Here is a 288,358-nt window from a genome sequence, read left to right as displayed (position 1 = left end):
TATATGCTGGAGTACTGTTGGCTGTTCGCTCTGCTCCTCAGATCAGCTAGGTATTTCCCTGGCACTGAGGGGAAGTGAATTCTGCTCCCACCTATGTTGCCGCCATCTTCCCGAAAAAGCCTTTCTTCCTGTTCTTAAAGTAGACCCTTTAGCATCTCTTGCAGAGCTGGTTTGGAGGAGGTATATTCTTTGAGGCTTCTTTTGTCTGGGGAGATCCTTATTTGGCCTTCCATTTTAATGGAAAGCCTTGCTGTATAATGCAGTCTTGGTTGCAGGCCTTTGGTTTTCATTACTTGGATTATTCCTTGCCATTCCCTTCTGACTTGGAGCGTTTCCATTGAGAAATCAGCTGCTACTCTTATCCGGGCTCCTTTGTATGTTACTTCCTGTTTCTCCCTTGGGGCCTTTAAGATTCTCTCTTTGTCTTGGAATTTTGCCATGTTAATTATGATGTGTCTAATGGTGGACCTCTTTGGGTTCCTCTTGATTGGGAGTCTCTGTGTTTCCTTGATTTGTGTGGCTATTTCTCTCATCAAATTAGGGAAGTTTTCCATCGTTACTTTTTCAAACAGGCTTTCTATCCCTTGCTCTTCTTCTTCTCCTTCTCCTTCTGATATCCCTATTATATAGGTATTATTACGTTTCACATTGTCCTGCAGTTCCCTTAACCCCTCTTTTTTCTTTCTGAGCCTCTTTTCCTTTTCTTGGTCTTTCTGGGTGTTTTTTTTCTACCTTGTCCTCCAGCTGGCTGATCCGATCCTCTGCTTCATCAAGTCTGCTTTTGATTCCTTGTACTGTGTTCCTCAGTTCAGAGATTGCATTCTTCATTTCCTGTTGGCCCTTGTTTATAGTTTCTGTTTCTTTTTTCTTTTTTTTGATATATTTATTGATTATGCTATTACAGTTGTCCCATTTCCCACCCCTCACTCCACTCCATCCTGCCCACCCCTTCCCTCCCACATTCCCTCCCTATAGTTCATGTCCATGGGTTATACTTATAAGTTCTTTGGCTTCTACACTTCCTATACTATTCTTACCCTCCCCCTGTCCTTTTTCTATCTACCAGTTATGCCACTTATTCTCTGTTCCTTTTCCCCCTCTCTCCCCCTCACACTCCCCTGCTGATAACCCTCCATGTGATATCCATTTCTGTGGTTCTGTTACTGTTCTAGTTGTTTGCTTAGTTTGCTTTTGTTTTTGTTTTAGGTGTGGTTGTTAATAACTGTGAGTTTGCTGTCATTTTTACTGTTTATATTTTTGATATTCTTTTTCTTAGATAAATCCCTTTAACATTTCATATAATAAGGACTTGGTGATGATGAACTCCTTTACCTTTACCTTATCTGAGAAGCACTTTATCTGCCCTTCCATTCTAAATGAAAGCTTTGCTGGATAGAGTAATCTTGGATGTAGACCCTTGCCTTTCATGACTTGGAATACTTCTTGCCAGTCCCTTCTTGCCTGTAAGGTCATTTGGAGAAATCAGCTGACAGTCTTATGGGAACCCCTTTGTAGGTAACTGTGTCCTTGTCTCTTGCTGCTTCTAAGATTCTCTCCTTCTGTTTCATCTTGGGTAATGTAATTATGATGTGCCTTGGTGTGTTCCTCCTTGGGTCCAGCTTCTTTGGGACTCTCTGAGCTTCCTGGACTTCCTGGAAGTCTATTTCCTTTGCCAGATGAGGGAAGTTCTCCTTCATTATTTGTTCAAATAAGTTTTCAATTTTTTGTTCTTCCTCTTCTCCTCCTGGCACCCCTATAATTTGGATGTTGAAACGTTTCAAGATGTCCTGGAGGTTCCTAAGCCTCTCCTCCTTTTTCTGAACTCTTGTTTCTTCATTCTTTTCTGGTTGGTTGTTTCTTTCTTCCTTCTGGTACACACCGTTGATTTGAGTCCCAGTTTCCTTCTCATCACTATTGGTTCCCTCTACATTTTCCTTTGTTTCTCTTAGCATAGTCTTCATTTTTTCATCTAGTTTTCAAACAGATTCAACCAATTCTGTGAGCGTCTTAATAACCAGTGTTTTGAAATGTGCATCCGATAGGTTGGCTATCTCTTCCTCTCTTAGTTGTATTTTTTCTGGAGCTTTGAAGTGTTCTATCATTTGTGCCTTTTTTTTTTTGTCTTGGCGCGTCTGTTACTTAAAGGGGCGGAGCCTTAGGTGTTCCCCGGGGCGGGGTAATGCTGGTTGCTGAGCTGTGACGCTGTATGTGGGGGAGGGGCCGAGAGGGAGCAATGGCACCTGCTCCAACCTCCACCGGATATCAATCTTTCACTCTGCTACCCACAATCAAACTGGGTCACTCTGGTGCTGGTTCCCAAGTAGGTGGGCTTGTGCACGCCGTAGGCCCCTGTGGGTCTCTCCAACAACCTCTCCTGTGAGGCTGGGAGTCTCTCCTGCTGCCGCCCCAACTCCCACAGGCGTTTTCAATCAGAGGTTTGAGGCTTTATTTCCCCGAGCTGGAGCCCGGGGTTGCGTGGTCTGCTTTGTTCCCCACCGTTTGTCCCGGTTTATCTGTGCGTGAGTGCGGGGTCTCGGCGTACTTCCTGCCACTCTGCCTGCCCTGTTCTCCGCCACTCTGAGTCTAGCCCTCTCAGTTTATCTGTGCACGAATGTGGGGCCGCAGGGTCTGCTAGTGGTCAGACTGCCTGCCCCGTTGGTCCCACACTCTGGGAGTCTAGGTCCCGCCATGGCAACTCGAGTCCTCTCTGCCCCGACTGCCCGTCTCCACCCCTACTACCAGTCTGGATGAATGTTCATTTTTTATTTCCTTGGTGTCGGATTTCCTTGCCATTCAATTTTCTGTCAGTTCTGGTTGTGTGAGAAGGCGCAGTATGTCTACCTACGCCGCCATCTTGGTTCTCCTCTATTTCCTTTTTCATGTTGATATAGTTTGCTGTGAGTTCATTGTACTTTCCCTGTAGTTTTTGGTATTTCTCTGTGAGCTCATTGAACTTCCTAATAACCATTGTTTTGAAGTAAATACTAATAGTTGACTTGCGTCTATTACACATAGTGTTCTTTCTGAGGCTTCCTCTCTTCCTTTCATTTAGGGATTGTTTCTTTGTCTTCCCATTGTTTGTGAGACTCTCCTTGTTAGCCTCTGCTTCTTATATTGATCTTTTCTGACTCCCTGGGTTTATGGTGTGATCTTCTATGGTAGATGAACATAAAAGTAATATTCAGTGGTGCAGTCTCCTTGATCTCCTGAGCTCACTGCTCTTGGGCTGTTGTTAATGTTGGCTGTCTGTATGTCTCTGGGTTTTGGTTGTTGTTGGGTCTTTCTTTGGTGGGTCCTTCCCTCCAGCTGGTTAACTGAGGGCCTCTCCATCCTCCCTGACTTGTATTCTGTTGTACAGGTGTGGTCAGGTTCAGTACAGGTCGTACTGAAGCTGGTTCTTCTGTCTGGAAGAGGTTTTGAGGCTTCTCTCTTGCTCCTGTTCAGTTGTTTGTTCTGGTTAATTTCTCCACTATTTGCTTGTGTTTTCATATTGGTCCTTAATTGAGATTAGTGTGGCTTCCACTCCCTCCTTCACTTTCTTCCATTGTTATCCATTGGTGTTTCCTTTGTTGGTGGGTTTCCTCTTCCAGCTGGTATACTGGTGTTCACAGCTCCCACTTACTCTTTTTTTTGTGTGATCATTTGGAGGGGGAAGGCAAAATGGTTTAAGACACCAGGAGTGTATTCTCTGGTATTTCAACCTGTAGAGAAGAGATAGGAGATCCTTTGGATATGTATAGTGTTAACTGTGATATTTCACCCAACTAGCCACTTTTTACAAGGAGTGGAAAGACATAAAACTCTTGTTTGGGGCAGGGGAGGATTGTCAGTTGGATCTAGAAAGCAGTGAGCTAGTGGGATGTCAGATTATGAGGTAAAGTGAGCGTAAAGGATAGAAAATAGGTGTAGTGTGTGAGATAATAGAGTTAACCACCACAGTAATAAAGCTCCAGAAACAGTGAAGTGAGCTAAGATCTGGGAGGGGTGCTGTGTAGTATTTACAATTATATGGAATAGCAATTATTTACAATAGTAATGGAGCAGCAATTATATGACCGAATCTATGTGATCTGAATAACAAGAATAGGAAGTATAGCACCTAGATTAGTTTTCCAATGGAACACAAGTGAAGTGAAAGGTACAACATTAAAAATACACTATGGAAGAGAGAACAAGGGAAACCAGTCAAACAGTGCCATTTAACAAACCATGCAAAGAAGACTAAACTGAAAGAGGACAAATACAAAAATGCTAATAAAATAAAAGACATAAGAATAATGAAAAAATAATAGTACAAATACACAATAACTTGCAAGTTGTTTGGACTAGCAAAGTGAAATTTGTCTCACTGTCTCAGATGTTGGGATGAACCCTCTTTGGTTCCAACTTTTGTTCTTTCACAGCTCCAGGTTTTCACTTATTGTTTCATTTGTGGGAATTTAAAAAGGAAGGAAGAAGGAATGAAAAAAAGAAGGAAAGAAAGGAAGAAGGAATTAAAAGAAGAAAAAAAATTTTAAAGGAAGGAAGGAAGAAGGAATTGAAAAAATTAAAAAACGAAAATCCTCCTGTTGGTTTCAAACCTGCCAAGGCAGTTCTGCTGGTGTTTCTGGCTGCAGCAGGTTGAGGGGAAATTGGTTCTGCCATTTTTCCTTCCTGAGCCACACTTTTTGCAGTTACCCTGCCTCCAGCCGAGTTCCTTAGTGTGCTGCCGGGCCCCCAGTGCCGTTCTGCACCCAGCCTATGCCTTCATTCCACCAATTGTGCTATCCTTGAGGTGTACCATTTAGGGGCAACTCATACGCCACCTTCTTGCTCTTTCCTAGATGCTACAGCCTCTCAGAGTCCCTTCAGGGTAGTTCAGCCTCACCATTGAGTTAAATCTTTCTGGGGATTGTTGACTTCCTAAGTCCTGCAGCTCTCCTCTGCAGGAGCTTCTCTGCCTTTCTCTTAGAGAGCCAGTTGGCCCTGCAGGGCAGGGGCGCCCCTGTGGCTGCTACTGAAGTGACTGCCACTGTGAATGTGGGAGCACACCTCCTCTGCTGCTGCCCCCAGGACATAGGGGCCGGGTGGACTTGCCTCTGGGCTGCCGGGTCAGGTGTTATGCATCCCGGGGTGTAAGACCTCAGGCTCCTCTACTGGGGCAGGATAGGCAGCTGCTGGGTCATGGGGTCAGGTGCACACCATCCCCAGGGCTTCAGGTGTGAGCTTGGGGACTCTGCTGCCACAGTGGGAGAGCAGCCACCCTGGCCAGGTGAGGGGAGAGGCACAGGTGGCGGGGGCAGCTGCTGCAGGAGAATTCCCCAAACAGCCACTGAGTGTCTAATTTTTCTCTTTTTCTTTTTGAAAAATTCATCCTATTCAAGCCTGCTGTTCCAAACGAGTGCCGGGCCTCTCACACAGCCCAACTCTCCAACCAGACTGGGGACTCTCTGGGTCAGGGTCCATCACTGCCCAACTCTTCCCAGCTGGCATCCACAGTCTCAGTAGGTACACTCCGCCCCTCTATGTTTGCAACTTCATCCTTACTCCCCCCAGTGACTTCAAGCATCCAGGTCCATCCTGGTGCTGCTCAAAACTTGTTTGGCAGGGGAGGGAGCTGTTGACCTGGCTCTCTCCCAAGTATCCTGTGGCAGATCTGGAAGGCACAGGGCCTGGAGCTGCCCCTGCCCTGGTGCCCGCACTGGTCCCAGGGACACTATTGTCCTGAAGCACTCTCCTTACCATCTGATTTTTCAATGTCTTCTACAATTTTTGGTTTCCAACCTTCATATATGCTGGGATACCATTGGCTGTTCACTCAGTTCCTCAGAAGATTGGCAGAAGGTGTTTCACCCATGTGCAGGGGGAAATAGACTCTGCTCCCGCTTATCTTGCCGCCATATTCTTCCCCTCATCATTGTGTATGATCTTTTTAATGTATTACTGGATGAAGTTTGCCAATATTTTGTTGAGGATTTTAGCTTCTATGTTCATCAGAGATACTGGCCTGAGGTTTTCTTTCTTTGTTATGTCTTTATCTTGTTTTAGGATTAGGATGATGCTAGCTCCATAAAAAGAGTATGGGAGTCTTCCATCTTCTTGGGTTTTTAAAAATATTCTGTTAAGTATAGGGATTAGCTCTTCCTTAAATGCTTTCTAAAATTCTCTTGTGAAACTGTCTGGTCTAGGGCTTTTGTGGGTCATGATTTATTTTTATTATTGCTTCAATATCATCAGTTATTATTGGTCTTTTCAGGCTTTCTGCTTCTTCTTCATTCAGTTTTGGAAGATCACATTTTTCTAGAAATTTGTCCATTTCACCTAGGTTTTCAAATTTCTTGGCATATAGTTCTTCGTAGTAATTTCTTACAATCCTTTGTATTTCTGTGGTATCAGTTGTAATCTATCCTCTTTCATTTCTGATTTGGGTCCTCTCTCTTTTTTTCTCGATGAGTCTGTTTAAAGGCTTGTAGATTTTTTTCAAAGAACCAGCTCCTGGGTTAATTGATCCTTAGAATTGTGCTTTTAATCTCTATGTCATTTAATTCTGCTCTGATCTTGGTTATTTCCTTCCTTCTACTTTCTCTGAGCTATCTTTGTTGTTGTTCCTCCAGTTTTTGTAGATGTAGGCTTAGAGTGTTTGTTTGAAATGTTTCTATCTGTTTTAGGGCTATATTGCTATGAACTTCCCTGTCATTGCTATGAACATTATAAAAATTATGTCCCATAAGTTTTGTGGGTCATAATTAGTGGGACATAAATGTTGTTAATTCATTTTCATTTGTTTCCAGAAACTTTTTGATTTCTTCCTTGTTCTCATTCTTGACCCATTCATTGTTTGATAGCATGCTATTCAATCTCCATGAATTTGAATGCTTTTGAGTTTTTCCCTTGAGAGTGGTTTCTAGTTTCAGTCCCTTGTGGTCAGAGAAAATGCTTGATATAATTTCAATGTTCTTGAATTTGTTGAGGCTTGTTTTGTGTCCTATCATGTGGTCTATCTTCGAAAATATTCCATGTGCATTGGAAAAGAATGTGTGTTTTGCTTCTTTGGGGTGAAAAGTTCTATATGTATCAGTTAAATCCATTTGAATGTAGGACATTGTTCAATGCCATAATATGTTTGTGAATATTTTGTTTGGAGGATCTATCCATTTTTGACAGTAGGGTGTTTAAATCCCCTACTCTAATAGTGTTGTTTGCATTTTTTGAAGTTCTCCAAGATTTTCCTTATGTGCTTGGGTCCTCCTATGTTGGGTGCATATATGTTTATAATGTTTATGTCTTCTTGATGGATTCTTCCCTTGAGTATTATGAAGTGACCTTCTGGGTCTCTCTTTATGGCCCTAGTTTTCAAGTCTATTTTGTCTGACCATTGCTACCCCGGCTTTTCTTTCCTGTCCATTTGCTTGGAATATTTGTTTCCAGCCCTTGACTTTCAGTCTGTGTAGGTCTTTTGTTCTGAGGTGGGTTTCTTGTAGGCAGCATATGTGTGGGTCATGTTTTCTTATTTATTTAACCACTTTATGTCTTTTGATTGGAACATTTAATATATTAACATTTAAGGTTGTTTTTGATAGGCATTTGTTCATTTTTTCCCCTTCGTACCTATCTTCCTCTCTCTTTCACTCTTTTCACCTTCCATTTTAATTGGTAGCCTCACTGGGTAGAGTGATCTCGGTTGCAGGTCTTTTTTTTTCCATTACTTGGTATATCCCTTGCCATTCTCTCCTATATTGGAGTGTTTCTGTTGAGAAATCAACTGGTAACCCTATCAGAGCCCCTTTGTATGTTACTTCTGATTTCTCCCTTGTTGCTTTTAAGATTCTGTCTTTGTGTTTTTATTACTTGGCATTTTAATTGTGATGTGTCCTGGAGTTGGCCTCTTTCAGTTCATCTTGATTGGGACTCTGTGCTTCCTGAATTTGCATGGTTCTTTCCCTCTCTAGGTTCAGAAACTTTTCTGTCATTATTTTTCCAAACAGGGTTTCTATCCCTTGTTCCTTTGCCTCTCCTTCTGGTATTCCTATGATTCAACTGCTGTTGCATTTCATGTTATCTTGGAGTTCCCTTAAGATATCTTCATATTTTTTAGTCTCTTTTTCATGTAGCTGCTCTACCTGGGTATTTCTTTCCACTTGTCTTCAGCTCACTAATTCAGTCCTCTGCTTCATCCATCCTGCTTGTAATTCTTTCTAGCGTTTTTTTTATTTCTGAAATGTTATTGTTCATTTCTTCCTGGTTCTTGTTTATAGTTTCTATTTCCTTTTTCATACTGTTGTAGTTCTCACTCAGTTCCGTTTAGTTATCTGTGAGTTCCTTTAACATCCTTATAACCATTATTTTGAATTCCACATCTCATTGTTTGCTTACCTCCATTTCATTTAGCTCTTTTAGTGGGGAGTCTTCCATTCCTTTTGATTGCACCTTCTTTTCTTGTCTCCCCATTTTATATGACTCTTTTTGTTTATTTCTGTGCTTCTTGATGTTTTACTTTGGTAGCTGTTTTTGTAGGGTGAACTTCTGTGGCAGGAACTCTATGGGATTCATTGGTGTGGTCTCTTTGGTTTCCTTGTCTGGATTCTCTAGGTTTGCCCATTCTTCTGTTTGTGTGTGCTCTCTTGTTGTGCTTGGTGTTTTACCTTTTGATGGTTCCTTTGTTAATGGGCTGTCTCCTCCATTGGGTATACTGATATTCACAGCTCCCACCTAATCTTGCATGTGATCAGTGCAGGGGGTAGGCAAAATGGATTAAGACAGTGGAAGAGTATTCTATGGGATTTAAAGTAGCACAAGTAGAGAAGAAATAGGCTTTGGATAAGTGTAGCATTCACCAAGATATTTCACCCAACTGGCTGCTTTTATATAAGGTGAAAAGGAGATAAGACTCTTGTTAGAGGGGAGGAGGGTTGTGAGCTGAATTCAGAAAACAGAGAACTTGTGTGAGAGAACAGAGAACTAGATAATGACATATAGTGGGAGTAAAGGATAGAGTGTAGGCAACATGTGGGAGAGAATAGAGTTAATTAACCACAACAATAATGAAGCTCAGGAATATAGTGAAAGGGGCTAAGATCAGGGAGGGTGCTGTGTAGTATTTACAATTAAATGGAACAACAATTATTTACAATAGTACTGTAACAATAATAATATGCCAAAAAATATACAATTTGGATAACAAGAATAGAAAGTACACAATCAAGAATAGTGTGTTATTGGGCTTTTTGGCCAGAACTGCCATATTCCAGTAATTTGCCAAAATGACTAACACAAAGGGAACAAGGAGAGGTACCCATTTTATGTTCTCTAGGCCCTTTAGAAAACATGGAGTTGTTCCTTTGGCTACATACATGTGAATCTACAAGAAAGGTGATATTGTAGATATCAAGGGAATGGGCACTGTTCAGAAAGGAATGCCCTACAAATGTTACCATGGCAAAACTGGAAGAGTCTACAATGTCACCCAGCATGCAGTGGGTGACAAGTAAGCTAAGGGCAAGATTCTTGCCAAGAGAATTAATGTACAAATTGAGAATATTAAGCACTCAAAGAGTCAAGATAGTTTCCTGAAATGTATGAAGGAAAATGATTATACAAAGAAGGAAGCCAAAGAGAAAAGTACCTGGGTCCAACTGAAGCATCAGCCTGCTCCACCCAGAGTAGCACACTTTGTGAGAACTAATGGAAAGGAGCCTGATCTGTTGGAACCCATTTCCTATGAATTCATGGCATGGTAAGTGTGAAAAAAATAAAAGACTTCTATACTGATAAAAAATAGTGTGTCATTGGAACATGAGTAGAGTGTAAGAAGGAAAATTAAAATACAATGTGAAAAAGAGAATAAGGAAAACTAGTCAAATAATGCAATTAAACAGAGAAATAAATTGAAGAAAACTAAACAGAAGAGAAATAAAAAATACTATAAAATAAAAGAAGTAAAATAATGAAAAAAAATAATACAAATAAACAATAAAATTCCAGTTCTATGGGATAGCAAAGTGAAATTTGTCTCAGTTTCTCAGTTCTTTGGGTTAGCCTTATGTTCCTTCTTTGGATCTGTCTTTGACCTTTCAAAACGCTGTGTCTTATTGTCTCACTTGGGGGAAGAAAAAAAAAGAGAGAGGAAAGGAAAAAATAAGCCTCCTGCTCACTTTAAATCTGCTGAGCCAGTTCTGCTGGTCTTCCTGGATGCCACAGGAAGAAGGGGGCTGGGACTTGCTTTTCTCCCTTCCTATGGTTTTGCAAGGATGGGGGCCAGGTCTAGGCCACAATATTCACAGTTTCCCAGCCTCCATCCCAGGTCCTCTGTAAGTTGAGGGGCCCCCACTGTCCATCTGTGCCAGGCTTGTGCCTTTAATCCACCAGTTGTGCCTAGGTCCGTGTGGTGCGCTTCCTCGTTGCTCTTTGCAAGCCCACCATGGCTAGAGCCCACCTTGGCTGGAGCTCACTGCCGGGCAAGCAGTGGGAATCAGCTGCTGGGCTAGTTAGTGGCTGGAGTCAAGCTCCAGTGCATGGCTCAAATCAGCCCTGGGGAGAGCTGTGTGAATCAGAGGCCAGAATCAGTCACAGGGCAAGCAGCGCTAGTCAGCCTCTGGCTAAGTGGTGAGACTCAGCTGCTAGGCTAGCAGCCCAAGTGAAGTATAGGAGAGCAGCTGAATTCAGCTGCCTGGGGAGTGATGTGAGCCAGCTGCTGTCTGAGAGTTCCTTACAAAGTGGCTGAAACTTTTTTTTTTTTTTTTTGAGTAAAAGCCTCTTGTTTAAGCCTGCTGTTCTTAACAAGCACCGGCTTTTCACACAGCACAACTTTCTAATCAGACTGGAGACTATCCAGGTCAGGGTCCCGCACAGCCCAACTCCTCTCCCTTCTCCAGGTGTCGCCTGGCTCCCCAATTTCTCTGGCAATGACCTAGCTGGCGGCCACAGTCCCAGTAGGTGTACACTGCCCCTGTCTGTCTCCCATTTCATGTCTATTCCCCCCAGCAACTTCAAGCATCCAGGTCCCTCCTGGTGCTGGGCTGCCCTCCCTGTTCTGGTAGGAGAGGGAGCTGGTGATCTAACTCTCCTCCAAGTATCCTGTGGCAGGCGCCAGGTTTGGGGCCACAGCAGCCTAGGTCCCTGTGCAAATCCCAGGGACCTTAGCGTCCCAACGCTATCTCCTCACTGTCTGATTTTCAATGTCCTCTACAATTTTTGGCCTCCAAACTTCATATAAGCTGGGATTCTGTTGGATGTTCACTCTGTTTCTTAGAAGATCAGGTAAGTGTTCCAGCTGGGCACAGGGAGAACTGGGCTCCCACCTACCTCGCTGCCATCTTTTCAGATCTTGATGTGTTTTAATCATGGTTCTTCATCCTTATATTGATTGTTTTGTGCCCTGAGGCTGACCTCTTCTTTCAGCCTTTCAGTGACAATACCATGGAAATTCGAGATAGACGGGTAATGCTTGTCTTATGGATTATGATATTACAAATTTGCCATCCTTTATATTATTTCCACTTTTTGAAGTTTGCACTTGAATAACTTGTATAGTCATTTTGACAGATGGTTATATACACACAGGTTATGCTAATGAATGCTTAAGCATCCAGACAAAAAGCAAATATTGCAGCCAATTATCCAAAGGCTTTGTAGGCATAAGGCCAACTATGCAGAAGCTTGCCTTTTACCTGCTTTCTCCCCACTGCTGAAAATGTGAGAATACATTGACCAAATTTAGCCCCTAGGGAGACTGGATCTTATAGCTCCAATTCTATTAATATTTTACTAAATCCACCGTTATGGGTTAAATTGTATTCCCCCCAAAATTCATTTGTTGAAGTCCTAATCCCTTAGTGCCTCACTTGGTGAACTTATTTGGAAATTGAGTTATTGTAGATATAACTAGTTAAAATGAGGTCATGCTGGTGAAGTAAGACAGGCCCGTAATCCAATATGACTGGGGTGTTTACAAAATGGGGATATTTGTACACAAACATACAGAGTACCACATAAGGATGAGGGCAAAAATCAGGGTGATGTTTCTACAGGACAAAGGATACCAAAGATTGTTGACAAGCCACCAGAAGTTAGGGAGGAGTCACGAAACAGATTTTCCCTCACAGCCTTCAGAACGAACAAACCCTCCAGAACCTGAGACGATAAATTTCTGTCTTTAGCCACCTAATTTGTGATACTATGATACAGCAGCCTTAACAAACTAATATGTTGCTTCACCAGGACTAGTCTTGTCTCCAAACGCCTAATCAAGAAAATGTTACCTGTATTGCAACTCCCTTCTTTGATCTTCCAGCTAACCTTATCTCTGTGATATTTTTAGTGCCTCCTCCTGCCTCTTCCTCTTATGGAATATACACTTATTCCATTTCTGCCCTTTCCACACCTGCTGTACCCTACTGCTTCCCCTCCTCATTCTCTATTAGTTTTTTCAATCATACATTGCAAAAAGTTTTCCATCTTTTTCCAAGTATTTCTTTTTTTTAAATCCTTGCCCAAGGATAGGTTTATTGATGTTTTTTAGAAACAGAGGAAGAGAGGGAGGGAGACAGACAGACAGACATCAATCAGTTGCCTTCCATACCATTCTGAATGAGGATCAAACCCGCAATCTAGGTATGTGCCCTGATTGGGGATCAAACTATGATGGTTTTGGTGTAAGGGCTGATGCTCCAACCAACTGAGCTACCTGGCAGGGGCTTTCCAAGTATTTCTTCTGCTTTTTGTTACTTTAAATAAAAACTGACTTTTTAAATTATAGCTATTGGCATAATCATACTTTGAAATCTGTCATCATGAACTAGTGTGCTGTGACCAATATCTTGCCTCTGATTCTTTCTTCATCTGTCTACAACAATTTTTTCTACTCTTTCATATCTCCTATTTCTGTTCCTTACTTTTGTGATTCCCAAGTCCTGGACATCTCACTCTTCTGCCAGGCTATTGATCCTGTGTTCTCCCTTGCTTTCTTAACCAGGCTGGACTTCTTGGTGTGTCTCTTCAGTATTTTGTGTGACATCCTAAAATTCTTTACAGTCTTGACTTTCTAACATATTCATTATCAACAATAAGTTACTCATATTGCCCATTTCTCCAACTTTGTTGGATAAACTGACAAAATAGTGTTGTTGGTCCAGTATTCATCCATTCTCAGCAGGGTTCTCGCTATTGCATAGCCATTATGGCATTTTTATAGCAATTCTTCTATCCTAGTTTCCTTTCTAATGAAATTCATTTCAGGTGCTGGCAAATCATCTTGTCTTCCACTTTGATGAGGTTCTCCCTATAAGACTTAGTACCCTCCATATCTAAAAATAGAATTCCTTGCATTCCTTCTACAAATAACTCCATACTTTGTATTCCTCATAATTGTCTATGCAGTCAACCAGTGCAAGCCTCCAAATGTGAACCAAAATTTACTTTCCTGAGAATATTTTGTTTATATCTTAGTCTGTAGTTCAAGAAGCATTTATACCATTCCCCAAATAGGTTTCAATTCCCAATTTCATGCCTTGGCTAATATTTCATGCTTCTGAGTGCTGCTATTTTTCACTCCTTATCTTGTCTATATGAAATAATTTCCACAATTTAAGACCCAACTCAAATGCTGCCTCTTTATCAAACCTTTCCTTATCACCTAGCTGGTAATGACCTTTTTCCTCTTATGGCATACATTCTACAAATATTATGGCAATTATTTTATGATTACAATGTATGCATTCAGCTTTTAGATATTAATGGATTCTAAACTTTTTTAGGTCAGGCACAAAATTTTATTAATCTTTATATCCCCTATGTAACCTATATATAGTAGATGTAAAAAATAGCATTGAATAAATAAATAATTTTAAATTACTGTTAAATAATTATAGCCATAGTTACTAATAACTAGTTGCATGTATAATTATTTATCCAAGTATCTGGAAATAGTTAAACATAAAATTTTCAGTATAGAACCTCATTGCTTCAAGATGATAACATAATCTTACAAAAGAAGATCAAACACTGATCTGTTTTTTCACTATAGATTTGTTTCCATTTTCTAAAATTGCTAAGAAGAACTTTAAAGATAGTTGAAAACAGTGGCTAATCTGAGTGATGGCATGTTATTTGGAAACTTTGCAATAACAGTTAGCCAAGTAGAGCCAGGGTTTAATAACCTTGGTGGATGTAAGGTAGAATAGTAAGAAGGTAGGAAAATTCCTGGACAAGTGGTGTGGGGAAACAGACAAGAAAATTAAACAAGGGCAGTTTGAGCAACTTACAGCCAGCTGGTGAATCTACAAGAACTTATCTCCCCTAATCAAGGACTCTTGAGAGTGAATGGTCCATACCTTACCTCCCTAACCAAAGAACACATAGTTTAAATCTCCCTGGTCTGAGAAACAGAGAACAGAGACCCAATTAATGTCATTTGTGCCAGCTAAAACCCAAGGACAGATGAAATCAGGGGAACAAATAACAAAAACCTTATTAAAATCCAGACAGACTCAAGATAAAGTGAAACAGTATAACAGATGAAAGAATATTCCTAGAACTCCCTATGTTCTCTTTTTTATGTATCAACATATTTAAAAATGCACCTGGAAAGCTAATGAATATTCTGCTGAATACTACCCCTAAATTTCTCACATGCAGAAAAAGATAAAAAGCTCTCAGAACAAAGATGCAGAACAGGCTCACTCTAAGCAAGCCCATGCTCCTTTTCAGGCATGAACTTTTTATATCCTCCAAAATTCTAAGGGTCTCAAGGAGACTTGCAGACAAGGGAGCAGTGGGAAGCAGCAGCTTGACCCAGGCTTACCCCCTGATGCTGTCTCCACGCCCTCCCTTTTCTCCCTTTTCTCTGACTTTTAGGTGACCTAATAGCAGCCCTGCCTTGGGTCACTACTTTCTTATAACTTTTCTAGTGTGCCCAAACAGCCCTGCCTAGGTTTTCTCTTGTTACTTCTTCTACCCTGTCCTTTCTTTGTTTCACTGTCCCCAGCCTTAATAAACATCTTCTCAAAAACATCTGGACCTGTGTTATAAAATCTTTACTACGTGCAGTCAAGAGTCCACACACTACAGGCCAGCCTGAGGCAGACCCACACTGGGCCAGTGCCTGTCTGGTAACAGATGGAGTGGAGGGTGAAGGTGGCAGGATGGCCAAGGTACCTATCCTGATGGCCAAAGACACTTCATATTTGCCAAGATTAGAACCAAAAGAACCAAGTTTAAACTGAAGAACAGGAATGTGATGTATACATGAGTCAAAAGTAATCAAACTGTACACTCTAAATATGTGGACTTTATTGTACTTTAATTATACTTCAATAAAGTTATTTATTAAATTATTTTTAAAAACCTATACTAAATGAAAAACAAACCAAAACAACAATAAAAGTCTAGGGAATCTAATACATAAAAGTCAATTTTTTACTATAAAGTTATTTCTTAATTCAGAGAGGTTATAAGCATAAAGGAGAAAACAGATGTTTCTATCTCTGTATGGAGGTAAGTGAAAATGTGCAAAGCTGTCAAAAGCACTCTTTTAGTGTGTATGTCTATGATAAAGTTTTTAGATTTACACTGAATATTATTTATGGTTTCTCAGAGGATTTTCAGTGTAGGCATTCTACAAGATACACTAATGTAATTCAGGGAAATGCAAGTACAAAATCAGAAGGATAAATTCTAGACTTCTATATTTTGTGAACTCAGAAAAGTAACAATGCATAAAATTCTGCCATTTAGAAACAAAAAAAGAGATTTATACCAAACATCCTGTTTTGTGTTTTAGGACATTAATTAGACAGCTTTTGTGAGGTATGCCTAGGAATTGCTAGTGTGGCCCCTCTCCATTTGACCTTATCGCCCCTCTTATCTTCTAATCTTTCTGTTTATAACTTCTTTCTTATCCTTTATGCATAATTGAGTTGAAAGATAGAACAAAGAAACTTACAAATGAATTTGTTTCAATTACAACTTATTTTACTTTTTATAATCATATATTGACTGGATATGACATTTTGTTATTGGTGAAGAGAGCATGTGCTTTTGAATTATATAAGTCTAAATTTGAATTCTAGTACTACCATTTATCCCCTGTGACTTTGAGCAAATATTTACTTTGCAAAATTGTTGGGAGTTTTAAATGAAATAGTGCACATAACACACAACTCATTACCTGGCACATAGTATTTAATAAATAGTAGGTATTATTCTGTTTCTATTTAGAGTGACATGTGATAATTTTTATTTAAACATCGCAAGTTTAATTGGCCTAAAGTTCTCTTTTTATAATGCTAACAATTCATAAGTGTGAGTCAAATTTAACCCATGTCTACTCCTCCACTCTTGTCTCCAACTTTCGCAAAGTACTTTCCCTAGAAAGAAGGAGATGAGCTCCCAAGTTCCATGAACCATTGCATGTAGAGTGGGGAGGAGACTGAAAGCTGTCTATTCCATGCAATTCTTATATAACTAGCCCACACTCACTGTTTTTTATGTCTTCTGTCTCCCCAGGCTATTACTGCTCAGGAAAAACTGTCTTTAGTGCCAAGCACAGCAACATGTTTGCTGTGAAGCTCTGAGCAAAGGATAACAGAACTTTTGTCACAACAAATACTTCTTTCTACTCAGAATTTGAAATCATGATGGACTTAGTTCCTTGGGAAAATAGAATAGCTGCCTAAGACTCTCTCAAGGAAAATCTTCTTAGGTATATTAACCTGATTTTCCAGGCAATTGATGTCCCAGCATTTTCAAGAAAAGATTTTCTTTTTATTTAATATAAATAAAGTTTACTTTAAGACAGTTAAACTTCAGCTTACATAAGGAGCACTACAGAAATCTACACAAATGGAAAGTATTAAAAAATTTAATAATTTTTTCACTTTTACTTTTCAGAAAGGTATTATAGGAAAAGAGTCCAGAAGATTTTGAGGAGTTCTGGCCAAGATGGAGGCATAGGTAGAAACACTTTGCTTCCTTGCACAACCAAAAGAAGGATAACAACCAATTTAAAAACAAAACAACCATAACTGCCCCCAAAAATCAAACTGCATGGAACTCTGACAACCAAGGAGTTAAAGAAACATTTATCCAGACTGGTAGCAGGGGTGGAGTGGGTCAGCCAGGTGGAGAGGACACAAAGCAAGGCAGCAGACCATGTGGAAGAGGAGGGGGCTGGCAAAACTGATGGTCTCATATTCATGTGGATAAGCTGGGAGGAACAAATGGAGAGTGAGACAGACTGCGAAACCCAAGGTTTCAGCATGGGAAACTAAAGACTCAAAACCACTGGCTTTAAAACTCTGTGGGGGTTGTGAAGGCAGGAGAATCTCCAAGTCTCAAAGGAGAGTCACTTCGAGAGGCTCACCTAGAACATACACAAACACACCCACCTGGGAACCAGCACCTGAAAGGGCACAATCCACTTGTGAGAAGCAACAGAAGTGACAGAAAACACGGCAAGAGCCGAGCAAGGGGCACTGTTCCCTCTCTGACCCCTTCCCCACAGACAGTGCCACAATGCAGCAAAGAGGGTTGCCCCGCCCTGGTGAATGCCTAAGGCTCCACCCCTTACAACATAAGATGTACAGTGAGACAAAGAAATATGGCCCAAATGAAAGAACAGATCAAAACTCCAGAAAAAGAACTAAGTGAAGAGGAGATAGACAACCTATTAGATACAGAGTTCAAAACACTGGTAGTCAGAATGTCACAGAACTGATTGAGTTCTGTTGCAAAATGAATGAAGAAGTGAATGCTAAACAAAGTGAAATAAAGGAAAATATACAGGAACCAACAGGGAAAGGAAGGAAAGGGGGACTCAAATCAACAATTGGGAACAAAAGGAAGAAATAAACATCCGATCAGGACAAAAATGAAGAAACAAGAATTCGTGCCCTAACTGGTGTGGCTCATTGGATTGAGCACTGGCCTGTGAGCCAAAGGGTTGCTGGTTCAATTTCCAATCAGGGCACATGCCTGGCTTGTAGGCCAGGTCTCTGGAAGGAGGTGCATGAGAGGCAACCACGCATTGATGTTTTTCTCCCTCTCTTCCTCCCTCCCTTCCTCTCTCTCTAAAAATACATAAATAAAATCTTTTAAAAAAGAATTTTAAAAAATGAGAAGAGGCTAAGGAAGCTCTGGGACAACTTTAAACCTTCCAATATCTGAATCATAGGGGTGCCAGAAAGAGAAGAAGAGCAAGACATTGAAAACTTAATTGAGCAAACAATAAAGGAAATTTTTCCCAATCTGGCAAATGAAATAGACTTCCAGGAAGTCCATGAAGCTCAGAGAGTCCCCAATAAGTTGGTCCCAAAGAAGCACACAAAAAGGCACATCATAAACACATTACCCAGGATTGAAGGTAAAGAAAGAATCTTAAAAACAGCAAGAGAAAAGCAGACAGTTACCTACAAAGGAGTTCCAATAAGACTATAGGCTGATTTCTCAAAAACCTTACAGGCAAGAAGGGGCTGGAAAGAAGTATTCAAAGTCATGAAAGGCAAGGACCTACATCCAAGATTACTCTATCCAGCAAAGCTATCACTTAGAATGGAAGGGCAGATAAAGTGCTTCCCAGATAAGGTCAAGTTAAAGTACGCATCATCACTAAGCCCTTATTACATGAAATGTTAAAGGAAAAGAAGATGATTAAAAATATAAACAGTAAAATTAAAACAAACTCACAACTATCAACAACTGAACTGAAAAACAAAAACAAACTGAACAAACAACTGGACAGGAGCAGAATCACTGAAATAGAAATCTCATAGAGGGTATTAGCATAGAGGGGTTGAGGGAGAATGGGGGAGTAGGTACAGAGAATAAGAAGCATAAATGGTATGTAAAAATAGACAGTGGGAGGTTAAGAATAGTAAAGAATAGTATGGGAAATGGAGAAGCCAAAGAACTAATATGAACAGCTCATGGACATGAACTAAGGGGGAGGGAGTTGGAGGAGGGTGGGTAGGGTACAGGGTGGAGGAGTATAAAGGGGAGAAAAAGTGGGGACAGCTATAATAGCATATCAATAAAATATACTTAAAAAAAGAAAGAGTCCAAATGAATCTTTGACAGTATTTTTTAAATGAACAGAAAATTTAATTTTCATGTCATAATAGTTATAGAAACATTTACCAGCTCATTTGGTTGATTTTACATACTTATAATACTATTTTTATTGAAACAAATATGCAATGTTTTCCTGTCCTTATTGCCTCTTTAATTATGAAAGTTCTTGAGGTTGTAAATATAGCCACAGTCACTTTTTACTAAAAAAGTTTAGTTGGCCTTTATCTTATGGAATTGGTAGTTTATTATGTATATTTATGGCATCCAATTGAATAATAATTTCTAGTTTTGTTTTTTGAAGTTTTTTGTTTTCTAAGAGAGTCATTTAATATGACATATTTTAAATTATTAGTCATTTTAAAATAAACTATTTGCACTGTTAAAATTATTTGATTTTTCCCCAATTTAAATTGTTCTTCTTATAACCTGTTTTGAAAAACATGGGGAAAATTACTTATATAGAATTTGTGGTTTTCTTATTGGAATTGAATATTGCTAACTAATTATAGAAAAATCTGCTGATTCTACTTATGCTGAGCCTATGAGCAGAAACTATAAAAAATTTTACATAAGGGTCAGTAAATTTAGTGTCCATGAATGATGCCAGGTGGGCACCTTTGAATGGTGCCAGATGGTCATGGAAGATTTCATTTTTTAATTTTACTGATTAGAACAGAGAAGTGGGTGTTACAGGAATATCTTCATGGTATTGCAGGAAATTTGGCTTGCATTTCCATTCTGGCATTATTCTTTATTTTGAAACAGCTAATGACTAAGGAACAAAGGAAGGGGGTGAATGGTCACTAGCTGGGAATTCCTATGACATGAATTACTACCATAACTATGGCTGTGGCATATTTAAGTTCACAGTCAGGATTTTAATATACAAATGCTTAATGTAGTAGGATTGTTAGAATCAATTAGTTTAGGGTCACTATGTTTCTGAACTAAAAGAGATCTTAGCAATCCTCTATCCCAAAACTATATTTTTACTGACAACAAGAAAGGTCTAAGAAGGAAAGAGATTCACTCAAAATTGCATGGCTAATTAGTGGTATGCCCACAACCCAGCTCCAGATTCCTGACTTTGAAACTATTACTATTGCTATCAAACTATATTGCTAAATTCATGACAGGGATATGGATAAAAACATCATTCATTGACTTTTTTCTCCCTACAGTATGAACTGATGAAACAAAGGAATTAGCTGCCTGTTGGTACTTTCTTATCAAGACAACACTTCCTTATTTGACAGATTCTCCCCATGAGTTTCCACATGGACTTTCTTCATTGGCAGTTAACATATTAAAATTCAAAACATTTACAGCCTAATTTTTATATTCCAATTAACAGTAATTATCATTTTTAATATAATCCAAATGCACTATAACCATTGCAGAAAACAATTAACGCAAGCTGAGAGAGAGAGAGAAAACCTGTCACAGTTACTACACTACTGACCTCTTCTAGATCATTTCATATGGTGGATATTTTTCTGGAGTTAAAAATGATCATTATCCACAGTCTTTTCATCTGGTCTATATGTCATATAACTGTCCTCATAACCTGAAAGAAATGGCCTATACTAAATGATTAGAGCAGTAAAAGTTCTATCTAGTCACAACATTGCAGAAAGATCACGTTATAGGGTATAAAGTGCACAAAAAGAGGAACGTGTATAAATGCGGAAATGTGTCTTGGCTAATAACCAGAGCTTTTGCTAACCAAACTTCAAGTGGTTAAGATGTTTTATATTGCTTTCTCAGTATCCTTCCTTTTCCCTTTATTATTTCTACCAGCAGCCATTCATTCTTGCTTAATATCTAGCCTGCCTGATTCTCAACTCTGCATTTCTAGAACCATTAGGTCCCCTGGGAAGACCCTGTCCAGATTGCCTAGTACATCCCTTTCCTACTATTTAGAAGTCATCCACCACTCATCCCAACTTGACTGGCCCTTATTAGGATCAGCCATGGCCAGGACTGCCTATAGGAGGTATTCAAGCCCTTCTCTTCTAGCTCAGTATTGAGAGATTCACCTTTGTTAATTGTGTGGCTCTAACCTGGTACCCCTTTCTTGGTAAAGATTAATTTTTTAGATCAAGGACAACAATGCAGAATAGAAACATTGGATTAGATTTAAAATCCAATTCTAGACCTCAATCATGTGGCTCAGTTGGTTGGGCATCATCCTGCAAAGTGAAAGGTTGCCAGTTCGATTCCTAGTTGGCACATATGCTTGGGTTGCGGCTTTCATTCCCGGTCAGGGCAGGTAAGAGGAGCAACTGATCAATGTTTCTGTCTCACATCAATGTTTCTCTCCCTCTCTTTCTTCCTCCCTTCCCCCTCTCTAAAAATAAATAAAATCTTAAAAAAATAAAAGTAAATAAAATTCAACTCTAACTTATTACCTGGTTGACATTAGGGAAATACTTTTCCAAGTCTGTTCCTATCTTTTAAACATGTAAGAAGGCCTACATGATAGAATTCATGCCATCAATCTGGCAGAAAGTAAGCACCAATATACTATACAGTATGCATTATTATGCAAGGCAGGAGAGCATGGAGAATAAGAACTTGGGAGGTAGATATATGTGAAGTATATTTGAATCCTGATACCATCCATCACTAAGTTATTTTCTTCTCAGAGCTTCAATTTTCTCATCTGTAAACTGGAAGAGTAACAGTGTCTATTTCACAGAGGATTTAGTGAGATAATAGCTCTAAATCAATTGGCATACCATAGCATATGTGGAAAGAGGATGAGAGAAAGCAAGTTCACATTGTACTCTATTGCCACCCTCTGACTTTCTCACTGCCATGGTCACCTTTTCTACCTTTTCCATGGTTACTTTCTCATGGGCATCCCAGGGAACTGGAGGAAGTCTACACTTATTCATGTACCATTTATTTATTCATTCAAAGAATGTCTTTTATTGGTCATTGCCATCCTTTCTTTCACCTTTGTATTGGACTTCCTCCCAGAACTGAAAACTAGGTCCTTCCCCAATGTCTCTCACTTCTCATTGGGGGGCTTAATTTCAAGTCCCCAGCAACTCTATCTTCTTTGTCTTGCTGTGCTTACTGGAGCAGTATCCCATAGCTACCTACCCCCTCAGCTTATCTTTTCCAATTGTGCTTCTTTGACCCTCCTTTTAATACAGAAATTTTTGCTTTTAAACTAATTCTCAAAACTTCCTTCCACTGAAACCTATTTCTCTTTAATTTCTTTCCTTCAGGTCTAGGTTCTTGTGCCATTCAACATGACAATGAACTAATTTGATTATCTATTTGAGTTGATAGGGAAAAGTTAGGGGATATTATTCATCCAACTAGTAATGTATTCTGCACCTGCCAAGTACCAGGCACTATAGTAGCTTTTGTGGAAGTCATTGGTTAGTTAGATAAATCCAATACTTGTTTCCATAGATCTTACAGTCAAAGGGGAAGATGAAGAAGTAAAAAGACAATTCCAATTATGTACTGAAAATTTCTGACATAGGAGAAGCACATAGGATAAGCACCTAATGCAGACTTGCATGGTCAGGGATAGCTTCCTGAAAGGATAAGAGTCTTAATCAAGAGGAAAGAATGGTTGGAAGTCACTGTTTCAGGCCAAAGAAAGTACAAAATCTGTAAGGACAGGGCATGGTCTGTTCATAGTAACAGAAATCATTCAGCATGAGTGGAGAATGGAGTGTCAACAGGGGTTAGAACAGATTAGGTGATATAAGTACACAGAACTCAGGTTACAAGTGGCTTTGTAAACTGCACAAAAGAGTTTAGACTTTATCCAAGGAGTATTAGAGAACCATTCAAGGGTCTTAAATAGGGCAGAGACATTGTCAAGTTTGGTTTTAGAAATCTTGTTTTAGCTGAAGTATTGAAAATGGTCTGGAAGGAGGGCAATTCTGGAAATAGTCCATCCAAGTAGAAGGATTCTACAGCATTGATTCAGGTGAACAATGAGGATTCTTGAGCCAGAAAAGTGTAAAAAATCTGTAATCATTCATGCATCCATGTATTTATGCATTCAACAAATATTTATTGACTGTGCCAGGCACTATTTTGGATTTTAGGGATTAAATGGTGAATGAAAAAGACACAGTCCCAGCCTCTGGAGGGGGATTCTGACTGGTTGTGAACAGTGTTAGGACACTTTGCTGATACACCACAGGGCTGACATCTGTTTGGCACTTGGAGAGGTCAACTGAAAGAAAAGTTTAAAGAAGTGAAAGACAAGTTAAAAAAAGTAAAAGGCAAGCTTAGATCTGAATCCAGTTATTTCACAAATAATTATTAACTATTTGTTGTGTGCCAAAACTCTTGGCATAGAGGATATAGCAGTGAAAAAGAGAGGTTCTTTAGGCATGGGACTTGTATTCTATTGCAAAGGGCTTCTTTTCTAGTCTTCTGCTTTATGGTTATCAGTAGGAAGCTAATATATGGGATGCAAATAGAGATTTTATAGGATAGATTGACAATTGAAGTGAAAAAGAGAAAGAAAGTAAGACCAACATCTACAGAATTCAGAAGAATAAACAGGTTTGGGTTAAAAATGACAAGCTCGGTTTTGTATATGCTGAGTCCAAAGTACCACAGAGATGTCAAACAAGAATTTGTCAGTATGCAAGCAAAATATAACCAGACATTGAAATAAAAAAGCAAACTGACAGTAGCCAGAGGGGCAGAGCAGGGGTATAATGGGGAAAGAAGGGGAATGATCATCAAGGAACATGTATGAAAGACCCATGGACAGTGACAACCAGGGTGGGTAAGGGTAGGATTGGGGGTAGGAGGCGGGGCTGGGGACAGTGGAGGGGGGAAAATGGGGACAACTGTACTTGAACAACAATAAAAAAGCAAAATGTGTGCAAAGCATGTCCTAATAGGATTTGAAACAAATTATAAAGGGTTAAATAAAAATAGTTAAAATTTATTCCATGTTATGGCAGTGAGATAGGTGAGAGCAGAGCCCACTTCCCCCCGTGCACAGGTGGAACACGTGGCTGATCTTCTGAGAAACAGAGTGAACAGCCAATGGTATCCAGGCATATATTAAGGGTGGAGGCCAAAATTGTAGAGGACGGTGAAAATAAGAAGGTAAGGAGGTTGCTTTGGGACGATAAGGTCCCTGGGACCAGCGCAGGGACCAGGGTGGCTGCTGCAGGATTCTTGGAAGAGAGCCAGGTTGATAGCTTCCTTCCCTGCCAAACTAGGAGGTTCGAGCAGCACCAGGATCGACATGGATGCTTCAAGTCATTGGGTGAAATAAAGATGAAGTGGCAAACACACAGGGGCAGTGTTCACCCACTGAGACTGTGGACACTAGCTAGGTCATCACCAGAGAAATTGGAGAGCCGGGTGATGCCTGGAGAAGGGAGAAAAGTTGGGCCATGACAGACCCTGACCTGGATAGTCTCTGGTTTGGTTGGAAAGTTGGGCTGTGGGAGAAGCCAGGCGCTTGTTAGGAACATCAGGTTTGAACAGGAGGACTTTGTTCAAAAAAAGTCTCTCCGTGGCTGTTTAGGGAATTCTCCCATACCAGCTGCCCCCGCCTCCCTGGCTCAACCCATGTAGCTGCCACAGCCTAGGATGCAGGCTGACCCCTGCAGCCACAATTGTGGCTGTGCCCCCCACCCCTGCCACCACCACAGCAGTACAGGCTATGCATCCACACCTGCCACTTCAGCAACTGGCATCGACTCCACCACCCCCATGGCTGTGCCCCTGCCCCGGCTACTGCAGCACTGAAGGCTGTGCACCCAGGTTGGCAGCCCCAGAGGTGTGCATGCACACTTGGACCCACTGCAGCCACATTGGCTCCCTCAGAGGAAGGAGGAGGCACCCCCTGCAGAGGAGAGCAGCAGGGCTCAAGGAGTCAGCAGTCCCCAGAAAGACTGAACTCAGTGGGGGAGCTGAACTACCTCAGAGACACTTTGACAGTCCCTAAGACCTAGGACAGCAAAGAGCAAGAAGGTGGTGTATGAATTACCACTAATTGTTGCACCCCATGGAGAGCACAACTGGTAGACTGAAGGCATAGGCCTGGGCCAAAAGGGCACTGGGGGCCTCAGCGAACTGAGGAACTGGGCTGGAGGCTGGGCAACTATTAAGAGTGAGGTCCAGATCTGGCCCCCATCCTAGTAAAACCATATGAAGAGAGAAAAGCTAAAGCTAAACCCACCCCCGCCCCCCCAGCCTACTGCTGTCAGGAAAACCAGCCTAACTCGCTTGGCCAGTTTAAAGTTTAAGTAGGAAGATTTTTCTTTCCTTTTTCTTTTTCCCCACAAGTGAGGCAATAAGACCTAGAGCTGTGAAAGAACCAGAGTCAGACCCAAACATGGATCATTCCCACAACTGAGAAACTGAGACGATTTTCACTTTGCTATTCCAGAGAACTTGCAAGTTATTGTTTATTTCTATTATTATTGAGGAACCTCAGAAAGAATGAGAATGAAATAGAGGCAAGTCAACTATCAGATATTCAGTTCAAAGCAATGGTTATCAGGAAGCTCACAGAGAATTAAAAAAACTATAGGGAAATTGCAATATAGCAAACTATATCAACATGAGAAAGGAAATAGACACTATCAAGAAAGGCCAAGAGGAAATGAAGAATACAATTTCTGAACTGAAGAAAACAGTACAAGGAATCAAAAGCAGACTTGATGAAGCAGAGGATCGGATCAGCCAGCTGGAGGACAAGGTAGAAAAAAAACACCCAGAAAGACCAAGAAAAGGAAAAGAGGCTCAGAAAGAAAAAAGAGGGGTTAAGGGAACTGCAGGACAATGTGAAACGTAATAATACCTATATAATAGGGATATCAGAAGGAGAAGGAGAAGAAGAAGAGCAAGGGATAGAAAGCCTGTTTGAAAAAGTAACGATGGAAAACTTCCCTAATTTGATGAGAGAAATAGCCACACAAATCAAGGAAACACAGAGACTCCCAATCAAGAGGAACCCAAAGAGGTCCACCATTAGACACATCATAATTAACATGGCAAAATTCCAAGACAAAGAGAGAATCTTAAAGGCCCCAAGGGAGAAACAGGAAGTAACATACAAAGGAGCCCGGATAAGAGTAGCAGCTGATTTCTCAATGGAAACGCTCCAAGTCAGAAGGGAATGGCAAGGAATAATCCAAGTAATGAAAACCAAAGGCCTGCAACCAAGACTGCATTATACAGCAAGGCTTTCCATTAAAATGGAAGGCCAAATAAGGATCTCCCCAGACAAAAGAAGCCTCAAAGAATATACCTCCTCCAAACCAGCTCTGCAAGAGATGCTAAAGGGTCTACTTTAAGAACAGGAAGAAAAACAGTGAGAGAGATAGAGGCACACGGGTACGAAAAAATGGCAGCGAATAAGTACCTATCAATGATAACCTTAAAAGTAAATGTATTAAATGCCCCAATCAAAAGACATAGAGTAGCTGAATAGATAAGAAAGCATGACGCACACATATGCTGCCTACAAGAGACCAACCTCAGAACAAAAGAGCTATGCAGACTGAAAGTGAAGGGCTGGAAACAAATACTCCAAGCAAATGGACAGGGAAAAGAACGCTGGGGTAGCAGTACTCATATCAGACAACATAGACTTCAAAAAAAGGGCCATAAATAGAGACCCAGAAGGTCACTTCATACTACTCAAGGGAAGAATCCATCAAGAAGACATAAACATTATAAATATATATGCTCCCAATATAGGAGCACCCAAAAACATAAATAAAATCTTGAGGATTTCAAGAAAGATATTGACAGCAACACATCATAGTAGGGGATTTTAGCACCCTCTGTCAAAAATGGATAGATCTTCCAAACCAAATACCGACAAAAATATTGTGGCATTGAACAATGTCCTATATCAAATGGACTTAACTTATATAGAGAGAGCCCTTCATCCCAAAGAAGCAAAATACACATTCTTGTCAAGTGTACATGGAATATTTTCAAAGATATACCACTTGAGAGGTCACAAAACAAACCTCAACATGTTCAACAAAATTTAAATCATATCAAGTATTTTCTCCAATCACAAGGTCTGAAACTAGAAACCAACCCCAAGAGAAAAACTCACGAACACTAAAAGTCATGGCGACTGAATAGCATGCTATTAAACAATGAATGGGTCAAGAATGGGAACAAGAAAGAAATCGAAACGTTTCTGGAAACAAATGAAAATGAACTCAGAACAACCCGAAACTTATGAGACACAGCAAAGACAATACTTAGAGGGAAGTTCATAGTTATGAACTTTTCAGGCCTACCTAAAAAAGATATAAACATTTCAAATAAAAAACCCACCCTTATCCCTATAAGAACTCAAGGAAAAACAACAAAGACAGCCCAGAGCAAGAGGAAGGAAGGAAATAACCAAGATCAGAGCAGAGTTAAATGACACAGAGACTAAAAGCACAATTCTAAGGATCAATGATTCCAGGAGCCGGTTCTTTGAAAACATAAACAAAATCGACAAGCCTTTAAGTAGGCTTATCAAGAAGAAAAGAGAGAGGATCCAAATAAACACAATCAGAAATGAAAGAGGAGAGATCACAACAATACCACAGAAATACAAAGGATTGTAAGAAATTACTATGAAGAAATCTATGGCAAGAAATTTGAAAACCTAGGTGAAATGGACACATTTCTAGAAAAATATAATGTTCCAAAACTGAATGAATAAGAAGCAGAAAACCTGAACAGACCAATAACAGCGGACGAAATTGAAGCAGTCATCAAAAAACTCCCAACACACAAAAGCCCCGGACAAGATGGTTTCACAGGAGAATTCTACAAAGCATTTAAGGAAGAGCTAACCCCTATCCTTCACAGACTATTCAAAAAAATCCCAACTGATGGAAGACTCCCAAACTCTTTTTATGAAGCCAGCCTCATCCTAATCCCAAAACCAGATAAACACACAACAAAGAAAAACTTCAGGCCAATATCGCTGATGAACATAGATGCTAAAATTCTCAACAAAATATTGGTAAACTGCATCCAGCAATACATTAAAAAGATCATACAACATGACCAAGTGGGATTCATCCCAGGGGCGATGGTGGTACTATATTCTCAAATCAATAAACATAATATATCACATCAATAACTGCAAAGATGAAAATCACATGATCATATCAATAGATGAGGAAAAAGCATTTGATAAGATACAGCACCCATTTCTGATAAAAACACTCAGCAAAGTAGGAATAGAGGGAGCATTCCTCAACATAATAAAGGCCATATATGAGAGACCTACAGACAACATCATACTCAATGGACAGAAACTTAGAGCTTTCCCACTAAGATCAGGAACAAGACAAGGATGCCCTCTCTCACCACTCCTATTCAACATAGTATTGGAAGTCCTAGCCACAGCAATCAGACAAGAAAAAGCAATAAAAGGCATCCAAATTGGAAAGGAGGAATTGAAACTGTCACTGTTTGCAGGTGACATGACAGTGTACATGGAAAATCCTATAGACTCCACCAAAAACTACTTGACCTAATAAATGAATTTGGCAAAACAGCTGCATACAAAGTCAATACTCAGAATTCAAAGGCATTCCTGTATACCAACAATGAAACAGCAGAAACAGAAATCAGGAAAAAAATCCCATTTGATATAGCAACAAGAAAAATAAAGTACCTAGGAATAAACCTAACCAAGGAGGTAAAAGACCTCCTCAGAGGTAAAAGACCTTCCCTATACTCAGAAAGCTACACAACACTGAAGAAAGAAATTAAGGAAGACACAAACAAATGGAAGCATGTACCATGCTCATGGATCAGAAGAATTAACATCATCAAAATGGCCATACTACCCAAAGCAATTTATAGATTCAATGCAATCCCTATTAGAGTACCCGTGACATATTTCTCAGATATAGAACAAACATTTCAGAAATTCATATGGAACCATAAACGACCCTAAATAGCTGCAGCAATTTTGAGAAAGAAGAACAAAGCAGGAGGGATCACAATCCCTGATATCAAACTGTATTACAAGGCCACTGTCATCAAAACAGCCTGGTACTGGCATAAAAACAGGCACATGGACTACTGGAACAGAACAGAGAGCCCAGAAATAAACTCCAGTCTTTACGGTCAATTAATATTTGACAAAGGAGGCAGGAGCATAAAATGGAGCAAAAATAGCCTCTTCAACAGATGGTGTTGGGAGATCTGGACAGCTACGTGCAAAAAAATGAAATTCGATCACCAACTTACGCCATACACAAAAATAAACTCAAGATGGATAAAAGACTTAAATATAAGTTGAGACACCATAAAAGTCCTAGAGGAAAACATTGGCAGGAAAATCTCAGACATTCCACGCTGCAACATCCTCACAGACATGTCCCCTAAAGCAAGGGACATAAAGGAAAGAATAAACAAATGGGACCTCATCAAAATAAAAAGCTTCTGCATGGCTAAAGAAAACAGCACCAGATTACAAAGAGAACCAACAGTATGGGAAACATATTTGCTAATGATACCTCAGGCAAGGGCCTGATCTCCAAAATATATAAGGAACTCACACGACTCCACTCCAGGAAGACAAACAACCCAATTAAAAAATGGGAAAAGGACTTGAACAGAGGGCCGAAAGACATATGAAAAGATGCTCAGCATCACTAGCCATCAGAGAGATGCAAATTAAAACCACAATGAGGTACCATCCTACACCAGTCAGAGTGGCCAACATAAACAAATCCACAAGCAAATGTTGGAGAGGATGCGGAGAAAAGGGAACCCCAGTGCACTGTTGGTGGGAATGCAGGCTCGTGAGGCCACTGTGGAAAACAGTATGGAATTTGCTCAGAAACCTAAAATGGAACTGCCCTTTGACCCAGCAATTCCGCTGCTGGGATTATACCCTAAGAACCCTGAAACACCAATCCAAAAGAACCTGTGCACCCCAATGTTCATAGCAGCACAATTTACAATAGCCAAGTACTGGAAGCAACCTAAGTGCCCATCAGCAAATGAGTGCATCAAAAAACTATGGTACATTTACACAATGGAATTCTATGCAGCAGAGAGAAAGAAGGAGCTTATACCCTTTGCAACAGCATGGATGGAACTGGAGAGCATTATGCTAAGTGAAATAAGCCAGGCAGTGAGGGACAAACACCATATGATGTCACTTTTAACTGGACCATAATCAACAGAAGAAAAAAGCAAACAAAATATAACCAGAGACATTGAAGTTAAGAACAATCTAACAATAGCCATGGGGGAGTGGGGAGGGGACAGTGAGGAGAGGGGATTACAGGAACTACTATAAAGGACACATGGACAAAATCAAGGGGGAGGGTGGAGGTGGGGGAGGGAGGGGGGTTCAGCTGGGGTGAGGTGGAGGGATGGGCAGAACAGGCACACAACTGTAATTGAATAACAATAAAAAATTTAAAAAAAAAGATATCAATGGCATATTTCACAGAACTAGAACAAGTATTCCAAACATTTATATGGAACCACAAAAGACCCCAAATAGCAACAGCAATACTGATAAGGAAAAAAATTAAGGAATCATGCTACCAAATATCAAACTAATGGCAAGGGTATTGTAATCAAAACCACATGGTGCTGGCATAATATCTGAGATACAGATCAAAAGAACAGAATAGAGAGCCCAGAAATAAATCCACATTTTTGTAGTCAATTAATATTTGACAAAGGAGGCAAAAACATACAATAGGCTAACTGTAGTTTATTCAATAAATGGTGTTGGGAAAATTGGACACATACTTGCAAAAAAGTCAAAGTAGACCACCTTGTTATGCCACACACAAAAATACATTCACAATGGATTAAAGACCTCATGTTAGAATTGAAACCATAATAATCATACAAGAAAACATAGGCAGTAAAATTTCAGACATTTTCATAGCATCATTTTTTTCTGATATATCTTCTCAGGCAAGGGAAACAAAAGAAAAAAAAATAAACAAATGGGATTACATCAAACTAAAAAGTTTTGTACCCAGTGATTCCACCGCTGGGAATATACCCTAAGAATTCCAAAACACCAATTCAAAAGAACTTATGCACCCATATGTTCACAGCAGCACTATTTACAATAGCCAAGTGCTGGAAACAACCTAAGTGCCCATCAGTAGATGAGTGGATCAAAAAACTGTAATACATTTATACACTGGAATACTATGCAGCAGAAGAAAGAAGGAATTACTACCTTTGTGACAGCATGGTTGGAACTGGAGACTATTATGCTAAATGAAATAAGCCAGTCAATGAAAGAAAAATACCATATGATGTCACTTATAAGAGGAATTTAATGAACAAAATAAACTAGTGGGCACAATAGAACCAGAGGCATGGAAACACGGAACAGACTGACAGCAGCCGGAGGGGAGAGGGGAGGGGGATTATGATGGAAAGAAGGGGAAGAGACTAGTCAAAGAACATGTATGAAGGACTCATGGACATGGACGATGATGTGGGGTTTGACTGTGGGAGTAAGGGGTAGGCTGGGCAGAGGAGGGCAAAGGGGGAAAAATTGGGACAACTGTAATAAAATAACAATAAAAAAGTTTTTGTACAACTAATGAAACCATCAATAAAATGAAAAGCCAATCCACTCAATGGGAGAACATATTCACTGACACATCTGATAAAGAGTCAATATCCAAAATTTATAAAGAACATTTAAAACTGAACACCAACCCCCCCCCCTAAATAATCCAATTTAAAAAATGGGCAAACTACCCAAATAGATTCTTCTCCAAAGAGGACATAGAGAGGTCAACAGACATATGAAAAGATGCTCAACATCACTAATCATCAGAGAAATGTAAAGTAAAACCACAATGTGATATCTTACCTTACACCTGTCAAAATGGCTCTCATCAATAAGTCAACAAACAGTAAGTGTTGGTGGGGATGTAGAGAAAGGAGAACCCTTTGGTACTGTTTGTGAGAATGAAAATTCGTGCAACCACTGTGAAAAGCAGTTTGAAGTTACCTCAAAAACTTGGAGGTGGAACTGCCTTATGACCCAGTAATTTCACTTCTGGGAATGTATCCAAAGAAACCTGAAACACTAATTTGAAAGAATATATGTACTTCTTTGTCCACTGCAGTGTTATTTACAATAGCCAAGATTTGGTAGCAGCCCAAGTGTAATTAGTAGATGAGTAGATAAAACAGCTATGGTAAATTTACACAGTGGAATACTACTTGGATGTAAAGAAGAAAAAATAAAATTTTACCCTTTGTGACATGTAGATGGTTTGGAGAGTATTATGCTAAGTGAAATAAGCCAGTGAGAGAAAGACAAGTACCACATGATTTCACTCATACATGGAATCTAATGAACAAACTCAACTAACAAACAGAATAGAAATAGACTCCTAGATAGAGAACAAACTGACAGCTGTGTGGTCGGTTGCAGGGTTGAGGGACTGAGCAAAAAAGAAAAAAAGAGAACTCATGGACATGGGCAACAGTGTGGTGATTGTAGTGGGAGATCGTATGGGTGTGTAAATGCTAATGGAAAAAATACAATAAAAATAATGTAAAAAATCATTAAACAATTTTGACCACCAATTTACATTGTCCTCACTCATGCTTTGTCAGCACTTCACCTTTTTCTTATTTGTAACAATACATTAACAGGCGAAAGATTTATACGATCTGAAGAGAAACCAGAGTATAGTAACAATACATTAAAAGAATACAAGCATCCTACTTAAGTAAGAGTAGTTAAATCACTCCCCCAAGCAATGGTTTCTATGAAAACAGTATCCAAAAGATCTAGGAACAACAGAGCTTATGTGGGGGAGTACACATTGGTTTATCTTACAGCCTTTGTGAGTCTAACCTCAATTTTTGTAGTTTAATTAATGCTATTATTTGAAATTTTCACTGTCCATTTAGCATATTAAGGTGAAAGGAGGATTTTAACCTGAGTGTCCTAATGGAGGAAGGTAAAAATGCTTGAAGATCACAGGAATTGTAGAATAATAGTTAACTGAGAGCCAGATTGTCCAGATTCAAACCCTAGTTCTTCCTCTCATTAACTGTACAGCTGCGGACAAGTTACCTAACTTCTTTGTGCCTTCATTTCCTCATTTTTTAAGTTAGGATAATAAGTACCTGCTTTGCAGTGTCAGATAAATTGAGCAAATGCATATCAAGTGCTTAGGACATTGCCTAACATATAGTAAGACCTCAATAAACTTGACCATTAATAGTGAAAGGATCAAATTAACTTTTCTGGCATTTCAAGAGCTCTTACAGTGTGGTTTTCTTGGGGTTTTCACTGGAAGGTAAGAAATGAGGTTGCAGAAAAGGGCTGTCTTCATTTTCATGATCCTTTAGAGGACAAGTCAGCATATAAATAAAGGAACATAAAGATTTATTAATAATAATAATAGTTCCATAATAATAAAATCAACAAAAAATATAATTAAAAATAATTTAATCAATGAGATTGAATTATTGGTGTGAAAATGAGAGAAACCAAGAAAGGAAGTGAATTTCAACCAAGTGAATTTTAGTGCTGGAAATGACTTTCCACTTGTTGCATAACTGTACCAAGGGCATAAACTTTAAAAGATTTCTAGTTTTGTATATCTTTAGATTCAACCATAGTTAAAGGAAACAAATAGGAAAAATATGGTTACATTTTAAAAACTGTACAATAAGAAAATAATACTTTTTAACATTAGACAAATCACTCTTACCTGACAATTTAATATCTTATATAAAAGTGAGATAGAACCTAACACTTACAGATAAGACAGGGAGGGAGAGAGAAGCTGATATTGGACAATTCCATTAAATGACACTTGGCAAACAGAGAACCAATGAACTGCAAACATTCCATTGCTGGTAATTTGATACTGCAATAGGAGGTAAATAAAATTAGAGGAAAAAATTGGGAGAAATGTGAGGAATTACTGAAATAGAACTATGGATTTTAATCTCATCTATAAGTGGAACAACAGAACAGAACAGAACAAACAAGCAAGCAAAATATAACCAGAGACACTGAAATTAAAAAAAAACTGATAGTAACCAGAGAGAAGGGGGAGGGGTATAACAGGGGAAAGGGAAGGGTTGTCGAGGAACATGTATAAAGGACCCATGGACAAAGCCAAAGAGGGGTAGGATTAAGGGTGGCAGGTGGGGGTAGGTGGGGCAGGAGACAACGGTGGTGGGAAAATGGAGACAACTGTATTTGAACAACAATATCAATTAAAAAATAAATACATACATACATACATACATACATACATACCTAAAAGCTATAGAAAATTGTTCAAACAATCTGGATTCCCAAGTATTGCTTAAGAGCAATTTTGGGTGATTAATACCATGACTTTAGCAAAGGTGCATAGTCTCTACAGCTTCTTACTTTTTGACAAATAAATATCCATGGGGAAATGACAAAGTTTAAGTAATCTTATGATGTTCTTTTGACTATGTTCCTGATCTGTGGTTTCTGACTTCTGAGTGGTAATTGGAAGCAGCACTGGACTCTCGTTCTTCAACACTTATTGTTGAATGTGATTCTTTAATCTTCCCTTGTATACTTGATCTTCAGCCCACGTCTCTTGCCTAGGAGAGAGAGAGAGACAATGACAACACTTCATTCAAGAAGGGCCCTGGATTGAGGGTGGGGGTTGGTGGGGTGGGGGAGAGAGGTGAAGGGAAATGGAACAACAGTACTTGAGCAACAATTAAAACATTTTTTAAAAAATTGAAAAAGACCATTCATGAAGACCCAATTGGTAAAGACTAAGTATCTGATTTTCTTTACAATAGGTGAAAATTCCCCATCCCTCAGGAGAATGTTGTCTTTGGAGCATTTCGTTATAAGGAGTCCTATTGCCATTTGATCACCAGTTTGAAATATAATACATGCAATTATAACATTTGTTGTTAATTTTTTTTAAAAAGGTGAAAATACCTGGATGTAGTCACATTCAAATAATCTAAATTATGTTTCCAAAGTTCCAGCTGCTTTGAATTAAATAATGCTTTTCAGGTTTGAAATAGAAATTACAAGTGCATTATTGTATGCATGGATTTTAGTCAAAATAGCTCAAGAAAATCTAAAAGTTAAAAATATGCAAAATAATTAAAACATCTAAACACAAAGTAGTCTTCTCTTTAGTTTAATCTCATATTGATACTTTAAATGTACCATATTTTTTTGGACTATAAGATGCACCCCCCCAAAAAAAAATTTGGGAGGAAAATGGGGGGTGCATCTTACAGTCCAAATGTAGCTTACATTTACATTGGTGAAATATTATGTTATTTATGTTATTAAATATTTTACCATATTTATTGCTTCAAATTTTTTTTTCCTATTTTCCTCTTTAAAACCTACGGGTGTCTCATGGTCCAAAAAATACAGTATATAATGCCTTTATGTTTCAGAGCTATTAATCAACTTTTTCATTCTTTATTTTTTGCCTCCTTTAAAAATGTTTTAATGTAATATTTTAGAATTTAAACTATTTCATTCTTACCTTTTTGCAATTCTTTTAATCCATGCTTAGAGTTAAGACAGCTTCAAAAATGTTTCACACCTTGAATGGTTAGCATTGTCCTTATTTGCAAGAGGTCTTTATTCATAGAAAATTGATAAGAGATTTGTATTTATGAGAACCCAGGATCCAGAGTACCAAATGAGTAAATTTGTATTTTCGGCAGTTCATTACAGGGAAAGCATGTAAAATTTTTCTCTGAAATAATTTGAAAAATGAATAACACTAGTATGGGTTCATTCTATCCTGCAGTTCATAACTTTGTTTTAGCCAAATATTTGGAATTTGAATCAATATGATTATAAAAAGACAATTGTAATCAGTACTATACTGAAGGTATGGAAGGAAAAGGAGGTCCCCAGGGTACAAAAGCAACTGCCTGTACAGTATGGCTCTTAGGTGCTTTATGATACCGCCAAGTGCATAAGGGCACACACAGAGGAGCATACACAAAAAATGGAGTGATGTATGTGCAAGAGCTCATAGGCTATTGCCATGGAAGCAGCCAGTAATGGTATATGAAAGACACACAGAACTATATAAAATAGTATATGTATATATAAAATAATAAAATAAAATAATAAAATAGTATATAATATATAAATAATATATAATAGTATATATAATAATAATAAATTATATATGTGTATATATATAATTAGCCAGAAACCTGTGTAATCGTTTCCTCTCATTGGTCATTGCTATGGAGACAATCTTTAAAAGCCAATAGAAGATGGAAATTAGGTTCTGGTTTAAACACACACATACAAACACACACACACCTTAAAGAGGTGAAGGTCAGCATAAAAGCTATTAAGTCAATTTCATAAGTTGTTTGCAGAACAATAACATATAGTAAGATTAATCCCCCTAGACACATAGAAATGTTGACATTATTTCATAAGATTTAGAGCATCATTTTTCCTACCCTGGTATTCATTCCAAAAAGTTACACAGCCTATCCAATTTTATCTCTAGGTTGTATGCCAGACTCCAACAAAACTGGATCCCATTATCAGGTCGGACTTTCAAGTAATGACTACAAACCCACAGAAAGTGCTTAAAGATATTGAAATCTTGTTTCACAAATAGATGTATTTCAAGTTATATTAGCCCTTTACACATTGGGTAAGTTTTTTTCAGTTGATGCATTGTTATTTTAAAAGATTTTATGTATTTATTGTTAGAGAGAGGGGAAGGGAGGGAGAGAGGAAGAGAAACATCAATGTGTGGTTGCTTATCACACCCCTCCCACTGGGGACCTGACCTGCAAGCCAGGCATGTGCCCTGACTGGGAATTGAACAAGTGACCCCCTCGTTCACAGGCCAGTACTCAATCCACTGAGCCACACCAGCCAGGGCTTAGTGATGCATTATTAACAAGAATCCTCAGCACTTAGTTCCAAAAGATACATGGAAATACTTACTCTAAAGGAAATGTATGTTGTAGGAAAAATATAAAAATGATGCCTTTTGAGAATATGGAAATGAATCACCAGTACTTTACTCAGGAAGGTACCTAGTGAACAAAAAAGTTGAATAGCTTATATGTGAAAAAAAATTAAAAAGAGATCAGTGGCTGGCTGCCCCCGTACACAGACCCAAAGCGGGGGATCAGCAAACAACCCAAGTCCGAGGCGGAGATCGGCCACGCACACACAACCTGATCAATGGCCTGGCTGCCTGCAGGCGACCACACCCAAAAGCACCGGTTCTGAAAAACTCCTACCTAGCCCCTGTGCACAGAGCCCTGCAGGGCCTACTGGCTCTCTAGGAGGAAGGCAGAATGCCCAGCAGAGGGGAGCTGCAGGGCTAGGGGAGACTGCATTCCCCAGAAAGACTCGACCCAGTAGGGGGCTGAACTACCCCATAGCAGCACCCAGAGCCCCTAGCATCTAAGACAGCAAAGAACAAGAAGGTGGAATGTGAGTTGCCCCTAATTGGTGCAACTCAAGGACAGCACAGCTGGTGAACTAAAGGTCTAGTGGGGAGCAGAAGGACCCAGAGGAACTAGACTGAAGGCTGAAAAACAGCGAAGAGAGTGACTCAAGAAGGGAGAAAAGTGAAACCAATCTTTCCAACCACCCCCTCCCGTTCCACAGACAAGAAGACCAGCAGAACTAACCTGACCGGTTTAAAACCAGCAGAAGACTTTTTTTTCTTCCTTTCTTCCTTTCCCCCTGAATTCCTTCTTCCTTTCTGTCCTTCTTTCTTTTTTTATTCCTTCTTCCTTCTATCCTTTACGTTTTTTATTCCTTCTTCCTGCCTTCTTTTATTTATTCTGTTGTTTTAATTTTTGTTAAAATTACTTCTTATATTGCCTCCGATCTTTCTTTATTCCTTCTTCCTTCCTTCCTTTCCTTTTCTATTCCCTTTTTCCCTCCTTCCCTTCTTCTTTTTTCTCCCCCCCCCTTTTCCTCTTTTTCCCACAGGTGACACAAGAAAACCTGGAGTGATGAAAAGATCAGAGTTAGACCATGTTACACCCATAAACATCAGCTCAAGACCAGTGAGCGCAGGAGATTAAAGAGACACCACCACTGAAGCCCATTGGCATTCTACCATAGAAGTTCATACCATAAACCCAGGGAGTAAGAATAGATCAATTTAAGAAGCAGAGGCTAACAAGAAGAGTCTCACAAACAATGGGAAGACAAAGAAACAGTCCCCAAATGAAAGGAAAGGAGGAAGCCTCAGAAAGAATGCTAACCGAAAAAGAGGCAAGTCAACTATCAGATACTGAGTTCAAAGCAATGGTTATCAGGAAGCTCACTGAGTTCTCTGAGCTCATAGAGAACTACCGGAAACTACAGGGAAACTACAATGAACTCACTGCAAACTATATCAACATGAAAAAGGAAACAGAAACTATCAACAAGGGCCAAGAGGAAAAGAAGAATACAATTTCTGAACTGAAGAACACAGTAGAAGGAATGAAAAGCAGACTTGATGAAGCAGAGGATTGAATCAGCGAGCTGGAGGACAAAGTAGAAAAAAACACCCAGAAATAGCAAGAAAAGGAAAAGAGGCTCAGAAGAATGAAGAGGGATTAAGGGAAATTCAGGACAACATAAAATGTAACAATATCCGTATAATAGGCTTAACAGAAGGAGAAGAAGAAGAAGAACAGGATAGAAAACCTGTTTGAAAAAGTAATGATGGAAAATTTCCCTAATCTGAGGAGAGAAAAAGTTACACAAATCCAGGAAACACAGAGAATCCCAAGCAAGAGGAACCCAAAGAGGCCCACTGCAAGACACATCATAATTAAAATGGCAACATTCCAAGACAAAGAGAGGATCTTAAAGGCAGCAAGGGAGAAACAGGAAGTAACATATAAGGGAGCCCCAATAAGGTTAGCAACTGACTTCTCAATGGAAACGCTCCAAGCCAGAAGAGAATGGCAAAAAATATTCCAAGTAATGAGAACCAGAGGCCTGCAACCAACACTACTTTACCCAGCAAGGCTCTCAATCAAGATAGAAGGTCAAATTAAGATTTTCCAAGACAAAAGAAGTCTAAAAGAATACACTTCCACCAAACCAGCTCTGCAAGAGATGCTAAAAGATGCTAAAGAGATGCTTTAAGGAAAGGAAGGAAAAGAGAAAGACAGAGGAACACAGGCAGGAAAAAATGGCAATGAATAGCTACCTATCGATAATAACCTTAAACGTAAATGGATTAAATGCTCCAATCAAAAGACATAGAATAGCTGAATGGATAAGAAAACATGACCCATACATATGCTGCCTACAAGAGACCCATCTCAGGACAAAAGACTTACACAGACTGAAAGTGAGGGGCTGGAAACAAATTTTCCCAGCAAACGGACAGGAAAAATAAGCAGGGGTAGCAATACTCATATCACACAAAATAGACTTCCAAAGAAGGGTCAAGAAGAGAGACCCAGAAGGTCACTTCATAACACTCAAAGGAAGAATCCACCAAGAAGACATAAACATAGTAAATATATATGCACCCAACATAGGAGCACCCAAATACATAAAGAAAATCTTGGAGGGCTTCAAGAAAGATATTGACAGCAACACAATTATAGTAGGGGACTTTAACACCCCACTGTCAAAACTGGACAGGTCTTCCAAACAAAATATCAAGAAGGATATTGTGTCACTTCACAATAACCTAGAGGAAATGGACTTAACTGATATATATAGAGCTTTTCATCCCAAAGTGGCAAAATACACATTCTTTTCAAGGGTACATGGAACTTTTTCAAAGATAGACCACATGATAAAGCAAGCCTCAACAAATTCAAGAAAATTGAAATAATACCAAGCATTTTCTCTGACCACAAGGGACTGAAACTAGAAACCAACCCCAAAGGAAAAAACCCAAAACACTCAAAATCATGGAGACTGAGTGGCATGCTATTAAACAATGAATGGGTCAAGAAGGAGATTAGGGATGAAATCAAAAACTTTCTGGAAACAAATGAAAATGAGCTCACAACAACCCAAAACCTATGGGACACAGCAAAGGCAATCCTGAGGGGGAAGTTCATAGCAATGCAGGCCTACCTTAAAAAGATAGAAACATTTCAAACAACAACCTAACACTACGCCTACAAGAACTCAAGGAACAACAACAAAGACAGCCCAGAGCAAGAGGAAGGAAGTAAATAACCAAGATCAGAGCAGAGTTAAATGACATAGAGACTGAAAGCACAATTCTAAGGATCAATGAATCCAGGAGCTGGTTTTTGAAAAGAGAAACAAAATTGACAAGCCTTTAAGTAGGCTCATCAAGCAGAAAAGAGAGAGGATCCAAATAAACACAATTAGAAATGAAAGAGGAGAGATCACAACTGATACCATAGAAATACAAAGGATTATAAGAAATTACTACAAAGAAATCTATGCCAAGAAATTTGAAAACCTAGGTGAAATGGACACATTTCTAGAAAAATATAATCTTCCAAAACTGAATGAAGAAGAAGCAGAAAACCTGAACAGACCAATAACAGCAGACGAAATTGAAGCATTCATCAAAAAACTCCCAACACACAAAAGCCCTGGACCAGATGATTTCACAGGAGAATTCTACAAAGCATTTAAGGAAGAACTAACCCGTATCCTTCACAGACTATTCGAAAAAATCCAAACTGATGGAAGACTCCCAAACTCTTTTTATGAAGCCAGCATCATCCTAATCCCAAAAGCAGATAAAGACACAACGAAGAGAGAAAACTTCAGGCCAATATCGCTGATGAACATACATGCTAAAATCCTAACCAAAATATTGGCAAACCGCACCCAGCTTTACATTAAAAAGATCATACAACATGACCAAGTGGGATTCATCCCAGGGGTGCAATGGTGGTACAATATTCGCAAATCAATAAACATAATATATCACATCAATAACTGCAAAGATGAAAATCACATGATCATATCAATAGATGAGGAAAAAGCATTTGATAAGATACAGCACCCATTTCTGATAAAAACACTCAGCAAAGTAGGAATAGAGGGAGCATTCCTCAACATAATAAAGGCCATATATGAGAGACCTACAGACAACATCATACTCAATGGACAGAAACTTAGAGCTTTCCCACTAAGATCAGGAACAAGACAAGGATGCCCTCTCTCACCACTCCTATTCAACATAGTATTGGAAGTCCTAGCCACAGCAATCAGACAAGAAAAAGCAATAAAAGGCATCCAAATTGGAAAGGAGGAATTGAAACTGTCACTGTTTGCAGGTGACATGACAGTGTACATGGAAAATCCTATAGACTCCACCAAAAACTACTTGACCTAATAAATGAATTTGGCAAAACAGCTGCATACAAAGTCAATACTCAGAATTCAAAGGCATTCCTGTATACCAACAATGAAACAGCAGAAACAGAAATCAGGAAAAAAATCCCATTTGATATAGCAACAAGAAAAATAAAGTACCTAGGAATAAACCTAACCAAGGAGGTAAAAGACCTCCTCAGAGGTAAAAGACCTTCCCTATACTCAGAAAGCTACACAACACTGAAGAAAGAAATTAAGGAAGACACAAACAAATGGAAGCATGTACCATGCTCATGGATCAGAAGAATTAACATCATCAAAATGGCCATACTACCCAAAGCAATTTATAGATTCAATGCAATCCCTATTAGAGTACCCGTGACATATTTCTCAGATATAGAACAAACATTTCAGAAATTCATATGGAACCATAAACGACCCTAAATAGCTGCAGCAATTTTGAGAAAGAAGAACAAAGCAGGAGGGATCACAATCCCTGATATCAAACTGTATTACAAGGCCACTGTCATCAAAACAGCCTGGTACTGGCATAAAAACAGGCACATGGACTACTGGAACAGAACAGAGAGCCCAGAAATAAACTCCAGTCTTTACGGTCAATTAATATTTGACAAAGGAGGCAGGAGCATAAAATGGAGCAAAAATAGCCTCTTCAACAGATGGTGTTGGGAGATCTGGACAGCTACGTGCAAAAAAATGAAATTCGATCACCAACTTACGCCATACACAAAAATAAACTCAAGATGGATAAAAGACTTAAATATAAGTTGAGACACCATAAAAGTCCTAGAGGAAAACATTGGCAGGAAAATCTCAGACATTCCACGCTGCAACATCCTCACAGACATGTCCCCTAAAGCAAGGGACATAAAGGAAAGAATAAACAAATGGGACCTCATCAAAATAAAAAGCTTCTGCATGGCTAAAGAAAACAGCACCAGATTACAAAGAGAACCAACAGTATGGGAAACATATTTGCTAATGATACCTCAGGCAAGGGCCTGATCTCCAAAATATATAAGGAACTCACACGACTCCACTCCAGGAAGACAAACAACCCAATTAAAAAATGGGAAAAGGACTTGAACAGAGGGCCGAAAGACATATGAAAAGATGCTCAGCATCACTAGCCATCAGAGAGATGCAAATTAAAACCACAATGAGGTACCATCCTACACCAGTCAGAGTGGCCAACATAAACAAATCCACAAGCAAATGTTGGAGAGGATGCGGAGAAAAGGGAACCCCAGTGCACTGTTGGTGGGAATGCAGGCTCGTGAGGCCACTGTGGAAAACAGTATGGAATTTGCTCAGAAAACTAAAAATGGAACTGCCCTTTGACCCAGCAATTCTGCTGCTGGGATTATACCCTAAGAACCCTGAAACACCAATCCAAAAGAACCTGTGCACCCCAATGTTCATAGCAGCACAATTTACAATAGCCAAGTACTGGAAGCAACCTAAGTGTCCATCAGCAAACGAGTGGATCCAAAAACTATGGTATATTTACAGAATGGAATTCTATGCAGGAGAGAGAAAGAAGGATTTTATGCCCTTTGCAACAGCATGGATGGAACTGGAGAGCATTATGCTAAGTGAAATAAACCAGGTGTTGAGGGACAAATACCATATGATCTCACCTTTAACTGGAACATAATCAACAAAAGAAAAAAGCAAACAAATTATAACCAGAGACATTGAAGTTAAGAACAATCTAACAATAACCAGGGGGGAGTGGGGTTGGGACAGTTGGAAGAGGGGATTACAGGAACTACTCTAAAGGACACATGGACAAAATCAAGGGGGAGGGTGGAGGTGGGGGAGGGAGGGGTGTTCAGCTGGCGTGGGGTGGAGGAATGGGGAGAAAAGGCATACAACTGTAATTGAATAACAATAAAAATTTTAAAAAATAAATATATAAAAAAATAAAAAGTAAAAATAAAATTTTAAGAAATTGAATTCATCAGAAAAAAGGTTTAAAAGTCAGAAATTGTGAAAATAATTATACGACTCAGAATCTCTCCTTTGGATTATTTTATGATTAATGCCTACTAAAATTATTCAAATATAATCTGACATAGATTTTTCAAAAAGCCCTAATGAGAAATAAAAGAGGAGATAAAAAGAAAAAAAATTAAAAAGTCTTTTTCTTCCCATTGTATGATCGATTTATTTATTTATTCTTTATTGTTTATGCTATTACAGTTGTTCCCACTTTTTCCCCCTTTGCACACCTCCACCCAGACCCTGCACCACCCTCCCTCAGGCCAGTACCATATGGTTGTCCATGTCCACGGGTCATGCACATATGTCTTTGGCTAGTCCCTGAACACTGTTTCATCCAGTTTCCCCTCACCCTCCCCTCTGACAGCTATCAGTTTGTTCCATATATCTAGGGTTCTACTTCTGTTTTGTTGATCAGTTTATTTTGTTCATTAGATTTCACCTACAAGTGAGATCCTAAGGTATTTTTGTCTTTCACTGACTGCCTTATTTCACTTAGCATAATAATCTCCAGGTCCATCTATGCTATTGCAAAAGGTAAGAGTTCCTTCTTTTTTATAGCCATGTAGTATTCCATGGTATGAATGTACCAGAGCATTATATCCATTCATGTACAGAAAGAAATTTCTTAGATAATAAAATGGGATAGAGCATATGTTTGAACTTTCTTGATACTACATATCGAGGTAGAATTGCCACTGTAGTTGAATTCTGTAACAGGTGGTATAACATGTACATTTTTAAATTTTATTTTTCAATTACAGATAGCATTCAATATTATTTTGTATTAGTTTCAAGTGTACAACATAGTAGTTAGGCAATCATATACTTTATAAAGTGATTCCTTTGATATTTCAAATACCCATCTGGCACCATATGTTATTACAATTTTGTTGGCTGTAATCCCCATGCTATATTTTACATTGTCATGACTATTTTTAGCTACCAGTTTGTACTCTTGGATGTAGGTCCTTGCCTTCCATGACTTTGAATACTTCTTTCCAGCCCCTTCTTGCCTGTAAGATTTCTTTTGAGAAATCAGCTGACAGTCTTATAGGAACTCCTTTGTAGATAACTGTCTCCTTTTCTGTTGCTGCTTTTAAGATTCTCTCCCTATCTTTAATCTTGGGTAATTTAACTTTGATGTGTCTTGCTGTGTTTCTTCTTCAATACAACTTCTTTGGTACTCTCTGAGTGTCCTGGACTTGCATGTCTAGTTCCTTTGTCAGATTGGGGAAGTTCTCCTTCATTATGTGTTCAAATAAGTTTTCAATTTCTTGCTCTTCCTTTTCTCCTTCTGGCACCAGTATGATTCACAGGTTGGAACATTTAAAGTTGTCCTGGAGGTTCATAATCCTCATTGTTTTGAATTCTTGTTTCTTGATTCTGTTCCAGTTGGATGTTTATTTCTTCCTTTTGTTCCAAATCATTGCCCTGGTTTCCTTCCCTTCACTGTTGGTCCCCCGTATATTTTTCTTTATTTCACATTGCATAGCCTTCACTTCTTCCTCTATTTTCTTACCATATTCAACCATTTCTGTGAGCATCCTGATTACCAGTGTTTGAACTCTGCATCTGATAGGTTGTCTATCTGTTTATCACTTAGTTCTGTTTTTGGAGCTTTGATCTGTTCTTTCATTTGGGCCATATTTCTTTGTCTCGGTGCACCTGTTATGTTGTAAGGGGCAGAGCCCTAGGTTTTCACCCAGGTGGAGCAACTACTTTGCTGCATTGTGGTGCTATATGTGGAGGAGTGGCCTGAGAGAGAACAATGCTGCTTGCTCAGCTTTAGGCTAGCTTTAAGTAACTTCCCCTGCTACCCACAAGCAAATTGGGCCCTCTGGTGCTGATTCCTGGGCAGGTGGGTTTGTGTACATTCTAGGACCGTGTGGGTTTCTCTGATGAACTCTCTTCTGAGGCTGGGAGTTTCTCTCTCTGCAGCAACATCCACAGGTTTTTATAGCCAGATGTTTTGAGGCTTTATTTCCCCATGCTGGAACCCTGGGTTGTGAGGTATGTCTAGCTCCCCAGTTGTTCCTCTTGGTTTATCTGCATGCAAATGTGGGACTGCCTAGTCCTCCAACTGCCACTTTGCCGCATGTCCTTCAGACCCTGCTGCCCATCTCTGCCCCTCCTACCAGTCTAGATGAGTGTTTCTTCTTTAACTCCTTGGTTGTCAGACTTCCACACAATTCAATTTTCTGGCAGTTCTGGTTATTAATTTTTTAAATTTGTCACTGTTCTTCTTTTGGTTGTGTGAGGAGGCAAAGTGTTTCTGCCCATGCCTCCATCTTGGCCAGAAGTCTCATTTCTACAGTTTTAATTAACCTTGGTCAATCATGGTCCAAAAAAATTAAATGGAAAATTCCAGAAATAAATAATTCTTATGTTTTAAATTACACGATATTCTGAGATGTAATGAAATGTTGAGCCATTCTGCTCCACTTGCCCAGAACATGAATCATCCCATTATCCAGTGTTTCTACCCTATATATACAACCTGCCTGTTGGTTACATAGTAACCATCTCAGTTATCAAATCAACTGTCATGGTATCTCACTGCTTGTTCAAGTAAACCTTATTTTACTAAATAATGGCCCAAAGCACAAGAATTGTGATGCTGGCAATTCAAATATGCCAAAGAGAAGCCTTAAAGTGCTTCCTTTAAGTGAAAAGATACATATGTATAGAAAAAAAAAAAAACAGTATAAATAGGGCTCAGTACAATCCAAGATCCAAGTTTCAGGCATCCATTAGGAGTCTTGGAATGTATCTACTGAGGATAGGAGAAGATACTGTATTATATTTCAGCAATAAAAATAGCAAAGTCTCAAACACATTCCTAACACATTCCTAAAAATGTGTTATCCAAATTAGTAAAAATGACAAAACAAAATAGATGAAGAAAGGACATGAATGAATTAAGAGCTTACCTAAAATGATGACTGAAAAAATGTTCAATCTCACCAGAATTCAAATATGTGAAATAAAATATTTTAGTACATTATAGTTAAAATGACTTAAATAAATATTTTGAAGATTACAAAATTGAGAACAAATAAAATTAAAATAATATATTTTAAATATTAAATTATTAAGAGCAAATTTTTGAAAGTACAAATATGTGGGTAAAATTTGAGAGCATCTTTATTAAATTTATAACAATTGTGGATCTTAATCCAATTCTTTATTAAGCCGTACAATTATGAATTCTAATCCAATTCTTCTGTTTCCTATGCATTCAAACAGAATGTTTTATTCTCAAGTTTTGGAAGTCCAGAGTTTCTGAATTCTTGGAGTTAAAATTTTACTGTACTGTATCTCATTGTAATAGATCTTAGCTAGTGAAATATTTTCTTAGAGATTTAATCCCTTTGCTTCAGAGTTTGAACTTATCCTTCCTTGTGTTAGCATAGGTAGTTAGATATTAATAAATGAAGGAAGCAAAGGAAATCAGACATCCTTAAGCATAATAAACCTGGAAGCGGAACTGGACAATGGGTCAACTCGCTTCACTAGGAAGTTACAGCTTCACACACTCTCCCAGGGTATTCTCCACCCTTGGGACTTAATTACCTGAAGTGGGCAAGAAGGATCAAAAATAGCAGGAGAAATTCCTCTGCTGGGCACATGCCCAGTAGAAGTAGAGACAGTCAAGGAGAGATGCTTCTACCTTCAGTCATGCCCAGTAGAAGCCAAGATGGCAACCATAGAAGCTTACCAGTCTAGTCTGGGAAGAGGATCAGATTGGGTAAGTGACAAAGAACCCAAGAAGATCTAGGAAATGGATTGGTTAGGGTGTAGATCCATCATCAGCCCACAAAAGATTGGAAAATTGATTGGCTAGTTTGAAAGGGTACCTCATCCTTCCCAAGACGAGACAATATAATTCAGGCTTAACAAAGAGTCTCTCTCTGTTTCCCTCTCTCAGTGACACACACTCACTCCCAGGTTTGTTCATGCTTTCTCTCTCTATAGCAACCCTAACACCCTTAACAGCAGCCTGTGGCCCTCTCTCATGGACTCCAAGCGACCGTGGTCACAGTGCCTTGTAGAGTGCAGCTGAGAAAACAAATGAAGCTAACCATATCAGGACAGGGACATGAACTGAATAAATGGCACAAAATGTCTGGAAAGTGGACCTATTTCTGGGCCTGATGAAGACAATGCTCAATGTTTTGATAGCAGGACAGGCAGAGATGACACACTGGGAACCCAGGGGCAGTCCTTTGATTTTGTGTCTACAATAAAACCTTATCACACCCCAACCTCCCATATGTGGATCCCTGAAATGCTTTCCTTATGATTCCGTGAAAGGGCCTCATTTTCCCCAGCAACACTTACAGGATTTGACAGAAAGAGACCAAAGTTGAATATGCCCTATATTTCCCAGTATAGTTTCAAATCAGCAGCAAAATTTCCCTTTCTGACCATGTTTCTTTTTTATGCCCATTCTTCCCTTTTGCAGCCAGTGCTTATTTAAATCTAAATTTGCACTGTATACTTTGGTTCACATTGCATTTTCCCTTGGTAATATGCATAGCAAGCTTTAGTTTACCTATAAATCTACTTGTTTTGTTCTTGTTGTTATTTAAGAGGATCTAAATACTTTTGATTTCCAAACAGACTATAACATACACTTGAACAAATGTAAAAATGTGTTTCTTTCTCTATACCAACTAAACAGTCCTCACAGTTGCTCAGAAATGCAGATATAATCTACTTCAATGTTTTTCTGTTTTTTTGTTTGTTTAAAAGGAAACATTTATTTGCTCAATACAACAAAGGGATGCAAGCACTGTCATGACAAATATACAGAAATATGCTGATCAATATAAAACAGTAATTTAGGAGGAAGGGAAATCTCTTTAAATGTTATGACAACATACTTCCAAGAAGAATCTTTTCTTCAGTTAATTATACATTTCAATAAAATAAAGGATAATGGATTAAGTGAAAGTTAGCTTGTAAAATTTTTCTTAAAGATAAAATTCCAACTCTATTAACCCATGCCAATTAAACGCCATAGCTAAATTTCCAAATAAGTGCAAAAAGAGGGAAGGGTTTTCTTTGTTTTTGTTTTGTTTTGCTTCAACAGTCCAGAGGAAAATGGTTACTACAAATACAGCACGCAAACTGTTAAGACTGACTCATCTAGAACTGCACTAAATTTCAGTCTCAGTGCTCATCATTGTGTTAAATGCTCATCATTAGTATGGCACATTTTGGTCCATAACATAGTATAATGCCAAGACAGAATCCAATTCCCAATTTGTTACAGATACACATAGATTACTGTAACTTCTTGTGTGTGTGTGTGTGTGTGCGTGTGTATTTTTTAAGCCAGTATACTTCTACATACTAAGGCAGGTTTTTTCCCAGGAGGAATTTATAGGAAATAGTCTGGAGTGTGCCAGGTAACAGGAGGCTCTCTCTCCCCGACAAGGTGCTAGGTCAAACTGAAGGAAGGAATATTTTAAAGTGTCATCTAATTCCGTGATAGCAGCCTGGTTTCCAAAACCATAACAGTATTTGGGTGCACTGAAAATGGTAACCACATTCAGATCATGACACCAATTATATATCCCTCCATTACAAGCTGCTGAGCATGAGAAACCAGTGTGAGACCACTGGCATGATTAAATGTTTCAGAAATGTTTTGTCCAAATGTGTAGCCAGCACCCTGCAGTGAAATACCCCATCCATCATAATCATCAGGATCTGACCATAACAGATCACACACTGGGCCCTCATGTGGAACTTCTTGTAAATGATCAAGGGCTCTTATATGATCCAGGGTATCTATGGATGGAGAGAGGCCACCATGGAGACAGAATATCTGTTGATCTACTAAAGCTGTAAGTGGAAGATAATCAAATAGATCTGTAAAATATCTCCAGATATTGGCATTTCTGTACTTTCATAGGCATTCATCATAAAAGCCATGTACTTGGGAAATTTGTCGGTTTTCGTGGTTTCCTCTCAATATTGAAATGAGTTCTGGATAACGCACATTTAATGCTACAAGAAGAGTCACAGTCTCCAATGAATAATAATCTCTGTCTACATAGTCGCCCATGGACAGATAGATAGTTTGTATCGGGTGATTTTTCTTCAATTCTAAAGAGTTCCATAAGATCATGGAATAGACCATGAACATCTCCACAGACAGTAACTGGACAACGAACCTCTTGCACATTTGATTCTTCTGTTAAAATTTCCTTAGCCTTTAAGCACAGCGTCCGCACTTCATTCTCGTTTAGCTGTTTACACTCATTCAGCTGCTGGACCCACTGGTCCAGCTCCTTAGTGAACGCCTCGTCGCCTGTGGCAGCCGGATCCCCGCCTCCCCGCCCCGCCCCATCCACCCTCCACTCCTGCACCGCTCCCGTCTTCAGCCACTACCCCAGCTCCTACCGAAAGAAGCAGCTGCTGGAGAGCGCAGTCGCAGGCCACCAGCTCCGCCCAAGCCCAGCAGACAGCTCTGGAGGGGCGCAGCCTCCCGGAAACCCTGAGCCGTCCTTAGCCACGGGGTCACGAGCCTCGGGAGTGGGGAGGTGGGGTGAGCGCAGCGTGGGGATCCAGTGCACCTTCCGCCTGACCATGGCCAACTGCCTCCATCACCTCCCACCTGTCCACAGGCCTCTCCCAATGTTTTCCTGATTCAGAAAACAAATTTAATCTGAATTATATCATTATTTAATGATATAATTATATTAAGCTTTTAATAACATAGTACTCCATATTTGGAAACATAAACTATTTCTTATCCCACACAAATTTACAGATAATTTCAGTGATTAAAAATAAACTCTATTTACGAATATTGTACCATCCTTGCATCCCTGGGATGAATCCCACTTGATCATGGTGTATGATCTTTTTAATGTATTGCTGGATGCGGTTTGCCAATATTTTGCTGAGGATTTTAGCATCTATGTTCATCAGTGATATTGGCCTGAAGTTTTCTTTCTTTGTTATGTCTTTATCTGGTTTTGGGATTAGGATGATGTTGGCTTCATAAAACGAGTTTGGGAGTCTTCCATCTTCTTGACAACAAATGAAAAAAGCAAACAAAATATAACTAGAGACATTGAAATTAAGAACATTGTAACAATAGCCACAGGGGAGTGGGGAGGGGATAGTGAGAAGAGGGGATTACAGGAACTACTATAAAGGACACAAGGACAAAATCAAGGGGGAGGGTAGAGGTGGGGGAGGGAGGTGGGTCTGGCTGGGGTGGGGTGGAGGGAAGAGGAGAAAATGCAGACAATTGTAACTGAATAAAAATAAATAAATTAATTTAAAAAACAAAAAACAAAATGCAATAATAAAGCTAATAAAGCACTATGGAACAAAAAACCCCTCTATTTTCAGTAACTAAATTAGTTTTAAAATTCTTATTTAGACAGCATCTAAATTAAAGACTCTAAGAATAGTAAGTAAACTTGCTATATTCTGCATTTTTGGTTAAAACATTTTTTTTTATTTTGATGTTTTCCTTTATTCACCAGGGGAAACAATCTAATTTTCTTATGATAGGGAAAATATTACTTCTCCAACCTCATTACTAATCCTGATCACTGCCTGAAATACTCTTTGTACTTTTTATTTTTATCCATCTGCCCGAGATACTATTTTTTTCATATTTTTCATCTTGATCTTTTTTTGAAGACCAACTCAAAGGTCCTGTATGATCCCCCTGGGTCTTCCTCAACATTTCTTTCTAAACAGTTGGACTCTTTTATAGTAGGTTATCTCAAATATGTTCATATCTCCTTCTATATTGTGAGATCTTTAAGGGCAAGTATTATATTGTGTTTATATTTTCAGGATCTGGAAAAGTAGCTGGAACAAAATAAATGTCTATAAACATTTAATGAAAAGATAAACTGATATTGAGATTAAGACCATAGGAAAAAAGGTAAGACCTAGAAGGTAAACAAAATAGTTTTTCCTCTGAAAAAGGAGGGAAGGAAATTATAAATATATGGTATGTATTTGTCCTTCATGAAAAAGCTTTCTCCATTTCAAAGGTGGGACTTAAAAAAAATATGTTGGGAAGAAAACTGGTTCAAATAATTATGAATTTGTGTTCAAGGCATTCATATATTTAATTTGGCCAAAGTACAAATGTGAATAATTTAACAAGATATTCTCCAATGAACCAGGAACATACCCAAAGGAATATGATTCAGAAATGTAGAGAATTGCTTAATGGGGTGATTAACATTAGACCAGACTGTTCTGAGAAAGAATACATTCAGATAAATCCCATTTTAGGACCATGGTTGAACAACAAGCATGTAAAATCTTAAATGCCTGCAATATCCAAATATACAGGTGATTTTTTCTTCAAATGTACTGAGTAGAGTTTTCACTTTGGTTGAAACATGGGTAGGCCAGAAAGATTTTAGAAAAACTAGTTCTTATTCCTCAAGCTAATCAGAAGCCATTTTCCAACACCAGCAATTGTAAAACTGTGAACATGCTCTAATCAAATGAAGCAGAGTGTGAGAGTGAACACATACAGAATCTTGTATATGTTCATTTCTCCAGATCCTTCAGAATTTTCTCTCTTCTGTAAACCAATCTGTCTTCAAGTGTATTATTAGGCTCTAGTTTTGTTTTGTTTTTTTTACATCTAATCAAATTTTAAAATTTATAGGCCCAATTCTCCAACTTTGACAAATAAAATTCCCATAGATTTCCCAATTTAATCAACCATTGACAGTTTTAGTGAGTTAGGTCTCACAATTTCACCTTATTTTTCCTAGGGCTGAGATCATCTCACTCTACCTTCAGTTAGTACACTGCTTCTAATTCTGAGTGGATTACATTAATTGTATCTGTACAAGCTTAATGTTATAAGCCTTTGTGAACATTACAGTTAGACAATAATAAAGCTGTTAGACAACTCTTATAACCATTAACCACAATGAGTAAACTCCATTCTTGCTGAATGGGCAAATTTTTGCAAAATTTGACATTGCCCCAGTTAGGCAGCTTGTTTAGCAAGTAGAGACATCCAGTCAAAATTAATTGAGTTCATTAATTCCAACGTTTATTTGTTTAGCATGAACTTTCTAACTGTTGGAGTTTTCTGTTGTATCCTGGAGACAATGCTTTCTAATGCTACAGATAAGGTAACAGGCTTTTATGATATATTGCTATAAGAGCTACAGAAGAGAAGTTCTTTGAAAGAGTCCTATGTTACTTCATCTGGAGTTATCCTTGATCCTCTCCTTTTTACACAATCCAAAGACAATCTTTAGGCAAACTTAATGGCCCTGACTTCAAAACACAGGGCTTGGCAAAAGTAGGTTTGCAATTATGAGTAAGCAAAACAGAGTTTATTCTTGTATTATTTATTTATTTATTTAAAATTTATTTAATACTTTTAGAGAAAAAGGGGAGGGAGGGAGAAAGGGAGAGAAACATCAATGTGTGAGAGAAACATTGATGGGTTGCCTCTCACACACGCCCCCAACTGGGGAATAGGCCTGCAACCCAGTCATATGTCTCAAGCAAGAATTGAACTGGCGACTTTTCACTTTGCAGTATGACACCTAACCAACTGAGCCACAGTAGTCAGGGCTCTTGTTTTTATGAGATAAATATTGTATTACTTATTTGAATTATTTCTACACAAAAAACCTGTTAACCTCCTTTTGCCCGCCACTGTATAGTCAGAACCTGACCATTTCTTATGCCCCACAAACCAAGTCCACCACAGTGCTTAGATTGTTTCAGGCCACCATGTATTATTACATTTTGAATTATTACAATCATCTTCAAACTGCCCTGTCTATGTCCTTCTTCCCTGTATCCTTAATACAGAAGCTACAGAAGTCATTTAAAAACATTAAATGGTGTTGGGAGATATGAACAGCTACATACAAAAAAAAATGAAACTAGACCACCAACTTACACCATACACCAAAATAAACTCAAGATGGATAAAAGACTTAAATATAAGTCATGACACCATAAAAGTCCTAGAGGAAAACATAGGCAAGAAAATTTCAGATACCTCACACAGCAATACTTTCCCTGATACATCTTCCAGGGCAATGGACATAAAGGAAAGAAGAAACAAATGAGACTACATCAAACTAAAAAGCTTCTGCACAGCTAAAGAACACATCAACAAAATGGAAAAGGAACCAACCATATGGGAAAACATATTTGTTGATGATACCTCAGATAAGGATTTGATCTCCAAAATATAAAACTAACTCACACAACTCCACACCAGGAAGACAAACAATCCAATTAAAAAATGGGTAAAGGACCTGAAGAGACATTTCTCCAAGGAGGATATACAGAGGACCCATAGACACATGAAAAAAATGCTCAACATCATTAGTCATTAGAGAGATGCAAATTAAAAGCACTATGAAATACCACTTCACACTGGTTGTAATGGCTGATATTAATAAATCAAAAAACAACAAGTGCTGGTGAATTTGTGGATAAAATGGAATCCTAGTGCACTGTTGGTGGGAATGCAGACTGGTGCAGCCACTGTGGAAAACAGTATGGAATTTCCTCAAAAAACTAAAGATGGAACTGCCTTTGGACTATACACTAAGAATCCTGAATCACCAATTCGAAAGAACCTGTGGAGCCCAATGTTCATAGCAGCATCATTTATAATAGCCATGTGCTTGAAACAGCCTAAGTGCCATCATTAAATGAGAATATTGTGGTACATTTACACAATGGAATACTAGCCAGCAGAGAGAAGGGACTCCTACCCTTCACCACAACATGGATGGAACTTGAGAGTATCATGGTAAGTGAAATAAGCTAGGTGGTGAAAGACAAATACCATATGATCTCACCTATAAGTGGAACCTAATCAACAAAACAAACAAATGGGCAAAACAGAACCAGAGACTTAGAAATACAGAACAAACTGACAGTGACAAGAGGGGAGAGGAGTAGGGGATAAAGGAGGACAGAAGGGAAAGGAGCAAGCAAAGGAATGCAAATACAAGACCCATGGGCAAAGACAATGGCAGGGATTGACTGTGGGAGTGGGGAGGATGGGGTAGAGGTGAGCAGTGGGGAAAAAGATGGGACAATTGGAATTGAACAACAATAAAAAAAAAATTTGTCTGCCTGCCTTTGCTCAAATCATCTCTTCAGTGAGGCTATATGGCCACCCTATTTTATTTTATTTTAATTTTTTTTAATATTTTATTTATTTATTCTTAGATAGAGGGGAAAGGAGGGAGAAGAGAGGGAGAGAAACATCAATGTGTGGTTGCCTCTTGCGTGCCCCCCACTGGGGACCTGGCCTGCAACCCAGGCATGTGCCCTGACTGGGAATCGAACCAGTGACCCTTTGGGTCACAGGCTGACACTTAATCCACTGAGCTACACCAGCCAGGGCGGCCACCCTATTTTAAATGAAAACTTTACTCTCTTCCTGGCACTATTGATACTGTTTATCTTGCTCTACCTTCTTTTTCTCCTAGTGCTTATTATCCTAAATAACTAGCTTATTTGTTATGCTTATTATTTATTGCTTGTCTACCATCTCTAAAACATAAGCTCTTTAAAAGCGTATATCTTTGTCTGTTTTATGCAGTGATATATCCCAATCACCTAGAAAACTGTCTGGCACAAAGTAAGTATGTAACAAATATTTGTGAATGAAAAGATGAATGAATTTCTAATAAAGAAACATTCCTGTTAGAGTTCAGATGCACATAATAGAAACATGACCATTATGAATTATATAGGAGTTAATTTTTCTGGTGTAAAGTAGGCAGTCCTAATTAGTACTGTATTGCAATTACCTTTCCAACCAGTGACCCTTAGCAGGAGGTACCTTCCTCATGTCCTCAATAAAGCTGCTTCACTTTTAGGTACTGTCTGATGAATCTGTACCTTTCCTGGATTTTCTGTGTAATGATTTTTTTATTGCATCTCATTGTCCAGAACTAAAATTACATGATAATTGTGCTGCAAAGAAAATTGTGAAGTGTCCTTTTTTAAATGTTTTCCTTTTTATTGAATTCATTGAGGTGACACTGGTTAACAAATTATACAGGTTTCAGATCCACAATTCTACAACATATCATCTGTACACTGTATTTTGTATTCACCACCCCAAGTCAAGTCTTATTCCATCACCACGTATCCCCTGTACACCCCCCTCTACCACCCTCCACCTCTCTCCCCTGGGCAATCACCACACTGTTTTCTAGGTCCATGAGTGTTTCTCTTTTATTTCTTTTTAGATCAATCTCTCCACTTTCCCCCTACCCAGACACCCACTCAGCCAGCTGTCAGTCTTCTTTCTGTTTATGAGTCTGTCACTATTTTGCCTAGTAGTTTAGTTTGTTCATTACATTCCATATATGAATAAAATCATATGGTACTTGTCTTTCTCTCACTGGTTTATTTCACTCAGCATAATTCTCTCCAGGTCCATTTATGCTGTATCAAAAATTAAGATTTTCTTCTTTTTTATGGCTGAGTAGTATTTCATGATGTAAATGTACCACAGATTGTTTTATCCACTCATCTACTGGTTTTTTTGGAAGCAGCTGGACTGCTTCCAAATCTTTGCTATAGTAAATAATGCTGCAATGACCATAGGGGTGCTGAGCCATAAGGCATTTCCATTTTTAATTTTGTGAGGTTACTCCATACTACTTTCCACAGTGCCTACACCAATCTCCACTCCCACCAGTAGTGTACAAGGGCTCCCTTTTCTCCAAATCCTTGCCAACACTTATTTGTTGATTTATTGATTTTAGCCATTCTAATAGGTGTGAGGTGATATCTCATAGTGGTTTTTAAAAAAATTATTTATTTTATTGCTGTTCAATCACAGTTGTCTCCATTTTCACCCCACCCTCGAACCTACCCCCTTTTGGCCTTGTCCATATGTCCTTTACACATGTTCCTTGATGGCCCTTCCCCTATTATCCCTCCCCCTCCTCCTCTCTGATTACTGTCGATTTGTTCTTAATTTCAATGTCTGGTTATATTTTGCTTGCTTGTTCACTTTGTTGATTAGGTTCCAGTTAAAGGTGAGACCATATGGTATTTGTCTTTCACTACCTGGCTTATTTCACTTAGCATAATGCTCTCCAGTTCTATACATGCTGTCACAAAGGGTAGGAGTTCCTTCTTTCTTTCTGCTGTGTAGTATTTCATTGTGTAAATGTACCATAGTTTCTTGGCCCACTCATTTAATGATATGGGCACTTAGGTTGCTTCCAGCACTTTGACTATTGTAAACTGTTCATAGCAATGAACAATGGAGTGCATAGGTTCTTTTGAATTGGTGTTTCAGGATCTGTACATTTTAATTTGCATTTCCTTGGTGATTAATGACAGTGAGCATATTTTCATATGCTTATTAGCCATATGTATATCTTTTTTGTAGAACTGTCTATTCAGGCCCTTTGTTCATTTATAATTGGATTTTTTGGTATAATTTCTTTATAGCTTTTGGATAGTAACCCCTCATCAGATGTAATGGCAAATATGTTTTCTCACTGGTTGTCTTTTCACTTTGTTGATGGTTTCCTCTGCCATGCAAACATTTTTTTAGTTTGATGTAGTCCATTTGTTTACTTTTTGTTTTGTTTTCTTTGTCTGTGGAGATATATCAGAAAAAAACATCACTGTAAGAAATGTATGAGATTTTGCTCCTACGTGGTTTCTTCTAGGATATTTATGGTTTCAGGACTTACATTTAAGTCTTCAATTTATTTTGAGTTTATTCTTGTGTATGGTGTAAGAAAGTGGTCTAGTTTCATATTTTCCAACTATTTGTCTAATATTCCCAATACAATTATTGAATAGACTGTCTTTGCCATATTTTATGTTTTTGCCTCCTTTGTCAAATATTAATTGACCACAATTTCTGGGCTCTTTATTTTGTTCCACTGATCTATACATCTATTTTAATGTGAGTGCCATACTGTTTTGATTACTATGGCCTTGTAGTATACTTTCATCTCAGGTACCATGATTCCCCCAAACTCTGTTCTCCTTTCTCAAGAATGGTGTGGCTATTCGGGGAGTTTTGTAGTTCCACATATATTTTGGAATACTTCTTCCAGTTCTGTGAAATATACCATTGGTATCTTGATAGGAATTGTGTTAAATCTATAGATTGCTTTGGGTAGTATGGACATTTTAATGATGTTAATTCTCCATATCCATGAACACGACATATGCTTCCACTTGTTTGTATCTTTTTCAATTTTTTCTTCAGTGTCTTATAATTTTATGAGTACAGTTCTTTTACATCCTTGGTTAAATTTATTCCTAGGTATTTTATTCTTTATAAAGCAATTATGAATGTAATTTTTTTTTAGTTTCCATTTCTGATAGTTCATTATTGGTGTATAAAAATGAAACTAATTTCTGGGTATTTATTTTATATCCTGCTACCTTACTAAATTCACTTATCATTTGTAGTAGTTTCATGGTGGAATCTTTAGGGTTCTTTATATACAGTATCATGTCATGTGCAAATAATGACAGCTTTACTTCTTTCCAATCTGGATGTCTTTTATTTCTTCTTCTTGTCTCATTGCTGTGGCTAAGACTTCCAATACTGTTTTGAAGAACAGTGTTGAAAGTGAACATCTCTGTCTTGTTCCCAATTTTAAAGGAAGCACTCATAGTTTTCCCCTGAGAATCTAAACTGTTTCCTTTGTGTGGCTAAAACTGGATAAAAACCAGCAATAAATCAGCATTATTGTACACCATATAATGTAACACTCTGTAAGTAAAATATCATACATTGCTATTATAATATTACATAAAACCAATTATAGTGTTGATTCTTATAGGGTTATAGATTCTTGTGATAAAATGCTTTTCTTAGCAACACTAGCAATATAGTCTTAAGATCTATACTGGAAAAACTACAAATAGCCTCCCTTGTTAAGAGAAACACAGGAGTGATAGTGAAAGATTCCTTACTCTGTTGGTCTAATGTTTTTATTTTAGTGATTTCTACTTCTGAAGATAATTTTATGTGGTACATCTTACATTATATTAAATCAAAATATGTTTGATGCTACATTTTGAAATATAATGACTGAGATAGTCCATTTCACTGTCAAGTTTTCCATATCCCTAAAGAGTTTCAGAATCATTCAAGAAATCTTAAAAATCAAGTCCTTTTTATTTGTCAATATAAACCATCTCAAAATATAAAGAAAAAGAAGGAGAGTGAGAGACAGTTTAACGAAAAATAGTATATAGTCAAAGAGTTCTAAATGATTATTTGTTATAAACAGTAATAATTAACAACATAAGTTTAGGAATAGTCAAGAGGTTTTCGATATTGATGTATTAAACTACTGAGGCTGCCATAGCAAAGTACCACAGATCACATGACTTAGTCAACAGAAATTTATTTTCTCAAAGAAGAAGTCCATGACCAAGGTGCTGGCAAATTTGGTTTCAGGTAAGAACCCTCTTTCTGGCTTGCAGATGACTACGTTCTTTATGTATCTTCATATGGTCTTTTACCTGTGCGAGTATATAAAGAAAGAAAAAGAGAGCAAGCTCTAGTGTCTCTTCCTCTTCTTATAATTGCACCAGCCTTATTAGAGTTGGGCTCTACACATATGACCTGATTTAGCCTTAATTACCTCCAGAGAGACTGTATTTCCAAGTATAGTCACATTGGGGGTTAGGGCTTTAGCAAATTGTGTGGGGGATTTTATTGTTAATTAGCAGAAACATCTCAGCATTCTCATATTATGATTTTATTCTTTACTCTCAGGAAAAACAGTACAATCTCACTAAAGCTTGTGCTCATTTTCTTATTTCCTATCAACTTGGGTAATTCCTTCCTACACAAAACCTAGTCTCCTATTAACTGGCTTATTACTTTGAGTTAAATGTTCAGAAACATTTTGAAACTGAAATCACTCAAGTGTCCTGAAAAGAAATTACTTTGAAGATGCTGACACACCTGTAAGTCAAGATATTCTTTGAATCAAATTCATTGTTTTACAGATCCAACTTACTCCTTGTCAAGTTCCTATTTGTACCAGTTTTCTTCCCTCATTGGCATGGTACATTTATTACTCTCTGAGTCATAATAGTGGCAAACATGCAGAACATTAAAAGACAAATGTGGTTAATGTGTTCATTACAGCTCTATCTGTGTTGATAGAGCTAATGTGGTTCAGAAAAGGAATACTAATAAAGGTCCTCTAGTTCTCTCCCTAGTTGAAGACAATTTGGTTGATAAACCTTTCTACTCATTATTTCTATGCTAACTAGTTTTATATTTGCATTTTCTAGGTATATCACCCTGATGCTGAATATCCTAAAAAACTTTGCATCTTTGAATCAGTGAGAAAGGCCAAGAGGTATGAAATATAAAACAATTAAAAAGTAATAAAATAAATGAACTGAACTCATTAGCCTAATCAGGAATTTAAATTCTTCTTTGGGAGTACAGGTAGTCATCTTAAATAGAATTTTTAAAGCATCTATATAAGTTCAAGACATACATCACTTCAAGTGGAATAATAGCTCCTAAAAAGAACTAAAATGCCCTATTGTACAACTACCCTATCTATCAAACACTTATTCAGCACATATTATGTGTGATACAGAGATATGGGCCTTGATTTATGTCCTTAATGGCTATATTGTGGGTTGAAGAGACACGATATGCTATCCATTGAAAAGTAAATAGTACTATAAAATAGCATATTTTTGACAAGAAAGTGAGCACTACAGATAACAAGAACTATCGAATTTCAAAAGGAAAGAGCTACTATACCAATATAAAATAATTAGAAAAAGTTCATGAAGGCAGTGCTCCTTGTGCTGGATGTGGATTAGCAAAAAACATCATGGGGAAGGCATTATAGTTAACCAACTTATGCAATGATTCAGAGGAGACTTTGATTTGCTCAAGGTACCTTAGACCAATTTGGTCTAAAGAAGGCCTGGAAGTGTCTTGTGTGTTCTGGGGGGAGTTTAGCCATCATGTAACATTTTACCACTGTAAGACAGCCAAGCTGTGAGAGGTTATATATAGAACTGAGGCCCTGAGCTTCCAGCTAAAACTCACAGCAACAACATGACAAAAGTGTCAGTGAGGCGATCTTTGAAATGGGTCACCTAGAGTTTCTTGAGCAACTCTCCTGATGCCATGGCAGAGCCCTTTGTATATTTCAGAATTTTGAGCAGATTATTGATATTATTGTTTATTTTTTAGTTAGAGTTGACATTCAATATTTTATTAGTTTTAGATGTTCAGTATAGGTATTAGACATTTATATAACTTATAAAGTGATTACCCCAATAAGTCTTGTACCCTACCAGTACTATTACATAGTTACTACAGTATTATTAACTATATTCCTTATGCTGTGCAGTATACCCCCATGGCCATTTTGTAACTGCCAGTTTGTACTTCATAATCCCTTTACCTTTTTCACCCAGCTTCTCCCCTCATTCTCCCTCCTACCTGGTAACCATACATTTGTTCTCAGTATCTATGAGTTTGTTTATTTTTGTTTGTTTATTTTGTTTTTTAAGTTCCACATATAAGTGCAATCATATGGTACTTGCCTTTGTCTGGTTTATTTCACTTAGCATAATACCCTCTAGGCCCATCCATGCTGTTGCAAATAGTCAGATTTCATTTTTTATGGCCAAGTAGTATTCCATTATACATATATAGCATACCTCTTTTTTAAAATTGTTGTTCAACCTCTTTCATCCAATCATTTATTGATGAGCACTAAGGATGCTTACACATACTGGCTATTTTAAATAATGTTGCAATGAACATAGGAAAGCACATATATTTTAAAATTAGTGCTTTCATTTCTTCAGCTAAATACCCACAAGTGGGATTATTGGCTGATCTGTAAGTTCTGTTTTTAATTTGTTGAGGAACCTCCACATTGTTTTTCTAAGTGGCTTCACCAATTTGCAATCACACAAAAAGTGCACAACAGTTCCCTTTATTTCACATCCTGACCAACACTTGTTTTTAGATTTATTGGTAACAACCATTCTGACAGGTGTGACTTGATATTTCATTATGGCTTTAATTTGCATTTCTCTGTAATTAGCGATGTTGACCATATTTTTATACATCAGTTGGGCACCTGTATGTCCCCTGTGAAAAAATGTCTACTTAGGTCTTCAAGCCCATTTTTTAATCAGATTTTTTTTGGTCATAATTTGGATGAGTTCCTTACATATTTTGGATATTAACACCTCAGTGAATATATTATTCAGTTGATTCTCTTTTTGTTTTGTTGATGGTTTACTTTGCTGTGTGAAAACTTTTTAAATTGATGTAGTTTCACTTTTTTTGTTTCCCTTGACTGAGGAGATATATTAAAAAAATATTGTCAGAGATTTTTACTGCTTATGTTTTATGCTATGAGTTATTTTGGTTTTGAGTTGCACATTTAAGTCTGTAATCCTTTTTGATTTTATGCAGGAATATGGTATAAGAGTATGGTCTAGTTTCAATTTTTGCACATATCTGTCCAGTTTTCCCAAAACCATTAATTAAATAGACTGTGTTTAGGAGGATCTAAGATGGTGGTAGGGTAGGTGGAAGCTGCACTGTCCTCCTGCCAGGACCAAACTGTAATAACAACTATTTTATAGAAAAATCATCCTAATAACCAACTGAAGATTAGCTGGAGAGAAGGCATATAACCAAGGACTTACAGAAGAAACTATACCACTGTATCAAGACTTGTATAAAGTGTGGAGGCATGAGAGCACTCACTGGGCTCCCACAGGTGGCCATTGAAGTTCCAGAGGGATATTTCAGCAGCTGGCGGGGGGGGGAGGTCCTCAAGACTAGTGTGGAGTCTAAACCCTAAACCAGGTTACCCAGTCTAGAGCATCAGAACCAGGAAACGTGCCCATATAGCATCCAGCTTTTAAAAGCAGTGGATTTTCTGTCTACCAGGAAAAGGTGGCTTGAGATGCAGATACCCTCTTAAAGGGCCAATGCACACAATTTCATCTGTAGCCACTTACCCTTGGCTCAGAGAGAAGGCAGACTGGACCAGAGCTGTGTGAGGAGAGTCTGGGGTTGGTGGCTCTGGGGAGAGAGATGAAGGGTCACCTGCCAGGATCCCTGTGCTCAATCATTCCCCATGCTGCAGAAGCAATCTTTCTTGGGCAGAGCACTCCCCTCCATGTGGCATCAGCTTTGGGGGAACCCACAGACCCACTTGTAGTAATACCTCTCACTCTACCCTGTGGAGCATAAGCTCTGCTGAGCAGTATAGCCATAGGATCTTTCAGTGATTAAGACTAACAGACAGGCTGTAAGTGGAGGTCGATCTTAGGGAGCTTTGATACTTAGGCTGACCTTTCTCATAGCCTGGTACTGGTAAAAAGCCAGCCTTTGTGTGCAGCTTGGTCCTGAGTCAAACACCCAAGCCAAGCAGAGGGAGCCACAGTGGTGGATTGCTGAAAGATCCAAAAAGGTGGCCCACAGCTGAAGACATCATCAGACATGGACCTTTATAAGAGTCTTTGTAGATTCACCTAATACATACGAACAGACATAAAGAGACAGTCAAAATGGGAAGAAAAAGAGACAGGTTACAAATAAAAGAACAAAGGAATTCACCAGAAAAAGAGCTAAATAAAATGGAGACAAGCAATTTACCAGATATAGAGTTCAAAGTAATGATTACAAGGATTCTCAACAGCATGAAAAAAGACATAGAAAGCATTAAAAAGACAGTCAGAAGTAAATAATTCAGTATCTGAAATAAATAATACACTGAATGGAATGAACAGTAGGTTAGATAAAGTAGATGATTAAATCAGCAATTTGGGAGACAAAATAGGAAAAAACACTCATAACAGAGCAGCAAAAAGAGGATAGTTTAAGGGACCTTGGGAAAATATGAAGCATAACAACATATGCATCATAGGGATACCAGAATGAAGAGAGAGAGCAAGGGATTGAGAACCAATTTAAGAAATAACGACAAAAAACTTCCCTAACCTGGTGAAGGAAAAAGACACACACAAGTCCAGGAAGCTCCGAGAGTCCCAAACAAGATGGACCCGAAGAGGGCCACACCAAGACACATCATAATTAAAATGTGTCACAGGTTAAAGATAAAGAAAGAACCTTAAAGTCAGCAAGAAAAAAAGAGACAGTTACTTATAGAGGAGTTCCCATAAGACTATCAGCTGATTTCTCAAAAGAAACCCTGCTGGCAAGAAGTATTCAAAGTCATGAAAAGTAAGGACCTACATCTAAAATTACTCTATCTAGCAAAGCTATCATTGAGAATGGAAGGGCAGATAAAGTGCTTCCCATACAAGGTCAAGTTAAAGGAGTTCATCATCATCAAGCCCTTATTATATGAAATGTTAAAGGGACTTATCTAAGAAAAAGAAGATCAAAACCATGAACACTAAAATGACAGCAAACTCATAACTATCAACAACTGAACCTAAAACAAACAAACAAACTAAGGAAACAACTGGAACAGAAACAGAATCATAGAAATGGAGATCACATGGAGGGTTATCAGTGGGGATGGGGAAGGGGGTGATTGGGGGAAAAGGTACAACCAATAAGAAGCACATATGGTAGGTGCAAAATAGGGATAGGTTAAGAAAAGTATAGGGAATGGAGAAGACAAAGAACTTATTTGTACAACCCATGGACATGAAATAAGGGGGGGAATTGCTGGAACGAATGGGGTACCAGGTGGAGGGGGACATAGGAGAAAAAATGAGATAATTGTAATAGCATAATCAATAAAATATACTCAAAAAGTAAAATGGCAATAAATACATATATCTCTCAATACCCGTTTTAAATGTAAATGGCTTAAATGTTCCAATCAAAAGACATAGGGTAGCTGAATGGATAAGAAAATAAGATCCATAAATGTGTTGTCTTCAACAGATCCATATCAGATTGAAAGATATACAGACCAAAAACAAAGTGGTAGAAAAAATATTTCATGCAAATGGAAAGGAAAAAAAGCTAGGGTACAAGTACTTATAACTGATAAATAGATTTTAAGATGAAGGCTATAGTAAGAGACAAAGAAGGACACTATGCGATGATAAAGGGAACAATCCAAAAGATGATATAACCTAGTAAACATTTATGTACCCAACATAGGAGCATCAAAATATGTAAAGGAAATCTTGATGGACATAAGGGAGAGATTAACAGAAATACAGTCATAGTAAGGGATTTTAACAACCCTTTGGCATCAATGACTATATCTTCCAGACAAAAAGATCAAGAAAGAGGCAATGGCCTTAAGTGCGGAACTAGATCAAATGGATTTAAATGATATCTTCAGAGAATTTTACCCCAAAGCAGCAGAATATACATTCTTTTCAAGAGCATATGGAACATATTTTAGGATAGACCACATGTTAGGACACAAAACAAGTCTCAATACATTTAAGTAGATTAAAATAATATCAAGCATCATCTCTGACCATAATGCTATGGAACTAGAAATCAATCACAAAAGAATAGTGAAAAAAAAAAGACATGGAAGCTAAATAACATGCTATTAAATAGTGAATGGGTTAACAATGAGAATAAGGGAGATATCAAAAGATATTACAGGCCTATCTCAAGAGACAAGAAAAAGCTCAAATAAATAATTTAAACTTACACTTAAAGGAAATTGAAAAAGAACACTAAACAAAGCCCAAAGCTTAAAGTAAGTTGAAGAAAGAAAATAATAAAGATCAGAGCTAAAATAACAAAATGGAGTATAAAAAACAATATAAAATATCAATGAATCTAAGGGTTTGTTCTTTGAAAAATAAACAAGGTTGGCAAACCTTTAGCAAGACACATCAAAACAAACAAACAAACAAACAAAAAACAAAAAGAGAGAGGACCCAAATAAATAAAATCAGAAATAAAGAAGGAAAAGTAACAACTGACACCAAAAATTTACAAAGGATTGTAAGTAAAGAATGTTACTGGAACACCCCAAAATAACCTTTTTTTTTTTGCCAAGAACATTTTCTCTATATTGAGTGGGTGTTCGACAGCTTACTATGACACTCCAAATATGAATGAGAAGGCTGCAAATGTTAATCAAATGAGACAAAACATGAGGATAAAAAATTTAGTTATCAGGTGTTTAGTGCAGTCATTAGAAAAGCCTCTTTCTCACCAGGCAACCTTAATAAGAAGCAGAGTAGCTGAAAGGTGGAGGTTGACCTCAGGGAGCCTCAGTCATTTTACAGAGCTGCCCCCAACTCTAAGCAAGAAGATGATGACTCTTTTATACAGATTGTTCCCTTACACACACATACAGGTCCAGTAGATACAGACACATCAGTGAACTGTGTGGTAGCTACAGACAGGTGGCCAAAGGCCAAGTACACACAATGTCTGACAGCCACCTGTATATGAACCCCTCCAATGCGGACACAGAATCAACACAACAGCAGTGGGTTTAGAACCATGCCAAACTGACCCAACCAGCCACACAACCAGTGCATTCAAAGTGGGATTCATGCAAGAATCAGACCTGGCTGAGAAAAAATGCCACCTTAAGGAGCAGCCCTTGCACAGCATCTCACATACAGTGGACTAGGTTTACCCTTACATATTTCAAACCTGACAGGTTAACTTCACCCATGAAAGGGCCAACAGCATTCAAGACTCAAACTACAAGAGGAGGTATACATAACCCACAATAAATACTCCTGGAGCATGGAGAACGTGCCACTGAGTCAGTCCAGGTAATCTGGAGTATGTGCCACTGAGCCCAACAAGTCACTGAAAGAAGTTTGGGAAAAATAATACATTTATTTAATACATAGATCCAAATGGGGAGACAAAGAGAAGTATTCTAAAGAAAATAAAAACGGAAATCCCCAGAAAAAGAATTAAAAGAAATAGATGAAATGGAAGCAACCTAAATACCAGATAGAGTTTTTAAAAAATGTTTATAAGGGTGCTCAAGGACCTTTGGAAGAAGGGTAGAATGGATAATCTCAGTAAGAACTTAAACAAAGAGATAACAAGCATTAAAAAGGATGTAGAGACCATTAAAAAATAATCAGAGACAAAGAATACAATATCTGAAATGAAGAGCTCACTAGAAGGAACCAAAAGCAGATTAGATGCAGAGTATCAAGTCAGCATATTAGAGGACAAGATAACAGTACCCATCCAAAGAGATAGTGAAAAAATAAAAGAGATTTAAGAGAAACAAGGAAAGGCTAAGGGACCTCTGGGACAACATCCAGTGTAAAAATATCTGCATCATATGGGTTCCAGAAGATAAGAGTAAGGGATAGGGAAATTGAATGAAGAAATAATCACAGTAAACTTCCCTAAACTGATGAAGGAAAATGTCACACAAGTTCAGAAACATAGAGTCCCAATCAAGATGAACTGAAAGAGAAACACATCAAGAAACATCATAATTAAAATGGCAAAAGTTAAAAGACAAAGAGAGAATATTAAAGGCAGCAAGAGAGAGACAGTTAGTTACCTACGAGAGAGTTCACATAAGACTGTCAGCTTATTCTTAACAGAAACATTTCAGGCCAGAAAGGATTGGCATGCAGTATTCAGAATGATGAAAATAAGGATGTGCAACTAAGACTACTCTACCCAGCAAAGCTATCATTTAAAATTGAAGGGGAAATAAAGCCCTTTGCAGGGCTTCATCACCATGAAATCAGCATTGCAAGAAATGTTAAAGGCACTGCATTAAGGAGAAGGAGAAGAGGAAGAGGAATGAGAAGGAGAGAGAAACATAGGTACAATAAAATGGCAATACATAAGTACTTATGTATAATACACTTAAATGGCTTAAATGCTCTACTCAAAAGACATAGGGTAGCTGAATGGGTAAGAAAATGTGACCCTTATATATGCTGCCTACAAGAGACATATCTAAGAACAAAAGATTTACACAATATAGAAGTGAAGGGATTGAAAAAATATCCTATGCAAATGGAGACTAAAAAGCTTGAGTAGCAATACATATATCTGACAAAATAGACTTCAAAGCAAAGGCCATAACAAGAGACAAGAGGGTTACTACATACCGCTAAAGGGATCAATCCAACTAGAGGATATAACCCTTGTAAACATATCTGCACCAAATATAGGTTCACCTAAATATAATATTGGTGGAACATAATATTGATATAATTCACTTATCTTATTTTTTAGCAGCAAGAAGACCCTTTATAGCTTTTTAAATGTATTTTTTAGAAAGAGTGGGAATGAGGGAGAAAGTAAGGGAGATAAACACTGGTGTGTGAAAGAAATATCAATCAGTTGCCTCTCACAAGCTCCCAAATGGGAAGTCTGCCCACAACCCAGGCATCAAACCAGTAGACTTTCAATTCATGAAATGACGCCCAACCCACTGAGCCACAACAGTCAGTGCAATCTTGTGGATTTTATGAAAGAGATTGTCAGCAATAAGATCATAGTAAGGGATTTCAACCCCCCGCTGTCATCAGTGTATACATCTTATAGACAAAAAAAAAAAACTAAACAAGGATAGAGGGACCTAAAATGGCACATTAGATTGAATGCATTTAATTGATATTTTCAGAACATTTTATCCCAAAGGAGCAGAATACACATTCTTCTCAAGTGCACATAGAACATTCTTAAAGATAGACCACATGTTAGGATACAAAATAAGTCTTAACAAATTCAACAAGAATGAAATCATATCAAACATTTTCTGGGATCACAATGGCATGATACTAGAAATCAAGCTCAATATAAGGACTCAAAAACATTCAAATACATGGAGGCTAAATAGCATGTTATTAAATAAGAATATGTTATTAATGAAGTCAAGAAAGAAATCAAAAAGTACCTGGAAACAAATGAAAATGAACACACAACAAATCAAAATCTATGGGAAACAGCAAAGGCAGTCCTGAGAGAGAAGTTCATAGCACGACAAGCCTACCTAAAGAAGCAAGGAAAATCTCAAATAACAAATCTAAACCTACACCTCAAACGACTAGGAAAAAACAATGCCAAACAACCCTCAGAGTAACTAGAAGGAAGGAAATAATCAAGATCAGAGTGGAAATAAATGACAAGAAACTAAAAAAAATGATAATTCAATTGATAAAAAAAACTCAGGAATTGGCACTTTGACGAGAAAAACAGGACTGATTAACCTTTAACAAGACTAATCAAGAATTGAGACAGGAGCCAAATAAATAAAATCAGAAATGAAAGAAGAGAAGTGACAACTGATATCACAGAAATACAAGAGATTGTAAGAAAATTCTATGAACAACTATATGACAACAAATTGGCCAACACGGACAAAATGGGTAAATTTCTAGAAACATACAATCTTCCAAAATGGAATCAGGAAATCAGAAAGTCTGAACAGATCTTTAACAAGTAATAAAATTGAAGTAGTAATTAAACAAACAAACAAATAAAAAACAGCAAACAGAAGACCTGGACTAGATGGCTTCACAGAGATATTTTACTAAACATTCAGAAAGAAGTAATACTATCCTTCTCAAATTATTACAAAAAGTTCAAGAGGGATCATAACTCAAGATAATAAAGGCCACATATGAAAATCTACAGCCAACATCATACTCAATAGAAAAAAACAAAAAGCATTTCCATTAAGATTGGGAACAGGAATGTCTGCTTTCATCACTTTTATTCAACATAGTACTTGAAGTCCTTGACATAGCGATCAGACAAGAAGAAATAGAAAGCATCCAAATTGGAAAGGAGAATGTAAAACAGTCAATATTCACAGATGACATGATATTGTACATAGAAAACCCTAAAAACTCCACCAAAACACTACTAGACCTAAAAATGAATTTGGCATAGTGGGAGGATACAAAATTAATAATCAGAAATACATGGCATTTTTATACACCAATAATAAACTATCAGAAAAGGAAACTAAGAAATCAATCTCACTTTCTATTGCAACAGTGACAACAACAACAAAAAATAATGTACGTGGGAATAAATTTAACCAAGGAGGTATAAGACCTGTATTTGAAATATTATGTGATCCTGAGACAGAAATTTAGAAAGATACAATAATTGGAAGCATATACTGTGTTAATTGATTCGAAGAATTAACATTATTAAAATATACATACTACCCAAAACTATCTATAGATTCACTGCAATTCTATTAAAATATCAATGGCATATTTCACAAATCTAGAACAAATATTTCAAAAGTTTATATAGAACCAAAAGCGACCCTGAATGGCCTCAGTAATCTTCAGAAAGAAGAACAAAGTTGGAAGTATCACAGTACCTGATATCAAACTATATTATAAGGCCACTGTAATCAAAACAGCTTGGTATCAGCATAAGAACAAGCATGGAACATAACACAGAGCCCAGAAATAAACTCATGTCTTAATAGTCAATTAATATTTGAGAAAGGAAGGAAAAGCATACAATGGAGCAAAAACTGTCTCTTCAATAAATGGAACTGGGAAAACTGGACTGGTCCATCCAAAAAAAAAGAAATGACCACTAACTTATGCCATACTCAAGAATAATCTCAAAATAGATAGACATTTAAATGTAAGTCTTAGAAGTATAAAAATTCTAGAAGAAATCATAAGTAGTAAAATTGCAGATATATCATTTAGCAATATTTTTGCCAATATATCTCCTAGGACAAGCGAAAAAAGGAAAACATTTTTAAAAATGGGACTACATCAAATTAAAAATCTTCTGCACATCTAAAGAAACCATCATCAAATATAAAGGGAACTCACTGTATGGGAGAACATATTTTCCAATGATACATCTGATAAGGGATTAATGTCCAATATATATAAAGAACTTATACAACTCAACACCAGGAAAACAAACAATCTAATTTTAAAAAGTGAGCAAATGGCCCGAATAGACACTTCTCCAGAGGACATACAGATGGCCCATAGACATATGAAAAATGCTCAACATCAGAAGCCATCAGAGAGATGCAAATTAAAACCATAGTGAGATATCACCTCACACCTGTCAGAATGGCTACCATGAATAAATCAACAAACAACAATGACAAGAATGTGGGGAAAAAGGGAACCCTAGTGTATTGTCCGTGGAAATGCACATTGGTGCATCCACTGAGTGTGGAGTTTCCTCAAAAAATTAAAAATGGAACTGCCTTTTGACCCAGTGATTCCACTTCTGGGAATATATTCTAAGAATCCTGAAACACTAATCAGAAAGTATATATGCACCCCTACATTTATAGCAGCATTATTTACAATAGCCAAGGTCTGGAAACTGCCCAAGTGCCCACCAGTAGATGAGTGGATAAAAAAATGTGGTACATTTACACAATGGAATTCTATGCAGCAGTAAAAAAGAAGGAACTCTTACCTTTTGCAAAAGTATGGATGGACTTGGAGACTTATGTGCTAAGTGAAATAAGCTGGGCAATGAAAGACAAATACAATATGGTCTCACTCATGTGTGGAATCTAATGAATATTAAATAAAATAAACTAATGAACGAAATAGAAACAGAGGCATAGATACATGGAACAGACTGACAGCTGTCGGAGGGGAGGACTGACTGGATGAAGGATGGTGAAGGGATTAGCCAAAGAACATATATGCATGACCCCCAGACATGGACAATGGTATGGGGGTAGCCTGAGAGTGGGGGGTGCTGGGTGAAGGCAAGAAAAGGGGCAAGACTGGGGACATACTTAATACCATAAAAAAACAAATATAATTTTTAAAAAAGGAAATGCTTCTTTCTCCCAGACTGCTTTGTCCTACTCAGTGAGAATACTGATTTATTCCAAAATCCCTATTCCCAACAGCCATTTAAAATAATAACGAGACTTTTGAAAAGATGTCTACAGTAAATGAAATCCTGTTACCACACTAACATGTGTGTGTGTGTCAGCGGGTGGGAGAAGATGCTGTTATTTTCTTGGGCATAGGATATGCTGTTGAATGTGGTACCAAATCTACTTCCTGCAGTGAGTCCCTCTTACCATCAATTATGACAATAATTGTACTTAAATGGATAATCCCATTACTATTTTTCTGCTACCTTGACAGAAGGATTTTGTCAATATTTCTAATGACACTGGAGGAAAGTTATAAATATCAATACCCTTTTATGCTGTGGCCTATGGCCAGTTGCCACAGTCCACCCAAGAAAACACAATATTGGTGTTTCTCAGGACATGTCAGCTCTTGCCCTATTTGAATTAATGCAAATTTAGAATAAAAACCAGCTGTGCAATTTCTATTTCTTGAGTTGCTTCTCAAGAAACTGTGAAATAAAAAACAAATTTAAAACATGGAACTCTTCAATTTGTTTTAAAAATGACAACTAGATAATCTTAAATAATTTTTTTACTTGCTTAGAGTATTAATAGTTACTATTAAATAGTATGCCAACCAGAATATCCAGTTAAGAAACAGCAGGAAATCTCCATATTTCCTAAAATAGAGATCTTTAAAAATATCACTAATGAATTTGTAAACTGTAATACCCATATTTGGTACAGGTGCATTGAAATAGACATTACTATATACTACTAAAGGTGACATAACCTGCTATCATTTTTCAGAAAAGGTAATTTGACAGTATACATCAGGAATCTTAACATTTTTGATACTTTGATTCAAAACTTTGTTTTAGTAATTTGTTAAAATGTGTAACAAATGGATAAACTTTTTTTGCATTAGGTTGTTCATTACAGCATTATTGGGGATATAGAAAAACTGGAAACAGCATATACAATAGCTGGGAATTAGTTACTGAAATGATGGGCTATTCATATAATAGATTACCACACAGTCATCAACAAATACCCCATTTCCCCATTTGAAATACTGTATTTATAAGATATATATATATAAATATATAAAACAATTGCTATGTCTTACTGAGGAGTTTTTAGGTGACTTTTACCTTTTCTATGGCTTTGTTGAGATATAATTGGCACATAACATTGTGTAAGTTTAAAGTGTACAATGTGTCGATTGTATACTTTTATAAATTGCAAAGTGAATAGCACTATAGTATCAGCTTTCTTCACTCTAGGTACAGTCTCTTTTTTTTTTTGAGGTGAGATTTAAGATTTATAGTCTTAGCACTTTTATTCTCTTTACTCCTTTATGCATTTTCTAATTTTCCTTCAGTGTACACCTTTATTTTTAACAAAGCATTTAAGCCCTGGCCAGGCGGCTCAATTGGTGGGAGCATCATCCCATGTACTAAAAGGATGCGGGTTCAATTCCCAATCAGGGCACATGCTTAGGTTGAGGGTTTGATACCCAGTTTGGGGCACCTACGAAAGGCAACTAATCTGTCTCTCCTTTCCTCTATCTCAAAAGTCAATAAAAACATATGCTTGGGTGAGAATTAAAATAAAAAGCATTTTACAATTCATTTGCTAATAGAAGCATGGAAGAAAGTTTTCTTTAAAATTACAATTCAGTACAAATGAAATTAATGCTCCTTACTATCATTTAACTTCCAAATATTTGCACCTCTTTTTGTTTCCCATACATACTAAAATATGAAAAGAACCAAAAGAGGTTTGCCTTTTCAAGCACCCGTTTTTTTCCCAAATGAAATCTCCTCAAATAAGACCATAATGTTCTCAATTCAATAGGCACACTTGTGTAATTTATCTTCATAATTATAATTAGTTCTTTTGAAGTTTATCTGTGTTTGATCTGCTTCTTCACTGTGCCCATAGGGACACATCTTTCAAGTTGTAACTTCTCCCTTCACCTCCTCTCTCCTGTCTGGAGCTGGTGTATAATCCTTTTTTCTTCAGTGTCTTCGTTAAGCAGAAGGTGGCATATAAAAGTTACATAATGCAAGCTTTATTTATATTTATAAAGTTATTGGTTCAAAAGTTATTGTAAAAATTTCCAGACAATGTCATGTGTCAACCAATGGTCACTGGGACCAATTCAATGCCAACAGGAATCCCCAACTTGGGGTACAGTAAAGAAAGAAACTTTATTTGATGCAAACAGCTCAAATGTGATATAGTAGGCTACGAGAACAGCATTGCTGTAGAACAGCTAAATCATGTTCTAGCTGAATTATGAAGCAGTATGGAATCGTGCCGCTGTGAGGCAGCCCTGGGGCAAGGCGGCCCCGGGGTGAGATGTCCCTGATTGGAGGTGGCTTTGGGGTGAGACCCATCTTCATCTAGGCATCTCTACCCTGTGGTCTGTTCCACCTGAGGCAGGAGATAGTCAGGAAAGAGTAAACTCTGGAGATGCCCCAGGGCTAAGACAAAGACCCTGTTCTAAGACTGGTGGTTCCTGCTTTCTGGAAAAGTGCTGAATCATGGTACATCATGAATGTACCTGCACAGAAGATGCTACCTGACCCCTGCTTCATATAATAGCATTATAATAAATTAACATTGTGGGACCCCCTTCCCTGGTGGCCAATCAAGGAAAATCATGGGAGACCACAGGAACAGTAGCTTTAAAGTAATATAACTACTTGTACATGAGCAATAAATCCCTACCAAAACTAGCCAGGAAATAGCTACCCTATAGGAATGGAATCCCCCCAGCCTCTGAGGCCAGTTTCTGCTCAGAGTTAGCCTGCTCCATGTTCTGTGGAGTGTACTATCACTTAATAAATCTGCTCTTGTTACAGAGCAGGCCAGGGGGTGGTTCACGATAAATTATTACAGAAAGGATCCCCCCTTTCTCTCTCTGGAGTTTCCCCCCCCACCCCGCCACACACACACCTACTAGGTTTGAAATGCCCGCCGCCAGAGGAAAGACATCTCTCAATGCCAGAGACTGGTGAAAAGGAAAGAAATTATTTATTTAAAAGTTACACAAATTTAGAGTAATGGCTTAATGTCTTCAATAAGATACTAAAGTCCTTTAGAATACCCACAGATGCACGGTCCTTCCCTCTCCCTGTGCCCAGTCCGGGGTACCGTGTCTCAGGAAAACAAGTAGAAGTTCGTGATTCAGGCTCCCCGCACCATCAGCTGTGTGGCTGCTGCAATCTCCAGTTAATCCAAAGACATGTGGCACTTTCTCATGGCCCACCAGCAAGAGTCCATTTTCCCCTTTTCTTCCCGGGAAAGTCTCTCCTGCTGCCTAAGCCGCATGGCAAAAAGAAGCACCCCAAAACCACATGGTCCTCTCTACTCTCCTTCAGAACCGCATGGTCCTCTCTTCACTTCACCAAAGCTGCCTGATCCTCTCTCTTCTCCTCCAAAACCTTGTGGTCCTCCCTCTCTTTCTACTTGCTTCAGAACCTCATGGTTCTCTCCTTTCCCCTCAGAACCTCGTGGTTCTCTCCTATCTACTTGCTTCAGACCTCGTGGTTCTCTCCTATCTACTTGCTTCAGACCTCGTGGTTCTCTCCTTTTACTTAAGAACCTCGTGGCCCTCTCCCCTATGGCTGCCGGGCCTAGGTTTAAATCCCAGCACCCATCTTCCTTTGCAGCCCCATTTCTGCCCCCTCCTACAGTCAGTTACACCTGCCAGCATCCCCGTATTCTTCCAGCTTTCCTGGGCTGCAATAGTAAGTCTGGGCAGGTGTGGCCCCATGGCATGGAGCCAATCATCTCCAAGCTCTCACACAGGCCCTGTAACCAGGGGGAATTGCTTCCCATTCCCATCTTGGGTGGAATTCGCTCCCATCCTTCTGGCTCAAAGCAAGGCCACAGCTATTTAACATATCCATGAAACCAGTTAAAGGTTATAGATATGTTAAATGACTGTGCCAGGGGTTAGCTGCAAAGCTCTTGCTACCCAAAACAGCTCTGAATGGCCCTGTTCCATGTGTCCCATCCCCCCTGGCTCAGGCTTGTGGGGGTGAGGACATCCTGCATGCATTTTTCTAATATTTCCTGGACACCTTGAGCTCTGGACCCCATTACAAATCCCTTCTTGGGGACCTCCTCTTGGCTGCACCCTGCTTCACTCTCTTTCTGCTATAAGCTCTCTATGTGTTCGGTTCAATTCTTTGTTCGTAGAATTCCAGAAAGTCCTCTATCAGGGCTGGCTCAGAGGACAGAAACACAGTGCAGGAAGGTAGTTCAGTGTAGGCTTCCCCTAAAGTGAGTTTTTCATGAAAGGCCCCTGCATAGAAATGGTTGCAGGACTGTTTTTGTTTTTGCTTTTAAATTTGAGTCCAATAAGCTACCAGGCAGCCTATTTAGTTGGTATTATCTTTATCAGTGCCCATGTGCATAATCAACAACTGTAATACAGGAATACACTGCAACCTACCACAATTCATTAAGGGCTTTCAGCCATTGAATTTCTGACATTGCAGCAGCCTCCGTACCACTTCAGGAACTAGTGCTGAGTCTCACACTTCTCTTTGGAGAGAGCTGTGTTCCACCTTTCTGATATTGAAGTCAGCAACCACATTCCTCATGAACATCCCAAGATTAGAGAGAGTAGGAGTGGGGGAGAAACAGGTTGTCTAACCCACTTAGGCACACTTCATATAGATCAACCCACCAAACTAAAAGGCAGTGGGGGGTCACCCACGCCAAGGGGTCACCCATGCCAACATTAACAGTGCTCAGAGTTCTCATGCCTATTAAAGGAGGGCAGGATTCTTGTGATACCCGTCTCCACAAAAGTTCTTGAGGGCGTCTGTTGTTGGTTCTCCAGCTTTCCTTCTCTTGCTCCCCTTATCTTTTATTGCTTTTCTCGGCTCTTTCCTGTACCCATTTTCTGTCTTTCACACAGCATTGGCACTATAGACTTTAGCTATTGCCAGACGTTTATTAAATCAGTGCTTAGAAGGCAGATAGCCTTTTCACACCAGAATACAACTGTAAAGAGGTGGACTGGCTGGAATAAAATTGGACGTCAGAACTCTGCCCAAACCAAGCAAACTCAGAAAAAAATAAATGCGCACGCGCGTGGGCACAGCCCCTTCCTCTAGACTCATCACAACGCCTGCGCACAAAATGCGGAAAGTGGTTGGCAGAGGAGAGGAGCGCAGCTTCGGGGTTCACTACTTCCACCTTCTCAACTGCTCTCGGCTTGCCAGCCCCGCCTCCGCCAGCTGCTCCCCTGTGCAAACAACTGAGTACTCCGCGGTATTGGCCTTCAGTCTTTTCCGTTTCCGCCCAGCTTTCGGTAGTTCGCCAATCAGTTTGTGCGTTAGGGTAAGCCTTCCCCGCGCTCCCCTCCCACACCTGACGTCTCGGAGCCGTAGCTCTGGTGTTTTGCCTCTCTCGTTTTCTACCTCTGCTGCTGTCTCATTTCCTCACCTCCTTCCTCAGGCGGGTGTCTGCCAGGGCCGGAGGCGTGGCGGCGGCGGCGGCGGCGGCGGCGGCAGGGAAATGGAGTTCGGGGCCGGCGGCCGAAACTGTGTTCGCGGACACGGGGCGGGATCCCCGAGCATTCCACCGCCGCGGGAGCAGGAGCGGAAGCTGGAGCAGGAGAAGCTGTCCGGGGTGGTAAAGAGCGTCCACCGGCGGCTCCGCAAGAAGTACCGGGAAGGTAAACAGTGAACTGAGCTGGGGGGCAGGAGGGGTAGAAGAGGGAAGGCATCGTCGCTCCCAGCCGTGTATCATCTCTACCCTCCCGCCAAGGGGCCACCATTGCAACCTGAAGGAGCTGCATGCCAGTACCGGCCAGTGCTGCTCTCCCAGCCCCAGACCCCCTTCTTCCAGGGGAGTTACAGGCTTGTGAAAGAACTGAGTACCCACCCCCTCCAATCCCCATCCCCCAGCCGGGGTCCTGAGGTTATTGTCACCACACACAAACGCGTACACCCTCATAGAGGAAGTGGAGGTTTCTCGTTGGGAGAGACTTGAAGGTAAAAAGACGACGTCAGGTAAAATATATTTAAGAAAGACGGACTGAAAGGAACCCTAGCTGCCTCTCGCTCGTGCTTGACCATCCTATTTGATTTGCTGCCGGGTGACACCACCTTCATAGAACTTCATTCCTACGGGTTTAGCCAGGCCGTGCCTTCTCGTCGACAGGCCTTTTAGCTGACTGTTAAAAGGGGGAGGGGCTCCACTAATGCCCCATTCAGATGTGTGATCTTAGTGTTTATTTAGGCTGAGGAGGAAGAGATCTGGGGCAGGTTTTCAAAATACACTTTAGCTTTTGAATAAACATCCTAAGGACACATTCTTTGAAGAGGCCAGCCGTCGTTGGGAACCCTCCTATGGAAGATCATAAGCAAAGGACGAAGTAGCTTAGTAGCTTTTGCTTGTGCATGAGGAGTATTTATAGTCGGAGTCCACAGTTATCGTTGGAATTTTTAAGTATAGGCTTTTTTGCAGATCTATCTTATAGTAATACACTGAAAATTCCCAGTTTTTTTAAACATGCTTATGAGAAATGTTAAAGATCAAAATGAGGGATAACTCTACTTGCTCTGGATTTAGCTTAATTGTAGACTGAAAACTCAGCAGTCTTCTAGTGTTAGTCTTAATTTAGGATTAGAAGCAAAATTATGCCAGTTGATGGAACAGATGTGTAAAATCATGTTGCCTTTCATTATAAACACTTTTCACTTACTCTACAAGATTAATACTGTCTTTGTTCCTTTGAATATCACTGATGTGTTTTATTTTTCAAATTCTTTAAATTAAAAATTTCTTCCCTTGGCAACTCAAGGCTAGCTTTTACTTTTTTAAAGATTTTATTTATTTATTTTTAGAGAGGGGAAGGGAGGGAGAAAAAAGGAGAGAAACATCAGCGTTTGAGAGAGAAATCCATCAGTTGCCTCCCACACACCCCACCGACTGGGGATGTGGCTGGCAACCCACACATGTGCCCTGGCAGGGAATCTATAACCAGTGACCTTTTTGGTTGGAAGGCCAGTGCTCAATCCACTGGGCCACACCAGCCAGGGTATCAAGCCTAGCTTTTTAAATAGCTGCGTAAATAGTATTCTCAAAGATGGCCTACAGTTATTGTTTAGTAGGTAGCAATAGAAGGAGATTTATCAGGTGTAGCTAAAATGTTGAAATTTGTTTTTTAAAGAACGCTTTCCACCCCAATCCACAGTGTATTCAATATAATGAGTAGTTACCATAGCAACCATTGCATCACTCTTGGTATCCAGAGAATGCTTACATAATGGCATTCCCTATGGATTTTTATGTTTGGAGAAATGAGGAAATAAATGGACACACTTTCCTTTTATTTATCATGCTATTTTGTACAAATTTAAGTACATCTTTTAAAGAAAGAAATGGATGGAACTGGAGAGCATTATGCTAAGTGAAATAAGCCAGGCAGTAAAAGATAAATACCACATGATCTCGCCTTTAACTGGAACCTAATCAACAAAACAAACAAGCAAGCAAAATATAACCAAAGACATTGAAATTGAGAACAGGCTGACAGTGACCAGAGGGGAGGGGGTGGGGATAATGGGGGAAAAGGGTGAAGGGTTTACAGGAACAATTATAAAGGACACATGGACAATAACAACGGCAGGTAGAAATGGAAAGGAGGTGGGGAGGGGTGGGGGGGAAAGGCAGAAAACTGTACTTGAACAATAAAAAAAAAAAGATGAATAGCATATATCAGTTTTCATTTTTGCCTGTTTATAATAATTCATTATTCATAAATGAATAAGTTCCACTTAATGCACTACTAATGTGTTATGTTTTCAAGTGCTGTGTTTATTTATTTTTAAAAATTTTAAAGATTTTATTTTTTAAGAGGGGAAGGGAGGGAGAAAGAGAGGGAGAGAAACATCAATGTGTGGTTGCCTGTTCCACGCCCTCTGTTGGGGACCTGGTCAGCAACCCAGGAATGTCCTCTAGACTGGAAATCCACCTGGCAACCTTTTGATTCGCAGGCTGGCACTCAACCATTGAGCCACACCAGCCAGGGCTCAAGTGCTGTTTATACTTGCTTGGTTCCCACATGTTGAAACATGTCTGTAAGCTTGAATATTAACTAAGGGAACACTTTCTTTATGAGAATTGGTAGTTGGAAGTTAGCAGAACTAGAATAGATAGGTGTCGTTCATAAGTGAATGATCAGGTGTGCTTTGGGGAAGGTAAAGACCTGACAATCCTTAAACTTTTGAATGAGACTGTACTTTAGATACCTTAATGCCCTGAATTTCATCGATGATTTAGACTTCTCTACGCTTTATTCCAGTGTTATACAAAGCCCCATCAGTGAACTACCAAAATAAAAGATCCTAGTGAGCATGCCCTTCCTACCTTTATTTTTGACATGTGGGTCAAACCTTAGTTATGATTTGACAAAAATCTGTGAAAAAGTCTGATGATGAACATAATTCCAAATAAGTAATTTTTAGTGTTTTCCTTTGAGATCTTAGTGTTGTTATAATATTGATGGTCTCCAGTCTGCAAACGTATTTTATGTATTCATTTGCAAGTCAGCTATGCTCATAAAATAATATAAATGGTGCTTAGGTACTAGGTCATATTACGAAAGCCTATTTAATGAGTAACATACATGAACTCTAATACCAGTAACTGGAAACTATACTCCTTTTATAACAATATTCCTATCAGAACATGCAGTGAAAATTCCATCTTAGAATCTTGGAATGTTAGATTAAGAAGGAACCTTAGCATTTACAGTGATTCCTAAGCATCAGTAGACTCATCTGAGTGCCTTTTAGAAATTGCTGTGTACCGCTTCAGATATATATTTTCATAATCCCTATTATTGGAGTCTAGAAATTTGTCAGCCAGATTTTTGGAGTGGTGACCTAAACTAATCCCTTGCTTTTACACATGAGTGAACTGAATCTCAAACTTGCATAAAGTTTGGATAGTACATTATTAGTACTGTGTATGTTTTTTGGGAATAATAGTCTTCTCAATTCCAAGCCTAGTTGTGACTCAAAATATTGGTGGAATGGGAGGGAAATGGGAAACAGGAAAGTAGCCCTGGAATTTGTGTTAGGTAAAAGGATATAAATTGATGGGAATGGGGCAGTCCATTGGATAGGTATGATTAGCTGAGCTTAGATTATGTGAGAGATTGCAAGGAAGAAAATAAATTGGGATAGATTGAAGAATAAAGCAAAACATTCACTGAATGTGAGAACTGAATAATGAGAGTAGACTTGAATATATAGTTTTTCTTTACTTTATTTCTGTAGTAAAATTGAAAATGAAGTAGGAATAAGAATGAAAATAAGAATTTTCTGCTGTGGTAGAAAAACATCTCTCCACCCTTCCCAATCCGTTTGTGCAAATGATACTTATTGATGGTAATGAGCAGTCTAGGGTTACAGGATAGTGGATAGACTAGTGGTAAAGACTAGCAAGTAGGTTTAATGCACTCTTTTCTTTTTACTTTTTTGCTCCTCTCTACTGCATTTTACTGCCTGTCTTGTGTCACCACTTAGAGATCCTTTGTCAGTTCATGTAATGGGAAAGTGAGAATTGGAGGTAAAGGTAGGTGTTTCAGGCAGTGCTGATATCTGAGGTAGTTGCGAAGAGGAAATGGTAAGGAAATGTCTAGTAGTAATGAGGAGAAGGGGTGTTTCTCATGTCAGCCATTTGTAGATAAGGGAGTCTTTTAGATTGAGTTTCTGTCGATGGAAAATATGCTTGCAGATATAGGTATTTTCCATCTTTGCTATGCAGAATTTTGAAAATATGACCTTCATATAAATCAGATATTTTAAATATGTCATAAGAATTGTAGACAGCTTTCTAATAAAAAACAGCTAGTTTTGCTTCTCATATCTAATTGAGAATTGAAGTAGAGCTATATATATTTTCAGTTGTCTTTGTATGATTTTTTCCCCATAATCCTAGGCATATGATTCTGTTACTAAAATGAATGTTATTATGCTTGGCACCTCCTTTACTAAACTTAAAGTATTCACATAAAAATACTAAGAAAATGTAAAGGCTGCAGTTGTTAGGAATAAAAGTACAATCTCCATTCCATTTAGTATTTTTTTAACCTATCTTGTGAAGATCTTTAGTTTAGCAAATTTCATCAATTTATTTAGTCTTTGAATTTACTTATTTTATATGCCGAACTGATTAAAACATTCATCACAAACCCATACAGTTTATAAATTAATCAGAGAGAAATAAAAATATGTAACCTACTTAACAGTGCTATGCTCAGGGTCATGGAATTATAGATGATCTTCATTATACTTTTCTGCATTAAAAAATTCATGTTTTATAGCAATGACAATATAAAAGTAGTTAAATAAGACAGATTACTGATACTGAAGCAGGAAAGAAAAAACACAGGATCGGTTGATTCTGAAGACTAAATCCAGAAAAAATTGAGTTACAAAGATTAGCAGTTTTGAGCAGTATTTTAAAATTCAGCAACTAAATAGCCTAGATTAGATGTTTAATTCTTGTCGATTATTGAAATTGTTCTTCATAGTTTGACATAAAGGGTGAGTTAGAATGGTGGTTTAGGATAAACTGAAAAATACATTGCTGATTTATTATTCTTTTGCAAACACCTAAAATGAGAGAATTGTGAGAAAAAGAGAAACACTTTGAATTAGAGATAATTTTAGACTAAAATCAAAAGGTCTAAAAGATCACTTTTAGTTATCTTTGTAGTAAGGTTTCTTTTTAGGGGATTTTTTACATTTCAAACCATATAGTAAAAATAAGTATTGGTGAAGATCCTTTGATTATTTTGTGGGAAAAATGAATGTAATGTTAGTGTTTTTACTGAAACAAAGTTTTGAAATTGTTTTTAAGATTAGGATGACAGACTATTTATAATTGAAATTTCCTTAATTTTTTTTTCCTTTGATGGCCTTCAGCTTTAAAATACTGACCAGCTCCATGATTACGAGAAACTTTGATCAGGCTTTATTTATTTGTTTAAATTTTTTTCAAGTGAGGTTTTACTCTATTTTCTTTACATATTTTTCCCAGTCATACCCATTCTGATATAGAATCAAAAAGTACCTATTTTGTTGCTGGGATCGTTGCTCAATCAGCAAAATAAGTAAGGTCAAAACTGTCCACAGAAAAGCTTCTTCACTTTTGCCCTATGTGAGTTTGAACTGCCACTCTATCAGGGGAAAAAATGAAAAGAGTTTTAAAAAAGTCAGTAACAATAAAAGCTAAAGGAAACAGTGACTGATTAACAGTCAATTTAGTGAGGGGCACATAGTATTTTAGCCATTTGGTTTTGTCACTTTTAGTTATCTTTGTAGTAAGGTTTCTTTTTAGAGGATTTTTTACATTTCAAAAAAGATAGTAAAAATAAGTATTGGTGAAGATCCTTTGATTATTTTGTGGGGAAAAAAATGAAACAATAAATGTAGTGGATCTTAGTCTTACTTCCACATTACTCTCATGTGTGGAACTATGGAATGCAGGCATCTCCGTTTAAAACTTTGTAAATTGTACAGTGGACAAAGGGGTTGAGGAATACTGAAGTAAATTACTGGGTTGGTCAAAAAGTTCATTTGTTTTTTTCCCGTAAGATGGCTCTAGTAGCGCTTAGTTGTTATTAACTTCATCTAAAACAGTTTTGTTAGATTGTATTTTGACAGCTGTCATATCAACGTGCATTTTTAAAAAAATTACCAAAATTGGTGAATTTTTGTGCAGCCATCTTAATATTGAAGATGGAAGAAAATACGCAACATATTTGGCATGTTATGCTTTATTTCAAGAGAGGTAAAAATGCAACTGAAACACAAAAGATCTGTGTAGTGTATGGATAAAGTGCTGTGACTTAATGTGTCAAAGTGTTTTGCGAAGTTTCATGCTAAAGAGATTTCTCATTGGACAGTGCTCCATGGTCAGGAGACCAATTGAAGCTGATAGTGATCAAATCAAGACATTAATTGAGAATGATCAGTGTTAAACCATGGAGAAGATAGCCAACATACTCCAAATCAGTAAAATTGGTGAAAATGAAAAATAGGTATGTCTTCTGTTTTACAGAAAAAACTAAATGACCTTTTGCCCAACCCAATACTACATATTAGAGAAGAAATCTATACAAAAGGAGATCAGCTGAGAGACCCTTACACTAATATGGCTTAGAGTCAAATAGCATACATAACAGTAGTGGTCATGAAAATAGAGGAAATGATTTTTTGAAAGGTTAGAATAGCTGTTTTAGTCAAAGTAAAAGGGGAGAGTCAAAGGTGATACCAAGATTTTTTTTTGCCTGGGTAAATATAAGTCACATTACTATCTAGTTTGGGAATATGTGTGTTGGGATGGGGGCAAAGAGAACAGAGTAGAAAGCAGATTGGCTTGTCCAAGGGATAGTGGTAGTGATTTAGGTTGGAATGTATCCCTTGGAAGGGTAGGATTGGAAGCCTTTTCTGTGGAAGTTGAAGCTTTGGTGCAGACAATGAACTGACCAGCGGAGTGATAATGTATAGCTGAGGACAGGTCCTTAGAAGACACCAGTAGGGTCCAATTTTACATAATTAAGTGCTTCTCTTTCTAACTTGTGTTCCTGTAGCACAGTTTTGTTTGCCTTTATTGTATTTATCACTTACCAGTTCACTTATTAGTCTTTCCCAGTAAACTTTTTTTTTTAAGAGTTCTGCTCCACATATTAACTGTGGTTACTTTTTTAAAAAAATATATTTATTGATTATGCTATTACAGTTGTCCTATTCCCCCCCCAACTCCACTCCATCCTGTCCACCCCCTCCCTCCCACATTCCATGTCCATGGGTCATACTTATAAGTTCTTTGGCTTCTACATTTCCTACACTATTTTTACCCTCCCCCTGTCTATTTTCCACCTATCATCTATGCTACTTATTCTCTGTACCTTTACCCCCCTCTCCCCCTCCCACTCTCCTATTGACAACCCTCCATGTGATCTCCATTTCTGTGGTTCTGTTTCTGTTCTAGTTGTTTGCTTAGTTTTCTTTTGTTTTGGTTTTAGGTGTGGTCATTAAGAACTGTGAGTTTGCTGTCATTTTTACTGTTCCTATTTTTGATCTTCTTTTTCTTAGGTAACTCCCTTTAACATTTCATATAATAAGGGCTTGGTGATGATGAACTTCTTTAACTTGACCTTATCTGAGAAGCACTTTATCTTCCCTTCCATTCTAAATGATAGCTTTGCTGGATACAGTAATCTTGGATGTAGGTCCTTGCGTTTAATCTTGGGTAATGTAATTATGATGTGCCTTGTTGTGTTCCTCCTTGGGTCCAGCTTCTTTGGGACTCTCTGAGCTTCCTGGACTAACTGGAAGTCTGTTTCCTTTGCCAGATTAGGGAAGTTCTCCTTCATTATTTGTTCAAATAAGTTTTCAATTTTTTGTTCTTCCTCTTCTCCTTCTGGCACCCCTATAATTCGGATGTTGGAACGTTTCAAGGTGTCCTGGAGGTTCCTAAGCCTCTCCTCATTTTTCCAAGTTCTTGTTTCTTCATTCTTTTCTGTTTGGATGTTTGTTTCTTCCTTCTGGTCCACACCATTGATTTGAGTCCCAGTTTCCTTCTCATCACTATTGGTTCCCTGTACATTTTCCTGTTTCTCTTAGCATAGGCTTCATTTTTTCATCTACTTTTCGAACAGATTCAACCAATTCTGTGAGCATCTTGATAACCAGTGCTTTGAACTGTGCATCCGATAGGTTGGCTATCTCTTCCTCGCTTAGTTGTATTTTTTCTGGAGCTTTGAAGTGTTCTGTCATTTGGGCCATTTTTTTTTTTTTTTTTTTTTTTTTTTGTCTTGGCGGGTCTGTTACTTTAAGGGGCGGGGTAACGCTGGTCACTGCGTGGTGAAGCTGTAGGTGGGGGAGGGGCTGAGAGGTAGCAGTGGCGCCCGCTTCACTCTCCTCTGGATTTCAGACTTTCACTCCGATACCCACAATCAAACTGGGCCCCTCTGGTGCTGGTTCCCCAGTGGGTGGGCCTGTGCACACTCCAGGCCCCCATGGGTGTCTCCAACGACCTCTCCCGTGAGGCTGGGAGTCTCTCCTGCTGCTGCCCCAACCCCCACGGGCGCTTTCAATCAGAGGTTTGAGGCTTCCCACGCTGGAGCCCTGGGTTGCACAGTCTGCAATATGTTCAAATGTGGGGCTGCGGTGTGCTACCCACGCTCTGCCTGCCCCACTCTCCGCCACTCTGAGTCTGGCCCTCTCGGTTTATCTGCATGAATGTGGGGCCGCAGGGTCTGCTAGTGCTTGGACTGCCTATGCCCTTTGTCCCACACTTCGCCAGTCTCGGTCCCTCAAATGACCCTCAAATTTAATGAAATACAGTTATTAGTTTCTAACTTTTACTGTGCTTGTGACACGTCATTAAAAAAATAAATTCATTGAGGTACAATTTGTGTACAATGAACCTGTACCCATTTAAATTATATAATTCAGTGGGTGTTGCCTGATGTATTCACCAATGAAACATTACCAAAATCAAGTTATAGAACATTTCCTTATGCTCCTTTGTAGTCAGTCTTTCTCTATTCCTGTCTTACCAATCTCTTGTTATATAGATTTATCTTAATTTTTGAGTTTTATTCTAAGGAATTACATGGTACCTACTCTTTGCATTGTATAACAACAGTGGGATGTTAATCACCCTTTGCCTTCCTCTGCCAATCCCCGCTCACCTTCCCTCCGACTATCACCACAGTTGTCTATGTCCTGTGTCCTCTCTGATAGCTGTCAGTCTGTTCCATGTATCCATGCCTCTGTTCCTATTTTGTTTGTAAGTTTATTTTGTTCCTTAAATTACAAATATAAGGGTGATCATATGGTATTTGCCTTTCTCTGACTGGCTCATTTCTCTTAGCGTAACACTTTCAAGGTCCATCTATGCTGTTGCAAAAGGTGTAAGATTTTCTTCTTTTATAGCCAAGTAGTATTCCATTGTGTAAATGCACCACATCTTTTTTATCTACTCACCTACTGATGGGCACTTAGGCTCTTTACAGATCTTGGCTATTGTAAATAGCCAGTGAACACAGGGGTATGTAGATTCTTTTGAATTAGTCTTTCAGGTTTCTTTGGATAAATTCTCAGAAGTGGGATCACTGGGTCATAAGGTAGTTCCATTTTTAATTTTTTGAGGAAACACTATACTTTTTTCCACAGTTCTTGTACCAGTCTGCATTCCCTATGACGTATTCATTAGGAGAATACATTGGTCAACAGTGTACTAAGCTTTCCTTTTCTCCACATTCTTGTCAACACTTGTTTGGTGACTTATTGATGATAGCCATTCTGGCAGGTGTGAGGTGATATCTCATTGTGGTTTTGATTTGCCATCTCTCTGAAGGTTAGTGACACTGAATTTTTATATGTCTATCGGCCATCTTTATGTCCTCTTTGAAGAAGTGTCTCTTCAGATGCTTTGCCCATTTTTTAAAATCCTCACCTGAGGTTATTTCTTTTTTACTGCTTTTAGTGAGAGAGGAAGGGAGGGAGGGAGAGAGCAAGAGCAAGAGAGAGAAAGACATGTGAGAGGAGAGAAACATTGATTGGTTGCCTCCTGTATGCATCCACATCCCTGACCAGGGGTATTGAACCTACAACCTAGGTATGTGCTCTGACTGGGCATCGAACTTGCAACCTTTTGCTCCAGTCAACTGAGCCACATTGGCCAGGGCTACATGGCCCATTTTATATTTGAGTTGTTGGTCCTCTTGGTGTTGAGTTGTATAAGTTCTTTATATATTTTGGAAATTAAGCCCTATTCAGATGTGTCATTGAAAATATGTCCTCCTATTTAGTGGTTTCTCTTTTTATTTTGTTGATGGTTTCTTTTTCTGTGCAAAAGCTTTTTAGTTTGAATTAATCCCATTTGTTTATTTTATCCTTTGATTCCCTTGTCCACAGAGATATACTGGCAAAAATATTGATATGATAAATTTCTTTTTTTAAGTATATTTTATTGATTATGCTATTACAGTTGTCCCATTTTTTCTCTGCTTTATCCCCCTCTGCCCTACACCCCTCTCCCTCCAGCATTCCCCCCTCCCTTAGTTCATGTCCATGGGTCATACATACAAGTTCTTTGGCTTCTCCATTTCCTATACTGTTCTTAACTTCCTCCTGTCTATTTTGTGCCTACCAATTTTGCTTCTTATTCACTGTTCCTTTTCTACATTGTCCCCCTCCCCACTGATAACTCTCCATGTGATCTCCATTTCTGTGATTCTGTTCTTGTTCTAGTTGTTTGCTTAGTTTATGTTTTTGTTTTTTAGGTTCAGTTGTTGATAATTGTGAGTTTGTTGTCATTTTACTGTTAATAGTTTTGACATCTTCTTTTTCTTAGATGAGTCCCTTTAACATTTCGTATAAGGGCTTGGTGATGATGAACTCCTTTAACATGACCTTATCTGGGAAGCCCTTTATCAGCCCTTCCATTCTAAATGATAGCTTTGCTGGATACAGTAATCTTGGATGTAGGTCCTTGCCTTTCATGACTTGGAATACTTCTTGCCAGTCCCTTCTTGCCTGTAAGGTTTCTTTTGAGGAATCAGCTGATAGTCTTATGGAAACTCTTTTGTAGGTAACTCTCTCCTTTTCTCTTGCTGCTTTTAATATTCTCTGTTTATCTTTAACCTTTGACACATTTTAATTATGATGTGTCTTGGTGTGACCCTCTTTAGGTCCATCTTGTTTGGGACTCTCTGAGCTTCCTGGACTTGCACGTCTATTTCCTTTGCCAGATTGGGGAAATTTGCTTTCATAAATTGGTCAAATAAGTTTTTCAATTTCTTGCTCTTCCTCTTCACCCCTAGGATTCAGACGTTGGAATGTTTAAAGTTGTCCCAGAGGTTCCTAATCCTCTCCTCATTTTTATGAATTCTTGTTTCTTCCTTCTGCTCTGGTTGGATGTTTATTTCTTCCTTTTGTTCCAAATTCATTGATTTGAGTCCTGGTTTCCCTCCCTTCACTATTGTTTCCTTGTACATTTTCCTTTATTTCAGTTTGTATAGCCTTCATTTCTTCCTTTATTTTGCAAGTATACTCAATCATTTCTGTGAGCATCCTGATTGCCAGTGTTTTGAACTCTGCATCTGATATGTTGGTTATGGTTATCTCCTTGTCACTCAGCTCTTTTTCTGGAGTTTTGATCTGTTCTTTCTTTTGGGCCATATTTCTTTATCTTGGCACACCTGTTACGTTGTGAGGGGCAGAGCCTGAGGTATTCGCCAGGGCAGGGTAACCCTCTGCTGCCTCCTGGTGCTGTATGTGGGGGAGGGGTCAGAGAGGGAACAATGCTGCTTGCTAGTTTGCTTGGCTCTCGCCCCACTTTCTGTCAATTCCCTCCCTTCCCACAAGCAGTCTGTGCCCTTTCAGGTGCTGATTCCTGGGTGGGTGGGCTTGTGTACACTCTAGGATCCTGTGTGTCTCTCCAAGGGACTCTCTCCTGTGAGACTGGGAGTTTCTCCCACTGCTGCAACCCCCACAGATATTTATAGCCATAGGTTTTGATGGTTTAGTTCCCCACACTGGAATCCTGCATTGCGCAGTTTATCTCACTCCCCAGTTGTTTGTCTCAGCTTATCCACATGTGAATATGGCACCCACCCTGGTCTACCAGCCACTGCTTCACCCACCCTGGTCTGCCTGCTGCCTCCTTGTCACGCATCCTCTCCACCCCAGCTTTATATCTCTGCCCCTTCTACCTGTCTGGGTGAATGTTTCTTCTTTAACACCTTGGTTGTTGGACTTCCATAGAGTTTGATTTTCTGGCAGTTCTGGCTGGTTTTTGTTGTTAAATTAGTTGTTCTTCTTTCAGTTGTGCAAGGAAGCAAAGCTTATGGACCTAAACCTCTGTCTTGGCCAGAACTTGCTACGAGAAATTTCTGAAATGTTACTATTTGTTCTTAGGATTTTTAGGGTTTTGCAACTTACATTTATGTCTCATTTTGGGTGTATTGTTGCATATGTTGTAAGGTGGTGGTCTACTATTCATTGTTTTGCCTGTCTCTGTCAAATTTTCCCATCACCATTTATTGAAGAGAGTATCTTTATGTCATTCTATGTTCTTGCCTCCTTTGTCAAATATTAATTGACTATAAAGGTGTGGGTTTATTTCTGGGCTCTCTAATCTGTTCTGTTGATCTCTGTGTCTGATCTTGTGCCAATACCATGCTGTTGGGTTACTATGGCCTTGCAGTATAGTTTGATATCAGGTAGTGTGATCCCTCCAACTTTGTTGTATCTCAGGATTGCTGAGGCTATTGGCATCTTTTGTGGTTCCATACAAATTTTGGAATATTTGTTCTAGATCTGTGAGATATACCACTGGTATTTTTTAAAAGATTTTATTTATTTATTTTTAGAGAGAGGAGAAGAGAAGGAGAACGGGAGAGAAACATCAATGTGTGGTATTCTCTTGTGTGCCCCCTACTGGGGACCTGGCCTGCAACCCAGGCATGTACCCTGACTGGAAATTGAACCAGTAACCTTTTGGTTCGCAGGCCCGCACTCAATCCACTGAGCTACACCAGTCAGTGCTGATTATGATCATGTTAGTTTTATCGTTCATTTTGGTTTATGTAATATGTCATGTTACTGATTTGCAAATATTGTACCAAACTAGCTAGGCTGGAATAAATCCCACTGGACAGTGGCATATGATGTTTTTAATGTAATGCTGGATTTCGCGTGCTAATGTTTTGTTGAAGGTTTCAGCATGTATGTTCATTAGGGATATTGACCTATAATTTTCTTTTCTTTGTTTTGTCTTTATCTGGTTTTGGAATTAGGAAAATGCTGGCTTTGTAAAATGAGCTTGGAATATTCCCTTTTCTTGGATATTTGGAATAGTTTGAGAAGGATAGGTATTAGTTTTTGAATGGTATGTCAAATTCTCTGTGAAGCCATCCAGTCCAGGACTTTTATTGCTGGGAGTTTTCTATTGGGTCTATTATATTAGTGTAATTGGTCTATTCGTGGTTCATGATTCTTCTGATTCAGTTTTGGAAGATTATATGTCTAGGAAATTATCTATTTTGCCCAGATTGTCCAATTTGTTGGCATGTAGTTTTTCATCATGTTTCCGTATTATCCTTTGGCATTCTGTGGTATCAGTTGTTCCTTCTCCCCTTTCATTTCTGATTTTATTTATTTGGGTCCTCTCTTTTTCTTGATGAGTATGGTGTTAAAGATTTGACAAACTTGTTTGTCGTTTCAAAGAACTAGCCCCTGGTTTCATTGATCTTTTGTATTGTTTTTAAATTTTCTATATCAATCGTTTCTTCTGTAATCTTTATTGATTTCTTCTAGTTACTCTGGGCTTGTCTGTTCTATTTTATGTGTAGGGTTGAATTATTATTTTCCCTCTCATTACTGCTTTTGTTGTGTTCCATAGATTTTGGGTTGTTTTGTGTTTTATTTCCAACTGACTTTTGATTTTTTCTTTTATCTCATTAACCCATTCATTGCCTAATAACATGTGACTTAGTTTCCATGTGTATGAATGTTACTCATTTTTTAAATTGTAATTGATTTGCAGTTTTATACCACTGTGGTGAGAGAAGATGCTTGATAAGATTTCAATCTTCTTGAACTTATTAAGACTTACTATGCTTCCTAACATGTGGTATACCTTCCAAAATGGTCCCTGTGTACTTGAGAAGAATGTATAGTCTTATGTTTTGGGAAGAAATGTTCTGTATATATCAGTTAAATCCATACCATCATGTGAGTCCTGTAATGTCACTATTGCCTTGTTTATTTTTTCTCTGGAAGATCAATCCATTGGTGTCAGTGCCATGTTAAAATCCCCTACTATGAGTGTGTCTCTGTTGATGTCTCTCTTAATGTCCACCAAGATTTCATTATGTGTTACATTCTTTTTTTGGATCAATCTCTTTAGTATTATTATGTAGTGGCCTTCATTGCTTTTCGTTAAAGCTTTGTTCTGAAGTCTGTTTTGTCTGATATAAGTATTGCTACCCCAGCTTTTTTTGTTTTTTTTTGGTTTGCATTTGCATGGTGTATATTTTTTCCACTTCTTCACTTTTCAGTCTGTGCATATTTTTTGTTCTGAAGTGGGTCTCCTGTAGACACCATGTATATGGGTCATGTTTTATCCATTCAGCTACCCTATATCTTTTGATTGGAACATAAAATCATTTATATTTAAGGTTATTATCATAAGGTTACTATCTAAGGTTACAGGTAAGATTATTATTTATTGCCATTTTATTCTTTATGGCTATCTTTCCTTCTCTGTTTTTCTTTTTTCTTAAAGCAGGTTCTTTAACATTTCTCTCTATGCCACTTTGGTTGTAATGAACTCTGTATCTTGTTTTCATCTGGGAAAGTCTTTATTTCACTTTTGATTTTAAGTAGCAGCCTTGCTGGATAGAGTGGCTTTGGTTATATGTTCTTGCTTTTCATCACTTTGAATATTTCATACCAGTTCCTTCTGGCCTGAAGTCTTTCTGTTGAGAAATCAGCTGACAGTTTTATGGGAGCTCCTTTGTAGGATCTGTCTCTCTCTCGCTGCTTTTAAGATTCTCTTTTTGTGTTTAACCTTTGCCATTTTAATGATGTGTCTTTGGCTGGGCCTCTTTGGGTTTATCTCAGTTGGACCTCTCTGTGCTTCCTGAACTTGTGTGACTTTTTCTGTTATCAGGTTAGGGAAGTTTTCAGCTATTATTTCTTCAAACAGGTTCTCCATCCCTTGCTCACTCTCTTCTCCTTCTGACACCTCTGTCATGTGGATGTTTTTACACTTGATACTGTCTACAGGTCCCATAGATTTTCTTCATTTATTTAAAAATTGTCTTTCTTTTTGATGTTCTATTTGGGTGTTTACTGTTATCTTGTCCTTTAACTCACTGATTCAGTCCTCTGCTTCATTTACACTGCTCTTGAGTCTTTCTAGAATATTATTCATTGCTGGCATTGTATTCTTTATTTCTGACTGGTTCTTTTTTCCCCTATGTCCTTTTAATGCTTACTGTCTCTTTAGGTTCTCACTGAAATCATCCATTCTTCTCCTAAGGTACTTGAACATCTTTCTAACCATTGTTTTAAACCTTGCATCTGGTGTCTTGGTCTCTTCCATTTCATTTAATTCTTTTTCTTTAGATTTACTTATTCTTTTATTTGGAGAATATTTCTTAGTTCATTTTTTCCTCTGTGTATTATACAAATCTGTTATGACTTCCAATCTTTCTAAGGTGGCTTTATGATACAGGCACCTTTTGGGGTTCAGTGGTACAATCTTTTAGACCACCTCAGCTTGGTGCTACAGGAATGTTTCTTGTGGGTTATGTGCAGTCTCCTGTTTTAGTTTAATCTTGAAAGCTGTTTGCCATCTGGTGGGTGGAGTTAATGCTTCAGGGTGGCTGACTATAAGGATAAACCTTGATCACTATGTATGAGTTGCTATGCTGGGGCTGCCCCCAGAGTGTTGTTCCCAGCAGGGTCTAGTGCCTGGCAGAATTCCTGTTTTGGTGAGCTGCTATTGTGGCTAGTTGGGTCAAGCTCTGGTGTGGTCTGAAGCCCACCACTGGTTATGTTGCTTCTTAGTCCAGTTGGGCAGGGTTCAGGTACAGGTCGATGGCAGACATTGTGTGTAACTGTTCTTGGGCTCCCTGTCTGGAACTACTGTGCTATTTACTGCATGTAGTTGCATCTACTGAGCCTGGGTGAGCCTGGGAGAGGCCAATCTCTGTACAGTGGTCAGCTTCCTCCATCTTAGAGCTGAGGGGAGATCTGTAAAAGTTTCAAGGCTCCCTGAGGTCTGCCCCCACCTACCAGCTACTCAATCTTTCTGATGGGGGTAGTGCCAGCTGAGTCCAAAGGAGTATGGCAAGTACTTCTGCCTGTTCTCAGACAGAAACCTACCAGAGGTACACTCCAAATGTGTCCCCTCCAACCAGCACTCCCTTTACCCTGTGGAGCTGAGCTCAGCAGGACAGGGCCTCCAGGACTTGAGCAGGCAGATCCCATGAGTCTCCTGTTGTGGTTGGTGCAGGCAAGCCTAGAGGAGAGCAACAGGCACTTCTTTTCCTGATGGAGTGAAGCCCCCTGATCCTCCCTCTGGACTGAGCTCAACAGAGTTGTATAGGGGGGCTCAGTTGTAGGAAAATCAGGTCATATGATTATTCCATTGGAGGAATAGCACGGGTTGAGTGTGGAGGGTAGATATGAGTGCCCCCTCCCACCTGTGATGTAGCCACACAACCTAGCACATGTCCCTTTCATTCCCTCACAAAAACCTCCCTGGGAGGTGCACTCTGATCACCCTGTGGGACTGAACTCAGGAGGATGGGTCCACAGGGATTGGAAGGGAGGCCAAATGAATCCACATCTATGAGGGGGAGTGGAGCCAGCAATACTCTTGAGGTTGGGAAGAATGGTTGTCTTTACAGAGCTACACAGTTCTCAATCTCTTCCAAGAGTTCCTCCAGGAAAAGAGCTCCCTGAAAGTCCCTGCTGGGTGCAGCCAGCATATGCCTCTACAGGACCCAAGCACAGCAGAGTACTGTTGCCAGTAATTGGGGGAGGGGGCAGTGCACTCCCCAGGCTGATGCTATAAATATAGGAGTGCTCAGCTCTAGAAAGGTGGCTTCTGGGTCTCTAACCAAATGTCTTCTCTCCTTGGCCGACTGACTCACCACTGATTTTCACCACTAGATGCTAGGCAGGCTCCTCTTCCTGTCTCTTTTGCTCTGGATTGGGGAATCCCTGCATGGGTTTGACACCCCAAGCTCCTGGGGTGGGGTATTTTGATGTGAGATATCACCCCTGCTTCTCAGTCATTGCTTTTGGGTGGGGTGTGGGGGCAGGATCATCCCTTTTCACTCTCTGCCCTTCTTACCTGTCTCTATGTGGCTTTTTCTGTAAATCCTTTGTTAAAATGTTTCAGTTCAGCTAGACTTCAGTTGCTATTCAGGTTGATTGAGCTGTAATTTAGCTGTAAATCTGGTTGGACACTGGGAGCAGGTGACTATAGCTTCCTCCTACTCTTCAGCCATATTGGATTCTTTCAATTATATTTTGAAGGAAAGAAATTTGCTGTACCAGATGTCAAAAGAGAGGTTAATTTATAAATAAAAACATGCTTCAACTCTAAAGAGTTTAGGGATTCTATTGATTCACTTGATTTTGGACCTATAAATACAGCTTTCCTTGAGTTTATTAAGAACAAAAATGAATAATTTCTTATTTCAGTGTACTTGGTACTTAACAAAGACAGTAGCAGTCAAAGTATAATATCTTCAACTGTTCACACAATTATTAAAAATGGAACTCTGGAGGAAACGGTCTCCGATCGCAGGTGGGGGTGCAACTGAGAAGAAAGATTTTGGGAGAGGAACCAAGATGGCGGCGTAGGTAGACACACTGCTCCTCCTCGCACAACCAGAACTGACAGAGAATCGAACAGCAAGGGGGACCGACACCAAGGAAATAGAAAATAAACATTCATCCAGACTGGTAGGAGGGACGGAGACTGGCACCAGGGTGGAGAGGACTCGCGTGGCTGTGGCGGGACTGAGACTGGCAGAGTGTGGGACAAATGGCGCAGGCAGTCCGAGCACTAGCCGACCCTGCGGCCCCACATTTGCACAGATAAACCCAGAGGGCCGGACTCAGAGTGTCAGAGAGTGGGGCAGGCAGAGCAGCGGGTAGCACCCCGCGGCACCACATTCGCCCACAGATAAACTGGACGAACAGCGGGCAGCGAAGCAGACCGTGCAACCCAGGGCTCCAGCTCGGGGAAATAAAGCCTCAAACCTCTGATTGAAAGCACCCGTGGGGGTTGGGGCGGCAGCAGGAGAGACTCCCAGCCTCACAGGAGAAGTTGTTGGAGAGACCCACAGGGGCCTAGAGTGTGCACAGGCCCGCTTACTCGGGAACCAGCACCAGAGTGGCCCAGTTTGATTGTGGGTATCGGAGTGGGGGATTGAAATCCGGAGGAGAGTGAGGCGGGCGCCATTGCTCCCACTCGGCCCCTCCCCCTCGTACAGCATCACAGCGCAGTGACCAGCATTACCCCACCCTGGTGAACACCTAAGGCTCCGCCCCTTAAAGTAACAGACGCACCAAGACAAACAAACAAACAAACAAAAAATGGCCCAAATGAGAGAACACTTCAAAGCTCCAGAAAAATTACAACTAAGCGATGAAGAGATAGCCAACCTATCGGATGCACAGTTCAAAGCACTGGTTATCAATATGCTCACAGACTTGGTTGAATCTGTTCGAAAAACATGAAAAAATGAAGCCTATGCTAAGAGAAACAAAGGAAAATGTACAGGGAACCAATAGTGATGAGAAGGAAACTGGGACTCAAATCAATGGTGTGGACCAGAAGGAAGAAACAAACATCCAACCAGAAAAGAATGAAGAAACAAGAACTTGGAAAAATGAGGAGAGGCTTAGGAACCTCCAGGACACCTTGAAACGTTCCAACATCCGAAATATAGGGGTGCCAGAAGGAGAAGAGGAAGAACAAAAAATTGAAAACTTATTTGAACAAACAATGAAGGAGAACTTCCCTAATCTGGCTAAGGAAATAGACTTCCGGGAAGTCCAGGAAGCTCCGAGAGTCCCAAAGAAGCTGGACCCAAGGAGGAACACAACAAGGCACATCATAATTACATTACCCAAGATTAAACGCAAGGACCTACATCCAAGATTACTGTATCCAGCAAAGCTATCATTTAGAATGGAAGGGAAGATAAAGTGCTTCTCAGATAAGGTCAAGTTAAAGAAGCTCATCATCACCAAGCCCTTATTATATGAAATGTTAAAGGGAGTTACCTAAGAAAAAGAAGATCAAAAATAAGAACAGTAAAAATGACAGCAAACTCACAGTTATTAACGACCACACATAAAACAAAAACGAGAGCAAACTAGGCAAACAACTAGAACATGAGGGTTGTCAATAAGGGAGTGGGAGGGGGAGAGGGGGGTAAAGGTACAGAGAATAAGTAGCATAGATGATAGGTGGAAAATAGACGGGGGGGGGGGTAAAAATAGTGTAGGAAATGTAGAAGCCAAAGAACTTATAAGTATGACCCATGGACATGAACTATAGGGGGGGGAATGTGGGAGGGAGGGGGGTGGGCAGGGTGGAGTGGGGGGGGAAATGGGACAACTGTAATAGCATAATCAATAAATATATTTAAAAAACAATGGAACTCTGCCTTTTGAATTCCTGTTAATTTATTCCTAGTTATAACTTTTCATAGGAAGTATTTCATATTTCTTCTTTAGTTTGACATATATTTGTGAAGGTTAATTTAGAAATAATTATTGTCTTGATATTGGGACCATGCTTTTAATAATTTGGTTCATTGATTTCCATATTGAACTAGGTTTGGCAACTTTAGATTACTATCAGTTGTATTTTAAATTATTAATTAGTTTTTAAAATTAACATTTGAACAAATTAAATGTACAGAGAATATAATAAATAGAAGTCATGTTAAAGGGGCTTTGTTTTGGAATTTTGTAAGACAATCAGATGACTTTATTTTTTAGACTAGGCAGAGCTTTGAGCTCATCTTAAAACTGTATTGGAACAAGTGATTATTGATTACCTATTAATTTACAGTTAGGCTGCAGAACACATACATTTTTAAATTTGCTTTCTAAAAATAATTTTGGAATTTTCTTTATTAGGGCAAAGTGAAATGTATTGTATTCATTGGAGATTTTCCTCATTTTCCTCTCTTTCCTCTCTCTTTTTTTTTTTCCTATAAGATACATTCATATTTTTATAGGATGTCTACAATGGGTAAGAAAATAAATTTTCACAATGACTTAGAGTCATCATAAATACCTATATATTGGAATCATTATGAGGCTAATTATTAATTATTGAGTGCTCTGATTGATTGAACTTGAATACATTTCTTTTTCTCTTGACTACATCTTCGATACAAATCTCAGGAAGTTCTTAGTTCCTGAACTAAGCTACTTTCAGTTAACAAACTGAAAGCTAGCTGATATGAATTATAACCAAGGAGTACAGAAGATGCTACATAGCGACTGGCAAGAAGGGTTCAGACGTAGTGGGAAAAAGCCCCCAAATGCAGATGTGGTAGCACCTGAGAAGCTGGAGATACATCATGGCTATGGAACTCCCTCTCCATAGGAGCATGGAATGTTAACCATATGCAGGGATCCCCAACCCAGAGCAACAGAGATGTGAGGAAGAGTCTGTGTAGCATCTGGTGGTGGGAATCAGTGGGGAATTTATCCTGCCTGGGAGACTCAGAGCACACCCTCACAGGGTAGAGCACCTTGTTGGCTTTCAGCCTAGTTGAACTGTGTGCTTAAAATAACCAATAGTTTTTCAGATTTTGAATAATAAGTATTGTAATAGTTGAACTATTACATATATTTTTTTTTTGCTAAAAAACTTAAATACTAAAATCTAATTGCCTCATTTGAGGGAATAATTTGACTGTAATTATCTCTAAATTTGGTTATTCTATTTATGTGTTTTAAGTTTATTTTGTCACCAGACAATTGCCTACATTTGAACATGAGGCAAGAGAATGTGTATCTTATATCAAAGGACATCGAATGAAGCCCCCTTGATCATTCTGTTTACTCTTTTACCCTTGTAATTATGTTAAGGTCATTTATTTGGCCATAGCATTATCATACCTCTCTTTATCAGAGTTCAAATTGATATTTCACATTTTATATTAAGTGTGATGACTTAACTTAATTTTTTCTAAAAGGTAGTAGCTGGAAGTAATACATTGGCCAAATAATGTAATTAGTCTAAAATTTTTATTCAGAACATTGTATAAATACTTAAAACTTTGGAGAGGCTTCCAAGGTAATTTCTTTAGTAACATTTTTGCACTGGGATTACAATTTTTTAAAGTACAGTATGCTTAGAACCAGTCCAAATGCATAAATAAAAATATTTAACTTGCTAGTTTACATTGCCCTCTCATCTATTGACCCCTTTTTCTGAAATATTGGGAACTGATAATTATGTAGAGATCCAAAAGTACAGTTAACTTAATTCATTTTTTTCCTTGTTTTTAGTGGGAGATTTTGATAAGATCTGGAGAGAACATTGTGAGGATGAGGAAACACTTTGTGAATATGCTGTTGCAATGAAAAACTTGGCAGATAATCATTGGGCAAAAAGTTGTGAAGGTGAAGGTCGTATTGAATGGTGTTGTAGGTGAGTGCTTTTATGAACTAACATGTTTGGTTTCTAATGTATTGTTGTCACTCTCAAATTTAAATAATGCCGTGTGTAATTTATTGTACCAAAATGGAAGTGTTTGAAAACAATTGATGTTTTTTAAACAACTTCTCACTCCTTGGTTCACTTTCTCTAGGTTTATTTCATTCCTTTTTTAAATCAAAAGGTTTTTATTTGATATAATTTTAAATTTTCTGCTCCAACTTTATTTAAAAGAATAGCTTTAAATACATTTAACATATTTAACATTAATCCAATAAAATATGAAAATTAACATGACTCATCAGTAAGTTAGAGGATAGAAATTTCTCTAGATAAATATCCATATTTGGATTCAAGTAGAAGTGAGTATTTTTCTATAATGTAAAATTTGAAAACTTCTGATAAGTTTCAAAATCCTGAATTTTTGGTGTGTGATTTGGGGTATTCTAGCACTTATATTGACTTTGGGGGATGTTTATTTTCTCATAGTATAGATTCTAATGTTAAAAACATTAGAAAGTAAAATACTGATGATAATTTTCTCAAGGTAATAAAACTGTAAGAATGGATATATATATTAACTGGATTTTAAAATGAACTCCCAGAAAACAAAGTATTATCCTTCAATATGGACAATAAGTTTACAATAACTTCAGGTTTATATATTTTTAACATGACTTTTAAAAAAGATTTTCCTTATTTATTTTTAGACCCAGGGGAAGGGTGGAAGAAAGAGAGGGAGAGAAACATCATTGTGTGGTTGTCTCTTACGCACCCCATACTGGGGATCTGGCCCACGACCCAGGCATGTGCCGTGACTAGGAATCAACCATCAACCCTTTGGTTCTCAGGCCGGTGCTCAATCCACTGAGCTACACACCACCAAGGGCTAGGTTTATATTTTATATCAAATTTTCATTCAAATTTTTTATGTTAATCTCACTTAAAAATTATGTAATAGTGTCTGTTTCATTCATTCAACAAATGATTCGGAGAAGAAGATGTATTTATATTATTTCTTTTATTTATTTAATAATATTTTTTAGTGTTGCTTACTGTGTACCAGTCATACCATAGACAATGGCAGTATAACAATTAACCAAACAGACAAAATCCATGCTCTCATGGAACTTATATGCTAGTGGCAGTTGGAGGCAACAAATAATATGTAAAGTAAATACATAATAGGTCAGAAATGATAAATGCCATGAAAAAAACAAAGGAAAAATAAAAGAGTTTTAAGTAGGGCAGACAGAGAAGGCCACACTGAAATGATATGTATAAAATACCTAAAGGAAGTGAGAGCACGAGACCCACCAAGTCTAAAGCCCTTGAGGCAGGACCATGCTGGCTTGTTTCGGAAAGAGCAAGGAGACCATTGGTGTGGCCAGAGCAGAATGAGAGGGGGAGGATGTTAGAAAATAAGATAATGAATAGCTAGATTTTTGGATTTTTGAGGAAATTCCATAGTATTTTCCACAGTGGTTGCACCACTCTGCATTCCCACCAACAATGCACTAGAGTTCCCTTTTCTCCACAACCTTGCCAGCACTTGTTGTTTGTTCATTTGGTTACGATGGCCATTCTGACTGGTGTGAAGTGGTATCTTATTGTGGTTTTAATTTGCATCTCTCTGATGGCTAGTAATGCTGAGCATCCTTTCATATGTCTCTGGGCCCTCTGTATGTCCTCCTTGGAGAAGTGTCTGTTCAGGTCCTTTGCCCATTTTTTACTCGGATTGTTTGTCTTCCCTGAAACACCAGTTCAGAGGAACCTATGCACCCCAGTGTTCATAGCAGTGCAATTTACAATAGCCAAGTGCTGAAAGAAACCTAAGTGCCCACCAGGAAATGAATGGATTAAAAAAACTATGGTACATTTACAAAATGGAATACTATGAAGCAAAAAGGAGGTCCAACTCTTCGCAACAGCATGGATGGAAGTGGAGAGCATTATGCTAAGTGAAATAAGCCAGGTGGTAAAAGACAGATACCATATGATCTCAGCTATAAGTGGAACCTAATCAGCAAAGCAAACAAGCAAGCAAAATATAACTAGAGACATTGAAACAAAGTACAAACGGACAGTAACCAGAGGGGTAGGGGAGTGGGAAGATGATAACCAGGGAAAGAAGGAAAGCGTTGCCAGGAACATGTATAAAGGACCCATGGACAAAGCCAAAGAGGGGTAGGATTGAGAGTGGGAGGTGGGGGTGGGTGGGGTTGGGGAGAGTGGTGGGGGGGAAATGGAGACAACTGTATTTGAAAAATTAAAAAAAAAACACCTAGATTTTGTAGGAGCTGGTGGACCATTATGAAGACATTGCAATTTTGTTCTACATGAGATGAGAAGTCATTGGATGTTTTAAGAAGAGGAGTAATAGGTTTTTATTAGCATTTTAAAATGTCAGTAGTTATTAAGAATTAATTGCTGTGTTAAGGTAGACTATAGGAAGGGTGCAAGGATATAAGTAAAGAAACCAGTTTGGAGGCTACTGAAACAATCAAGGCGCAAAGTTATAGTGAAATAGTTTTTCTTAGAGAGTGAGGAAGTGAGTGAATGGATAGGACATTGTAGTAGGATTAATGCTGCTCAAATGAGTATAATGACTTAAAGACAAAAAGAGATGATGGTGTATATATTGTGATGATTATGACAATATATAAGAAGGAAGTTGAATGTGAGAAGCATGAGGAGCAGTGAAAAGGTGGTAGGTACCCTTACTGGATTCTGGAATCAAAGAACTGTGGAGTTGGAGGAACTATAGGAAGGAATCAAAGTAATAGGAGATGGGATATTTGAAATTAAAGTGTTTGGGGGTTTTGGTTTGGTTTTATAGAGAAAATGGTTATAAATCTGACTTTTCTACAGAATATACATTTTGTCCCCCAGCTAAGAAAATGAAGTATACTTCTGAACCAAATATTTCCCTTGTAAAATGAAAATAATAATGTAATCCAGTCAGGAACTCAGCACTATCACTATTTAAGACCATCATTCTTGGCTCTTACCAGCTCTGCTTTTAAATTAGTATTACAGTACATAAGGCAAGCTCTCAGACTTTATTTATTTCTGAAATGGACTTTGATATGTGGTATTCTCTCTTTTTCCTTTTTTTTTTTTTTTTACTAATGTTCAATTTTTCTCCCCATTTTTTCCCCATTACTCTCCCCCGCAGTACCCATCCCCACGTTCCATATGTGGTATTCTCATAGGAGTATTTGCTTGTGTTGTACCATCCATTTGAATAATGAACTTGCTCCCACCTCTTTTTTTCCCTTAGATACATGTTTTTATCAATAGATACTGTATCCACATGTGTTCTGAAAAAGGTCAATTTTAGGTCAAACTGCTGAAAAAGAATATTAATAAGAATTTAGGTCAAAATGCTGAAAAAGAACAGTGGCAAACTATGGTAAAAAGATCTTAGAGTTGGAAGTAATCCCAAGAGGAGTTTTATAACTTCTACTTTAAACTTAAAAGAAGGTTGCGGGGAAAGTCTTCAAAACAATATTAAGACTTAATTTGTCTATAATTCTAACTTGGATTATATATAATTTCTTTGTTGATGGTTGTAAAACAGCAGTGCCACTGTGAAAGCTAAAGTGGGCTTTAAAAAGGGTTTGACAAAAGTTTCTTTACAGTTATGTATGCTTAAACCTTTATAGGAATGTCATGTGAGATAAGTCTTATTGACATTACCTTGTTAAGATTTTATTGATTGGTTAGCTTGAAGAATTCTGCATAATATTTCTTCCAAAATGTAATAAAATTTTATTTTTAATACCAAGTATTAAAAACTAGAAACAAAATAAGATATAATTATATGTTCAATAAAAAAATTTGCCTTTTCTAACACTTTACACAGAGAAACATATACACTATTTCCGCAGCAATTTGAAAGTAAATAGCAGATAACATTTCAACCTAATAACATCTCCCCTAAGAATAAGGATGTTCCTCTGCGTATTTACAATACCATCATTATATTAAGACAACAGTAATTCCCTAAAATATCCTGTTCATAAATTCATATTTTTATTATTGTCCCCAATGTATACTTTATAATTTTTTTAATCCAGTTAGGGCTCATGCATTGCATTGGGTGATTATATTTCTTCAGGTTCATGTTTTTGTTTTCCATTAACATTGAATTTTTATGTAAACGCATGTTTTGTGACATAGCTCACATTCTGTGGTTTGTGATTATTGGTTCAAGGTGGTTAATAGCATTTTTCAAATATTCTGTATTTCCTCACTAATTTTTCCTTTTGGCTTTTCACTTTTTCAATTACCAAGAGAGATGTTTTCAAGGTATGTTTTTCTCAATTTTTCTATAATAATTACTTGGTTCTTCTTTAGAGATTTCATTTTTCTATTGAAGTTCTCCATATTTTCATCTATTCAGTTAGTCTTTTTCTCTGTTAAAAGATTAAAAGTTATTTTAAAGTCCTTGTCTCCTTATTCGAACATGTAGTTTATCTGTAGGTCTGTAACTTCTGGATGGGTTATTTTTGATTATGGATCATCTTTATTTGCCTCATTTATGACTGGTAGTTTTAAAAATACATATCCTGGCATTGTATTTAGAAGAGTCTGGGGTAAATATATTTTTTCCTAGAGAAGGAATGCTTTTTTCTGATAGGCATCTAGGATGAGATACAGAATATTTTGATCCCATCAGATGTTAAACTGGATTGAGAGGGTGGATTACCTCTTTAGATAGTTTCAGTTCATCTCTGGCATCAGATACTTTGAGAGTGAGTCCTGTTCTATGTATATTAAAAATGTCATTCTCGTATGACCCCTGGACATGAACTATAGGGGGGGAATGTGGGAGGGAGGGGGTGGGCAGGATGGAGTGGAGTGGGTGGGGGGGAAATGGGACCACTGTAATAGCATAATCAATAAATATATTTAAAAAAAAATATGTCGTTCTCTAGTAGGACTCTTTGACCTAAGCCCAAGGAAAAGTGCGGAGAATTTTCTCTGCTTTTTAGTTCTACTCCAAGCCTCCATTGCTGCCCCCTGGACTTGAAGGAACTGTAGAGGGAAACATAAGGAGAATGGGGAGAACAGAAGGAGAATGGGGAGAACAGTCTCTGCATTTGGGTTTCTTAAGTATTCCAGTCTGTCACACCATTCTAAGGAGGCATTAAAAGGTCTGCTGGTTCCCGTTTAATAGAACAGAATTTCTCTACCATGGAAGGCTTCATCCTGTGCATCCCATGCAGTATTTCAACAAATGCCCAAAGTGCCTGTGATTGATCCCTTCCCATCTAGAAAGGGCTTGTGTCCCTGAATTTAGTTTCTTTACACCCCCTTGCACCCTCAGCTCTCTCGATTTCTTTTTAATATATTATGTTTTAGACTATATAGTTTCTTTTTCTACTTACAGCATAACCAGATGTCTTTTGTGTACTCTTAACCAAAATTAGCTTTGTGTCCTGTTTTGGATGTATTTGATTGTTTTCTCATGGTGCCATTTAACTACTTATTTAGTCTCCTTTATCTCTTGTAAACTGAAAGTTGGGTCTAAAGTGTTGATCAGGTCACATGTTTTTGCCAAAATATCTATTAGGTGAAACTGCATAATTCATACTGCATCACATTAGCAGGTTCTTATTATCATATTATTCCACCACTAGAGATGCTACATGTTGCCATTTGGCTAAGATGGTGTCTACTAGATCCTTCTATTGTAAACTTAATGTTTTTCCTTTGTAATTAGCAAGTAGATGATATTTTGACTTATGGATAAATCCCCCTCCCAACAATATTTCAACTAACAGGTATACTCTCATTTACTAAATAATTTTACTTGGGGTTGGAAAATGATTTTTTAAATTTTAAAATATTACTCCTTGCATTTATTAGTTGTCATTATTCTGTAAAAATGAGCTTTCCTGCATGAACAAAGAATGATGACATGTTGTCCAGAAAGGCTGGATTAAAAAAATAAACATATATATGTAAGTCTTTCTGCCTAATTATCAGTTTTCACAAGGAATTGGTATAATAGTCAATTCCAATTGTGACAAGATTTTTTTTGTTTGTTTGTTTTTTGGTAATATATCTGTAGCCTCTGGATTGTTAGTTACTTACTCACTTTTTCCCCATTAGTCTCCAGTGCTTTTATTTTTCCTGTTAAATTATTACATATTTAGTCAGTGGGTAACCCTACAAAGCTGACCTTTATGTTTGACATCACGTTTGAGCCCTTTCTCACTCTCAAGTGCAAGATGAGCCTTTACTTTCCCTGTCTTAGTTGTAGGATTAAACTATTTATTCAAGCCCTAATACTTTTAACAAGAAATGGCACTTAGAAATCATGATCTAGGCACTAGATATGCTTCTGAGGGGTCCGTCCTTCTAGAATTTTTCAATGAAGAGAGTTAGAAAAAATTACATATAGTTAAACTTGTTGCACCCACTGACGCAAGAAACAGATGTTCGGAGACTTTCAGGACGTTTACAGAGATGTTACTTTAATGGCCAACTCTTTTAACCTGGGCAGGGGCGGACTCTCGATGTGTCCTGGAGACACGGTGCTCTGAAGAGCTGCAGATGAGAGCCGCGCTGAATGCTCACAGGCTAGCTCTTTTATACAGTGAGAAGCAAGCAAGCAAGTTACAAAAGCAGATATGGCAGTTAGCAATTGGCTATTATTTCTTGGCACACTCAGGGTTGGTTACCAGGACAGGGGAGATGTTTACAAGAATAAAATGTTCTCTTAAGCTGCTGTTACAACAAATTCATAATTGATATTTTCTGTTCAAATGTAATGTTATGGAATTTTTTAAACATCTTTATTTTTTATATTCTCACTTATGTTACACTGAAGGACTTAATTCTGAATAACATTAATACATTTGCTTTGTCCTACAGTGCACATGTAATGGTTTCAAAATTACTATACCAATTTTTCTTCCAACAAAAAACTGACTGAATTTTCTTCCCAGTTCTTTTGTCTTTAGACTATATCCCAATAAGAGCAATAAGAGTCATAATACTGTTTTTAAAAGTTACTTGAAACAGTTATTTCGTGTATGGTTATGTTACCAATTTACTATTATTAGTTTCATTTTATTTTCAGTTTTATTGGTTTTCCCCTCAATTTTCTATATTTTTGGAGGACTATAAAACATTTACATGGTTCAGCGGTCAAACTTTATTTAAAAAAGTTTACTCAGAAAAGGCTTCTTTCCATGTTCTTTGTTTTTTGTTTATCTTACCAGTGTATATAGATTTCTTTCTCATTTTGATCTTATTTGCAAGCTTTTCCTATTACAGAGTCATAGTGAATAACCTTGTGTGTACTTTTTGTACTTTTGGCATTTTATCTTGGTAGAGTCCCAAATATAGAACTTGAGGATAAAAAAGTAAAAATATATGTGATTTTGTTAGATATTGCTAAATCACCCTCCATAGAGGTTATATTATTTTTCAATTTCACTAGCAAAAAAACTGAGAATACCTATTTCTTTACAAACTCACTAACAGAGTATGTTGCCCACAGTTGAGTTTTTGACAATCTGATAAATGGGATTTGGTATCTCTGTGTGGTTTTAATTTATGTTTCTCATATGAATGATGTTGAGTGTGTTTTCATATAATTAGGAATTATATGCCTTTTTTTCTATGAATTGTTTATATTTTTGAAACTTTTTTTCTATTGGTTTCTGGTCCCTTTTTCTTGATTATTTTTAGAGCTCTTTGTTTAATTTAACTGTATGTGCTCTTTTTCATTGGTTTTGCCATGCAGGTATTTGGTTTGTCATGTAGAAATTTTTTGTTTTTACATAATTAGATCTCTTTGTCTCTCCTTTTATTGCTTCCAGATTTTGATTGTTTTAGAAAAGCCTTCCTGATTCCCAGACTATAAGAATTCCTAGTCATAATTCACTCATGTTTTCTTCTAGTGCTTATTATGATATCATTTTTATATTTAGATCTCTCATGTATTTGGATTTAGTCTGGTGTTTGTTAAATATAGATCTAATTTTTCCACCGAAATAATTATCTATATAACAATATCACTTATGAAAAGTCCACCTTTTCTACAGTGATTTGACGTGACACGAATATTATATGCCAAGTTTTCCCATTTAGTTGGTTCCATGTGAATACTTAACTGTTGCATTTCATTGTCTATATCATTCAGTCAGTGTTATTCTATAACATCTCTCCCCCCAACCACCACCATTCTTCTTTCTTGGGATTTTCCTAGTTATTTTTGCCTTTGTTTTGTTCCATGTGTATTTTAAAATCAACTGGCCTAACTAAAGTTTTGAGTTTGTATTTTTATTGATGTCATGTTAAATTTTTTAATAACTGGAAAAAACTGATATCTTTATAATGCCGAATCATTGTAGCCATTAAAAAAGTATGTATATGTTTTTATTTGTTCTAGTCTAGTTGTGAGTGGTAGTGTTTTAAGGCTATCTGTATAGTGATTATACATATTTTGTTGTATTTATCCTAGATATTTTATCATATTGTTGCTATTATAAATGTGATCTTCCCTTCCATTATATATTCAAATAGGTTATTGTGTATGTTTTTGTGGAGACTTGATTTTTCTGTTTTACATCCTATTGTACTGAATTCTTTCACTGTGTTAGCTTATGATTGATTGTTTTGGGTTGTCTAGCTATACTGTCATATTATCTGTGAATATACAGTTTTCCTTCTCTCCAATTCATTTGACTAATTCTTTTTCTCTTATCTGTTACGTAGCTGTGCCTTGCACATTTAGTGAAAACATTTGTGCTGTGTCCCTGTTAAATAAGTTACTGGCTTTTGATATATATGTTTAATTTCACTGATAGAAAGTATTCACCAATTCCTATTTCATTGAGTGTTTTTATTAGGAGTATTGAATTTAGGAGTATTGAATTTGAATGTCCTTTTCAGCATCTATGGAAATGAATATGAGTTTTCTTATTAAATTTATGTTATGAATATAGTTCTGGCTGGTGTGGCTCAGTGGGTTGAGCTCCAGCCTGCAAACCAAAAGGTTGCCAGTTCGATTCCCAGTCAGGGTAAATGCCTGGGTTGCAGGCGCAGGGCTGTGTTTGGGGGTGCACAAGAGTCAACCAATCGATGTATCTCTCACACATCAGTGTTTCTCTCCCCCTTTCTCCCTCTCTTCCCTTCTGTCTAAAAAATAAATAAAATCTTTTAAAAAACATTGTGAATATAGTGAATTATATTAGTATACTTATATTGAATCATCCTTGCATTCCTGAAATACATACTCCTTGGTCATGCTTGTATCTATTTGCTAAAATTTTATTTCATATTTTTACATTGATATTTACAAGTGATACTGGTTTGTGTTTTTTGTAGAAATTATCAGATCTTACTATAATTGTTATTTTGCTCCCTAAAAATGACTTTGAAAAATTTATTTTTGTTTTTATGGTCTGGAACTATTTAAATAGTTTTGAGGTTGTCTCATTTGTACTCGTGGGAGTTTACCTTAAGAGGTAATTGATTAAAACACAGAGAGTATATTCTTGTGTGTGGTATATGGTCTAGTTTCATTTTTCTGCATGTATCTGACAAGTTTCCCCAACACCATTGATTGAATAAGCTATGTTTAACCCACTGTATGTGCTTGCTTCCTCTGTCAAGTATCAATTGGCTGTAAAGCTATGGGTTCATTTCTGGGTTCTCTGTTGGGTTACATTGATCTGTGCGTGCGTGTGTATATATGCCAGTACCATGCTGTTTTGATTACTATAGTCTTACAGTATAGTTTGATATTAGGTAGTGTGATTTTTCCAACTTAGTTCTCCTGTCTCAAGATTGTTGTTGCTATTTGGGGCCTTTTGTGGTTCTATATAAATTTTTGAAATATTAGTTCTAGTTCTGTGAAATATGCCATTGGTATATTGATAGAAATTGTATTGAATATATACATGCGTAGATTGCTTTGGGAAGTATGGACATTTTAATGATGTTAATTCTTCCTATCCATGAACATGGTATGTGCTTCCACTTATTTGTATTTTCTTCAATTTCTTTTCTCAGTGTCTTATAATTTTCCAAGTACAGGTCTTTTACATCCTTGGCTAGATTTTTTCCTAGGTTATTTTTTTCTTTTTGAAGTAAACGTGAATGGGATTGTTATCTTAATTTCCCTTTCTGATAGTTCATTTTGACATATAAAGATGCATCTGATTTCTGCATGTTAGTTTTGCATCCTGCTACTTTACTGGATTCATTTATCAGTTTTAGTAGTTTCTTGATAGAATCTTTGGGGTTCTCTATGTGCAGTGTCATATCATTTGCAAATAAAAGCAATTTTACTTCTTCCTTTCCAGTTTATATGCCTTTTATTTCTTGTTTTTGTCTGATTGCTATGGCTAGGACTTCCAGTACTATGTTGAATGAGAGAGGTAAAAGCAGACATCCCTGTTTTGTTTCCGATCTTAAGAGGAACATTTGTAGTTTTTGCCCATTGAGAATGATGCTGGCAGTGGGTTTGTCACATATGGCCTTTATTATATGGAGGTATGTTCCCTCTGTTCCCACTTTGCTGACAGTTATTTTTAATCATAAATGGATGTTGGGTTTTTTCAAATGCTTTTTCTTCATCTATTCTAAGATCATGTGGTTTTTATCCTCCATATTGTCTATGTGCTATATCACATTTATTGATATGCACATATTGTACCAAACTTGCATCCCGGGGAAAAACTCATGTGTTCGTGTTGTATGATCTTTTTGATGTATTGCTGTATTTGTTTGCTAATATTTTGTTGACAATTTTAGCATCTATGTCCATCAGTGATACTGGCCTATAATTTTGTAGGGTTTTTTGTAGTGTTTTTATCTGGTTTTGGAATTAGGATAACTCTGGTCTAGTAAAATGAGTTGGGGAGTCTTCCCTCCTCTTGAATTTTTTGGAATAGTTTGAGAAAGAGAGGTGTTACATCTTGGAATGTTCGGTTAGATTCATCTGTGAAGCCATCTGGTCCAGGGCTTTTGTTTGGTGGGAATTTTTTGATTACTGCGTCAGTATCACTAGGTGTAATCTGTCTATTCGTATTCTCTGATTCTTCCATGATTTAGTTTTGAAAGATAATAGAATATATTTCTAGGAATTTTTACATTTTGTCCAGGTTATCCAATTTGTTGGCGTATAGTTGTTAGTAATACTTTCTTACAATCCTTTGTATATTTTTAGTGTCAATATTATGTCTCCTCTTTCATTTCTGATTTTATTTGGGTCCTCTCTCTTTTTTTCTTGTGAATCAGGGTAAAGGGTTGAAAGTCTTGTTTATCTTTTCAAGAACTAGCTGTTGGATTCATTGATCATGTGTATTGTTTTTTTTAGAATGTTTTTTATTTATTTCTGCCCTGATTATTTAATTTCCTTCCTTCTACTCACTTTGGGCTTTGTTTCTTGTTCTTCTTCAAGTTCCTATAAGTATGAAGTTAGATTGTTTATTTGAGCTTTTATTGAGCTTTTATTTTTTTTATTTTTATTTGTTTCATTGAGCTTTTTCTGGTTTCCTGAGATAGGCATGTTATGCTATGAGTTTCCATCTTAGGATTGCTTTCTGTTTGCCTCACAGATTTTGGGTTGTTGTTTTCTCATCTTCATTTGCTTCAAGGTGTCTCTCTTTTTTTTTTTTAAATTAATAGTATTTATTTTGCCTGAATTCACTATTTTCATTACATAACAAAAAGTTTGAATTTAGGTATTGTATCCTCTCTTCAAAAGAGTTTGCAGAAATCCTGCTTGGTACAAAGTAAGCTTAAGAGAGATCAAACAATTTAGTATATATTTTACACAATAAAAAGCAGGGTGAAGTTGAACTCTAGACTGTTTTAGTCTTATCTTCCTCATAGATTTTAGGACCTTTTGTATTATATATTATACATCATGTAATAGAAATTACAGGCATTTTTTTGAGTATGTTTATCTGTTATTTTTAAATTTAATCTCTTTAAAAATATTTTTGTGGTTTTTTGTTATTGTTCAATTATAGTTGTCCCCCTTTCCCCCCCATTACTCTCCGCTACCCTACCCGCACCCCATGTCCCCCATTCCATCCTCCTACCCCATCGTTGTCTTTGTCCTTGTTCGGGTCCTTTATACATGTTCCTTGACATGATCCTTCCCCTTCTTTGCCCAGTTATACCCCTCACACCTCCCCTCTGGTACTGTTGGTTTGTTCTTTATTTCCATGTCTCTGGTTCTATTTTGCTTGCTTGTCTTTTTTGTTGATTAGATTACACTTATAGGTAAGATCATATGATATTTGTCTTTCCCAGCCTGGCTTATTTCAGTTAGCATTATGCTCTCCAGTTCTATCCATGTTGTGATGAAGGGTAGGAGTTCCTTCTTTCTTTATGTGTGTAGTATTCCATTGTGTAAATGTACCACAGATTTTTGATCCACCCATTTCCTGATGGGCACTTAGGCTGTTTCCAGGACTTGGTTATTGTAAATAGTGCTGCTAAACATAGGGGTGCATAGGTTTGCTTGAATTGGTGTTTCAGGATTCTTAGGGTATAACCTAAGCACTGGAATTGCCAAGTTAAAAGGCAGTTCCATTTTGGTTTTCTGAGGAAATTCCATACCGTTTCCACAGTGGCTGCACCTGTCTGCATTCTCACCAACAGTGTACTAGGGATCCCTTTTCTCCACAACCTTGCAGGCACTTATTTGTTGATTTGCTTATAATGGCCATTCTGACCAGTGTAAAGTGGTGTCTCATTGTGGTTCTAGTTTTTATCTCTCTGAGGGCCAGTGAGGCTGAGCATCCTTTCACATGGGCCCTCTGTATGTCCTACTTGAATAAGTGTCTGTTCAGGTTCTTTGCCCATTTTTTAATTGGATTGTTTGTCTTCCTGGTGTGGAGTCATGTGAGTTCTTTATATATTTTGGAGATCAAACCCTTGTCTGAGATATCACAGGCAAGTATATTTTCCATACTGTTGGTTCCCTTTTTATTTTGCTGATGTTTTCTTTAGCCATGCAGAAACTTTCTAATTTGATATACTCCCATTTGTTTATTCTTTCCATTATATCCCTTGCTCTAGGGCATGTATTGGTGAAAACACAGATGCTTGGAATATCTGAAATTTTTCTGCTTTTGTTCACCTCTAGGAGTTTCAAGGTGTCCCAGTTTATATTTATAAGTCTTTTATCCATCTTGAGTTTATTTTGGTGTATGGTGTAAGTTGATGTCCAGCTTCAATTTTTTGCATGTGGCTGTCCAGATCTCACAACACCATTTGTTGAAGAAGCTATTTTTACTCCATTTTAAGCCCCTGCCCCCTTTGTTAAATATTGATTGACCATAGAAACATGTTTTTTTTTTTTTTCTGGGCTCTCTATTCTGTTTCATTGATCCGTGTGTCTGTTTTTATTCCAGTACCAGACTGTTTTGATTACAGTCACCTGGTTTGATATCAGGTATTGCAATCCTTCCTACTTTGATCTTCTTTCCCAAAATTGCTGAGGCTATGCAGGGTCATTGTGATTCCACATAAGTTTTTGAAATGTTTTTCCTATATCTGTGAAATGTCATTGGTATTTTAATAGGGATTGTTTTGAATCTATACATTGCTTTGGGTAGTGTGGACATTCTGATGATGTCAATTCTTCCTATCCACGAACATAGCATATGCTTCTATTTACTTGTTCTATTTACTATCTTCCTTAATTTCATTGTTCAGTGTTCTGTAGTTTTTTTGTATGCAGATCTTTTAACTACTTGGTTAGGTTTATTCCCAGGTACTTTATTTTTCTTGTTTCTATAGGAAATGGGATTTTTTTGGTCTAATTTTTGTTTCCAGTATTTCACTGTTGGTGTTTTAAAATCCCTTCTTTTTCTGAATATTGACTTTGTATCCTGCTGTTTTGCCAAATTCAGATTTTAAGTCAAGTAGTTCTTTGGTGGAGTCTGTAGGGGTTTTCTGTGTACACTATCATGTCATCTGCAAACAAAGACAGTTTTAATTCTCCCTTTCCAGTTTGGATGTCTTTTATTTCTTTTTCTTGTCTAATCTCTGTGGCTAGAATTTCAATACTGTGTTGAATAGAAGTGGTGAAAGCAGACACCTTTGTCTTGTTCCTGAATTTAGTGGGAAAGCTTTTATTTTTTTCCCATTGATTATGATGTTGGCTGTAGGTTTCTTGTATATGGCCTTTATTATGTTGAGGTATGCTCCCTCTAATCCCTCTGTGCTCAGTGTTTTTATCATAAGTGGGTGCTTTATATTATCAAATGCTTTTTCCACATCTGTTGATACGATCATGTAATTTTTGTCTTTCCTTTTGTTTATGTGATATTGTGCATTTATTGGTTTGTAAGTATTGTACCTTCCTTGCATCCCTGGGATGAATCCCACTTGATCATGGTGTATGTATAATCTTTTTAATGTATTGCTGGATACAGTTTCCAGTGTTTTGTTAAGGATTTTCGCTTCTTTCTCCATCAGCGACATTGGCCTGAAATTTTCTTCCTTTGTTTTGTCTTTATTTGGCTTTGGGATTTGGATGATGCTGGCCTCATAAAAAAAGTTTGGGAGATTTTCTCTTCTTGGAGTTTTTGGAGTAGTTTGAGAAGGGTAGGGGTTAGCTCTTCCTTAAATGTTTTGTAAAATTCTCCTGTGAAACCATCTGGTCCAGGCCTTTTGTGTGCTGGGAGTTTTTTCATTATTACTTCAGTTTTCCTAGCTGATATTGGTCTGTTCAGGCTTTGTTCTTCTTCATTCAATTTTGGGAGACGATATTTTTCTAGAAATATGTCCATTCCACTCAGGTTTTCAAATTTCTTGGCATATTTTTGTTTGTAGTAATTTTGTACAATCCTTTGTATCTCTGTGGGAATAGTTGTAATCTCTCCTCTTTTATTTCTGATTGTATTTATTTGGGTCCTCTCTCTTTTCTTTTTGAGGAGTCTGGTTAAAGACTTGTTGGTTTGGTTTGTCTTTTCAAAGAACCAGCTCCTGGATCTGTTGATCCTTTGAATTTTTCTTTTAGTCTCTATGTCATTTAATTTTGCTCTGATCTTGGTTATTTCCTTCCTTCTACTCCCCTGGGCATGGTTTCTTGGTGCCCCAGTTATTGTAGATGTAGGGTTAGGTTGTTTATTTGAAATGTTTCTATCTTTTCTGGGTAGGCCTGTATTGCTATGAACTTCCCTTTCCAGATGGCCTTTGCTGTGTCCCATAGGTTTTGTATTGTTCTGTGTTCATTTTCATGTGTCTACAAAAAGTTTGATTTCTTCCTTGATCTCATTCTTGACCCATTCATTGTTTAATAGCATGCTGTACTGTCTCCATGAGTTTGAATGTTTTTGAGTTTTGTCCCTGAATTTGGTTTCTAGTTTTAGGGCTTTGTGATCCTAGAAAATGCTGGATATAATTTCAATTTTCTTGAATTTTTTGAGGCTTGTTTTGTGAGATAGTCCTGTCATGTGATCTATCTTTCAAAACATTCCACGTGCATTTGAAAAGAGTGTGTACTTTGCTTCTTTGGGATGAAAGGTTCTATATATATCTGTTAAGTCCATTTGATCTAGGGCATTGTTCAATGCCACAATATCCTTGTTGGTATTTTATTGGGAATATCTATCCATTTTTGACAGTGGGGTGTTAAAATCCCCTAGTATAAGTGTCAGTATCTTTCTTGAAGTCCTCCAAGATTTTCCTTATATATTTGGGTGGTCCTATGTTGGTTGCATATAAGTTTACAATGTTTATGGCTTCATGATGGATTCTTCCCTTGATTATTTTGAAATGTCCTTCTGTGTCTCTTACTGTGGCCTTTATTTTGAAATCTGTTTTGTCTGCTATGAGTATTGGTACCCCAGCTTATTTTTTCCTTTTTATTTGCTTGGAATAATTTTTTCAACCCTCCACTTTCAGTAAGTGTAGGTCCTTTGTTCTGGGGTGGGTCTCTTGTAGGCAGCATAAGTGCAGGTCATGTTTTCTTTTCCATTCAGGTACCATATGTCTCCAATTGATTGGAGCATTTAATCCATTAACATTTAAGGTTATTATTGATAGGTTCTTATACATGAAAACCCATTGTACCTATGTTTCGCCATCTCTTACTCTTTCTATTTCTCTTCTTAAAGCAGTCCCCTTAGCATCTCTTGCACTGCTGGTTTGGTGGAGGTGTATTCTTTTAGCCATCTTTTGTCTGGAAAACTCCCTATTTTCCTTCCATTTTAATTGAGAGCTTTGCTGGGTTTGGAGCATTCTTGGTTGCAGGTTTCTGGTTTTCTCTACTTGGAATATTTCTTTCCACTCCCTTCTGGTTTGTAGTGTCTGTGTTGAGAAGTCAGCTACTAGCCTTATCAGAGCTCCTGTGTATGTCACTATCTGTTTCTCCCTTGCTGCCTTTAAGATTCTCTTTGTCCTTAAAAATTGGCATTTTGATTATGATGTGTCTTGAGTAGCTCTCTTTGGGTTCATCCTGATTGAGACCCTCTCTGTTTCCTGAACTTGCATGCCTTTTCCCCTTCCAGGTTAGGGAATTTTTCTGTCATTATTTTTCAAACATGTTTTCTGTTCCTTCCTCCATTTCTTCTTCTGGTATTGCTGTGATTCAAAATTTGTTGTATTTCGACCGAGAACCAAGATGGCGGCGTAGGTAGACACACTGCGCCTCCTCGCACAACCAGAACTGACAGAGAATCGAACAGCAAGGGGGACCAACACCAAGAAAATAGAAAATAACCATTCATCCAGACTGGTAGGAGGGGCGGAGACGGGCACCGGGGTGGAGAGGACTCGCGTGGCTGTGGCGGGACTGAGACTGGCGGAGTGTGGGACAAATGGCGCAGGCAGTCCGAGCACTAGCAGACCCTGCGGCCCCACATTTGCACAGATAAACCCAGAGGGCCGGACTCAGATTGGCGGAGAGCGGGGCAGGCAGAGCAGCGGGTAGCACCCTGCGGCACCAAATTCGCCCACAGATAAACCTGACGAACAGCAGGCAACGAAGCAGACCGTGCAACCCAGGGCTCCAGCTCCGGGAAATAAAGCCTCAAACCTCTGATTGAAAGCACCCCTGGGGCGGCAGCAGGAGAGACTCCCAGCCTCACAGAAGAGGTTGTTGGAGAGACCCACAGGGGCCTAGAGTGTGCACAGGCCCACTTACTCGGGAACCAGCACCAGAGGGGCCCAGTTTGATTGTGGGTAACGGAGTGAAAGATTGAAATCGGGAGGAGAGTGAGGCGGGCGCCATTGCTCCCACTCGGCCCCTCCCCCTCGTACAGCGTCACAGCTCAGCGACCAGCGTTACCCCGCCCTGGTGAACACCTAAGGCTCCGCCCCTTAAAGTAACAGACGCGCCAAGACAAAAAAAAAAAAAAAAAAGGCCCAAATGACAGAACACTTCAAAGCTCCAGAAAAAATACAACTAAGCGAGGAAGAGATAGCCAACCTATCGGATGCACAGTTCAAAGCACTGTTTATCAATATGCTCACAGACTTGGTTGAATCTATTCGAAAAACAGATGAAAAAATGAAGCCTATGCTAAGAGAAACAAAGGAAAATGTACAGGGAACCAATAGTGATGAGAAGGAAACTGGGACTCAAATCAATGGTGTGGACCAGAAGGAAGAAACAAACATCCAAACAGAAAAGAATGAAGAAACAAGAACTTGGAAAAATGAGGAGAGGCTTAGGAACCTCCCAGACGCCTTGAAACGTTCCCACATCCGAATTATAGGGGTGCCAGAAGGACAAGAGGAAGAACAAAAAATTGAAAACTTATTTGAACAAATAATGAAGGAGAACTTCCCTAATCTGGCAAAGGAAATAGACTTCCGGGAAGTCCAGGAAGCTCAGAGAGCCCCAAAGAAGCTGGACCCAAGGAGGAACACACCAAGGCACATCATAATTACATTACCCAAGATTAAACGCAAGGACCTACATCCAAGATTACTGTATCCAGCAAAGCTATCACTTAGAATGGAAGGGAAGATAAAGTGCTTCTCAGATAAGGTCAAGTTAAAGAAGCTCATCATCACCAAGCCCTTATTATATGAAATGTTAAAGGGAGTTACCTAAGAAAAAGAAGATCAAAAATTGGAACAGTAAAAATGACAGCAAACTCACAGTTATTAACGGCCACACATAAAACAAAAACGAGAGCAAACTAGGCAAACAACTAGAACATGAGGGTTGTCATTAAAGGAGTGGGAGGGGGAGAGAGGGGGAAAGGTACAGAGAATAAGTAGCATAGATGATAGGTGGAAAATAGACAGGGGGAGGGTAAAAATAGTGTAGGAAATGTAGAAGCCAAAGAACTTATAAGTATGACCCATGGACATGAACTATGGGGGGGGAATGTGGGAGGGAGGGGGGTGGGCAGGATGGAGTGGAGTGGGGGGGGAATGGGACAACTGTAATAGCATAATCAATAAATATATTAAAAAAAAAAATTTGTTGTATTTCATGTTGTACTGAACTTCTTTAAGCTATCCTCATACTTTTTGCATCTTTTTTTCATTCTGCTACTTTGCTTGATATTTATTTCTACCTTGACTTCTGGCTCACTAATTTGGTTTGCTGCTTCATCCAGCCTGCTTATAATACCTTATAATGTAGGTTTTATTTCAGATATTGTATTCTTCATTTCTTCCTGGTTCTTGTTTATAGTTTCTATTTCATTTTACATAGTGTTGTAGTTCCCACTAAGTTCCTTGTAGTTGTCACTGAGTTCCTTGAGCATCCTTATACCCATTCTTCTGAATTCTATGTCTGATGATTTGCTTTCTTCCATTTCATTTAACTTTTTTACTGGTGATTCTCCCATTCCTTTCAACTGCAGGTTCTTTCTTTGTCTTCCCATGTTAGGTGAGTCTTTCTGTTTGTTTTTGTGTTTCAGATGCTCTCTTTTGCCAGCTGTCTTCATGGCATGGCTTTCTGTGGTAGGAGTTCTGTGGGACTCAGTGGTGTGGTCTCTTTGATCTCCTTGTCTGATGTTCTTGGGTTGCCCTTTCTTCCATTTGTGTTGGCTCTCTTACTGTACTTGGACTGTACTTGTTGGAGGCTTCTTTGTTGGTGGGTTCTCCCCTCCATCAGGCTTACTGGTAGTCACACTCCCACCTTATCTTGTGTGCTGTTGTACAGGTATTTGTTAACAAAGCAGTATTATCAGAAAACCAGACGTACGCCTGCAAAATGAACCCCCTACTACATCAGCAATCTCAACCACAATTGAGCTAAGCTTAATAAAGGTGAAGGGAGACTGTGGATATAAGATATGACAAAGAGAATATGAGATGACTGAAAGAGGGGAAAATGTTATTGAGTCATAAGAGGAGGGAGAATCGATAAATATTGGGATAGAACTGATGCGAAGAAAGGGAGAGAACAAAATTTAAAATGTAAGTAAAACACAAAAGGGCAATGTGAACAATGAGGTAAGAAAAGGGAAGAGTATACTATGAAATTTGAAGTGCAATTGAAAAGGTACTAGACCAATGGGAGCAAAATTGCAGAAAAACCACAGCAGGATTGATGGCAATCACAGCTGAATGAAGTTTAATAAAGGTGGAATGGGAATAAGAATATTGTATAAAAGTGAAAAGTGATTGTGAGTTGTCTGTGGTAAAGAAAAATGATTTTGAGAGGATGGGGGAAGCAGACAAATAAGAGTAAAGAGTAAAGCCCAGGTTAAGAGAGGGGGGAAAATAAGAGAAAACAATGAAATAAAATTCTGCACTCAACTGATCAGGGGCACTGGGAAAGGAAAGTAGAATAAGATAGGGGGAGAATATTATATGGGATATAAAGGACAAACAAATAATGAACAAATAGGAATTCCATTGGAGAAGTACAGCAATAATCGTGGTATTTTACACAAGCAGTCACTGTTTATAAAAGGTGGAAAAGAAATAAAACTTATACGAAGGGAAAAGAATGTGAACTGACTTAAAAAAAGAAGAACACTTATGCAAAGTTAGATGGAGGAGAAATAATGAGAGTAAGGGATAGAAACTTGGCGTAGGGTGAGAGTAAAGAAAGTTTATACCAACAGTATTAAAGCTCAGGAAAAATGCAGAATGAATTAAGACCAGGGAAGGGTGCTGTAGGATTTGGAATAAGAGTAATATGATTAATATATAATCTGAATAAAAAGAATAAAAAATAAAAGACAGGGCATAGTGTGTTATTTGGAATATGAGTGAAGAGAAAGAAGAAAAACTAAAATGCAATATGAAAGGGAGAATAACAAAGAAGCAAAAGAAACAATAAAAACAAAGAAACAAAAAAAACTAAATAGACAGAAAAAGGAAAGAAGAAAAAAACATTGAGTTTTGATAAGAGAAAGTGAAATTTTTCTCAAGTGTTGGTGTTCGCCTTCTGACTTCTTTCTGGATCTGTCTCTGGTTTTCTCTCAGCTCCAGGTCTTACTGTCTGACTCTTAAAAAAAAGAAAAAAGAATAAAAAGGCCCCCTTACTGATTGTTAAGCCTGCCCAGCAGGTTTTGCAGAACTTCCTGGTTCCTGCAGGCAGTGGTGGACTTAGCTCCCTTTTTCCTTTCCCATCCTTTGGCAAATATGGAGGCTCAGTCTGGACTACAGTAATCACAGGTGCCATTTCTAGCCCACACCCCCAGAGTTCACACTCTGCTCTTTGCAGTTGTGCCAAGCTGGCACCAGTAAGCCACCTCGCTTTGCACTCCTTTGATCAATCTGTGAGGTTCACTTAGTAGTAGCGAATTGTGCCCACACTCCACCCTCTTTGTTGGCTGGCTGCTGTACACGCAAAGTCCCTGCACAGTGCCTCAGTTCCCCCTTTTTAAAAAGTCTCTTTGGACACTGCTGCTGCTCAGAGCCACTGCCCAGCTTTCTACACACTCCCAATTCTCTGGCAAGTCCAGAGTCTATCTGGGTCACGGCCAGTGGTAGCTCACCTCTTCTCCCTGCTCCAGGTGCCACTAGGATCCCCCAAACTCTGGCACTGCCCAGCCAGTGACTGCTGCCCCAGCTTGGGTACACCGGAAGTTGTGTCTTCACTTGTTGCCTTTTTTCTCCCCAGCAACTTTATGCATTCAGGCCTCTCCTTTCATGGGTGTGGGATTTCTCTGCCCTGAGAGGGGAAGTAGCTGCTAGGCTGCTATCACCACTTGGCTCTCCTCCAATGTCCCTGTGGCAGCTGCCCTGTCTGGCATCAGGTCTGGGGACCTTCCCCATCTGCTTATAAAACCTCCTTACCACCTGTTTTGAAGCGTCTCTGCACACTTTGTCTTCCAAACTTCATGTCAGCTAGGGTTCTGTTGCCTGTTCACTTTGTTTTCCGGAAGATCCACTAAGTGTGCCATTTGGGTGCAACAGCAAGTGCGCTCAGCTCCCACCTACTTTGCCACCATCTTCCAGGACCTTTTTAATTTCTCAAGGTGTCTTTTGATTTGTTTCTTTGATCCTTTGGTTAATTCATTCATTATTTAATAACATGTTATTTAGCTTCCATGACTTTATGTATTTTTTTCAGTTCTCATGGTTGATTACTAGTTCATAGCATTAGGGTCAGAGAAGATGCTTGATATGATTTCATTCTTCTTAAATTTATTGAGACATGTATTGAATCAGAACATGTGGTCTATTCTAGAAAATGCTCCATGCGCACTTGAAAAGAATGTATATTCTGCTGCTTTGGGATGAAATGTTCTGAAAATATGAATTAAATCCATTTGATCTAGTGTGTCATTTAAGGCCATTGTCTACTTGTAGGTTATCTGCCTGCATGACCTATACATTGAAGTTAATGGGATGAGTGTTCTAGGAACCCATCTGTATCAGTGTACTAGCTGTGTTTGACTTCAGTGGTTTATTTTGTCTTTTTTGAAGACCTTTTAATGCATTTGTCCATTTCATAGTAGGTGATTCACCAGCACACCTGCCCACACTGTGCTAAGTGTTCAACAGTTTTTGACCAAAAATGGAATGAACCCCATGCCTTACCCTACCTATTCACTTGATCTCACCCCAAGCAAACTTTTTTTGTTTCCCCAAATGAATAAAGTTCTCAAACGGAAAGGTTTTGCTGATTTGGAACAGGTGAAACAAAAAATGGCAGTAGCACTAAAGGGCATCAAAATCAGTGAATTTAAAAACTATTTTGAGCAGCGGAAAAAATTCTCAGTAGGTGTATTGCATCAGATGGAGAGTACTTGGTTAGTGAATGAAGTTTAAACATGTAAACATACATACATAATTTTTATAAATAAGTCCTGGTTTTTGGGTGTCCCCCCATATTATTTATTTCAGACATTGCATTCTGAACAGATGACTGTTTTTCTATGGTTTCTATGTCTTTTTTCATACTGTTGAGCACCCTTACAATCATTACTCTAAACTTTATATTGATAAATTGCTTGCTTCTATTTCATTTAGTTCTTCTGGAGAATTCTCTTGCTCTTACTTTTGAGGCCTGTTTCTTTTTCTTCCCATTTTGGCTGCCCCATTGTGTTTGTTTTTATGTATTAGGTAGGAATGCAAAGACGCTGTTGCAGCCCTATATCAAATGCTGACTGACCCTCGGCAACCTTTTTGGAACTATTAACAATCCACATGTTGTGTGGCTCCCTCTGCTGGGCCTGGGTGTGTGTAAAAAGAACCAACCTGTGCACCAAGGCTGACTTTTATGAGCACCAGGACTTGGGGAGGGTCACCTGTAGTCTCAAATCTCTCAAAGATCTACCTTCACCTGCCAGCTTTCTGTTAGGCTTAAGCAGTGAAAGTGCCTCTATCAGTACTACTGAGCAGAGCTTAAGCGCCACAAGGATTCCTGCAGGTGGGACTGTTGCTTACCCTCAGGCTGATGCCACATGGAGGGGAGAGTTCTGCCTGAGGAAGTTGGCTCCAGCATCATGGGGAATGACTCAGCACGGGGATCCTGATGGCTGACCCTTCACCTATCTCCCCAGAGCCACCTACCCCAGACTCTTCTCACATTGCTCTAGTCTGTTCTGCCCTTCCTCAGCTGGAGCCCAAGGTAAGTGGCTACAAACAAAATTTTGTGTGCTCTCTGTGTCTCTAGCCGTCTCTCCCTATCAGAAAACCCACTGCTTTTCACAGACAGATACTGTTTGGGTTCTTTCCTGGCTGTGGTGCCCAGTGTGGGGTTTAGATCCCACAATTCTCAGGTGGACCACCTCCCCCCAGCCACTGAAATACACCTCTGGAACTTTATCTGTTGCCACTGGGAGCCCTGGCAGCCATCTTGTGCCTCCCTGATTCCTACCAATCTTAATATAGTGGATGTGGTTTCTTCTGTAAAGTCCTTGGTTATAAGGCTTTTCTCCAGGTATTGTTCAGTTGATTATTCACGATGATTTTTCTATAGTTTAGTTGTAATTCAGCTTTGGGCCTGGGAGGTGGTTAGTATAGCTTCCACCTGCTCTGCTGCCATCTTGGATCCCTTACTATATATTCCTAGAAAAATTGTTTCATCTAAGTTTTCAGTTTTATTTTGATAAAGTTATGCAAGTTAAAGAACCAGTTTATATATTTATTTGTTAGTTCTGTTTTTTTCTAAATCATTAATACCTTCTTCCTCTTTTTTTATTTTGGTTTACATTTTTTCTCCTAATCCTTTGAGTTGGATATTCATTTATTTTTATTATTTTATTTGTATTGGTATAATATTAAATGACTTGAATTTCCCTCGGGTCTCTATTTCAGTTGCATTCCTTAGATTCTGACTTCTCTTGTTTTCCTTACTGGTTTTTGTTTTTGTTTTTGTTTTTTTTAGCTATCCTGTGATTTTTATCCATATTTTCATTTGACCCCAGTTATTTAATTTGAAACATTTCAGGTGAAACGGCTTTTTGGATCTACTTTGTTGTTAGTTTTAGTTGTATTGCATTGTGATTGAATGATTTTGTTTGGACTATTTTTTCATGGCTCATACTGTGACTATTCCATGTGCACTTGATAAGAAGCTGTACTGTGTAAGAGCAGTATTTGTTAAATAGTGATAATATAAACCTTATTATGCTCTTTAGGGCTTATTTTTCATTTAGGGCTTATTTGATTGAGAGTGGTGTGTTAAAAAGTTACCTGTTGTTAACTGTATCTGTTCTCTATGCATCTTCCTGGTTTTTCTCAGAGATGGTTGCTCTGATATCACATAAATATTTACAACTGTTTCATCTTCATTTGGAATTGTTGCCTTCAGTATTATAAAAATCTTTTTTAAAATTTCTTTAATGCTTTTTATTCACTACCATCCTCTTCACCAATATTTCTGAATCATCTAATGGAGGAATTCATCTTCCAGTAGATTGTTTATAAACAGTTTGCATCTGTAGTGTTTCATGAGGTTTTATATAACAAAAGCTGCTTTTCTATGGTTTTACAAGATGCACAACTTGGCTAGATATAAAATCCTTGACTCACAAGTTTTTTCAGTTCCTAGTAAAACGAAATCTCTTAATTTGGTTTTATATGGTTGTTTCTTTATGATTAGATTGAAGTTAAGCATATTAGCAAAAATATTATATAGGTGATAGTGCCCTCTCAGTGTATTATATTACATCAGAAGGCACATGATATCTATTCTGAGTTGGATTTTTTTTTTTTTTGCCATTTCAGGTAGACTTTATTTTATAGAGCAGATTCGAGTTACAGCAAAACTGAAGAAAAAGTATAGGTAGTTCCCACATACACCCACCGACATGTGTGCACAGTATCCCCTACTGTCAGTATCCACTCAGAGTGCTACATTTGTTATAATCGATGAACCCACATTGACATATCATCATGATCCAAAATCCACAGAGTTCACTTTTGGTTTTATATAATCTATGGATTTTTGACAAATGTATGCTGGCAAGTATCCAACATTATATTGGATTGGCCAGAAAGTTCATTTGTTTTTTCCTGTAAGATGGCTCTTGTAGCACTTAGTTGTCTTTAATTTATTGGAAACAATTTTGTTTGATTGTATTGTCTGAATAAGACGTGATGCATAAATGGGCGTGCTATCATAATGAAGCTGCCAATCACCAGTTGCCTGTAGCTGCAGCCTTCTGAATCATCAAAATAGTTTCTGTGGAGGAATGTTCAAGCTTAAGGCAAAATTTGATGCAGATTCGTTGCTCCACTCACTCAGTTATTTTGAAGCCACACAGTACACATGCTCACTCAACAGCATCTTCTGCCCTCAGACTAGTACAGTGAAGTCATCACTGTTCACACATGCACATTCCAGTCCACTTTCCTTGGCTGCCAGTTTATATCAACAATGTGCAAACCATTCTCATTATATTAACAATGATTGGAATTTTTCTGGACAGATCTTGTATATACAAGGCATGGTACCCTACTGTATTCACTGTAAAATTTTATTAGATACAAAAAATTGTTTTAAGGTTATGCCATTCATCAGTTTCTGATTCTGGATAGCAACCTGATATGGGCTATACAGTAATGAGCTTAAAGTGATACATCTTGATAAATCTGCATTTTTATAGTATAGGAATTGGGACTAGCAGTAATTATCTCTTGATACACAGAAATAATTTTCAAATATTATAAAAACCACTACTGTGTTCAAACCATTGTGCTTTCTGAATATATATCTTTATGAAATGATACTGTTTTTACTTAAATGATTTTTATACCCTTCTCTCAGAGAAAATAAGAAGACAAATAATTCTAAATGTGTTGAAAACCTTACCTTCATAAACCAGAAGGATCTAGAAAACAGCTGTTGGGATATTTGTCTAATACCAGCAAAGCTGGCTCAGAATTAACTGTGACTGCTATTTCTTTTGTATGCTTAGTGTAACTGAATAGCAGAATTATTTAAGCTTTTTGGAGGAACTTATGTTTCAGTCAAAAAGAAAGTTAAAATTTCTATTAAAATATGTATATTTCTGAAAAAACATACTTTTTATTTAACTAATACAATGTGTTTGTGTTTTGTGTATCTTAATTTTTAAAATGTGAAAGTGCTACAAGGTTCTTAAACTTTACAGTTGTGTGACATTTTTATATTAAAAATCTGTAATTTTAAAGTTTCCCATTTTTATTGATAAAGACCAATGTTTTTTCATTTTATTTTATATTCATACTTAGTGTTTTAACATATAACTTTATTTTGACTTGTAGTGTATGCAGAGAATATTTCCAAAATGGTGGGAAGAGAAAAGCACTTGAAAAAGATAAAAAAAGAACAGTACTTGCCACCAAGACCACTCCAGCCTTAAATACACATGAGTCCTCTAAACTTGAAGGTCATTCAGCCAACCTCAGCTTTACAAATTCTGAAATTATAACTGAGTAAGTATACTTTTTCTATTTCAATTACTAACATCCTGGGTAGCTGTGTTACTATTATAAAATAGTGTGATGGTTTACCAAATAGTGTGTAATATGCTTGCTCCTCTGATAATAATGTTAACCTGAAAAATGCGGATATATAATATTATTAGGTAGAATACCAGCATAAAATTTTAAAGGATATCTGGAAAACTAGAGGTTCTAGTTTTAATGTTTTAATAATTATTTTATAGTAACACAAAGAATCAAAATAGGAAAATCCAATTAAATTATGTTTAATGTAAAGTTGCTATCCACTAAGAAATCACAAATAAGGAATGATGAAAGATTACTAATAGAACCAATTGCCATGATTTTATTCTTCAAAGGAAAAACTCTCTGGTAGTAAGTATGCATGTAGGTACAAATTTCATTTAATGAGTATATGATTGTTTCTCTAGTTTTATTGATATAATTAATGTGTAACATTATGTAAGTTTAAGGCATACCACATAATGATTCAATATGTGTATATGTTGTGAAATGATTACCACAATAAGTTAACATACATCACCTCAAATAGTTAACATTCCTCACCTCACATAATTACAAATTTTTCCCCTATGCTGAGAACTTTTAAGGTCTGATGTCTTTCAAATATGTAATACAGTGTTATTGACTATAGTCATCATGTTTAACATTATATCCCCAGAACTTATTTATCTTATAACTGAAAGTTTGTACCTTCCACTACCCTCTCGCTGCACTCCCCATCCCTGCCTGTGGCATCCATAAGTCTGATCACTGTTTTTGATATTTTAAATATCACTGAGTTTGATATTTTTAGATTACACAAGAAAGTGAGGTCACTCAGTATTTGTCTTTCTGTGTCTGACTTACTTCACTTAGCATGGTACCTTCAAGGTTCATATATGTTGTCACAAATGCAGGATTTCCTTCTTTTTAATGGCTAAATAATATTCTGTTTTGTATATATACATATAAGTATATGAGTGTTACAATCCAGCTCATATTAGTAGTGTTAAAATTATCTATACACCCTAGTACTAGACTCCATTTGTGGTTTCAAGTTACATTTTATTAATCTTTTAAAAATGCTAAACTTGAGTAATTTTAAAAACATTTTTTGAAAGATAACCATGAAAATAAAATTAAAGTAACCTCTTAAAGCAGTTTCAAGTCTGTAGATATTAACAAAATAACATTTGATTTTAATTTTTAATATATTTATTGATTATGCTATTACAGTTGTCCCATTTCCCCCCCCACTCCACTCCACCCTGCCCACCCCCCTCCCTCCCACATCCCCCCCCCTATAGTTCATGTCCATGGGTCATACTTATAAGTTCTTTGGCTTCTACATTTCCTACACTATTTTTACCCACCCCCCCGTCTATTTTCCACCTATCATCTATGCTACTTATTCTCTGTACCTTTACCCCCCTCTCCCCCTCCCACTCCCTTATTGACAACCCTCATGTTCTAGTTGTTTGCCTAGTTTGCTCTCGTTTTTGTTTTATGTGTGGTCGTTAATAACTGTGAGTTTGCTGTCATTTTTACTGTTCTTATTTTTGATCTTCTTTTTCTTAGGTAACTCCCTTTAACATTTCATATAATAAGGGCTTGGTGATGATGAGCTTCTTTAACTTGACCTTATCTGAGAAGCACTTTATCTTCCCTTCCATTCTAAATGATAGCTTTGCTGGATACAGTAATCTTGGATGTAGGTCCTTGCGTTTAATCTTGGGTAATGTAATTATGATGTGCCTTGTTGTGTTCCTCCTTGGGTCCAGCTTCTTTGGGACTCTCGGAGCTTCCTGGACTTCCTGGAAGTCTATTTCCTTTGCCAGATTAGGGAAGTTCTCCTTCATTATTTGTTCAAATAAGTTTTCAATTTTTTGTTCTTCCTCTTCTCCTTCTGGCACCCCTATAATTCGGATGTTGGGACCTTTCAAGATGTCCTGGAGTTTCCTAAGCCTCTCCTCATTTTTCCGAATTCTTGTTTCTTCATTCTTTTCTGGTTGGATGTTTCTTTCTTCCTTCTGGTCCACACCATTGATTTGAGTCCCAGTTTCCTTCGTCTCACTATTGGTTCCCTGTACATTTTCCTTTGTTTCTCTTAGCATAGGCTTCATTTTTTCATCTGTTTTTCGAACAGATTCAACCAAGTCTGTGAGCATATTGATAACCAGTGCTTTGAACTGTGCATCCGATAGGTTGGCTATCTCTTCGTCGCTTAGTTGTATTTTTTCTGGAGCTTTGAAGTGTTCTCAAAGCATTTGGGCCATTTTTTGTTTGTTTGTTTGTCTTGGCGCGTCTGTTACTTTAAGGGGCGGAGCCTTAGGTGTTCACCAGGGTGGGGTAATGCAGGTCGCTGCGCCGTGACACTGTACGTGGGGGAGGGGCTGAGTGGGAGCAATGGCGCCCGCCTCACTCTCCTCCCGATTTCAATCTTTCACTCTGATACCCACAATCAAACTGGGCCACTCTGGTGCTGGTTCTCGAGTAAGTGGGCCTGTGCACACTCCAGGCCCCTGTGGGTCTCTCCAACAACCTCTCCTGTGAGGCTGGGAGTCTCTCCTGCTGCCGCCCCAACCCCCACGGGCGTTTTCAATCAGAGGTTTGAGGCTTTATTTCCCCCTTGCTGGAGCCCTGGGTTGCGCGGTCTGCTTCGCTGCCCGCTGTTCGTCCAGTTTATCTGTGGGCGAATGTGGTGCCGCGGGGTGCTACCCGCTGCTCTGCCTGCGCCACTCTCTGACACTCTGAGTCCGGCCCTCTGGGTTTATCTGTGCAAATGTGGGGCCGCAGGGTCAGCTAGTGCTCGGACTGCCTGCGCCATTTGTCCCACACTCTGCCAGTCTCAGTCCCGCCACAGCCACGCGAGTCCTCTCCACCCCGGTGCCCGTCTCCGCCCCTCCTACCAGTCTGGATGAATGTTTATTTTCTATTTCCTTGGTGTTGGTCCCCCTTGCTGTTCAATTCTCTGTCAGTTCTGGTTGTGCGAGGAGGCGCAGTGTGTCTACCTACGCCGCCATCTTGGTTCTCCTTTATTTTAATTTTATACTGTATTGAAAATATTATCTAGTTATAAGTAACTTTATTGAAAAAATAACATACCTTTGATTAGTTCAGTAGGAAAAGATAACACATCTTTACATTTATTTATTTAAAGATTACTACAAGGCTTACAAAGCATAATGACTAACTAAATGTCCTATAACTCAGGCATTATGAATATTCTTAAAATGTTGACTAGTGTAAGAAATTGTATTGTCTCAAAAATAGGTACATATGGAAAATGTCAACCATAGAATTTCTGTGCAATTCTTTTTTTAGTTTCTTTTCATTTTTGAGATTACCTTCTTTATTTAGTCGTTATATTTTCCTTTCATTCTTTTAAACAGTTTCTTTAATTCTTTGAATATTTTTGTAATACCTGACTTGAAGTCTGCTAACGCCAACATTTGGTCTCTTTCTGAGTCTGTTTCTATTTACTGCTATTTTTTCTTCAGTACAAACCATACTCTCCTGTTTTTCTTTGCATGTCTCATAATTTTTTGTTGAAAACTTTAATATATTTTTGTTGGTGGTGGGGTTTATTTTTTTTAGTAATTTGCCTGGACTTAATCTGTGGGATCTATCTCCCTTGTAGTTTATATGTTACCATCTTTTTTAGTACTTTTTAGTTAGTTTTTCTAGGGTTTGCATCTGTGTTTAACATGGCTTAGTGGTCAGAGGTTGTGCTCAAACACCTGTGGATCCAGTAAGCTTTCTACCCTCTGCCATCAAATGTGTGTTGACTTGGGAATATATACAAAATTCAAGCAGTTTTCAAGTTGGCCTCACATTTTACTTTCCACTAAGCCCTTTTGTGTCTCCCACACGTTTGTTCAGCCTCCCAGTCAGCAAAGGCTATGTAGGGAGCTTATGTAGCCCTTGTATGCCTCTCTCATTTCTAGAATCTTTATGTTAAATTTCTAATCAGTCCTTCAGTCTACAGTTCACCTGTACCAAAACTGCAACCTAACACTAGCATAGCTGTTGTCCTTTCCTTTGTTTTCTGAAAAGTTTGCCATTTTTACTGAGAGTGCTCTATTTGAGTTTTTCACACTTTGCTCCCAATAAACTTCACCTCTTTCAGCAGTCAAGCTGCTATTTTTTTTATAGCCAGGCTTGTCCTTTATGAACTTCCATAACAACTGAGCAGGGGGTGAGGGTGGTGAGAGTTGCTTCAGGCAAGGACACCACAGATTGCCAAGCTCAGTTCAGCTGGTTTTCATAAATATACACTTCTCAACTTAATTGCCCCGAGATGGTTGTATTTGAGGACTGTGTTCAGTTTTATAAATGTTTCTTGAGAAGTTGGATTTGCTAACCTCTACCCTGCCATAGGCAAGAAATTCCTGTCTCTAGTTTGTTTTAAAGGAGAAAAATTAGTTTGGTTTTAAGCAGTTAAAGAAAAGTATCCAAATATAATTGTTATAGGTCACGTTTTACTTGGGATTAAACATTGAAATAACTTCTAGCCTAGGATGGTTAGGTTTAGATTCTCTTCATTTCTAAAAACTCTGGACATTTTTATATAGCATCTGGCTCTAATGTGTCTAGACTTACTCCGTCTACCCCACCTACCATTCTTATAGCTTGTATTATAGTCATATGAAACTATTTAAGTTCCCCTAGTGGTACATGCTAGTTCTCACATTTTGACAATTGCAAGTGCTATATATCCTTTTCTTGATAAACTATTGCTATATTATATTAGGCTATATGTGAACTATCTTTTCTTATAGAACTTAACTTGAATTTCTCAAAAGAATTGATACTAGTATTAAGCCTTTTTATACCTCTATTGTAGTACTTACATTGTATTAAAATTACTCTTGTATATTTTTCTGACTACAAATGAAATAAGATGACAGTATGAAAAATATGCTTGTAGAGAAGATTAGAGATGTAACAAATTATTACATTTAGGAAGATTTTTGGTCTTTATAGTAGGTATTTTTTTACACGGTAGAGATTATATAGTATAAAGAACTTTGTAAACTCCTCCAATGAAATATAATATTCCTATTAGAGCATTATCTTTCATAATAAAAATCTACTATATGTATCAAAATATAGCGATCCTGAATACAAAATAATACTCAGTTTTTCCAAAGAGAATCTGCCCTCCTTTCCTACCTCTATCTCTGATTTAGAGAGATGTGGATGTACTAGTCAAAATTAAGATGTTTTTTCTATTTATTTACAGATATTATTATATGAAAGATATGTAGCCCTTTCTGTCTAATTCTATTTGACTTTGGGTAGCAAGTTTAAATAGCAAGGGTTATCTTTTTCTCAGCCTGACTTCAAAATGTCTATTCAAGTCATTTTGATTTCTGGGTTCAGATAGCAAAGGCTCACACAGCATAGCATAAATACATTTCTTTCAATTACATTTTATGAAAACCAAATAATAAAGCCAAATGTTTATTACTACTAGAGTCATTTTTTAAGTCTTTCATGTCTCATAATTGAGATGTAATACTTTTTGAATCTGTATATATAATGACATTGTTGGAAATTTTATCCAAAGTACCAATTACCACCCATTCCTTCTAACATTAGGATAGCTGTGTCCTGACCCTTCTACATCTTGTACCTATGTACTTGTAATTGTTGCAAAATAAGTATTATTTTGTTGGCTTCTAAAAGTTATTTCTATTTTTCAAAACAATTAACAAGTAGACCATATTCTGGGCCACAAAATACATCCCCTGGGTGTCTTGGAATGCATTCCCTATGGATGGGGAGGTACTACTACATTAGAAAAGAAGAAAGATTTAAACTCAATAATACAAATTTCTCCCTTAGAAAACTAGAAAAATAAGAGCAAATTATACCCATAGTGAGCAGAAGGAAAGAAAGAAAAATTAAAGCAGAAATCAGTGCCACTGTATAGGAAAACAATACAGAAAATCATTGAAACCAAAAACTAATCATGAAGGGGGAGGCCATTACTACTGACTGACCCAGTGGACAGGAATATTGTGAATAACTCTATGGCTACAAACTATAACTTAGACAAAATGTAAATTCCTTGAAAGAAGCCATCTACCAAACTTCATACAAGGAACTAGATAATTTGAATTGTTCTGTATTTATTAAAGAATAATGAATAGCCTTCCAAAGCAGAAAGTACCCAGCCCCATTGGTTTCACTGGTTACATCTACCAAATATTTAAAGAAGAAATACCAATTCTCTACAGTCTGTTCCACAATATAGGATTAGAGGAAACACTTCCAAATTATTCTTTGAGGCCAGAGGAATGTAGTTTAAGATGATGAACCAGTCTTCTCATTTTTCAATCCAAACTAAAATTGATGTGTTTGACTGGTGGTATAAATATGATTAGATAATGACTATGTTATCATCTGTTTTGAAGGGGGGTTAAGTTATGTTCTTTTGCATGTGATGGTAACAAATTTAAGGCTAGAGGAGACTGGAGAATTTAGTCGCCTTATGATGATGTTTTTGAATATGATCATCATTTTCAAAATCCTTCCAGTTAAAATTGTAAAGGTGTAATTCTCTGTATAATTACTAAATCAGTACTAAATGTCTTTGCTCCTTTTTTGGGGCAGTGGGGCAGGTTCATTAAGTAGTCATCGTTTTAAGTCACTTAAAGCTAGTGTTAGTTTTTCCTGACTAGTACTTTATCACTCAAAGTAATTGAGAGAGCTTGATACTGTAGAAACTTTTTAAGAACTCAAATATAATGCCCTCTTTTTTGAAGGATAATATGGTACAAAGAATCTTGCTACATAATACATTATTCTTCTGTTGAACGTGTAGTTTGTTTACTTTCTAACAGTTGTTTTATCTCAGCATTAAACCTCTTTGTACTTGAATTTTTTCCAAAACGTGGATTTCAGGGTTGAAGAGTATAAATGACTCAAGGCAGTTCTGAATATTACTGAATGATTTTCCTGAAAAACAATACTAATTCCATTACCTTTCTAGCATTGTAAGTGCCCATTTTGCCAAAACTCACCGGCATTCAGTTTTCTCATTTTTTTTCATTCTTTATTAATGTGGATTAAAATTGCATCCCATCGTATAAATATCCATTTCTAACAGATAAAACAAAACAGTGGAAAGGTAATTTTTAAATAAAAGAAAGGAAAATCATATGAAATCAGGAAAATAAAATTTATTCTGTGATATTCTAGTACTGGTCATGGCTGAAACATGACACACATGCTGTCATAATAGTTTACAAAACCCATGATAAACGTAGGTATTTGGTCATTGGATCTTTCCTGCAGAGCCTGGACTTGGCCACAGAATCCTTTTCACATAGCACTTTAAGAAACCATTACCAGAGAACCAAGATGGCGGCATAGGTAGACACACTGCGCCTCCTCGCACAACCAGAACTGACAGAAAATTGAACGGCTAGGAAGTCCGACACCAAAGATATAAAAAATAAACATTCATTCAGACCAGTAGGAGGGGCAGAGATGGGCAGCCCGGGAGGAGAGGACTCTCATTGCCGTGGCGGGACCCAGACTGGTGGAGTGTGGGACAAACGGGGCAGGCAGACTGACCACTAGCAGACTCTGCGGCCCCACATTCACGCACAGATAAACTGAGAGGGCCGGACTCAGAGTGGCGGAGAACGGGGCAGGCAGAGGGGCGGGTAGTAAACCCCGCCACCCCACATTCGTGCATAGATAAACCAGGACAAACGGTGGGGAGCAAAGCAGACCGAGTAACCCAGGGCTCCAGCGCGGGGAAATAAAGCCTCAAACCTCTGACTGAAAACACCGTGGGGCTTGGGGCGGCAGCAGGAGAAACTCCCAGCCTCACAGGAGAGGTCGTTGGAGAGATCCACAGGGGCCTAGAGTGTGCACAAGCCCACCCACTCGGGAACCAGCACCAGAAGGGCCCCCAATTTGATTGTGGGTGGCAGGGAGTGGAGCGAGCGCCATTACTCCCTCTCGGCCCCTCCCCCATGTACAGCGTCACAGCACAGCCACCAGCATTACCCCGCTCTGCGAACACCCAAAGCTCCACCCCTTAAAGGAACAGAAGCACCAAGACAAAAAAAAATGGCCCACATGACAGAATACTTCAAAGCTCCAGAAATAATTCAACTAAGCAGAGAACAGATAGCCAGCCTATCAGATGCACAGTTCAAAACACTGGTAATCAAGAAGCTCACAGAATTGGTTGAATTTGGTCAAAAACTAGATGAAAAATGAAGGCTATGCTAAGAGAGACAAAGGAAAATGTACAGGGAACCAATAGTGAGACGAAGGAAACTGGGACTCAAATCAATGGTGTGGACCAGAAGGAAGAAAGAAACATCCAACCAGAAAAGAATGAAGAAACAAGAATTCGGAAAAATGAGGAGAGGCTTAGGAAACTCCAGGACATCTTGAAAGGTCCCAACATCCGAATTATAGGGGTGCCAGAAGGAGAAGAGGAAGAACAAAAAATTGAAAACTTATTTGAACAAATAATGAAGGAGAACTTCCCTAATCTGGCAAAGGAAATAGACTTCCAGGAAGTCCAGGAAGCTCCAAGAGTCCCAAAGAAGCTGGACCCAAGGAGGAACACAACAAGGCACATCATAATTACATTCCCCAAGATTAAAGATAAAGAGAGAATGTTAGAAGCAGCAAGAGAAAAGAACACAGTTCCCCCCCATAAGACTGTCAGCTGATTTCTCCAAAGAGACCTTACAGGCAAGAAGGGGCTGGCAAGAAGTATTCCAAGTCATGAAAAGCAAGGACCTACATCCAAGATTACTGTATCCAGCAAAACTATCATTTAGAATGGAAGGGAAGATAAAGTGCTTCTCAGATAAGGTCAAGTTAAAGGAGTTTATCATCACCAAGCCCTTATTATATGAAATGTTAAAGGGACTTATCTAAGAAAAAGAAGATCAAAAATATGAACAGGAAGAATGACAGCAAACTCACAGTTATTAACAATCACGCCTAAAACAAAAACAAGACCAAACTAAGCAAACAACTAGAACAGGAACGGAACCACAGAAATGGAGCTCACATGGAGGGTTATCAACGGGGGAGTGGAAGGGAGAGGGGGGAAAGGTACAGAGAATAAGTAGCATAGATGATAGGTGGAAAATAGACAGGGGGAGGGTAAGAATAGTGTAGGAAATGTAGAAGCCAAAGAACTTATAAGTATGACCCATGGACATGAACTATAGGGGGGGATGTGGGAGGGAAGGGGTGGGCAGGATGGAGTGGAGTGAGGGGGGGGGAATGGGACAACTGTAATAGCATAATCAATAAATATATTTTAAAAAATAAATTTAAATTTAGAAAAAGAAAAAGAAACCATTACCAGTATGAAAGAAGAAACTCATCTGCCATTTATGTCCATTACCCTTGCTAGGACCACAATTTTGAGTAAGTTTCGTAATAGGTGAGCCATGGCTGTGAATAGGATCATATATTTATCTTTTTTTTTTTCTAATTCACCTTTTTTTTTTTTGAGAACTCTCTGTGCCATTTGCTTACTTAAGTATTGGGATATTAAGTATTTATCAATTTGTATAAGGTCTTTAGTACTCAGGATATTACTTGATATTCATGGTTATTGGCATAGGGGCCTAACACATGCTTCATGGGTGGAAGGACAGATCTATACATAGATGGAAAGAAAGGAAAGAAGGAAAAACATATTTAGGACAGTATAATTGTATTTTTATAATCATCTACTTGATTAGTAGTGGAATAAAAGGGAGAAGGAAGAGTTGGTGGCACTGAAAGAAAGAAAAGACTATTAGATGGTCACTGCCAGTCCAAGAGTCTTACTCTAGGTCTTACCTTCCCTCTACCTTTGGTATAAGATGCAGAGCATATTCTTAAAAGGTTTGTGACACAGAGAGGAATATAATAATGATGACAAATATTGGCTAATAAAAAAGGCCTAATTAGACATATTTTTTATTTCATTCCCAACCCCTGACCCTCACCCCTTTTGCAATCATCAGTTTGTTCTCTGTATCTATGGGTCTCTATCAGTTTTATTTATTCATTTACTTTTTTTTCTTTTTTAGATTTCACATATAAGTGGGATCATATAGTATTCTCTGTCTGACCCATCTCACTAGCATAATTAACTCTGTAGCTCCATCTGTGTTGTTGGAAATGGCAAGATTTCATTCTTCTTTATTAATGGATGCTATTCCACTGTATATACATACCACATCTTTCTTACTATATTTTATTTATTATGCTAGTACAATTGTCCCAATTTTACCCTCTTTGTCCTCCTCCGTGCAGCACCCGCAACTCCCTCAGACAATCCCTACACCATTGTTCATGTCCATGGGTCATAGGTATAAGTTCTTCGGCTACTCCATTTCCTATAGCGTACTTTACATCCCCGTGGCTATTCTGTAACTACCAATTTGTACTTCTTAATTCCCTTACCTCTTCACCGATTCTTCCACATCCCCCTGCAGTCTGGCACCCTTCAAAATACTCTCTGTATCCATGATTATTCTTCTTTGCTTAGTTTGTTTTTTAGATTCAATTGTTGATAAATTTGTATTTTTTGGCATTTCATTGTTCATAGTTTTGATCTTCTTTTTCTTAAATAAGTCCCTTTGACATTTCCTATAATAACGGTTGGTGATGATGAACTCCTTTAGTTTTTTCTTGTTTAGGAAGCTCTTTATCTGTCCTTTGATTCTAAATGACAGCTTTGCCAAGTAGAGCAGTCTTGGCTGTAGGTCCCTGCTTTTCATGACTTTGAATATTTCTTGCCTATCCCTTCTAGCCTTCAAAGTTTGTTTTGAGAAATCAGCTGACAGACTTATGAGAACTCCCCTGAAGGTAACTAACTGCTTTTCTCTTCCTGCTTTTAAGATTTTCCCCTTATTTTTAACCTTTGGCATTTTTTATTATGATGAGTCTTGGAGTGGGCTTCCTTGCATCCATCTTGTTTGGGACTCTGTGTTTCCTGGACTTTCATGTCTATTTCCTTCACCAAATTAGGGAAGTTTTCACTCAATATTTTTTCAAATAGATTTCCAATTTCGTGCTCTTTCTCTTCTCCTTATGGCACCTCTATGATGCAAACGTGGGACTTCTTGAAGTTGTCCCAGGGGCTCCTTACACTGTCCTCGTTTTTTTTCCCTGGATTCTTCTTGTTATTCTTATTGGTTGTTTTTTGCTTCCTTATGTTCCAAATCATTGGATTTGATTCTCTGCTTCAGCCACTCTACTGTTGTTTCCCTGTAAATTATTCTGTATTTCAATTGGTTTCTTTGTTTCTGAAGTATCTTTTTTATGCTGTTGATGTCCTCGCTAAGTTCCTTGAGCATCCAGTGTTATAAAACCAGTGTTTTGATCTCTGAATCTGATACATTGCTTGTCTCCATTTTGTTTAGTTCTTTTTCTGGAGTTTTGATCTGTTCTTTCATTCAGGCCATGGTTCTTTGTCTCCTCATTTTGGCGGCCTTACTGTGTTTGTTTCTATGTTAGGTAGACTGGGTATGACTCCCTGTCTTGGTAGCATGGCCTAATGAAGATGTCCTATATGGTCCAGTGGCACAGCCTCCCCTGTCACCCAAGCTGGGCACTCAAGGTACCCAGTAACTACTGTGCTCCTGGCCAGGCAGGCCCTGGAGCATTCCATGAGGGCACCAGGAATGTTCCCAGACCATTTATTCTCCAAGACCCACCAAACCAGGAACTCCAGTGGCCCACCCCCACTTCCTCACGGCTGACCAAACCAGCAGGGAGAGGAGAAAGCAAGGAGTGTGGCATTTCCTGCATTCTCCACTTTTTAAAGGTGGCCCCCAGGGTCCCCTGCTTGGTGGAAATAGATAGGAGGAATGTCCCTTCATCTAAGCATCTTGCTAGCCCAACACATGTATCCTACATACTTTCTGTTGGGTCGTGCAATGTTACGCCAGTTGTCAGGGCAACACACTCTGGTTCGCACATGCCCCCTATGTCTTTTGAGCATGCACAGTCCATGGCACTTCCAAAGCCCCCTACCCCCAATTTTGGCGGGTGTCCCTATTATAGTATCATTTATATAGGGATTTTTTTCATTTCATTGATGTTTTCCTTCACTGTGAAGAAGCTTTTTAGTGTAACATAGTCCTTATTGTTTATTTTTTCTTATGTTTTCCTTGCTGAAGGAGATATGTCCAAAAATATATTCCTAAGAGCTCTGTCAAATAGTTTACTACCTGTGTTTTCTTCTATGAGTTTTATAGTTTCAGTTTTATAGATTCAAATATATATGTCTTAAATACATTTTGACTTTATTTCTGTATATGGTATGAAAAGATGGTGCAGCTTCATTTTTTGCATATCTGTCCAGTGTTGCCAGCACCACATATTGAAAAGACTGTCTTTACCTCATTGTATATTTTTTTGCCTTTTATGTTGTAGATTAATTGACTGTATAAGTGTGGATTTATTTCTGGGCGCTCTATTTTATTGACATGTGTGTCTGTTTTTATTGTAGCTTTGTAGTGTAGTTTCAATATCAGGGAGCGTGATACCTCCCACTTTGTTCTTTCTCAAAATTTCTTGGGTAATTTAGGGTCTTTTGTGGTTCCAAATAAATTTTAGGATTACTTGTTCTATTCTGAGAATAATGTCGTTGGTATTTAATAGGAAGTGCGTTGAATCTGTGTTACTTTAGGTAGTAAGGACATTTTTTCCCCCACTTTAATCCTCAATCAAGGATATATATCCATTGATTCTAGAGAAAGAGGCAGGGAAAGAGAAAAAGAGACATCAGTGTGAGAGGGAAAAACATCAATGGGTTACCTCCTTTATGTGCCTGAACCAGGGAGTGAACCTGAAACTTAGATACATGCTCTGACTGGGATCAAACCTGCAACCAACTGATCCACCCAGTACAAACATTATAACAATATTAATCCTTCCAATCTGAACAAGGGATACCCTTACATTTATTTCCTTAACAGCAATTTATTTAGTCTTCACATCTTTGTATTTTTTCCAGTTTTCTCCCTATAGTTGTTTTCTAGTTTTGCTGGATATGATTTTATTCTTTTCTCAAAAAAACATTTTACGGGTAATGACAATGGGTGCTGTACATAATGATTTTCAGTTTAGGATATATGTATGCCTAGTATTCTTTTTTCCAGAATAACTTCATTGGAATTGAATGATTTTTAAACTTCTCTTAAATCTCACATGGGCTATGTCATTAAAATAGAATTTGCAACATATAATTTTAAAAGTTTTACAATGAATTTGATTATTTACTTCATGTTGAAGAACTCCCTATCACACATTCATTTCCAAGATTCTTTGTTTATGTACCTGAACAACAATAAAAAATAAATAAAACAATTTACAGAATTTTGGCAGATTAGATTAATTTTGGATTTTTAAAATGTTACTTAAATAAAATTCTTCCTCAAAGAAATGCTTATTCATTCTACATAATTCAGTGAACTTTTTTTTGTGAACTATTTCTTTTAGTTTCAATAGAAAAAAACACCAGAAAAACAATTCTGTTGCCTCTTATATATGTAATAAATCTGTTCACATTTTTTGTAAAAAACTAAATTAAAACAAACTTTATTATTTTTGTTTTTTTAATTATTTGGGTTAATATTTGTTAAAAACATTATGTAAGATTCAGGTGTGCAACTTTATAATACATTATCTGTATATTCCATTGTGTGCTTATAACCGGGCAGCTTTGGGTCTGGTTGCTTGTTGCCATGTATACACATAACATGAAATTTGTGGGGAAGGAAATAGGTTTTTATTAATAGGGTTTCCAATTTGGGGAGGTTTGGGAGCATTCCTGCTCTGAACCCTTCTCTTTTGGAAGACACAGAACCTCCCTTACTCCCAAATAGATCACAAATGAAAGCCATGCCCAGGAGTTCTCCATATTGCTTATCTGCCCTTCTGGAGGTTAAATAGCCTCGCAGATAGGCCTCCACCCTCTCTGTGGTGTGCACTTACCGATTTCAGAGTTGCTACTATCTTGCAATATCTCTCCCTCTGTGTCTTGGGTTTGCTGCAAGATCCCTCTAGGTGATTGGCCAGGGTAAGCTCCAACTGTGAGGAACTTCCCAGTTCATGTCTCCGTGTGCTCCCCTAGTTTCTGTGTGCTATTCTCAGAACCCATGTGCCATAGTGCATTTGGTTGTTTTTATCTCAAAGACTGGAGCCCAGTGACCCTGTATGGTAACCTGCCTCTGGGTAGCTGGTTTTCAACCATGTGGGGTATAAGCCCCAGGTGGGCCTGGCTTCTGCTGGTCCCTCGAGTGCTCTTATCCACAAGGGGAAAAGCAAGAGCCTAAGAAGCCAAGAGAGTAAGAGAGTGAGCTTCTGCCTGCCTGCTGTTTAAAAGTCCTCTCCCAGAATTCCATGTGCTCCAGAAATCAGTGGGAGTATCTAGTTTTTCAGCCCATAAGGGCCAGTGTTGGCCACATTTGTCTTTGCTCCTCTTCCTGCCACCATGTTTCACAAGGTTGCCAAGTCTTCAGTCACACGTGTTCTATAACAAGCTCCCTTCTGCTGAGTCTTGAGTTGCTTACCTGCCTCGAAGAATGCATGCTGGCTTGTTTACAGTTGATATTTGCCTTGGTTTACAATTTACCTCAAGCAATCTTTCTGCTTTGGTTGTCCCTCCCTTTGGAAAGGCAGGCTACTTCCATCTGTCATCTTGCAGCTCTCCTCACTCCCTGCATTTTCCTGTCAGGGTTGTGCGTCTTGTGCTGGATTGATATGCCCCTGGACTTCAGTCTGCTCCATTCTCCAGTGATCTCTGGTCTGACTTACCACCCTCCTTAACCACCACCCTTAACACTTCTGGACCCTTGTAATCTTACAAGGACAAGGGACGAAGGTTTCATAATCCGGAAATACTTCCTGCTGAGCATAGGCGTAGTCCTACGTATCCCCTGGGTCCAGAGATCCTTAACAGAAAGGTGTTCTAGAAAGGAGGGTGGCCTTCACATGAGGGGAAGTATCTTGCATTATCTGAGTTATTTGGCTATCACTGGAAAGCAGTGTGTGCAATGTCCAAAAGATGGCATTGCTAGACAATTTGGAAACCCTTTTTGTCTTCTGGAGATGACAAATTTGGCAAGTTGTTTAGAGAGTATAATCACAACCATAACAATTACATAGCAAAGGTAGCGACTAATTCAACCGTCTCCCTCGTAAGAAAAAGTGGTTTCTTTTGAGGAAGGTGTGCACAGTGTGTCACAGCTGAATGAAGCCTTTTGCCTACTACACTCAAATGAGGATGAGGAGAATATCCTGAGATTCCCCCCTTTAACACTCTGGACCACTTATGTCTGAATCATTAGGACAGGGGGAAAAAGGCAGTTTTAAAGAGAAGCCGGTAGGCTTCCCCATGCTTCACCCAACTCAACCAGCCAAAACATTGAATCCCAGGAAGGGGCAATGCAGGAGGGCTTCTCAAGTGAGGCCTATACCATTTCTGAGTCTGCGAGTCTGTCTTTTAAGAGGACATTTAGTTGCAAGGCCTTTTCCGGAATAATACTAAGCAGTGACAATCATCAGATGAAACCAGTTCAACTCTCAAGTGAAAACAGACTTCAAAGACAGCTGAACCAGAGTCTCATGTTCTTGACTGATCATTATGATTTTCCTTAAAACCTGATTCCTCTCCCTAAGATCAACCTCATTGTCATCAAAGAGTGCCAGTTTTTAACTTAGCTTCATTGTTTGCATAAAAACAATAAGAGCCACAATGATCACATATACTGTTCAAATCTGCTTTGCTGGAACTTACACAAGGAATCTTTGGACTGACACTTAGTCAACCCTTTAGGGCCCAGAAGCTGAGTCCCCACCTGCCATACAGCTTTGCCTGCTTCACCTATATTTCTCAAGTCCTTCAGGGTCTCACATCATTTCTTAAGATTCCTCAAAGAAATGCTTACTCATCTTTCAGGAAAGCAACCTTTGTTCCTTCCCTGGAAAGACTGCCATGAACCACACAATCAAACTAGGTACCAGGCCATTTCTCCAGTGGGCTTTTGTTAGCTTCCAAAATAAATCTTAGTTCCTCAAGGCTTTCTGGTAATAACCAAAGCCCAGACATACTTCCTCGTCACATGACATTCCAGTCAAAGTCTTAGGTTAACAAAACCAACAGTGGAAACTAGTTTTATGCAAAGAAACTTTATGCCATCATTCATTCAATAAAAATGCCAAATTATTGAGGGACCAGGTAAGGGAGAAAAATACAAAGCAAAATGGGAAATCCTTGTCTTTTCAATATCCAACAAAATTGCTTTTCCATGCCTTATACTTTCCATTGCTTATTTCCCACTTGGAGTGAAGTTGTAACTTTCCCTGGGAAATGTCAATTTCCTTTCAGAACAGAAACAAAGCCAAATCCAAAGCAAAGACAGAGTTCCAAAAGAAAGGGGGTACTAGGAAACTAGCCTTAGAATCTTGTCTCATACCCACTGTCACACCAACCGGTTACACAGATGACCTTTTCCTAGGTCCCAAATGGCCTGGAGCCCCAATGGTACAGCTTTCTCTCACCTACCAGTGTGTCCCCTGGTCTCCTGGCAGAGACACGACCCCTCACCAGCTGGTCTCATGGCAGAGACTAACCTCTTACCCCTACATGGGGTCTGCCAACACCAAACTACCCTTCCTGGGTCCCAATGGCAGAGGCATTCTCTAGCCCACCAGTCTCCCAGATGCTACTAGGTCCTAGTGGCTGAAGACTAGAGACAGAGGATTCCTGATGTACACAAAACAGCAAAGAACAAATCACATCCCAATTAAATCAGAAAATAAGTAAAGAAACCAAGCAAGCAAAGAATACTGTGCCCAGGAGCTGAGGTTTCCTTACTTCCAAGTTTAAAACTTTTACAGCCTCCTACACTTAATTAGATTTGCCATAACTCACTTTTAACTTTGTTTTTTTCAACACTGGAAAGGACCATACTCAAACTCACTATCTGGCAGCTAAAATTCCCTAGCTTTGTGGGACTTGCTGAAACTTAGACCTTGCAAACATCTTATTGTGTAATGACCTGAAATCCTGGGCATATTTGGGATCTCGTCCCACTTGCCTAATTGTAGGCTATACAGTTCCAATTCCATGATGGTACAGCAATTTAGGGAACCATTTGGGACCATTCTTCCCTGCAGTCTTAAAATATATGTAGGCCACACAGCATTGCAGTAGAAACCCAGTTCCTTCTTATTCATTGGAGTATAGCTGTACCAACTCCAGTCCACTAATATTTTATCCAGAGGACTCACTCCAGGAGCTAACACAAGATAACCTCCCAGACTAGACATATAGGCCAAATGCTATAACCAGAAAAAATGCCAGCTAAATAGGAATATAAAAGTGATACTTGAACAACTCCCATCTCCCAAGCAGGTTTTGGGGTCTCATCATTTGCCAACTGGTGCTGTAGATTGTGGTCCGCAAACAGTGGTTGCTTAGAACTCTGGTGCTCTTCACCCTGTCCCAGCACATGGCTTTCCTAAGGATCTGTGTATGGGGCCAGAGGACCAAACACTGACCTCCAAAGAGTGGCCTTTCAAAGCTTGGGTGATCCTCACAACCTCTTAGAGTCAGTCCCTTTCCCAGACCCACTTCCTCAGTGGCCCCCTTGAGCTCAAACAGTTCTCACTCAGAGCCCTGTTTGTGGCTTCCAGAATGGTCCCCATCAGATGCTGGTTATGGCCTCCAGAGCTCAAATGGTCCCCATTGGAACCCAGTTGTGAGCTCAGATGGTCTCCCTTGGAGTCTAATTCATGGCCTTCAGAACCAGAGCTGTCTCCATCAGACGCCAGTTCATGGCTCTCAGAACCAGAGCTGTCCCTATGAAAATCCAGTTGCAAGAAAATTTGCATATCCAAGATAGTGGTGTACTCACTTGGCTTGTCCTGCATGGTGAAGCAGTCACATGGCACACTCAAGATGGCAGCGTATTCAGTAACCCACCCAAGCTGGAGGCGCAATCGCGTGATGCCTCCATGGTAGAGCACTCGCACGACCCACCCAAAATGGTGAAGCATCCAGCCAGCTCAGTCTTGGGGCTCCCTCCCCAAACCTGTTTCCTTCCACACAAATCTGTGTGTTACATGTATACATGTGACACGTGACTGGACACCATGTTGCCCGGTTACATGCTCACCACCCAAAGTCTGATCTGCTATCATCACCGTATATGTAACCCTATTTACCTCCTTTGTCTTCACCCAACCCATTCCCCTTTGGTAATCACCATTCTGTTTTCTGTATCTATGGGTTTGTTTGTTTTGTTCATTTGTTGCTTTTTGTTCTATCTCACATATAAGTGAAATCATATGATTCTTGTCCTGTTCTAGTCTGACTTATCTCAGGTAATATGATATTCTCAAGATCTGTTCATGTTGTCACAAATGGCAGTATTTCATCTTTTTTATGTTGAATATTATCCATTTGTGTATTTGTACCACATCTTTATCCAGTCATCATTTGAAGGGCACTTAGGTGTTTCCTTGTTTTGGTTACCTGCTATGAATAAAGGTGCATTGAACATGGGGATACATAAAACTTTACGATTAACTATTTTCAAATTTGGGGTTTACCCAGAAGAAAGATTGTTGGGTCATATGGTAGCTCCATTCTTTATTTTTTGAGGAACCTTGATACTACCACACCAATTTACATTACCATAAGTTGTGTATGAGGGTTTCTCTTATTTTCACATCCTCTCCACTGCTTGTTATGTCTTGCCTTAGTGATAATAGCTGTTCTTACAGACTTGAGGTGTTACTACATTGATTTTTTTATCTACCTTATGATTTCTTTTATTTATTTTGAATTTATTGATGTGCCATTGATTAATAAACTTACGTAGGCTTCAAGTGTGTCATTGTGGTTTTGATTTGCATTTTTCTTATAACTAATGTAGTTAAGCATCTTTTCATATATCTCTTTTCATCTGTATGTCTTCCTTGGAAAAATGTCTGTTCAGGCCATGCCAGGCTTTTAATGGAATTGTTTGTTTTATTGTTGTTGAGTTGTTTGACTTCTTTATATATTTGGGGAATTAGCAACATTAGACGTATAATATTCAAATATCTTCTTCCAGTTGTTGGTTATCTTTTTGCTTTATTGATTTTTTTTCTGTGCAGAAGTTTTTTGCTGTCCCATTCATGTATTTTTGTTTTGATAGCCCTGTCTTTGGTGTCAAATTCTCAAAAGTTTCTTAGAGACCAGGGTCAATAGTTTAGTACCTATGTTTTCTTCAGTGTGTTTTATTGTTTCTGGATGTCTATTCAAATCTTTAATCAATTTTGAGTTAATTTTTCTGTATGGTGTCAGAGGTGTACTTTCATTCTCTTGTATGTGGCTTTCCAGTTTTTCCAACATCATGTGTTGAAGAGACTTTCCTTTCAACATTTTATGTTTTGGGCTCCCTTGTCGAAATTTAGTTGCCTATTTATATGTGGGATTATTTCTGGGCTCAGAAGTCTTTCGTTTTCTGAAAATGTTTTTCTGTCACTACCATGCTCTTTTGTTTTTGGCTTTTTTAAAAATTATTTTATTGTTCAATTACAGTTGTCTGCATTTTCTCCCCACCCCAGCAAAAACCACCTGCTTCCCCTACTTCCACCCTCCCCCTTGGTTTTATCCATGTGTCCTTTTTAGTAGTTCCTGGAAACCCTTCTCCCCACTATCCTTTCCCTCCACCCCTCTGGCTATTGTTAGATTGTTCTAAACTTCAATGTCTCTGGTTATATTTTGTTTGCTTTTTTCTTCTGGTAATTATGTTCCAGTGAAAGGTGAGATCATATGGTATTTGTCCCTCACCGCCTGGCTTATTTCACTTAGCATAATGCTCTCCAGTTCCATCCATGCTGTCCCAAAGAGTGTAAGCTCCATCTTTCTGCTGTGTAGAATTCCATTCTATAAATGTACCGTAGTTTTTTGATCCACTCATTTGCTGATGGGCACTTAGGTTGCTTCCAGCACTTGGATATTGTAAATTGTGCTGCTATGAACATTGGGGTGCACAGGTTCTTTTGGACTGGTGTTTCAGGGTTCTTAGAGTATAATCCCAGCAGTGAAATTGCTGGGTCAAAAAGCATTTCCATTTCTAGTTTTCTGAGGAAATTTCATATTGTTTTCCACAGTGGTCGCACCAGTCTGTATCCCCACCAACAATGTGCTAGGGTTCCCTTTTCTCCGCATCCTCTTCAACATTTGTTTGTTGATTTCTTTATGTTGGCCACTCTGACCAGTGTGAGGTGGTACCTCATTGTGGTTTTAATTTGCATCTCTCTGATGGCTAGTGATGCTGTGCTTCTTTTTATATGACTCTGGGCCCTCTGTATGTCTTCCTGGGGAAGTGTCTGTTCAAGTCCTTTGCCCATTTTTTAATTGGGTTGTTTGTCTCCCTGGAGTGGAGTCGTGTGAGTTCTTTATATATTTTGGAGATTAGGCCCTTGTCTGAGGTATCATTAGCAAATATGTTTTCCCATACTGTTGGTTCTCATTGTAATTTGGTGCTGTTTTCTTTAGCCATGCAGAAGCTTTTTATTTTGATGAGGTCCCATTTGTTTATTCTTTCCTTTATGTCTCTTGCTTTAGGGGACATGTCTGTGAGGATGTTGCAGCGTGGAATGTCTGAGATTTTCCTGCCAATGTTTTCCTCAAGGACTTTTATGGTGTTACGACTTATATTTAAGTCTTTTATCCATCTTGAGTTTATTTTTGTGTATGGCATAAGTTGGTGATCGAGTTTCATTTTTTTGCACGTAGCTGTCCAGATCTCCCAACACCATCTGTTGAAGAGGCTATTTTTGCTCCATTTTATGCTCCTGTCTCCTTTGTCAAACATTAATTGACCGTAAAGACTTGAGTGTATTTCTGGGCTCTCTGTTCTGTTCCATTGGTCTATGTGCTTGTTTTCAAAAGAGTACCAGGCTGTTTTGATGACAGTGGCCTTGTAATACAGTTTGATATCAGGGATTGTGATCCCTCCTGCTTTGTTCTTCTTTCTCAAAATTGCTGCAGCTATTCGGGTTCGTTTATGGTTCCATATGAATTTCTGAAATGTTTGTTCTATATCTGTGAAATATGTCATGGGTACTTTAATAGGGATTGCATTGAATGTATAAATCACTTTGGATAGTATGGCCATTTTGATGATGTTAATTCTTCCAATCCATGAGTATGGTACGTGCTTCATATTGTTTGTGTCTTCCTTAATTTCTTTCTTTAGTGTTGTGTAGTTTTCTGAGTACAGGTCTTTTACCTCCTTGGTTAGGTTTATTCCTAGGTACTTTATTTCTCTAGTTGCTATATCGAATGAGATTTTTTTCCTTATTTCTGTTTCTGGTGTTTCGTTGTTGGTATACAAGAATGTCTTTGAATTCTGAGTATTGACTTTGTATCCAGCTGTTTTGCCAAATTCATTTATTAGGTGGAGTACTTTTTTGTTGGAGGCTATACTATTTTCCATGTATACTATCCTGTCATCTGCAAACAGTGGCAGTTCTGCTTCCTCCTTTCCAATTTGGATGCCTATTACTTCTTTTTCTTGTCTGATTGCTGTGGCTAGGAATTCCAATACTATGTGGAACAGGAGTGGTGAGAGAGGGCATCCTTGTCTTGTTCCTGATCTTAGTGGGAAAGCTCTAAGTTTTTCTCCATTGAGTATAATGTTGGCTCTAGGTCTCTCATATATGGCCTTTATTATATTGAGGAATGCTCCCTGTATTCCCACTTTGCTGAGTGTTTTTATCGTAAACGGGTGCTGTAATTTATCAAATGCTTTCTCCGCATCTATTGATATAATCGTGTGATTTTTGTCTTTGTTTTTCTTTATGTGATGTATTATGTTTATTGATTTGAGAATATCATGCCATCTTTGCATCCCTGGAATGAATCCCACTTGATCATGTTGTATGATCTTTTTAATGTATGGCTGGATGCGGTTTGCCAATATTTTGTTGAGGATTTTAGCATCTATGTTCATCAGTGATATTGGCCTGAAGTTTTCTTTCTTTGGTGTGTTTTATCTGGTTTTTGTATTAGGATGATTCTGGCTTCATAAGAAGAGTTTGGGAGTCTTCCGTCTTCTTAATTTTTTTGAAATAATCTGTGGAGGATGGGGGTTAGCTCTTCCTTAAATGCTCTGTAGAATTCTCCTGTGAAACTGTGCAGTCCAGGGCTTTTGTGTGTCAGAAGCTTTTTGATTACTGCTTCAATTTCATCAGGTGTTACTGATCTGTTCAGGCTTTCTCCTTCTTCTTCATTGACTTTTAGGAGGTCATATTTTTCTAGAAATTTGTCCATTTCATCTAGGTTTTCACATGTCTTGGCATATAGTTCTTCATAGTACTTTCTTACAACCCTTTGTATTTCTGTGGTATCAGATTTAGTCTCTCCTCTTTCATTTCTGATTGTGTTTATTTGGGTCCTCTCTCTTTTTCTTGGTGAGCCTGCTTAAGGGCTTGTCGATTTTGTTTTTCTTTTCAAAGAACCAGCTCCTGGATTCTTTGATCCTTAAAATTATGCTTTTTGTCACTATGTCATTTAATTGTGCTTTGATCTTGGTTATTTCCTTCCTTGTACTTGCTCTGGGTTGTCTTTGTTGTTGTTTCTCGAGTTCTTGTAGGTATAGGATTAGGTTGTTTATTTGAAATGTTTCTGTTTTTTTTTTTAGGTAGGCCTGTATTGCTATGAACTTCCCTCTCAAGAGTGCCTTTGCTGTGTCCCATAGGTTTGGGATTGTTGTGAGTTCATTTTCGTTTGTTTCCAGAAACTTTTTGATTTCTTCCCTAATCTCATTCTTGACCCATTCATTGTTTCATAGCATGCTATTCAATCTCCATGTCTTTGAGTGGTTGGGTTTTTTTCCTTGAGGTTGGTTTCTAGTTTCCGTCCCTTTTGGTCAGAGAAAATACTTAATATGATTTCAATTTTCTTGAACATGTTGAGGCTTGTTTTGTGTCCTGTCATGTGGTCTCTTTGAAAATTTTTCTTGTGCATTTGAAAAGAATGTGTATTTTTGCTTCTTTGGGATGAAAGGCTCTGTATATATCAGTTAAGTCCATTTCATCTAGGGCATTGTTCTGTGCCACAATATCTTTGTTGATATTTTGTTTGGAAGATCTGTCCATCTTTGACAGTGGGGTGTTAAATCCTCTACTATAATTGTATTGCTGTCAATATCTTTCTTGAAGTCCTCCAAGATTTTCTTTATATATTGGTTGCTCCTATGTTGGGTGCATATATATTTACAATGTTTATGTCTTCTTGTTATATTCTCCCTTTGACAATTATGATGTGACTTTCTGTGTGTCTGTTTATGGCCCTTTTTTTGAAGTCTATTTTGTCTGATATGAGTATTGCTACCCCGGCTTTTTTTTTTCCCTCTCTGTTTGCTTGGAAAATTTCTCTCCAGCCCTTCACTTCCAGTCTGTTTATGTAGGTCTTTGTTTTGGGGTACGTCTCTTGTAGGCAGCATATGTGTAGGTCATACTTTCTTATCCATTCGGCTATTCTGTGTCTTTTGATTGGAACATTTAATCCATTTACATTTAAGGTTGTTCTTGATAGGTACTTGTTCATTGCCATTTTTTTGTACCTGTGTTCTTCTCTCTCTCTCTTTTCCTTCCTTTCCTTAAAGCAGTCCATTTAGCATCCCTTGTAGAGCTGGTTTGGTGGAGGTGTATACTTTTAGACTTCTTTTGTGTGGGAAGCTCCTTATTTGGGCTTCTATCTTGTTTGATAGCCTTGCTGGATACAGTAGTCTTGGTTGCAGTCCTTGGTTCTCATTACTTGGAATATTTTTTTTGCCATTCTATTCTGGCTTGGAGCATTTCCATTGAGAAGTCAGCTGCTAACCTTAATGGGGCTCCCTTGTATGTTACTTCCTGTTTCTCCCTTGCTGCCTTTAGGATTCTCTCTTTGTCTTTGAGTTTTGCCATTTTAATTATGATGTGTCTTACAGTGGGCCTCTTTGGGTTCCTCTTGCTTGAGACTCTGTGTGTGTTTCCTGGATTTGTGTGACTTTTTCTCCCATCAAATTAGGGAAATTTTCCATTATTAATTTTTCAAACAGATTTTCTATCCCTTCTTCTTCTCCCTCCAGTATCCCTATTATATGGATATTATTACGTTTCATGTTGTCTTGCATTTCCCTTAACCCCTTTTCATTCTTTCTGAGCCTCTTTTCCTTTTCTTCCTCATTCTGGGTGTTTTTTTCTACCTTGTCCTTCTGTTCGCTGACCCAATCCTCTGCTTCCTTGAGCCTGCTTTTGGTTCCTTCTACTGTGTTGATCAGTTCAGAAATTGTATTCTTTATTTCTTCTTGGCCCTTGTTGATGGTTTCTGTTTGCTTTTCATGTTGATATAGTTTGCAGTGAGTTCATTGTAGTTTCCCTGTAGTTTCTGGTAATTCTCTGTGAGCTCCTTAAGCTTCCTTAGAACCAATGCTTTGAACTCAGTATCTGATAGTTGACTTGCCTCTTTTTCATTTAGCATTGTTTCTGAGACTTCCTCCTTTCCTTTCATTTGTGGGTTGTTTCTTTGTCTTCCCATTGTTTATGTAACTCTTCCTGTTAACCTCTGTTCTTAAGTTGGTCTGTTCTGACCTCCTGGATTTATGGTGTAAACTTCTGTGGTAGAATACCTATGAGATTCAGAGGTACAGTCTCCTTGATCTCCCGTGCTCACTGATCTTGGGCTATGGTTTATGTTGGCTTTGTGTATGTCTTTGGTTTTTGGTTGTTGTTGGGCTTACTTTGGTGGGTCCTTTCCACCAGCAGGTTATCTGAGGGTCATTCTGTCCACCACCTCTTGTTTTCTGTTGTGCAGGTGTAGGCAGGTCGTGTTGGAGCTGGTTTTAACATGTGTACAAGGTTATGAGGCTTTTCTCTTGCTGTTGTTCATTCGTTGGTTCTTAGTAATTTCTCCACTATTTAGTTGTATTTCCAGATAGGTCCTGGGTTGAATTAGTGTGGCTTCCACTCCCTCCTTCACCTTCTTCTGTTCTTACCTGTTGGTGGTTCCTTTGTTGGTGGGTTTCCTCTTCCAGGAGGTATCTTGGTGTTTGCAGCTTCTATCTACTCTTTTTTTGATAGGTTGGAAGTGGATGGCAAAATGGTTTAAGATAGCAGGAGTGCATTCTATGATATTTAAAGTACCAGCCCTTAGAAAAGAGAGAGGAGATCCTTTGGATATGTATAGTGTTAACCGTGATAATTCACCCACCTAGCCACTTTTTACAAAGGGTGGAAAGGAGATAAGACTCTTGTTGGGGGGAGCTGGGAGGGGAAGGATTGTCAGTTAGATCTAGAAAACTGTGAGCTTGTTGGATGTCAGATTATAAGGTAAAATGAGAGTAAAGGGTAGAAAATAGATGTAATCTGTGAGAGAATAGAGTTAGCCACAATAGTGGTAAAGTTCAGGAAACAGTGAGGTGGGCTGAGATCTGGGAGGGGTTCTGTGTAGTATTTAAAAATATAATGAACAGCTATTACTTACAATAGTAATGGAGCAACAATCATATGACAGATGTGGTCTGTCATATGATTGGCCTTCCTGATGTGGTCTCTGAGTTGCGCACTCTCCCAGGTACCTCGGATTTGGGCTCGATGCCCCACACACCACTGAGGGAGCACCAGGTGGCCAGGAGGAGAGGAGACTGGAGCTGCTGCTGCAGGAGAATTCCCCAAACTGCCCCCGAGTGTGTCCTTTTTTTTTTCACTTTTTCTTTTTGAGAAAATCTTCCTGCTCAATCCTGCCGCTCCATACAAGGAAGGGCCTGTCCTCTCACACAGCCCACCTCTCCAGCTAGACCGGGGACTGTCCAGGTCAGGGCCTGTCACGGCCCAACTCTCCCCAGCTGGCGCCCACAGTCTCTGTGGGTTTATCACTTTGTCCTTATTCCCCTCCCTGCGACTTCAAGCTACCAGGTCTGTCTTGGTGCCACTCAAATCTTGTTTGGCAGGGGCGGGAGCCGTTAACCCAGCTCTCTTCCAGGAGTCCTGCGTCAGTCCTGGCGGGTACCGAGCCTGGGGCTGCAGCCACCCTAGTCCCCGAGCTGGTCCCAGGGACCTTTTTGTCCTGAAGCGATCCCCTTACGATGTGTTTTTTCAGTGTCATCTATACTTTTTGGTCTCCTGTCTTCATAAACACTGGGGTACTGTCACTTTGTTCCTCAGTAAATTGGGTAGGTATTTCACCCGTGTGCAGGGGAAGTGGACTCCGCTCCCACCTATCTCACTGCCATCTTCCTCTCCTCTCAGAGTCAGGTTTTTAGAAGTTCCAAGTGTGCTTGAAAATAATTTGTAATTTGCTTTGTTTGTTGCAGCTTCCTTAAACAATGATGAAAGTAAAATACTTAAAATAAATTTTAACCCAAGAGGTTAAAAAAATTAAAATGCTATCATTTTGTACATAAAAATCAAATGAACTGTTTGACCAAGCCACCAATAGGTGTCCCAAGTGTCTGCTCTTTTGATTAGTGTAGCTTTGTATTGTAGCTTGAAGTCAGGGAGTGTGATACATCTGGCTTTGTTCTTTTTTTTCAAAATTGCTTGGTTTGTTTTTTTTTTTTATTGTTCAATTACTGTTGTCCCCATTTCCTCCCATTATTCTCCCTTGCCCTACCCATCCACCACCTTCCACTTTCAATCCTCCCCACTGTTGTCTGTGTCCATGGGTCCTTTATACATGTTCCTTGACTTAATTCCTTACTTTCTTTCCCCCATTATCTGCCTCCTCCCTCCCTATTTGTGGTTTGAGGTTCCATACAAATTTGAGGAATTTTTGTGTTCTCTTACTTTGAAAAATGCCATTGCTATTTTGATGAGGTTTGCACTGAATATGTATATTACTTTAGGTAATATGACCATTTTAACAATGTTGATTCTTTCACTTCAAAAACATGTAATATATTTCAACTTCTTTTGGTCTTAGACATTTTCAATGATGTGTGTTGTAGTTTTGGTGTAAAGGTGTTTTACTTTCTTCGTAAAGTTTATTCCTAGGTGTTTTATCCTTATTGCTGCAATTGTAAACAAGATCATGTATTCCTTTTTGTTATATTTTATAATCTATTGTATATAGGAATGCAATACATTTTTATAATTTGATTTTGTATCCTCCACTTATAATGTATTTATTTTTGTTTCTAATAGTCTTTTGATTGAGTTTATATTTTTTCATATACAGAGTGATGACATCTGTAAATAGTGACAGCTTTACTTCTTCATTCCCATTTTGTATGCTTTTTTAATTCATGCATCTGATTAAAGGTGTATTAATCTTGTTTATCTTTTCAAAGAACCTGCTCTTTGGTTTTATTGATCCTTTGCATTGATTTTTAGACTATATTTTGTTTATTTCAACTCTTTATTGTTTTATTTTTTCTACTGCCTTTGGGCTTTGTTATATTTTTCTAGTTGTTTTAGATGTAAAGTTGGATTGTTTATTAAACTTTTCTTGTTTCCAGAAGTAGGCCTATATTGGTATGAATTTTTCTCTTAGGACTGCTTTTATTGTGTCTTACAGATTTTAGTTGTTGTGTTTTTATTTTCATTTGTCTCAAGGTACCTTTCGATTTCCTGCTTCACCTCATTATTAACCTATTCATTATCCAGTAACATGTTACTTAGCCTAGTGTGTGCTTTTCAGGGTTTTTAAACTGATATTTGAGAGAGACATAAAAAGAAAGAGAGAGAGAGAAGGAAGCATCAGTTTGTTGTTCCACTTATTTATGCATTCATTGGTTAATTCTTGTATGTGTCCTCACCAGGGAGTGAATCTGCAGTGTCTGGGATATTGGGATGATGCTCTAACCAACTGAGCTACCCGGCCAGGGCCTCAGTTTTTTTCTTGTAATTGAGTTTTAGTTTCATATTGTGATTGGAAAAGATGCTTGTTATGAATTCAGTCTCCTAAATGTATTGAGTCTTCTGTGGTTTACTATGTGGCCTATCCTGGAAATTGTTCTTTGTGCACTTTAATAGAATGTATATTCTGCTGTTTGGGGATGAAATGCTCTGAAAATATCAATTAAAACCATCTGGAATAGTGTGTTATTTAAGGCAGCTGTTCGCTCGTTGATTTGTCAGGAAGATCTATTCATTGATGTCAATGGGGTGTTGAAATTCTCTACTATAACTGTATTACTGTCGATCTTTCCCTTTATGTCCATCATTTTATGTTTTATATATTTTGGTGCTTTGTGTTGGGTGCATAAGTGTTTACAAGGGTTATACCTTCTTTTCAGGTTATCTCTTTATCATTATGAAATGTCCGTCTTTGTCTTTATTATAGGCTTTGTTTTAATGTATTTGGTCTAAGTATTGCTAACCCTGCTTTTATTTTTGTTAGAATTTGCATGAAGTGTCTTTTCATTCCATTTCATTTAGTCTGTGTGTCTTTAGATCTGAAGGGGGTCTCTTGTAGTCCATATGTGTGGGTCTTGTTTTCTAATCCATTCAGCTAGCCTGTGTTTTTTAATTGCAGCCTTTAATCCATTTACATGTGAAGTGATTATTGATATATTGGTATATATTTATTGTCATTTTGTTATACATATTTATGTTCCTTTTTCTTTTTCCCTTCTTCTTAAAAACGTCCTTTTAACATTTCTCGCTATGCCAGTATGGTGGTAATGAACTCCTGTAGCTTTTTCTTGTCTGGATTTCACCTTCAGTTTTGAACGAGAGCCTTGTTAGGTAGAGTAGTCCTAGTTGTAGGTTTTTGCTTTACATCACTTCGAATATGTTGTTATAGTTCTTTCTGGCTGAATTGTTTCTGTTGAAAAATCAGCTGACAGCATTATTTACAAGGGAGCTCCCTTGTAAATAACTTTCTTTTTCTTGTTGCATTAAAAATTCTTTGTTTTTAACCACTTCTGTTTTTAAATGATGTGTCTTGAGGTGGTTAATGTCTTTGTATTCATTTTGTTTGGGCCTCTCTTCACTTTCTGGACTTCAGTGTCTTTTTCTTTCACCAGGTTAGGGAAATTTTCAGTCATTTGTTCAAATAGGTTCTTAATCCCTTGCTGTCTTCTCCATCTGGAATCCTTATGATGTGGATGTTATTACCCTTGATGTTGTCCTAGAAATCCCTAAAATATCCTCATTTTTTAAAATTCTTTTTCTTTTTGTGCTCTGATTGGGTGTTTTTGACTCTGTCTGTGACTGGCCATGGGCTACCAGTTAGGAGCTAAAAAGCAATCCATAGTTGATGGCTGCTTCTGCTAGGCCTAGGTGTGCTTGAGAGGGACCAAGCTGCATACTGAGGTTGGTTTCCACTAGTACTCAGCCAGGGCAGGTCATCAAAAAGCCCAGCACACCCTGAGAGTCATGTCTACCTGTCAGCTGCTTTATTAGGCTATGTACTGAAAGAACTTCTGGTGGTAGGCAAGTTATGTAAGGCAGTTTCTGAAACACCCGGCCGGTAGGGTGAGTATTGTTCATGAAGTTTATACAGATTCATACTTGGCACTCATGTTGCCTCTGAGCCACTCAGCAAAAGTCTCTGTATCGGAAAGCCAGCTGCCACCTGCCTGGGGCCTGGAGACCTTTGTGGTGGGTCAAGGTCTCAGGGAGGCATCAGGTTGTGGCCAGTTGAGTTCATCAGGCTCAAACAGATTAAGATTGGCATTGTAGAGAGAGGGAGATGAACAGAAAAGTTGGCGACATTCAAGTCATACAGGGAAAAATGGCCCTTGCACAAGAGCCACACGATTCAATCTCTTCCTGTTTGTCTCTGACATCCCTTGAGTCTCCCCAGACCCTTTTGAGAACCTTTCGAGAAAGACCACGGTGTAGGCGTGGTCTGGCTGTAGCCGGAGACTTCCTTTGCAACACTTGTGCCTGGCAAAGTAGAGCCACATATTGGTGTTCCACAGGGTGGGCCTAGTATATTTCCTCATAGTAATGCTGAGGTAGGGGGTGGTGCTGGTCAGATACACAGGAAAATCAGCCCTAATCCCATAGCCACTTCACTCACTCTGTCCCATTGCTTCTCTGACACCTCACGAGTTATCCGAGATGAACTTGGCCTTCCAAGAAAGTCTACAACATGGGTCCTCGGTGGCCACAGCTAGCTGATTCCTCCACAGGGTCAGAGCTTGACTGAGCTGGGCCTCAGGGATTTGATAGCATGGGGCTCCTGCATTCCACCAGGCTGATACTTTATGTTTGGAGGAGTGGCTTCTCTTGGTGGAGATTGAAACAGCACAGGGACATTGGTTGCTGTCCTTTTAGCTCTCTCCTTAAAGCTAGACAATCCAATCTCTGTGTGACTTCAGTTCACTGTGAGTGTCTGTTCCTCTGCCAGATCCTAAGGTGCGTTGCTGCAAACAAGATTTTGTGTGCTGACTCTTCAAGAGTGTGCCTGGGTTTCCAGCAGTCTTCTTTGGAGTGTCAACCTGGCAGACAGAATTCTCACTCATTTTTACAGCTAGATGTTATCTGGGCTCTTCTTTCTTGCACTGGTGCTCCAGGCTGGGGAACCCAGAATGAGGTTGAAACCTAATGCTCCTCAGTGGGACCTCTGTGGCAGAGGTATCCCTCCGGTTTCTCAACTGCCTGTGTGGATGTGAGCAACCCTTTTCCCATCAGCCCTCTTCCCATCTGTACCCTCCCTACTAGTCTTGAGGTGGCTTCTTCTGTATATCTGCTTATAAAACTTATTTTCAAATGTTTATTGTCAATCTCATTTGTCTCTCTGTATCCTTTGAGTGTATTTCCTCTTCGACCATTCTGGTTATGTGACATATAGTTTGATTTCTTCATATTTGTGGTTTTTCAAGCTTTCTTCTTGTAATTAATAACTATTTTCATATTGCTGTGGTTGGAAACTATGTGTTGTATGATTGTCTTCTTAAATTTATTGAAACAAATTTTTTGCTCCTATGTATGTTCATCCTTGAGAAATTTCTATGTGTGCTTGAGATGAATGTATATTCTTTTTTGTTAAAGGGATAATTACTGGGAATTAGATTTATTTTTTATTGTTGTTCAACCACAATTGTCTGCATTCTGCCCCCCCACTACTCCCCCCATACCAGCCATCCCCACTTCCGTCCCCTGATCCCACCAACCCCTTGGTTTTGTCCACATGTCCTTATAGTTGTTCCTGAAAACCCTCCCCCCTTTTCCCCCCATTATCTCCTCCCACCTCCCCTCTGGTTACTGTCACTTTGTTTTTAATTTCAATGTCTCGTTATATTTTCCTTGCTTGATTGTTTTGTTGATTAGGTTTCACTTACAGATGAGATCATATGGTATTTGTCTTTTACCACCTGGCTTATTTCACTTACCATAATGCTCTCCAGTTCCATCCATGCTGTCACAAAGGATAGGAGCTCCTTCTTGCTTTCTGCTGCATAGTATTCCATCATGTAAATGTACCATAGTGTTTTGATCCATTCATTTGCTGATGGGCACTTAGGTTGCTTCCAGCACTTGGCTATTGTGCTGCTATGAACATTGGTGTGCACAGGTTCTTTTGGACTGGTGTTTCAGGGTTCTTAGGATGTAATCCCAGCACTGGAATTTCTGGGTCAAAAGGCAGTTCCATTTTTAGTTTTCTGAGGAAATTCCATAATGTTTTCCACAGTGGCTGCACCACTCTGCATTCCCACCAGCAGTGCACTAGGGTTCCCTTTTCTCCACATCCTCTCTGTTGCCACACTTCAAGGCCAGGCAGGTTCATGGTATTTGTGCAGACAGAAAAATATGTATGGACTCTTGCAATGTCTGGCATGCCTTTCTTCATGGGTGGGTGAGCCACACATGCTGCAAGCTGTGTGTCTGTCTGCATGTTTTCTGTCATGGCCCTTGCTCCCCAGTTTGGCACTTGTCATGACACCTCTCCCCTTGTGTGTGTCTCATCATCATTGCCCCACAGCAGGGAGTCCCTACCTGTTTAAGTACTAGAGGAGAACAAAGCTGTCAAGATGTCAGAAATTATATAACATAATTCTGCTCATGTGAGCCCACTTCATGTTATGGGAACAGTTTATTGGACACAGTCTCAAGGCTGTGAGAACACTAGTTATCAGGCCCCTCCAAGGCTATTGGAACACTGCTTCCCTTTGCTACCCAGACACCTGGGTGATGAAGCCAGACTGCCTCTGCTTACCCTACACTATCCGAAACTTATTTTTGTTGATTTCTTTATGATGGCCATTCTGACAGGTGTGAAATAGTATCTCATTGTGGTTTTAATTTGCATCTCTCTGATGGCCAGTGATGCTGAGCATCTTTTCATATGTCTCTGGGCCCTCTGTATGTCTTCCTTGGAGAAGTGTCTGTTCAGGTCTCTTGCCCATTTTTTAATTGGGTGGTTTGTCTTCCTGGAGTGGAGTTGTGGGAGTTCTTTATATATTTTGGAAATCAAACCCTTGTCTGAGGTATAACTGGCAAATATGTTTTCCTTTATGGTTGGTTCTCTTTCCATTTTAATGCTGTTTTCTTTATCCATGCAGAAGCTTTTTATTTTGATGAGGTCCCATTTGTTTATTCTTTCCTTTATGTCCCTTGTTCTAGGGGACGTATCAGTGATAATATTGCTGCATGGAATATCTGAGATTTTCCTGCCTATGTTTTCTGCTGTGACTCTTATGGTGTCAGGACTTATATTTAAGTCTTTTATCAATCTTGAATTTATTTTTGTTTATGGTGTAAGTTGGTGATCGAGTCTCATTTTTTTGCACGTAGCTGTCCTGCACTCTCAACACCATTTGTTGGAGAGGCTATTTTTACTCCATTTTATGCTTCTGACACTTTGTCAAATATTAATTGACCATAGAGACTTGGGTTCATTTCTGGACTTTCTGTTCTGTTCCATTGGTCTATGTGTCTATTCTTATGCCAGTACCAGGCTGTTTTTTTTTTTTTGTTTACAGCGGCCTTGTAATACAGTTTGATATCAGGTATAGTGATCCCTCCTGCTTTGTTCTTCTTTCTCAAAATTGCTGCAGCTATTTGGGGGTCATTTATGGTTCCATATATATTTTTGAAGTGTTTAGTCTATTTCTGTGATATATGCCATTTGGTACTTTAACAGGGATTCCATTGAATCTATAAATTGCTTTGTGTAGTATGGACATTTTGATGATGTTAAAATTCTTCCAATCCATGAGCATGGTACATGCTTCCATTTGTTTGTTGTTTTCCTTAATTTCTTTCTTCAGTGTTGTGAAGTTTTCTGAGTACAGGTCTTTTACCTCCTTGGTTAGGTTTATTCCTAGGTACTTTATTTTTCTTCTTGATATATCAAATGGGATATTTTCCTGATTTCTGTTTCTGGTATTTAATTGTTGGTGTACAAAAATGGATTCGATTTCTTAATATTGACTGAATATCCCACTGTTTCGCCAAATTCACTTACTAGGTCGAATAGTTTTTTGGTGGAGTCTGTTAGGATTTTCTATGTACCCTGTCATGTCATCTGCAATCAGTAGCAGTTTTGCTTCTTCCTTTCCAATTTGGATGCCTTTTACTTCTTTTTTTTTGTTTTGTCTGATTGATGTGGCTAGGACTTCTAATACTATGTTGAATAGCAGTAGTGAAAGCGGACATCCTTCTCTTGTCCCTAATCTTAACGGGAGAGCTTTTAGTTTTTGCCCATTCAGTATGATGTTGGCTGTATATCTCTCATATATGTATGTGGCCTTTATTTTGTTGAGGAATGCGCCCTCTATTCCCACTTTGCTGAGTGTTTTTATCATAGATGGGTGCTGTACCTTATCAGATGCCTTTTCCTCTATATGATTGTGTGATTTTTCTCTTTCCTTTTGTTTATGTGATGTATTACGTTTATCGATTTGTGAATATTGTACCATCCTTGCATCCCTGGAATGAATCCCAATTGAGCATGGTGTACAATCTTTTTTTTAATGTATTGCTGGATATGGTTTGCCAATATTTTGTTGAGGATTTTAGTGTCTATGTTCATCAGCAATACTGGCCTTGTTTTCTTTCTTTGTTATGTCTTTGTTTGGTGTTGGGATTAGGATGATGCTGGCTTCAAAAACGAGCTTGGGAGTCTTCAGTCTTCTTGGATTTTTTTTGAATAGTCTGTGAAGGATAGGGGTTAGCTCTTCCTTAAATACTTTGTAAAATTCTGTGAAACTATCTGGTCCAGGGCTTTTGTGTGTCAGAAGCTTTTTGATTACTGTTTCAATTTCATCAAGTGTTATTGGTCTGTTCAGGCTTTCTGCTGCTTCTTTCAGCTTTGGAAAATTACATTTTTCTAGAAATTTGTCTATTTCACCTAGGTTTTCAAATTTCTTGGCATATAGTTCTTCATAATAATTTCGTACATTCCTTTGTATTTCTGTGGTATCAGTTGTAATCTCTCCTCTTTCATTTCTGATTGTGTTTCTTTGGGTCCTTTCTCTTTTTTCTTGATGAATCTGCTTAAAGGCTTGTCGATTTTGTTTATTTTTTCCAAGAACCAGTTCCTGGATTTACTAATTTTAGAAATGTTATTTTAGTCTCTGTGTCATTTAATTCTACTCTGGTCTTGATTATTTCCTTCCTTTTACTTTCTCTGGGCTGTCTTTGTTGTTGTTCCTCCAGTTCATGTAGATGTGGGGTTAGGTTGTTTATTTGAAATGTTTCATTCTTTATCAGATAGGCCCGTATCTCTATACACTTCCCTTTCAAGACTGCCTTTGCTGTGTCTCATAGGTTTTGGATTGTTGTGAGTTCATTTTCTTTGTTTCCAGAAATTTTGATTTCTTCCTTGATCTCATTCTTAATCCATTCATTTTTTAATAACATGCTATTCAATCTTCATGAGCTTGAGTGTATTTGAGTTTTTTCCTTGAGGTCGGTTTCTAGTTTCAGTGTCTTCTGGTCAGAGAAATGCTTGACATGATTTCAATTTTCTTGAATTAGTTGAGACTTGTTTTGTGTCCTATCATGTGGTCTATCTTTGTTCCATGTGCATTTGAAAAGAATGTGTATTTTGCTTCTTTGGGATGAAAGGCTCTGTATATATCAGTTAAGCTCATTTGATCTGGGACATTGTTCAATGCTGCAGTATCTTTGTTGATATTTTGTTTGGAAGATCTATCCATTTTTGACAGTGGGGTGTTAAAATCCCCTACTATATTTGTATTGCTCTCAATATCTTTCTTGAAGTCCTCCAGGATTTTCCATATATATATTTGGAAGCTCCTATGTTGGATGCATTTGTATTTATAATGTCTGTGTTTTCTTGATGGATTCTTCCCTTGAGTATTATAATGTAACCTTCTGTGTCTCTTTTTATGGCCCTTATTTTGAAGACTATTTTGTCTGAATAAGTATTGCTACCCCGGCTTTTTTTCCTGTCTATTTGATTGGAATATATTTTTATGCCAGTCAATAAAGTGGGGGGTCATGATTTCTTATCCATTCAGCTATTCTATGTCTTTTGATTGGAGCATTTAACCCATTTACGTTTAAGGTTAGTTTTGATAGGTACTTATTCATTGCCATTTTACTTCCTTCCTACCTGCGTTCCTCTCTCTCTCATTCTTTCTCTTCCTTTTCTTAAAGCAGTCCATTTAGCATATCTTGCAGTGCTGGTTTAGTGGAGTTGTATTCCTTCAGCATTGTTTTGTCTGGGGAACTCCTTACTTCACCTTGAGTTTAATTTAGAGCCTTGCTGGATAGAGTAGCCTTCTTTGCATTCCTCTGTTTTTCCTTAATTGGGATATTTCTTGCTATTCCCTTCTGGCTTGTAGCGTTTCCATTGAGAAGTAAGCTGCTAGCCTCTTCAGGCTCCCTTGTATGTTACTTCCTGTTTCTCCCTTTCTGCCTTTGACATTTTCTTTTTGTCTTGGAATTTTGCCCTTTTAATTATGATGTGTCTAGTGGTGGGCCTCTTTGGGTTCCTCTTGATTGGGACTCTCTGTTTCCTGGAATTGTGTGACTTTTTCTCTCATCAGATTAGGGAAGTTTTCCATCATTACTTTTTCAAACAGGTTTTCTATCCCTTGCTCTTCTTCTTCTCCTTCTGGTATCCCTATTATACGGATATTATTACCTTTCATGTTGTTCTGCAGTTCCCATAACACCTCTTCATTGTTTCTGAGTCTTTTGTACATTTTTTGCTCTTTCTGGGAATTTTTTTTCTTCCTTGTCCTCCAGCTCGCTGATTCGATCCTCTGCTTCATCTAATGGGTGTTTGATACCTTCTGCTGTGTTCTTCAATTAAGAAATTATATTCTTCATTTCCTCTTGGCTCTTGTTGATAGTTTCTGTTTCCTTTTTCATGTTGATATAGTTTGCAGTGAGTTCATCATAGTTTCCCTGAAGTTTTTGGTAATTCTCTGTGAGCTCATTCAGCTTCCTTATAACCGTAGCTTTGAACTTAATATCTGATAGTTGGCTTGCCTCTATTTAATTTAGCATTCTCTCTGAGGCTTCCTCCTTTCCTTTCATTTGGGGATTGTTTCTTTGCCTACCCATTGTTTGTTAGACTCTTTTTTTTTAGCGTGTACTTCTTAAATCGATGTGTTCTGACTCCCTGGGTTTGTGGTGTAAGCTTCTATGGTAGAAGACCTGTGACATTCAGCAGTGCTGTCTCCTTGATCTCCTGAAGTTGCTGCTCTTGGGATTTTGTTTATGTTGGCTCTGTGGATGTATTTGGGTTTTGATTGTTGTTGGGTCTTTCTTTGGTGGGTCCTTTCCCCCATCTGTTTGATTGAGGGTCACTCCCCCCGCCATGTCTTGTATTCTGTTGTACAGGTACAGACAAGCTGTGTTGAAGCTGGTTCTTCTGTCTGTCCGAGGTTTTGAGGCTTCTCTCTTGCTATTGTTCAGTTGTTCTTGGTAATTTCTCCACAGTTTAATTCTAAATCCAGATTGGTCCTGGGTGGTGGTTAGCGTGGCTTCCCCTCAGTCCTGTCATCTTCCTTTATTATCTGTTGGTCATTCCTTTGTTGGTGGGTTCTTTTTTCCAGCAGGTATATTGCTGTTTACAGCTCCCACCTATTCTTTTTATGTGATCAGTTGGAGGGGGAGGGCTAAAGGGTGTGTATTCTATGGGATTTAAAGTACCAAGCCATAGAGAGGAGATAGGAGATCCTTTGGATAAGTATAGCATTAAACGTGATATTTCACCCAAGTCACCACTTTTATAAAGTTGGAAAATAGATAAATTAGAGGGGGGAAGGAAAACAAAGCTTATGGGAGGTCAGATTATAAGATACAGTGATCGTAAAGGATAGGAAAGAGGCATAGTGTGCGAGAGAATAGAGTTAATAACCACAACAGTAATAAAGCTCCAGAAGACAGTGAAATGACTAAGATCTGGGAGTAGTACTCTGTAGTGTTTACAGTTATATGGAACAACAATTATTTACAATAATAATGGAACAATAATAATATGACGAACTATGTGATCTGAATAAGAAGAATAGGAAGTACATGAACTAGAGTAGTGTGCTATTGGAACACAAGTGAAGTGAAAGAAGGGAAGTTAAAATACAGTATAAAAAAGAGAACAACAAAAACAGTCAAACAATGCAATTAAACAAATAAACCAAAGAAAACTAAACAGAATAGAAATAAAAAGGTACTAATAAAATAAAACAAGTAAAAATAATTAGCAGATACTAATGATACAACCAAACAATATCATGCAAGTTCTCTGGAATAGCAAAGTGAAATTTGTCTCAGTTTCTCAGTTGTTGGGGTTAGCATTGTATTCCCTCTTTGAGTCTGTCTCTGGACCTGTCACAGCTCCAGGTTTTATTGTCTTGCTTTGGGGTAAAAAAGGAAAGAGAGAGAGGCAGAGAGAAGTGTCCTGTTGACTTTAAACCTGCCAAGTGAGTTCTGCTGGTTTCTTGGATGCTGCAGACTGAGGGGCATTGGGCTTCCCTTTTCTCCCTTCCTTTGCTTTTGCCAGCATGTGGGCCAGGTCTGGTCCGAGGTCCTCACAGTTCCCCAGCCTACAGCCCAGGTCCTCCTGCACCACCAGGCCCCCACTGACCATCTGTGTCAGGCCGGCTCCTGCAATCCACCAGTTGTGCTATCCTTGAGGTACACTAATTAGGGGCAACTCACACACCACCTTCTCCCTCTTTGCTGTCCTAGGTGCTGGGCACTCTTGAAGTCCCTACAGGGTAGCTCACCTCCCTCACTGAGTTAAGTCTTTCTGGAGACTGCTAACTCCCTGAGCCCTGCTGCTCTCCTCTACTGGGGGGATGATGCGTCCTCCGGCCAGTGGTATCTGTGGTGTTGTGGATATGATGAACAGAATCACATGGACTGCAGAAGTCCTATGGAGAAAAAAAGGGACAGCATGACCAGTCTCTGAGTGAGAGAGTGCCCCGACCCTTGCCTAGACAGTCTTTTATTGCTTTCTGGGAGCATCACATCAAGGAAGATCCTCATTTATTATGCTCAGGTTTGCTTTAGGTGATTACTTCTTACAGATAACAAAGAAAAGAATGTTGCAAATGCAAGAGAACGATAAAAGTGATTCATCTGGTTACACTCCATCCTTGGAATGGCTTAGCACAGACTTTAGGGAGTTACTTCAAAGATATACATTAAACATCTGCTGTCTTCACTCAAGGTGAGGGAGTCTTAACAAAAGCCTCAAAGCGGCCTAGATTTAATGCAGGCCTGGTCCCCCATGGGAAGGCTGATCTGTGGGCCTGGCTCCTGTGTGCTGCCTCACATCTGTCAGTTTTCTGAACCAGGGCTGAGCTACATTCGCCATTGCCATGCGGACCAGTTGCCTATAGGGGGGGCACCTCCTCCTTCCTTACAGTGAGCCAGACATGCCATATGGGGGTTGCAGCTGGGGCAGGGGCACGGCCCCAGTTGTGGCAATGTTGGGGGCATGGCTGCGGCCAGAGAGTTGCCCAAACAGTGACCAAGAGCCTTTTTTTGAATAAAATCCTCCTGTTCAAGTCTGCTGCTCTTATCAAGCCCCCATCCTCTCACACAGTCCAACTTTCTAACCAGACTGGAGACTATCCGGTTCAGGGTCCCTCATAGCCTACCTGTTCTCCCTTTTCTAGGCATCACCCAGCTGTCCAATTTGTCTGATAATGACCCAGCCAGTGTCCGCAGTCCCGAGGGGGAACACCGCCTCGTGTGTCTCCCACTTCGTCTTTATTAACCCCAGTGACTTCAAGCATCCAGGTCCATCATTGTGCCACTCTGACCTCCCTGTTTGGCAGGGGAGGGAGCTGTTGATTTGGCTCTCATCCAGGGATCCTGGGGCACCAGGCTGGGGGCTGCAGCAGCCCTTGTCCCTGCTCTGGTCCCAGGGACCTTATTGTCCCAATATAATCTCCTTATGGTCTGTTTTTCAATGTTCTCTATGGTTTTGGCCTCCAACCTTCCATGAACGCTGGGATTCCATTGGCTGTTTACTCTGTTCTTCAGAAGATTGGTTAGTTGTTCTACCTGTGCGTAGGGGGAAGTGGGCTCGGCTCCCACCTACCTCACCACCATCTTCAGGACTTGAATGTATATTCTGTTGTTCTGGATGGAAAGCTGTGTAATTTAATTAATTGTGTCCATTTAAAGTGGTATTTTCTTACTGGCTTTCTGTTTGGATAATCTGTACATTTTTGTCAATCAGGTATTCATTTCCCCTACTATAATTGTGTTTTTGTTACTTTATCTCTTTAGCTCTGTTAGAAATTGTTTTCCAAAAAAAAAAAGAAAAGAAATTGCTTTACATATTTTGGTGCTCACATGTTGGATGCATGTATATTGGTGTGTTACGTGTTCTTGCTGAATCTCCCCTTTATCGTTATAGAATGTCTATTTTTGTCTCTTGTTACCTTTTTTAAAAATATTGAACTTTATTTTGTTTGGTACAAGTACAGCTATACTCTCTTTTCTCTGGATTCCATTGCTGAGAGTTTTGCTTTCATCCCTTCATTTAGGTTGTGTTTATCTTTGTAGCTAAGATGGGTCTCCAGAAGGCAACATAGTTAGGTCTTGTTTTTTATTCCTTTTTACTGTTGACCACTTTTAATTTTTAAATCCTCTTGTTTCCAATCACAAAAATATTTCATAATTTTTTTCTATCTCTCTGAAAAATAGTTTCCCATATATTTTTTATCTCTTTTATTGTCTTTATTGGGGTGACATTGGTTAATAAAATCCTGTTGCCTTCAAGTGTATGTTTCTGTGGTACCTGATCTGTATATTGCATTGTGTGCCCACCACACCATGTGCCTTTTAATTGGTCATTCCAGTCCATTTGTATTCAGGGTGATTATTGATACATATGGACTTACTATAGCCTTTTTATATTTTTTCGGGTTGTCTGTCTGTGTTTCTCTTGTTTCTTTTCCCTTGTATTTCTATCTTCTGTTTGGTTGTTTTCTTAGATACTTTTCTTTCTTTATGTTACATATCTCATTTGTAAATTTTTGTTTTGTGGTTACTGTTGTGCTCACGTAAAAAGTTTATTTCAACCCTGGCCTGTGTGACTCGGTTGCGGTGTCATCCCATATCAGAAAGTTTGCAGGTTCAGTTCCCAGTGAGGGCATCTACCTAGGTTTCAGGTTCAATCCCCAAGAGGTGCCTACAATTCCCAGTCCAGACATGTACAGGAAGCAAACAATCAGTGCTTCTGTCTTACATCATTTTTCTCTCCCTTCCTCTCTCTCTAAAAACAATGAAAAAAGTGTCCTCGAGTGAGGATAAAAAGGTATTTTTTTAAACTTGTTTCACACATATAAAATCATTTTTCTTAAAATTGCATCTTAAATTCTTTCACTGATGACAGTTTTATCCTTTACCACCTCTCCTTTTATGTTTTTTATTGTCATAAATTATGCCCCCCCTTTTTTTGCTTTGCATTTGATTTCAAATTATAGAAGTTGTCTTTCTAAATGTTTTTTCCTATTTTCCTTCATGTTATAATTAAATATTTGAATACCTTACTCTGAATTAGAGTTGCAGTTTCCTGCTTCCATCTGTCCATTAGTTACTATCTTACAATTTTATATAATTTTATCATTTTGTTTTAGATAGAAGAGCTCTTTTCAAGATTTCTTATATTGCAGGTCTTGTGGTGGTAAGCTCCCTTATCTTTTGTCTGGAAAGCCTTTATTCTTCCTTCATCTCTAAAGAATAACTTTGTTGGATGTATTAGTTTTGGCAGGTGAGTTTGCTCTTTAAATGTGTTGATTTCATTGCACTCTCTCCTAGCTTGTAAGGCTCTGCTGAAATATCTGATGAGCATGTAATGGGGTTTCTTATCTGTTACGGTCTTTATTTTTTCCTGGCTGGTTGAGAATTGTTTTTTGTCATTAACTTTTGAGAGTTTTAATGTACTGGATCATGTCCTTTTACATTGAGATAATTAGGTGTTCTGTTAGCTCCCTGAATTCAAGATTGCTGCTTTTTCCATGTGTTTGAGAAGTACTTTTTCCATTTGTTTGAATGGGCTCTCTGTTCCCTTCTTCCACTCTTCTCCTTGGATACCAATTATTCTTATATTGATCTTTCTAAGGAGTCAGATAGTTCCTGTTTCATTTGTTCATTTTTTTAAATTCTAAGTTCTCTTCTTCCTCATGAATCATTTCTAGATTTATGATTTCAAACTTCCTAAGTCTGTCTTCCATCTGGTCTGCTGTGTTTCTTGTATTCTTTAATTCATTCTTGCTCTTACTGAGTTCTTAAACTCTACAATTTAAGTTTTATTCTATTTTATAATAACTTTAGTAAAGTACTCCTTTTGCTTACTAATTTTATTCCTGAGCTCGTTTAACTGCCTTTCTGAGTTTTCTCATATCTCAATGAGTTTTTTAAAAAATGAAATCTTGAAGTTTCTGTTATTTAAAACACAATCTTCCATTATTTTGAGCTTTGTTTCTAAAGTCTTTGTTTGTTTGTTTTGTTTTATTTTGTTTTCATTTTCTTGCTGAGCTACCTTGTCATCTTGGTTTTTTGCCATACTTGATGGATTCTTTCTCTGGGCATTTGAGACAATGACTTCTTTTCTTTTAGGTACTGTTTGGATTATAACAATTCAGCAGTTTTAGAAGTAGAGGTATTTTCTTTTCTTTTCTAGTAGATGGTGCTGTAGTGCAAGATTTTGTTTTTACTTACCTGTACTACTGGGACTTTTGGCATCTCATTTGGGTGGTGGCACCTCTATAATTGAAAAGCCTAATATTCTAGGAGGAGGTGGGTGTATCCTCTGTAACTTCAATTGCTTCAATCTCAGATACCATCCCTTTGGTTGAATGTGGTGGATGATGAGACTCCTGGCTTATGAGATCCTGGTGCTGCCTCCTTGTAATCAGAGATTGCCAGGTGCACCATTCTATTTAGTTGTCTCCCCTGCCTGTACTGTGTTCTGCAGCAATGTGTGGTGGGGTGAGATGGGTTTGTATGTTTGGGGCTTTGCCCTTCTCGCTAGTTTTGGTGGCTGCTAATTCATGACTATCATTCTGCTGTGTTGTGTCTCTGCTTGGGTTTAGCTGCAAGTGGCACTGGTTACTTGAAAATAACGTTATTTCTGCCCCTCCAACCCTCTGGGTTGCCAACTTTGGACTGCAAACGTACACCTAGGGCTGGGCAGGAGCAGGGATTGAGAGAGGCAAGTTTGCATGTCTGCAGCTTTGCCTTCCTCTGGTAATGGCAGCTGCCAGCATGTAACTGCCATACTGCCATGCCAAGTCATATCCCTCTCCTTGTCACTAGGTTTGGCCTCAGTGGGCATTGGCAACTGAGGCTCAATTTCTGCTACTGTCCCTCTGGCCCTCCAGACTGTTGTGTGAGGGCTGCAGCCCCCATCTCTGTACTTCCCCTAATCCTACCCACTCTGCTCATTCCCATCTGCCCACCTTAATTAAGCTGTCTTGATTGTGGATCTCTCAGACATGTTTTTGTGTTGAGCAGGTTATCCTTTATTGAATTAAAACTGTCTTACTTGTTGTAACTTTAAATCAGAAGATTCCCTGGTTTAATGGAAGAAACCAGGGAATCGTCTCACTCCAAGAAATAAGGAGTTCCCAGGCAAAAATAAAAAAGGATAAAAGAATACATCTCCACCAAACAAGCATTGCAAGAGATGCTAAAGAGATTGCTTTAAGAAGATGAAGAGAGAGAGGTAGAGAGAGATGAACATAGGTACAAAGGGAAGAAATGGCAATGAATAAGTACCTATCAATAATAACCTTAAAAATAAATGGATTAAAGGATCCAGTCAAATCACAAAGGGTAGATGAAATGGATAAGAACCTATGACTTGCATGTATGCTGTCTACGAGAGACCCATCTGAGAGCAAAGATCTCTACTGACTGAAAGTGAAGGAGTAGAAAAAAATATTCCAAGCAAATGGACATTAAAAAAAAATGCTGTTGTAGAAATACTTATACCAGACATAATAGATTTTAATACAAAAGCCATAAAAAGACAGAAAACCACTGCATAATACTTAATGGAATAATCCATCCAAAAGATACAAACATTGTAAACATTAGGAGCACCCAAATATATCAGGAAAAGCCTTGAGTAATTCAAGGAAGATATCAACAGCAACACACTCATAATAAGGGGTTTTAATACTCTCTTGTCAACAATGCATAGATCTTCCAAGCAAAGAATCAACAAGAATTTTGTAGCAATGAAGCTGTAGATCAAATGGACTTAATTGATATATACAGAAACTTTGACCTGAAAGTAGCAAAATATATATTCTTTTCAAGTGTACATGGAATATTTTCAGATACACCACATGGTAGAACACAAAAGAAGTCTCAACTAATGAAAATTGAATTATCAAGCATCTTCTCAGCGACCAATGGCTTGAAACTAGAAACCATCCTTAAGGAAAAAAACTCAAAAATATTAAAATTCATGGAGATGAAAAACATGCTGTTAAATATGAATGGATCAACAGTGAGATCAGGGAAGAAATCAAGAAGTTCCTGGAATGAAATGACAATGAACACACAACAGCTAAAAACTTATGGAACACAGCAAGGCAGTCCTGAGAGGGAAGTTCGTACCAATACAGGCCTACCTAAGAAAGATAGAAAAATCTCAAATAAACAGTCTAAACCTACACCTACAAGAACTTGAGGAACAACAACAAAAATATCCCACAGCAAATAGGAGGAAGGAAGTAACCAAGATCACAGCAGAATTAAATGATATAGAGAATGAAAGGACAATTCAAAGGATCAATAAACCCAGGAGCTGGTCTTTGAAAAGATAAAGAAAATCGACAAGCCTTCAACCAGTCTGATCAAGAAAAAAAGTAAGAAGACTCAAATAAATAAAATCAGAAACAAAAGATGGAAATTACAGCCAATACCACAGAAGTACAAAGGATTGTCAGAAATTACTTCAAAACTATATGCCAAGAAATATGACAACCTGGGCAAAATGAACAAATTTCTAGAAACATGTAATCTTCCAAAACTGAGTCAATAAGAAGCACAAAGCCTGACTAGACCACCAACAACTAGTGGATTTGAAGCAGTAACCAAAACATCCTGGCACACAAAGTGCGGTACCAGATGGTCTCACAGCAAATTTTACCAAACATTTAGGGAAGAGCTATGTCATACCCTTCTCACTATTCCAAAAAATTCAAGGGGATAGAAGACTCCCAAACTCTTTTTATAAGGCCAGTATTATCCTAATTCCAAAACCAGGTAAAGACACAAAAAAGAAAGAAAAACTACAGGCCAACATCACTGATAAATATAGTTGCTAAATTCTTCACAAAATATTGCCCAACTGGTTTTAGTGGTACACTAAAAGGACCATACACTGTGATCAAGTGGGATTCATCCTGGGATGCAAGGATGATAAAATATTTGCAAATCAGTAATCATAATACATCACATAAACCAAATGAAAGACAAAAACTGCATGATCATATCAGTAGATGCTGAAAAAGTATTTAATAGCATACAGCACCCATTTATGATAAAAATGCTCAGCAAAGTAGGAATAGAGGGAGCATACCTCAACATAATAAAGACCATGTATGAGAAACCTATAGCCAACATCATACTCAATGGCCAGAGTCTAAAAGCTCTCCCATTAAGGTCAGGAACAAGACAAAGGATATCTGTTTTCTCCAATTTTATTCAACATAGTATTGGAAGTTCTAGCCACAGCAGTAAGACAAAGGAAAGAAATAAAAAGCATCCAAATGAGAAAGGAGGAACTAAAACTGTCACTGTTTGCAGATTACATGATAGTATACATAGAGAAGCCTATAGGCTCCACAAAGGAACTACCCAACCTAATATTGAATTTGTCAAAATAGAGGCATACAAAGTCAATATTCAGAAACCAAAGGCATTTTTGTACACCAACAGTGAAATATCAAAAACAGAAATCATGAAAAAAAATCCCAGTTACTACAGCAACAAGGAAAGTAAAGTACCCCGTAATAAATTTAATCAAAGAGGCAAAAGACCTGTATTCGGAAAACTACAGAACACTGAAGAAAGAAATTAAGTGTGGGAGAACTGTGTCCCATGGATCTCTCCTGGCTGCTGTGGATGAGAATAAGTCATCCCAGACACAATCTATTTTTCCTGCGAGAAAGGTGGTGGTGATTCCCTCTAGTGGACAATGCCCCGAGCCCCTCTCCAAAACAGCTTTTATTGGGCTTGGTATGTGCAGGGTAAACAAATATTACCTACTGATAACAATCTCTGTGTTTCTTTAAACACAGAGATTGTCTCAGGTCAGGGTTGTAAAGGCAAGGAGTTCAGTCCTTATCCTTTTAACTTAATCATTTGGTTTATGTCAACAGGTATATCACAAAGCAGAGCAAGCTTCAAAGGATACAGTGTATATTTCACGCCTGTATATTTCCCATGGGAACTCTCTGTTGTGCCTGCCACTTTCTTTCCTGGCTTTCCAGTAGAGACTTACTGGCCTCTTTCAAGGCCTGCTCGTGCAGGGCTACAGTCTCCAAAACCACAATTGTGTCTTCCTTAATTGGGAGTGGTCCCCAATTAAGGAAGACACAAATAAACGAGTATATACTATGTTTATGGATTGGAATAATTAACATCTTTAAAATGTCCGTACTACCCAAAGCAATCTGTAAATTCAATGCAATCTGTACTATAATGTCAATGTCATATTTCACAGATTCAGAACAAATATTTAACAACGTACATGGTACCAAAAACAACCCCAAATCAAGACGAACCAGATGAACAAAACAAACAAGCAAAATAGAACCAGAAGCATGGAAACAAGGAACAGACCAACAGCGACCATGGTAGATGGGTAAAGGGTACAAGGAGGGAAAAAGAGGGAGGCTGTAGTCAAGGAACAGGTATAAATGACCCATAGACCTGGACAACAGTACGGGGATTGATTGTGGGAGAGGGTTTTGGAGGGTCAGGGGAGAGGAACAGGGGAAAATCAGGACAACTGTAATAGAAAAACAACTTTAAAAATCATTGATTATGTTCAGAGAATGGGTTTTCCATTAGTTAATGCCATCTTGCCTAGTTTATTGGGATATCTTGGTTCCTTGATATTGGATCTCAGAAACCATTTACTAATTTCATATGTTGTATTGGAGATTGGTGGTACTTATTTTTGTCATTTTTTTTCTGAAATCACTTTTTTTGATAAATATACCTCATTCTTTATCACAGCATTTCCATACGAAAGTGTCAAAATAATGTGATAACTGTCTTGTTAATGATAGTTCTATGCAGGTATTTATTTATGCTATATATAGTGTAGTACCAATTTTCAGACATAAAGTACATCTCATGGTAGGGTATATTGAACATAGTTGGGTACTTCCAGTCAACATAATGAAGAATCATACTCAGTCTTAATAGGAAAAGTCAGTTAAGACATATTTAACTGCTAGAATCTTAACCATCAGTTTGTGCTATAATTTTTATTTTACCGAGCTTCTAAATAGGGTAACCATATGCCCAGATTTGTCTTATATGTACTACTTTATGCTTGTTGATTGTACTTCCTTTTATTTTCAGTAGTGTTCCAGTTTGTGTACTATAAACTATATGGTGACTCTACCTATAAAATGAAAAACTCATAACCATTCCACAGTTATAAATGTACAATAAGAAAAGTAAGGTAGATTTAAACAGTAGACAGACAAGATATAAGTAAGTGGACATCATGACCTATATCAGATGACTTTTCTTATCCCATGCATTAAAAACGCAGTAATTTTTTTTTCATGGCTTAGAAGAGCAAACAGAGATAAAAAGTGAAAATTATTGGAATTGAAAACAGACATTCAGTCTCAAAATCTATAATTGAAAGGCAGAACAACTAGTGACCAGTAGGATGAAGTATCAAGTAGCCCCAGCAACCAGAACACATAGGCAGGTATATTTCCAGTCACTTGAAAAAACATTTATTGAGTGCTACTATATTTCTACCTCTCTGTGCTAGGTATCATGGAAAATAGGGGCAAAAAGGTAAAATTTTAAAAATAGCATAATGCTAAGGGAGATAAATGTGTGTAAAAGTCCTGGTTGACTTAGTTTATCTTTAATTTTTCAACTTTATATTTCCGTATTTATTACTCTTGGTTGCTAGTAGTAAACGCAGTAGTTTGCAAGTGTAAAGTATTCCTATAGCAAAGCCATTGTTTTCCATGTTTTGCTTTCAAGTATTAACAATATTCAGTAGTCAGACTAGTTGACTTATACACATATTAATTTAAATACTGTTTTTTGGTTTTGGGTTTTTTTGCTGAGTGTAGAGGGAGAATTTGTGCTTTTCAGAATCATTATGCCATATTTTATGCTTTATCTATCTAGGAATGTTATTTTTTTAAGTTTTTAAACATATAAATCATATTACAGTAGTAAGGAAAAGGATGTGAAACAGATTAATTTCACTTAGACTGTCAGTGTACTAAGTATCATAGGACCTATAGGCCCTCTAATGTCTTTGTGTATAGATAATTCTTTTCATACATAAAGAATTCCTGGAAAATGTTTAAAAGAGTCAAATGGATTCACATGAAAGTTGGAGAGTTATGTCTTTTATTCCCATTCCCTTAAAAAATTAAATTCTTAATTATATTTTATGCTTTAAAGAGTTATTGACAATGTATTTCCAGTATGTTATACATGTTCTTCAATAATTATAAAATTGAACACACAATTTAATTTTAGCTTGTCAAGTATATATCTGGCAAGTATGAAATTGAGAGTCTGAAAATTCACTGCGTTATAGAACCTTAATGAATTTTATCTTTGTCTCAATTGCACTAAGACTGATTACTAAGTTTCTTGTCACCGATATTATTTTAATTTTCCAGTTATTTGTATGAAATTATGGATAGTGCAATAAATGGTATAATTGGCAGTAATGTAAAGGGGAAAGAATGGACCTCAGTTTGTAAATACCTTTATTGTTGTTATTTAACAGTTTACTTACTTTGCTTACAATCTTTTTTTTTTCTTTTTTGAGAAAGTACAGTTGTAACATTGTTTGAAAGCATGGTTAAGAGGGAGAAAGGAGAAGTAAGAAAATTAATAAATTTGAAGCCTGCTGTTTATTACGGAAAACAAAGAATGGAAATGTAAAACTTATCTGAGATTTAGTACTCAGGCTTGGACAGGATCTATAGCTTGAAACCTATAGTGAAGAATAGGGTTAGAGTATTTTGGTTTTCTAAACCTTTTACTGTGGAGCCTATGGGAAAGCTGTTGTTTAAGGAGATACAATAGGAGGGGAAACTCTGTAATCAATAAATTGCCTTATTCTTGAGTTTCAGTCCACTCCATTCTTTCATTGGCTCTCTCCCATTCTCCATGCTTCACTTGGCCCAGGGTGACTATTTACCTGTGGATCTGCCAAAGTCAGAGCTGACTTCCTTAGATTAGGCACTATGTTGTACACAATTCTGAAATGTTTACTTATACCAAATTGAATGGCATATTAGTATTAGGTATAGTATAATTATACTGATAATAGCCAGTTTTGTTTTATTGGGTAACAGTATGAGGAGACATATATAGATATTTCAGTTTTCAAATCATGTATTATGTATGATTTTTTTTTGTAGTGGGAGTCCTCATGTACCACTGTATGTTTATTACATTATATTGTTTCCAATTCTCCCTCAGCTCAGCTCTACTATAAAAAGGCATCATGTATAAATAATTCATAAGGTATTTTATTTGTAATAGCAATTACCTAAATTATATTTCTGCTGTGTAAACTTAAGGGCAAGAAGTTGGCCTTATCACTAATGTAACATCATAGACATCTATGGAATACCAAACACATAATAAGTACTCAATATGTATTTGAATGAATGAAATAAAAATATAGAAACAGTTGAATAATCAAATGTAGAAGTTTGGGGTTAGTTACTTTACTTCTGGAGAATATTTTAAAATTCAGAGTATGGCCTTAACAATTTGACCAGAGAGGATTTCCAGCCAAGATAGAGGTGTAGGTTGAGACACTTCGCTTCCTCGCACAACCAAAAGAAGGATAACAACCCATTTAAAAACAATAAACAACCAAAACTTCCAGAACAGCAAACTGCATGGAACTCTAATAACCAAGGAGTTAAAGAAACATTCATCCAGACCAATGCATTGAGACAAAGAAATATGGCCCAAATGAAATATCAAAACTCCAGAAAAAGAGCTAAGCCATGAAGAGATAGACAACCTGTCAGATGCAGAGTTCAAAACACTGGTAATCAGGATACTCACAGAATTGATTGAGCTCAGGTGCAAAATAAAGGAAGAAATGGAGGCTACACAAAGCAAGATAAAGCAAAATATACAGGAAACAAACAGTGAAGGGAAGGAAACCGGGACTCAAATCAACAATTTGGAACAAAAGGAAGAAATAAACAGTGAACCAGAACAGAATGAAGAAACAAGAATTCAAAAGAATGAGAGAGGCTTCAGAACTTCTGGGAAAACTTTAAACATTCCAACATCCGAATCATAGGGCTACCAGAAGGAGAAGAGGAAGAGCAAGAAAACTTACGAAAAAATATTGAAGAAAAACTTTCCCAGTCTGGTGACGGAAATAGGCTTCCAGGAAGTCCAGGAAGCCCAAAAGAGTCCCAAAGAAATTGGATCCAAGGAGGAACACACCAAGAAACAGCATAATTAAGTTACCCAAGGTTAAAGAAAAGGAGAGAATCTTAAAAGCAGCAAGAGGAAAGGAGACAGTTCCTTACAAAGGAGTTCGCATAAGGGTATCACCTGATTTCTCAAAAGAAACCCTTACAGGCAGGAAGGGGCTGGAAAGAAATATTTGAAGTAGTGAAAGGCAAGGAACTACATCCAAGATTACTCTATCCAGCAAAGCTATCATTTAGAGTGGATGGGCAGATAAAGTGCCTCCCAGTAAATGTTAAGTTAAAGTTCATCATCACCAAGCCCTTATTATATGAAATGTTAAAGGGACTTATCTAAGAAATAGAAGAAGATCAAAAACTATGAGAAATAAAATGACAACAAATGCTATCAACATCTGAACCTAAAAAACAAAAACAAAAACTAAGGAAACAACTAGAACAGGAACAGAATCACAGAAATGAAGATCACATGGATCTTCAGTGGAAGGGTTGTCAGTGGGAGGGAGGCAATGGGGAGGAAAGGCACAGGGAATACAAAACATAATTGGTAGGCATAAAATAGACGGGGAAGTTAAGAATAGTATAGGAAATGGAGAAGCCCAAGAACTTGTCTGTACAGCCCATGCACATGAACTAAGCATGGGGGGTGATGGAGAATGGGGTGGGTGGGTACGGGGCATAAGGGGAATAAAGGGGAGAAGAAAATTGAGACAACTGTGAAGCCTTCTTTGAAGTTGTTGAAACACCTTATCCATCTGGATTCTTTCCCACCTCACTTTTCCAAAGCAGTGGTTTTTAGACTTCAAAGAAATATTGTTTCCTTTATATAAGCCAGCCAGCAGTAATAGAGGTTACAGCACAGAACTTTTAAGCTATAAATTTGAGCAAGTATTTCAGAATGCCATTGTCTACCTCACTCAATCTCTAAACAACAAGGCAATGTTTATGTGCTTTAAGAACCACTTAAGAGGGAAATCTTAATTTCTCCCTGTACTGTTATGGATTAACTCTTTAAGAATACATATTCTTGAAGATAGAAACAATTTTGAAAGTCTGTATGTTTGACCGAATTCACAGTATTCTAAGTCCATTCTATCATAAAATCTCAAGAGAACTGTGGCTAAAGGCCAAGGTTTCTTTATGCCTTAATTGTAATTGAGAACTTAGGAAAGAGAGAATTCTAAAAGCATTAAGTTACTCACTGAGAAACTGGCCCAAGGGATATTGTACTTTTCCTAACCATTACAGTTTTCCAAACCATTGTACTATGTGTTAAGTTCCATTAGGATAGATGCGGGAACTGTATGATTCTCTGCTGTAATTTGGGGGCCTAATATAGTAACTTTGCATATAAAGGAACCCAGTAGATTAGTGAGTGAATGAATTTGTTAGAAGGGACTATAGAATTCCTTTTAAGCAAAATTCCCAATAGTGCCACTCTCTTGATTAAGTAAGCTCTCACTTTAGAACATAGAGATGACTTAATTGAGGTTAGAAACAGGAACTATTTGTTGTACTGTTTCCTGTGTTGTTTTTCTTTTTCTTTTTAACCTAGACTATCGTTTTAGGTCTGTGTATCATTATAAAGTGAGGTTGGCACAAAGTGTTAGAGTAAGATAAACACAACAGATTGTAGACTCAAGGGGGAATAAAAAATTAAAATGTTAGAAATAGACTATAAAATGGTTTTTTAAAAGGGGAAAAGGAGACTTTATATCCTCAGCAAACATTGCTATGGGGATTCTATCTCTATGTACTATTTGATTTCTTATCCTAATTAATATAAGACAGTATATCCAGTATCAGCTGACATGTTCAACCACCTTGAATAAAGATGAGATCATTTCAAGTAATTGCCTGAAATTAGGGCCTGCATAACAAAAATGAAGATGAGGAATAAAGAGGAAGGAGAATTTTCAAAGTGTAACAAATTAGAGACCTTAAGTTAGAAGACATAAAAGGTTCAGATACATAATTACCAAATGTGACTGAGAGAAATGACCAGCTATCTTAGAGAAAAGCAACAAATAATTCCAGAAATATAGGCATATTTATTGTAGGGGAAGAGCCCTCCTTGTATATATAGAAAATTATTAATGGCCATTGTGAATATCTCTATTATCAAGAAAAGATGATGTTCATTAAGTTATTTTTAAGAAGACAGGTAAATCGATATTAACTCCTAAAAGATTTCCATTACATATAAATATAAAGTATGTTCTCACCAAATATGAGATTCCTATCCTTAAATCATTTGCTACCATAGAATTGTGAATTACTAAAAAATACTGAAATGTAGGTTGCAAACAAGTTATTTTTCTTCTTTTAAGTATATTTTATTCATTATGCTATTACAGTTGTTCCATTTTTTCTCCCTTTTATTCTCCTCCACTCTGTACCCCCTTCCCTCTAGCATTCCCCCCACTTAGTTCATGTCCATGGGTCATACATATAAATTATTTGGCTCGCCATTTCCTATACTATTCTTAACCTCCCCCTGTCTATTTTTTACTAACAATTATGCTTCTTATTCTCTGTACCTTTTCCTGCATTCTCCCCTCTCCCCGTCCACACTGATAACTCTCCATGTGATTGCCATTTCTGTTATTCTGTTCCTGTTTTAGTCATTTGTGTAGTTCTTGTTTTGTTTTTGTTTTGTTTTGTTTAGGTTCAGTTTTTGATGGTTGTGAGCTTGTTGTCATTTTACTGTTCATAGTTTTGACCTTTTTCTTAAGTCCCTTTAACATTTCATAAAATAAGGGCTTGGTGATGATGAACTCCTTTAACTTTACCTTATCGGGGAAGCATTTTATCTGCCCTTCCATTCTAAATGGTAGCTTTGCTGGATAGAGTAGTCATGGATGTAGGGTTTCTTTTGAGAAATCAGCTGATAGTCTTATAGGAACCTCCTTGTAGCTAACTGTCCCCTTTTCTCTTGATGCTTTTAGGATTCTCTCCTTATCTTTAGTCTTGTGCAGCTTAATTATAATGTGCTTGGTGTGTTCCTCTGTGGGTCTGGCTTGTTTGGGATTGTCTGAGGTTCCTGGACTTGTTTGTGTATTTCCTTCACCAGACTGGGGAAGTTTTCTTTCATTATGTTTTTGAATTTCTGGCTCTTCGACTTCTCCTTCTGGCAGCCCTATGATTTGGATGTTGGAACATTTAAAGTTGTCCCAGAAGTTCCTAATCCTCTCCTCACTTTTTGTATTCTTGTTTCTTCACTCTGTTCCCTTTGAATGTTTATTTCTTCCTTTTGTTCCAAATTGTTTATTTGAGTCCCGGTTTCCTTCCCTTCACTGTTGGTTCCCTGTATACATTTCTTTATTTTACTTTGTACAGCCTTTACTTCTTCCTCTATTTTGCATCTGTACTCAATCATTTCTGTGAACATCCTGATTACCAATATTTTTAACTCTGCATCTGATAGGTTCGCTATCTCCTCATCACTTAGTTTTCTTTCTGGAGTTTTGATCCGTTCTTTCATTAGGGCTGTATTTCTTTGTCTTGGCACACCTATCTGGATGAATGTTTCTTCTTTAACTCCTTGGTTGTTGGAGTTCCGTGCAGTTCGATTTTCTGGCAGTTCTGGTTATGTTTTGTTTTTAAATTGGTTGTGCAAGGAGGTGAAGCACATCTATCTACACCTCCATCTTGGCCAGAACTCCCTTTTCTTATAGAAAATGATTAGTCATGTTACAGGGATCTCTGATGGTGGCAGGTCAGCGAAGAAGGACCATCACAATGTCATAAACAAGTTGTTGATGTCATAAATAATAACAGATGAGATATTTAAAATAAACAATATTTTTAAATTTTATTAAGTATGATAGTTTACTGTATTGTTAAGTGATATCTTAAGACATAATCACTTAGGAGAGGGTAATGAATAAATATAAATTTACCTTTCAGTTAATTTTTTTTATAATTTTGATTTCTTTTCCAACTTCTTGCCAGATCTGAGTTTGTAATTTTTTGCTTCAGTGTAGCAAAAAGTGTTTTTCTAGGAATAGAAGGGTCATATCTGCTTTATTTTGTAATTTCCTTGCATTTGAATTTTTAGATTATCTTCATTCTTCAGTTTTGTTTTGTTTTTTATCTTTACATAGATTTACTGATTTGAGAGAGAGAGGAAGGGGGAGAGAGAGAGGAACATTGATGTGAGAGAGAAACCTCAATTGATTGCCTCCTGGAAACACCCTGACTGGGGATTAAACCTGCAACCTAGGTAAATGCCCTGACTGGGAATCGAACCTACAGCCTTTTGGGGACATGAGAGAATGTTCCAACCAATTGAGCCACTCAGCCAGGGCAATCTTTAGGTTTTTTGTAAGAATCTTGATAAACTATTCTTTCATGAGGCTTAACTTAATGAAAAACTAAATCATTCTACTCACTCACCTGGGAGCAAGTAAATTCAGTAAGTTGTGGTATGCTGTTAGGGAACAAATAGTAGAAATGAGCCACTGTCAGTCCTCTGTGTTTTGGAACTCACTTTCATCCCTCAGGTAACATGACACAATGGGAAGCTTGGCTACCAGACACATGGACTCTCTGGAGGTGTGTATTAGTCAGGGTTTTCCAGTGGAACAGAACCAATAGTATGTGTGGGTGTGTGTAAATAAAGAGAGAAGGGGGAGTTATTTTAAGGAGTAGGCTCACATGATTGTGGAGGGCTGGCAAGTCCAAAATCATCAGGCAGGCCAAGATGCTAGACACCCAGAGACAGGGTTTGAGTCTAAAGATATTCTGAAGGTGTAAATCTTTCTTTCTGACCTTCAAGATGGCTGTGGAGTAGGTGAAATCTATACTTACCTCCTCCCGGGACCAAACTGGAATTACAAGTAAATTAAAGAACCATTATCCTGAATAATAAACTGAAGAGTAGCTGAAGAGAGGCTTATAATCAAGTATTAACAGAAGAAGCCACATCAAGACTGATAGGAGAAATGGAGATGGGAAAGGGGCTAGCCCTGCTCCCACCCACCGAGACTGAGTTCCTGGAAGGATATCTCAGCTGTAGGGGGTTCCCCCTAAAGCATGGGGCCTAAACCCCAAGCCAGTCTCCCCAGACCAGAGCACCAGAGCTGGAAAGAGGCACCCACATAACATCCCTATAAAAACAGTGGGGTTTCTGTCTGCCAGGGAGAGACAGAGTCTGCTGGAGATAAAAGCACCCTCTTAAACGGTCAATGCACAAAATTTTTTTCGCAGCCTACCTTGGGTCTCAGAGGAGAGAGGGCTAGCATCACCTGTGGAGAGTCTTGGGTTTATAGCTCTGGAGTGGAAGCTGTGGGGATACCCACCAGCATCCCTGTATTGAAGAGTTCTCTGATACTGCAATTACCATCTTTCTTGGGTGGAGCACCCCCTCTGTGGCATCGGCCTGGGGAAAGCAATTGCTTTACCCTCTGGAATTGTCCTCAAACTACCCTGTGCAGCTGCTTGATCAAGGTGTAGAAGTATGGGCAAACCCGGGGGGGTGTCAGTGACTGACTTAGCTGGTTTGGGGCAGGGGCCATTCCATCCACACACCTATGAACCAAACTGGTACTTCCCCCATACCAGAGATCTGATAGAACTAGCCTCCCGTGTTCCAAAACAGACTAAACCTCGGGTCCTCGGAGGCCCCAACTGCCTGACTTCCAGTTGCTCTGCCCTGCCACGATCAGAACAAAATCCAGGACAGTCTGAGTTATTTGGCTGTGGGGAAAGGGCCACACCCACCACCTTCCCCAAAGCCTGAATGGCACCAGTCTCTCATGGGAGATAGACTAGCCCCATCACCCAACTCTGGCAGAGGCTCTTTCAGTGACAGCCTAAAAGGCAGCTGGCTGGCAGAGGCAGGCAGATGAGGATCTCATCAACATGCCTTGGGGCTTTTGCTGACTTGCCCCCCAGCCCAGTGCTGGGAAAAGCTGGCTTTGGTGTGCAGCTTGGTCCTTCCTGTGAGCAATGGAGCCCAGCAGAGGCAGCCAAAACTGTGGCTCACTTGTAGCTCCAAATATAGGTTGCCCAGGGCCAGGCACAGAGAGCATCTTACAGTAGCCTGCACCAGAATCCCTCCAAAGAAGCATAAAACCAACATACCCAGTGGCCAGCTTCAGACAACATCAGAACACTATACAGAAAGCTTCACAAACAGCGTATCCAAAGGGAGATCTCAGCAGCCACTAAACCCTGTTGAAGTGAATTATGTTTGTGTGGTTAGCACCCGCAGAGCAGCTCACACTTGGTAGTCCAAATCGAGCCTACAGTCATCCAGCCTGAGGGCCCATCCCAAGTACTAATGGGCCAATAGCAATCAAGACTCAATATGATAGGAGGATCCACGTAACCCACACAAGGGACATTCCTAGAGCATCCAGCTCAGGTGACCAAGGAGACTGCACCTGTGGGTACCATAGGACACCTACTACGTAAGTTCATCCCACAAAAACTGGTAGTCATAGCAGATCTATAATACTGGGTTGGCCCAAAAGTTTATTTAGTTTTTTCTGTTTGGTGGCTCTAGTAGTGCTTAGTTGTCTTTAACTTCATTCAAATCAATTCTGTTAGATTGTATTCTGACAGCTGTCAAATCAGCATGCACTTAAAAAGAAAAGTCAAAATTGGTGAATTTTGCGCAGCTATTTTAATATTTAAGATGGAAGAAAATACACAACATTTTTGGTGTATTATGCTTTATTATTTCAATAAAGGTAAAAACACAACTGAAACAGGAAAAAAGATTTGTGATGTGTATGGAGAGGGAGCTGTGACTGATTGAACATGTCAAAAGTGGGTGGAAAGTTTCTTGGTACTATTAACATTGCGGCCAAATATTTCTTTGCTGTGGGGCTGTCTTATACATTGAAAGATGTTTAGCAGCACCCCTGGCCTTTACCCACTAGAAGCCAGTAGCACACAGGTGGCAAACAAGGCCCACAGGACAAATCCAGCCCTCCACCTTGTTTTATCTGGCCCGGCACCTGCTTTCTACCCAGGAGCAGCGCCGAGCTCTCGCTTAACTGCTTAGGAGTAGTTACATTTATACAGTCCTAAAATCATATTCAGCCCTTTGAAGGCAACTGCGAGGCTGATGTGGTCCCTAGTGAAAATGAGTTTGATGCCCCTGCAATAGTGGTAGATAGCCAACAAATCGAAATATCCAAATCAAGAAAGATATTGGTGAAAATGAAAAATGTGTCTTTTATTTTTACAGAAAAAAAATATGGACTTTTTGGCCAACCCAGTGCGTACAAACAAACACAAAGAGGCAGCGAAAATGGGGAGACAACGGAACACACCTCGAATGAAAGAACAGGAGAATTCTCCAGAAAAAGAACTAAATCAAATGCTGGCACGTGATTTGTCAGATACAGGTTCAAAGTAATAGGTATAAGGATGCTCAAGGAACTTAGAACTACAACAGTATGGAAATAGACATAGAAACCTAGAAAAAGAACCAGTGCGAGGTGAAGAATATCATCTTACATCAAGAATACACTGGATGGAATAAAAAAGCAGGTGTGTGAAGCAGATATTGATTCAGTGATTTGGAAGATGATGAAGCAGGAAACCTCCAAACAAGTAGAAAAAAGAAAAGAATGAGCATAGTTTAAGAGACCTTTGGGACAATATGAAGTGTAACAACATCCGTATCATAGCAGTACCAGAAGTAGAAAAGAGACCACATGTGATTGAGAACCTATATGAAGAAATAATGACTGAAACTTCCCTATCCTAGTGAAGGAAAAAGACACACAAGTCTAGGAAGCACGAAGAGTTGCAAACAACGTAAACCCAAAGAGGTCTACACCAAGAAAGATCATAATTAAAATGGCAAAAGTTAAAAACTTAAGAGACTTAAAAGCAGCAAGTGAAAAGCAGTTACTTACCTACAAAGGAGTTTCCATAAGACTGTCAGCTGACCTCTCAATAGAAACATTTCAGGCCAAAAAGTACTGGCATGAAATATTCAAAGTAATGAAAAGCAAATATTCAAAGAAGAATGAACACCTATCCTTCTCAAACTATTCCCAAAAATTCAAGAGTAAGAGAGACTCCAAAGCTTATTTTAGGAACCAGCATTATTGAAATTCTAAAACCATATGAAAACACTACAAAGAAAGAAAATTAGTGGCCGGTATCCCTGATAAATCTTGGTGCTAAAATCCTCAACAGAATATTAACAAGCCAGATCCAACAATACCATATGAAGGTTGTACTCCTGATTGAGTCGGATTTATTCTGGGGATGCAAGGTTGTTACAATATCCATAAATCAATAATCATGATAGACCACATAAACAAAATGAAGAATAAAATCTAGTACCTATAAAAGCCTTCAGTAGTGTGAGAATAGAGGGAATATAGCTCAACATAATAAAGGGCGTATATGACAAACTTACACAGCCAGCATCATATTCAGTAGGCAAAAACTGAAAGTGTTTCCCTTAAGACCGATGAACAACACAGGGATGTCCACTTTCACTACTATTACTTAACACAGTGCTCGATGTCATAGCCACAGCATTCAGACAAGAACAATAAAAGGCAAGGCATCAATTTGAAGAGGAAAAAGTAAAACTGGTATTACTTGCAGATGACACATACTATACACAGTATACCCTAAAGATTCGACCAAAAACTATTAGAACGGATAAATAAATTCAGTAAACTAGCAGGATACAATATAAGTATGCAGAAATTAGTTGCAGTTTTATACACCAATAATGAACTAACAGAAAGGGAAACTAAGAAAACAATCCTATTTACATTGCTTCAAAAAATAATAAAACACCTAGGAATACATTTAATCAAGGATATAAAGACCTGCACTCTGAAAATAATAAAACACTGATAAGAGACAAATAAGTGGAAGCATATTCTGTGTTCACAGAGAGGAAGAATGAACATCATTAAAATGTGTATAATACCCAAAGTTATAGATTCAGTGCAATTCCCATCAAGATACCAAAAGTGGATTTCACAGAACTAGAAGAAATATCCCTGAAATTTATATGGAAACACAAAAGACCCTAGGTAGCCACAGCAGTCTTGAGAAAGAAGAAAAAAGTTGTAGGAATCACACTACCTGATATCAAACTATCGTACAAGTTCATAATAATCAAAACATCATGGTGCTGGCATAGAAACAGACATATAGATCAATGATACAAAATTTGAAGGCCAGAAATAATCCCACACCTGTGTAGTCAAATTAATATTGACAAAGGATGCAGAAACATACAATGGGTAAAGATTGTCTATTCAATAAATGAAGTTGGGAAAATTGGACAGATTCATGCAAAAAAAAAAAGATAAACTAGACCACGTTCTCGTACACTATAGAAGATAAATTCAAAATGGATTAAAGACTCAAATGTTAGACTTGAAACGTTAAAAATCCTAGAAGAAAATATAGGCAGTAAAATCTTGGACATTTCTCTTGGCAAAACTTTTTCTGATAGATCTCTTTGGGCAAGGGAAAAATAAGAAAAAAATTAACAAATGGGACTACATTAAACTAAAATGGTTTTGCACAGCAAAGGAAACCATCAATGAAATGAAAAGGCAACACACTCAATGGAGAGCATATTTACCAATACATCTGATCAGGGCTTAATATCCAAAATTTATAAGGAACTTATAAAACTCAACACCAAAAAACCAAAAAATATCCAATTAAGAAATGAGCAAAAGACCTGAATAGACACTTCTCCAAAGAGAACGTGCGGATGGCCAATAGACATATGAAAAGATGTTCAATGTCACTAATTATCAGAGAAATGCAAATTAAAACCACAGTGAGATATCATTTCATACCTCTCAGAATGGCTGTCATCAATAAATCAACAAACAACAGTGTTAGGGCTAAGTGCAGAGAAATGGGAACCCTTGTGCACTGTTTGTAGGAATGTAGATTTATGCAGCTTTTGTGCAAAGCAGTATGGAGTTACCTCAAAAAATTAAAATTGGAACTGCCTTATGACCTAGTCATTCCACCTCTGGGAATATATCCAAAGAAGCCCAAAACACTAATTTGAAAAGAATATAAGCACTTCTGTGTTCATTGTAGCATTATTTACAATGCCAAGATTTAAAAATAGCCCATGTTCATCAGTATATGAGTGGATAAAAAAAAAAACTTGGCACATTTGCATAGTGGAATACTACTTGGCCATAAAAAAGAATGAAATCATACCTTTTGTGACAGCATGGATTGACCTGGGGAGTAGTATGCTCATTGAAATAAGCCACTCAGCAAAAGACAAGTGCCATATAATTTTATTTGCATGTGGAATTTAGTGAACAAAATAAGAGACAAAGTGAAGACAGACTCATGGGTACAAAGAACATACAGCTGTCAGAAGGGAGGAAGTTGCAGGCTGGGTAAGAGTGAAGGGATTAGCAAAGAAAAAAAAGGCTGGTGGACACAGGCAAAAGTATGTTTATTGCCACAGGGAAGAGGGTGTGGAGTGAGGTAAAAAAAGGTAAAGGGATAAATAGTGATAAAAGGTGACTTGCCTTGGGGTGGTAAACAATACAATATACAGGTGATGTATTGTAGAATTGTATCCCTGACCTGTGTAATTTTACAATTTACCAATGACACCGAAATAAATTCAATTAAAAAAATTTCTCATTCTCAAGTCTTTCTGTTAAGGTCTTCAACTGTTTAGATGAGGCTCACTTACTTTATAGAGGGTAATCTGCTTATCTACAATCTATGATTTAAATGTTAGTGTCATCTAAAAAAAATACCTTCACAGTGACCTATTTAGACTAGGGTTTAATTGATCAAATATTAGGATATCATGGCCTCATCAAGTTAACACACAAAATTAACTATTACAGGGGTGTCAATTTATATACCTGTAAAGCTTAATTTTTTTTATAGAAATGAAAATCACAGAAATTCTAATGTTGACTTTCCATACTAATTGATGATTTTATATATTCCTCATTTTTAGGAGCACTGTAGTGTGTATCCTTTACAAATACCCTTCACTGTTAAAACTCAAAAAAATACTTATGAAAGTTTCTTAAAGTATATGAGCTTTCAGAAGTAATTCACAAGAATTTCATAAAACTTCATTAATTTGAAACTCATGATTATTAACAGCCCATAAAAAATTTCTTTGCTATAGCTGGAAAAAAAATTTTAAACAAATAATAGAAGTAGTATTATATTGGGATTTTTAAACATTTAAGAATAGGAACTTAAGACTTTTTATTTTAAAAACATTCTTTAATGTTCTTATCATCTCAAAATCATCTTCACTTGCATATGTAATTTTACATTCATCAAGTTAATATTTGCTATCTCCTGTCATGTCGTCCTTAACATAAAATTTATAGTGACACTGCAAGTTAAAGTGTATGAATATTTCAGTGCTCTTGCTAAGTATTTCCATTTTGTTTTGCAAAACAGTTATTAAAGGTTGCTACAAATAATATTCATATTGTATACCATAAATCTCACCACATCCAAGGATGCACCATTCACATATTAGGCATATATACAAACTTAATCAAGAGTGGATGGAGATCTTGCTTTCTGGCCTAGCTTGGAGCACCAAGAAAGAACACTATCATTCATAAAACAGTGCTCATGTTCTATTCCAGTCATCCTGGGCATCCTTTGATTCACCCCCTTGTTCACTTGTGGCTCTTGGAGGCCCAATGTTTGCTCACTTCCCACTCTGACACTGAAATACTTAAGGGTTTAGGATATGTATGACACACATATGCACAGTCAGGTTGTTGTTTCTCATGTGTTCTGCAGTGCCTCTCTGAGCAGAGACAGGCTGGGCCACTGTATTCAGTTGTTAGATTATGCAGTAATATACTAAATTTTTTTAATTTGAAGAATGGGTACCCTTTCTCTTAGTCACAAAGACACCATATATACTAGTATCGCTGTAGAATTTTTATTATTTTTTCATTGCCATTAGTGTGACAGTTGTGTATATAAATTTTGATGTTAGCAAATACAAAAAATAGTTTAATTTTTATAATCTGCAACTTTAGTTGTATTTGTTTTGTATTTGTTTTTGTGATTACTAGTGTAGGTTAAAGTTAATGGCTTTTGGTTTACTTTTAGCTTTTTTCTCATTATCTCTGTACATCATTTTCCCACTTATATATAAAGATCTTTTTCCTTTTAAATTAAATTTCTTCATGTATTTTTTATCATTTTTTAATTGTTATTCTATTACAGTTGTCCCAGTTTTTCCCCTATGCCCTCCTTTGTCCAAACCACCCACTGCTCTCACAGTCAATTTCCACACTCTTGTTCATACCATGGGTCATTCATACATGTTCATTTACTAGTCCCTTCTCCTCCTTTCCACCATTGTTCCCCTACCACTTGCCTTTCATCATTATCAGACTTCCATGATTCCATGCCTGTGGTTCTATTTTGTTCGTTAGTTTATTTTGTTCATTAGATTCCTCATATAGGTGAGATCATAATGGTATTTGTCTTTCACCAACTGGCTTATTTCACTTAGCATAATATTCTCCAGTTCCATCCATGTTGTGCTGAAGGGTAGGAGGCCCTTCTTTCTTTCTGCTGCATGATATTTCATTGTGTAAATGAATCACAGTTTGTTGATCAACGCATTTACTGATGGACAATTAGGCCATTTCCAGCGCTTGGCTCTTGTAAACAGTGCTGCTAAAAACATAGGGGTGTGTAAGTTCTTTTAAATTGGTGATTTGGGAATCATAGGGTATAATCCAACCAACAGAGTTGCTGGGTCAGAAGTCTGTGCCATTTTGAGTTTTTTGAGGAAACTCCATACTGTTTTCCACAGTGGCTGCACCAGTCTGCATTCCCACCAACAGTGCACTAAGGTTCCCTTTTCTCCACATCCTCGCCAGCATTTTTTGTTTGTTGATTTATTAATGATGGCAATTTTGACAGCTGTGAGGTGGTATCTCATTGTGGTTTTAATTTGCAGTTCTCTGATGGCTAGTGATGCTGAGCAGCATCCTTTCATATGTCTATAGGCCGTGTGTAGGTCCTACTTGGAGAAGTGTCTGTTCAGGTCTTTTGTTCATTTTTAAATTGGATTGTTTGTCTTCCTAGTGTTGCATCCTTTGAGTTCTTTATATGTTTTGGAGATCAAATCCTTGTCCAGTGCATCACTGGCAAATATATTCTGCCACACAGATCACTTTCATTATGATGGTGTATTTTGCTGTACAGATGCTTTTCAATTTCAAGTACTCCCTTTTGTTTATTTTTTTTTCCTTATTTCCCTAGCCCTAAGAGATATATAGGCAAAAATATTACTACATAGGATATCTGAAATTTTCCTGCCTGTGTTTTCCTGTAGGACTTTTATGGTGTCATGACTTAAATTTAAGTCTTACCATTTTGAATTTATTCTGGTGTATGATGTAAGTTGGTGGTCTAGTTTCATTTTTTTGCCTGTACCAGTCCAGTTCCCCCAACAGCATTTATTGAAGAGGTTATTTTTATGCAATTATATGCCTATGTCCCCACTGTCAAATATTAATTGACCATAGATATTTGGATTTATTTATGTGTTCTCTCTTCTGTTCCATTGGTCTGTGTGTCTATTCTTATGCCAGTACCAGATAGTTTTGATTAGGTGTCCTGTAGTATAGTTTGATATGAGGTATTGTGATCCCTCCTGCTTTGTCCTTGCTCAAGATTGCTGAGGCTGTTCAGGGTTGTTTATGTTCCATATTAATTTTTGAAGTATTCTAAATCTTTGATTTATGACATTAATACTTTAATAGCAATTATGTTGAATACATAGATTGCTCTGGGTAGTATGGACATTTTAATGATGTTAATTCTTCTAATCCATGAACACAGTATATGCTTCCAGTTGTTTTTATCTTCTTTCATTTCTTTCTTCAATGTTCTATAGTTTCTGAGTACCAGTCTTTACTTCCTTGGTTAAATTTATTCCTAGTACTTTATTTTTCTTGTTCCTATAGAAAATGGGATTTTATTTCTAGTTTCTGTTTCTGATATTCCATTGTTGGTATACAAAAATTCCATCAATTTCTGAATATTGACTTTGTGTCCTGCTTTTTTGCCAAAAAAAGTCACCTATTAGGTCGAGTAGTTTTTGTTGGAGACAGTTTTTTTTTTTTATGTATACTATCATGGCGTCTGCAAATAATGACAGTTTTAGTTCCTCCTTTCCCATTTGGATGCCTTTTATTTATTTTTCTTGTCTGATTGCTTTTGCTAGAACTTCCACTACTGTGTTGAATAAGATTGGTGAAACTGGACACCCTTGTCTTGTTCTTGATCTTAATTAGAAAGCATTCTGTTTTTGCCCACTGAGTATGACACTGACTTAGGTTTCTTGTACATGGCTTTTCTTATGTTGAGGTATGCTTCCTCTATTCCCACTTTGCTCAATATTTTTATCATAAATGGGTGCTGGATTTTATCAAATGCATTTTCAGCATCTACTAATATGATCATGTGATTTTTCTCTTTCATTTTTTTATGTGGTGTATTACATTTATTGATTTGTGAATATTGTACCAACCTTGCAGCCTTGGGATGAATCCCACTTGATCTTTTTAATGTATTGCTGGATGTGGTTTGCCAGTATTTGTTGAGGATTTTAGCATCTATGTTCATCAAATATATTGGTCTGTTGTTCTCTTTCTTTGTTTTTTGTCTTTACTTGGTTTTGGAATTAGGATGATACTGGCCTCATAAAAAGTTTGGGAGACTTCCCTCTTCTTGAAATTTTTGGAATAGTTAGAGAAGGAAAGGACTTTGTTCTTCTTTTAAATGTTTGGTAAAATTCACCTGTGAAGCCATCTGGTCCAGGGATTTGGTGTTGGGTTTTTTTGATTCTGCTTCAATTTCACTAACTGTTATCAGTCTATTCAGGATTTGTGTTTCTTCTCGATTCAGTTTTGGAAGATTATATGTTTCTAGAAATTGTCCATTTCACCCAGGTTTTCAAATTTCTTGGCATGTGCTTGTTACAGTAATTTCTTACAACCCTTTGTATTTCTGTGGTTTCGATTGAACTTTTCCTCTTTCATTTCTGATTTTATTGTTTAGTCTTCCCTTGTTTTCCTTGATGAGTCTGGTTAAAGGTTTTGTTTATGTTTTCAAAGACCAGCTCCTGGATTTATTTATCCTTTGAATTTTTCTTTTAGTCTCTCAGTCATTTAATTCTTCTGATCTTGATTATTTCCTTCCTTCTACTCACTCTTGGATTTGTTTGGTATTGTTCCTCTAGTTCTTGTAGATGTAGGGTTAGGTGCTTTATCTGAGATTTTTCTCTCTTCTTTAGGTAGGTCTATATTGTTTGAACTTCCCTCTCAGTACTGCCTTTGCTGTATCCCATGAGTTTGAGGTTGTTGTGTGTTCATTTTCATTTGTTACCTGATACTTATTGATCTATTCCTTGATGTCATTGTTGACCCATTAATTATTTAATAACATGTTACTCAGTCTCCATGTATTTGACTGTTTTTGAGGTTTTTTCCTTGAGGTTGGTTTCTAGTTTCAATCCATTGTGATCCAAGATATGATTTCAGTTTTCCACAATTTGTTGAGGCTTATTTTGTGTCCTGTCATAGGGTCTATCTTTGAAAATTGTTCCATGTGAGTTTGAAAAAAATGTATATTTTACTTCTTTGGGATGAAAGGATCTGTGTATATCAATTAAGTCCGTTTGATGTAAAGCAGGGGTGTCACACTCATTTTCACTAGGGGCCACGTCAGCCTTGCAGTTGCCTTCAAAGGGCTGAATGTAATTTTAGGACTGTATAAATGTAATTACTCCTTACCTAGGGGAAAGGAGCTTGGCACTGCCAACGGGTTGTAACAAGGTGCTGACCCGTATAAAACAAGATGGAGGGCTGGATTTGGCCTGTGGGCCTTGTGTTTGCCACCTATGATGTAGAGTGTCAGTCAGTGCCACAATATCTTTGTTGATTCTTTGTTTGGAAGATCTACTCATTGTTGATAGTAGGCTGTTAATATCCCCTACTATGAGAGTGTTGTCAATATCTTTCTTGAAGTCCTCCAATATTTTCTTTATATATTTACGTACTCCTATGTTCTCTTCATATATGTTTACATGGGTTATATCCTCCTGTTGCACTACTCCATTAGGTATTATGTAGTGACCTTCCTTGTCCCTTTTTATGGTCTTTGTTTTGAAGTCTGTTTTGTCTGATATAAGTATTGCTACCCCAGCTTTCTTTTCATGTCCATTTGCTTGGAATACATTTTTCAATCCCTTCACTTTCAACCTGTGTAAGTCTTTCGTTGTAAGGAGGGTCTCTTGTAGATGGCAGATAAGCAGCTCATGTATTCTTATCCATTCAGCTACCCTATGACTTTTGATCAGAATATTTAATCCATTTGTGTTTAAGGTTATTATTGACAGGTATTTATTCATTGACATTTTTCCGTACCTGTGTTCCTCTCCCCCCACCTCTCTCTCTCTCACTGCATTTCTTCTCCTTTTTATAGCAGCCCCTTTAGCATCTCTTGCAGGTCCGGCTTGGTGGAGATGTATTCTTTTAACCTTCATTTGTCTGGGAAGCTCTTTATTTTGCTTTCCATTTTAATGACAGCCTTGCTGGATAGAGTAGTCTTGATTGTAGGTCGTTACCTTTCATTATCTGCATATTTCATACCAATTCCTTCTGGCTTACAGTGTTTCTCTGGAGAAATCAGCTGATAGCCATATTGGAGCTCCCTTGTACGTTGCTGGCTGTTTCCCCTTGCTGCCTTTAAAATTCTCTCTTTGCATCATCTCACACCAGTCAGAATGGCCAACATAAACAAATCCACAAACAAATGTTGGAGAGGATGTGGAGAAAAGGGAACCCTTGTGCACTGTTGGTGGGAATGCAGACTGGTGAGGCCACTGTGGAAAACAATATGGAATTTCCTCAGAAAACTAAAAATGGAACTGCCCTTTGACCCAGTAATTCCGCTGCTGGGATTATACCCTAAGAACACTGAAACACCAATCCAAAAGAATCTGTGCACCCCAATGTTCATAGCAGCACAATTTACAATAGCCAAGTACTGGAAGCAACCGAAGTGCCCATCAGCAAACGAGTGGATCCAAAAACTATGGTATATTTACACAATGGAATTCTACGCAGCAGAGAGAAAGAAGGAGCTTATACCCTTTGCAACAGCATGGATGAAACTGGAGAGCATTATGCTAAGTGAAATAAGCCAGGAAGTGAGGGACAAGTACCATATGATCTCACCTTTAACTGGAACCTAAGCAATAGAAGAAAAAAGCAAACAAAATATAACCAGAGACATTGAAGTTAAGAACAATCTAACAATAGCCAGGGCGGGGGTGGGGGGTGGGGGCGGGGATAGTGGGAAGAGGGTATTACAGGAACTACTATAAAGGACACATGGACAAAACCAAGGGGGAGGGTGGAGAGGGGGGAGGGAGGTGGGTTCACCTGGGGTGGGGTAGAGGGATGGGGAGAAAAGGCATACAACTGTAATTGCATAACAATAAAAAAAAAAAAAAAAAAAAAAAAAAAATAAAATAAAATAAAATTCTCTCTTTGCCTTTAAATTTTGCCATTTTAATTATGTGTCTTTGTGTAGGCCTCTTGGGTTTATCTTGATTGGTACCTGCTGTGATTTCTGAACTTGCATGGCCTTTTCCCTCACCAAATTAGGGAAGTTTTCTGTCATTTTTTCAAGCAGGTTTTCTATCCCTTGCTCCTTTCCTTCTCATTCTGATACGCCTATGATGCAATATTGTTACATTTCACGTTGTCCTGAAGCTCCCTTAAACTATCTTCATTCTTTTTCAGTCTTTTTTCATTTTATTGCTCTGCCGGTATTCCTTTCTACCTTGTGTTCCAGCTCTGATTTGATCCTCTGATTCATCTAGCCTTCTTTTAATTGCTTTTAGTGTATTTTTCATTGAAGATATTGTATCCTTCATTTTTAACTGGTTCTTATTTATAGTTTCTGTCATTTTCATACTACTGTAGTTCTCACTGAGTTCCTTGGGCATCCATTATTTTGAATTCTGATAGACTGCTTGCCTCAATAACATTTCTCTTTTTCTGAGGATTCCTCCTTTCCTTGTGAATGGGGTTATTACTTTGTCTCCCCCTTTTAGGTGACTCTTTTTTGTGTCTGCGTCTCTGGTTGCTTTGCTTTCTCTACCTGTCTTTATGTGGTAGACTTCTGTGGTAGTAATTCTGTGGGACTCAGTGGTGCAGTCTCCTTGATATCCTTATTTGGATTTATAACGTTGCCCTTTTCTCAGTTTATGTGTGCTCTGTTGTTGTACTTGAGCTTTGATTATTAATGGATCAGTTGTTGGTGGGCTCTCCCCTTCAGCTGGCTGACTGGGAGTCACAACCAGCACCATGCCTTGTATGCTATTGTATAGGTGCTGGTTAACAAGGCAATGCTACCCAGGAAAACCAAACCCATGCCAGCAAAAGTAACCCCCCTACCACATCAGCAATATCAACACCAATTGAGCAAAGATTAATAAAGGCAGAAAGAATTTTTTTTAAACTTTAAACTTTAAAATCTTTTATTTTTATTATATTTATTGATTATGCTATTACAGTTCTCCCATTTCCCCCCCCTTCACTCCACTCCATCCTGCCCACCCCCTCCCTCCTACATTCTCCCCTATAGTTTATGTCCGTGGGTCATACTTATAAGTTCTTTGGCTTCTACATTCCCTATACTATTCTTACCCTCCCCCTGTCTATTTTCTACCTACCGTTTATGCTACTTATTCTCTGTACCTTTCCCCCCTTTCCCCCTCCCACTCCCCTATTGATAACCCTCCATGTGAGCTCCATTTCTGTGGTTCTGTTCCTGTTCTAGCTGTTTACTTTTGTTTTTGTTTTAGGTGTGGTTGTTAATAACTGTAAGTTTGCTGTCATTTTTACTGTTCGTATTTTTTATCTTCTTTTTCTTAGATAAGTCCCTTTAACATTTCATATATAATAAGGGCTTGGTGATGATGAACTCCTTTAACTTGACCTTGTCTGAGAAGCACTTTATCTTCCCTTCCATTCTAAATGATAGCTTTGCTGGATACAGTAATCTTGGATGTAGGCCCTTGCCTTTCATGACTTAGAATACTTCTTGCCAGCCCCTTCTTGCCTGTAAGGTCTCTTTTGAGAAATCAGCTGACAGTCTTAAGGGAACTCCTTTGTAAGGAACTGTGTCATTATCTCTTGCTGCTTCTAAGATTCTCTCCTTATCTTTAGTCTTGGGGAATGTAATTATGATGTGCCTTGGTGTGTTCCTCCTTGGGTCCAGCTTCTTTGGGACTCTCTGAGCTTCCTGGACTTCCTGCAAGTCTATTTCCTTTGCCAGATGAGGGAAGTTCTCCTTCATTATTTGTTCAAATAAGTTTTCAATTTTTTGTTCTTCCTCTTCTCCTTCTGGCACCCCTATAATTCAGATGTTGGAACCTTTCAAGATGTCCTGGAGGTTCCTAAGCCTCTCCTTATTTTTGTGAATTCTTGTTTCTTCTTTTCTGGTTGGATGTTTCTTTCTTCCTTCTGGTCCACACCATTGATTTGAGTCCCAGATTCCTTCGCCTCACTATTGGTTCCCTGTACATTTTCCTTTGTTTCTCTTAGCATAGCCTTCATTTTTTCATCTAATTTGCAACCAAATTCAACCAATTCTGTGAGCATCCTGATCACCAGTGTTTTGAATTGTGCATCTGATAGGCTGGCTATCTCTTTGTGGCTTAGTTGTATTATATCTGGAGCTTTGATGTGTTCTTTCATTTGGGCCATTTTTTGTGTCTTGGCACGTCTGTTACGTAAAGGGGCAGAGCCTTAGGTGTTCACCAGGGCAGGGTAATGCTGGTCACTGAGCTGTGACGCTCTACGTGGGGGCGGGGCCAAGAGGGAGCACTGGTGCTTGCTCCACTCTGCCGGACTTCAGCCACTCCTTCTGCTACCCAGGATCAAATTGTGCCCCTCTGTTGCTAATTCCCGAATGGGTGGGCTCGTGTACGCTCTAGGCCCCTGGGGGTCTCTCCAATGAACTCTCCTGTGAGGCTAGGAGTTTCTCCCACTGCCGCCTCAACCCCACTGGGTGTTTTCAATCAGGTTTGAGGCTTTATTTCCCCGCACTGGAACCCTGGGTTGTTTGGTCTGTTTTGCTTCCCAACCGTTCCTCCCAGTTTATCTATGAGCGAATGTGGCGTCTGCTAGCTGCAGCCTGGTGTGCCCTGTTCCACAGTCCGCCACCTTGCTGGGTCCTCCAGCCACCGCCTTGCAGCAAGTCCTCTCCGCCCGGCTGCCCATCTCCACCCCTCCTCCCGGTCTGAATGAATGTTTCTCCTTTATCTCCTTGGTTGTCGGACTTCCATACAGTTCGATTTCTGTCAGTTCTGGCTGTTTTTTGTTTTTAAAATGTTGCTGTCCTTCTTTTGGTTGTGCGAGGAGGCTCAGTGTGTCTAACTACGCCTACATCTTGGCTGGAAGCTCAGGCAGAAAGAATTTAAGAATGTTACAAGGTAGGAAAAATGAAATATGAGATGACTAAAATAGAAAAAAATTATTTTGGAGGGAAGTGAGAGGAGAAATAGTAAGAGCAGGGAATAGAAACAAGGCAAAGAAAGGGAGAAAGTAAAATTTAAAATATAAGTAAAACAGGGACACACAATGGCAAAATGTGAGAAAAGGGAAGAATATAATATGACGTTTGAATAAAATTTTTAAAAATAGTGTACCAAAGAGAACAAAATTGCAGAAAAACCACAACAGGGTCAATAACAACAATAACTGAGCAATGATTAATAAGGGTAGAAAGAGAATAAGAATATTATATGAAAAAGAAAAGAGTGTATGAAATGTCTACGGTAAAGAAAAATGATTCTGAGAGAATAGAGGGAGGATAATAAGAGTAGGGAATAAAATCCAGGCTAAGAAAAGGAAAAAATAAAATTCCACATTCAAAGAAAGGCAAGAGGAAGGCAAAATGGAGTAAGATAGGGGGAGAGTAGCTTGTTATATTTGAAATTAAAAAAAAAAAGATAGTGAACAAATAGGAATACTATTGAAGAGCAGCAATAACTGTAATATCCTTACCAAATAAGCCACATTTTATAAAGGTAGAAATACAATAAGAATGTTATAAGAATAGGAAAAAGAAAGGAAAAAATGATATAGGGTAGAGGGAGGAGAAACTGTAAGAGTAAGGAATAAGAACAAGGTGCAGCATAGGGGAAAATAAAAGTTACAGTGAAAATAAGAAAGGGCAAGAAGGCGGCATAATGGAGTAAGACAAGGGAAGGGTACAATGTGAGATTTGAAATAAAAATTTAACAAATATAAAATCTATATTAAAGGAATAAATACATAAAAGCCAAAGAATTGTGAAGTAGTTGGAATACAGTGGAAGCAGAAAAGAAACATTAAAAAGGCTATGTGAAAGAATGAAAAAAATATAACACCAATTCTGAAGAAGAATGCAGTGGAATTTGTCTCAGCAGAGTTTGGTGTTTGCCTCTGTTGTCTCTTTCTGGATCTGCCTTTGGCTTTTTGTCAGCTCACCATCCCAATGTGGATCATCCATCTTCTGGCAGCACCTCCTGCATCACCTTCACCTGCCTCTAGAGTGGGCTTCTACTGCGATCAGGAGGGTAGGACCTCTGGGTCTCCACTGGGAGGCAGTGTTCTGTCTTCTGGAAAAATTGTGTGTGTGTTCCCCCTGCCCCTGCACCACCCATCTTGTTCTGTCCCAGTTTATATCTAGTAATGTATAGTTGGTTATGAACTAGCTGTCTGTTTCAAGGGAGGGACCAATCCATGTAAGAGGGTCAGCTCTTTCCTGTTTGGTGCAGGTGGCAACTCTGTGTGTGAGCTGCACCAACCAATTTCTGATCTCCCTGCTTTGCTGGCCTCAGTGGAATAAGGGCTCTAGGAACCAGTATATTTTGTCTCCCTGAGAGAAGTTCAAAATGGACCTTTAGGCATTCCTCTTTCTGTCTCTCTTGTGGATATGCACCCTGCAGGGTTTTTTGACCCTTCCTGCCTGTTTTGCAGAGCTTCCCTGTTGGATGAGGTGGGGTGGTGCTTGCAATCTGCAGGAGGTGGGCGCTGGGTGAGAGTCCTTCCCTTACCAGATGTTTGAACTCTGCTGGCTGGGGAAGAGGGCTCTGCCTGGCTGTTCACCACCACCAAGCCCTTCTTATATGAAATGTTAAAGGGACTTATCTAAGAAATAGAAGATGATCAAAAACTATGAACAGTAAAATGACAACAAAAGCACAACTATCAACAAGTGAGCCTAAAAACAAAAACTAAGCAAACTACTAGAATAGGAACAGAATCACAGAAATGGAGATCACATGGAGGGTTATCAGTGGGGAGGGTACAGGGAATAAGAAGCAGAATAGGTAGGCACAAAATAATCAGGAGGAGGTTAAGAATAGTATAGGAAATGGAGGAGCCAAAGAACTTATATGTATAATCCATGGACAAGAATTGTGGGAAGGGGGATGCTGGAGGGTGAGGGGGGCAGCGCAGGGAGGAGGGGTATAAAGGGGAGGGAAAAAATGGGATAGCCGTAATAGCATAATCAATAAAATATACTTTAAACCAAAAAAAGAAAAAGGAAAAATTTTGGAAAGAGTGGTGATATTTGTACCACAGTGTGAACTCAATGATTGCCACTGGATTGTAAAAAAAAAAAAAAAAAGAATAATAATCTCAGGGCTCAACTCTTGCCCGTCCAGTTCCCATGCTGCTGACCTCACAGCAGACACAGTCCTGAACTCTCCACTGGGCAGTCTGCAGCCTGCTAGCTGCTCAGGGCTGGGGCCGTAAAATCCCCTTGCTGTGCACCTTTCTGATCTTTCTGTTCAGCTGAATTCAGTGCGAGCAAACCACACTTCCAGTCTTTTCCCTTTGGTGGCAGAGCAGCTGCTCCTGAGGTCCCAGCCCAGCACACTTCAACTTTCCTCTTAAAAAGTCTTTCTGGGCACACCCACTGCAATACTGAGTCACTGGGCTGTTTTCTACACACACCATTTCTCCAAACAGCCAAAAGTCTCTCTCAGTCCCAGCTGGCCACTGCCTGTCTCTACCCAACCCATGTGCAGGTAGAGTCCTTCTGTCTGGCACTCTCCTGGTTGTTGTTTACTGCCACAGCTATGGGTGTGCTGCTAGCTGTGTGTGTATGTGGTCTGGATCTTCCCAACTTTGTGTATACAAGTCACTCCTGGCCTGGCCTGGGAGTTCTTTGCCCTGGGAGGTGAGGGAGCCACGAAGCTGCAGTTTTTGTCTAGGCTCTCTGTAGCTGCAGGTGCCATGCACAGAGTATTTCCCCTTCACTGCCCATTTTGAAGCATCTTCCATGGTCCTTGGCATCCAAACTTCCTATCAGCTAAGATTTCTTTGAATGTTCAGTTTCTGTGTCAGCATCTCAGCCGAGCATCTGAGTTGTAAGCATGAGCAAATGGACTCAGCTTTCTCTTAGTGGCCACTATCTTCTCCCTCCCAAATTTCTCCATATGTTTTTAATATTCTTCTAATGTTACATGTGTTATAACATTTTTATATAGACTATTATTGACCTTATTTTCTTCTCATTGTGTTTGTTTACAAGTTTTAAAAAATCATTGATTTTTTAAATGATTTTATTCTTGTTCTTCAAACATTTAAAAAAAAAGGTTATTTTTCTTTAGATTATTTTCAGCTATTTTTACTTTAGTATAAACTCTGGATCTTACCTACCTGGGGTTCCGATTATATGATTCAATACGAGTTGATTTGAGGTTTATTTTTAAATATAATTTAAGGATTGGATCTAACTTAGATAAGTTTTAATATGCATTTGAAGCCATTTTGTATTCTATTTCTTTGTTCTTAATTCCATTTTTATTTACTACGTATAGTTTTGAGTATTATTTTTGTTTTAATTTTTCATAATTAGCTTTTCATTTTCTATCATCCCCTTGATCCTTTCATTTCAGTTCAAAAAGAATCTTTCTGGAAGATACTGATTGCAGTTGATTTAAATATTAACTAAGTTTGGACAGCAAACATTTTTACATTGCTTAGTTTTCTCATATAGCAACATATGAGGTATTCATAATTTAGTTATTGGCTTTCTTCTGTGAAGTTTTGTCCTTAGATAATGGGATAGTTCTTCTTTATATTTTCTATCAGTTATATGCAAAAACATTAACTTTGAATGCAACTTTTTCAAATACTTTAAAACCATTTTTTAACAAAAAACATGTTGTTATACTAAGGCCCATTTTGCCAGGCTGTTATTTGTTCCTTTATATTCTTAAAAATAATAAACTATGTTCTCCTTTTTTAAGAAGTCCATAATTCAGGTACTAGTAATTTCTACTGCCTTCGTGATTTTTTAATTTTTTTTAACAGTAATCAAAAGGATAGTATTTACTTCAGTTGAATTTCCACTTGTTTGTTTTTGTGGCTGCAAATAAACAAAATGGGATTAAAAGTGATCTTTAGCCAGTGTGTACATACACATACACACACACACACACACACCTGTTTTCACATGCCTCTCTGTAACCATGGAAGCAAATATTCTGAATAAACTTCTAAAATTATTAGTGGCTAATATAAAGGGTTTTTTTCCAAGTATCGTGCACTTGACAAAATTCTGAGGATGCCCCACTCACCTCTTATTCCCCAAATTTTCATCCTTTATTTATTCAAATACTAATCTAGGTATTACTGCAAAGGGACTTTGCACATATAATTAAGAGTACTAACCAATTGACCTTAAAATGGGCAGATTATCTGGATGGGTTTAATACAATCACATGAACTCTTAAAAGTAGAGAACTTTCTCCAAATGCAGCAGAAAGGGGGAAAAAATGATTAGGGGAAATGTGAAACATAGGAAGGATTCAACATGCTGTTGGCTTTGGAAATGGAGAGGGCTATTGTTACTTGATTACAATGATCACCATGATGGCAACACAAAGAATGTCAGTAAGAACAGGAATCTGGGCATTTGTGTGATGTTATGGGTGAGATCCTTTCACTGAATCTTTATATCCCTCTCTGATCTCTATGTGCTTCAGATGCCTTGCTCTTTAGAAACTAGATATCCATGCCTTTCTCACACCTCTCTTCCCCTTTTTCCCATCTGAAAGTTTCCCAGAGAAGTTCTGTAAAATAATACATAATTGAAAAGGAGTTTGGCCCCTTCCACACCGTCACGCCGAGTTAGCAATCTTAGCTGCACCTGCTGCCTCCCGCCACTTTCCGGCCATGGATCCCCGTAAAGTGAGCGAGCTTTGGGCCTTGGTGAAACTGTGTAGGCAGGATCCGAGCATTCTGAGGAAATGCGCTTCCTGAGGGAGTGGGTGGAGAGCATGGGAGGTAAAATACCACCTGCTACTCATAAAGCCAAATCAGAAGAAAATAAGGAAGAAAAAACAGATACTAAGAAGGTGGAGGAAGACATAAAGACAGATGAACCATCAAGTGAGGAAAGTGACCTAGAGATTGACAATGAGAGTGTGATTGAAGCAGACACTGACGCCCCTCAGGAAATGGGAGATGAAAATGTAGAGATAACCAAGGAGATGATGGATCAGGCAAACGATAAAAAAGTGGCTGCCATTGATGCCCTAAATGATGGTGAACTACAGAAAGCCATTGACTTGTTCACAGATGCCATCAAGCTGAATCCTCACTTGGCCATTCTCTATGCCAAGAGAGCCAGTGTCTTCATCAAATTACAGAAGCCAAATGCTGCCATCCGAGATTGTGACAGAGCTATTGAAATAAACCCTGATTCAGCTCAGCCTTACAAATGGCGAGGGAAAGCACACAGACTTCTGGGCCATTGAGAAGAAGCAGCCCATGGTCTTGCCCTTGCATGTAAATTGGATTATGATGAAGATGCTAGTGCAATGCTGAAAGAAGTTCAACCAAAGGCCCGGAAAATTGCAGAACATTGGAGAAAGTATGAGCGGAAACGTGAAGAGCGAGAGATCAAAGAAAGAATGGAAAGGGTTAAGAAAGCTCAGGAAGAACATGAGAGGGCCCAGAGGGAAGAAGAAGCCAGACAACAATCAGGAGCTCAGTATGGCTCTTTCCCAGGTGGCTTTCCTGGGGGAATGCCTGGTAATTTTCCTGAAGGAATGCCTGGAATGGCAGGAATGCCTGGGCTCAATGAAATTCTCAGTGATCCAGAGGTTCTTGCAGCCATGCAGGATCCAGAAGTTATGGTGGCCTTCCAGGATGTGGCTCAGAACCCGGCAAATATGTCAAAATATCAGAGCAACCCAAAGGTTATGAATCTAATCAATAAATTGTCAGCCAAATTTGGAGGTCAAGCGTAATGCCCTTCTGACAAATAAAGCCCTTGCTGAAGGAAAAGCAACTTGGATCACCCAATGGATGTCGCAATAATACAAACCAGTATACCTCTAACCTTCTTGTGAAGAAAGGTGGGGTGCGTTGAAGAGAATCCCTACCCCTCTGCCCCACATGCAGCTGTAATGTGACAGTGGTTTGCCATTATGGTATTCTTTCAGATAATGTTTTCCTACTAGGAATTATAAACACTTTTAAATGTTAAAAATATTTTAAAACAAATTAAAAGGGTATATTGAACCCTACATTTTTCTTTACTAATCATTTTCGTGTTTTCCTTTGAATTAATTGGGCAAAAGATACTTCAGTATGGAAAGTTTATTGCCCAGTTTGAGTGAAATAAAGATTTATTAGTGGGAGGCAAATATAACATTTAAATAGTTTGAGTTGAATATTATAGTTACTGAGGCATTTTGATTTCTCTTTTTAAATGCTTTATTTTTTAAAAAAATGATTTATTTCAGTAAAACTACTGGGACCACCAGTATTGCAGTAGGACCTGGGTAGGGACTGGAAGTACTTGGTAGGGCAGCAGCAATCTTACTAGATTTTAAATAACACGTATCCTTATGCAGATTCATTTAAATCTTACACTGTGGTGAAGGGATGATTTTTACAATGCTGCAGTAAAGTTGTATTACTTAGCTCTGTTCTTGTCTGATACATATAATAAATAATAAATGTTTCATATTATTTCCACAAAAGGGAAATAAGGAAATACTTTTCTTTTTATACTTCTATGTTTAAAATTACCTTTTCTGGTCAGAAAATACCCAACTCTTTGTCAGCTTTCTACTTGTTTTTTCCATCTCCCCCCCTCCCCCCTTACTCTTTGGCCTAAAGATAGTCCTATTTCACTGGCATCATCACTGCTATCATTCACAGTATAATTGTGCAAGCATATTTAATGCTGGGTTTAATTTAATATAGACTATGTAGGGTAATACCCATAACAGCAGTACTTTTCTACTTGGCTAAGAGATTTCATATTTAAATATTAGATTTCTACTTCTGGGGAAATTTTACCATATCAAAAGATGTTGAAAGGAGTGATTTCCTTTGATGTTTGGTCATCTATTTGGTAATACCAGTAGAGTTTGTATTTGGAGAGAGTACAAGGTTTGAGTTAATTGAGATACATAGAGGGGAACCTAAGTTTTTGATCGAGCATGAATTATAAAATTGATGAGATCCATGGTGGTGGTTCATTGTAGTGTTGTTGGTATTGTGAAAGACTCATTGTTCTTTTCAGCTCTTAAATACTGCAACCATATTTCCACCCCTCCTTCCCTCTCCAGGATAAAGAAAATGATAAATTTTTTGTTGTATATTCAATTCCTGTGTTAAATAAGACTAAGTCCCGGCACTGTACCAGGAATTTTGAGGTTTCTACCTGATAAGCCTCTGTACTTGCTTATTTGAAGAATCAGTGCTAGGAGCAGTGGAGTAAATTTTATGGAATACATTTTTGAAATAGCACATATCTGAAGCCATAAGTTGATTTTCAGATTCTGACGCTTTACTGTACACAAGCAGATAGAAATGCATCCGTTGTATAAGTGAGAAAAAAGCTGTATGCTAATTGAGCATGATTTTTAAACCTTTAATACTCAGCATATAACCTAGCGTTTGAGCTTGCCAGTGTCCTTTTTGTTAATGTGTGTTCTCTCAAAATTTCTAATGTACACTGTGAATAACTCAAGACCAGTTACTTTTGAATTGCTTATTTGATTTGATTACTTAACTATACATTACCTAAGTACATTTTAACATTGCAAATACTACCATAAATGGGTAAAAGTAAAATTGGTCTTCTGAAAACGTGTTCTGTGCTTTTAGACTTTTAAGTTCCACAAAGAAAAAACGCTTTCATTTTCATAGAAAGTATCATTTATAAACAAAATGTTCTTTTCTTGTGCTGATAAGGCTATAAGAAGGAAAAGTGAAGGAGTTTTTTTCTGCTTAAAAATATATAGTTACTGGATATTTCCAGCTACATTAAAATAAACTATGGTTTTAAACTGGAAAAAAAAAAAAAAAGAAGAGGTTGTCAGCCAAGTACATTTGGGAAAACGTTGAATGAAAAAAATTAAGTTGAGTTTCTTAATTATACAGCTATATGATTACATGACTGTTGCTGTTCAAAAAGAAAGTATATTACCCACATTCATTGATGTATTGACAAAGGGGCACCTTGCAAGATGCTCTGCACTTTAGGGAAAACTATTCAGATATAAATCATTAATTCCGTGAGCCAACACCTGCCTTCTCTTTTACTTCTTAAAGTTTTACTTCATCTACGTGATGCAGATTAACTAATTTTTTTTTATTTTAATTTTTTATTGTTATTCAATTACAGTTGTGTGCCTTTTCTCCCCACCCCTACACCCCACCCCAGCCAAACCCCCCTCCCTCCACCTTCACCCTCCCCCTTGATTTTGTCCATGTGTCCTTTATAGTAGTTCCTGTAGTCCCCTCTCCTCACTGTCTCCTCCCCACTCCCCCTGCCCATTGTTAGATTGTTCTTAACTTCAATGTCTCTGGTTATATTTTGTTTCCTTTTTTTCTTCTATTTATTATGTTACAGTTAAAGGTGAGATCATATGGTATTTGTCCCTCACCTCCTGCCTTATTTCACTTAGCATGATGCTCTCCAGTTTCATCCATGCTGTAGCAAAGGGTATAAGCTCCTTCTTTCGCTCTGCTGCATAGAATTCCGTTGTGTAAATATACAATAGTTTTTGGATCCACTCATTTGCTGATGGGCACTTAGGTTGCTTCCAGTACTTGGCTATTGTAAATTGTGCTGCTATGAACATTGGGGTGCACAGGTTCTTTTGGATTGGTTCAGGGTTCTTAGGGTATAATCCCAGCAGCGGAATTGCTGGATCAAAGGGCAGTTCCCTGTTTAGTTTTCTGAGGAAATTCCATACTGTTTTCCACAGTGGCCTCACCAGTCTGCATTCCCACCAACAGTGCACTAGGGTTCCATTTTCTCCGCATCCTCTCCAACATTTGTTTGTGGATTTGTTTATGTTGGCCACTCTGACTGGTGTGAGATGGTACCTCCCTGTGGTTTTAATTTGCATCTCTCTGATGGCTAGTGATGCTGAGCATCTTTTCATATGTCTCTGGGCCCTCTGTATGTCTTCCTTGGAGAAGCGTCTGTTCGAGTCCTTTGCCCATTTTTTAATTGGGTTGTTTGTCTTCCTGGAGTGGAGTCGTGTGAGTTCTTTATATATTTTGGAGATCAGGCCCTTGTCTGAGGTATCCTTAGCAAATATGTTTTCCCATACTGTTGGTTCTCATTGTAATTTGGTGCTGTTTTCTTTAGCCATGCAGAAGCTTTTTATTTTGATGAGGTCCCATTTGTTTATTCTTTCCTTTATGTCCCTTGCTTTAGGGGACATGTCTGTGAGGATGTTGCAGCGTGGAATGTCTGAGATTTTCCTGCCAATATTTTCCTCTAGGACTTTTATGGTGTTACGACTTATATTCAAGTCTTTTATCCATCTTGAGTTTATTTTTGTGTATGGCATAAGTTGGTGATCGAGTTTCATTTTTTTGCACGTAGCTGTCCAGATCTCCCAACACCATCTGTTGAAGAGGCTGTTTTTGCTCCATTTTATGCTCCTGCCTCCTTTGTCAAATATTAATTGACCGTATAGACTTGAGTTTATTTCTGGGCTCTCTGTTCTGTTCCATTGGTCTATGTGCCTGTTTTTATGCCAGTACCAGCCTGTTTTGATGACAGTGGCTTTGTAATACAGTTTGATATCAGGTATTGTGATCCCTCCTGCTTTGTTCTTCTTTCTCAAAATTGCTGCAGCTATGCGGGGTCGTTTATGGTTCCATATAAATTTCTGAAATTTTTGTTCTATATCTGTCAAATATGTCATGGGTACTCTAATAGGGATTGCAATGAATCTATAAATTCCTTTGGGTAGTATGGCGATTCTGATGATGTTAACTCTTCCAATCTATGAGCATGGTACATGCTTCCATTTGTTTGTGTCTTCCTGAATTTCTTTCTTCAGTGTTGTGTAGTTTTCTGAGTACAGGTCTTTTACCTCCTTGGTTAGGTTGATTCCTAGGTACTTTATTTTTCTTGTTGCTATATCAAATGGGATTTTTTCCTGATTTCTGTTTCTGCAGTTTCGTTGTTGGTATACAGGAATGCCTTTGATTTCTGAGTATTGACTTTGTATCCAGCTGTTTTGCCAAATTCATTTATTAGGTCGAGTAGTTTTCTGGTGGAGTCTATAGGATTCTTCATGTACACTATCATGTCATCTGCAAACAGTGACAGTTTCATTTCCTCCTTTCCAATTTGGATGCCTTTTATTGCTTTTTCTTTTCTGATTGCTGTGGCTAGGACTTCCAATACTATGTTAAATAGGAGCAGTGAGAGAGGGCATCCTTGTCTTGTTCCTGATCTTAGTGGGAAAGCTCTGAGTTTCTGTCCATTGAGTATATTGTCGGCTGTAGGTCTCTCATATATGGCCTTCATTATGTTGAGGGATGCTCCCTCTATTCCCACTTTGCTGAGTGTTTTATCAGAAATGGGTGCTGTATCTTATCAAATGCTTTTTCCACATCTATTGATATGATCATGTGATTTTTGACTTTGCTGTTGTTGATGTGATGTAGTATGTTTATAGATTTGCGAATATTGTACTATCCTTGCATACCTGGGATGAATCCCACTTGGTCATGGTGGATGATGTTTTTAATGTATTGCTGGATGCGTTTTGCCAATATTTTGTTGAGAATTGTAGCGTCTATGTTCATCAACGATATTGGCCTGAACTTTTCTTTCTTCGTTGTGTCTTTATCTGGTTTTTATATTAGGATGATGCTGGCTTCATAAAAAGAGTTTGGGAGTCTTCCATCAGTTTGGATTTTTTCGAGTAGTCTGTGAAGGATGGGGTTAGCTCTTCCTTAAATGCTTTGTAGAATTCTCCTGGGAAACCATCTGGTCCAGGGCTTTTGTGTGTTGGGAGTTTTTTGATGAGTGCTTCAACTTCGTCTGCTGTTATTGGTCTGTTTAGGTTTTCTGCTTCTTCTTCATTCAGTTTTGGAAGATTATATTTTTCTAGAAATGTATCCATTTCACCTAGGTTTTCAAATTTCTTGGCGTACAGTTCTTCGTAGTAATTTCTTACAATCCTTTTTATTTCTGTTGTATCAGTTGTAATCTCTCCTCTTTCATTTCTAATTGTGTATTTGAATCCTCTCTTTTTTTCTGGATGAGCCTACTTAACGGCTTGTCGATTTTGTTTATCTTTTCAAAGAACCAGCTCCTGGATTCATTGATCTTTAGAATTGTGCTTTTAGTCTCTATGTCATTTAACTCTGCTCTGATCTTGGTTATTTCCTTCCTTCTGCTTGCTCTGGGCTGTCTTTGTTGTTGTTCCTCCAGTTCTTGTAGGCGTAGGGTTAGGTTGTTTGTTTGAAATGTTTCTATTTTTTTTAAGGTAGGCCTGTATTGCTATGAACTTCCCTCTCAGGACTGCCTTTGCTGTGTCCCATAGGTTTTGGGTTGTTGTGAGTTCATTTTCATTTGTTTCCAGAAAGTTTTGATTTCTTCCCTAATCTCGTTCTTGACCCATTCATTTTTTAATAGCATGTTTTTCAGTCTCCATGATTTTGAGTGTTTTGGGTTTTTTCCTTTGGGGTTGGTTTCTAGTTTCAACCCCTTGTGGTCAGAGAAAATGCTTGCTATGATTTCAATTTTCTTGAATTTGTTGAGGCTTGCTTTGTGTCATATCATGTGGTCTATCTTTGAAAAAGTTCCATGGACACTTGAAAAGAACATGTATTTTGCTTCTTTGGGATGAAAAGCTCTATATATATCAGTTAAGTCCATTTCCTCTATGGTATTGTTAAGTGACACAATATCCTTGTCGATATTTTCTTTGGAAGACCTGTCCACTTTTGATAGTGGGGTGTCAAAGTCCCCTACTATAATTGTGGTGCTCTCAATATCTTTCTTGAAGTCCTCCAAGATTTTCTTAATGTATTTGGGTGCTCCTATGTTGGGTGCATATTTTTACTATGTTTATGTCTTCTTGGTGGATTCTTCCTTTGAGTATTATGAAGTGATCTTCTGGGTCTCTCTTTATGGCCCTTCTTTTGAAGTCTATTTTGTCTATTTTGTCATACTCATAATATGAGTATTGCTCTCCCTGCTTTTTTTTCCTGTCCGTTTGCTTGGAAAATTTGTTTCCAGCCCTTCACTTTCAGTCTGTGTAAGTCTTTTGTCCTGAAATGGGTCTCTTGTAGGCAGCATATGTGTGGGTCATGTTTTCTTATCCATTCAGATATTCTATGTCTTTTGATTGGAGCATTTAATCCATTTACATTTAAGGTTATTATCGATAGGTAGTTATTCATTGCCATTTTTTCCTACCTGTGTTCCTCTCTCTTTCTCTTTTCCTTCCTTTCCTTAAAAGCGTCTATTTAGAATCTCTTGCAGAGCTGGTTTGGTGGAAGTGTATTCTTTTAGACTTCTTTTGTCTGGGAAACTCTTTATTTGGCCTTCTATCTTGATTGAGAGCCTTGCTGGGTAAAGTCGTCTTGGTTGCAGGCCTCTGGTTCTCATTACTTGGAATATTTTTTGCCATTCTCTTCTGGCTTGGAGCATTTCCATTGAGAAGTCACTTGCTAACCTTATTGGGGCTCCCTTATATGTTACTTCCTGTTTCTCCTTTGCTGCCTTTAAGATCCTCTCTTTGTCTTCGAATTTTGCCATTTTTATTATGATGTGCCTTGCGGTGGGCCTCTTTGGGTTCCTCTTGCTTGGGACTCTGTGTTTCCTGGATTTGGGTGACTTTTTCTCTCCTCAGATTAGGGAAGTATTCCATCATTACTTTTTCAAACAGGTTTTCTATCCCTTGCTCTTCTTCTCCTTCTGGTATTCCTATTATACGGATATTGTTATGTTTCATGTTGTCCTGCATTTCCCTTATTACCTCTTCATTCATTCTGAGCCTCTTTTCCTTTTCTTGCTATTTCTGGGTGTTTTTTTCTACTTTGTCCTCCAGCTCGCTGATCTGATCCTCTGCTTCTTCAAGTCTGCTTTTGATTCCTTCTAATGTGTTCTTCAATTCAGAAATTGTAATCTTCATTTCCTCTTGGCCCTTGTTGATAGTTTCTATTTCCTTTTTCATGTTGATATAGTTTGCAGTGAGTTCACTGTAGTTTCCCTGTAGTTTCTGGTAGTGCTCTGTGAGCTCAGTGAACTTCCTGATAACCATTGCTTTGAACTCAGTATCTGATAGTTGACTTGCCTCTTTTTCAGTTAGCGTTCTTTCTGAGGCTTCCTCCTTTCCTTTAATTTGGGGATTGTTTCTTTGTCTTCCCATTGTTTGTGAGACTCTTCTTGTTAGCCTCTGCTTCTTTAATTGATCTATTCTGACTTCCTGGGTTTATGGTGTGAAGTTCTATGGTAGAATGCCAATGGGATTCAGTGGTGCTGTCTCCTTAATCTCCTGTGCTCACTGGTCTTCAGCGGACGTTTATGAGTGTAACACGGTCTAACTCTGGTCTTTTCAGCACTCCAGGTTTTCTTGTTTCACCTGTGGGAAAAAGAGAAAGGAGGGAAAAAAAGAAAAAAAAAAAAGAAGGGAAGGAGGGGAAAAGGGAATAGAAAAGGAAAGGAAGGAAGGAAGAAGAAATAAAGAAAGACAGAAGGACAGAAAGGAAGAAGGAATTCAGGGGGTAAGAAGGAAAGAAAGAAAAAAAAGTCTTCTGCTGGCTTTAAACCTTTCAGGTTAGTTCTGCTGGTCTTCCTGTCTGTGTAACAGGAGCGGGTGTTGGGAAGGATTGGTTTCCCTCTTCTCCCTTCCTGAGCCACACTCTTATCTGTTGTTCAGCCTCCAGTGCAGTTCCTCAGGGTCCTTCTGCTCCTCACTAGGCCTTTAGTTCACCAGTTGTGGTGTCCTTGAGTTGCACCAATTAGGGGCAACTCACACTCCCCCTTCTTGCTCTTTGCTGTCTTAGATGCTAGGGGTTCTGGGTGCTGCTATGGGGTAGTTCAGCCCCCTACTGGGTCAAGTCTTTCTGGGGAATGCAGTCTCCCCTAGCCCTGCAGCTCCCCTCTGGTGGGTGTTCTGCCTTAGTCCTAGAGAGCCAGTAGGCCCTGCAGGGCTCTGTGCGCAGGGACTAGGTAGGAGTTGTTCAGAACTGATGCTTTTAGGTGTGGTCCCTCGCCGGCAGCCAGGCCTTGATCAGCCGATCTGCTGCTTTGGGACTGGGTCTCGGGAGGCTGGCTGGTCCACAGCTCTGGGACTGAGTCGCATGGCTGGCCCTCTGCAGCTCTGGGCCAGAATCGAGCGGGGGGCCGGCCTGTCCGCTGCTTTGGGACTGAGTCACGCAGCCGACCTGTCCGCCGCCTTGGGCCTGTGCGTGGGGCAGCTAGCCTCTGCTCCCGGTGCACACCCACCCAAGGTTTCAGGTGTGGGCGGCCAGCTGGGGTTTCAGTTTTGGGCCCCCAGTCCGCTAATCTGGGTGTGCGCCACCAGGCTTCAGGTGAGCACCGGGGCTGTTTATCCCACGTTCACAGTCCAGGGGCTGAGGAGGGAGGGGCACCAGAGGCCGCAGCTGCTGGGGAGAGTTCTCTAACTTGCCGCTGAGTGCCTCTATTTTCTTTCTCACTTTGAGAAATTCTTCCTATTCAAGCCCCTTGGTCCAAACAAGCACCTGGCTGCTCACACAGCTCAGCCTGGCTCTGTCCCAAGAATCCTGCAGCAGACCCTGAGCCCAGGCTGGGGCTTCAGCCGCCCTGGTCCCCATGCAGGTCCCAGGTACCTTATTGTCCTTAAGCACTCTTCTTACTGTCAGATCTTTCAATGTCCTCTGTCTTTGGTCTCCAGTCTTCATATATGCTGGAATACCGTTGGCTGTTCGCTCTGCTCCTCAGATCAGATAGGTGTTTCACTGGTGTTGAGGGGAATTGGACTCTGATCCCACCTATCTCACTGCCATCTTCCATGGCTGAGATCAGATTAACTAATCTTTATTCACCACACTTAATCTATCTCCAGTAGATTTTTTTTTTTTTTTTTTTTTGGCTGTTCCTTGAAGAATTTAATTCAGGGCGTAACAGTGCTATTTACACACTGACTCTCAAAAATTTTCTTTTTGGTTTTTTTTTCCTCAAAAGGGTAAGAGATGGAAATCTATTTTTCCCTTCCTTTACTTCAAACCAGCAAGGATAATAAATAAGGCCTAGATTATTGATTTCAACAATTTTAATCATAGAAACTTTTTTTTTTTCTCAGAGAAAACATTTTATTGTCTGGCCCAAAGGTCCTTAGAAGTGACAGCCTCCCAATGTTTTTCATATCTGCCTTCATTGATCCTTGAATGAACTCCAGAAAATACATATCTCTGTAGAGAACACTTTCAAAAACCACTATTGTGAACTACATACTTGAGTAAATATTGCCAAGTTTGTTTTTTTTAAACATAATGGGCAAATAAAAAATTACTTAGAGTTTATAGCTCTCTTTTAATATGTCCTCAGAAGTTAAAGCTTCTGTTTGTACGGTCAACATACCAGACAGGAAATTACATAGGCAATAAAATCCTGTACTTCCTTATTAAACTATTTAACTGGCAGGATGGAATTGAAGGGGAAAGAGTAAAGAAATATGAACTTATAATGTAACTATTTTTGGAAAAGAGACAAAGACAATATAGAGTAAAAAACGACTTTCTATTTAAATTTTCTATGCTATTTGAACAGCCTATAGATTCTTACATAAAATAAGGTTTTCTTCCTTAACAGTTTTGTATTGTGTAAAGAAGGAAAAGCTGTCAAATGAAGGTAGAAAGAAGACTATGAATTCTTAAGTTTTAAAAGTTTTATATAATAAATACAGTTTTAAGATTCTCTGTAAAATTGTGTAAAGAAACAAAATTAAAATTTACTAAGTAATGTAAATGAACATTCTAAAGAGTCACTAAAATGTAGAGGAATGTAACAAATAAACTTTATAGCCAAATTTTATTTTCTAACCATTGTGTTTTTATCACTTTACGGAATGTAAATGAAGAGAGTTAGTGTGAATATCCTGAAAATAGAAACCATTCTAACAGTCTTGCAATTAGTCATCTTTCAGAAAGTCATTTGCTTGCTGACTAATTAGCCTCTTGACGTGTCATGAAGATTTTCCTTATTAGAACAAACTAATTTTTCAAATATTTGCCTTACCAACATTAGTAAATTAACCCGTTCCTTTTCTTTCTCATAAAGTATACTGACAGCCTAATGCACATTTAGAAAAATGTGTTAAAATGTTCCAAAGTGGTCTCCAGAGAATACAAGCATATTCTAACATTGCTCCCATAAAACATAAAATTCATTAAAATTGTTTAATGAAGTTTCAATGCCCATAGCATATTCCTTTTGGACATTCTTAATGGTGGTAAATTGCTGTGGTTTAATATAAAGTTAAATATTGGAGAGATGTTTCAGTAGAAAATGATACGGCTATTATAAGCTCTCGGTTTGCTATGGAAAGAGAGATGAAGCATGAAAAGTATTGTATAAGGTGAGAACAGCTACTTAAGGGTTACTAAGTGTCTTAGAAGTGAATTTAAATTGCATATCCTAATGAAGAATACTAAACATTAATTCAAAGATGGGTTCATAAATATTTAATGTTTCTAGTTTGTATTCTGTATGTGTAAATACTAAGTATTACATTAAACTATGTTAAATAATTATACTTCAATGTAGTCCAGGGATACAGGACTATATCCATTTTAGTTATTGGAGTATAGAAATTTTGGGAGGCAAATGAAGCTGCTTTCTGGAAAGAAGGAGGGAAAAAGAAAAGTATCTACTTGGTAAGTTTTCTATTCCCATGAAGACCTGCTGTGCTGCTTAAAATTGAAATCAATGAGATATCCTTTCATATTTAAAATAAATCTGCCTTTTGGTAGTTGAAATTATTTTTTGTTCTTTGCAGCTAAACTATACAATGATTCTGTAAATTCTTGTTTTCATCATCACTGCCTATATGTGGAAAATCAGATGATTCAAGGAGATTCTGTGAACCATCCCAAATGTACCAAGTTGTAATTTATATATGATATATAGATTGCTTTCTAAGGAGAAAAACCATAGATTTCATCAGATACTCAAAAAAGTCTGTCATTTATCACTGACTTTCACAGTCCCATGATTATTTTAGGTTTTATCTGACATGTGGCACATTGAAAAAGGTACCCCTTAGAGCCTTGCCGCTGTTTTATACACACACACACACACACACACACCTGTGTTTTTTGGACTATATGATGCATCAGACCATAAGACACACCTAGGTTTTAGAGGAGGAAAATAGGGAAAAAAAATTTGAAGCAAAAAATGTGGTCCTGCTCCTGCCTCCTGTGACCCCGCTCCACTGCCCCTCCCCACAGCGAACCAGGTAAGCTACATTCAGACTATAAGACGCACCCCCCCTTCCACCCAAATTGGGGGGTGCATCTTATAGTCCGAAAAAACACAGAGTGAGTGAGTGTGTGTGTGTGTGTGTGTGTATTAACAGTCTCACAGAAAAATTTTTCATGAAATTTGGCTTGAGAAAGTTTACTAGGTAGTAATAGTTTTTTAAGTAAGTTTTGATTTTTCTTCATTTGAGTAGGTCTAGCTGGAAGTTGATATAGACAGGTTTGAATTGAGTAACAGGGTAATTTTTTTTCCCCATCAAGAACTGATAAAAAACTTTAGGATTAAAATGGATATTAGAGCTTAACTACTCCATTCTTTTCATTTTACAGATAAGGAAAGAGACCAAAAAAAGGATAAATAAAATTCATAAGGTTAATTGGTAGACAAGTAAAGATAAAGTTCTGTTGATTATCTGTCTCCAGAGCCTTTTTTACTGTACCAAACTTTGATAATTCTTATTTCCTTACTCCTTGTCCCCATCTGTGATGTATAGTCAACTCATTTAATCTTTATACAATACTAAGAGCAAAGTGTTGCTGTAATTCCCATTTTAGTTACTGTTCTCTGTTTCTTTGAATGTTCTATTGAAACTTTTTAATGTCATTTTGAAAAATACTGCCACATACATATATGTGCTTATTCATGTCAGTTGATTTGGATTTCCAGTCTTGGATAAAATAATGGAAAGGACCATTTCATATATTTTCTAGGAAACTTTATTAAAGGGCTTATTTTCTTGTTCATTTGCTTGCTTGTTTTTAAAATTCAAAGTGAGTTTTAAAATAAAATTAAGGGCAGAAAGAACAAAAAAAGTATCACTGTGGACTTAAAAAAAAAAAGGCCTAGAGTACAGTGAAATCAGTGACTGGACACCATTTCAAAAGGTGCTTTATGTGTTTGAGAGATATGGGATGCCCCGTTCCTCCGAGCTTTCCCGCTACCGCAAATGAGAATAAGTCCTCGGGGACACAATCTGTTGTTCCAGCGGGAAAGGGGGTGGCGATTCCCTCTAGTGGAGAATGTCCTGAGCCCTTCTCTGAAACAGCTTTTATTAGGATCGGAATGTGTAGGGGAATACAGCATACATGCATAGCTTATCAATCAATGTCCAAAAGGCTACAGTCGTAGAAAACAAATATTATCTATAGATAACAATTAAAGAAACACAGAGATCATCTCAGGTCAGTGTCTGTGAGACGTTCTGACACGAGGTAGTTGTAAAGGTGTATTTCGTGATGCAAGGAGTTTACTCCTTATGCTTTGTACTTAAATGTCTGGTTTATAACAGCAGGGCTATACCAAAGCAAAGCACGTTTCAAAGGATAAAATGTATACTTTAGGCCTGGTTTTCCAAGAGAATCTTCGGTGTTAGTTTTGGGTCGTGCCTACCGCCTGCTTCCTGGCTTTTCAGTCGAGACTTACTGGCCTCTTTCAAGGCCTGCTTGTGTGGGGCTAGTCTCTGAAATCACACAGAGTGGTCCCCAACACAGAAATACTTTGGAAAGTCTCCACCTACTTGGAAACAAATACTTCTTTATTTACTTTGCTTCTTAGTGAAATGACAGTCACCCACCTCAACAATTCTCTCCTTTACTAACTGCTCTACTCTCCCCATTTTCTCCTGGGAAAAGCCTGCTTATCCTGTAGGACCCTTTTCTTCCACCAGTGTTCTCCTGCTATATACATTGTACACTCTCCTCTACTGTGTAACCGTTGTGTTGTTCTCATGTGTTTGCATGTGTGTCTTCTTATCTTCTTAACTGGACTTAATTCCTTGGGTGTCATGACTCTCACTCAACTTGGTATCTCAAGTTCCTAAAGAGGCAGACAGGTACAATAGGTATTGTATATTTGTTTGTCAAAATATAGATATGTGTATGTTTAAAGCTATTTTGAATGATACTAAGGGATTGGGGTTTTTTTTATTGCTTTCAGAGAGAGAGGAAATGAGAGAGGAAAACATTGATGAGAGAGAGAAGCATCAATTGATTGCCTCCCATATGCACACAGATCAGGGATCCTTCACATCTAGCCTGAGGGTTGCACCTACCCATGCCCAGGTCTTTACCAGGGATCACCCCACAACCTAGGTATGTGCCCTGATGGGAAATTGAACCCACAACTTTCTAGCTATATTATGATGCTCGAACCAACTGAGCCACACCAGCTTTATAGAAGGTTTTATAAAGTGATTTTATGATTAAACAGTCTTAAATACATATTTATGATTATTGCCATTTAATGTAAACTTTTAAAGCTTGTCTTTCGGCCCTGGCCAAGTAGCTCAGTTGGTCGGAGTGTCATCCGATACACCAAGGTTGCATGTTTAATCCTGGTCAGAGCACATACAAGAATAAACCAACAAATGCATAAATAAGTGGAAGAACAAAATCAATGTGTCTCCCTCTCTCTCTCTCTCTCTCTCTCTCTGTCTCCCTATCACTCTAAAAATCAATAAATAAAAAAAATTGCCTTTCAAAATTGAATCTTCTGATTTTAGAACTTGAACTTTTGAGTTAATTGTCAGCTCTGTATTTTCACATCAAAAATTAGAACCTATGATCTGATAGAGATTTTGTTTTGTTTTTGTATTCTATGACTTGAAAGGCACTCTGACATACGGTTTGGAAATAAGATATTGAAAATTCCAGATCCTTCAACTTCAGTAAGGAAGAGTAGTTAGTTTCCTTGGTACTATTTAGGGGAAAAGTCAAGATTCTATTACACTGTTTAAGTATTGGTTCTACAAATACAGAAATATGTCAGAATTTAGTCTTTATTGATAGAAGACACCTTGATGTGAAGGTAGTTTTTATAAGATTGACTTATTTTGGACTATGTGATGACAAATCCCCTAAAATTTATTCAGGGTAAATCTGAGAGAGACCAGGATAACTTATTAACATAAAATAATTGTTTGTTTTTCTTGCAGAAAAAAAAATTGACATAGTGATCAAAATGAGAAAATTGAATAATTCAGTATCATTTGAGTCACATCTGTATTTAGTGTTTTAGCAATTTGCAGACAATCTCTAGAATTCACATATTCCAAAAAGGATATTAGTACCCTATTTAAAAATGCAGTTTTTAAAGTACAAAACATATTGTGAGTAAGGAAAATAAAATGTATGAAAAATAATGTGGAACCAAAGGTGAGGTTAATATAAACAATAACTACTGAGGATTTTTATGTAACTTGTTAGAAGTGTGCCACAAATGTAGTTCATAATCACCATAGATTCCCTAGAAAGGAAGTGCTCTATTCCTTCAAATAATTTTATTTTTACTTGACAGATTTTTTTCTAAATGAAATCAACTTGTCCAATTTTAGTTTTTCTGGAACTTAACCCTTTAAGAGGTCTATAAATAGAATTCAGAGAGTTTATGGACTTGAATAAGACCAAAAAAATATTTATTTTTATTTACTTCTGATTAAAATGTAGCGTTTCCTAGCATTACGCTAAGTGAAATAAGTCAGATGGTGAAAGAGAAATACCATATGGTCTCACCTATAAGTGGAACCTAATCAACAAAACAAATAAGCAAGCAAAATACAACCAGAGACATTGAAATAAAGAACAAACTGACAGTAACCAGAGAGGAAGTGGGAGGGGATAATAGGGGATCATAGGGGAAGGGCCATCAATGAACATGTATAATGGACAAAGCCAAAGGGGTTAGGTTTTGGGGTGGGAGGTGGGGAGTGGTGGGGTGAAAATGGACACAACTGTACTTGAACAACAATAAAAAATTAAATAAATAAATAAATGAAATGTATCCTATCCTTCTTTTAGGAATATAGGTAGCAAAACTCAGTATCTATGACTTGTTCACTTACAGGATTCACAGATATTTAGGCATTATAGTTTTTATATATAACAAAATATTTATTCTCATCACTACTTTCAAATTACCTTAGTTTTTAGACTCATGGCCAGATCCTCATTATTTAATGTGTTACTAAAGAAACATATGTTACTATACCTTTTTAAAAATAATATTCTGATAATATCTGTATATTGCTTTAGTATATTTCTTTGTAGTTATTTATTATTTATTTAAAAACATTATTTTGAAAAAGAGCCATACGCTTTACCAGACTGCTAACAAGGTTTATAATCCAAAAATATTTAAGAATCTCTGACTTAGAGGAATAAACTACACATGGTTGTATGATGGTAGGTTCTTCTTTCCGAACTCATGTTTCTTCACTAATTGGATTATTTGAATATCCATTGGAATTAAACTTTATGTTAATTAAAGTCATAATAATCTCTTTCAGAGAAGCTAATATTTGTTTGAAAACTTTTAAGAACAATGAACATGCATTTATAGGAAGTTCCCCGTATCTGCTGTTTTTACAACTAGCACTACTGTGCAGCTTTTAACTTTTTTAACAATCTAAGAATTCGTTCTGAAGTTAAGTTCCATGTTATATCTGTTGTGCATATTAGTGTATTGTAAGTCTGCAAGTTAAGATCACTTCAACTTGGCTCTCTGGCCTTTCTTTGTTGAAGAAACTTAAGTCATGTAATAGATCAGTCAGAGCCTATTTTTGCACTTAGCACACCTAATGCATTCAGATGCATTATTGTTCACTTTCATATTAATGTACAATAATGTAATAATATTTCTACTGTTTATTTTTAGAAATGTACTTTATTGATTATGCTATTACAATTGTCCTAATTTTCCCCTTTAGTCCCCCTCCAACTGGTACCCCCATTCCCTCCAGCAGTACCTCCTTAGTTCATCATTGGGTCCTGCATATAGGTTCTTTGGCTTCTTCATTTCCTGTACTATTCTTAACATCCCCCTGTCTATTTTGTACCTACCAATTATGCTTCTTAATCACTGCACCTTTTCCCTCATTCTCCCTCTTCCCCTTTCGCACAGATAACCCTCCAAATGATCTCCATATCTGTGATTCTGTTCCTGCTCTGGTTGTTTGCTTAGTTTGTTTTTTAGATTCAGTTGTTGATAGTTGTGAGTTTATTGCCATTGTTAAGTTCATAGTTTTGATCTTCTTTTTCTTAAATAAGTCCCTTTAACATTTCATGTAATAAGGGCTTGGTGATGATTATCTCTTAGCTTTACCTTGTCTGGGAAGCCCTTTATCTGTCTTTCCATTCTAAATTATAGTTTTGCTGGTTAGAGTAATCTAGGTTGTAGGTCCTTGCTTTTCATCACTTTGAATACATCTTGCCAGTTACTTTTTGCCTGCAAAGTTTCTTTTGAGAAATCACCAGTCTTATGGGAACTCCTTTGTAAGTGACTTTCTGCTTTTTTCTTGCTGCTTTTAAGATTCTCTTTATCTTTATCCTTTGGCATTTTAATTATGATGTGTCTCGGTATGGTTCTTTTTAGGTCCAATTTGTTGGGGACTCTCTGAGCTTCCTGGACTTGTATGTCTATTTCCTTCACCAAATAAGAGTTTTCTTTCAATATTTTTTGTAACAAGTTTTCAATTTCTTGCTCTTCCTCTTCTTATTCTGGCATCCCTATGATTATTAGGATGTTGGTACATTTGGAGGTGTCCCAGAAGCTTCTTTTACTGTCTTCATTTTTTTGAATTCTTTTTTCTTCCTGCTGTTCTGTTTGAATGCTTATTTCTTCCTTATGTTCTAAATTGTTGATTTGAATCCTTGGTTCCCTGTAGATTTTTCTTTATTTCACTTAGCATAAGTTGCCATACTCAATGAGTTCTTTGAGCATCCTGATCACCAATATTTTGAATTCTGTATCTGATACACCGGCTATCTCCACTTCGTTTAGTTCTTTTTCTCAGGTTTTGTTCTATTCTTTAATTTGGGCCATATTTGTTTGTCTTCTCAACTTGGTAGGCTCCCTGTTTGTTTCTGTGTATTAGGTAGAGCTGCTTTAACTCCCTGTCTTAGTAGCATGACCTATTGTAGAAAAGGTGCCTATAAATTGTGTGGGGCGGAGCCTTAGGTAGTTGCCAGAAAAAAGCAACCCACTTCACTGCTTTGTGACTCTCTTTTGGGGACGGCTCAGAGAGGGAACAATGCCATTGCCTGGCTTCTGGAGGTTTGCCTAGCACTAGCCATATGCAATTGGTGCCTTTCCAGCTGTTGCCCTGGTGCTGAATCCCAGAGGGGATGGGTCTGCATAACTTCTAAGTCTGTGTGGACCCTTTAAGCGGAGTCTCCTGAAAATCTGGCAATTTCTTCCACTGCCCCTACCCCCACTAATTTTTACAACTAGAAGTTCTGGTGATTTCTTGTTGGCACTGGAACCCTGAGCTCTGTGGTCTGACTTGGGGCTAGGATCTCTTGCTCTCAAGGTATCCCTCCCGATTTTTATCCACTGCACGTGAATGTGGGACCACCTGTTCCACCACCATCGCCACCTCTCCACAGCCTTTCTGCTATCTTTGTGCCTCCACCCCTCCTACCCATCTGGATGAATCTAGCTTCTTTAAATCCTTGGTTGTTGGACTCCCATACAGCTTGATTTTCTGGTGGTTCTGGGTGTTATTTGATTTGAGGTCTAGTTGCGATTCTTTTCTGTGATTGCTCAAGGAGGCAAAGCATGTTTATGCCTCCGTCTTGACTGGAAGGTCTACTGTTCATTTAAATATTGTTTTATAACTATTGGCTCTGTTGTCACAAACTAGTTTTACACCAACAGCTTAGACTAAGTTAATTTTATCTTTATATATTCTACTTTAAAACTTAACTAGAATATGGCCAGGAAGATATTCCCACTAATCTCTCAATCTTAAAAACAATGTTTTTAAATGTTGGATAAATCTTAAAAATACCAAAGAACTGATAAGTCCAAAATGCAAATGCTGACAAGAACCCAGAAAGATAGGTGTAACACAAACCTCCTTTTGCCTTTAGAGCATTTGTCTGAACTGGCAAACTTGAACTTTGGTTTTTATACTTCCCTGATAAAGTTTAAGCTTCAAAGAGTTATTTTCCAAGTTTAATCTACCCCCATTGGAGTAAATCTACCCTTTTCACCTGGAGCATGACAGACCCTCACAACTATGGGACATCCCAAGCACAAACTAATAGTCCAAATTCACATCATCAGGTGGCTCAAAAAATTAACTTGGAAAAGCTGAATTTATTTATTTGAAAATGGTCCTACAATGGTGTATCCCAAACACAAAATAATAGCCCAAATTCACATCATTGGGTTGGTCCCAAAAACTTAAAAGCCAAATTTATTTAGTTGAAAGTGGTCCTATACTGGTAGATCCCAGATTGCATAAATCAATGCTTCTGCTTTAGAAAATCTCCATAAATTATTTTTCAAGAAAAATGAGTAGCTTACAGTAAAAAAAAAAAAAATTATGCAAAGAAGTCACCATGATCTAAAGCCAGCAGATAACAAGGAGACCTCAGATCTATGAAGACCTCAAATACTAGAATTGAGTATTTGAATTAAATTTGAACTAAAAGTAATTTGAACCAAAAGTAATTTGAATTAAAAGAAATTATAAAGATGTATTTTAAGCAGAAGGAAAGGATCCCATATGGAAAATCTGAGTCGAAAGAAGGAACAGTACCCTCCCCCAAGTGGTGAATATTGTTGGTAAATCTAGACATTCCTAAAACAGAGCATACAAAAAGACTAATACACATTGTGGGATTAATGCATTTTTAAGTGTTCTCAAGCATTTGTACAGACTGGGAGATGAATAAGGTTATTCAATAGTTAAGTATACATTTTTCTAAGAGAATAGTACATTTTCAAATAAAAAAATGAAAAACCTATGAATTATTAAAATTTAAAAGGAAAAATATAAAACCAACACTCAACCTTGCTTATATGATTTACTTAGGATACTTTTTAAAATCCTAATGCCCAGACTCCACACCACACCAATTCAATCAGAGTATCTGAGTGATTTTAAAGCTCTTGAGGTGATTCTAAAGAAAGCGTGGAGGAGGGGGAAAAAAAAAACCAGAAGAGATAGAGCAGAGAGTGCAAAGTAAGATACTTGATTTAAATCAAAATATATCACTAAACCACATTTAAAGTAAATGATGTAAATTAGTTAAAAGATTTCAGATTGACCAATTTGTTTGTGGGTAGCAGGAGAAATGACTGAAAGCTGGCCAAGAGCAGAGCAAGCAGCATTGTTCCCTCTCTGACCTATCCCCCACAGGCAACGCCACAACACAGCAAAGTGGGTAGCACTACCATGACAAATACCTAAGGCTCCACCCCCTACAACATATCAGGCATGCTGAAACAAAAAAATATGGCCCAAATGAAAAAACAGATCAAAGCTCCAAAACTAGAACTGAGTGATGAAGAGATAGCCAACCTATCAGATGCAGAGTTCAAAACACTGGGATGCTCACAGAAATCGTTGAGAATGATCACAAAACAGAGGAAAAAGTGAAGGCTATGCAAGGTGAAATAAATAAAAATATACAGAGAACCAACAGTGAAGGGAAGAAAACAGGGACTCAAATCAACGATTTGGAGCAGAATGTAGAAATTAACATTTAGCCAGAACAGAATAAAGAAATAAAATTATTTAAATAACGTATGAACAGTAAAATGACCATAAGCTCACAACTATCAACAACTGCACCTAAAAACAAAAACAAACTGAGCAAGCAACTAGGACAGGAACACAATCACAGAAATGGAGATCACATGGAGGGTTATCATTGGGGATGGTAAGGGGTGAGAATTGGGGAAAAGGTACAGGGAATGAGAAGCATAAATGATAGGTACAAAATAGATAGGGGTAGGTTAAGAATAGTATAGGAAATGGAGAAGCCAAAGAACTTATGTAAATCCATGGACATGAGCTAACAGGTCAGGGGGTGTATGCTGTTGGGAGGTGGGATGCAGGGTAGAGGGGGATAAAGGGGAGAAAAAATGGGACAGCTGTAATAACATAATCAATAAAGTATATTTAAAAAAAAATTTTTTTCCCATGGTCTCATGGAAGTAGGATAAATAATTGTTCCTCTTTTCCAGAGACTAAGCGGTTTTCTGGGACCTGGGACTTTCACTGCTATAACCAGAAAAGTCCTGGGAAAACGGGGATGAATTAGGGAAAAAAAAAAGAGGAACTTTCCCTTTTTCCTCTCTTTTAAGTTTCTATAGACTCGTTAACATTTTAATTCACTGTGTTATAATTCATTCCTGTTGTTACTCATTCTGATGCAAAAATCATCCCAGATTAGTTTAGTAGAAAATCTGTGAACTAGCTCATTTGACCTTTTGATATGTTCCCATTAGTTTTGGGGCATTACCTTGGCTTTTTTCTATAGGATTATCCAGGCTCACCTTGAACTTTCTCTGCTTCATCCGTGGAATATGACATTCTTCCAAGAATACAGATTCTTTTTCATGAGGGACTAAGTATTGCTCATTGCTACTGGGGTGTTGTATTACTTCTATACTCTTTTGTATGAAACCTCTAAATCACTAAAGGGTTCTTTCTTTCCTTCCCCCCATTCTGAATTTGTATCCCCTAGCAACTTTAGTTTATTTCCGCATTTGCTCAGCACTTTAGTTCATGCAAAATAATTTCAAAATGGCTATACTAGAACGACTACAACATGATAATTAAACTTCAAGATTTCTTTGAAGGTTTCTTTTGGGCCTTAAAATATCTCCCGTGAAGCTTATTATAGTCAGCACACTGTGTTTAGAAGATACCATTTTTTTTCCTCCTGTGCTACTCAGTGTATAGTTAGGTTCATTAGTTTTGTTTTCTTACTGTTTTGTGTTTTTTTCCCATTTCTGTGATTTAATTTTATTTTTGAATTTGTAAAATTAATAACTTTCAAAGCCAAGTCTACAAATAAGGTATACTCTGACATCCATCCCTACCTTAAAACATCCACTTTATTTCCAAATTCTCTGCAATTTTAATAATTTTTTAAATTTACGCTTTCTGAGTTTCTTTTGCAAAAATGAAAAAAAAATTTAATTATAGATTTTTTTCCTTTAAAAAAATTAGTTCCAAGGTTTTTAACATACCTTAATACTTGAGAAAGCATGGATGATATAGTATTTGTACATGATTAACAAACTTTCCCTAATGGCCATACGTAGAGTAGTGTACCCAAAACTGCATTCATTTCTTTTTTTCCCCAAGCGACATGTTTGTTTGTTTGTTTGATTGTGTATTTTCCTCACCCAAGTTCATGCTTATTGATGTTAATTTTAGAGACAGGGGAAAAGAGAAAACATTGATGTGAGAGAGAAACATCAATTGGCTATCCTTCACACATGCCCCAACCAGGGACTAATCTCCCAACCCTAGGTATGTGTCCAGACCAGGAATTGAACCCACGACCCTTTGGCTCACAAAACCACACTCCAAGAAACTGAGCCACACAAGCCAGGGCAAAACAGCAATCACATCAATCATACATTTAACATTTATAAAAATACTTTATAAAAATTTATACATTTAAAAAAATTACCTTTGTGAAATATGTTAAATTTATAAAAAATTAGAATACAAATATCAGTAAGATTCTAAGAGTTGAAATTATGTAGTGTATTCTCTAAAGCCAAAATAATTTTAGGACTGTATAAATGTAACTACTCCTTAACTGTTAAGAGTTGAAACTACATTCGGCCCTTTGAGAGCAACCTTGAGGCTGATGTGGCCCCCAGTGAAAATGAGTTAGACACCCTTGTCTGAGACAAAGCAGTGAAGCAAAAAAATAGGTGGAACTATGGATGAATGGATAGTCAGGGAAGGAAGAAATACAGATATCATTTTTCACAGATTGTGTAATTATATACCTAGATTACAATACCCAGAATAAATATATAGAAAGACAATTAAGGTATGTAATAAGAACTTAGTAAAGGTGCTGGATATAAAATCATTATACAAAAATCAATTACATTTGTGTACCAACACTGAAGAAGAAATTTTCATAACAAAGTTTATCCATCCCAGGGGGAAAACAATAATAGCATAAAATAACAAAAAATATAAAGCCAACAAAAGGTAATATGTTAGGTAATATACAATGCAGAGAAGCTGGACACATTCTCTGCCCTTCAGACTTAAAGGAACCAAGATTCTGTTTTTACTCAGTTATTTCTCTACATTTTCTTTCCTTTATTTTTCCAACACCTACTCACAATATATTTGTTGCCTTGGATTTTTTTATTTTTTACATATATTTTATTGATTAGGGTATTACAGTTGTCCCAATTTTTTCTCTGCTATATCCTCCCTCTGCCCTGTACCCTGCAACCCTCCAGCATCACCCCCTCCATTAGTTCTTGTCCATGGGTTGTACATATAAATTCTATGACTTCTCTGTTTCCTATGCCATTCTTAACCTTTTCCCATCTATTTTATGCCTGCCAATTATGCTGCTTATTCCCTGTCCCGCCCCCTCTCCCACCATTCTTCCTCTCCTGTGTCCCCAATGAAAGCCCTCCACGTGATCTCTATTTCTCTGGTTCTGTTCCTGTTCTGTTTGCTTAGTTTTTATTACCGTTTTTTAGGGTCAGTTGTTGATACTTGTGTGTTTGTTGTCATTTTATGGTTCATAGTTTTTTATCTTCTTTTTAAGTCCCTTTAACATTTCATATAATAAGGGCTTGATGATGATAAACTCCTTTAACTGGACCTTATCCAGGAAGCACTTTATCTGCCCTTCCATTCTAAATGATAGCTTTGCTGGATAGAGTAATCTTGGATGTAGTTTCTTGCCTTTCACAACTTCAAATCTTTCTTTCCAGCCCCTTCCTGCCTGTAAGGTTTATTTAGAGAAATCAGCTGATAGTCTTATGGGCACTCCTTTGTAGGCAACTGTCTCCTTTCCTCTTGCTGCTTTTAAGATTCTCTCTTTATCTTTAGTCTTGGGTAACTTAATAATGATGTGCCTTGGTGTGTTCCTCCTTGTGTCCAATTTCTTTGGGACTCTCTGGGCTTCCTGGACTTCCTGGAAGTCCATTTCCTTCACCAGACTGGGGAAGTTTCCTTCGTTATTTGTTCAAATAAGTTTTCAACTTATTGCTCTCATTCTTCTTTTTCTGGTACCCCTATGATTCTGATGTTGGAACATTTAAAGTTGTCCCAGAGGTTCCTAGGCCTCTCCTCATTTTTTGAATTCTTGTTTCTTCATTCTGTTCCAGTTGGATGCTTATTTCTCCCTTTTCTTCCAAATTGTTGATTTGAGTCCTGGTTTCCTTCCCTTCACTGTTGATTCCCTATATATTTTGTTTTATTTCACTTTGTGTAGGCTTCACTTCTTCCTTCATTTTGAGACTGAGGTTAATCAGTTCTGTGAGCATCCTGATTACCAGCGTTTTGAACTTTGCATCAGATAGGTTGCCTATCTCCTTGTCGCTAAGGTATTTCTGTGGAGTTTTGATCTGTTCTTTCATTTGGGCCATATTTCTTTGTCTCAGCCCACCTCTTATATTGTAAAGGGGATGGGGCCTTAGGTATTTGCCAAGGAAGGGCAACCCTCTTTGCTGGGTTGTGGCACTGTCTGTGGGGGTGGGGTCAGAGAGGGAACAATGCCATTCACTTGCTCTGCTCTAGCCCCACTTTCCAATGAACTCTCATGTGAGAATGGGAGTTTCTCCCTTTCTGGCAAACCCCACAGTAGTTTACAGGTAGCTTTGAGTGGTAAAAGTGAACACCCTTTTCTTGTACCTGATCTTAATGGGAAAGCTTTTAGTTTTTGCCTATTCAGTTTGATGTCGACTATAGATTTCTCATATATGGCCTTTTTCTGTTGAGGTATGCTCCCTCTATTCCCTCTTCACTGAATGTTTTTATCATAAATGCATGCTGCACTTTGCTTTTTCAGCATCTATTGATATGACCATCTGGTTTTTGTCTTTCATATTGCTTATATGGTGTATTACATTTATTGATTTGCTTATATTGTACCATCTTGTATCCTTGGGATGAATCCCACTTGATCATAGTGTATGTTCTTTTTAGTGTATTGCTGGATTCGGTTTGCCAATATTTTATTGAGGATTTTAGCATCTATGTTCATCAGCGATATTGGCCTGTAGTTTTCTTTCTTGGTTGTGTCTTTATCTGGTTTTGGAATTAGGGTAACACTGGCTTCATAAATAGAGTTTTATAGTCTTCCCTATTCTTGGTTTGTTGTTGTTGTTTTGTTGTTTGTTTGTTTTGGGGGGAATAGTTTTGGGAAGGTTCAGGGTTAGCTGTTTCCTAAATGTTTGGTAAAATTCTCCTGTGAATCCATCCATCCCAGAGCCTTTCTGTGCCAGGTGTTTTTTATTACTGCTTCAAATTCACTAGCTGATACCAGTCTATTCAGGCTTTCTGCCTCTTCTAGATTCAGTTTTGGAGGGTTATATGTTTCTAGAAATTTGTCCATTTCACCCAGGTTTTCAAATTTCTTGGCATATAGCTGTACGTAGTAATTTCTTACGATCCTTTGTATTTCTGTAGAGTCAGTTATTTTTCCCCTTTTGTTTCTGATTTTATTTGGATCATCTCTTTCTTTTTCTTCATGAGTCTCATAAAAGGCTGGTCGATTTTGTTTATCTTTTCATAGAACCAGCTCCTGGATTTATTCATACTTTGGACTGTTCTTTTAGTCTCTAAGTCATTTTATTCTGCTCTGATTTTGGTTATTCCCTACCACCTGCACACTCTGGCATTTGTTTGTTGTTGTTCCTCTAGTTTTTGTAGATTTAGGGTTAGATCATTCATATGAAATTCTTCTATCTTTTCTAGGTAGGTCCATGTTGCTATGAACTTCACTCTCAGGACTGCCTTCACTATGTCTCATAGGTTTTGGGTTGTTGTGTGTTTATTTTCATTTGTTTCCAGAAACGTTTTGATTTCTTCCCTGATCTCATTGTTTACCCATTCATTGTTTACTAACATGTTATTCAGTCTCAATGAATTTGGCTGTTTTTGAGTTTTTTCCTTGAGGTTGTTTTCTACTTTCAAGCCACTGTGACCTGAGTACATGCTTGATATGATTTCAGTTTTTTTTTAATTTGTTGAGGCTTGTTTTGTGTCCTATCATGTGGTATGTCTTTCAAAATGTTCCATGTGCACTTGAAAAGAATGTGTATTTTGTTTGGGATGAAAGGTTCTATGTATGTCAGTTAAGTCCATTTGATCTAGGGCATTGTTCAATACCACAATATTCTTGTTAATATTTTGTTTGGAAGATGTATCCTTTTTGACAGTGGGGTGTTAAAATCCCCTAGTATATGTGTGTTGCTGTTTATATCTTTCTCCAAGTCCTCCAAGATTTTCCTTATATATTTGGGTGGTCCTATGTTGGTTGCATATGTTTATAATGTCTGTGTCTTCATGATTGATTCTTCCCTTGGTATTTGGAAGTGTCCTTCTGTGTCTCTTACTGTGGCCTTTGTTTTGAAATGTATTTCATTTAATATAAGTACTGCTATCCCGGCTTATTTTTTCCTGTCCATTTGCTTGGAATATTTTTCCAACCCTTCACTCTCAGTAAGTGTAGGTGTTTTGTTCTGAGGTGGGTCTCTTGTAGGCAGCATATATGTGGGTCATGATTTCTTATCCATTCAGCTATTCTATGTCTTTTCATTGCACCATTTAATCCATTTAAGGTTTAAGGTTATTATTGATAGGTACTTATTCATTGCCATTTTACTTCCTTCGTACCTGTGGTCCTCCCTCTCTCACTCTTTTTTTTTTTTTTTCCTTTTCATAAAGCAGTCCCTTTGGCATCTCTTGCACTGCTGGTTTGGTGGAGATGTATTCTCTGAGCCTTCTTTTGTCTGGGAAGCTCCTCATTTGGCCTTCCATTTTAATTGTGAGCCTTGCTCAATAGAGGACTCTTGGTTGTAGGCCTTTGTTTTTCATTACTTAGAATATTTCTTGCCATTTTCTTCTGGCGTAGAGCATTTCCATTGAGAAATCAGCTGCTGCTCTTATCAGGGCTCCTTTGTATGTTACTTCCTGTTTTTCCCTTGCTGCCTTTAAGATTCTCTCTTTGTCTTGAAATTTTGCCATTTTAATTTGGATGAATCTTGAAGTGGGCTTCTTTGGGCTCCTCTTGATTGGGACCCTCTGTGTTTCCTGCATTTGTGTGACTTTTACTCTCATCAAATTAGGGAAGTTTTCCATCATTTCTACTTTGTCCTCCAGCTCACTGATTTGATCCTCTGCTTCATTGAGCCTGCTTTTGATTCCTTCCACTGTGTTCTTTAATTCAGCAATTGTATTCTTCCTTTCTTCTTGGCCCATGTTGATTGTTTCTCTGTTCTTTTTACGATCATATAGTTTGCAGTGACATCCTTGTAATTTCCCTGTAGTTTTTGTTAGTTTGCACTGGTTCATTGAGCTTCCTTATAACCGTTCTTTTGAACTCAATATCTGATAGTTGACTTACATCTATTTAATTTAGCATTATTTCTGAGGATTCCTCCTTTCCTTTAGATTGGGGGTGGTTTCTTTTCTTCCCATCATTTGTGGGACTCTTCTTATTTGCTTCTGTTTTTTAAATTGATCTGCTTTGACTTTCCCACTTTGTGGTGTGAACTTCTATGGTGGAAGGTCTGTGAGATAAAGTGGTGCAATCTCCTTGATCACCTGAACTTGATAATCTTGGGATGTCTTTTATGCTGATTTTCTGGATGTAATTGGGTTTTGATTGCTGTTGGGTCATTCTTTCATGGGTCCTTCCCTGCCACTGGTTGACTGAGGGTCACTTTGCCCACCAAGTCTTGTGTGCTATTGTGCGTGCACTGCCTGAAGAAAACCACAGAGCCCAAGAAACAAACCCACACCTGCAAATATTACTCCCTCCCACAATCCCACTATCAATAGCAAATGAACCAATATTAATAAGGGTGTAATGAGATTAAGACTATTATAAGAAAAGAGAGTGGACATGAGATGACCTACTAAAGGAGATGATTTTGAGAGGGTAGAGGGAGTAGCACTAATAAGAGTTGGGAGTTGGAGCAATAAAAGGAGAGTAGATTACCTCATTAATAAAGTAAAAGGAATGAAGAGTGTAGAATATACTATGAGGAGAGAAGAATATAATAGTAGGTTTAAACATTAGTTAAAATAGTATAAAAATAAAGTAAGAGAATGAAAAAGGAAGGAAAAATATTAAATAATTAATAAAAAAATATGAGCCAAATTGGACAGAAAGAGCCACCAGAGTACTGTCAACAAAAAACGAGCTCAAATTAATATAGGTGGTATGGGAATAATAGGGAAAAAGAAACAAAGAAAAGTCTAAGACAGGGGTGTCAAACTCATTTTCACTGGGGCCCATATCACCCTTGTGGTTGCCTTCAACGGGCCAAATGTAATTTTAGGACTGTATAAATGTAACTACTCCTTAACTGTCAAGGAGTTGAAATTACATTTGGCCCATTGAAGATAACCGCAAGGCTGATGTGGCCCCAGGTGAAATTGACTTTGACATCCCTGATCTAAGAGATGTTTAGAGGAATGGGAAATGATTTTGTAATGATAGGGAATACCAAAAAACAATAAAGAAAAATAGGAGAGAGGAAGATGGCGGCGAGATAGGTCGGAGCAGAGTCCACTTCCCCCTACGCTCAGGTGGAACACCTAGCTGATTTTCTGAGGAACAGAGTGATAAGTCAATTGTCTCCCAGAATATCTGAAGGTTCAGACCAAAATTGTAGAGGACATTGAAAAATCAGACGGTAAGGAGGTTGCTTTGGGATGATAAGGTCCCTGGGACCAGAGCGGGGACCAGGGTAACTGCAGCCCCGGCATCAGCCGGGCCTGCCACACCTGCTGCAGGATTCTTAGAAAAGAGCCAAGTCAACAGCTCTCTCCCCTACCAAACAGGGGGGTTTGAGCAGCACCAGAATGAACCTGGGTGCTTGAAGTCACTGGGGGGAATAAAGACAAAGTGGCAAACGCACAGGAACTGTGTTCACTGCTGAGACTGTGGATGCCTGCTGGGTCATTACCAGCAAAACTGGGTAGCATGGTGATGCCTAGAGAAGGAAGAAGAGATAGGCTGTGATGGACCCTGACCCAGAGAGTCTACAGTTTGGTTGGAAAGTTGGGCTGTGTGAGAGGCCAGGCACTTGTTTGTGGTGGCCGGCTTGAACAGGAGGAATTTGCTTTAAAAAAAAAAAAAAAAAGGCACTCAGTGGCTGTTTAAGGAATACTCCTGAGCGACCACCGCTGCCTCCCCTGGCTGCACCCCGGCAGCTTCCACAGCCTCAGCCACAGGCCCGCCCCTGGGGCTAGGACCGCAGCCACGTCCCTACCTCACACCAGCCCCAGCAGTGGTTCTGTGCCTGCGGCCCTGGCAGTGTGCCAGACCCAGCCACTGCTGCAGCTGCGCCCCCTCCCACACAGCTGCAGAAGCCACATGCCCACACCCACAGACGCAGCGCTCCCCACAGAGGAGAGCAGAAGGGCTCAGGGAGTCCGCAGTCCCCAGAAAAAAACTTAACTCAGTAGGTGAGCTGAACTACCCTGAAGAGACTTTGAGAGCCTCTAGCACCTAGGACAGCAAAGAGGGAAAAGGTGTGTGTTTCCCCTAATTGGTACACCTCAAGGACAGCACAATTGGTGGACTGAAGGTGTAGGCCTGACATATAAGGTCACTGGAGGCCTGGCAGCAAACTAAGGAACTGGGCTGGAGGCCTGGCAACTGAGAAGAGGGAGGCTCATACCTGGCCCCCATCCGCACAAAACCACAGGAAGGAAAAAAGCGAAACCCAACCCCCCTCAGCCTGGTACAGCCAGGAAGACCATTAGAACTCACTTGGCCAGCAGAAGGTTTTTATTTTATTTTTTTCCTTTTTTTCCCCACAAGTAAAACAGTAAGACCTGAGACACATTTCACTTTGCTATTCCAGAGAACTTGCAATTTATTGTTTATTTGTATTATTATTTTTTCATTATTTTTACTTTTACTTTATTAGAATTTTTAAGATTTCTCTTCTTTCTGTTTAGTTTTCTTCATTTTCTTTGTTAAATTGAATTGTTTGACTGGTTTTCCTTGTTTTCTCTTTCATAGTATATTTTTAATTTTCCTTCTTTCACTTCATTTGTGTTCCAATAGCACACTACTCTAGGTCATCTACTTCCTGTTCTTGTTATTCAGATCACATAAATTCTTTCACATGATTGTTGCTCCATTATTAGTCAATTATTGTTGTTCCATACAATTGTAAATACTACATAGCACCACTCCTGGATCTTAGCTCATTTCACTGTCTTCCAGAACTTTATTACTGTTCCAGTTATTCTCTTGCACACTACACATATTTTCTATCCTTTACTCTCCCTTTATCTCATAATATGACCTCCCACAACCTCACTGTTTCCTGGATCCACCTAAAATCCTCCCCCAAGCCAACAAGAGTCATATCTTTTTTCCACCCTGTCTAAAAAGTGACTAGTCAGATGAAATATCACAGTTAACACTGTATTTATCCAGAGGATCTCCTAAATCTTCTGTACAGGTTGGTACCTTAAGGCCTATGGAATACTCTCCTGCTGTCTTAGTCCATTTTGCCTTCCCCCTCCAACTGATCACATAAAAGTGTAGGCGGGAGCTGTGAATACCAGTATACCTGCTGGAAGAGAGAACCCACCAACAAAGGAACCACCAACAGATAATAATGGAAGAAGGTGAAGGAATGAGTGGAAGGCACACTAACCTACACCCAGGACCTATCTGGAATTACAACTAAACTGTGGAAAAATTATCCAGAACAAACAACTGAACTGTAGCAAGAGAGAAGCCTCAAAACCTCATACAGACAGAATAACCAGCTTCAACACAACCTGACCACACCTGCACAGCAGGATACAAGATGTGGTGGGTGGAGTGATCCGCAGTTAACCAGCTAGAGGGAAGGACCCACCAAAGAAACACCCAACAACAATCAAAACCCGGAGACATACAGAGAGCCAACGTAAATGACAGCCTAAGATTAGCAAGTTCAGGAGATCAAGGAGACAGCACCACTGAATTCACAGGTCTCCTACCACAGAAGGTCACACCATAAACCCAGGGATTCAGAACAGATTGATTTAAGAAGCAGAGGCTAACAAGTAGATTCTCACGAGAAATGGGAAGACAAAGAAACAATCCCCAAATGACAGGAAAGGAGGAGCCTCAGAAAGAATGCTAAATTAAATAGAGGCAAGTCAACCAGCAGATACTGAGTTCAAAGCCATGGTTATAAGGAAGCTCAATGAGCTCACAGAGAATTACCAAAAACTTCAGGGAAACTATGATGAACTCACTGCAACCTATATCAACATGAAAAAGGAAATAGAAACTATTAACAACGGCCAAGAGGAAATGAAGAATACAATTTCTGAATTGAAGAACACAGTAAAAGGAATCAAAAGCATGCTAGATGAAGCAGAGGATCGAATCAGCAAGCTGGAGGAGAAGGTAGGAAAAAAACCCAGAAAGAGCACGAAAAGGAAAAGAGACTCAGAAAGAACAAAGAGGATAAGGGAACTGCAGGACAAAACGAAACATAGTAATACCTGTGTAATAGGGACACCAGGGGAAGAAGAAAAGCAAGGGATAGAAAACCTGTTTGACAAAGTAATGATGGAAAACTTCCCTAATTTGATGAGAGAAACAGTCACATAATTTCAGGACACACAGAGAGTCCCAGTCAAGAGGAACCCAAAGAGGCCCACTTCAAGACACATCTTAAAGGCGGCAAGGGAGAAAGAGGAAGTAACATACAAGGGAGCCCTGATAACACTAGCAGCTGACTTCTCAAAGGAAATGCTCTACAACAGAAGGAATATTCCAAGTAATGAAAAACAAAGGCATACAACCAAGAGTACTCTATCCATCAAGTCCCTCAATTAAAATGGAAGGCCAAATGAGGAGCTTCCCAGACAAAAGAAGCCTCAAAGAATACACCTCCTGCAAACCAACTCTGCAAGAGATCCTAAAGGGACTGCTTTATGAAGTTGGAAAAAAAGGAGGAACACAAGTATGCAAAAATGGCAATGCATCAGTACCTATCAATAATAACCTTAAACGTAAATAGATTAAATGCTGTAATCAAAAGACATAGAATAGCTCAAAGGATAAGAAATCATGAATCAAACATATGCTACCTACAACAGACCCACATCAGAGCAAGAGACGTACACAGACTGAAAGCGAAGGTCTGGAAACAAATATGCCAAGCACATGGACAGGAAAAGAAAGCCAAGGTATCAATACTCATATCAGTCAAAATAGACTTTACAAAAAGGGCCCTAAAAGGAGACCTAGAAGGACACTTTATAATGCTCAAGGGAAGAGTCCATCAAGAAGACATACACATTGTAAATATATGTGCACCCAAAATAGGAGCACCCAAATACATAAAGAAAATCTTGGAGGACTTCAAGAAAGATATTGATAGCAACACAATTATAGTGGGGGATTTCAACACTCCACTGTCAAAAATGGACAGATCTTCCAAACAAAATATCAACAAAGATATTGCGGCATTGAACAATGTCCTATAGCAAATGGAGTTAACTGATACATACAGAACCTTTCATCCCAAAGAAGCAAAATACACCTTCTTTTCAAACGCACGTGGAATATCTTCAAAGATAGACCACATGATAGGACATGAAACAAGCCTCAACAAATTTAAGAAAACTGAAATGATATCAGGCATTTTCTCTGACCACAAGGGAGTGAAGCTAGGAACAACCTCAAGAAAAAACTCAAAAACAGTCAAATTCATAGAGACTGAACAACATGTTATTAAACAGTGAATGGGGTAAGAATGAGATCAAGGAAGAAATCAGAAAGTTTCTGGAAACAAATGAAAATGAACTCACAACAATCCCAAAACTGTGGGACACAGCAAAGGCAGTTCTGAGAAAGAACTTCATGGCGATACAGGCCGACCTAAAAAAGATAGAAACCTTTCAAATAAACAACCTAGCCCTACACCAACAAACACTGGAGAAACAACAACAAAGACAGCCCAGGGTAAGTAGAAGAAGGAAATAACCAAGATCATGGTAGAATGAAATAACTGAAATGAAATAGAGACTGAAAGCACAATTTTAAGGATCAATATATCCAAGATTTGGTTCTTTGAAAAGATAAACTAAACTGACAAGCCTTTAAACAGACTCATCAAGGAAAAAAGACAGGACCCAAATAAACACCATCAGAAATGAAAGAGGAGAGATTACAACTGGTATCACAGAAATACGAAGGATTGTAAGAAATTACTACAAAGAACTATATGCCAAGAAATTTGAAAACCAAGGGGAAATGGAGGAAGTTCTAGAATAATATAATTTTCCAAAACTGAAGTAGCAGCAGAAAGCCTGAACAGACTAGTAACAGCTGATGAAATTATAACAGTAATCAAAAAACTCCCAACACACAAAAGCCCTGGACTAGATGGTTTCACAGGAGAATTCTACAAAGCATTTAAGGACCAGCTAACCCATATCTTTCACAGACTATTCCAAAAAATCCAGGAAGATGGACGACTGCCAAACTTTTTATGAGGCCAGCATCATCCTTATCCCAAAATCAGATAAAGACAGAACAAAGAAAGAAAACTTCAGGCCAATATCACTGATGAACATAGACTCTAAAATCCTCAACAAAATATTGGCAAACTGCATCCAGCAATATGTTAAAAAGACCATACACCATGATCAAGTGGGATTCATCCCAGGGATGCAAGGATGGTACCATATTCGCAAATCAATAAGCATAATATATCACATAAATAAAATGAAAGACAAAAATCACATCATAGTAATAGATGTAGGGAAAGCATTTGATATGGTACAGCACCCATTTATTGTAAAAACAGTCGGCAAAGTAGGAATAGTGAGAGCGTTCATCAACATAATAAAGGCCATATACAAGAGACCTACAGCCAACATCTTACTCAATGGGCAAATCTTAGAGCTTTCCCACTAAGATCAGAAACAAGATGCAGATGTCTCCTTTCACCACTTCTATTCAACATAGTATTGGAAGTCCTAGCCACAGCAGTCAGACAAGAAAAAGAAATAAAAAGCATCCAAATTGGAAAGGAGGAAGCAAAACTGTCATTTGCAGATGACACGGTAGATACATAGAAAGTCCTATAGACTCCACCAAAAAACTACTCGACCTAATAAGTGAATCTGGCAAAACAGTAGGATACATTGTCAGTATTCAAAATCAAAGGCATTTTTGTATACCAACAATGAAATATCAGAAACAGAAATCAGGGGGAAAATCCCATTTGCTATAGCAACAGGAAAAGTAAAATACCTAGGATTAAACCTAACCAAGGAGGTAAAAGACCTGTACTCAGAAAACTACACAACACTGAAAAAAGAAATTAAGGAAGACACAAACAAATGGAAGTATGTACCATGCTCATGGATTGGAAGAATTAACATCATCAAAATGGCCATGCTACCCAAAGCAACTTATAGATTCATTGCAATCCCTATTAGAGTACCCATGACATATTTGACAGATATAGAACAAACATTTCAGAAATTTATATGGAACCATAAACGACCCCGCATAGCTGCAGCAATTTTGAGAAAGAAGAACAAAGCAGGAGGGATCACAATCCCTGATAGCAACCTGTATTACAAGGCCACTGTAATCACAACTTTCTGGTGTTGACATAAGAACAGACCCATAGACCAGTGGAACAGAACAGAGAGCCCAGAAATAAACCCCAGTCTCTACAGTCAATTAGTATTTTACAAAGGGAGCAGAAGCATGAATGGGGTAAAAATAAGTAGATGCACACAACTGTAATTGAACAACAGTAAAATAATTTTAAAAAGGAAAGAAAAAAGGCCTGGTTAAAAGAGAAATTGAATATCGAGAAAGAAAAAGGAAAAAGAAAACAGGCTAAGATGGCATAATTAAAATGTGAGTCAAAAAAAAGACAGGAGTAGGAGAAAGATCCAGTAAAATTTGTTATTTGAAATACAGAATTAGTGAAACTAGAGATAACCTTGAAAAAAACAATGCAACAACAACTACCCTACCCACAACTAACTAGCAAAGTTTGTTACAGGTGTGGAGAGAACTCAGGTATTTTAATAGCTGGGCAAAAATATGTGAAATGACCCTTGACAATAGAATTTGTTTTGAGTGTCTGGACAGGGGAGAAATACTAGAAGTGTGGAATGGAAACATGTTGTAGCTAGAGAGATAACAAAATTTGAAATGAGAATTTTTCAAGGGAAGACGAAGGTAAGATAGGCTAAGAGAGGGAGGGGCAAAATAAGTGAATTGAAATACACTATAGTATCAAATTTAGTGACCTATTATATACAAATTCGCTGGACAAAATATGAATGTTGTAAACCTGTGCAGGAAAGAAAATATCACAAATCACGAAGAAGACCTCTGTTGCTTTCATGTCGGTAGCCTGTTGTATTTACCACTATTTTTTTTTTCTTTCTGGATCTGCTTCTGGTGATGTCAGATGTTGACCTCGTCTGATGTTAAGCAGCCTGTTTGATACTTCCAGTGATCTGCTGTCACTGGCTGTTTCCTTCAATTGTTAATATGGTCCCTCTGCACTCAGCAGTCAGGTTTAAGCACTGAAGGGCAGAGCCAAATCCCTCCTGGAGTGGGGGCTATTGTTTCCCCTCAAGCTACTGCCACTCAGGGGAGTGGTCTGCCTGAGCACAAAGGCTGCTGCTGTCTGGGAGATGACTCAGCACTGGGATCCCTGCAGCTACTCTCTCGATTCTCTCCCCATGGCTTCCATCCCCAGACTCTACTCGTGTGTCTTCAGCTCACTGTGCCCCTGCCTTTGACTGAGCCCCAGGTAACTGGCTGCAAATGAAAATTTAAGTGTTGGCCCTTTAAACGGCCCTTGTGTCTCCAACTGTCTGTCTCTGGCAGAGAACAACCCTGCTGCTTTTTCCACTGGTTGTTACCTGTGTTCTTTTTGGGTTCTGATGTTCTAGGCTGGGAATCCTAGCTTAGGGTTTAGACCCCAAATCATCTTCAGGGGATCCAAAGGCAGCTTAATTATCCCACTTGCTGCTGCCTCTGGGCGCCCAGCCAGCCCTATATAGTCCACCACACTCCTTACCAGACCGATTGTGCCGAAGTTGGTTCTGTATGTCCAAAGTTATATACCTCTCTCTGGCTGTTGCTCAGTTGTTTGTTCCAGGTGGTTTCTCCACAATGGAGTTGTAATTCCAGATTGGTCCTGGGAAGAGGTCAGTGTGACTTCCATTCACTTCTCTGCCATCTTCCTTCCTCCCTAGTGTATTTTGTATTTCATATATTGTATTATTTTCCTCCTGGTTCTTGTTTATGGTTTCTCTTTCCTTTTTCATGCTATTGTGGTTCCCATTCAGTTACTCGTAGTTGTCACTGAGTTACTTGAGCATATTCATAACCATTTACTTGAACTCTATGGCTGATAATTTGCCTCCATTTCATTTAGCTCTTTTACTGGAGATTCTCCTGTTCGTCTCGATTGGTGGTTCTTTCTTTGTCTCCCTATTTTAGGTGACCGTTTTTGTATGTTTCTGCATCTCAGGATCCCCTGCTTTGCCTGCTCTCTTCTTGGGGTGGACTTCTGTGGTAGGAGTTCTGTGGTGCTCAGGAATGCGGTCTCTTAGATCTCCATGTCTGGAGGCTCTAGACTTGCACCTTCTTCCATTTATGTTGGCTGTCTTGTTGTACATGGTCTTTACTTGTTGGTGGCTTCTTTGTTGGTGGCTTCTCCCCTCCAGCAGGCTTACTGGTAGTCACAACTCCCACATTGTCTTATATGCTGTTGTACAGGTGTTTGTTAACAAAACAGTATTACCAGACAACCAAACCTACACCAGCAAAAAGAAAACCCCTACCACGTCGTCAATCTCAACTGCAATTGAGCAAAGATTAATATAGGTGAAGAGAGATTATGGATGTTATAAGATATGACAAAGGGTATATGAGGTGACAAAAAGAGGGCAAAATGTTATTGAGTGATAAGAGGGAGAATTGGTAAGAGTAGAGACGGAACAAAATTTAAAATGTAAGTAACACATGAAGGGAGCGATGGGAATAAATGGGTAAGAAAAGGAAAGAGTATACTATGCGGTTTGAAGTAAAATTGAAAAGGTATTGAACCAATGGGAGCATAATTGCACAAAAACCACAGCAGGGTCTATAGCAACAGCAGCTGAATGAGGTTTAATAAAGGTGAAACAGGAATAGAATATTGTAGAAAAGTGAAAAGTGTATATGAGATGTCTACAGTGAAAAAAAAATGGTCTTGAGGGGATCGAGGAAGCAAACTAATAAGAGTAAGGAATAAAGCCCAGATTGAGAAAGGGGGAGAAAATGAAATAAAATTCCTCACTCAACTGATCCAGAAGCAGGGGGAAGGCAAAATGGACTAAGACAGTTGGAGAGTATTCTATGGGATTTAAAGTACAAACAAATAGTGAACAAATAGGAGTTCTGTTGGAGAAGTACAGCAATAACCGTGATATTTTTGCCCAACTAGCCACTGTGTATAAAAGATGGAAAAGAAATAAGAATCTTATAAGTGGGGAAAAAGAATGTGAGCTGACTTAAGAATGAAGAGCACTTTAACGCAAGGGGTTAGATGGAGGGGAAATAGAGTAAGAGATAGAAACATGGCATAGTGTGAGAGAAAATAAAGTTTACAACAGTAATAAAGCTCAGGAAGATGGTGAAATGGATTAAGACCAGGGAATGATGCTGTGTGGAATTTGGAATAACTAATATTATAAAAATATGTATACAATCTGAATGTAAAGAATAAAAACTAAAAGGCCAAGAGTAGTGAGTTATTTGGAATACTGGTAAAGTGAAAGGAGAAAAATTTAAATGCAATATTAAAGTGAGGAAAAAAAGAAACAAAAAACTTAAATAAACAAAAAGAAAGAAATGTTTAAAAAATGCAAGTTCTGGTGAAGAGCAAGGTGAAATTTGTCTTGGCTGTTGTTTTTTGCCTTCTGACTTCTTTCTGGATCTGTCTCTGGTTTTCCCAGGGCTCCAGGTCTTGCTGATTTAGTGCTGGGGAGGGGAGAGGGAAGGCCCTTGCTGGTTATTAAAAAGCTTGTCAAACTAGTTTTGCATATCTTCCAGGCTCCTCTAGGCAGTGGGAGGTTGGGTTCTTGTTTTCCCTTTCCTGTGGTTTGGCAAGGAAAGGGCCTCAGTCTTGGCTACAATAATCACAGGTGCCCAGTTTCCAGCCCACACCCTCAGAGCACTCACTGTGTGGCAGCATTCTCCACTCTGCAGAGGTGGGCTGGGCTGGCACCAATAAACCTCCTTTCTTTGCACCTCTTTGATCACTCCCTGAGTGGGAGCAAATCATGCCCACAATCTTCCCCTCTTTTGGCTGGGCAGCTGCTCACACGAGATCCCTGCCCAGTGCTCCTCAGTTCCCATTTTGAAGTATGTTTGGGTGCTGTTGCTGCTCCTAACCACTGCCTGGCATTCCACACCAACTCTCTGACAAGTCCAGAGTCTATTTCAGTCATGGCCAGGAGCAGCTCACCTCTTCTCCCAGCTCCAGGTGCCAACAGAACCTACACCCCTACAACTCTCTGGCACTGTACTAGTCTGGCAACCTCCCCCACACCCTAGCTTCGGTGCACTGCTAGCTGTGTATGTGCGTAAGTGCCTTTTTTTCCCCGCTGGCTACTTTATTTGTTCAAGTCTCTCCTGGCAGGTGTCTGTGATTTGTCTGCTCTGGAAGGGGAGGGAACCGCTAGGCTTCTATCACTGACCCACCTCTCCTCCGATGTTGACCCCATGGCAGCCACCATTTCCGGTGCCAGGCTCAGGGACTTTCCCTGTCCACCTATAAAACCTTACTGCCCACTTTGAAGTGTTCTCTGCACACTTTGGCTTCCAAACTTCCTATCAGCTAAGATTCTTTTGGTTGTTCACTTTGTCATTTGGAACATCAGCTAAGTGTCCCAGTTGGGTGCACAAGCAAGTGAGCTCAACTCCCACCTACTTCTCTGCCATCTTCTCTCAACTATTCAATTTTGATTTCAAGTTTAATAGTACTGATAGATGCAGCCCCCATAAATAGAAATTCTTTACAACCCTCAGTAATTTTTGAATGTGTTAAAGGTATCCAAAAACTAAAAGTTAGAGAGCCAATAATCTACATGACCTAATTTCTCAAATGTTTGAATTTTTCTTATACTTTATTTTTATTTTGCTTGTGTTAAGACAAAATAATCTGTTTTTAGGTTGCTACAAACCTCAGGAAAGATCAGATTACTTGATGTTGGCAGCTGCTTTAACCCATTTATGAAGTTTGAAGAATTTCTAACTGTTGGCATAGACATTGTACCTGCTGTAGAGGTATGCATAGTTATGTTTGGTTTGTTTTTTTGTTGTTTTTTCTGAGACATTGAGACTTGAATATTTTACATGCATATTTACAAAGGAAAAGCATTGTTCTTACATTTCTAAAATAGCAAATATGTTTAGTTGTACACATTGATAAGATACTATTTCCATTCAAAACTAAACATATTCCATTAAAATCTAAACATATTCCATTAAAATTTTTTACCATTTAGTTAACCAATATTAACTTTTCCAGTACCAAATTTGTCTTTATTTTCTCTATTTTTGTTCCCTGTTTATCATCTGTTGTGCAATGAAGAAACTTTAATATATTGCACAGATTTCCACATCACTGTAGTGTTTGGGCTTTTGATTGTTTTTTTTTTTTTAAATGCATCTGTCATTCTGAAATGTATTGTGATATGGAGTCATTATGGAATAGTGGAAATAGCAAAGGCTTTGGAGTCAACCAAACTTATTTAATCCCAGCTATTTGTACTTAGTAAATGCAACTACTTACCTTTACATAGTATGTTTCCTCTACTTTTAAAATTAGAATTTTTTTAGTGACATAAATTTATGATGTTTTACATTTTACTTTTGCTATAACACCAGGCACAAAAACAATTTACAAATTAAGCCCTGGCTGGTGTGGCTCAGTGGATTGAGCACTGGCCGGTGAACCAAAGGGTCACCACTTCCATTCCCAGTAGGGCACATGCCTGGGTTAGGACCCCAGTAGGGGGCACTTGAGAGGCAACCACGCATTGATGTTTCTCTCTCTTTCTCCTTATCTTCCCCTCTGTCTAAAAATAAATCAGTAAAACCAAAAAATAAATAAATAAATAAAAACAAAAATCATAAAAATTTACAAATTAAGTATGTTATTTTTAAGGAGAATATATGTTAGAGTGCAAATTCTTTGAGTTAGCAATTTTTTTTTTCTCACTGCTATGTTCCCACCACCTAGAAACATGCCTGGTACAGTAAGTACGCATTAAGTACTTTTTGAATAAAAGAATCTAATCTTATTTTCGACCTAGGTTTGAATCTCTGAACTTCAGTTTTCTCATTTGTATAATGAGGTTAGTAATGGATCATACTTTACTATTTTATTATAATGTATGCTTGAGAAAAAGTATTAGAAGCACTTAGTCAAGTACCTGTTATATAGTAGATGCTAAAGAAAGATTTTCTATTATTACTGAAATGTCCTTGCATGAAGATTCAACTTTTACATGAATCTTTAATTTTGATGAGCATAACTCTTTAGATTAAATCTATACAGTAACATCGAGGAACAAGAAAATGCTAAAACCATTATTGTCATCTCTGCTTCCTACAGATGGATAAATGTTTGCTTTATATTAAAACAGCTCTTCTTAGGTTTTTACTGCAGAAAACTCCTGTTCCATCAGGAGTTAGAGTTTTAAAGGTCAGGTGACTCTTACCTTTCTCCCTCAAGATACGTATTAGAGATGTCCTTCAGGGACTACTGAGACATGATAACCATTTGATCTGAACCTGAGGCTTAAATATTATTCTTAAAATATTTAATTTGTTTACAGATGGGGCTATAAACGTTCATCTATAAAGTTATTAGAGAAAGCAAAACAACTTCTGTACATAAGTTTAGTAGTAGAATCAGAGTTTCACGGCTTCAGAACCGTATAATTAAAACTTAAAGGAAGAGTTCTAGCCAAAAACGGAGTAACAGGGACCAGATTGATCCTCTTTCCCCTGCCTAAAGCAACAAAAAAGTGAACAAAGTATTCAAAATAATTTATAAAACAGTAGACGTCAGGTAATGATGATAATAATTCCCAAGAGACTGAAAACGAGATGAGCCCTAAAATTGCACCCGCATATAGCCTTCAGAGTTTCCAGGACATGGCACAAAGAGAGGTTCCCAACACCTCTGATTCCCACAAGTTGTGGAGGTAGAGCTAAGAGTCCTAGCAGACCAAGACAGCTAAAATCCCTAGGACAGAGTACCAAAGATATGAAAGCTGCACAGAAGGAAAACTCCAGGTCTGCAGAGCTCTCTTTTAGTACACAGCTGAGTACTGCTCAATATATATATGTAAGAAAACTATATGAGACTGAAGGAAGCACCACCTGAAAGGACTAGAGGTTATAGTGCTTGGCATTCACACAGGCAGGAAATACACACAGGCTGGAAGTAACCACACTGGAAAACTCAAGAACCACAATGCATTTGGTAGAGTACACAATAGAGCCTTGCCTTGCCGGTAAGAATAATTAGCCTTAGAATAAAAACTGCTCCAGTTCCACCTAACAAATCTTAAAAGCTAGACCCGAAAAGATCAAACTGTCTCAGGTAACTTAACTACACCCCAGAACAAAGCCCGAGAATATTTATAGCAATGCAAAGCCATCCAGCACCCAACAAGATAAAATTCACCATTTCTGACATCCAATAAAAAAGTAACCAGCCAAGCAAAGAAGCAAGAAAATAGGACCCACAGTGAGGAGATGAGTCATCAAACAGAGATCAACCTTGTACTAACATAGATGTTAAAATTAGAAAACAAGGGAGGGTCAAGATGGAGGGGTAGGTAGATACACTTTGCTTCCTTGCACAACCAAAATGAGGATATCAACCAATTTAAAAACAAAAAACCATCAGAACTTCCAGAGAATTGAACTGTATGGGAGTCCAACAATCAACGAGTTAAGAAACATTCATCCAGACTGGTAGGAGAGATAGAGACAGGCAGCCGGGGCAGCGAGGACGCTTGGCAAGGCGGCAGCTGGCAGACCAGGCGGTCCCACATTCACTTGAAGGTAAACAAGGAGGAACAACTGGAGGATGAGACAGACCAGCACAACCCAGTGTTCTAGCTTAGGAAAATAAAGCCTCAAAACCTTTGGCTGTAAAAATCTGTGGGGGTTACAGCAGCAGAAGAAACTGCCAGTTTCACAGGAGAGTCTGTTGGAAAGGCCCACGGGGTCCTAGAACATACACAAGCCCACCCACCTGGGAATCAGCATGAGGGCAGCAACTAGAAGGGGCAGTTAGCTGATGGGACGTGGGGCAAGTGACTGAAAGTGGGGCAAGAGCCAAGCTAGCAGCATTGTACCCACTCTGACCCCTTCCCCACATACAGCGCCACGATGCAGCATCATGGATTGCCCTGTCCTGGCGAATATCTAAGGCTCTGCCCCTTACAATGTGACAGGTGCACCAAGACAAAGAAATATGGCCCAAATGAAAGAACAGATCAAAACTCCAGAAAAGGAACTAAGCAATGAAGAGATAGCTAACCTATCAGATGCAGAGTTCAAGACACTGGTAGTAAGGATACTCACAGAAATGATTGAGTACAGGTGCAAAATAAAGGAAGACGTGAATTCTATACAAAGTGAAACGAAGAAAAATATATAGGGAACCAACAGTGAAGAGAAGAAAAACAGGACTCAAATCAACTATTTGGATCAAAAGGAAGAAATAAACATTCAAATAGAACAGAATGAAGAAATGAGAATACAGAAAAATGAGGAGAGGCTTAGGAACTTCTGAGACAACTTTAAACATTCCAACATCTGATTCATGTGGGTGCCACAAGGAGAAGAGGAAGACCAAGAAATTGAAAACTTATTTTAAAAAATAATGAAAAAAAATCTCTAATTTGGTGAAGGAAATAGACATACAAGTCCAGGAAGCTCAGAGATTCCAAAACAAGTTGGACCCAAAGAGGAACACACCAAGACACATCATAATTGAATTACCCAAGATTAAAGATAGAGAATCTTAAAAGCAGCAAAAGACAGTTACCTACAAATCAGCTGGTAGTTCCCATAAGACTGTCAGCTGATGTCTCAAAAGAAACCTTACAGGCAAGAAGGGGCTGGAAAGAAGTATTCAAAGTCATGAAAGTCATGATAGAGTAATCTTGGACCTACATCCAAGGTTACTCTCTCCAGCAAAGCTATCATTTAGAATGGAAGGGTAGGTAAAGTGCTTCCCAGACAAGGTCAAGTTAAAGGAGTTCATCATCGCCAAACCCTTATTATATGAAATGTTAAAGGAACTTATCTAAGAAAAAGATCAAAACTATGAACAGTAAAATGACAATAAACTCATAACCATCAACAACTGAACCTTAAAAAAAAAAAGTAAGCAAATTACTAAAAAGGAACAGAATCACAGAATGGAAATCACATTGAGGGTTATTGGAGGGGGGAGGGGAGAATGGGAGAAAATTACAGGGAATAAGCATAATTGGTAGGTACAAAATAGGGGGTGAATAAGAATAGTGTGGGAAATATGGAAGCCAAAGGACTTACATGTATGACCCATGGACATGAACTAAAGAACGAGGAATGTTGGAGAGAATGAGGGTACCAGGTGGAGGGGGATAAAGGGGAAAAAATTAAAATGGGACAACTAATAGCATAATCAATAAAATATACTTAAAAGTGAAAAATTAGAAAACAAGAACATAAAAATAGGGGCATTATGACTATATTCCATGTGTACAATAAGTTAAGTAAATACATGGAAGACATTTGTAATGTGCAAATCTAATTTCTAGAAATGGATTACTACAATATATAAGAAATACAAACTGCATGGAACTAATGATAATTAAATATTATAGAAGGAAAGTTAAATTGAAGACATGGCAATAGAACTACCTCAAATTAAACATGGAAAAGAGAATTTTTTAAATGGAAGAACATCACATTTTCAAGTGGCCAAATATCAAATTACAAATGAAATACAGGCATAATTGGAGTTCCCCCCAAAAAAGGGCAGAGGGTGAAAGAAATGAATTTTCAAATTTGATAAAAGCTATAAATTTACAAATGCAAGAAGCTCAATAAACCCCAAGCACACACAAACAAAAGAAGAAAAAGAAAAGAAAATTACACCCTGGCTGGTGTGGCTCAGTGGATTGAGTACTGGCCTGCGAACCAAAGGGTCACTGGTTCGATTCCCAGTCTAGGGTACATGCCTTGGTTTTAGGCAAGGTCCCTGGTAGGGAGCGTGTTAGAGGCAACCACACACTGATACTTCTCTCCCCCTCTTTCTTCCTTCCCCTCTCTAAAAATAAGTAAGTAAAACCTTTAAAAAAAAAAAAAGAAAGAAAGAAAATTACACCAAGGAACATCAAACTCCCCCCACCAAAAAATAGTGATATAGATGGTCTTAAAAAGCAGCCAAAGATTTATAAAATGAAAAAGACATGTTAAAGGACTAAAAGATGATAAAACTTTGTCAGCCAGGATCCAAACTTAGTGAAAATATCTGAAAAATGAAGGCAAAATAAGGTATTTTTTTAGATATGCAAAACCTGAAAGAATTCAAGATCAGCAAACCTGCATTATAAGTAATGTTAAAGAAGTGCTTCACAATTTGCAATAGCCAAGTACTGGAAGCAGCCTAAGTGCCCATCAGCAAATGAGTGGATCCAAAAACTATGATACATTTACACAATGGAATTCTACACAGCAGAGAGAAAGAAGGAGCTTATACCCTTTGCAACAGCATGGATGGAACTGGAGAGCATTATGCTAAGTGAAATAAGCCAGGCGGTTTGGGACAAATACCATATGATCTCACCTTTAACTGGAACATAATCAATAGAAGAAAAAAGCAAACAAAATATAACCAGAGACACTGAAGTTAAGAACAATCTAACAATAGCCAGCGGGGAGTGGGGTGGGGACAGTGGGAAGAGAGGATTACAGGAACTACTATAACGGACACATGGACAAAATCAAGGGGGTGGGTGGAGGTGGGGGAGGGAGGGGTGTTCAGCTGGGGTGGGGTGGAGGGATGGGGAGAAAAGGCATACAACTGTAATTGAATAACAATAAAAATTTAAAAAAAAAGTGCTTCAACCAGGTGGAGATACAGATCTGCAGATAATAATGAAGAGTGCAAGAAAGAATAACTTCATAGCTGTAAAAAACATGTACTTTTATTATTTAAGATCTTTAAAAGATAACTTGCCATTGTTAGGGCTTAAATCTACTCCTCCCAAAAAGATATGCAAGAGTTGTAAACCCTAGTATGCATCTTTGTTTTAGAGATAGGGTCTTTTCTTTAAAATTAGGTCATCAGGATGGGCCCTAATTCAGTATGACTGTGTGTCCTTAGTGTGTCCTTATAAAAAGGAGAAATTTTGACATAGACAGACAGGAAGAATGTGATGTAAAGATGAAGGCAGTGGGATGATGCATCTACAAGCTTAAGAGCACCAAAGATTTCTAGGAAACAAACAGAAGCTAGGAGAAGGGTATGGAATAAACTCTTCCTCACAGCCCTCAAAAGTGCCAACCCTGAATTAGCTTCACTGCTGACTTCTAACCTCTAGAACTGTGACAATACATTTCTGTTGTTTAAGCCACCAAGAATGAGGTATTTCGTTATGGCAACCCTAGCAAACTAATATAACCATTTAAATTAAAATAATATAGAATGGGGCTTATAATGTATGTAAAAATAAAATGCAGGACACCAGTAGCACGCAGAATGGGAAGGGAGAAATGGAGATATACTATTTTAAGGTTCTTATATAAAAAGTAATGAAATATTATTTGAAGATAGACTATCATACGTTAAAGATGTATACTATAAATACTAAAGCTAATGAACCAACAAAGGAGATAAAATGGAATCATGAAGAACTTCAACTAATTTGAAAGATGGCAAAAAAAAAAAAGGAAGAACAGAAACAATGAAGAGATGGCACAAATAGAAAATAAATAGCAAAAGTATAGATTTCAAACCTAAGTGTATCAAAAATCACTTTAAATAGCTATGGTTTAAATACCCCTATTAAAAGGCAGAGATTGTCAGATTGAATAAAGAAGCATTACCCAAATTGATGCTTCCTATAAGAAATTCACTTCAATTATAAACACACAAATAACAGCAGGACAATGGATAAAAGAAAGCTAGAGTGGCTATTATAATCAGATAAAGTGGATGTCAGAACAAAGAATATTAACAGCAATAAAGAGGGTCATTTCATAATGATGAAATGGTTAATTCACCAAGAGTACAAATCAGTCCTAAATATCTGTGTACCTAATAACAGTATCAAAATACATAATCCAATCAAAATTTTATATCAAAATACAAAATACATTATCAAAAATTGATAAAGGAGCAAGGAGAAATAGACATTTATAAAATTAGAGTTGGAGATTTGGATACCCATCTCTCAATAATGGATAGAACATTAACCAAAGAAGAACTCACCAGGAAAATTCCACATTCTAGAATGAAGATAAACAAAAACATAAGATACTAACATGCCTAAGACAATAAAATAGTATTTATTGGAAATTTTTCAGAACTAAACACCTTTATTAGAGAAAAAAGAATATCTCAATGCAATGAGATCAACTTTCCAACTAGGAAAAAAAAAGCACAATAAATCCAAAGGACAATAAAGAAAGTAATAAATATAAGAGCAGAAATCTAATCTAATGAAATAGAAAACTTTCAGAAAAAGAAGGGAAAATCGAGAGTGACATCAGCATCATGGCAGTGTGAGAAAACCTCTTAGTCTCTTTTCTTAAAGATACAGCAGGTTGGACAACTATAATTCAACAAAGGATTCCCTGCTTAACAAAAAATGTCCAAGACTCTCGCATTGAGACATCTGAAGGTGGACTTTAGAAGTGAGCAGTTGAGGCATGGGGGGCAGAGATGACAGAGGAGGGAGCTGCAGAGGCATTCCAACAATTGGGACAGCTCCAGCAGATGCTGTATCACAGGAGTAGGGTTGCAACCTCCTCTTGGCAGATCAGAGGCTGGTACACATTGAAGCTAAGCCCAGGGACAATGGCAGAGAAGTAGTGCAAAGGGTGGCACTGCTGTGAAGCAGCCACCATCACCAAGGAGAAGGAAACAAAGCTACCGATGTGCAAGTCTGCCCAACCCTTACCCTCCTGTAGCCTGCTGTTTCCAGCAGAGGCAGCAGCAGTGGAAGCAAGTTGTGAAGGGATAGAAGTAATACTTACAACTGGAGTGGCCTGTACTCATTTGAGCTGAACTCAGTAGAAAGAGTAAAGCCACAGATGTGCAACAGCCCACTTCCTCCACCAACACACACCACCCATTGTGGTGGAACCTGGTAGAGGGAGCAGGGACACCTCAGACAGTGCAATGCAGCCAATCACTTATAGTTACAGGAAAGCAGGTTGGGAAACTCATAGACCTGGATTCGCATTGCTGGCCACATACTGCCATTGAGGTGGTGCCTTGAGACTGAGTAGATCACTTATACAAGGCATCCCATCTCCTCAGGGAATATAGGGCATTTTCCATGTTGAGGCAACATCACCCCACAGAATCCCAGAAGTTCCAGTACTAAGGTAAGAAAAAAATTGCACTGTAGCACCACCTACTGGAAAACAAGAGAACTCTACTTATCAACCTGTTAAAGGATAAAAGGCAACAAGTACTTTAAAAAGCAGAGAAATAATACATCAAGTACTATGAACAACCAAGCTGATGAGGTAGGTCTGAAATAAAATGAAAAATCTCCAGAAAGTAAACTCAAAGACATGGAATATTGTGATTTAAATGACAGAGAATTCAAGATTGCTTGCTGCTGTGAATAAAGATACAAAAAACTTCAAGCGATACAAGAAAACTCACACAGGCAGTTTGTTGAGCTCAGAAATAAAATCAACAAACAAAATATGTACTTTATGAAAGAGATTGAAACTACAAAAAGGAATCAAATAAAATTTTTAAAGCTGAAGAACTCAATAAATGAGATGACGAATGAATTAGAGAGCTTAGGAAAATAGAGCAGACAGGATGGAAGAAAGAATTAGTGACATTCAAGTTGGAAATCTACACATGACTCAGATGGAAGAAAAGGGAGAATTGAGAGTAAAAAAATAAAACATTAAAGATCTCTATGAGAACTATCTGTCTATATTAGAAATACCAATATAAGAATATAGGGTATATCAGAAAAAGAAGACAGGGAGAAGGGGACAGAGAGCCTGTTCAAACCAATAATAGATGAGAACATCCCAAACTTATAGAAAGAGCTGGACCTTGGAATCTAAGAAGTTAACAGAACACATAACTATCTCAATTCAAAAAGACCTTCCCCAAAACTCTCAGAAGTTTATGACAAAGAGAGAATTCTCAAGGCATCCAGGGAGAAGAAGACTGTGCCATATTAAGAAAACCCCATTACAGCGGGAGAACCAAGATGGCGGCGTAGGTAGACACACTGCACCTCCTCGCACAACCAGAACTGACAGAAAATTGAACGGCAAGGAAGTCTGACACCAAGGAAATAAAAAATAAACATTCATCCAGACCAGTAGGAGGGGTGGAGACAGGCACCAGGGTGGAGAGGACTCACGTGGCTGTGGCGCAACCGAGACTGGCAGAATGTGGGACGAACGGCGCAGGCAGTCCGAGCACTAGCAGATCCTGCGGCCCCACATTCGTGCACAGATACACCGGACGAACTGCAAGGAGCGAAGCAGACTGCGCAACCCAGGGCTCCAGCGCGGGGAAATAAAGCCTCAAACCTCTCATTGAAAACGCCCGTGGGGGTTGGGGCGGCAGCAGGAGAGACTCCCAGCCTCACAGGAGAGGTCGTTGGAGAGACCCACAGGGGCCTAGGGTGTGCACAAGCCCACCCACATGGGAACCAGCACCAGAGGGGCCCAGTCTGATTGTGGGTATCGGAGTGAAGGACTGAGGTCTGGTGGAGAGGGGAGTGGGTGCCATTGCTCCCTCTCGGCCCCTCCCCACGTACTGCATCACACCGCAGCAACCAGCATTACCCTGCCCCAGTGAACACCTAAGGCTCCGCCCCTTAAAGTAACAGACGCGCCAAGACAAAAAAAAAAAAAGGCCCAAATGACAGAACACTTCAAAGCTCCAGAAAAAATACAACTAAGCGACGAAGAGATAGCCAACCTATCGGATGCACAGTTCAAAGCACTGGTTATCAAGATGCTCACAGACTTGGTTGAATCTGTTTGAAAACCAGATGAAAAAATGAAGCCTATGCTAAGAGAAACAAAGGAAAATGTACAGGGAACCAATAGTGATGCGAAGGAAACTGGGACTCAAATCAATGGTGTGGACCAGAAGGAAGAAACAAACATCCAACCAGAAAAGAATGAAGAAACAAGAATTCGGAAAAATGAGGAGAGGCTTAGGAACCTCCAGGACATCTTGAAAGGTTCCAACATCCGAATTATAGGGGTGCCAGAAGGAGAAGAGGAAGAACAAAAAATTGAAAACTTATTTGAACAAATAATGAAGGAGAACTTCCCTCATCTGGCAAAGGAAATAGACTTGCAGGAAGTCCAGGAAGCTCAGAGATTCCCAAAGAAGCTGGACCTGAGGAGGAACACACCAAGGCACATCATAATTACATTACCCAAGATTAAACTCAAGGACCTACATCCAAGATTACTGTATCCAGCAAAACTATCATTTAAAATGGAAGGGAAGATAAAGTGCTTCTCAGATAAGGTCAAGTTAAAGAATTTCATCATCACCAAGCCCTTATTATATGAAATGTTAAAGGGAGTTACCTAAGAAAAAGAAGATCAAAAATAGGAACAGTAAAAATGACAGCAAACTCACAGTATTAACCACCACACCTAAAACAAAAACAAGAGCAAACTAGGCAAACAACTAAACAGGAACAGAACCACAGAGATGGAGATCACATGGAGGGCTGTCAATAGGGGAGTGGGAGGGGGAGAGGGGGGGAAGGTACAGAGGATAAGTAGCATAGATGATAGGTGGAAAATAGACAGGGGGAGGGTAAAAATAGTGTAGGAAATGTAGAAGCCAAAGAACTTACAAGTATGACCCATGGACATGAACTATAGGGGGGGAATGTGGGAGGGAGGGGGTGGGCAGGATGGAGTGGAGTGGGGGGGGGAATGGGACAACTGTAATAGCATAATCAATAAATATATTTAAAAAAAAAGAAAAGATCAAATCTATGAACAACAAAATGGCAAAAATACGTATGTAATTAACAATTGAATCTAAAAGTCAAACTAAGCAAACAAGAAGAACAGAGACAGAATCATGGATACGGAGAGCATTTTGATGGTTGCCAGGTGGGAGAGGGGTGTAGGGGAATGGGTGAAGAAGTGAGGGGTTTAAGAAGTACAGATAGGTAGTTACAGAACAGCCATGGGGATATAAGGAACAGTATAGGAAATGGAATAGCCAAAGAATTTATATGCATGACCCATGGGCTTGAACCGTGGTGGGGGGATTGCCTGAGAGAGTAGGGGGTGCTCGGTGGAGGGGGGTAAAGGGAGAAAAATCAGGACAACTGTAATAGCATAATCAATAAAATATAATAAACAAACAAGTAAATAAATTAAAAGAAATGCGTCCTCAAAAAAAAAAAAAGAAAGAAAACCCCATTACAATAACATATCAGATTTGTTTCGGGAGAAGCCCAAAAGTATAGGAGAGTGGAGAATGAAATATTCAAAATATTGAAAGAAAGAACTTACCAGCTCAGAAAAATATATCCAGCAAAATTACTACACTTTAGATATCAAGAAGAAATAAAGGTTTTCCCAGATTAAAAAAAAAAAAAAAAAAACCTGTAGAAATTTACCATCACATGACCTGCATTATGGAAAATAAGGGTATTCTTTTAAGTGAAACAAAAAGACGAAAGGATACAAAACTCTGAACAAGATGACTGACAGACAGCAACATGAAATTGAATCCATTGTTCAGAGTAGGACTTAACAATAAATACAACACAAAGGTTAAAGTAGGTAAGAGCATTTTTCAAAAACAAAATAGCTTATATAGTTTGGAAATGAATGCATGGCAAAAGAAAAAAGGGGATAATTTGTGAAAACAAACATAAAAGAGGAATGACTGAAGTTGCACAGGTAAATGGAAATAAGATACAATAAGAAGAAAAAAAGACATTTGTACATAGGAAACTTTTTTGCTTGAACCTAATAGTAACCAGAAAACAAAACTTAAGAACTGACACATAAAATAGAGGAAACCAAGGGAATAAAATCATAGAATGCCAGCAGGCTAAAATAGGAGACAGAAACACAAGGAAAAATAAATAAAGGAAACAGAGCAATCAGAAAACAAAAGATAAACTGGCTGCAGGAAATCCTCATATATCAGTAATCACCCTACACCTAAATGGATTGAACTCACAAAGAAAAAGATACAGAATAACGGATGCATTTAAAAAAAGACCAAACTATATGTTCCTTCCAGGATACACATCTCAGCTACAAAGACAAACAGACTCAAAGTAAAGGGGTGGAAGATGAACCTGGAAGAAATGGCATCCAGGAAACAGTGTGTGTCATTGTACTTATATCTGACAAAATAGATTTCAAAATAAAAATGGTAAAAGAGACAAAGACTTTTATCCTGATAAATGGGACAATGCATCAAGAAGACATAACACATCAATATATATGCATCCAACCTGGAAGCACCAAAACATATAAAGCAATTACTAACAAACCTAAAGGGAGAAACTGACAAAATACCATTATATTAAAGGACCTAAATACCCCACTGAAAGCAATAGATAGATCATCCAAAGAGAAAAATAGTAAGGAATTTTGACGTTAAATGACACATTACACCACATGGATATGATCTATGCGTGCAGAGATTTTTATCCGAGAACACCATAATATTCATTCTCTTCTAGTACCTATGGAACATTTTCAAGGATAGACCATATGTTGAGGCACAAAACTTAGCCTCAACAAATTTAAGAAGATGGAAATCATACCGCGCATGTTCTCCTACAATTATACTTTAGAATTGGAAATCAACTGCAAAAAAATAAAGTTGGAGAAAACTCAAATATGTAGAAGTTAAACAATAAGCTAATAAACTAGGTCAAAGAAGAAGTAAAATAGACCAAAAGATATATAGAGACAAATGAGAATGATAATATATGTCAAAATTTTGGAATGCAGCAACAAGAGAAAGTTTATAGCAACAAAGAGCTGATTCTTTGAAAAAAAATAATTACATTGACAAACCTCTGACTAGACTCACTAAGGAAGAAAGAGAACACACTCAAACTAAATCAGAAACCAAAGAGGGGTAGGATTGAGGGTCGGAGGTGAAGGTGGGTTGAGCGGGGGAGAGCAGAGGAAGGAAATGGAGATGACTATACTTGAACAACAAAAATAATAATTTTTTGAAAAAATGAAAGAGGAGAGGTTACAGTGGACACCACAGACATACAAAGGACTACACAAGAATACTGTGAAAGGCTATACACCAAATTCAATAACCTAAGAAAAACAAACAAGCTCTTAGATATATATAACCTTCCTAGACTAAATCATGAAAACTGGAAAATCTGAATCGAAACAGTCATCAAAATCTCCCCACAAATAAATCTAGGACCACATGACTTCACTAATGAATTCTACCAAATATTCAAAGGTTTAATATCTATCTTCAAACTATTCCAAAAAATAGAAGGAGAGGTAATACTTTGTAACTCATTTTGTGAGGCCAACAATATACTGATACTAAAACCTAGCAAAGGCAACAATAAAAATGACAAGACATATCTCTGATGAACATAAATGCAAAAATCCTAAACAAAATACATTAAAAAGATAATGTAATACATCACAATCAAGTGGGGCTTATGCTAGGAATGCAAGGATGTTTCACCATAGGCAAATTAGCAATGCGACACATATACCACGTTAACAAAATAAAAGATAATTATATGTCTAGATGCAGAAAAAGCAATTGATAATGTAAAACATCCACTTGTATTTAAAACACTTCATAAAATTAGTACAGAAGGAAATCACCTCAACATAATTAAGGGCATTATGACAAACTTTCAGCTAGTATCAAAGTCAGTGTGAAAAAGTGAAAGCTTTTCCACTAAAATCAGGAACAAGACAGGGATGGCCATTCTCACCACTGTTACTCAACTTAGTACTGAAAGCCCTAGCCAGAGCTATCAGGCTATAGAAAGAAACAAAAGGTATCCAAATTGGAAATGAAGTAGTTAAAATTTTCACTTTCTTCACTTGGCATGAGTCTATACAATATAGGAAATCTAAAGATTCCAACAAAAGACTATTATAAACCAATACAGTAAAAATGTAGGATACAAAATTAGTGTATAAAAATCCACTGCATTCCTATATACTAACAATGAAAATCAAGGGAAAAATTATGGAAACAATTCCATTTGCAGTTGCAATAAAAAGAATGAATACCTAGGAAGAAGTATAACAAAGGATGTCAAGAATCTATACACTGTAAACTGCAAAGACACTGTTGAAGGAAATTGAAGAAGACACAAAGAAATGGAAAGATGTGTTCATATATTGAAAGAACATAGTTAAAATGGCCATATTACCTAAAGCAATATACAGATTTGTTGCAATCCCCATCAAAATCCCAATGGCATTTTTTAAAAGAAATAGAGCAAAAAAAAAGTTCAAACTTTTATGAAACTACGAAAGACCACAAATACCCAAAGCAGTCCTGAGACAAAATTACAAAGCTGGATGTATCTCACACTCCCTGGCATCAAATTGTGCTGCAAAGTTACAATAATCAAAACAGTATGGTACTGGCAGAAAAACAGACCAATGGAACAGACTGACAATCCAGACACAAACTCACTCATATATAGGCAACTAATTTTTGACAAAGGAGCCAAAAAAAAAAAAAAAAAACCCCAAAAAATACAGTGGAGAAAAAAAAGGCATCCTCTTCAATGAATGGTGTTGGGAAAATTGGAAAGCCATGTGCAGAAGAATGAAACTAGACAGCTTTCTGAGTCAATCTACAAAAATTAACTCAAAAAGGATTAAGGACTTAATTATAAGACCTGAAACAATAAAGTACAAAGAAAAACATAGGTCTAAACTTTTGGGCATTGGTGTCAGAGAGGTTTTTGTTAACTAGACCCCAAAGGCAAGGGAAGTAAAAGCAACAATAAATAAATGGGATTACATCAAACTAAAAAGCTTCTGCACAGTAAAAGAAACCATCAACCAAACAAAAGGAAACCAACAAAATGGAAGAAGATATTTGCAAACAATACCTTCAATGAGGGGCTAATTCCAAAAATACATAAAGGATCATACAACTCAACAACAACAACAAAAAACAAACATCATTTTAAAAAATGGACATAGGACCTGAATAGGCACTTTTCCCAAGAAGACATACAAATGGACAACAGATGTATAAAAAGATTTTCAAACTCACTAGCTATAGGGAAAATGCAAATCAAAACCACAATGAGATAGCACTTCACGCCTGTATAATGGCTATTATCAACAAGACAAGAAATAACAACTGCTGGAGAGGATGTGGATAAAAAGGAACACTTACACAGTACTGATAGGAATGTAAATTGCCACTATATTCTACAGCCACTATAGAAAACAACATGGAGGATCCTCAAAAGGTATGAATAGAGCTTCCATATGATTTAGCAATAACCCTTCTGGGTATCTACCTGAAAATTTTGAGAACATTTTTTGTGAAGACATATATACCCCTATGTTTACTGCAGTATTATTATTCACAGTACCCATGGCATGGAAACAACATAAGTTTTCTTCAGCAGATTATTATATAAAGATGTAGTACATATATAAAATGGAATACTATTTAGCCATAAAAAGGATGAAATTTTGACATTTGCACCCACATGAATGGATCTTGAGAGTGTCATGCTAAGTGAAATAAGTGAAATGGAAAAGGACAAGAACCATATGATTTCACTATATGTGGGATATTAAATAGAACATAATGAACAAACAAAACAAACTCATATACATAGACAATAGTGAGGTGTTTACCAGAGAGGAATGGGGGGAGAGTTGGGTGAAAACAGGTCAAATATATAGTGACAGAAGACTAGCTTTTGGGTGGTAAGCATACAATGCAATGTACAGGTATTGTATTATAGAGCTGAATCTTTTATAATTTTAACTTTTTTAATTTAAAGAGAAGGAAAAATTGATTACAGCAAAAGCTGTTTCTTTGAGAATTTCAATGAAATTGATAAACGTCTAGCTATAATGATTTGAAAATAAAGAGAAGGCATCATTACAGATTTTGTCTATTAAAAGAATAATAAAGAGGTAATGTGAACTACTTTATGCCAATAAGTTCACAATTTAAATTATATTTACAAATTTCTTGGAAGGCCCATACCAAGAACCTCATCCGTGAAGCAATAGATAAAGTGAATAGTCCTTAATGTAGTAAAGAAATTTAATTGACAATTAAAAACTTTCTCACACACACACACACAAATCCCAGACCTAATGCCTTCACTAGTAAAATCTGTGAAGTAAGTTGAAGAAGTAACACACAAACTCATCCATAAAACTGAAATGGATGGACTACTTTCCAACTCATTCCATGAGGCTATTACCCTGATACCAAAACCAGAAAGAAACATTACATAACTAAAATTGTGCACCGTGAATGCAGACACAAATGTTTGTACAAATTTTTAGTATATCTCATTCAATAATATTTCAAAGGAGATAATACATCATGTCTAAGTTTGGTGCATTCTAGCAGTGTAAGATTGGCTGAATATTCAAAAAATACTCTTTTCACCTGAGTAATACTCTAAAAAATGTCATCGCAATAGTTACAAACATTGACAAAAATCCAAACACTGTTTCCTAGTAAAAACTCTCAGAAGGAATTGAAAGCAATTTCCTCAACTTGACAAAGGTCTCTGTAAAACCTAGAGCTAATGTCATACTTAATACTGAAACAAAAATGCTATTACTACAAGAACTAGAAGAAAAGCAAGGATATTTACTTTCACTTCTTTATTCAGTATGCTCTAGGTTCTAGCCAGTACAATGAAGCAAGAAAAAAGCAATAATATACATCCAAATTGCAAAGAAGTAAAACTGACTTTATTTACAGATGACATTAATCATTTATTAGATTATTCCCTGCAATCTACATACTACTATAGGTAGTAAGTGACTCTAGCAAGGTTGCAAAATATAACATCAATGTACAAAAATCAGTTGCTTTAATCCTGGCTGGTGTGCCTTAGTAGATTGAATGCCGGCCTGCAAACCGTAAGGTTGCCAGTTCAAATCCCAGTCAGGGCACATGTCTGGGTTGCGGACCAAGTCCCTGGTTGGGGGCATGTGAGAGGCAACTGTTTCTTTCTCACACAATGATATTTTCTCTCCCACTCTGTCTCCTTCCCTTCCCCTCTCTCTGAAGATAAATAGATAAATAAAGTTTTTTTTTTTAAAAATCAATAGCTTTACATATACTGGCCACAGTTAGGTAGAAATTGAAAACAGTATTATTTACAATAGCATCAAAAATGTGGAATATTATCATAGAGTTGTATACTTCAAGCCTATCATTTTATTAATGTCACCCCAATAATTTTAAATAAAAAGTAAAAAAAGAGAAAGAAAAATATGAAATATATATTTACTATATAACCATATATTTATATATGTATTTCATATAAATCTGACAAAAGATGGGGAAAAACCTGCATACTGAAAATTACAAGTTATTGAGAAATATTAAAGAAGACCTAAATAACAGGAGGGGTATTCCATGTTTATTGGTGGAAAAACTTTATATTGTGACCGTAAACTGTCCCAAAATTGATTTATAGAGTCAGTGATGTCCTGACCAAAATTCTAGCAGGCTTTTTTGCAGAATCTGGAAAACTCACTCTAAAATTTATGTAGAATTCCTAAGGCCCTAGATTCTAGGGCCTAGAATAACTAAAACAACTTTAAAAAGGACAGTGTTGATTCTCAACAAAATATTGGCAAACCGCATCCAGCAATACATTAAAAAGATCATACACCATGATCAAGTGGGATTCATCCCAGGGATGCAAGGATGGTACAATATTCGCAAATCAATAAACATAATCATCACATAAACAACAGCAAAGACAAAAATCACATGATCATGTCAATAGATGCGGAAAAAGCATTTGATAAGATACAGCACCCATTTCTGATAAAAACACTCAGCAAAGTGGGAATAGAGGGAGCATTCCTCAACATAATTAAGGCCATATATGAGAGACCTACAGCCAACATCACACTCAATGGACAAAAACTTAGAGCTTTCCCACTAAGATCAGGAACAAGACAAGGATGCCCTCTCTCACCACTCCTATTCAACATAGTATTGGAAGTGCTAGCCCCAGCAGTCAGACAAGAAAAAGAAATAAAAGGCATCCAAATTGGAAAGGAGAAAATGAAACTGTCACTGTTTGCAGATGACAGTTTCACATGATAGTGTACATGGAGAATCCTATAGACTCCACCAAAAAACTACTTGACCTAATAAATGAATTTGGCAAAACAGCTGGATACAAAGTCAATACTCAGAAATCAAAGGCATTCCTGTATACCAACAACGAAACTGCAGAAACAGAAATCAGGAAAAAAATCCCATTTGATATAGCCTCAAGAAAAATGAAGTACCTAGGAATAAACCTAACCAAGGAGGTAAAAGACCTGTACTCAGAAAACTACACAACACTGAAAAAAGAAATTAAGGAAGACAAACAAATGGAAGCATAAACCATGCTCATGGATTGGAATAATTAACATCATCAAAATGGCCATACTATCCAAAGTGATTTATACATTCAATGCAATCCCTATTAAAGTACCCATGACATATTTCACAGATATAGAACAAACATTGTTCTATAAATTTATATGGAACCATAAATGACCCCGCATAGCTGCAGCAATTTTGAGAAAGAAGAACAAAGCAGGAGGGATCACAATCCCTGATATCAAACTGTATTACAAGGCCACTGTCATCAAAACAGCCTGGTACTGGCATAAAAACAGGCATATAGACTGATGGAACAGAACAGAGAGCCCAGAAATAAATTCAAGTCTTTACGGTCAATTAATATTTGACAAAGGAGCCAGGAGCATAAAATGGAGCAAAAACAGCCTCTTCAACAGATGGTGTTGGGAGATCTGGACAGCTACGTGCAAAAAAATGAAACTCGATCACCAACTTATGCCATACACAAAAATAAATTCAAGATGGATAAAAGACTTGAATATAAGTCGTAACACCATAAAAGTCCTAGAGGAAAACATTGGCAGGAAAATCTCAGACATTCCACGCTGCAACATCCTCACAGACATGTCCCCTAAAGCAAGGGACCAAAAGGAAAGAATAAACAAATGGGATTTCATCAAAATAAAGAGCTTCTGCATGGCTAAAGAAAACAGCATTAAAATGAAAAGAGAACGAACAGTATGGGAAAACATATTTGCCAACAATACCTCAGACAAGGGCCTGATCTCCAAAATATATAAAGGACTCACACAAGTGCACTCCAGGAAGACAAACAACCCAATTAAAATATGGGCAAAGGACTCGAACAGACACTTTTCCAAGGAAGACATACAGAGGGCCCGGAGACATGAAAAGATGCTCAGCATCACTATCCATCAGAGAGATGCAAAATAAAACCACAATGAGGTACCACCTCACACCAGTCAGAGTGGCCAACATAAACAAATCAACAAACAAATGTTGAAGAGGATGCGGAGAAAAGGGAACCCTAGTACATTGTTAGTGGCAATGCAGACTGGTGAGGCCACTGTAGCAAAGAGTATGGAATTTCCTCAGAAAACTAAAAATGGCACTGCCGTTTAACCCAGCAATTCTGCTGCTGGCATTATACCCTAAGAACCCTGAAACATCAATCCAAAAGAACCTATGCACCCGAATGTTCATAGCAGCACTATTTACAATAGCCAAGTACTGGAAGCAATCTAAGTGCCCATCAGCAAATGAGTGGATCCAAAAACTATGGTACATTTACACAATGGAATTCTACATAGCAGATAGAAGGAGCTTACACTCTTTGGGACAGCATGGATGGAACTGGAGAGCTTTATGCTAAGTGAAATAAGCCAGGCGGTGAGGGACAAATACCATATGATCTCACCTTTAACTGGAACACAATCAACAAAAGCTAAAAGCAAACAAAATATAACCAGAGACATTGAAGTTAAGACCAACTAACAATAGCTAGAGGGGAGTGGGGAGGGGACAGTGGGGAGAGGGGTTTACAGGAACTACTATAAAGGACACAAGGACAAAATCAAGGGGGAGGGTGGAGGTGAGAGAGCAAGGTGGATTCGGATGGGGTGGGGTAGAGGGATGGGGAGAAAATGCAGACAACTGTACTTGACTAACAATAAAAATTAAATTTAAAAAAAAGGACAGTGTTGGAGAGTAACTCTATCTGGTTTCAATTTTTATTTTAAAGCTACAATAATCAAGATTATCTTGTCAATGAAATATAGTAGAGGGTTCACAAGTAGGGTCAAACTTAAGGACTACTGATTTTCAACCAAAATGGAAAGCATAATCTTTTCAACAAATGGTGATTGGAACCATTAGATATCCATATACAAAAGGAAAAACACTTCAGTCTTTACCTTACACCGCTCACAAAAATGAACTCACATGTGTTGTAGACCTAAATGAGAAAAAAACTAAAGTTATAAAACCTCTAGACGAAAACATCAAGGACAATCCTTGTGATGTTGGACTGGGAAAAGATGTCTTAGATATGACATTAAAACAGGCCATGGAAGAACTTGATAAATTTGCTTTCATCAAAAATGTTTTTTAAAAACTTTTAGTCTTTAAAAGACATTGTTAAGACAATGAAAAGACAAGCCACAATCTAAGACTGGTGTCAAACTCATTTTCACCAGGAACCCATCAGCCTCACGATTGCCTTCAAAGGGCCAAATGTAATTTCAACTCCTTAACAGTTAAGGAAGTTACATTTATACAGTCCTAAAATTATTTTGGCCCTTTGAAGGCAACCACGAGACTGATATGGCCCCCAGTGAAAATGTGTTTGACACCCCTGATCTAAGAGAAAATAATTTTTAAGTCATATATATGATTATGTACTTCCATCCAGAATAGATAACTGTCAAAACTCAGAAATAAGAAAGCAGATATGTATGTGTGTGTGTTTTTAAGTTTTTAAAAGATTTTATTTAGTTATATTTAGAGAGAGGGGAAGAGAGGAAGAAAGAGAGGGAGAGAAACATCAATGTGTGGTCACCTCCTGTGTGCCTCCTACTGGGTACCTGGCCCAGAACCCAGGCATGTGCCCTGACTGGGAATCGAACTGGTGACCCTTTGGTTCACAGGCCAGCACTCAATGCACTTGAGCCACACTAGCCAGGGCTTTTTTAATTGAAAGCAACCCAAATATTTTTTAAATAGGCAAAGAATTTGAACAGATATTTTACCAAAGAAGATACCCAGATAGGAAATAAAGTACATGTAAAGAAGATAAACATCACTACTCATTAGGCAAATGCAAATTAAATCCACAGTAAATTGCTAGACACCTATTAAAGTGACTCAAGTTGGGGGGGTGGGAGGAAATGGGACAGCCATACCAAGTGTTGAGGATTTAGAAAACTGGAACTTTCTTATACTTCTGGTGGGAATGTTAAACTGCATAACTGCTTTTGAAAACAATTTTGGAGTTCTTTTAACAGTTAAATATACATATACAATCTAGCTGTCCCTTTTCTGTATATTTACCCAAGATAAATGAAATCATGTCCATTCAAACACCAACAGGAATATTCATAGCAGCTTGAGTTGTAATAGCCAAAAAACCAAACAATCCAGACATTCATAAACAAGTGTATGGATAAACAAACTGTGGTATATTCTTGATCCAGTAGTGTACCTCAGCAATGAAAAAGGAATGAACTGTCAATACATGGAAAAAACAATGGATGAATCTCAATACAACTGTGCTGTGTAAAAGAAGCCAAGCAAAATTAGAGTCTATTATTCTGTATTCCTCCATTCATATAAAATTCTAGAAAATCAAACTAGTCTATAGTGATAGGAATCACCTAAATGATTGTCTAGTAGCAGGGGAAATAAGCAAGGAGGGTGTGAGGAAGGGATTGTCAGGGACAGAAGGAAACTTTTTAGGGTGTTGCATGTGTTCATGACCTTGATTGTGGCAATTGTTTGATAAGTGTTAAAATGTCAGAATTTATCAAAAATGTACACTTTAAATAATGTTGGTATGTCAGTTCTACTTCACTTTATACATCAGTTATACTTTAATAAAGCTATCAAAAAAAGTAAAGGAAAGAAGAAGAACAAGGTTTTTTTTCCATGTAATAGAGCTTTATGTGTCACTTTCCCTCATAGGGAGTTCAGATGATTATGTGACCAGCTTGTCAACCCCCTAACAAGAATGAAGGACTAAGGACTTAACTCTTATTTTCATTAATAACTATTATTATATGATAAATGTAATTAATTTTATCTAATTATAAAACTGCTTTCTTATTCAAGATCATTCCCATAAAGTTTTAATATCCAGCAAGTTTTGTGCTGCTGTTCATTCCTTTAACTGTAATGTTTCCCATAATCATTTGTGTAAGGTAAATTTAATATGTAGTGTTTTATACCAGGGCTTAATTTTTTAATAAAATAAATGTAATATTTAAATTATTATTAGCATGTTAAAGTAAATGGCTTAAAATTTGTTTTTCATGGTGTATTCATATCTTTATTGTGCTCCCATAAAGAATTCAGCAACTATGTTTGAAGGAATCAAGGAAGCAAAATGCTTGAATTGTGTTCTAATAAAACAGGTGATTAAAAAATTAATTAATGTAATCCACTACATGCACAGGCTAAAGAAGAAAAAATCATGTGACCATATCAATAAATGATGACTTCATGATTCTTAAAAAGATAGAATATCCAAACTTTGAAGAAAATAAGAATGAGACACAGAATGAGAGAAAGGAGAACTCAGTTTCAGTTCAGCGATGAAATGCTGAATCCTCAATATCCAGGAACAACACTGAGGAAAGAAAGAAAAAACCACACCAAGGACCTTCTAGGTCAGGGGAGTCAACCTCATTTTCACCAGGAGCCATCAACCTCGCAGTTGTCTTCAAAGGGCTGAATGTAATTTTAGGAGTGTATAAATGTAACTACTCCTTAACTAGGGGCAAGGAGCTCTGCACTGCCACCAGGTAGAAACAAGGTGCCGGGCCAGATAAAACAAGGTGGAGGGCCAGATTCAGCCCAAGAGCCTTGTGTTTGCCACCTGTCTTCTAGATTGAAGCCAACAAAGCCCTTTAAACAGGCAGCCTTTAAGCAGGAGAAGTGCAGTGATTATTCTAAGGCCCAAGCAGTGAGGAATCGAAGCCAATCAAAAGAGAAAGAATCTCAAGGCCAGTTGGAAGAAAATTGACACTATTCCAGACAGATCCAGAGGTCTCTTATAACCAGAGAGATCTCGAGGCCAAATAGATCTTGTGATCAATCAGAGAGATCTCATCACCCCCCAGAAAGATCTCAGGGCCATCCAAAGAGATTTCATGGCCACTCTGACAGATCTGGTTGCCAATTACAGAGATCTTGTGGCCACTCAGATCTCATAATCACTCAAAGAGTGATCATGTCCTATTAGAGAGATATTGTGGCCAATCAGTGAGATATCATGACCAATCAGGGAGATTTCCTGATTAATCAGGGAGATATCAAAGATACCAGTAGGAAGATTCAAAACTTCACCCAAAATTGAGTATGAATTTGACAGGTCTTTTATAATGAAAAATAGGAATAGCTACCCCCAGGAACAGCTGCAGCAAATAAATGACCAAATAAAGATGAGTCAAAGAGTATCACTAGAAAGGTATCTTTACACCTATGAAAACTGTGGAGGATATGAGAGGTACTTGCATACAGACGTTGGTACAACTATATTTTATTATTACAGGGGCTTGAGGGGAGATGAAACAAAAGTGAATAAATGTAACTTCTAGCAGGAGGCCTCTAGAATCTGATTCTGAACAATCCATAATAATTTCTGTAAACAAACCTGATATAGAACTAGAATATTCATTAATAAAACTGCCTGGCTGGCTTTAAAAAAATTTTTTTTAAATAAAAGTTGTTTTTTATTACCTTAAAAAGTTTTGGTATTCTGCTTTTACAAATTTATAATGCCTCTTCCATTATCCTCTTTGACTTCTATAATTCAGTTTTTATATTCGAGTTTAAAGTTTTTATGTTAGCCTGTTTTGGTAACTGTAAATGTTGAAGTGAATATAAGGATGACTGAATTTAGAAATAAATCATTCCTGGGGGTCCAGTCAAGATGGCAGTATATTACTTAACATAATGCTCTCTAGTTCTGTTCATGCTGCTGCAAAAGGTAGGAGTTCCTTCTTCCTTTCTGCTGCATAGAATTCCATTGTGTAAATGTTCCACAGTTTTTTGATCCACTCATATACTGATGGACACTCGGGCTGTTTCCAGCACTTGGCTATTATAAATTGAGCTGCTGTGAACACTGGAGTGCATAGGTTCTTTTGAATTGGTGTTTCAGGATTCTTAGGATATAATCCTAGCAGTGGCACTGCTGGGTCAAAAGGCAGTTCCATTTTTAGTTTTTTGAGGAAATTCCATACCGTTCTCTACAGTGGCTGTACCAGTCTGCTTCCCACCAACAGTGTACTAGGGTACCCTTTTCTCAACAGCCTCGCCAGCACCTGTTGTTTGTTGATTTATAATCCAGGAGGTGAAAGACAAATACCATATGATCTCACCTATAAGTGGACCTAATCAATAGAACAAATAAGCAAGCAAAATATAACCAGAGACATGGAAATAAAGAACAAACTGACTAACTGGAAGGAGGGGTGAGAGAGATAACGGGGCAGGGAAGGGGAAGGGTTGTCAAGGAATGTGTATAAAGGACCCATGGACAAAGACACGGGGTGGGAGGAGGATTGAATGTGGGAGGTGGGGGTGGGTAGGGCAGGGGAGAGTAATGGGGGAAAATGGGGACAACTGTAATTGCATAACAATAAAATTTTCACATGAAGAAAACTCATTTTAAAAGATACTATGTAAAAAAAAGTTTAAATTTTCTTAAATAAATTTAAAAAATGGCAGTATAGATAAAATTAGTCCTTGAATCTTTCCACAAGCACATCAAAATTACAACTAAACCACAGAACAACCATCACCCAGAACCTCCTTAAGTTTAGCTGAACAAAAGTCCCACAACAAAGGGTGTAAAGAAGAAACTACATCAAGACTGGTAAGAGGGGTGGAGATTTGGAACGGCTGGTCCCACACCAATGTGTGGCAAATAAAAGCAGGGGGATATATTTGCTGTGGAGGTCCCACCTGTGGAACAAGGGGTCCCAGCCTGACACCAGGCCCCCAAGCCAAGGGTTCTAGAGCCAGGAAGAGAAGTGTCCATGGCTTCTGGCTGACAAAACCAGTGGGGATTGTGGCTGAGTGAGATGGAGGGAAGCTGGAGTCCCAGGTGTTCCTCTTAAAGGGACCTCACATAGACTTTCCTGGACTCACTCACTCTGAGCTCTAGCACTGGGGCAGCATCACAAAAGGCACAAAGGACATACAGGGAGAAACTAAATTGTCAGGTATCAGAGTAAGAGCAGGAGGGGCAGCTTTCTCCCAGGAGTGCTAGCAGTGGCCATTGTTACTTTTCTGAGCCCTCTCCTAACAGAGCAGGCAGGCAGGTCTGAGTCTCTATCAACCTGGGTAACATTATTTGTCCGGCCCTACTGATGCCCTGAGATGCTTGCACCTTGTGGGCCCACCCAAGTCCTTTTCAGTAGCTGTTTCATATAGACAACCTGTATTGGCTCATGCTTTAGACTTTCCTACAATATCTCAAATAAGTAGCATCTGGCCTCAGTGTGCCCTATACCTCTTACTAACTGGCCCCATGCCCAACATTAGCGGCAGCCAGCATTGGTTCCCAGTTTGGCCTCTCCCAGCCAGGGCATAGTTGGCAGGTAACCTTGACCTTCACCTCCTGGGAGGCCCCAGAACCAGCACACCCAGTAGACAGCTTCAGACCACATTGAAACACCACCCAGCCACCCCCACAAGCAACACAAGGGGCAGACCCAGCAGCACCAGAGCCCTGCTGAAGAAAGTCCTGCTCTGTGAGGTGGGCCCATGCATACCTAATCCTCCATGGTGGCTGTAGCCAGTCCTCGAAGCCAATTGGCTTAGGGAAAAATCTCTCCCATTGATTTGCCAATAGCAATCAGCAAGGCACAACTAGAACAGGAGGGTGTACACAGCCCACACAAAGGGGGGGGCGGTGTACCTGGAGTGCCCATCTTGGGTGATCAGGAAGGCTGTTCCATTAAGCCCTACAGGACAGCTACTATATAAGGCCACTCTACTAAGCCTTGGAGATGTAGCAGCTCTACCAAATACACAGAAACAAACACAAAGAGGCTGCCAAAATAAGGAGACAAACATGTCCCAAATAAAAGAATGACAAAACTCCAGAAAAAGACCTAAACAAACAAAATGTAGACAAGCAATCTACCAGGTGCAGAGTTCAAAACACTGGTTATCAGGATGCTCAGTAATATCAGTGAGAACTTCAACAAAGAGATAGGAAATGTAAAAACAGAGATAAAAAAACATAAAAAAGAACCAATCAGAGATGAATACATTAACTGAAATGAAGAATATGTTACAGGAAATCAACCGTGCAGTAGATGAAGCAGAGGATCAAATCAGAGATGTGGAAGATTGGAAGCAGAAAACCCCAATCAGAGCAGCAAAAGGAAAAAAAGAATCCAAAAAATCAGGATAGTATAAGGAGCCTGTGGGACAACTTCAAGCATACCAACATTCACATAATGGGGATGCCAGAGTGGAAGAGAGAGAGCAGCGATTTGAAAACCTATGTGAAAAAATAATGACAGAAAACTTCTCTAACTTGGTGAAGGAAACAAACCTACAAGTCCAGGAGGCACAGTGTCCCAAACTAGATGAACCTAAAGAAACACACCAAGACACATCATAAGATGCTAAAGTTTAAATCAAAAGAGAATCTTAAAAGCAGCAAGATAGTTATCTACAAGAGAGTTCCCATAAAACTATCAATTGATTTCTCAAAAGAAAGTTTGCAGGCCAGAAGAGATTGGCAAGAAATATTCAAAGTAATGAAAAGCAAGAACATACAACCAAGATTACTCTTCCCAGCAAAGCTGTCATTTAGAATTGAAGGTCAGATAGCTTCCCACACAAGAAAAAGCTAAAGGAGTTCACCACCATCAAACCAGTACAAAAAATGTTGCAGGGTCTTCAGAGGAAGAGGAGGAAGAAGAAGAGGAGGAGGAGAAAGAGATCAAATATATGAATAATAAAATGGTCATAAAAACATGTCTGTCACCTATTACTTTAGATGCAAATGCATTAAATGCTCCTGTCAAAAGACATGTGGAAGCTGAATGGATAAGAAAAGGCCCTTACATATGCTGTCTACAAGAGAGTCACTTCAGATCAAAAGACACACAGACTGAAAGTAAAGGGATAGAAAAATATGTTTCATGAAAATGGAAACAAACAATTGAAAAACTGGGGTAGCAATACTTATACTAGACAAAATAGACCTTAAAACAAAGGCTATATAATGAGACAAAGAAGGACTCAGCAATTCCAATTCTGAGTATCAAAAGAAACCCAAAACGCTAAACTGAAAAGACAAATATTATACATCCATATGCTTATTGCAGTATTATTTACAATAGCCAAGATATGAAAACAACCTAAGTGTCCATCAATAGATGATGAAGTCACGCATATAATGTGTCCATCAGTAGATGATAAAGAAGTGGCACATATAATGGATGGGGCAAACGTAGATTTACAGTTGTGAGTACATGAAACACAGTGTTTATTCTGGTATTATTTATTATTGTATTATTTCCCATATGAACGACTATAAATCTGTTTTTGCCCCATTCTGTATACAATGGAATATGACACAGCCATAAAAAAGAAGGAAATCTTGCCATCATCAACAACATAGATGGACCTAGAGCAGGGGTGTCAAACTCATTTTTACTGGGGGCCATATCAGCCTTGCGGGTGCCTGCAAAGGGCCGAATGTAATTTTAGGACTGTATAAATGTAACTACTCCTTAACAGTTAAGCAAGAGCTCGGCACTGCCGCTGGGTAGAAACAAGGTGCTGGGCCAGATAAAACAAGGTGGAAGGACGGATTTGGCCCAGGGGCCTTGGGTTTGCCACCTGTAACCTAGAGGGTATTCCACTGAGTGAAGTAAGATGGAGGAAGACAAATGCCATATGATTTCACTTATGTGTGTAATCTAAAAAACAATAAATGAACAAAGCCAAAACACACTCATAGATACAGAGAACATTTTGATAGTTAGCAGATGGATGAGATCTTCAGGGAAGGATGAAAAGTGAAGGGATTAAGAAGTGAAAGGATTAACAACTGAGCCAATGTGGCTCAGTTGGTCAGAGCCTTGTCCCATAAACCAGAAGGTCACCAGTTCTTCCTGGTCAGACCACATACCTGGCTGGGTTTGGTCCCCAGTCAGAGCACATATGAGAAGCAACTGATCGATGTTTCTATCTCACATCGATATTTCTCTCTCTCTCCCTCCCTTCCCCCTCAATAAGCATGTCCTTAAGTGAGGATTTTTTTTTAGATGTAGTATGAATTGGTAGTTACAGAATAATCCCTGAAATGTTAAGTACAGCATATGGAATATAATCAGTACATTTTAATAACTATATACGGTCAGATGGGTACTAGATTCATCAGGGTGATTGTTTAGTAAGTTATATAATGTGTAATCATTGGGTTGTATACCGGAAACTAATATAATACTGTATGTCTGTATAATACTGTAATTGAAAAAATTTTTAATTATTTAAAGTAAAAAGCATCATTTCTGTTAACTCTTAGCTAAATTATATTTCAAATAAGCCCTTATTATTTTAAAGGTATATATGCTTAAAATACTTATAATTTCAAATTAACTGTTAGAAATACATGTTTTTAAATAACAACTAGAAATTCTCTAGGCAGAATTACTCTGAGATTTTTGTGACTAAAAGTTTTGGTTGAATAAGTCTGCGCAAATGGAACAATTCAGAAGGGAAAAGTGCATAATTAAAGCTTGAATTATCTAGAAATGCTGTGAAATGGTTTCATGTAAACTCTATGTAATAAGATGGAAGTAATCTAGAAATTATAATACGCTTTGTTTTTTCCTTTCTGCAGAGTGTATATAAATGTGACTTCCTGAACTTGCAGCTTCAGCAACCACTCCAGCTTGCACAGGATGCTATAGATGCCTTTTTGAAGCAGCTGAAAAACCCTATTGATTTTCTTCCTGGAGAACTTTTTCATGTGGTTGTTTTCTCTCTCCTTCTTTCTTATTTTCCATCACCTTACCAGAGATGGATTTGCTGCAAGAAAGCCCACGAATTGTTAGTGTTAAATGGTTTATTGCTTATCATCACACCTGATTCCTCCCATCAGAATCGTCATGCAATGATGATGAAAAGCTGGAAGATTGCTATAGAGTCCCTGGGCTTTAAACGTTTCAAGTATTCAAAATTTTCACACATGCATCTGATGGCATTTAGGAAAATATCCCTAAAAACTACAAGTGACTTGGTTAGTAGGAACTACCCAGGGATGTTATATATTCCTCAAGATTTCAACAGTATAGAAGATGAGGAATACTCTAACCCTTCCTGCTATGTTCGATCAGATATAGAAGATGAACAACTGGCATATGGTTTCACAGAGCTCCCTGATGCTCCATATGACTCAGATTCTGGAGAAAGTCAAGCCAGCTCTGTTCCTTTCTATGAGCTAGAAGATCCCATACTACTTTTAAGTTAATGTAAAAGCAAAAGGCCCTTTCAGTCCAAACTCCTAAACTAATTACTTACACTAATCAGAAATACTACCATGAACTCAGTACTTAAACCTGGTTTTCATAGAAGAAATTCAAAGGTTGTTGACAGAGCTTGCTATTTTTTTCTATTTCTGAGTTTTAAAATGTATTCTTATATAGAGAGGTTAAAGTTTCATGCAGACTGACCTTTGTCATAGCAGAAACCACTGTTTCTTTAGAATTTAACACTCATATCATTGAAAGGTACCTTTATTTCTTTAGTGTCATTGTAGAAAATGAAGCATAATTTGCTATGTATTTTTTTCATCTTTTTAATGTTGACTTTAAACCACTGCAGTGAGAAACTTTAAGATATGTAAAAGCTGTAGATTGCACTTTGATGGTTAACAAGTTAAATGTGTCACAGAGATAGATTGGTTGAGTTGTTTTGTGACATACTTACTCTTTTTCCTAACTAAATTGTTATCTGTTACAGAAAGCCATTTTCTGTTCAGTTTTGTTTGGTGATCCAACATTTCCTGAGCTTTTTTGAAGTTAATGGTAGTTTTTTTTTTTCCTTGTTCTTGCTCATTTGGCAATATCAGACATCGGGGAGAGGTTTCCCCCAAAGTGTATAAGATAATTTGATTAGCACTGTACAAAAATCACCATTGCCAAAGTATTCAACAGAATTTGTATGTCTTTCTTGTGGATTTGGACTTTGGTGTTGAATATATTTAACTATGGGAGTGTACCTTACTTTATTAAATTTAGAATTCATTTACAAATTTTTCTGTTTAAGCAAGGAACAATGTAATACTCCATATTGATTTGAAACACCTTTGTAAAAGTGTTTCCACTTGTAAGAGAGCTTATATTTTATCTAGGTCAACTGTTGTAAAGGGTCCTTGCCTTTCCATTAAGAAAATGCTGCACTAAAAGTCTGAAATTGTATAGAAAAAAATTAAAATTAACCCTCTGCTGGTAGTCTCATAAAATGATTTTGAGCTTTCAGTATTTTTATTTCTATCTAAATCCTATCTACAGATTTTCTCTGAAAGTATAAATCATTGGTTGGCTGCTGGAATTTTCCCTTTCCACATTGATAAATGTCTTTCTGTTTCTGAATCAGAAACAAATGATTAAGGAGAAACATATGCCCAAACAAGACAAAATTGAGTTTAAATAGATAAGAAGATTTAGTCCATTTTGTCTTACCAGCTAGAAATTGTCATGTAAATTATCATTTTTAAGAGTGCCACTGTGTGGAATTTTTTTCAAGTTGTTTTTACATTAAAATTACCTCATACTGAGGTTTTTGCACTGAAATATCAGTTTCAGATTTCATGGTTAATGTACATATGTGTGTGTTTAAGGGAAACTTGTATTTTCAATAGCTCATCCTAAATTTCATAAACTCTGGTAAAACTGATGTTTTTGTGCTTATTGTGAATTGCTGTAATAACTTTGAATGTCAGAATTTACTTGGAAATACAAAATGTATCCTTTAAGATATAAATGTTTGAGTGTACCTGATATTTCAAATTAAATTTTACATTCTGCATCAGTGAAAGTAATAAGATTGTAATTATCCTAGAAAAGTCAGTTAACTAAGTGCAATAAATATTAGTTGCTCAAATATGCCAGAAGTAACTTGAAATTTTTCTTTTTCAGTAGCATAAGATTCTTTAATAAGATCAACTTTTCTTTCCAATTATGCACTGCAGGTCAAGTTTTGAGCTCACCCAAAAGAAGAAGAAAAAAGCATTGTGTTCAGGATAACAAAAAACTTTGTTCAAATAATACTTATTTTACCATACTGTTTTCTTTTTTACTTGATTAAATACTATCTTAAGGGCAAAGGAAAAAATATACCAATGAAAGTGCTTTGAAAGTAAATGAAAACTATGATTTGAGAAGCTGGTATAAGTACTAACTTGGAGTCACCCTTTGTGTTATGGCTAAATGTTGGTGCTATAAATTCTTCTGGTTGTTTACAGATGTTGATTCTGCTTATGCTCCAAAGTGTGCATGATGTATTTTAAGTAGTTTACAGAAAATATAAAACCTATACTCCCACCTAGTATAAATTTGTTTGAATTTATAAATATCATTTGTTTTGTAAGTTCAGCTTAGTCAAATTAGGTTGGCACAGGATTTAAACTAATATACATTCTACCAAAGCCAATTCAATGTATTAGTATTAAAAATAAGTAGTCATCTGGCATGATGTCAGATTATATATGTAATGACAAGAAGAGCTAATAGAGCCTTCTAAAACTTTATTAGTATGGGTACTCTTGAGAATGATTTCATTTGGATATAGAGACGTTTAGGGGCCTGCTGTTGCATTCACAACAGGATTCTCCAAAATAATTTGGTGTTTCAAAAACAAATGATCATGTGGTTGGATTCTTCAAAATCAAATGGTTTATATGTTAGTTGCCAAGTGATGGGAGGTGGCATACCTGAAAATGTATGTTTGTGTTTTTTGTATTTTTTCACATTTTGTGAACAAAGCACATTCATTAAAAATTTTAAATTTTCCAATTTAAAATTCATTGTCTGTTACTTGTAAACTGAAAGTTTTGTGGTCTTTGAACTATCTCACTAAGTGATTTCAAAATGGGGAGGCAATTTAGAACTTGAATGACTTAGAATTTTCTACTGGGTTCATCCAATCATTGTACTCAACCATATCATACTCTACTTTCCTTGAAAGTTAACTACATTAGAGATAATTTAGGAAGCCAGCAAGAAACAATCATAGTTTCCAAATTGCCACAGGCCTTTTCACTAAGAATCCAAAAGATAACATGTTTCCCAAATCCAGGAATGGATAAAACATTGCCTGGAAATAAAGAAGATGTGTGATTGCTGGGAAGAAGAGAGGTAAGCAGGCCAAATACCTGGACACAGTCTGCAAGAAAAAAGATCCTTAGGAAACAGACCTGAAAGAGAAAGAGGAGCTAAATGCCTTGACTGTAATAGAAGCTTTATGTTTTCTAACATCACTGAAACATTAGCACAGATTAAAGTAGCAGAGTACAGGTTACTCTGAAAACAGTAGAGACCCAGGAATTTGAAAGTAAGAAGATAACATTATGAAAGCAAGGAAAGGTGATGATCTGGAGCTTGTGTAACTAGAAAAATTATCAAAGTAGGAAGAACTCTGGTGGCATGGACAATGGTGCCAATTGAAATGAGGAGCTACAGGATAAGTGCTAGGATGTCACCAACCATCTCTAGTCTTGCTTCATTTATTAATTGAGGATTAATTACTACAATATTACACTGGACTAGGTGCTATAAGAAATAAATACTGTCCTCAGGGCTGACAATGTAACTTAAAAAAAAAAAGGAAGCATTAGCACAAGGCAACAAAAACTTTAACATTGCAGAACAGCATATTCTTGCACTGTAGTATTTGGTGATATATATCAATGAATTCTGTTCACATGACACTTTGGCACATTGCTCATATCTGATCTAGATGCAATTTACTTAAATATATGTATCCCTCATGGAAATGCCAAATGTAGATGATGTGCTAATTCACCCGTGTCAATCCTCACTCCCTCCTACACCTTCTATATAAATATCCTGGGGTGGAGGGGGACAAGCCTGTGCCCACCTTTGCCCTAACTAGTCCTTCTCCCTAGAATTTCTTCCTTTTATACTGGATTTGCAGGCCTAGTTTGTCTCTGTTACTCAGATCTTAGCTTACATGTTACTTCCTTAGGAGGACCTTCCCAGTCCACATAATCTAAAGTAGTCTCTTCACATAACTGTAAAAGTCTCTAAATAACTCTAATTATCCAAAGTTTATATTTTTCCGTGTGTGTGTGTGTAGGCAAGGCCTTTGTCCATCTACTGTGTTTTCAGCCTTAAAATGTGCCTTGCACAAACAGGTGATCAATAAATATTTACAAATGAATTCATTTTATTAAAGGGCGATGACACAGGACCACTGCTGATACTTAGTTTATGAATTTTGGGGGTAGTCTGGTTTTGTTTTATATAATTAGTTTATAAATATATTCTCAGAATTGGAATATTGTTCAGTTTATACTTCAGGAAGGTCTCAATTGGTAGAAAATGTAGCTTAGATCAATGCTAAGTGACTTGAGCTATATAATTTTTTTCTCCCCTCTGCTTACCCCTACCCATTTAAATATCATATCTTAATCTCAGATCCTACTTTCTTTTAGTTGTTGTTGATTTTTTTATTGATATTCAAATACAGTTTCCTCCATTTCCCCACACACAACTCCCTCCTGCCCCACCCATCCCCTCCTCCCACTCTTGATCCTACCCCACTTTGGCTTTCTGCATGTGTCCTTTATATATGTTCCTTGACTACCCACTCCCTATTTTCCCCCATTAACCTTCTCCCCTCTCCCCTCTGGTTACTGCCAGTTTTTTCTTTATTTCAATGTCTCTGATTATATTTTGCTTGCTTGTTTTTTTGTTGATTAAGTTCCACTTACAGGTGAGATCATATGGTATTTGTCTTTCACTGCCTGGCGTGAATCTGTTTTCCGGCCTAGCATAATGCTCTCCAGGTCCAGATCCCACTTTCTCACATGTGTCTCGATACTATCGAATGCCTACCTTCCTCTCATTGGAGTAAAAGAACTTAAGTTTCTAAACCATCAATAACATTACTATTGAACACATTTTTTTAAAAGAAAGATTTAGTTAATTGAAGTAGTGCTCCAGCAGTCTTTTAAGTTGTGTAAGGGATACATTCATTACTCCAACTACTTTCCACTGACTTTATATCCACATAGGTTTTCACCAGTAAACACTGAGATCTTGAGCAAATAGTCACATAGTAGGTATACAATACATGATGACTGTTACTTATTATAGCAAATAACCTTTAATAACCCTGTTCCTTTTTTCTTTCAGTCTTGCATGTTCGATGCCCTCCATGCACATTGAACATTTCAGCCCCGCCATTACCACCCAATTCAAAATCTTTGATCCATTTAGAGCAAAGCTAAGCAAGTTAGTGAGTGTTAAATTTTCTTATCTTAGATCTTATTTCTTATGCATTTTCAGGAATTTATGTAAAAGATAGCCAGTTCACTACAACCTACTTTGCTAGATTCCAATGGAAACTAGAAAACAATTCTCAACACAAGATTGTCTTCTCTTTAAAATATGAATTTGTAAAGACAGGTAACCACTTCTTTAGTATGTTAGATCCAACCGTCTAATTATTAAGTGTGAAGGGTTTTAAATATGAAGGATGACAGTTAATATGAAGTAGGATATTTCATTATTATTTATGGCCAATTAATATTCTATTGTATACTATATGTACCACAGCTTTTTTATCCACTTGTCTATTCATGGGCACTTGAGTTGCATTTATATCATGGCTATTGTATATAATGCTGCAATGAATATAGGAATGCATGTATTTAGAGGGTATTATGCAAAGTGAAATAAGTCACTCAAAGAAAGATAACCAGTGTAACCAAACACAGGTCTGGCTGCCTGCTGCAATAAAGGCCAAAGTCATGAGACAGGTGCTGGTGAAAAAGGTAAGTGGTTTATTTCAGATGCTGGCAAGCTAGAAGATGGGGGACTCATGTCCTGAAGACCATTGCAACATTTCTGGTCTAGCCAGTGTTTTACTCTGGTTCATTTGCAAATATGTATGTTTTCAAAAGATCGATGGAAAAAAAACCCAACTTATTCTAAATTACACATTTCTGAGAATAAAACTTCAGATCAGCCCTGGCTGGTGTGGCTCAGTAGATTGAGCACCAGCCTACGAATCAAAGGGTCCCCAGTTTGGTTTTCAGTCAGGGCACATGCCTGGGTTGCAGGCCAGGTCCCCAGAGGCGGGGCATGCGAGAGGCAACCACACATTGATGTTTCTCTCCCTCTCTCCTTCCCTTCCCTTCTCGCTTAAACAAACAAACAAACAAACAAACAAACAAACTTCGGATCATACCTTTGAACTGGATGAAGATTACTAGAACTCTTTGAAATAACTGAATTTAGTCCACGGCCATACCATCCTGAACGCGCCCGTTCTCGTCTGAAATAACTGAATTTATGAAAATCCTGGCAATCAGGATAAACAAAAATTTATTGCAGGACTGGATTAACTGAAGACAATTATAATTTATAACTTTTTGTTATAGATTTATAACTTTTGTTATAGATATAACTCTTTGTTACAACGCAGTTGACAAAGGAATTTGTTTTCCTGAAACAACATTTTAAGATAATTAGAAATACAAATAAAAATATATTAGAATATTGTAGACTTTTGGAGATTTTTATATAATTTCTAGAACATAGTTACTATTTCTTTATTTGACAAGGCTTCCCATGTACTTTAAGCATATCAAATAGGTCTAATCAGTTCAAAATTTCTCCTTCATAGGGAGAGGGAACAAATCCTTGAGGTATACCAGGGGCCCATTGTAATGACTCAAAGCCAGTTCTAGGTGAAGAAAAAGACTTTTAAAATTTTAATTCTGAGAAGATTTTCAAACATACCTGACCAAAAGATTACATGTTATTATGAAATAATATTAAAATACTTATTTACCCAAAGTGACAATAAAAGGTATCAAACACAAACACGGGCTAGCAAAATTTTAGTTCTTAGGATTAAGAAAATGGGTTTTTAAGTAATCGTGTACCTGCTTAACATAATATAACATAACTTTTTTTTTTAAATAGAAATTTTTGCTTTGGGGAAGATGTAGAAAATCATTCTCCCCATTTTTAATAGACTGAAAAAGAACCAAACAAATTCTGTATTAGCTTACTTTTAATCTTTGAGTTCATTTACTTAATTTTCACAAAACTCTCCACAACTTGTTTAGTTTCTTTTAGTCTGCTTTTCCTTACATATTCAGAAGTAAGGTTTAGAACAACTCACTTTCTTCCTTTTTTTTCAGTATCTCCATACTTTATACCTGCTATTACCAAAACCACCTAATCCCTTTCCAATTTAAATCAAATTCTTAATTCTCAAAAAGCTTGAAATTTTTCTGACAACTAAAAGTAAGTAATTAACATTATCTGGGTTGATACTTTTAACTTTTAAGAAACAAGCTATTTTTTCATTTGCAAACACTCTCATTTTCAAGACAAGTATTTCAAATAAAATACAAGACATATTCATTAACAGATCCAAATCTATTCTCTAACTTCTCTGCAATAAGAAGCCAAAGTAGGCAAACTCAGATCAATAAATATTTCAGTATCCTGTTATGTTGGGAACCGCCGCCTGCCTGGTTTCAGAAGCTGTAAACCCCCATGGCTAAGGCTGAGTGACAGACCTTGGGACCCTAAGCCACTAAGGAGACAAAGCTTATCTCCCTGGCAGGGGTGCCATCTCTCTCCACCTTACTTCACCCTGCTTGGCCCTGAGCTTGACCAGTTAGCCAAGGACGATGGGTAAGATTCCTCATGGGAGGGATGACCTAAGACAGGCATGGTCATGAAGAGGCCCTCAGGGAAGGACTCGGGGGGGGCTATAGAAAAAGGGGTGATGGACCCTCACCCCTCAGCTTTGACATGGCCTGAGTCCTCATTCTGTCTGCAAGAAGTCTGCTAATCTCTTGGCTGCCTTACTTCCCTTGCCTGACTTAAGCCTGAAACAATGACAGAGGGCGGTGCAGTCCTGTGCTGGAAAGGGCGGATTCCCCAGGGCAATCAGGCCTAAACAAAAAAATACATAAAACCCTGTGAAACCTGCTTTGCTAAGAATGCCTTCAGTTTTCTGATAAGGGTCCAAGAAGGAAATTAGTTTGTTTCCCAAAGTTTTATAGCCCTTTAGCTAACTGACCCTGACTCAGAATAAGCCCTCAGAGTTCTTTGTATGTTATCTATTGTTTGATCCTTACTGCCTGACAATGACTGACGAGGTTTACCTGTATTCCTGTGCAAATTGAACCCAATAAAAGCGCACTGAGGAACAGGCTCTTGGCCCTTCTCCTTTGAGAGATTAGCCACATTTCCTCCCCAAGCAGATCATGTCTTGGTAGACTTATTCTCATCCATGGCCACTGGGGGGGGCTCTGCAGGTGGAGCCCTGCCACACTGTTATTTCAAAATATCTAGATATTTAATAATTTGTTAGCATATAACCCAGTAAAACTTCAAAGTTTTAAGTTACCAAAGATTTTGGAAAATGTGTGTGCGTGTACACATATAATTATTACTGATAAGCTTTATCAAAAATGCTTCATTTTAGTTATATTTATTTATTGGTAACTTTTAGGAGGCTACGGAAGTAGTAGGGGAGATGTCAGGCCTCCACATCAATTTAAAAGTGCCACATTGAGGTGGAGGAGAGGCCCCTACAGCTTCTGCAGACTGCACAAGGGATGGCGTTATTCCCCTATTGTTCCCAGGACTGCAGCAGCTCCTGGACTTCCAAGGGGAGGATTTAGGGTGTTTAAAAGACATATTTCCCTTCCTTCCTGAGTTTTACTATCTGAGAAGAGGGTGAGATCTTTTCCTGTTATTTGTACAATTTAGATCCTTTCTGAGTAGAATCCTTATAATGTAACAGTATAAAAACTTTCAGGTAAGAGATACTATCCTATTCACTAGATCCTTGGCAAAACAATACTAATCAGTCTAAAGTGCAACCTAATGGAATCTGATGGGATTGAGACTGAGCTGCTCCTTTCAAAACAGAAACAAAAATAAGATCTAAAGCAAAGAAAAAGTTCTGTTTCAGACAGACAGGAACTCTCAGACGGAAACTGAGATTAGTTTACAGAACCCAGTCTTGGAATCAGATGATACCCCAGAGTGGCTTTATTGACTCCCCAGATTGGAGCCCGTTCATTTCCTAGACACCTGTTTACTTTCACCAGCAAAGCATTTAAGGTGATGACTTAAGGGGGAGAGCAGAGAAAGTCCCCAAGATAAAGAATTCTAGGCAGCTGCTGGGAAATTTCTGTGATCCCTGCCTTGGGATCAGCCTGCCACAAGTAGCTGCAAACCTAGCCTGGGCCCTCCTGTCCTCACTGGGGTCCACATTGTTCCATCGGATTCACAAAAAAATGTAACTGAACATGGGTCCAGCTGCCTGCCTCAATGGTTGCATTTTTTCCGGACAGACCTCGTATATTTGAGAAAGAAAGAGGCATTGATTTGTTGTTCCATTTATTTATGCATTAGTTGGTTGATTCTTCTATATGCCCTAACTAGGGATATTTTTGAAACTCTTTTCATGAACACTGGGCACTGTATATGATGCTCTGAGGAAGTTAATTATGATATGTGTATGATAAGTGTTTGTATTATACTATGCAAAACATTCATTTACAGAACTCATTATGAGTTCTGATATTAAGATAAGTCAAATTATGCCTTCAAGAAGCTTCCAGTCTTGTAGGAGAAACTGACACATACATCAAAATTATAATAAAAGGTATGAAAAGGGCTGTCATAGAAGAAACTGAAAAGAGAGTCAAATACTTTCTTTTTTAAAAAGTCATGAGAACCAGACTGTTTTATAGTGTTTTTTTCTCAAACTTCTGTTGACTGATAGGGATGCAACACCAATAGGAATCCCCAATTTGGGGTGCAGTGAAGAAGAAAAATTGTTCAGTGCAAATGGCTAAATTGTGATATAGCATGACTGCGGAACACTTCAGTAGTGTTACAGCTCAATTATGAAATAGCACGATTGTGAAACAGCTCTGGGGCAAGGCTCATCTTCAAATAGACAGCTCTGCTCTGGTCTGGTCGACTTCACCTACTCCGCTCTATTCCACTCTGGTGCAGCAAGCTGTCTTTGGTGGTTCAGGTCTAGTGGGGAAACACAGTCTTTTGATTTTTTTCCTAAAATATGTTTCAAAGAAATAAAAAAGAACTCAAAAATTCAAATAGAGAAGGAATGTTTAGCTATAGTTTATTCAAACTTGAAGAGCAAACTTGAAGTAAAACAAGCTGTATTACTTTTCTATTACTGTTGTAACATTGCAACACACTCAGTGACTTTAAAAAACACAAATTTATTATCTTACAGTTTGGTAGGTCAGAAAGCCTACATGGAACCCACTGGGCTAAAATCAAGGTGTTGAAAAGTTGCGTTCCTTTCTGGAGGCTCTATGGAAGAGCCTTGACTTTTCCAGCTGGAGACTACCTGCATTCCTTGGCTCATAGCTCTCTTCTTCCATCTTTAGTACCAGCAATGTCAGGTCAAATCCTTTTCACATCACAGTTCTGAACTAGCTTCTAGCATTACATCTCTCTCTCTGTCTCATTCTAAATGCAACTGGAAAATATTTTCCCCTCACAGGTAATTTCATAATGCAAGACAAATAAACAATATATTAGATAAAATCAAGTAAAAGTAATATTTGACACAATTCATTATTGCTAAAGAGGATTCTTTTTCTTCCAAGAAAAATTCAGTTAAGTAATAATGTAAGTCACTATATCCACCAATTTAAAAAAAAAAAAACAGGTGATCATCTGGAAATGCTGAGAAACATATATTATTATTAAATCCAATACCTACTAATCTAAGTCAGATTAATAGGAAAAAAGCCTCCTTAACATGACAAAAAGAATCTACCCAAAACCTATAGGAAACCTCACAATTAATGAACAACTGCTAGATGCTTTTCATTATGGGCAGAAATAAGAACAATGCCCAATTGCATCATGACTATTCAACTTACAAACAGACAATTTAGTAAAATGAAGTATATATAATACCGGAAATGGCAAGAACAAGCTCATTATGTATATATGATATCATTGACTAAAAAGTATAAGAGAAATGGACAACAATATTATTAGAAATAATAGGAAAGTTTAGTAGGTTACCTTTACCATAAATCATCAAAAACCAATGAGCTAATATGGAAAAAATATCCTATTCATGGTTGCCAAAGTAAACAATGAACATAAGACTTAACAGCTACAGACACTTCCAGGTTCCTGACAGAATGACTTAATATCAGAGAAAAGTCTGTGGTTTGGGGAGATTTGGATCATGTCAATTCTGAGTGCATTTGAATTCTACTTGAATTAAAAGAATGTTTTATATATATATATTCATTGTGAATATGTACATTACAACATATATATATATATGTTGTGAAAATTGTGTCAGGTATTTCCACTTTCACTTATACAAAAACTTAAAAAGATAATACTAGAAAATAGAACTATGTATGAAACTCACTTAAAAAAATATATCAAAAATAGATTGAGAGGTTCCGGCCAAGATGGAGGTGTAGGCAGAAACCCTTCACTTCCTCGCACAACCAAAAGGAGGATAAAAACCAATCTAAAATCAATAAACAACCAGAAGTGCCAGAAAATCAAACTGCATGGAACTCCAATAACCACGGCATTAAAGAAACAGTCAACCAGAACAACCAGACTGGTAAGGCACTGGATGGAGAGAAACTGTGGCGAGGTGGCAGACTGCGTGGGAGGGGGTGACTTAACGGGAAACTGAGACTCAGAGGTGGCTGTGGACTATGGTGGTTGCCAAGGTGGGGGAAACTCCCAGCCTCAAAGAGAGTTCATTGAAAAGTGTGCTAGAGACAAGCAAGCAAGCTGCATTGTTCCCTCTCTGGCCCCTCCCCCACAAGCAGTGCTGCCACGCAGCAAGGAGAGTTGCCCTGCTCAGGTGAATACCTAAGGCCCTGCCCCCTTACAACCTATCAGGGGTGCCAAGACAAAGAAATAGGGCCCACATGAAAGAATGGAGCAAACCTCAGAAAGAGAGCTTAGTGAGGATATAGCCGGCCTATGTGATGGAGAATTTAAAGCCCTGGTAATCAAAATGCTCACAGAACTGATTGAGATTGGATAAAAAAAATGAAAGAACAAATGAAAGATCTCTAAAATGAAATAAATCAAAATACTCAGGGAACCAACAGTGACAGGAAGAAAACCAGGACCCAAATCAATGATTTTGAACAAAAGGGAGAAATAAACATCCAATCAGAACAGAATGAAGAAATAAGAATTCAAAAAAATGAAGAAAGTCTTACAAACCTCTGGGACAACCTGAAACGTTCCAATATCCGAAATATAGGAGTGACAGAAGGAGAAGAGGAAGAGCAAGAAATTGAAAACTTTTTTGAACAAATAATGAAGGAAAACTTCCGCAATCTGGTGAAGGAAATAGACTTTCAGGAAGTCCAGGAAGCCCAGAGAGTCCCAAAGAAGTTGGACCCGAAGAGGGCCACACCAAGGCACATCATCATTAAGCTACCCATGATTAAAGATAAGGAGAGAATCTTAAAAGCAGCAAGAGGAAAGAAAAGAGTTACCTACAAAAGAGTGCCCATAAGGATATCAGCTGATTTCTCAAAAGAAACCTTACAGGCAAGAAGGGGCTTGAAAGAAGTATTTGAAGTCATGAAGGGCAAGGACCTACATCCAAGATTACTCTATCCAGCAAAGCTATCATTTAGAATGGAAGGACAGATAAAGTGCTTCTCAGATAAGGTCAAGTTAAAGGAGTTCATCATCACCAAGCCCTTATTATATGAAATGTTAAAGGAACTTATCTAAGAAATTGAAGAAGACCAAAAAATATGAACAATAAAATGACAACAAACTCACGACTATCAACAAATGAACCTAAAAAAAAATAAAAGAAAGAAAAACAATGAAAACAAAAACTAAGCAAACAACTAGAACAGGAACAGAATCGGAGAAATGGACATCACATGGAGGGTCTTCAGTGGGGAGGGGAGGGGAGGAATAGGGGGGGAAGGTACAGGGAAGAAGAAGCATAATTAGTAGGCGTTAAATAGATGGGAAGAGGTCAAAAATGGTACAGGAAACAGAGAACTCAAATAACTTACATGTACAACCCATGGACATGAACTAAGGGGGGGGATGCTGGAGGGTTGGGGGATGCAGGGTGGATGGGGGATAAAGGGGAAAAAATTGGGAGAACTGTAATAGCATAATCAATATAATATAATTAAAAATATATATATGTCAAAAATAAAATCTTCAGTATTAGATTCAATAGTTTATTAAAAGACCAGTGAGGATTTATCCTAGAGTTATAAGAATAGATTACTTCAGTAGTTGACATGACATATTAATATATCAGTGCATCAATGAGGGGAAAACCATATGAACATCTCAAAAAAATCCTTACAAAGATTTTGATTGAATTCAAAAACAATTCCTGAAGTACAAAGCACAATGAACATTTCCCTTAGTTAATTAAGAATGAAAGACCATGTTCTTTTTTTAAATCCTTACACAAAGACACGTTTATTGATTTTAGAGAGAGTGGAAGTGGGGGAGAGAGAGATGAACACGGATAAGAGAGAAACATCGATCAGTTGCCTCCCCTATGTGCTTCGACTGAGGATCAAATATGCAACCTAGGTATGTGCCCTGACCAGGAATCAAACCCACAACCTTTTGGTGCGAAGGGCAACACTCCAACCAACTGAGCCACCAAGTCAGGGCAAAAGACCATATTCTGCAAATAATTCCCTTAAATTAGCCAACTAGAATATGCTCAATGGTGAAAATACTAGAAGCTTTTCCATTAATATCATGAACATTCCAAGAATGCCAACCTTCATCACTTACTTAGAGTTAAACCAAAATTATTAAACAATGCTTTAAATTTTAATTCAAAAATAAGACATATAATAAGTGAAAAGAAAATAAATGATCATTATTTTTAGGAAAAAATAGCTAAATATAATGTTAAAAATTAAGTGAGGTGGACAAATTTTAAATATATACTTTTATAAAGTGATGATCAACTATAAAATAAAAAACAAAATTCAAGAAGGCAGAATCAGCATGTGCAAAAATACCCCCTTCCTATACTGAGTCCAGAGATAATAGAAAATATGTTGTTTTTTAAAGATTTAATTTATTTATTTTTAGAAAGAGAGGAAGTGAGGGAGAAAGAGAGGGAGAGAAACATCGATGTGTGGTTGCCTCTCGTGCACCCCCCACTGGGGACCTGGCCTGCAACCCAGGCATGTGCTCTGACTGGGAATCGAACCAGTGACCCTTTAGTTCACCAGCCAGCACTCAATCTGCTGAGCCACACAAGCCAGGGCCAATATGTTTTAAATAATTTAATATAAATATAGCTGCACTGAAGATTAGAAAGTAAGTCTCAACAGAGAACTATGGTCAATCTTTAAGTAAGGAAAGCAAGGAAAAAATGTATCAGACAAAAAGACTAAAGCAGAAAGGCACAAAGATTACAGTAGGAAAACTGTGGAAAAACAAGAAATTCCTAACACTTGAAAAAAGTCTAGAGTGCCAGGGGTGTCCAACCTGTGGCCTGCGGGCTGCATGCAGCTCAGGATGGTTGTGAATGCCCAACACAAAATTGTAAATTTACTTAAAACATTACAAGATTTTGTGTGTGTGATTATGTGTGTGTCACACAATATATTTACTGTGTGGCCCAAGATAACTCTTCTTCTAGTGTGGCACAGAAACACCAAAAAGTTGGACACCCCTGCTACACCATAAGATAGATGACAATCCCAACAAATGAAAGAACTCATAGGCTGATGAAATAGAATAAAATGAGTATTCAGAAGAGGACTTTAACATGTATGTTTAATAGTCTCAAAGGAGGGCAAAGCCATAAAGTGAAAAATAGTTCATAACAGGATAACAGATAGTTCAAGTGAAGAAAGGAAATTAAAAAAGAAAGTTCAAGCCTAGGGAAATTTAAAAAACAAACCTGAATAGAAAATTGGTAGCTGTAATAGCAAACTGAAGAATTCTTTTAGAGAACAGCACAAAAAAACGAGGTAAAATGACATGAATCCCAGCCCACAGGATCCGGTGTTGTGGCTGCAATATACAAATACACACGGACTACCGAAATCCTGTGGAGGAAAAGGGATGGCATGGCCACTCTGTGAGTGAGAGAGGGTGAGAGGTCTAGATAGAGCCCAAGAGAGAGAGCCAACCCCCGCCTAGACAGGCTTTTATTGCTTTTCTGGGCACATTATGTGGAGGATGGTGCTCATTTACTATGCACAGGTTCACCACAGGTGATTACCTTTTAAGGACAACAAAGGACAGAACACTGCTAATTACTTCAAAGAGAAGGATGTTACAGCTCAAGGGGGAAACTGCTCACACTCCGTACTTGGGTGGTTTAGCACAGACTTTAGGAAGTTAAAGATACTCAGTAAACATTTGCTGCCTCAATTCAGGGTGAGGGAGTTTTAGCAAGAGCAAGTCTCATAGCAGTCAAGGTACAATGCAGGCCTGATTTCCCACTGGAGAACCTATCCATGGACGTGGGTCCTGCCTGCCAACCTTGCTTCCTACTGGCTTTTCCAAGTGGGGGCTGAGCCACATTTCCCATGCTTGGAACAGTTCCCCAGAGTAAAATATGAAAAAACCCGTGAAGTTTAGATAAAGTTCCAATGTATATTAGATATAGGTGTTCCAAATAAGAAAATAGAGAAAAAGGAATAAAAGGAATACTGAAAAAATAATGGGCAATTTTCCCACAATTGAAAAATGATTAGAATCCTCCAATAAAGAAGGATTGCTAAATAAAAATATAGGGGTTTCTGAAACATAAACCTAATGAAATTTCAGAAGATTTAGTATAAAGACAATTTTCTAAAAGCTAAGAGAGAAGAAAAGGCAGGTTATCTATGCAAGAATGGAATTCAAATGGGCATCAGACTTTTCATCAGCATCTTTAGATTGTAAGAACACATTGTTTTCAAAATGTTAAAAGAACAATCATCAAAAACTTAAAAAGACAATACTTTTTACTGCCAAAAATATAGTTCACTGACAGTAGGAGCACAAAATTGTTCCTTTCTGGCAAGAAAATTAGCAGTATGAATTAAGAGCCTTAAAAACATTCATATTCTTTAAACTATCTAGGAATCTATTCCAAAATAATAATTAGAAACATACTGTACCACTAGTTTAGTGAGCCAAAGTGCTAATCATTATACTTTTTTTAGCAAAAATTTAAAACATTCTAAATTTTCAAAATTAATTTAAAAGTTAACTAAATCATGGTTCAGCCATATAATAAAATATTTGCCATTATTAATAGAGTAGAAAGGCTAATGAAATAAGGTGCATGTGTTAAAACAGCAAACCAAAACTCATTCAAACAAAAATGACATTTATTATCTCATTTAACAAGAATTTGGAAGGTCGAGAAAAAGGCTATGTTAAACTCTGGGCAAGACTACTTGTTTTCATCCATTATTTATTCTCCCTTTTTTTCTCAGAAAAAGAATTCATTTTTAGATGTCTATATGGCCATTCAGAAACTCACCACTTTTCCCAGACTTTGTACATGTTAGATATAGATCAATGTAATATAAACTGAGGTGTCTTACACTACTTCCAAGAAGTTTCATTAAAGGAGGGAGGAGGGGAGTACATTTGCCTCTTGTACTTTCTCCTTTCTCTTGATTGGAATTCAGCAGTGACAGAGGGAAATTAAGCAGACATCTTGGACTATCAGAAAGAATCCATGCCCCAAGTGGAAGTGCAACAAAGAGAGAAGGAATCAGGATCTTTAACTCTAAGGAGTGTGGGGGGGGGCTCCGCCCACAGAGCCCCCCATCCGCCATGGAGGAGAATAAATCTACCAAGACATGATCTGCTTGGGGAGGAGAGGTGGCCGATCTCTCAAAGGAGAAGGGCCAAGAGCCTTTTCCTCCATAGGCTTTTATTAGGTTCATTTTGCCCAGGAATACAGGTAAAGCTCATCAATCATTGTCAGGAAGTAAGGGTCAAACAATGGATAACATATAAAGAACTTTGAGGGCTTATTCTGAGTTAGGGTCTGTTAGTTAACGGGCTATAAAACTTTGGGAAACAAACTCATTTCAGGCTGGGACCCTTATCATTTAAGCTGAGGGTATAAACAAAGCAGGTTTCACAGGATTTTATGCATTCTTTTTTAGGCCTGATTCCCCAGGGAATCTGCCCTTTCCAGCACAGGGCTGTACTGCCCTCTGTCATTGTTTCAGGCTTAAGTCCTGCAAGGGAAGTAAGGCCCCCAAGAGATTAGGACACTTCTTGCAGACAGAATGAGGACTCAGGCTATGTCAAAGCCGAGGGGCGAGGGTCCATCACCCCCTTTTTCTATAGCCCCCCAAGTCCTTCTCTGTGGGCCTTTTTCATGACCATGCCTGCCTTAGGTCGTTCCTCCCTAGAGGAATCTTACCCGTTATTGGCTAACTGGTCAAGCTCAGGGCCAAGCAGGGTGAAGTGGGCAGAGGCGGTACCCCTGCCAGGGAGATAAGCTTTGTCTCCTTAGTGGCTTATGGTCCCAAGGTCTCTGACTCAGCCTTAACTATGGGGGTTACAGCTTCTGAAACCAGGCAGGGCAGTTCCCAACAAAGGAGCAGCACATCTGTTCTGGAACATTTACACTTCTACACTTTATTTACCTGAGAGAGAAAACTGTTATTAAGCCACTATTACTGACTCTTCTGTAACACACCTGAACCTAATTCTTATAAAATCTGGTCTCTATCCTTAAGAGTTGCTGATTCAGTGGATCTAAGCAGGAGTGTCAAACTCATTTTCACCAGGGGCCACATCAGCCTGGAGGTTGCCTTCAAAGGGCCGAATGTAATTTTAGGACTGTATAAATGTAACTACTCCTTAACTGTTAAGTGAGAGCTGGGCTCTGCCATCGGGTAGAAACAAGGTGCCAAGACGGATCAAACAAGGTGGAGGGCCGGATTTGGACCGCGGGCCTTGTGTTTGCCACCTCTGTTCTAGAGTTAGGGCCTGGTAATTGGCATTTCTAACTAGTTCCCAGGTAATGTTGATGCATCTGGTCTATGGATCACTTGCAGAATCACCGCAACGTGGAAGTAATAATTCAGTGGTTCTCAATCCTTGGTTTACATTAGAATTACTGGGGAGAAGGAGTCAAGGAATTTCTTTAAAAACACTCACAGTCTACTTAGAACTTATTCCAGAGGAGACTCTAATTTAATTGATCTCAACTGAGCCTGGGTCTAGGCGTTGGTTAAAAATCTCCCAGATGATTCATGCCTGACCACTCTTTCTCTACTTACTATAAACAGTGGTAATGAGACTAAAATACCTGTGTTCACCCAGAGAGGAGGATGATATTTACAAAACTAGAACTTGAAGCCAAATGACTGAGGTTTAAGTTCCTGGTGTGGGACAGTGTAGTTTCTGTGAACCTTGGTTACTTTATCTGTAAAATACTAATGAAAATATTTACATCATTGTGTTTTTGTAAAGATTGAATTACACAATATAGGTGATGGCACTTTGTAATTTCAAAGTATGACATAGAAATAACAAGGAATTAGGCCTCACAGATCGAGATAGTCTATGGAAAGAAAATTTGAGTTGATTTAGTTCTAAACAGGTTTGAAGAATTAAAAAGAGGTAGGAGGAAAAGCAGCGAGAAGATTAAGAAGAAACCATATAGAAGTCATCTGCGACATCTTGCCACAGTGGCCTGAAATGTATAATAGGATTATTCACTCCACCTGTCACAAGTGCTGCCTGCTCCGCAGCTGTTGTGAAATGCTACCTCCCCGTAATATCCCCTAGCACTTATTCAGCGGGTTCAGAGTACAAATGAGAATCAGCTCTGGAGTTTGATGAGCCCTCAGGATTTGAGGCCGGTGA

The 288,358-nt window shown here is 38.1% G+C and overlaps 1 protein-coding gene and 3 pseudogenes across 1 annotated transcript; 3 read left to right on the top strand and 1 right to left on the bottom strand.

Moving 5' to 3' along the window:
* Nucleotides 1-9,236: 9,236 nt before the first annotated feature.
* Nucleotides 9,237-9,716, top strand: LOC112300508 (large ribosomal subunit protein eL21-like; annotated as a pseudogene).
* A 39,036-nt stretch (nucleotides 9,717-48,752) lies between these two features.
* Nucleotides 48,753-49,680, bottom strand: LOC112300203 (serine/threonine-protein phosphatase 2A catalytic subunit beta isoform pseudogene; annotated as a pseudogene).
* Nucleotides 49,681-76,337: 26,657 nt separating this feature from the next.
* Nucleotides 76,338-272,280, top strand: SAMTOR (S-adenosylmethionine sensor upstream of mTORC1). Its single transcript, XM_045191463.3, has 6 exons — nucleotides 76,338-76,515; nucleotides 76,633-76,852; nucleotides 98,280-98,421; nucleotides 124,537-124,707; nucleotides 239,815-239,929; nucleotides 269,092-272,280. Exons 2-6 carry the CDS (start codon nucleotides 76,693-76,695, stop codon nucleotides 269,719-269,721), a joined length of 1,218 nt encoding a protein of 405 aa, XP_045047398.1. The 5' UTR covers nucleotides 76,338-76,515; nucleotides 76,633-76,692; the 3' UTR covers nucleotides 269,722-272,280.
* LOC112300510 (hsc70-interacting protein pseudogene) lies at nucleotides 197,373-203,812 on the top strand (annotated as a pseudogene).
* Nucleotides 272,281-288,358: the final 16,078 nt, after the last annotated feature.

Source organism: Desmodus rotundus, chromosome 6 (assembly GCF_022682495.2).
Source record: "Desmodus rotundus isolate HL8 chromosome 6, HLdesRot8A.1, whole genome shotgun sequence".
Taxonomy (NCBI): domain Eukaryota; kingdom Metazoa; phylum Chordata; class Mammalia; order Chiroptera; family Phyllostomidae; genus Desmodus; species Desmodus rotundus.
The sequence above is the reverse complement of the archived record's forward strand: the minus strand, read 5'-3'. Positions and strand labels throughout refer to the sequence as shown.

Bases quoted from the DNA above. Each gene is read 5' to 3' on its own strand.
- SAMTOR (XM_045191463.3), top strand. From the start codon at position 76,693: ATGGAGTTCGGGGCCGGCGGCCGAAACTGTGTTCGCGGACACGGGGCG. The intron at 124,708-239,814 runs GTAAGTATACTT...ATCTGTTTTTAG, and splicing joins AATTCTGAAATTATAACTGA to GTTGCTACAAACCTCAGGAA. The intron at 239,930-269,091 runs GTATGCATAGTT...TCCTTTCTGCAG, and splicing joins ACATTGTACCTGCTGTAGAG to AGTGTATATAAATGTGACTT.